The sequence below is a fragment of the Pimephales promelas genome, chromosome 19, assembly GCF_988280905.1.
Source record: "Pimephales promelas chromosome 19, fPimPro1.hap1.1, whole genome shotgun sequence".
NCBI classification, from domain to species: domain Eukaryota; kingdom Metazoa; phylum Chordata; class Actinopteri; order Cypriniformes; family Leuciscidae; genus Pimephales; species Pimephales promelas.
Genome location: NC_142787.1, coordinates 24,214,577 through 24,442,687, shown reverse-complemented (window position 1 = coordinate 24,442,687; position 228,111 = coordinate 24,214,577). Strand labels below are relative to the sequence as shown.

Below are 228,111 nucleotides of genomic sequence, written 5' to 3'. Positions count from 1 at the left end.
ATGAGAAATTAGAAGGTCTGTGATGGAAGACATGATTAGAAAATCATTTGTTGTGAGAGTACTGTTCAAGGCTAAACTTTGATTATGCTCAAGTCTATTCAGCTGGTTGGCCATTGTCCTCAAGGCCTTGTTAGCTCTGAGAGACGAGCAAAGATTGAGAGAAACAAAAGTAGGGCCATCATTCAGCCCTTCAGTTGTAGCTCTCTGCTGCTGGCTCACGTCCCCCGCAGGATGTGCCTTCAAACACCATGTGCCTTGTTTATTGAGAAAGGGACAAGTTTGAAATGACAAACAGAGGGGAACAAATCGGATCTCAGAGAAGCGCATTGGATTAATCTTTACATCTGTGTTAGAGCACAAAATAAATCGAGCAGTGACTTGACGGAGGGAGGCGCATGGATGTGCATCTGTCAGTCATCTGTCCTGAGGATAGTGAGATCAATCTCAGGATCAAGCGTGCTATTAAAAGATACTGTGAATACTCAGACAGTTTCATTTGTCTTTACACTGATATAAATAAACAGTAGGCCTATACATTGTAGCGACACTACAATTGAAAGTTTAGCTGACTGAGGCGGATTCTATCTATCTATCTATCTATCTATCTATCTATCTATCTATCTATCTATCTATCTATCTATCTATCTATCTATCTATCTATCTATCTATCTATCTATCTATCTATCTATCTATCTATCTATCTATCTATCTATCTATCTATCTATCTATCAACAAATACATATCTACTTTCCATCTATATCTACCTACATGTCTATTATATTCCTACCCATCAGTCTGTCTATCAATAAATACCCATCCATCATCCATCCATCTGATATTTCTCTAAAAATATCTTCAGATCTATCAACAAATACATATATACCTCTCCATCTATATCTATCTACCTCTCTATCTCTCTGTCTGTCCATCTGCTTACGCGTATGTTTACAGTAAATAACCCAATAACATGTTTAAAATTATCTTTTCCTTAAAGTATCCATTTATTTGACATATAATATAAAGTAAGAACCATAATATTCTGAATATGAGTTTGAATGATAAAAAAATAAATAAATAAAAGTTTATTCCTGCGATGTCAAAGCTGTATTTTTAGAAGCAATTACTCCAGTCTTTAGTGTCGCATGATCCTTTAGAAATCATCATGCTAAATTGCCTTTTCCTCACTGGGTAATGTTCTGATTCCCTGTCATTTACGTATTTAGAGGAACTGCAGGCCCTACATCATCACACTGAAGTATGAACAGTATGTTTATTTTCTTAAAATCTGCCCTTAATGAGACGTTCTGAAGTTTAAAACATAAACAAATATTTCCACTGAAGAGCTGTAAACTCAGGCTGCCGTTTTCCTCCCCATCACTCTCTGTGATGAAAGAGGTTATATGTCTGCATTTTTCTCTTTTCTCTAGCGTGCAGATGGGCAATTTAAGTTCCCTATCCTTAAAAGGCTCATTCCATATAGTGTATGTTGATCTACCATAGCAGTGTGTGGAAGAATTTGCAATGCTTTCACCTCGCTGGGTAGAATTCTGATTGAAAACGGAGATGGAGGAGCCCTATTCTCTCTAACCTCTGACAGTTCATGGAATGCAGTTTCACACTCGGCTACAAATTACTGAGATAAGTCCGAAACAATGCTCTCCCCATGCAACTCCTGTCTTATCTGTAGGGAGTTATTGTTATTGACCTTTTTCATGGGACAACATCAGGACATTGGCAAATCACAAAGCATCTTTACTTTCACCTCTGTCACCAAAAAGAGATCTGAATCCAACAATAAGAACACTGAATCTTTTTTTCCTTCAGGCTCTATTTACTCTATTTACTTAATAAAAAATAAATAAATCGAAGTCAAATGATGCTAAATATATATAAAAAAAGAAAAATAAATGTTATACTTGTGGTTGAGTTAATCAGTTAGCCAAGTTAGCTTCTTTTTAATTGGTCTCATTAAATGAAACAATATCCTGTCAATTGTTTAAATACAGGCCTGTTCATTTTCTTATACTGTCCAGACTTTTTTTCATTCAATTCAATCAATTCAGATTTTTTTTTTCATCAAAATATGTTATTTTATGTTTTTACAGAAATAAGAAAGAAAGTCATACCATGGGTTTGTAACAGCATGACATTAGGACAGAATTTCCTTTTTTTTTTGTGGGGTGAACTATACTTTCACAATCAGAATTTAATAAAGTTTAAGCACCAGCTTAAAATCAGTTTGTTAAACTTCCACACAATATTTTGAACGTAGACTATTTTTTTATTATTCTCATATAAAAAAAATGCAGTATGCAGGAAATCAAAGTTAAGAGCGAAATAAAGAGTAAACAGTTAAAAATATGTTTTTTTTGTTCTTGATGCAGTTGCTTGAGGACGCTTACTGTAAAAGGTGAACATATTGTGATTAAAAATAGAAGCCTACTACCAGCAGCACACATTCGCTCATTATGTCTCATTAAATGAGTCTGGTTGAAACAAAACCCGCATTTGAATAGGTAACCATTGTCAAGTTTATAAGAATTCATAATCCAAATAACCCCTGCAGTCCATGACGAGGTTTTCCGAGCGCACCATCTGCTGTTTGTGATTTGCAGCGGCACCACAGCTAATAAAGTGCGCGCACTAGTTTATGCCTGTGTATCCAGCGCGCTTCCATACGCTCGCGCCGGCGGATGAATTCGTGTTGCGTGTGCTGCGACTCTTGTCACTCATTCGCTGTGCCGCTCGGAGCACATTCTGTGTCAACGGCTGAGGACCAATTCATGATATCACAGCAACCTGAAACAGGGACAAAGCATCGTAGTCATTTAGATAATTACTGAACCAAACTCTCCTTACAAATTCTACACGGAGCCTACCTTTGGAAGAGATTGCAATGCTTCAGATAAGGGATCTCATTTGGACACTGCTTTTCTTTGGTTATGCAGGTAAGATGCACTTGTTTCAGTTGCACTGTTAGACTGTATCCTTTCGCATCCTTGTTTCCCCCGCTGTCCCGTTGCGTTGTCCCCACAGGACATAGGCTAACAGTTAGTGCTCGTAAGGATGAAGATGCAAGGTAGTTCGCGCTGGTTCATTCTGTGATACAGCTTTATTAACTGCCTCGGTTTTATATCTAGCCGCCCGTTTCATAAAACAAACTCCGTTATCATCATCCCTGCCAAAACTGGTACAAACTGGCTCCAGTTGTGGGATGTGAAGTCTCGGAACTCTGCGTAAAAAGAATTATACTTTTAATGGGTGATTATTGGCATCTTAAGTGCGCGAAATTGTGTTGTTGTGTGGTTGGGTGGACATTATTGCGCCCTGACTCCTTCGAAATTTGTGTAGGGGAGACAAAAACAACAACAACAATAACAACAACCTGGTGTGTTGTTTAAAAATATCTCCATCAAGCCGTCTCAATAGTCGGTCAAAGTTTATCGTATGGTATTTGAATGTGTGTTTGTGTGTTTATATTCGGGATGGTCGCGGTGGTGCTGAGGCAGCTGAGAGCGCTCGTGTTAACTTGAGCGAGTTGAACATCTCACCCTTGGATGAGGATTCTTGTTATTAATGAACATTTAGCACATTATGTTATTGATTCACCCTCAACTTGTTCCAAACAAGCTTACTTTCTTCAATGGAACCATAAAGAGATGTGAGGCAGTAGCCTAACAGTCTCAGTCACTATTCAATCGTATTGTATGGAGAAAATATGTGAACGGTGAGGCTGTCAGGTCACAAAAACAATTCCCAACCTCCCCTTTTGTGTTGTAGTAAGTAAGTAGCCTAAGTCAAACTGGTTTGAAATAACATGAGGATGAGTAAATGGGTGAACTGTCCCTTTAAAGACTGAAGTTCCACTTCTCATGCATGTGTAATGAAATATCCAGGCTGTTTATAAGCAGGCCAGACAACCAATTAGAAAACCAAGTGAAAGTTTAATGAGTGCATGCATAAAGAAGAATGAAAATCTGTGAATGTTTTGAAAGCATGGATGATCATTTCCAGCCAATCAGACACTAAGACTTGGGCGGGAATGAATTATATTGTCACCCCTCCCCCTTCCCTCCTCCCCCAACCTCCTAGCTCTCTTTCTCATGGCCAAACAGAAGCTTTTCGTTGCCAAATGATTGTCATTATGCATAAATATCTGCACATATGCACAAACATTTAAAAATAATAATGTGGCAGTCATTTATCATAAAATTTGCCCATATGTTTCATCAACAACAACATTCAGTACCTACATAGTGCAGTGGTTTTGTGACAGATATGGAATATAGAATAAAGTAGCCTATAATATAATGCACAATGCAAGTCCATTATATATTTAGTCAAGTGCATGGTGAAATGGAATGGGGTTGTACAGTGGTAGCCATTACTGTGTGTGTTTATCATTTGTATGCATGATGCACAGGGATGATGTTATTTTTCAGTTGGTGGTCCTGTCCCACTGGTTGCCCTTTTGTCATGGCAGGACTTCACAAACCTCGCAGCAGGTTTGAGGTTCCTCCTAGCAGCTGTGGGACTTTGTCCTGGTGTGTTTGGCGTGTTATAGAAGGTGTCCTTAATTTGTGTGTAATTAGGGCAGGATGTTAAATAGTGCAGTTCTGTACATGGTAGTACCCTCCTTCTTTAAAAACCTCTGTCCTATTTGAAGAATGATTGCATTTATGAATTTACCATTAAAGACTATTGTGTTTTACTTTTATTTACTGTATACAGTTATAGTGTTGGGCGCATGTGTGGGTTTGAACAATGCTGTTTTGAGGTGTAACGGTACTGAACACCTGCATCTGTCATTCTTTTTTTTTCTCTCCCTCTATGCCTCTCCTTATCTTTTCATATCACTAAGGGATTATTGTAGTGTTGACTAGGGGCACATGCTGTTGGATGGTGCTGACATGTTGATGTTGACAGAGAGCTGTTTGTTTGTGCAGAATACAGATAAATATCCATAAACCCACATATAACTGTTTCTTCAGGCTGTGATTCAGCATATTAAAAGTATAAAGAGCCAAATAGGGAGTCATAAACGTCAGCCTCTGAAGTACCTCAAAAAGAAATAAATGAAGGTTGGTGAGCTTTAAAAATTGCACATGCCCCTGACCTCAAGAGGAGGGCAAAGTAGAAGATTAGTTAACACTTGAAGAAAAATAAAGAAACAATTGCAAGATGGTGAACATCTGGAACTCCTTTTTCTGTGGCAAGTTCAAAGCTAAAATGAAAGGACTGGGAGAGATTAAAATTACACTGCTCTCCACTTTCCATCTTTTGGCTGAGTTACAGTAACCATGACAAACCCTGACACTCAAGGCCTCAATGTATGCCTGCTGAATAGGAAATAATTCATTTATCACTCTTAAAAGTCTTATTAAAATTGACCAGATACTTTATTTCTATGGGTAGGGGTCCACCTCTGAACCTCTCCTCTCTGAAAAAAAGGACTCCCTCTGTATGGAGATTACAGGGTGAATTTTATAGTGGTATTGCTTTACTAAGATTAAGGCCAATGAAAACATAAGCGTCAAATCTGAGCTGAAAGGAATTGTGATCTGGTCCAAAGATTTGCCCCCATGCTGTAGGATCTCTGGATATTTTTCCATTTAAAATAATAATAATAATAATTTAATGCTTTATATACTGTTCACACTGTGACTCCTTGTTGTAAAATGTATTAATTGTATTTTGCGCAAGCTGTCTGAAATCCAATCATCCCAAATGTTCTCCACTTGTTTCCCATTTTTTGTTGTTTGATAAAGATGGGCCATCTATGCATATTAATCACTCTCTGAAAGGGGCTCAGACTGATTTGCATTGTGTAAGCTCTGAAGGCATCCTGTAGAGTGTTGGAGGGAAAAAAAGAAAGAAAAAAAAGGAGGGAAATGGGTTTGGTTTTGTCATGCTGAAAAGCCACCCTCTGATCCCGGCAGCCCATCTCTGAAAGGATTTCTCCTGATTCAAGTAGAAGGGCCTCCTAAAGTAGCAGGCTGAGAGGCAACTTCGAGGAGTGTAAACATTGTCTTATACCCCTCACGTTTAAACCAGAAACACAACTTTTTACACAAGCCTTAAATAGAGAACTAAAGTGCCCAACTGAGTGCACATGAGTAAAAACGAGCGATTTAAATCCCATATTGCAGTTCAGAGGAGCATGTGAGCACTGAGAAACTGACATTGAGATGAATGGGAACGCTAATGCATAGTTTTCTCCAATTATTATAGACTTTGCAGAAATTGAATGACTCATCTGTTATGATGAAATGCGTAGCAATGGTCATGACATAATTGAAAAGTGACTGTGTTATAATATAGACTGCTGTATTTGAATGCACCACTGTTGGTTATTTTGCATGACGCTTAATTTTTGATTGCTAGTACTTTAGTCTTGTAAAGAAAATGATATTTGTAATATATCATATCATGCATTTTGCTGAACTTTAAACATGGTCTAGCTATAGGCTTTCGTAATGGTAATAACATTCAGATGTTGCAGCCCAGAGACGTATCTAGGATTCAACTTTATTGTACCCCGCTTCAAGGAATTTAGAGTAGATTTCCAGTTAAAACCACCAAAAACAAAGTCTGCGCATACTTTGAGTTCCTTACCACACTGTGTTCAAACAAGAGCACTTTCACAAGGTTACAGTTTCCGTCTATTTGCGGTACGCAGAAAAATGATAGGATTATTTTCACAGCTTTATCCATTTAGAGTCAACACATTTAGTGAATGTCAAGATAAGATGGGGTACAATTTTTGTTCTAATGTTGTTATGCCAAATTGATGCAAAAATCAAAGCGTCAAAAGGTTGGGATATCAGAATGATGTCTGAAGGATCATGTGCTGCTAAAGACTAGAGTAACGATGCTGAAAAATCTGTTTTTCCAACACAGGAATTACATTTCAACATATATTTAAATAGAATACAGTTATTTTAAATTGTAATAACCAACCTCAAACATGAATGGTATAGATTGTGAGAATATTGTGATGTAGTGCATCATAGGGATGGGATGGTATGAAAATTTGAACATTCTGCGCCAGAATATTGCTGGCCGACAGGGTTTACACTGAGTTATTAAAATCGTGATAATCAAACATGGTTTTCATGATAATTCAATTTTGAAACGATAATACTAACCATCTGTAGCCTGGGTTTCCCCATGCGGCCTTCCCTGAGATAGGGAACCAATCACAGAACAGGGAGGGAGCAGCAAGACAATGACGATGTACATGCGACACACCAAAGCAGTTACTTTGTTTATATCTATGGATCCATCTTGGCTGTAGACGCGAAGTTACCTATTGATACAGCATTTGTGTTTACATAAATCTCCTAAAATTCTGACCCATCGTCTTCTTCTTCGTCTAATTTTCTGTCGCTCTACATACGTCATCTGGTATCATTGAACCGATTGGCTATGAGCTACGTACATGCGCATTTGATAGACATTCGTAGCACCCAATAATACGGCTCTGGGCATTCGTAAACCACTCCTCAAATACGAGAAAATGAACGTGGTTTCCAGACTACGTCTCATTCTCAATGGCACGTGGTCTGGCGTTAGCCAGGCTAAACCGTCAGTACATTTTATCGTGGTTTATCGTGAAACCGGTAATCATCCCTAGTGGATCACAATGTTTAAGTCTATCTGGATTTTATTTTTCTGTAAAAAAAAAAATACAATAAAATTATAAAATCACTCAAACCACTCACATTAATTCAAGTGTTCTTGCGATTTTGAAAACCTATTTTTAACTGATGTTAATTATTAATTGCTTGCCTGTTGAAGACCTTTTAGACCTTTTTGGTTCTGTTAGTGTAGAGCCTTTGAGTCCATTTTCAAAAATAGAACATTCTGTAAACCCTACAAGCACTGGCCTAAATATAAAAAATAATAACCTGAGAAGAGACAAAAGAGTGAGGAGGGGTTGGAGGCCAAGAGCAAATACAAAGACAGTAGCTTTGAATTATAGACATGGCTTGGAGTCCAAATAAAACAGTGTGATATGAATATTTTTAGCACTTTCCGTCTTAATTTTGATTTGAAATCTAAAAATATCCTCCTTCCCACTGTTTCCTGTCCGATTGAGCGTTTTAAGTTTGGACAAATCTGCTTGTGTCTCCCACTGCTTATCAAACGCAGTATTCCAGCTGATTCTGCCAAAGGCATGCTGATGTAATCAGATCAGACAAACCTGATTCTAATTTAATCTGCAGAGATTTTACAGCCTTCAGACGTATGCTTTACTCACAGACCACCATTCATTGCAAATGTGTATGGCATTCTAGTGGGACTGTACCCGCTCTCATTACTAATCGTTCCCGAGCTCTAAACTAAACGCATCCACATCTTTTCTCTCATAGGCATCAAAACAGTGAAAATTATGGGATAGCTCATGATAAATTCACATGGAAAAGAGCATTCTGGTCTCCTGGGCATGTTGCAAGAAAGTACCATATTTCAAGCACGAATGTTTTCTGCCAAGATGCTTTTTTTTTTTGAGAGTTGTGGTCAGTTTATTGGCAAACTTGATCCATTGCATTGTTGTGACATGCCAGTTTTCTCGAAGGGGGGTGGATCTGCGTTCTCTCAGCTGTGTTTAAAACCTCTGTGTGTTTTGACTTTTAATTTGAATGTTGTATCCATAAATCTAGTCACAGATTGCAAATGTAGTAATACATGGCCTTGACATTTGATTTGCTACTTGTATGAAATCATAGAAAGAGACTCGGGGCATTCAGAGCGTTCCACCATGCAGTAATTCATTTCCTGCCAACAGTTCCCAGTACAAAGCCATGTGGCTGTTGACATAATCAATTGCCCCCATAGTAAGCAATTCAGTTGAATATGGAGAGTCTGATGTTGCCACTGTGATTGCCTCCTCACCTTTGATTGCTTTTCCTATGCTTTCGTTGTTCTCGTCATCCGTCTTTCCATTCACCTTAATCACAGCTAGACCAAAGTGTTATACTACACTCAAGACACCCTTTTAGAAAAGTAGATAACTATACTAGTTTATATAAAATAGTAGCGCAATATATAGAAGCTGTTTAGAAGGTAATATTTACATTTGTTTAGACATGAACTGGTCCAGTAATGAAGTCCTAATGAAGATGAAAAAAATCCTACAATGTGCTTTATTTATATTTATATGATACATTTAAATTCAATATATCAATTAAATGACTCTTCATTTATAGAACTAAATCATAAATATAGCAATTAAAAGTAGTATTCAGTATACATTAGCTACATTATGGGCTCAAAACAATATGTGATTCATGTATTAAACCAGTTCATTTCTGAACGAATCAATGAATCACAATGAATCAGCGACATGAGTAAAAGGGAACTGTTCAGAAGAGATTTATACAGAACAGGACAAATACAGAAGGAGACCATTTAAAGAGACTGTATTTGCTTGCAAGTGACAAGAGCAGTGACAAATAGTGTTTTGCCACATTAGTTGTTGATAAAGTATCTTGCTACTGGCAAAACTACTTCTTTTTTTACCGTATTGTTACACTACTGAAAAATATCTATGTTTTGCTGCATTTCAGTCAGTTACGCTCCATCTCCATCAATGTAAAATGTATGGAAATTCATTGTTAGTGAAAGAAGAATGTTCAATCTAACATTATAGTTGCTGTTTTTGAAAAGATTATCGATTTTTCTTTGATCACAAGGCCACTGAGGTAACAGTCTTGATGTGTACTGCCAAACATCCCTATTAATCTTGGCCCTGGGCCAAAAACAAGCAAGGTGATTTATTTACCCATCCTTTCATTGTGTCTTCTTGTTTTGACAGGATGGAGGACTGAGGCTTGTTGATAGGCTAACTCCTGTAAAAGTCACTGTCTTTTCCTTTTCCTAAAACTTCTCTTCCTTTGACTCGGCTGGACTGTAGTGCTCTGATCAACAAAATTTAAGGATTTAAGCAACGCCAAAAAAAGAAGTGTTTGCTCTCTCGTCTCAACACAGTCATTTTTCTTACTTCCCTTGATCATGGATGTATGAAATTACATTTGCTGTGAATGGAAACATTACTGCGGATAATGAATTCGGAAAAATATGTTTTTATAGCAAGGGTTTACATTCTTGCGTGTATCCTGTGGGTTACAGTAGCTGAAGGGGCATCTGTTAGATCACTAGCACAAACCCCTTGGTTTTAACATCTGTTTAGGTTTTAAGAACAAAGGAAAGAGAAGCCAGAGATAACCGATATATGTTCTCAGTTCTGGCAGCAATGCACACCAATTCGTGAGCCAGCATTCTTAAGAAGCCAGCATTAGCCAGCCTGGTCTAGGTTTTCTTTCACTGTATTTCGTATACAAACCTGAATGACTTCTTAGGAACAAAATCAAATGAAATTCTGACATTATTGTCTTCCATTGTATGGATAAAAAATATGTATATTTTATGTTCCACAGAAGAAAGTACTGATTATTTATGTAACTATTTCTCTGCTAGGTTGCTAAATAGCCACACCCACCTTTTTTTATTTATTTATTTATTTTTTTTTATTATTTATTTCAGGCAATGGCACAAAAGTACAAGGCAGACAAAATGTTTGTTAAGTCATAAAGTGCAAAAAGAAACAAGAAACACAAAAAAACCAACAACAAAAAACAAAACAAAAACAACAAAAAAAACAACAACAAACAAACCTTTTAATCACCAAAATCCTCTGCGTAAATGTATATTATTAAATACCTTATGATACAGTTACATTACTGTTAAATATACGGTATCTTTTGTGTTGCAGTAGTTTCAAGCTCACTATGCTTTGTTGTTATGAAACATTAATCATTGATTAATAAAGATTAATCATTTAAAAGGGAAAAAGAAACATTTTATATGTAACCCCTGTACCCCGAATGGTGTTTCCAGCATGGGAGGCAGGCACCGTAACAAGGATGCTAAAGTCTACAGTCTCTAGCATCAGTCTCTTGAGGCCGGGGGAGTGAGGTTTACCAGCACAGCTCTTACTAGCTGGCCTTTGTTACATTTATGATTAATCTCGAAAATATATATCCATCTTGATTTATTAATTTATTTTGGATGGGGAAGGGAAGAATCATGACATGTCCTCTAACCATTTCTGACTTTTAAAAAACATTTTTCTATTTAGTTTTTTTTTTACATGTCAGTCTGAAAGGTCAGATTCTGAGGTTCTTGCTCTTACTTTAGGACTAACGTGATATTTCCATTTGAAAAACTTAGCACAGAAGGCTGATGGTTTTAGGGTGTATTGAACTGATTATTTTTAAACTTGGTCCAGGTGGGGAGAATCTTTGCCGATTGAAAACCATTTAGTGCAGCATCAATGGATGTGCAGCAGATTGCTGTAAAGGCTGAAGGAGGTGATTGTTGATCTCTGTAGCTAGGAGGCCTCCTCATTTGTTTGTCTGTCTCTGGCTGGGACAGATGGTGTGGAGTGGCTGCGATGTAGAGCCGTGTCAGTAGAGTAACAACTGTGAGTTTAGTGTTATTCACCTCATTTCTGAAGCATGCTGTTGAGCAGAAAGCACTGAGCAACATTCGTTTTAACCTTCCCGTGGTGCATAAACAAACAGGTGCTCGGGTTTAAAATGTATCGCCCATTCAAATTTTTGCACTTCTGCACCTGGTGTATCAGCATGCAGAAAAATGAACAAAATTTAGATTAGGGTCCAATTCTTCTATTTACTACAACTTTTGCCTCATTAAACTCCTAAAACTACTAATTAATAGTTAGTTAGGCAGTTGAGTATTAAGCCAAGTTCACACTACATGATTTTAAGCCCGATTTATGCCCGATTTGCAAATCGTTGAGTCGCCGTCAGGTCAGGGTGTTATCACGTGCAAATCGCGGGAGATTAGCGGACGATGAACGCTTGCCAATCTGTTAGTATGAAAGAGCCAACAACGCAGCGAAAACGCTCGCAGACGCGTCGCCGAGCCCAGAAAAATATCTAGCCTGCTAGATATCCAGAGCAGTCGCGCGACTCAAACTCAGTGATGTCATGAGTACAGCCAATCATAGCAACGCATGGGTTGAGGACACCAGGTAAATCTTAGTTTTTCTCTCTTTTTTTGCATTTTTCCCCTCAGAGCAGATTGTCTAGCAAACAGTGTGCAGCACTAGTTTCTGTCTGACGTCCATATTCACGTGTTGTGTTCTCTTCTTCACTGGGTATTGGCGCAATATTTATTTATTTATTGCGTGTTTTTTTCGTGACAAAACGTGGTTTGTTGACAAGATAGAATCGTTGGGTGACAGAGTTGTTGTCAACTTGTTATTTATTTGATTATTTTCAGGATTTAGACCGTACTATAGTACTGAAACAGCTCTTATTGAGTCACAAATGCTTTGCTCTTATCATCCGATTGTGGTTGTATCTCTATGCAGTGTGTTGTCAACTCGTGTAGTGAGTTACCTCCTGTTGTGGATCAATCACGTTGTGTTGTGTGGTGTGAACAGTTAACAACTTGAACACTCCAGATTTCACTGAGAGCAAGTCATGTAGTGTGAACCGCACAGTTCAGCCCGACGTTTTAAAATCATGTAGTGTGAACAAGGCATTAAGTAATATAGAATATGGTCATGCAAAATAAGGCAACACAGTATTAATACTCAGCCAATATCCTAGTAATATACATGCTAATAAGCAACTAGTTAATAGTGAGAATTGGACCCTTAAATAAAGTGTTATGATGTTTTCTTTTTGGGATGAATAAAAATGAAACAATAAGTCAATAATGACAGTTTAAGTTGCCTTGCCTTGCCTGCTACAATGCTGGTTTGAGATGGGTATATCTCTGTTTTTCGCAATCTCCACATCTAGAAGCCATGTAACCTTCATTAATCATTCTATTACAACTGCAAGTTACAACCGGAACAGCAATTAAACATCATAGAAAAATGATGGCATCCTTAGGAAGAAAGTGAAGTGAGTTGAAAGAGCTTCCGCTAGGTTGATCACACCCGCCGTAACTGGTGAGAATTCAATGTTTGGCGGGTGTGGTGGCAGATGCGGCGGCATGGCCAGCTTCCCATGGGCAGGCAGTTTTGAAGGCCTCTCATTAGAAGAGCTGCTCCTATTGTTTATGGATCCTAATGAGCATCACAGCGAGCAGCCAGGGAAACAAAGAGGGGAGGCATGGAGAACACAGACCCCGCCGTCAGAACAGAGCATGTCTACTCTTCCAGAGGAGCGAATACACAGCTTCACCCTCGCTTTTGTAAAATATGAAGGCTCCTCATGCCTCCCTAGATCTCGTCGTCTCATTACTGTTATTGGAAAAGACAGTCTCCAGACAGTATTTTTGCCCAAGATGTGGAAAAGCCTTAATTAGTTTTCTTCCTAATGTGCTTATGCACCTCGGTGATGTCCAACAGCGACTTGAAAACCGTGCCTGATATAGACAAATATAGTCAAGAGAGGCGGACACAGTTTCTGCAGTAATTCGTTTGTTTTAAAGCCAAAAAGCAAGCGCTCACATTAAGCTCAAATAAATGTTTTGTCTTTTGTACTTTTCTGGAGACAGATTTGGGGACAAGCAATGACTTATTCAGTCAGACAGAATGCAAGTAATTTGGAGAAATGACTTCTTGACAGCAATGTTTAGAGGTTTGGGTGAGATTTGTGACTTCAACTTAATTGAGAAATCAAACACTGACCAAGGCTAGGCAGTCATGCATAGTGCGCGACTGATTTATGTTATTATCAAATATTCTCCAGCCTCTAAGGGACAGTTGGTATTACACGAATTGGAGGGATAGGGAATATATTCACTAATTTCTTTTTTTAAATAATAAACAGCATTATGCATATTGTGATGATTTTAATGTACTTATATTAGGCGAATGTGACGCGAATGGTTTTTAGAGTTGAAAAATTCTATTTCAAATTGATTCAAACTATGATTCTATGATTTCTATGAAATGTACACTGAAGATGTTTCTTTCAAAACGTTTTATATATATAAAAAAACATTAGATTATTACATAAAAAATGCTTTTTCAGAGCAAATGCACAAAAAGGAAAATAAAAATAATTTTAAATGTACATTATTATATATATTTAGCTGGTCACCCTGGACAGCCTGTTGTTGTATAAGGTTTCAGTATGATTCATGATATGACCATCATTATTCTATTATTCATGACAGCTTTTCATCCATAAGCCCTTTATGGTGCCAAATGAAATTTAGCCACTAACACAATTGTTGATTTGGCCGCCTGGCTTCAATGCGTCTGGGAAATGTATCTTGTGCACGGACCAGATGACCTCATGGTCAGAACTGCCCATCTACTGTGAGATTGAAAAGCGTCTGCGTAGGTATTAGGTTTCTGGGCAACAGTGACAGCTGTGCATTTCTTTGTAATGGAGGGTATGCAGATAAAAGGCAAGTGTCCAGAGAGACTAAGGGCTCAGGGTATGGATGCAGCTGTGTTTGAACACTCAAATGACTGTTTTATCACTGAAAAGACTCTACTAGAAGTTCACTTTCCTCGTTGCATTGTTTCTAGTCTCATTTTGAAATGCGTTGTAAAGTTTTCCAGGAATAGATATTGGATTTTGAAAAGACCAATCACAAAGGTGGAGGGAAAAAATAGGTTTTCCGTTTAATGGGCTGTTTAAAATCAATTTATTGAAAATGTACATTTCACAAAACAAAAAATCATTTCCTTAGTAAGAGAGGGCAACCCAAGCATAGAGGCTATACAGAAGACCAAAAATTTATAAAAGTCCTGTAATGCAGCCAAAAATCCCAATAATATGAATCATTTCTTAAATTTCTCTCCCAATGATCCATTTATTCAAAACCCCATTCATCTGTAATGTTTTGCAATATAACATTTTTTTTTGTCAAATAATAAGTATGAGAACATTAGTGATCATGCATTATAAAGTCTATGGTAATATTATATTAGAACAGACATTTCTGTATTTTTTATTATTATCTGTAATTAGTACTGTGGTAATACTGTACATATAAGCAATGACTTATTATCACCAAATATTTTTTTATTTGTTTTTATATGTATTTGTTAAATAAATATATTTTATACATTTTATACATAATGTATTTTATACATTATACATATTTATACATTCACTATTCCCTATATTAGTCCACTAATATAGTTCACTTGAGGGAGTGAATGAAAATGAGTGAGTGAATTCAAAAGGAATTTATATTGTATGATATTACGTTGTAGCCACATTTGACCAGCGATTTGGAAAATGGACGGATGATTCAGCAGGCTCCATCTTCTGGTCCAATGCAGAGATTCATTCGACTTGCGACTCTCACAGTACATAATGGGTATTCTCTAGCCATTGAGTGTACATCGGTTGTACACTCGTGCATTGTGGGATTGAATGAGTGCCCTTGATAATGTCCACTATGGTTTCGGACACCACTACAAATTGCTGTCCCCTTTGAATAGTGTCCTAATGAAGGATATAGGGGGTGATTTTGGAGCCCTTGATTACCTGGTTCAGATCTGAACTTAGTTGGCCTCCCAGATTGTACACTCGTGATCTAATGCAAATAACAAAAAATGCATTGAAGTGAGGATAAAAATGAATATATTGGCACGGCAGCCATTATTTAGACACAACAAACCCTCGCCAGGAAACACTGCAGAGCCTCCCATGGGAAAACAACTAACGGCGTAAATTTTTTCCTGTTATTTGTTACGATTAATTGGCTAAATATATTCCTTCATATTGTCTTGCTCCAGTGTAACAGCTGGTTTGGGCAGGTTGTTTTAGTGTATGAGAAGGTCGTAGCTCTTCCATGATTGATCACTGGGCTCTTTGTCGATGCCACAGCACATTGACAGCTCACATTACATATGAAAGGACAGCATTCCCATTTCAGAGTGATAATAGATGGCTTGGAGATTAAGAATGACTGTATTGTGCACCTAAGCTTAATACTTTTTCTTTGATAACAAACTGCGTCGTTTGTCAGTAATCTGTCATTAGAGCAGTCCGGGTCTAATGGACTTGGGGAGGGTTGGACTGCAAAGCACACAGGCCTCTCACCACAAATAACCTCATTAATCGTTGACCCTCGATTTATACAGAAGCTGCCAGGGGACTTTAAAGCCTCTCTAGGAGACTCCACGGTTGTCCTTCATTCAACTGTGTCATTAGGCAAACTCCTGGTTTCTAATCGGTATCCAGTGATGCACATTATCTGTTTGCCGCTTTACTGTTTGTGTGTAGGTGTGGCTGTGTGTGAGAGTGTGGATGCTGCTGAGTAGGTGTGACTCTAGGTAACTATAGTAACCATATGGGCATGCTGGCTCCATTGACTTGTGACATCATTCTTAAAGCAGAAGACGTTGATATAAATGCCACAAAATGACATTAGTTTTTTGTTCAGCAAGGTGAGTTTGAATGACAATAAAGATCTTATATATATATATATATATACATTCACCTAAATGATTATTAGGAACACCTGTTCAATTTCTCATTAACCAATCAGTTGCTTCAATGCATTTAGGGGTGTTTTCCTGGTCAAGACAATCTCTTGAAAACCAAAATGGATGTCAGAATTGGAAAGAAAGGTGATTTAAGCAATTTTGAGCGTGCCATGGTTGTTGGTGCCAGGCAGGCCGGTCTGAGTATTTCACAATCTGCTCAGTTACTGGGATTTTCATGCACAACCAATTCTAGGGTTTACAAAGAAGGGTGTGAAAAAGGAAAAACATCCAGTATGCGGCGGTCCTCCTGTGGGCAAAAATGCCTTGTTGACGCTAGAGGTCAGAGGAGAATGGGCTACAACAGCAGAAGACCCCACCGGGTACCACTCATCTCCACTACAAAATAGGAAAAAGGAGGCTACAATTTGCAAGAGCTCACCAAAATTGGAAGTTGAAGACTGGAAAAATGTTGCCCAGTCTGGTCTGATGAGTCTCGATTTCTGTTGAGACATTCAGTCAGAATTTGGCGTAAACAGAATGAGAACATGGATCCATCATGTCTTGTTACCACTGTGCAGGGTGGGGGTGGTGGTGTAATGGTGTGGGGGATGTTTTCTTGGCTCACTTTAGGTCTTTTCTTGCCAACATTTCTAAAGAATGATTTTCTAAAGAATACTTTTTTTTATTACAAATCAAAGCAGCTAATGCAAATAAAATGAAATCAAACTTAAATCAGCTTAAGCTAAAAAGCTCAATAGCCTTTAAGCAGCGATATTGGAGATGCTGTTAATCGCCCCTCGTTATGGTATCAGGTGTCTTTCACACCTCTGAGGGCCACTTCACTCCTCGGGCTTTTATATTATCCCTTCCGCTGTTGTCATCTTCCAGCACTTCTCCCCTTCTTCACTGTAGCCTTCATTACTTTCACCTCTGCTTGAGGTTTTAACTCTTTTTCTTCACTCCTGTGTGCCTCCTGTGCCGCGTCACCTCCTGGGTGGTTTCGACCGCGACCACACAACTATGTCTTAGTCATGAGCCACTTCCTCTATTTATATTACTCAACTTCTGTAAAAGGTCTACCTTTATAGATTCAGGAGGAGTCAGGTCGGGATATACTATTCTCTTTTATGAGTATATTATCTCAGGGTCTACTTTGATCACTTCCATGCCCCCTAGACCTACGGTTTAGCTAACAACCAAACCTACCTGGGTGGGGTGGGTTCACCTTCCGTCAGAGGACAGCTTATGCCTGCTCATGCACTCCCACGGCCCACACTATTTCAACTGGTTGGCAACCTTGACTGACTTTATGAAATCCGTCGGGATATCGCTATACAAATTTATCTTTTTTTTCAGACAGTCATTTCATGATACCTCAAAAGGATTCTTACTCTACAGCAATAAACAGACTGGAATAATACTATTCAGAGTTTTGAAGGCAGTCCTCACTTTTCAATTTATTATTTCTTGCAGAGGCAATAGCTAAATACAGTATATAAATATGCCAGCTAAGCTGGAAGCTCCACGGGCCAGATACATAATTACATTTTAAGGCTTACCCTGTCTGTCTCTCTAAGAAAATCAGGTGTCTTCTGAAAATCTGAAATCAGATTTTCCAAGATATGGAAAATCTTTTTTTTTTTTTATATCTTGTTTTATAATTAAGATGTTTTTATTATGGTTTTGAAGAGAACACTATATTTCTCCCGACACCCTTCATTGACCTTTGTTGTTGGTTAGAAACAGTAAGCACATGCACTTACGTTTCACAGCTTTTCCTTCACAAATTTCACTGTTTTTTTTTCTTTTTTCACTCCATAATAAACAAAGGAAGTCAAATTCACTTGTGCATACCCTACAATGCCACTAACTATTTTAGGTACTTTCCACTCATATGGCATTTATATTTAAGCATATATGGCATTGCTTAAAAAGCAAGCAAAATAAAATTTCTTTGAAACAGGCAAATAGCAATATGAATATCCAAAACATCATTAATGTTTTTTGTTCCCTCACATTACTAATTATTACATTATATATTATGTTTTTAATTAAAAAATGGCAAAATAAACAAAAGGTTAGTAGTTTGCCCGATTATTTTTGTCGATATTTTAACATTTCTTTCCTAAAACTGCTGTAAAATATGAAATAGTTTAGCTACTTAGTATGTACTACATCTTATCTCGCACTGACTGAAGCGTCATGCTGCTCTGGATTTGTGTTCAACAGCTTCTGTGAACATAATGCCCGCCTACTTTGAAATTTTTGGACTTTGTCAAACAGTGATAGACCGCTGAGGCAGCTCAGATGAGATGTTCAATATACTTGCAGCACTAAAGTAGAGTTAATACTATATTAGTGAATTATTTCACAACATTTATTATGTACACCGCATAAAAATACTGAGACCTCCAGACCTCGATGACTTCATAGCTGGCCATGGGTACAGTACTGTAAAGAGCAAATAAATCTTTCTAGATCGATAGACTCCTTCTGAATGCAACTTAAAAATGTTAATTTTATTCTTTGCAAAGGATGACATAGTTGCTACACACTTAAAAAGAAAGCAAATCATTGTATTCTTCCTTAAATCCATGTTGCTCTGGAGATAAAAAAAATACATCATGAATGTATTAAATGCTTGGAGAATTCAACTTCATAAGCACAGCAGAGCTTAATTCACCTGCTTACATTCATACAAAAACATGCATCACTGTTGACGTTTTGCTATAAAAGATTGCACAGTATGAAATATTGTAGACACAGAATGCATTAGCTTATTATTAAAAATAAGCAGAGAAATTCCGCTTCCCTCCCTCAAGGATCAGGTTGCTGGCGCCAACTAACCTGTGCAGAGGTGCTTGTCTGCCAGTGCCTGGAGAGTACCCAGACTTATGTGAGGATGAATAATTAACTGTTTTTTTCAGACCATCGACAGGGATGATGTCCTGCTGGGTCTGGGTGTGGCTTTGGGTAGAGGAAGGAACAGCCCTGTGGTTATGATAGTGGCAGGTGAGACTGTGGCATATGGCCTGGCGCCAGACTAGCGGGTGAGGTTCACTCTCAGAGAGATTTACTTCGACTGCTCCGCAGGGAGCTAGCGCAGACTGCTAGACCCGAGTCATGACCCCATAGAGCCCAAAGGCTTTCACCAAACCTCACCTGCGACACACTGTCTGTTTGGCACAGTTTGAGATGAGCAAAACACTGAACTTTGACACAGCGTGCAATAATGCATGAACATGCAAACTGTTTCATTTTTTATGACCATACAAAATCTAATAAGATTCAAGAAAGCAGGAAATCTAAATAGACACTTTTAACTTTATTCAAATAATACATTGTTAATGGTCTTTTTGTGAATGTTTTATCAGAGAGCTTCTGGATTATAATGACAGAATATAAAGTTAAATTAAAACATAATAATAATAGCAATCGTCATCATCATTATCATTATCGTTATCATATTCATTGTAAAATTACAAATAACCATAGCCATAATATTAATTAATAATAATTATTGTAATCAACATAATTCTATTTATTATTATGATGACGATGATATATATATATATATATATATATTTTTATTTTGTAGTTAATTTTGTAAGTGAATATTAATAGTAATACTGTATTATTGTGACTTAAGTATTATTATACAAATTCATATAAATAATAATCATCATCATAGTCAATATGTAGTTCAATTTCAAATAATGATTAACACTTCATAAGAATATTTATTACGATGATGATATCATTTTTGTTATGTGTTCTTAGTTTTGTCTTATTATTACTGTAATAAATAATAATAAAACACATGTATTAATGTGACTACTGAATATTAATATTCACAATAATAATAGTAATAATCATAGTCATATATTAAATTACAAATCATAATAATAATCATCTAATTGTGCTATATATTAGTGGGATGGTATTATAATTATATAGGCCTTTTTAGCATTTCAGAAGTTCAAAATTAATAGTAATCATAAATGTATTATTGTGACTATTTAAATATTATAAGTCTGTCTAAGTTGGGGTAAATACTATTTTGCTGCATAGCTTTCTTTTTGCAGTCCAATCAAACCCCAAGCTTAAAATCAAGTCATATCCTACATCATTTTCTTAAATTTTAATTTCATTGTGAAATATGACATATTGTCATCTGTTAAATCTATCACAGCTGTTAAATACCTTTAAATGCCCTTTCATTTTGTCTTTAACTTTATGTATGATTCCCGTCATCCTAGATGGCTGGCTTTTGGGAGCACCAATGGGGAGCGAGAAATCTCAGTGGCGGCAGAGAGGCTGCCTGGCGCGGACGGCACATTCTGAGTGTGCATGAGTTGTCTCATAGGGACAGCACACTCTCTCGGGCATTGCTTTGTGGACTTGTTTGCCCTTGCATCTCACGCTACCTGTTATTAGAAGATACAATCAGCCCTCAGACTCTGAGCTCCAGCTTTATCTCTCTTTCTTAAGTCCATCTCACGGTGGCAACCTTTCTCTACTAGGGCTTGAAAAAAAACAGAAGATTTGGTGCAGAAAGCAAGAGAGAAAGTCAAAGGGAGATAAATTGAGTTGTTGGTGGATCAGGATAATTGAAACGATTTTTAAGGCAATGTAGAAATATAATATCAGGGCATGGGTATTGATTATCTTCCAACAAAGACGAACATTGAGGTTTCTGCGATTTCAGAATAGGTAACAATGTCAGTATCGACTGCTTGGGTAGACGTGGTTGGTCTAATGTAGCTTCTATTGAAAGCAGATTATTCTGTACCATGTTATAAAAATACTAAACTGATCTTTTTTACACAAAAGAGTTTTAATGTCCAAATGTACTTGACGTTTGAAAAGAATAAATATTGGAACAAGATATTAATCATCTGATTTTGCTGGTTAGTCCTGTTCAAGAAAAGGTTGGCTGGTTAAGCTGGTCGACCAGCATGATCTTTCTCATGGGATCTTTCTCTTAGTAAACCAGCATCCTGTGATAGAGACCAAGTGATGTATGTATTACAGAAACTTGCTATCTCACTGTTTTAAATGAGATCTTACCTGAAGTCACCATGGTTACTAAACAGATAAGGTATGATTCTGAGTAACAGTTGGGTGTTTCTGTTTCTGTGTATGAAATTGTGTTTTCTATTATGATAGTTAAGCCCCAGTGCTGGATACATGGTAAGATGGTTATTGAATCAACTGTGCCTGGCATCTCTTGGTGTGGAGATCTGGGGGTCTGAATCACGTCTTATCTAATACGAGGTTGATGAGCAGTTTATCCACAAACACTCAATGTGATCTGTGTCTCTAGACCAGTGGTTCTCAAACTTTTTCAGGAGGAGGCCCCCTTGTGTAGGGTGAATCCTTTTGTGGCCCCCCAAAAGAAAACTCATAACGAAAACATCCTCAAACGTACAATTTTACTTACAAATTTTAGATTGTACCAAAAACAAATGAATTTGTACAATGCTGGAACAACAGTTCTGTTTTTAGCTTTATGTCTTTGAATATACAAAATTAGTTAAATTGTACATTTCATTAAATATAACATTTTTTTTAATAAAAAATGGTTTTGACAGTTAACAGTAATATTGTCTGAAAAGTGCAACAAAAGTATTGAATACTGTACATTTGTGATGTTCATAGTAAAAGATAAACACTGAAAAATTAATTTGCTGATTGTAAAAAAGTGCATTAAACTTCTTACATTTTAAGGTAGTAAATGACAGTGGCTCAAGTTTGGTTTGCAAATTTGAACAGCAATCTGTTTTTTTCAGCAAGAAACAAAAAAAAAATTCTACTCTACTTAAAGAAATAGTTTTTCAATATAGAAGACATACAATTTTATACAAGTTTTACAATATAAAAGAAATCATGCAATGCAGATTTCACATAGGACAATCCAAACTTACATACAGGTAAAATAATTTTTTTTAAATAATTTCATATTCTATAATTTCTTTGCGGCCCCCCTAGCGCCATCTAGTGGCCCCCCAGGGGGCCACGGCCCCCAGTTTGAGAACCGCTGCTCTAGACTAATTAAGTTGTCTGGCTTAATCAAATGTTTTGCCAAGTTTGTGTCCTGTATGGTGGATCAGGGTCTTACAGGAAATCTGAGCACATTAACACTGCTGATAAATCAGATGTACAGCTGAGATACAGTTGTATAGACCCCTTTTGCACCGACGTCACAGTTACGTCACGGCGCTAGCTGGAGGCAAAACAAAGTGAAAACTGGAGGCGGCCAATACAAAACAGCACAGATTCGGCTACATAATAAGGAGCTTAAATAATATTTACTATGTCATCTTGTTGTGTTATTTGGTGCAAGAATTGGTGAAAAATGAATATGCTGTATCTGGAACTTTTATTTCTAGAAAATATTTACATAATTAAAATCGCACTGTAATTTCACTCTTTACATTGTCGTGGTCTCGGCGCTGGCTCGGCAGAACTGCGGATCGTACACACAAGTCTTGTACAGGACCATATAGGCATCTAAAGATTTATATGCCCTCAGTTTCTCTTTACGATCGGTTTCTCTATAAGGTAGGTGTAGAAGTCAGGCCACTCAACCGAGGTAACGTAACGTTAATCCTGTCAGATCATCCATGCATTGAGTGAGCGTGTAGGCGGCTACGGGTTGGCCAAACTGGTTCTGTCTGTTAAAAATAACTTTTGGAAATAACAATCGTGGTCCTGGACACTGAGTGACCTTACACATTAAGATAATATTGGATTTTCTCCAGTCATTGTTAAAAAACAAGCTAACAATCCTTGCTAACTAGCGTTAGTGAAGCGGCCAGATGGATCTTTCTGCCTCTACCTAAGCTCCGCCCACAAAAAAACGTCACCATGTTTACCAACTGTAAAAGGGTCTATAGTACTCATTTTTACAGACAAACCTACTCAGCGGGTCACTGTTTACCTTTTTGAAATGACTCACAATATGCGTGCAGCTTCAGCAGTCTTTGCTGTTTGGAGAGAATGTTGAGAGATGGCTAAGAATATCTCCTTTGGCATATTTATGCTGCTTGCATTGTCATGAACGGTGTAAAAATAACACACCATTATGTAACATTATAAATGTCTGTTTTCACCTGTAATCAATTTAATACATCCCTTTTTGGACTGGCTTATTAATTTCTTTAAAAAAAAAAAAAAAAAAACCTTAAAGACCCCATACATTTGAACTGTGTTGTATATTGTGAAAATGAATTCTTAAATTTAAGAATGTCCAATCTTTTTCATGGAGGGCACTGGGTTTAGCTTCAACCCTTATTAAACACACCTCAACTAGCTAATCAAGGTCTTCAGGATTATCAAAATCTCCCGGTAGGTGTGTCGGAGCAGGTTGGATCTGAACTCTGCTGGAAAGTGGCCCTCGAGTGAGCTCGGACCATCTCCAATGATTAATTATGCATGCTCATTTTCACTACTTTTACATTCAGATTTCCTTTGCCGTCCCCTAACCCACTTAAAATTAATCTTTAAAGACTTCAATACTTAAATAACACTGTTAAATCTAATCTTTAGAAAATCTCACCATGAATATGGTGAGATTTTCCATGAATATGGATTTTTCATACTGTACATAATGTTGTAATGTCTAAAGTCACTTGCAGTTGTTTTTTTTATTTTTGGGCGTGAACCCCCCGGAGTCATGTGATCCATAACTAGTTAGCACAAACCTAGCGTAGCAGAACTAATCTAGTTGGTGCAACCCCCTAGGATGTGATATAGTAGGAGTGGTTCTGTTCTCTATCTTCTATCCCTCTTTTTTCACTCTCTCCCAGGAGTTTTGTACTGCATCAGGTTCTGTCCTAGCTTCTCGCTCCACTCCTAAAATAGCGACAAGGAGAAAACAGGAAAATGTGTCAAGGTTAGAGTGAAACAGCTCACCCCCTCCCCTGTGAGATTAGCATACATGACTCCACTCCACTTTTAGTGGAAGTGATGAAGCATTCACAGCAGAAACAGAGCAGTGAAATTAAATGTTGGAGCTACAGATGAGATCTAACCTGGTTTCTAAAGAATTGAAAAAGGAAAAGGAAGTGCGAGTCATCAGCACTCATCAGTGTATTGTTGTCAAGCAGGATTTCAGTATTAGCAAATGGTTTAGACGGTTAGATCCAGTTAGCCCCAACTGGTGTTGTAGATGTAGAGACTATGGCACAAATAACACATTGCAAATGTTCTCTGTGAGAAGAATAGATTGTATTTTGCTCAAGGTGTGCTGATAATGGAGTCCACACAAGTGTGATACTCGCTCCTTGTGTGGTCTTCAGTCCTGCCATAAGTGTTTTGCTCTGGAAAGTGAGCCAAGGGAGTGTATATTCCTGTGGCCAGCCTGTTTGGACTGTGTAGACAAGTTACAACTGTCAGCCAGATTTATTTTTCATTTGGGATTTTGTGTCGGCCTTGGGAATTACTAGCTGTTTTTGCTTCAATTGCAGCTACGTTTAGCTTGACGACGCTTTGTTTTTGAGAGGTGACATTTATTCTCTGTGCAAAAATATACAAAGAAACTAGTGAAGTCTGATTTCCCCATGGTTTCCCTCTGTCTGTTTTTCCCTGATCTCTCTCGCTCTTTCTCTGACTCTCACTTTTGTGTTTGTGTGCCGATGTTAAGCGGGATCTCCCTCTGGAAATGGCAGCCTGTTGGTCCACCTGGGTCACAGTGGGTTGCCCACAACTGTAATGACATTTTCATGGCTATTGTTCTTTTATGACCAGATGTATTTGGTTCTTTTTGGGATTTGAACTCATCCAGTAGATGATATTCTACAATAGTCTCTGTAATACTGCTCTGAAACTAACTGTACTATTTAACATTTCATGCCCAGAGAACGAGAGTAAACATTATTTATGTATTCGGTGAATGGGATAAAACTACAGTTTTAACCATTTACATAAGGAGACAGTGTGCTGTGTGCATAAGCAACTGAGGCTTACAGTAATGACTTTCTTCTGAACTGCTTTCATGTGTAGCGAATGGGGTTGGCAAGATATCAACATTTTGGCTTTGGTGCAATAGCAGCCCCTGGTATCTTGGTAACAATAATAAATGGACTCCATTGATTAATCATGATAGATTTGCATATCATACAGGGGGAAATTTTATTCTGTTTTATCTATTTACAATGATATGTTACATATATACACGTGCATGTTTTTGATTGGCCACAAAGCTCAACGCCACAAAAAACGGTTGTAAATGGAAACCTTTGACACTATTTATAGGACACTAACACAAAAGTTTATACGGGTAGATTAGTGACGAACAGCAGGTGTTGTCACAATAAATTATCAAATAAATCTTCAGCGGGACAACGATTTCTTCGGTGGCCGGCAAAATATTTTCAGTACAGAAAAAAAACCCTGCATTGTAGGCTAATAATTGGATACTAAGATTTGCTTAATTTTAACCTTATTACCCATCTGCTCAAATGCATTTCACATTAGAACCACACTTTTCAGTTTTTTTCCCTTCTAATTCATTCTGGTTTTCATTATCCTTGTACTCTACTAAAGCACTTTTATTGATTCTGGGCATCTTAAAGCAATCATATATTTTTAGACCACTTGACTGGAGTCAATCTACACGCAAATTACTTCCCTGAGGCGTCAATAAAGTTGCCGGGTCATAGTTACTTACCCTGTTGAATTGAATGGGTTATTTGTCTAGACTTGTGTAAGCAGAGTCCATATTCCAAAGACGTTACTTAGCAACATTAGTTCAGTGAGATTGTATGATTAGAATTAGAGGAAGGTGGCCTGTGGTTGAGGAACTGATTCCCGGCATGTGTTTATGGTCTCAGTGAATGTATGTATAGGGAGTGCCGTGCTCACAGTTGTGATGAATGGGATTAAGTTGCTTTTTGGAATGTTTTGGAAAGATTTACAATTATTTGTTCAGCACGTTCGGATTGGTACTTTAATCACTTGTGTTACTTTTTTTTCGCACAGATTTAATTTCCCCCTTGGCGGAGGAATTATCTGCATGTATACTTGTGCTTTATGGACACTAGTGTCCATGCACATATACCAAGGTGGGATTTTGCTTACCATACAAAAAATGCTGCCAAATGCAATATATAGGCCTAGAAAATGAGGAAAATATGTCAGTGTCCACTATCCACTATCATTATTTCAGAGCAGCTATGGCAGACAGCGACTTTAATAATAAAAATAATAATAATTCGTTACATTTATATAGCGCTTTTCTGGACACTCAAAGCGCTTCACATAGAAGGGGGGGGGGGGGGGGATCTCCTCAGCCACCACCAATGTGCAGCATCCACCTGGATGATGCGACGGCAGCCATATTGCGCCAGAACGCTCACCACACACCAGCTTACTGGTGGAGAGGAGACAGTGATGAAGCCAATTGGTGTATATGGGGATGATTAGGAGGCCATGATGGACAGAGGCTACTGGGCAAATTTGGCCAGGATGCCGGGGTTACACCCCTACTCTTTCGAAAGACATCCTGGGATTTTTTATGACCACAGAGAGTCAAGACCTCGGTTTAACGTCTCATCCGAAGTAGTGTTGTCACGGTACCAAAATTTCAGTATTCGGTACCAATACCAGTTAAAATTCACGGTTCTCGGTACCAATTTCGGTACCAAAGCTTAGTTTAAATTTACATATATTAAAGTGTTTATCACGGTTACAAGTATGGAAACTGTACATTTGTATTATAAACACTTTAGAAAAAGATTAGATAAAATGACCTAAAATAAACAATAGTATAACACATTTTTAAAGTTGTTTGTAAAGTTTTAATCCATTATTTATTTAATGCACAATGAATTAAGTGAACAAACATGAACAATCAGGTGTTTGTAATAAATAACATTTTCAAACATTAATTAATGTTGTAAAAATATATTGTTCACTCAATGTGTTGATAACTAAGTAATGTTGATGAATGGTATCTTTGTAGCATTACCATAAAACATGTTTTATTTGACTTGACTGTCCTTTTATTTAATCTAAAACTGCATTCATATTTAATTTTAAAAAGACTTTTTAAACCTGCTGAGTTATAAAGGCAAGAATACACCTAGAACTGGCACTGACATTAAATGACAATACTAATACCAGTACTCTGGTGTCGGGTGGATACTACTGTGCTCATGTAGGCCTACTCGTAAAACTACCCCGAAAGCACTTTAGAGGCCGTTCACATGTCGCGCGTGTTTTTTAATTATATTTTTGCGCGTGCTTATTCTTTCCAAAGCGCTTGCTCTCACGCGGCGTCTGTCGTTGCTATGCAACGCCAACGAGTTTTTATTATGAGCGCGCTTGAATCGCGCCTATATTTGAAATTGCGAATTTGCATGTAATCAGCCTATATGGCAACGTGACATTAGCCTAATCCAAAATATTTCCATATGTGGCTCTTTCCTCCTTTCGTTTCAACAAGTGGATTCAGAGAGAGAGAGCATATCAGCGTTATAAAGAGGACGCAACTGTGCACGTTTCAGACATCGCGTCTAGAACAGAACTGGATTAACCTGGTACTCGGTACCTAGAAAAGCTGGTACCGTAACATTTTTTTTTTTTTTAGTACCGACTTGGTACCGAAGTACCGAGTTTTTTGACAACACTAATCCGAAGGACGGTGCTCTTTTTGACAGCATAGTGTCCCCATCACTTTGCTGGGGCGTTAGGACCCACACAGACCACAGGGTGAGCACCCCCTGCTGGCCTCACTAACACCTCTACCAGCAGCAACCTGGCTTTCTCAGAAGGTCTCCCATCCAGGTACTAACCAGGCTCAGCCCTGCTTAGCTTTAATGGGCAACCAGTCTTGGGCTACAGGGTGATATGGCTGCTGACTTTACTGGTTTGCTAATGTCAAATTCTTTTGCGGTCAAAATAATCTGTCTTTTTCATGCTTACACAGTTTAAATGCATTGTGTAAAATGACTTGTGATATTTTAAACTTGTTCTCAAATGTCTGTCCACTCCCTCAGCAGTTGTTGTGTTGCTAGAACAGTACATAAGGATGCCTTTGAGGGCCTGGACAACAAGACAACCATTGAAAAGCAATTGGAAAGGACAGTCTTCATGCAGCTGTTGGCGAGACTGCTGGTGTTTGTCAGTGGCATGCCTTGAACATTTCTCCCGCTGTTTTCACATTTGAGCCATTTTAGCTTTTCATTTTTGTACCTTTACATGGCTGTCACAACATGTTCACACATTGTCCACTAAGGCCGTGTGTCCACCAAAGCGTTTTTCCATGCGCCTGGCGTATGTTTTCAATTGTTTTCAATGGGAACGCCACGTTTTTTAAACGCCATGAGCGTACCGAGGCGCTGAGCGTTTTTTTCACGCTGAAGCGCCGAGCGCCCTGTTCAACTTTGGATAAAACGCAGCGCTCATAACTGTCACTTTTTACCCAGCCGTCCAATCACAGTGGAGGAGGGGCGGGACTAATACCACACCGACCAACTGTCACAACATTCAACTGCTGCGGATATTCTGTATCATAGCAATTAAACGTTTCAACGGAAAAAAACGCTGCACTGCCAAAAATGCTCTTCAGCAGAGCGTCTAGCGTTTTCAGCTGGCTAAAAACGCTTTGGTGGACACACGGCCTAACAGTCTCACTGGAAGGCACACAGATGAACACAATGACTAAACTTTAAGGGGACGTTCTTTGATTTCTTTTTGTGTACTGGAGTGAAACTAGATAAGACTCTATTCTGAAATTGGCCAATGGTAAGTGCTCATTAAGCATAAAATACCATAAAATGTATGGAAAAGAGATATCACAAATAAGATCTTTTGTTAATATTTCAAATATGTTTTCTGAAAGCTGTGAGATTAAGTTGAGAGCAAAGGGAGTCTCCTTGATCTGCCTGAAGTTCCTTGATTTGCCTTAGTAATCCTGCATGTCTCTCCTATGGAAATTCTTAAATATGCATGCATGTGTGTATGTGCTTTTCAAATATGTTGATTTATAATGACATAGAACTTAATACACCATTAAGTCCTGCATTGACCTTTGAACAATAAACCTTTCCTTTAGGTCAATTTTCAGAATTGCTGTACTAGCAGGTTTTTTGTTTGCTGCATCTGTCATTTTTCTCCAGATAGTTTTTGCTTTGCGTTGCATTACTTTACATTTACGCTCAGTGAATTTTAGTGTTGTTAGAACAATAATTTATCATTTCCCCTGTCAGGAAGGGCAGGCTTTTCATTTGCCAGAATTGTTATCTTCTGTCTGATTTTCTCCCAGTGATCGATGGCAGGCCAATGCCTACATTTGTTTTTGCGTAATGTATATTTTTTTTCAAATGCTTGAGAAGTTTATATACATACACATTTATAAACTCATTGATGTTGTTGAGAGCTTTATTCATTTTTTTTACATGTGACGTCACAATTACTGGCTGGCGGGCAAGAGCGTCGTTCTCTAGCATCGAAACCCAGTATACTAATCAAGGATCGTGTTTTAATATACAAAAGTTGGTGTTTTGAGGTGTAAACGTCATGCCAGATAGTTGTTGTGCGATTGGATGCACTATAAATCGTGTAATCTTAACATAAATGTGCTAACACGTTCGCCAGTAGGTGGCGAGAACGCATTCATCTGTAACTGTTACGTGATTTGATATGATATAAGATGAATAAATGGCGAATGAATGATAAGTTACTGTTGTACTGTGTCTGCTTATTACTTATAGTTACTTTGCATGCATACTACACTTATTGTACACTTATTACTATACAGCCTAACAGATTGCTAACAGGATTATACGCATTCCGCTGCTCTTGTCTGTTGTCTGATGCTCTGTGGAGTGGATAAGCAGGTAGGCTATGATGTTTGACATCCTGCTAGCCATATATGGTACAGTTGGCATAAGTTTTTATTTTGTACGACTTATCAAGCTGTCATTCGCTGGCAGACTTCATCACACGATGGAACAGATTTCACTTTGTGTATAGCTGCAAACATTAGCAGACGGACCTTTCCTTTGATTTTGAAGATAGTCCTGTTTTCATCTCCCACACGACAGCGTTGTTAACCCATCCACTCTTGAAAAAAAGATAGCCATCTGTACTTTTGTAGGCTTTCGTTTTTTGTGCGGTGTAAGGTGATGGATTCTCTATACGATATAACTTATGTAAATATTTCCAAACTCCAAGTCTGGTAGAGACTTTGCCAGCTCCAAAGCAAAAACGTCAGCGGGTGCTGTATATGGATAACACGTTCCGAGTATGTTAATCTTTTCTTGATTTATAAATTTCACATTCGCTGACATATGGTCTAAATAGTTAGTTGATTGTAGTATTGGAAATTTTGCAAGGCTGCAATTCCCCTGGCTGGCCACTGTTTGTCACCATTTTGTCAGCATTTGTTGTCTGCCAGGTATCCATGGTTGTCACGTGACTGCAAAGTATGAATTCAGCTTGTAAGGAATTATCCGCTCTTTCTAAACAGAGTCAAAAGTTTAGATTGGCTCTGGGTTTCAAGGTTTCTTTCCAAGGCTATAAAAAATACTCCATTTCCTGCTGCGTAACCCAAAAAGATGGCAAGATTAGATCTACACTTTCCTAGGTGCAGGTGAGATTGATGGTTTTGTCTCAGTTTTCAGCCTTGTGTTTAAGTAAGTAGGCTATTCATTTATAAAGGCATCTGAACTTTCTTTGCACCACTGTTGATCAGCATGACTTCAGTCTGATAGGACATTCGGTATGTGCAGCACTCTCTGGATGTTAGTACTCTGCTCTCAACAGGAAACTCAGTGTGAAAGGTGTTATGTAACCTGGCCGCCACAAAGGGTCACATTAGCAGAACTCTTTGCATGATCTTGGTCTTTTTCTTTATTGCCACAGAATTAGGCACAGCTCTTCTTTCAGGATGAAACAGGCACTGGTACTTGTTTTCACTTTAACAAATATATAACAACATTTTATAGACTATATACATATACAGTATATATATATATATACTCTGCATATCTTGTAACTAATTTGTTTCGTTTTTTTAGGGCTGTCAAATGATTAATCGTGATTAATCGCATACAAAATAAAAGTTTGTGTTTACATACTATATGTGGGTGCACTGTGTATAATTATTTTATATAAATACACACACATGCTTGTATATAATTAAGAAATATTTTCATACTGTATATATTATGTAAACACAAACTTTTATTTTTGGATGCGATTAATCGCGATTAATCGTTAGACAGCCCTAGTTTTTTTTTATGATCTGAAACATATATGAACCAAAAATTGAGGCCAAAGTGCCACAATGCTCCACTTTCCATTCTGTGTGGTTTCTTTTATATGAAAATGGTGTTTCCGGAGAACGTCTCAGGTTACGACTGTAACCTATGTTCCCTGAGAACAGGGAACGAGACAATACGTCTCGTTGCCATGCCTCGGGGCCTGCCTGCAACAGTCCCTTCAGACGATAGGATGTTGTCACGGTTTCAAGGCGCCCTTCTTATACATCCAGATTGACGCGCTCATCATTCAAGCTGATGATGCACGGGCAGGACACCTGTCACGCCTGAGGCGTTCCCCATTGCGTCATTCGACGTATTGTTGAGTTCCCTTCGAAAGGGAACTGTGATAAATGCTGTAGAACTCCAGGGGCTGATCAGAGTCATCAGACCCCTGTCAGCTTCTTGCACTAGACCCTCTGTTAAAACACACTCTGCGTTCAAGTGTGGTGTTCTGAGTCAGAAATGACCCATAAAAGTCCTGAAAGATGCCACATATGAGGTTCTATGAACCGGACGGTTATGTGACACTGAGGTCCAGAGGATTCAAAGTCTGACTGCTTTCTCTTACCCATTGCTGAGTGGGCTACGGTCATGCAATGAGAAAAGGATAAGTGCAGGGCGATTTGTTTCTGGGTGACTGAGGAGGTAGTTACTTCTATGGCCTTTTCTTAAACACTGTTTCATTTTCGATGGACTCAGCGCTTCTGCCCATCCAGTGTTCTGGTAAGCCACAATCAGCACTTTTCAAGGACAAGATCTACTGGTCTGTTTAGATGACAGGGGTCAAAGACCTCATTTAACAGCAGGTCTCAAAGCCCTTTTTGTCTGATGATGTATGTCAACCTCTGTATCCTGAGCATCACTGTTTTCAATCAAGTTTTCCTAGACACACCCCCTGTCCGTCATTGGTCAGGATAACAGACTTCCATCCCAAACTCACCCAATAGTCATATAATTATGTATGTTTGTATGCATGTGTGTGTGTGTGTACAAATATAAGAATATTTTTTATACAATATATACAATATTGAGAAAAACTCACACCATTGGTTGAGTTAGCATTAGCATTAGCATAAACATTAGCATTATTTATTTATACTAGTTAAAAAAAACTTTATTTAGTTATTTTGCCTTTTTTTATCAATTTATGTCTTGAGCATGTGTGCTAACCACTCGTTTTGACCTAGCATGCATTTTTAAAGGATGAATTACAATATTTGACAAACTGTTTTTACATAGTCGCACAATTTGAGCTCTTCACAAAGTTTTCGCTGCATTAATCTATTATTTCTGGCAGTCCTCAAACTCTTAATAGCACTCGACATTTGGACCGGCCTGCTCAGACAGCAACAGAGATCGTCCAATTACGTAAAACAACGGAAGCTCTATTATAGCTCGTCAATTTGATTGAGTCCAGTTGCCATCTCACGCATAGTAATAGGTTTAAGAGGCATTACTCCTAGTAGCTGTAAGTCAATAGGTCCAGTGAACTACAGCTAATGCTGCCGCCCTCCTGGTGTTGAGAATGACAGTGAAGTGTTCTAGCTCATGCTAATCAGTAGTATATTGACGTGCTTTGCTGTGTGACATGACTGCCCTTGTGTTACCCTTCCACTCCTCCCTCTACACACCTCGTCAGTCTCTCCGAGACTCTAGTTGGCAATTGCTCGGTGATTAATGGCAAAAATCTTCAACCACTCAGGGACGCTTCATCATTTTCCGGCAAGGATGGGGAAAAAGCCACTAACATGAATAAGTAGTTTTCAGTTAGTTAGTCTAATTATTCCATAAAACCTCTGAGGTTGCAGGGATGCGTATGAAAGAGAGACGCTCGGAACTTATTAAAAATTTAAGCTTACTTATCTCAACAGGAGTGACTTGAGCGGAGTGCTTAATTTGCAGGCCTTAATGAGGAAATGATTCGACTCTTGTCACTTAAAGTGCCTGTCAGCCTTCTTAATGGGCTTGTTTTCCGGAGGGCTTGAAGAGGACTCAAATTAAATGATGGGACCATCATGATTCTTTACCTTTTAATGAAATGGTGGTGGCTGGTTGCTATGCACAGCCAGCGTGCATTCAGGGATTTCTGTTCATGCTAAAAACGTGCGCTTGTTGTATTTAAGTAGCATCACATGAGTGCTAATAGTCATGAATTCGGTCCTAAAGAATGTTTTCGAGTGTGTTATTAATATCAAGTAACTTTTTAGATGACGTTTGGCTAATTTTGTTTCATGAAAATCTCTTTGGAAATACACAAACGAATCATTGTGTCCTCGAGAGAGTCGTAAAGAAGACTCCACAAACAATAAAAAAATACAAAGTCAATCACCTGGGTCCAGTGTTGTTTTGGACCCCATTGACTTTCATTCTATGCACAAAAACAGATGAAATATTCTTCAGAATATATATTTTTTTAAAAGTCAGCTGTAGGTTTAGAACGACCTGACCCTTTTTATGTGAATGGTCCATTTAACTCTACCAAATTTGCCTATTATGGCCACTAAATCAACATTTCAGCCTGTTCTGCACTGCATGGCCAGGTTTGTCCCTCTGTAAATAACCTTTCAAAACATTCTTCCCGTTATTATTAGTCTGGAACTTGTAACATGCCAGCTCCTCTGTAATGAAATATACCAGGCAAACAAAAAAGGATATTAACTTGTATTGAAATTTTTATTTGCGGTCTGGAGTTCCCCCCCACCAATGCTGCTTTAGATTTGAATGACTGACCTCAACATCTGGAAGCTTTTACAAATCAATTTTTTTCTATTCATTTTTTGTTATTTAGAAATGTACCGAACTGTACAAGTGTAAACGATGTGAAATATCTGAATCTATGGCATTCTCCAGTGGTTTGTTGTAAAGCTGGTTGCATGTGCAGAATCAAATGCAATATTCTTCGCTGTAGTCTCTTTGCGTCTCAGAGGATATCATAGGATCAGTAGTCTGTGTTTCGGTTTTACTGGCTTCTGCTCTGCTGGCTCCCATATTTATTTTCGGAGTGGATCAGAGGAAAAAACATCTGTGAGTCATTGAGACAAAAACGAGAGAGCCCTTTAAGTCCTTCAGACATTACACACACCATAGCTTCTGCTTTACTGCAGGAGCATGCATTTAAATATAGGCTAGTTTGTCCCAAGCTGATGCTAATGACCCTTACATTTTTTGAAGACTACAACCATTGTGGCACTGAAATTATTACTTTATTTTGCACGAATGGTTTCTTATTTTCTGAAATAGTAAGCAGTCATTTTCACCCCATTAAATGAAAATTGTCATTATTCACTCATCCATGTGTTGTTTCGAACATGACTGACATTCTTTCCTTGGTGAAAACATGAATTGTGTTAAAATATCTAGGGCTGCAACAACTAATCGATAAAATCGATTATAATCGATTATGAAAATCGTTGTCAACGAATGTCATTATCGATTAGTTGGTCTGATTACGTCACGGGGATTGTTTACATGCTACATGCGCTTCTTACATGCGCTTCTTACATGCGCTTCATGAGGCACACACGCAGTCTCTCTCCCTCGCCGGTCTGCGCGCAACACGGACGGTTTGGAGCACATTATCTTCTGTCTCGCATGCGCACTCTTGATTCCGTGAGTTTGAACTAATTTGCGGGCATCAGGAAACCGCTATCAATATGCAGCATACACGAAAATCATTCACCTTTCGGCAAATTCGCCGTTTTGAAACCAAAATAGGTGACCTGCGTTAATCGTGTATACTTTATGAAGCCATACTGTAGTATAATGTGAGATAGAAATGTATATTTAAGTCATTAAATTCAAGTTAACGTAAGCTTTTCCCTCCACTGCGGCTGTCAGTCATTCTCTATTCGGTGTTCAAACAGCGCGTCGCGTTACAACAGTTAACATGATGAAACTCTTTCCAAGATGATTCAATGTTATTATTATAATTGAGCCGTAGATAAAGGTCTATGGTTTCGTAATATAATGACTATCTTGCTAGACTTTTATTGCTGTAACTTAATCACTTTCTACTGAGTGTCTGTTAGATCACAACACTAGAGTAGACTCGGCGCACTATAATTGTTCTTCACGTGCACAGTAGCCTAACTGAAATTTAAAACTGCTAAAAGAAAAGGCTTAATAAACTATTGCAAAGATACTGTATAATACACAGTCAATATTGCTTCCTCACTAAACAGCTGTGCATCTGATTTTTACGATGTTTTTCATGAATGTATAACAACAATACAAAGAGCAATGTGTAACGTTTTACCAGAGTTAGTGCTACACTTATTGTCTCTTATTTTTTCCCCACTAAGGAATGTTTTTTTCACTAAATGTTCAGATTTTATAAAATTATTGTGCACTTGTGATTTTTCTAGGCGAAGTTTTTCTGAGTTATCCACTAATCTAGTTTACAATAGCATTTTTGTCATAGGTTATGGTCATATATTTTTTTTTATTTGTTGTTTTTCTATATAATGAAGTTGTCTGTATTAAGAAGATTGTTTAACACACAAAAGAGTGTGGTTTTTAGGGTTTTATTTAGTTATAATAAACAAAAAAATGAAATAAATTTTTTATCCGATTAATCGATTAATCGAAAAAATAATCGTCCGATTAATCGATTATCAAAATAATCGTTAGTTGCAGCCCTAAAAATATCCTTGGGATTTTTTTTTTAATAATGGGGATCAATACTGTCAAGCTCCAATCATGTCAAAAAAGCAATATAAAAGTATCATAAAAGTCATCAATTTGAGTCATACTCTATATTTCAAGTCTTCTTAAGCCACTGAGTAGAGATTTTTTCTAACAAACTTTATATGTTGTCTGCATGTAGTTCACAAATCGAATCTGACACCAATGGCATTTTGTCAAAGATATTAGATGTTGTGTCGGAAGGCATCTGTGCATCATGTTTGTTGTCCATACAACTTTAGTTACCAATGACAGAGCTGAATGAATCACATAGAAACTGAATTAATTGCAGACTGTTTGGTCATGTTAGCCACATTTATTGTGCTTTTTTTTGTCATTTTGGAGCCTGATAGACCCAGTAGTACTCATTTAATTTCATTATATTGAAAAGAGCCAGGATGTTCCTCAGAAAATCAATTTTTTTTGTTCCACAAAACAGTGAGTCATTCAGGTTTGGAACGAGTGAGTGAGTGAATTGATGCCGCGAATGTGCAGTGTGGGCTTATTTGGTGTTGAATCGTGTCTCAGCAAAAATTGCTGTCCGACAAGTGACCTTACTGTAAAGATTTCTGATGCTACCAGAGGATAATAGACAACAGGGAATCTAAAGTTTGTGTGGAGTACAAAAACATGGTCTTTTGGGCATCAAGGCACTTTTTATCCTCTATTTTCGCTGAGGGTCATCTGTGCCACTTGGGAGCACAAGTCCCAAACCCAATGTCCCTCTATAGACTTTCAAATGAGTTTCCTAAAACCATGACAGCTGTCTTTTTCATTTTTTTTTTCTAAATTGAAAATTTGTTCCAAACAGGAACATTTTTTTTTTTTGAAAAAGGACCAAACAGGCTGACATTTGCCTCCTAAGAGTAACTGGTTACCAAAAACATAAGTTTCACTTCCATTATTTGGTCATCTTCATTTTCTTTTTATAATACACAATGTTTTTTTGCAGAAGTGCTATTCGGACACAGGGCATAAAGCTTTCTCTTTTAGGCAGTTTGTTATCAAATGAAAACCCAGAACACTGTTCTACAAGGCATCCCTGTCTCAACTAGCCTGGCATGCCAGACCTACATCAAGATGTTGGGTCTGGGAACTCATCATTGACAGGGCTCAATCCGAGGGGTGGGATAAACGGTTGTTTGTGTCAAATTCTCTCTGCACGCAATTGGATAGCGCTACAACCAATCAGAGCAACGAAGAAGGTGACGACTGAGTCCCATGCGTTTTCCCACCAGCGAAGCAAGTTGATATATTAAACTTTTACCGTATCCATTCGGCAAAACTCCGAACACATCTTTTAAAAAAATATAAAAATACTCAAGTGCCATTCTTTGTTCTGGTTTCAAAGAAAAAGCTTAAGTTCAAATCATCCAGAGTAGCGGTCAAAGCCGAATCGAAAGACAGCTGTTCGCCAGCAGCAGCCATTTTTTGTTTTCAAGTAGCAGTGAACCATTGCAACTCTGTCGTCATTATGTTAAGCCCGCCCGCCGACTCTATACACGATGTGATTGGCCTGATCAGAGTTTGGTTTTTCCAACTAAAACGTCTATGGAGTGTTGCTAGACCACACTGGCTGCGAAACAATTGATAAAAGACCTCAACACCTTTATTTTATTTTATTTATTTATTTATTTTGCCACCATGCTCACCAATGGCCAATTAATTTCCATAAGTCTTAGTCTCCAATGGATTTCTGACAGTGAAATTTGGACTGTCTGCCTTGGATTTTAACCAAGATCTCACTGGGATCATATCATGCAATCTGTTAAGCAACAGTCTTAAAAGGCAGAAAAAAAAATCACACAGTGTAAACACGGCTAAAGTCGGCATGAACTCCCTCCCGTAGGCTAGCAGCAGGGTGTTGTGCATGTTTGTTCCATCCCTTTGTAATACAGTCTTCTCTCATTCTGTTGACTTAAATTGCAACAGTGTACACCAAGTTCTTGAACTAAATAAACTTTAGAAGTGCGGCGAGCATGTTCGCTTTCATCCACCGAAGAAACAAATGTTTCATTTAGCTTTCTACTCGGCAAATTTAAAACTGCTGTTATTTGTGTCTCTCAAGTCATACAGTTCTTGCACATGATTTACAACACCGGGTTGACATGCTGACCACATGAGGTATTTTTAGATTTTGAAGAAAGTTCGTGGTGGATAACTTTTTAAAAACATACATTTCAAAGTGACCAGATTTGCCCATATCTGCATAATACAAAGATAACCATTTAGTATAACTGGGATATTGAAGTGCGCGAAGGATTTTAACTAAGATAAGTAAGACAGAGTGTGTCCATTAGGCCATTGGCAGTCTGTTGAATATATTGTTTTGGGTAAGTGACTTGAAGAATTAAATTCATTGGCACAGGCCTGTTAAAAGAAAATCTCCATTACCCTTATCAGTGAGGAAGGATTGCAATGTCTTTTCAAATGATTTAATTGAGTGATTCTTGTTGGACAGCGACAGAGAGATAATGATTAAAAGTTTACGATTATGAATTAAATAAATCTCTTTTAATTAACTTAATCAAAAAGAGGATAGTGTGCCTCTGTAAAGTTTGTCTTCAAACATCCATTCATTTTCACTGTCCAAGGAAATTTTTTGTTAATAAAAGTGCTCTTTTTTTTTTCACTTTGGCATTCGTGAACTTTTTATTTTGGCACCCAGAGTTACTTAATTATTAAGATGCTGGAGCACCAGCACAGTTTGATCAAAAGCACTCTGGACTGAAATCAGAAGAGCACCACCCATATCTTGCCGTCCCGTCCCTTCCCCCTGTTCATTTACAGAGATGATTATTAATCGTGATAACTAATTAACGTCTCGTTTCTCTGAAATCTGGCATCTTGTGTGGTGTCAGACCTCCAACATAGGTCGGCTAAAGCAGACAAGCTTTTTTTAGCTCTTTATTGACCGCTGATTTAAAAGAACAAGATTATCCACCACAGAGAATTGACTTCGCAGACAGCTGGACCTCACGAAATCCATGCAAAGTTTATCATGGCGAGAGGCTTGAGTCAAAAGAACGCAGCCTGTTTGTTCTTAATGTGTAGTCAAGAATAATTGGATGATTAGAAATCAGTGCAAAATGTAGCCTTTTGTACGTTTGGACATTGTAAGAGCTTGCACCACTTCAAAACAGTGTATGATTCAAACAGAGAGGAAGTTTACCCAGTTTGATGCTTTTGTTGACATCAAAAACATTGTGTTTTATTCCAGATAGACTGGCCACATGTTCACAGAGCTCTCATAAAACACTACCTCTGCGGTTTTCATTGTTTGCTGTTTCAATAAACCTCCTGGTACTGTGTGATATGAGTGTTGTGGTATTACTATAGCAAATCAGCTATTCTGTTTATTCCTTGTAGGTTGACTAGAATAGCATTAATGGTACATTTTATAGTGGTGTAAAATCCTTCCCTTCCTAGCTTTGGAGCCTAGCGGCTTTAAATCATACATTTTCATCCATTTTCAATGCTACACCTGTGAAGTATTTTTCTTCCTCCCTACTTAGGTTTTTTCTGCCAAAATCTCCCATTTTCCCAGGCTCTTTTTCTTAGAGACAAATAATCACCCAGACACCTGAGATGCACAATTTTTCAGACTCCAGTGTTGAAGAAGAAGCTACATTGAAACTGTGGTTTGCCAAGCTAGAAAGCCAATCATAATTCACAGGTGTTCTTTTAAAAAAGTAATTTACTACACTGCGAGGGTTCTGATTGAATGAATCTAGCTGACTTTCTTATTTAAATTGATCCAATACATTCATAAATTCATTTTTAATTATTTGTATTCGCATGTAAGCCCGTGTAGTGTGTACAAAAATGTCATTTTGACTCTATAATGTGACTTAATTCTCCATAATTGTATCTTTTTATATCTCACAATATGATTTCATATCTCATAATTGCAACTTGATTTCTTTTAATTGAGTTTTTATTTCTCACAGTACAATCTAGTGACTAGTTGACCTCACAATTATATAGTGCTGTATGTTATTATAAAAGATGATGTAGATGACACACAGGAAGTCAGTGATTTTTTTTTCAGAACATAAAATAAGATATTTTGATGAATATGTGTAACAAAACAGTTGATGTTACCCATTGACTTTTTCCATACTATGGAAGTCAATGGGGCCTATCAACTGTTTGGTTACCGACAGTCTTCAAAACATCATCTTTTTGCTCTGCAGAAGAGAAAAATTCATACAGGTTTGGAACAACTTGAGGGTGAATTAATGATTTTTGGTGAACTATCCCTTTAAGGACATTTAATACAAGTGGGACCACAATCTCTAATCCCAGTTATCACACTCCAGTTTGGGCTCAGCATATGGTGGCCTACTAAAAGATTCTAGCAGGCATCACGGATGGATACTTGTGGTCCAAGTCACTGCTGTGCAGCTGTCACAATGAACTTTCAAAGTTGAACATGTGTCTCAACCAACAGGGCATGTCACGGATCAAGCAGTAAAGGCCATGCACAAGGTCAAGGGTTTGCAAAAACATGGCTTTATTTAGACTACAAATCAAACAAAGTTTCAAATCATTGGGAAAAAAAAGTAATTAATCAAAATGGGTCTCAACAAAACTGAAGTCAACATAACAAATCCACAAAATAAGTCTGAACATAACAAATCTGACCTGCTGAACGACACAAAATGGGGGTATACACACAGGCTAGCCTACCCCAAACCCAAAGGGGGGAAAACTCAATTGACTACAATTAAAAAAATAAAAAAATAAATCCAACTACCAACCATAAGAATATACTGCACAAACAAACAAACACTACTGAAACCCAATATTAACCTAACAAACAAAATATCCACATTCTGCTGTTTTATCAGAAACTTTGTAGTTCAGCCCACCTCTGCCCACTGCCAGGAGTTGGTCCCTTCCAATTCCTGTGGTGGAGTATAAAAGGTCCTCTCAAACTCCAGCACCCCCTTTGGCAGATGACTCAGCAACTGCATGTGGAAAAACAAAAGACAGGTATAAATCCCTAAACAATTCTTCTCAAATGAATACTATTAACCAAAATGTGTGCTCTCAGATTGGGAACCTGCATCATGGTAAAAGAAATAAAAATATCTAGAAAAAAAATGTGTTTGTGATTGAGTTACATAGAAATAAATGCATTACCGCCACTTTAGGTGTTGGCGGCTGGTAGAACCGCCACAGGGCATCTGCATCCGCTCCAAGAGGTCACACAGAACCTGAGTATGCACACAGATCTAGGGTTAGAGATGCTTGAGGATGGCTTTCATCCTGATTCAGTGTCCTAATTTTGCTTTTCTTTTGTTTCTCTTAGCTCTGTTTGGGAAACACACATGAATTGCTATTGAAATCTCTAAAAGCACTGGGTTTTTTTTTAATAACCTTTTGATGCCTTTTATCTTTATCCAGCAGTTTTTATAATGAAGAAAGATATGAATAAGCAGAAAGTGCTATTTATTTCCAGCATCCTTTCTGAGTCAAGTTGGTTCTCCATAGTTTTATGACACACGGCAGGAAATTCTTCATATCAAATACAATGTTTAATTGAAGATCCACTTTTGCAGATTATGTTGTGTAATTTTTTCAAATCTCAAAACTTTAAATGTACCAGCACTTTCATTTCCCTGATAAAGTTATTGTTACATATGTACATTGCTTTCAGTTTGTTAACAACTAAACCCTAGTTCACATACTGAAAGCAATGTACATACAGTTGACTGGAACAAAAAATCAGGGAAACCAAAGATTTAAAATGCCTCAAATATTGCACATTTCTGTATCTGAAGGCAATCTGATTTCTGTTCAACACTTTTCACCAGTTAAAAAATGATAATCGAGGGCATCCATGCTTAACTTGAAAAAATAAAATTAATGCTTTGGTCAAGGAATTTATATATTTATTGAATTTATAAGATTTAGAATGACTGTACTTCATGAATTAAATTTATGAAACTAAACTTTAATTTATTTGGATGACTATTTTGATCTACTGTGTAATGAATGATTTAATCTAGCGTTTCTATTAATAGATTAAATGTTTGTTTAGTTGCAGAGGCCATCTCAGATTCTTGCATTTGATACTAAAAATGTGAGACTAAGAAAGCGCATTCTGAACTTAAATTATTCAAATTCACATGTCTATTGAGCAACATATTTTAGTTTCTATTTTCCAGTTCATTTATTATGTTTTTGTTTTGTCATTTTTGAGAATTTATTTAGAAATGGTTTTTGATAACTTGTATATGCCGTTAGATGTTGTTACAGATTTTTTCAGTTATTAGTTAGGTAAATGTTCCTCTTATAAGTTATGCGCACAATTATTATGCATATTTGATGGTCACACTATCATCTGCAGTATTAAAGTGTTAATTGAGTTCCATGTATATAAATGGCAACATGTTGTTAACTCATTCAGGTCATGTTTTTCCCATACAGGCCTCTTTATGTGACCTTTCTCCCCTGCCCTTTTGCACTGCACATATTCACAGATGCTGTGCACTGGGTCACATGTATGACATTCTCACCCCTAACATTTATTATGACCTGCTGCTCTGAAAATGTCCATTGATGGCCTAGCTATGCTTTCTTTCCCCCTTCTGTTTTCTGCCTGGTTACCCCCATCGCTCCTCTATTCATTCTGACTTCATTAGATGAATGAGGAAGTGTTTTGTGCTGTTGTCGTTTGGAATTCCGTGTGGTCCGTGACTGGTTTTGGGACTTTGGATTCTTGTGGCCTCCTCACCACGTACTTGGCCCTTGTGTTCGATTGTGTGTTTTTTTACTCATTCGATTGCTCAGCACACATATTAAAATGGTAACATATCAAATATTAAAAATATTGGAGAGACTTGGAGGGACAGTATGGTCACAGCAAAGAACACAAAGAATTTAATTTAATCTATTTCTGTGCTCATGGGTCTGATAATTGTGTGACCTTTGTGTAGAAAGGCTGATATGTAAGCTGAGATAGTGATAATCTTTTAAGCCAAAACAAATTTAATTACTGACGGGTCGGGCAAACAACTTGGTTCTTCTCCTGACAATGTTCTGAATGCCTGCTGACAATAAAAGCTTAACGATACCCTTGAAACTTTTTTTTTTTTAAAAATACCGGTACTTCAGTTTTATTTCACCTGTCATGGTTGATCAGGCCGTCCTTTTCATCAGGATGGCGATGAATGCGATTATATGATTACTTTGCTTGAGAGCCCTGTGTCTTGTTTTCTCGTTGAGAGTGATTTATTGCCACGGATTATACATGAAAGATATCTCCTTGGGGTACCTCTGAGTGCAAGATCAAGACAACTGTTTAATTTCCTGTGGGCTAAGGTTTTGTCTAGAGTCATTTCTGGTTACATGTGAGGATTAGGGAACATAGCATGTTATTTTAACTGTATAATGTTTCATGTGGCGGCATATCAATTAATGTTTTCATTCTTTCTTTGTCTCTTTTTTTTTTCCGGCCTGGCCTCCCCCCTGTGAAACACCTTTTCGGCGACTTCCCTCTTTTAAGGTAAGGTATTAAAGTTGTCAATAATTTTACAAAAGCTGAATTATCACCATTTTTTTGTTGCTAGTGGATAAAATATGTATGTATTTATCTTTAAATGCATCTAAAAGCTCTTTTGGCTCTACAAAAAAAAAAAAATAACTATTTATATTTTGAAGAGGAATATAAAGCCTGTTTTAGGATCAGGTTTTTTATATATATATTTATATATATATTGACACATTTAAAGGAGAACTTTGGTCAATTTTAACATTGAGCTCACTTTTTTGGACATTTGGAGTGCTGTCAGTACAGACAAAAATGACAAAAATCGAATATAAAATAATATTAAAAAAAATCTAAAATCTGATTCGGATGAACTACCCATTTGAGTTGAAAGTCTCAGAACACCACACTGATAGTCTGAGTCTCCACTGTTGCTTAGTTACCAATGATCACATTCGCAAACTCGACAATCGACTAGTGTGGACTTCGACCGAAAACATAATAAATACAGGTATGTGAGCTGGCTGAATTAACATCATTTTTATTAATATCTTTCACATCTACTGCAGTCAGATTGACCGTGGTCACTTTTAATAACATAACTCACATGGCTGTACACTCGTAATGACAAATCAAGGATGTTAAGAGGCTAAAAGCAGGTTTAGAACTTGCCCCATTGAAGTCAACAGGGTGCAAATTTTAAAAAGAGAATAACACTCTGTATGCAACACCAATTTTTGTCGTTTTTGTCTGTACTGACAGAACTCCAAATGTACAAAAAAAAAATTAGCTCAATGTTAAAATTGATCAGAGTTCTCCTTTAACATCACATTTTCCCCAGATTCTCATCACAGTTGCCTCCAGACATATATACAGTATACAGTATATATATATTGAAAGGTTTTTATTTTACTCAACATAAAAAGATTTTCACAAATATAACTATCATGTATATTCTTTTCATGTTAAAATACATTCAAAATAGTTTTTTTTGGCATTAAAATAAAGAGAATGGAGGTTTTTTGTTGCTATAATGAGAATAAGACTTTTATTACTATTATTTGTTTATTTTTGCATTGCACTAATGTGATTATTTTACATTTTATTTTCTTTAGTTTTAATATTTTTATGCATTACATATCGCAAATCAGGGGCAAATTTGCTTAATTGTCATGAAAACTGTCGCAGTGAAAAAATAAGTCTTTAAATATGCTGTCAAATTTCATTTGACATTTTGGGACGAAATGTGACCTGGCCGTGTGAGATTTACTCGTGTGCTGCACTTTCCCCCCCCCCAGTGCTCATGACATTGGTTATGGATTTTTAAGTAAATTTAATTACATTTTTTAATAGAACTAACATCACAATGGCCACATTGTGACAGATTATCTCACACACAGACAGATCCAAGTAGCATATAGTTTATGAACTCCTAGAGTTTTGTTTCTGTTTTAATGCTGCAAATCTGGTTGTGATTAACCAGCTCAGTGAGTATCTTGGATGCTGTCCATGCCTGTCTTTCTAAACACAAGCATCTGCAAGTAGCATGGCCAGAGCCCTGCTCCCCTAGAGAACAAGCAGAGGCCCACCATGCTGTCTGCTGACCGGGGTCAATGGCAGGCCTGGAAAACAGTGGCAGCTACCTGTCATTCCCCTGATATGTCTGCACATTAGGCATGAGCTGATGCATTAGAGTGAAGTAAAAGGCCTAATGAGAGAGAAACATGACCTTTAGTACACTCCCTTTACTCTGGAGGTTTCACATGGGAGTTGGCGTCTTTTTTCAGCGCTGTATGCCTTGAGGTTGCTGTTGAAACCATTTATTTCTTTGTATTAAATCTTTAGTTATATCTGAAACCTTGTTAAAAAAAGGAGACAAATAAGTGAATATATTCCTATAATCTCGTAAGCTAGTTCCTGTCAGCGATGATAAGGTCATGTTAAGTACAAAACTCCAGTAGACATGTATGGCAAGCCATTTTAACTTCATTCGCAGGATATGAATTCTTGATATCAACAACTACATTTTCACTAGTTAAAATTATACTAATTGATATCAGGAATTAGATTTCTCCTAGTAACAATGAACATTTTTGAAATCAGGAATAACATGAATGCTAATTCTTGATATCAACATTTATATTTTCACTAGTTGAAATGATAATATAAATGATAATGATAAAATGATAATTCTTGATTCAGTTCAGTTTACTAGTTCAATTTGAACTAGTAAAAATTATGATTGTTGATATCTGTAATTGTATTTTCACTTGTGAAATGTCACCATAGGCTGCCATTCAAAACCAAATGTTGATATCAACAATTGATTTCTTAGTTGAAATACCAATTTCACATATCAGAAATACAATTCTTACTAGTAAAAACCTTTATTTTTGTATACTAGTATACCTTTATTTTTTATATCAATTATTCAATTTTCACAAGTGACCATGTTAATATCTGATATTATGAATGTGATTGTTACTAGTAAGAAAGCCATGTTAGATATCTGAAATAATATTGATATCAGAAATACATTTTCAGATATCCAAAATGAACATTTTTACTAGTAACAATTGAATTGTTGATATCAAGAATAGACATTTCAACTAGTGACAATTTAATTATTGATATCATGAATTCACATTTTTACTAGTAACAATGTTGATATAAAAATTAATGAAATAAAAAATGATATTTCTACTAGTAAAAAATCCATTCTTGATATCAACAATTGATTTTGAATGGCTGCCTATGATGAGATTTCACTAGTGAAAATACGATTACAGATATCAGCAATTAAATTGACGATATCAACAATTCAATTGTTGATATCAACAATTACATTTTTGATATCAAGAATTCAATTGTTGTTATCAAGAATTTAATTGTTTATCAAGAATTCATATCCTGGAAATGAATAAAAGTTAAAATGGCTTGCCATAGACATGCACAATTACAAATTATGACAGTAATTAATGCTCTCTGACAGAGGATTGGTGATTATTTGTAATTTACAAGCACTCAGGGACTTGTGCCCATGCCTATCTATCTATCTATCTATCTATCTATCTATCTATCTATCTATCTATCTATCTATCTATCTATCTATCTATCTATCTATCTATCTATCTATCTATCTATCTATCTATCTATCTATCTATCTATCTATCTATCTATCTATCTATCTATCTATCTATCTATCTAATCTATCTATTTATCTCCCTCTCTGTCTTTGTTAACAATCCCTTTCAGACTGCTGCCCAGATTGCTGCTCTGAAGAATCCTACTCATTGTTAGACAGTAATGGATAGGTTGGACTAGAGCGTTATATGTTGAACTTGTTCCAGAGCTGTAGAGGTGCTTGTTTTCGATAGTGTTTTTTACCACAAGTTGAAGCACAGTGTCAGAGTCGTCCTCAGTGTAAGATGCCACCTGAAAACGGCCGCCAAGATCAGGAACAAACGACTGAGCCACTGAGCCAGGCACTGATTTGTCATCAACACACACCTGTCTATGAGCCGCGCTGCCTGATGCTGGCTTTGCTGTATGTCACATTTGATAAAAATGCATTTTAAGCCACTTGCCATCAGCTGACACTTGCAGCTACCATCGAACCCTTGTTTAGTTTTGTTTTTTCCCCCTACTGTATCAGTGTTCATTCAAATGCACCTAAAAAGTATACTAGAACTTTGAGTGGCCCTTCCAAAAGCTCTCTAAGCTGCATGAATTTGTTTAATGATACCTGATGGCAAATCCTGGCTTCTAGCTGTTATTATTGTAGGCCAAATTGAGGAAAACTTAATAAGGCTACATAGGAAATACAATAGTGTTTATTATTTTATCCCTCCTAAAATGAGTCATTTGCTAAAAGTAAAAAAAAAAACAAAAAAAAAAAACACAAAAACACAAAAACAGACCTAGCATTTGAATTGTGTGTTTTTGTAGACCAAACGCTTAGTGGCATGTGACATATTGATCTCACATTTTTAAAAGCTCACAGATGCATTTCCCTGTGGCAGATGCCTGTGGGTGTCTGGCAGCCATGTTATCAAGCACTTTCAGCAGTGGGAGTTGTCTAATTGGTATAGACATTTTTAATTTGGCTTGTGACAGAATGTGAAGGCTATGGCATGGTCATTGGAGTTGTCACTGTTTATACCGTGGTCTCTGTCAGTGATGCTGATGCACTTACAAAATGGACACTTGTGTACCATATAATATCACAAACAAGTAAAGTCAGTATGGGACTATAACAAATGAGGCTAATCAAGGTCATTTGATGGGAGAGTGACTGTTTGAAAGAAGGTGACTCTGCTGATGTTAATGCATCTATTTACATTACTTTGTATCAACTCAAGTGTCAGGATAGTGTTTATTACAACTCCAATTGTGTTTGGGTAAAAGAAGAAAGTCATATACACCTTGAATGGCTTAAAGGAGAACTCCGGCACAAAATGAACCTTTGGTCTAATAAAACATTGGTACCTAGTCGACCGTTCTCTGATATTTGGTTTCATGATAATCGAATATAAAGAGTTTTATCTCTAAAAACTGTTTAGCTTATAATGCTAGTGTATGGGGGCATATAATAAGTAAAAAGAAATCGCTAGTTAATACCACTAACAAGGCTCAAAATAGCCCCACACTAACACAGTAACATAATGAGGGTCCCTACATGCAAACCGAAGCATTGAGAACTTTGTAAGTGTACAGAAAGTTTAATAAGAAGATATTTAATAAAGACAGTACACTTCATGTATACAGGCAGAGCCATCTTTGGAAAACAGTCTCGACAAGTCGAACCATGAATGACGTGCCAAGTAAGCTGAACTATATGAAGGTCAGCGAACTTCTGAACTGTATCAACAGCGTTCGTGGTTCGACTTGTCGAGACTGTTTTCCAAAGATGGCTCCTGCCTGTATACACAAAGTGTACTGTCTTTATAAAGTATCTTCTTATTAAACGGTCTGTACACTTACAAAGTTCTCAATGCTTCGTTTTACATGTATGGACCCTCATTATGTTACTGCGTTAGTGTGGGGCTATTTTGAGCATTGTTAATGGTATTTACTAGCGATTTCTTTTTACTTATTATATGCCCCCATTTACTAGCGTTATACACTTTTTGATATAAAAATCTTTAGATTCGAGTATTATTAAAACAAATCTCAGAGAATGATTGACTAGGTAACAATGTTTTATTAGACCAAAGGTTGATTTTGTGCCGGAGTTCTCGGTTGAGAACTCCGGAATAAGGTTGAGTAGGCTACATTATGGGATAATTTTCATTTTGGGTGAACTAACCCTTTCATTAATGCATTAATATTAATACATTTAAGTAAATACAATAACTTACACAACCCCTAAGAATTGTATTCAGCTAGGTAACCCAAACCAGTTTAATTGGTTTTGGTGGATTGGTCGACTAGTTCTTCAGGCAAACCAGAAACTAGTTGATTTTTTTTTTTTTTTTTACAAATATGTCGTTTTGCACATCACTGGTCTATTTCTCGCACAAAAATGAGAGGCCCCTTAGGTGATTGTTGTCTGTCATAGCCTACGCTCTTCTCTACTGATGACTATTATTTCACACTGTGCTCTGTGGAAATTCCAAATTGTCTCACTGAATACAAATAGAGAAATTTTGGAGAGCCCCAAATAGTTGACTTAAGTGTCATTGCTACCGGTTCTCTAATTTGGTGTGTCAAAAGGATCGCAATTTGGTTGCGTAGAACGTCAGAGAGAGTGAAGGACGAGAATATTTAATGGCTCTGTCTGCTCGCTGAAGGATCCGCAGCACTGACATCCATCTATTTTTACAAGCTGTCCTCCAATTGGCCGCTTGGGGCTTGGTATCGGCTGGTTGGGACTTGTGCTAGTGTATGCCATATGTCGAGCAATTTTTGAAAGCAGGGTGACCTCTTTATAGCGAGCAGAGCTAATGACTCTTCTCCCTTACGGTGTGACACTTTCAGACATTTATTGCTGCCCTGTTCCCGCCCTTTTATACCCTGCCCTAGCTCAGCTGCCATTGAAAGCCCTGAGATGGAGGTCAGACATATAAAGAGTCTGTAGTGTCCGCAAAACACAGCCTCACTGACATATAGACGCAGAGCTTTGGTTCAGAGACGACCACACTCGTGTTCCCAAAAACAAGAACCATAGTCCTACCCTTGAAATTACACAACAGCCCACAATTACAACCCTGAGAAAGCTTGAGTTTTAAAAAGAATTATGGGCGGAGTACTGCGTGAGGGAAGTCAAATCTGCTTGTCACGGATTTCACTAGCCTCGATTTGGCTTTCATCTCCATGCCATTTTTAGATCGTGTTATTACTGGGGCAGTTCATAAGTTGTGCTCGCAGAAGACTGGCCTGAAAAAAATTAATTCACCACAAGGTTTTGTCGCATTTTACCACACAGGAATAAAAACAGCTTAGGCTTTTTCCGTACGGCTGCATTGGTGTCTCAGAAATCAAATTAATTATAATAAAGATGTGATTTATCGAACCATTTGATGTTGTGGCATCTATTTCATATTGTGGAACAGGATTCCTAAGTACAGAATGTGATTAAATGGTGGGGAGATAAAATATAATTGTTTTACACATGGAGTATTAATATCCCGGCTTTAGCTCCACCAGTGTTGTAATCTTCTTGCCATTATAATATACTTAATCTAAGCCTGTGCACTGTACATTATAGCATGGCTTATGATAGTCCAGCATCCCATGCCCCCTTTATATTTGACTTTAGCATATGTTTTTGGATTATAATCGGATAACATTTGATCATATTAGTAGCCAGATGTAAATGCACCCCAGATGCATTGTGATTGGCTCACTGAAAGCACATTCGAAATAAATACTAATGCATGTCAAGTATTTGCATACAACTATGTAATACAGAGAACGTCGTGTTCTACAAATAACTATTTTATGGACTTTCGATGCAGTGAATAGTAAGTTACTTGGACTCTAACTTTTCCATCCTTCTTTTTCTGTTTTTTTAGTCCCTTTTAAAAAGATTAGGTATATAGACTAATTTACTGTGGGGAAGTTGAGAGACACAATACACCAAACGCATTCCATCTTTTTCTCTATCCTTCTACTTAAAGAAGGCAATTGTTCTGTTAATATGCATCGGCTTTTGTAAATAAAAAAAAAAGTGTACAATATTGGTGATTGAGCACTTACATGTGAAGAGTTCAGATGCTAAAGCCTCTAAATGCCATTTGAAATTTTCTTCTTTAATGATGATTTTTATCAAACTTGTATATTTAAGTTCAGTAAATTCACTTAAATGGCAATGATACTTACCTATTAACTGTTATTTAAGTGAAATTACTTAACTTAAATATACAAGTTTGATAAAAATCATCATTAAAGAAGAAAATTTCAAATGGCATTTAGAGGCTTTTACATCTGAACTCTTCATGTATTCCTTCTTATTTCTGGTGTTGAGCACCTCTTTTTTTTGGGAAGCCAAGGAAGCAGTCTTTAATTTTTTCCCCTAACTTATTTTTTTTAACATATATATATATTGATATTTTGTATTTTTTAAACATCTATATCTTTTTTAAACATCTAGTTATTTTGTATTTTTTTTAAACTTCGCAAATGAGATATTTAGATTTAGCAGATGCATTTACTGTAAGCGATTTAATATGTTAACGTAGTCTAACTTAGTACAGTAAGTGTTGTTTTTAACTTAGTGCAGTAAGTGCAATCGAGTCTCTATCCTGTTTGAGCCATTCATACCCTGACCAGAAACATTGAATTGTGTCTCTGCCTTTAAATAGCTGCGGTTCAGCCTATTCCCGGCATGTCTGAAGTTTAAGCCTTTAGCAAGACCTGTTCAACCTGCCTTTATATTGCAGCAGCATGTCAGATTATTCTCTCCAAACTCTCCACACTCTTAGTTTTATGATACATGGTGTTTTTCTGATGTTGTTATTTATGGGGAATGTTTTCCCTGGTTGCACACATGGATATTTTTCAGTTCTAATAGTTTTTGCCTCTTTGAGCGCTGACAGCGGATTTGATGACAGCACAGCACTGATGACTGATTTCACTACCGCCGTTTTTTCAGCATAATCATATATGCACATGTTTAATGGGTTTTTAACTAGAGGCCAGCTCGATACGAGAGGTGGAGAGAGTGGTTTCGAACATACGTGCTGCTGCACACCAAAGCGAGTGCTGCTTGGTTTAATTGCATCAAGGCTTTTATCAGACTAATAGAAAGCAGCTGCCTACAGGCTTGACAGGCAGAAAACTGTTTGACATTAACTGCTTGGTTGCCTGACATGGAAAGCTTAGACTGCTATGGGCTAGGTTATTCAGTCCTGTGGTTTGTCATTGCTTAGGTAAAGAGCATTACTCCGGAAAGTTCTCCAGAACTGCATCCAAAGAAAGCTGGAAGTCTTTAGCTCTTTATGTGTCACCGTGTAAAATCTTTCGAAGTTCAATTTTGGGACTGAAACGGCTCGAAGGGATTCTGTCATCATTTATTCACCCTCATGTTGTTTTAAATCTGTGTGACTTTCTCTCTTGTGTGGAAAGGAAAATAAGATATTTTGTAAAAATGTTTCAGTTATTCTTGTCCATTCAATAGAAGTAAGGGTGGTACATTTTGTTTTTGATCCCACTGACTTTCATTGTATGGACAAAAACAGTTATTCAAAACATCCTGTTTTAGTAGTAAGCAGTTTGTACATTGATTCTCCGGAAAACTTTAGACAGAGCTCCTTAACTCACTTGAGGAACTTTGGCTTTCCAATGCATTTGCATGAGAATGGTCTGAGCTTCTTTTTTTTTCAGCACACTTCTTAGGCAACTGCTAGTCTAGTTGATGGTTCATGTAAACATATGGTTCTTGACTGAGGTGTCTGGGATCAGTCATCACAGATTAGCCCTTTCAGTATTGGTTTGAGAGGCTTCCACTCCTTTCAGATCAAAATGCGACCTGTCAATGAATGGCTGGATGCTTCAGTGAACACTCTAATAAAACTACACTCATGGGTTAGACTGAAAGAGAAGGAGAAATCGAAGGAGAATGAGGTGGGTCCTGAGGGGTCTGCAGCCGTATGGTTTTAGCTTGGTAATGGTAGAGATCAATGTGTTGAAGGAGAGTCTGTTCTGCCATTTTGCACAGTGCTGAGAGGAAGTGGGAGAGACCGCCTCATCCATCACAGCTCTCCCCTCTGCACCTAATCAGATCCCCCCATCCCAACCTTGCTGAAACTCAATTACACTTCTGACAGAGGCTTTTACTGGTTCTCTCACACTCTCCTGCTTTGCTTTTGTCTGCTCCTGAAACACTATCCTTTACCGTAATGTTTATTCATGCATTTATTGTCGATACGTTGATCCATTAAGCCTCGGATCTGCGCCCTTCACCGCCTCTTTTATGATATTGTCATAAACGGATTTGCCGTTAGCACCTTAGAGACAGTGAGAAAGATAACGTCACACTATGTCTTAACTACTAGATGTGAAGCTATAAACAAGTGATAAGATTTTATTTTATTTATATATGTTGTTTTTGTCCTATAACAATTTATGTTATGCCAGTTATCTGCCAATGCAACATTCAATGCATCAAGTTTAAGTTACATTTATTACACCTAATATGTTTTTTATTTTATTTCAACTTTATTTCAATGAACAAAAACAATTTGTGTCAGTTGTAGATTTAGTTTTAGGTAACAATAATAACAAGACAGTGCATATAACTGTTTAGCTGTTACTGCGTAATATCTTACGCTGGGGAAAACCTCTTTTCCAGAAGATATTGAAATTAAAAAATATCCTTAATTTTGAATTAATGTAAAATGCGTTGCGGAGCATACAGACATAGGCAAGACGGCTTGCCTGCCTATTGGCTGTCGTGTGGCAACTACAGCAGCCTATCGATAGAGGAAAGGGGTTTTCCTCTAGCGTAAGATATTACGCAATACTCGTTCCCTCTTCTAAAGAGAACAGAGTACGTTTTTTTTTCTTTATAAGCCTGGTAAAATGTCTCTATCAATAGATATTTAAAGGGATACTCCACTTTTTTTTGGAAATAGGCTCATTTTACCACTCCCCCAGAGTTAAACAGTTGGGTTTTACCGTTTTCGAATGTATTCAGCCGATTTTTTGATATTTAGAAGAATATCGGTAATCAGACAGTTTCTGGTCTCATTGACTTCCATAGTATATTTTTTTCCTACTATGGAAGTCAATGAGACCAGAAACTGTCTGGTTACTGATATTCTTCTAAATATCAGAAAATCGGCTGAATGGATTTGAAAACGGTAAAACCCATCTGTTTAACTCTGGGGGAGTGGTAAAATAAGCCTATTTCCAAAAAAAAGTGGAGTATCCCTCTAAGAACCGTTACCAGCATGTTCCTTACAAATAATGGCCACTTTTGTTCTGTCACAATTTAGCTTGCAATATTGAGCAACATTTATCTTCCTCTCTTTTTTATAGGTTTCGAACCTCAGCGAAGACATTGTTTTTAGGGGACAAAGAAACAGACATGTGGTTTCTGATTGTCATTGTGACTGTGGAAAGCTATAAATTTTCATTTGAAGGCAAAACAAGATCAGAATTTAGCTTTTTACAGCCTCCCACCAAAAAACCACAACATAAAACTGATCTTTGCAGAATCAGTAAAGTTAAACAATAGGGAGTCAACACAACCGAACACGCAGTGTTGTAAAAGCAGCGTTTTCAGGATTCTTACCAAACTATGACTTCTTGTACTTGTTAATGTGGAAGTATATTTTTGTGGCTAACAGTATTTCTCAGAGTGAATAACAATGTTTTTTTAATGTGGAAATGGAGTTGTTCGATAAACAAGAACAAGAAAAAAACTCTCACAAGTAGAAAATCATTCTCACTTTAATTTTCACCCTACATCAAGTTGCCTTATTCTAATAGTCTCAATTAATCTCTCGAAAGGTAATCCACCAACTATTGTCAGCACTTGCTAAACCTGCTTATTCAAGAGGAACATTTTGCATGACTTCCATTGACTTTGCACCATTAATAGTCACAAGGAGCAAATGCATTTTTTAAAACGGCAGTTTATTTATTTCCAGTACGATGAATAAAGCTGGAGCTAAGGATGGGAAGGCATTTGCATGGAGTAAGATTAGGTTAAGCCACAGAATTGTGTTCATGAAGAAAAAGCTGTTCCATTACTGAGTGAGATTTCATTAGCGTGATTCACGTTCGCCACATCAATCCAAGAAAATGGAGAACTTATAAGGTTCAAAATACAGGTTCTCAAGTGAGATGGCAGCAAACATGTAATTAGACTTTCAGCTTTTAAAAGGACAGAGAATACACCAGAAACATGTGTCACTTGGAGCACCTTCCTTCTTCAGACCTACAAGGAGAAAGCCTACAATAGACGAAGACCTCATTCAGCTCCTTATGGTTTCAGTGAGAATTCGCTAATGTGAAATGCAGATGTGCAATAATGAAAAAATGACTATTTGAGGATGTATATTAAATGTTTTTTATATGCTTAGTACATCTCAGGAACATAGTTTTGGCAGGTGCAGTAATTTTAGCTGAAAATGGTGCATTTCGAGCATGTAGATCATTTAAAACGCAGAACAGTAGAGCATTCCTTCATCCTGAATCATGCGGCTCCTTGGAGAACACATGGATCACTTTCCTGGATTTGGCTCAACAAACACACATCAGCCTATTTTAGCATCGACGTTCCACTTACAGTGGTCATCTGCGTTGTGTTTTTTTCCAGCTGTGGTCTTGACCGTGGCACAGTGTGTTAGTTTTCCTACTCTTGTGCACGGTTAAAACATTCTAGTGCTCTTTTTTATCATCTTTTTGTTGGCTTGGAGAACAAAGCACTGAAATCTCAGATTACGGACCTTAAGGTAACCCAAGCGGCTGTTCCCTCCCTTTTGAGTGTGTGTGTCTAAAGAAATTATACAAATATAAAGGCAACATTTTATATTGGTTAAATGTCAATTCTGTGGTCGACTGTGTGCTGCATGTACTTTTTAATATAAATAACAGTTTAATATAACAATAAATATGTAGACAGGCTTAAAAATGGACACCCTCTTGGCACCAAATGGAAATTAAATTTGACTTTTTTTTAGGAACTGCAGCATAATTTAAATAGTCTGACAACTTATTGTTTTTTTTACATGACTTAAGTGAACAAATCAAATGAAGACATGTTAACACTTTACATATTGAGGGAAGTGTTTGTTACTGTACATATAGAGCTTTTCTCCTCTATTTTTTTTTATTCTGGCATAAGCCCATCATGTAACTGTCATAAATTGTGTTTTTTAAAAGCATTTAACATACCCCTGAGGAAATTTAACCATCAGAAGTTTATCAAGTGTGTATAGTTGTAAACTAATCATATCTTGCAACTAAATATGTCAAAATGAATGTTTAATGTGAGTTAATGTTTCACATATTTACAAATGACTCAATGACAATGTGCAAGAAAGATATATATATATATATTTATTTATTTAAAAAAATAATATATCAAAAATATTAAAATAATTATATGAATTATTTTAAGAATTAGTCATTCTAATTATGCTAAATGTTATAGTTTATTATCATTATATTTATATTTAGCTAGTAAAAATGATCAAATCACCTGCTAAAGTTTTTGTGTGCTCATTTATGGCTGTAACCACCTTTTTAAAATTTCATTGGGCCAAGTACAGACACTTGAGCCACTCCATTAATGGAGAGACATTTCTTACCATCAGCTTGGGAGACGTTACCTCAGTTGGATCACTCATCAATGGCTTAAAACAGATTGGTGGGGTTTAGTGCAAGACTAATCTAATAAAAAGTCATGTAAGTGCATTATTGACCACTGACCATTTGACTGATTCCCATTGTCTCTGACCAGAACACCATGGTCAATCTAATTACAGAGGAAGCGTAATGGACTTACATGCAGGGATTACCCTCTTAACACGATCAGCAGTATGGATTACCTTTTCTACATCTGTGCATCCTTGAAATTCTATACTGATTGGAACGGGATCTACCTAAAATTTCAATTACCAATGCAGAGTGTCAAGGTGCCCAGTCACTCAAATGTGAGCCATATTTGTGGTAAAAAGGTCAATTCATACTTCTAAGTGGCTTGCCAGCTGTACAAGGGTCCAGTCACTTTTCTGAACAAAGCATGGATTGATCTGCTTTTGTGGGCTTTTTTGAGCAATTATTTTGCGTTAGTTTGGTTTCAGTAGAGTAATCATTAAGCATGAGGACAACTATTCTCTTGTCCTCATTTATTATACTCTCAGATGGAACTTTCATATTTATTAAAGTTGGAGGCTGAACTGTATCTCTTGAATGCACAGGCAACACCAATTAATCCCAGCCTCTGGCTGTTTTGCTGCACTATAAAATACAGCCAGATTTACTCTGACTCGCGGAGACTGTCACCAAACTCCTATTTGTACTGTACTCCTCTTTAGCTGAGAGCATCTATTGTGTTCACTTTTTCTCTATTTGCCTCTCTTATTTCCTTTTTTTCCCTTTTTTTTCTGGTGTCTGGACAGCTGTATGCAGCTGGTCTCTTTGTGTTTTTGCTAAGCTCAAAACATTAGTCTGCAGAGAGTCAGACGGACCGTCACACACAGCTGTCAGACACATTGCTCAAGCTATTGTGGGGGTATAAAGGCAGAATCTGAAGCCTTTAGTGAGTATAGCAGTCTCAGCAGCCTTTTAAAGTGGCCTTATGACACTTTGAGGTTTTCCAAAAACTGTGTGACTGTTCGAAATGTTAAAAAAAAACTTTCTTTCTTTTTTTGGCACAAAGATTTTTTTTTTTTTACAAAAATAGTGCAGTGTTTCATACTTCTTTGCAGATTAAATTCCTTAATTCCTGAGTACAAATGACTTTATATTTGTTCAACTTTCAATTTGGGTTTGATTTGATAAATTACTCAATGAAACTGTTATATTGGTAAATTCTGTAAATCTGTTAAATATATGTAAATGAATCTCACACGACAACACATTATGCCTCACATCACACTGCTTGAGCAGCAACCGAAATGTGCAAAATCATTCAATTTGGTTGTGGTACTTGGTTGATGGTCGTTTATATACCCTTGTGTTTTAATTGACAGAACTGGGTGCTCCCGAAGTTTTGTGTTAAACATTTAAGCTCTACAGCGGCTAACTTATATTTCATTTAGAAACTTTTAGGACTTAGTTTGCGTCTCTTGTGCTGTATGTCTATTCTTATTCCTTTCCGTCTTTTCAGAAGCACAAAGACATGTCTTTATTTATGGGTCTGGGTGGGATGTTTAACTGAAGCAGTGATTGGAAGTCTTACTAGAGAGGGGAGTTAACCTTGACTATCTCTCTCCCTGAGCACATGCTGTCTGCTTTCTACAATCTTGAATGCCTGGTCAGCTCAGCATATAGCAGAGGAAGCAGTCTCAGACGTTTTTCCCTCATTTATTTACACCTCAGAAGATGTCAGATTAGAAGCTATGCCTTTGCATATTTCATGACTTCACGGGTCGGTTTTTCTAGGTTAGATTCAGTTCGAATTGCCCTGCTTTTCCTTCAGTTTATTACCAAAAGAATGCAACATGGCAGGGAAGATATAAGACGCGAGACAATCTCAGTGTGCATCTTATTGTCATGCTAATGTCTAGCATTGTCCTCCTGTGGCTCTGGTCATTTTGAGGCTTACTTGGCAACAGGCTGTAATCCAAAAGTAAAAACCGTTAAGAGAGGATAATTGAAAATGCTGAATATGCATGTTTATGTCAAATGTGGAAACATTAAATATTCCAGACAAAGCGTGGATTAGCATAAACTGCTTAACACAAAACCAAATGATCGTTGATAATGACTAGTTTTCATGTATTTAGAGAAACATTTGAAACATTTGCTGATGTTCATACTTTGTACATTAGTAAACAAAGTGCTTATATTTTTTTTCTATATATAAAATATTTCTTATAAATAACCCATTTATCCCCCCAAAAACACCTTTCCCTCTGCTATAGCTTCTAAATTATATTTGCTTTTACACATATTGCCACTTAAAGATGACACACACTTTTCACGTCAGTGATAACTCCAATGAATTGATCCCAACTGATTGTGATGCACAACGTTTAAATATGTGGAACCGTGAGAGCTGATTGACTATTTATTGAATCATTTTTGAGTCTGTTCCCCACACAAAGTAGAATATAGTGGAATATAGTGCATAAAGATAACTATTATGATTGGTTTTGTTTAATAGCCCCATATAGTTGCTATATGATTTAATTGTATATTTTAGATATTTTAAAATAATTTATTTTATTTTCAGCATGAGGATGAGTAAATAATTTCATTTTTTTTCCACTTTTGAATTTTTATTTTTATTTATTTTTTATTTTTTTATGGAGGACGGCATTAAATAGCCCTAAAATATGGCAAAATGTGTTGCAGTGATTCCAACTATTCTGACTTTTTTCCGAATGTGAGAATTTGTTACCTTAGACTTTCCTAGGTTCGACAGCTTTGCAGCCCAGACTCTACTTGGGAATGGGTTTGATTCAAGCTGTCTGCCAGCAGCAGACAGAATACTGAGACTGAGTCTATTTGATCCTTGACTGCAAGTATACTGTTAGGTTTTTTTTTTATGAGTTTCCGCTGTCGTTTCAACTTTACAGCTGCAGATAGTTACCCGTTTCAGCGTCGGTTATATTACGGAAGAATCCAACTGGAATAAACGTGTCAGGACTAGAGTAGTATGAGGATTTTAGCAGATGACACATGGAAATAAAATATGTGTCTGCTGCTGTGGTCTGGGAACTTGAAATGAGACGTTCATAATCATTTCTCCAGCACATGAGCTGAGCGACCAGCGTGGGCCGCTCTTAGTGCTTACCCTACGGGAACCCAAGCAAATGACTGAAGTGGCATAGACTAGGCTGGTCTCAAGGACTCAGGGAGACAGGAAGACATCAGAAGAGACTTGCAAACCTTGAGTCTCTTAACATCCGTCTAGACAGCATTAAAATTCCTGGGTGCTAGTCTCATCTGAAATACACCCAGACATGCTCACTCTTCATCCACTCTTCTGGAATTTGGAGGTACTAGATCTAGATATAGGTTGTATTAACTGGATAAAATAGTTCAGTTGAAAATGATTTACTCACTCACAATATTCCAAACCTCTATGACATTATTTTTGCTCGGCACAATGCGAAAGGAGAAACGTTATTTTCCAAGCTGTATTCCATCCAATTACAGTGAATTGGGTCTCAAGCTTTCATGCTTCAAAAATGGGGCAAAAGCATCATAACAGCCCATATGACTTCTGAAGTGATATGATAGCTTTGTGTGGGGAACAGACTGAAATTGAAGTAATTGAATAAAAAAAAAATCTTGTGTCTGTTCTCCTTGGCAGTTTATGTAAGAAAGTGGCTATGTCGGATTTACAAACAAATCAATTTTGAGTCAGATCTTTTCAACGAATTTGTTTATCTGTCCCCCCAATTTCTTTGATAAATGACTCTTTTGCTGGTGAGCTGGGGCTTGAGCATTCAAGCTTCAAAAATTGGGCAAAAGCTTCATTAAAAATGGCCCATATGACTCTTCAGGAGACGGACTTTATATATTTGTGACTAAAATTTAAGTAATTAAGACCCGGTTTCACGGAGGGGGCTTAGACTAAGCCACGATTAGGCCTTAGTTCAATTAGGGCATTTAAGTAGCTTTTATAAACATGCCCTAGAAACAACAACAACAACAACAAAACACATTACTGGTGTGCATCTTGAGACAAAACAATGGCCTTCTTGAGACTCAAACATGCATTTTAGTCTGGGTCTAGGCTTAAGCCTTGTCTGTAAAAATGGGGGTACAAATCTTAGAAGTGTCAAAATAGCAATGTATAATTTATGAATGAATCATTCGTTTGAGTCAGATTTTTCTGTCTATCTGATAAATGATTAGTTCACAAAATGTTCTAGTTCATTACTTCAACTCACTTGCAAGGGTTAAATGCTCAGTGATTATTGTCAGTCTTTCAGTAAAAGTTCAGTCTGAAAGTTATTGTATAACTTTCGAAGGCTTAGTCCACAAGTCATGTTGACCCCTTTTATGGTGCTTTTATGGAGCATTTTTGAAGCTTTGAAAGGTTTAATCCACATTCATTGTAATTGCATTGAAAGTAATAACCAGAGGTGTGTTTCCAGAAAGCATTGTTTTATTTTTATTTTTTCCGAACATATACAAATGTCATTTACATCTTTTAGTTTGTCAAGAGATTTAAAGCAGCTTTTTTGAATGGTGCGCATACGTGCGTACATGCTCCAGTAAAAACGAGCCTACGATTGAATCTGGATATAAAGCAACATAAGAGAACAACATGAGAATTAGTCATCAGATGCCATATCCTAAATTATAGCAAAACATCTAGCATTAATTCATTCTCAAACTGATTCATTAAAATAGGTTATTACTCCGCTACCTGCGTGACATCATAGACCAACGTGGATGAACAAATGCGACAATAGAGTTTAGGGAAACAGTCGGTACTAACTAGTTGATTTCTACATTGATGCATCGTACTAGTTAAAGGAGTAGTTCACTTAGTAGTAACAACTTTTGCTGATAATTTACTCACCCCCATGTCATCCAAAATATCCATGACATTCTTGATTCTTGGTTTTTGATGAAAACATTCCAGGATTTTTCTTCATATAATGGACTTCAATGGGAACCAAACGGTTCAAGGTCCAAAAGAGAGTTTCAGTGCAAACTGCAAACTGTTCAAAGGGCTTTAAACGATTCCAGACAATAAATAAGGGTCTTATCAAGCGAAACGATTGCTTATTTAAAAGAAAATAACAAAGTTTAAGTTTTATAAGCTCAAGTGGTCGCCTTGCTCTGTTCTGTGAAGCGCGTTCTTGACTCTCCTGTTCGAACTCGTTCATCAAAATGAACGAATCTTTTCCCAAGTCAACTCGTTCATTTCGTTCGTTAAATGTACAAAATGACACGAAAAAAGATTTGTTCATTTTGATAAACGAGTTTTCAACAGGAGAGTCACACAGAACAGAGCAAGGCGACCATTTGAGCTTATAAAACTTAAACTTTGTTTTGTTTTTTAAATGAAAGATCGTTTTGCTTGATAAGTCCCTTAATCATCGTCTGAAATCATTTTAAAGCCCTTTGAACAGTTTGCAGTTTGCACTGAAACTATCTTTTGGACCTTGAAAAGACTATTGAAGTCTATTATATGGAGAAAATCCTGGAATGTTTTCCTCAAAAACCTTAATTTCTTTTCGACTGAAGAAAGAATGACATGGATATCTTGGATGACATGAGTAAATTATCAGCAAAAGTTTTTTTTTTAAAAGTGAACTACTCCTTTAAGCAGTGAGTGATGTAGTTGTACAGGAAACAAACACATTCCAGATTTCAGAATGTCCTTTTTGTATTTTGAAAAAAAAAAAACCCAAATGAGATTAAATAAATGATGAATGAACAAATGATCATTTTTGTGTTTTAAAATGGTTCCTTCGCCTTGCGTTCCAAACATTCTTTTTCTTGCTGCCTTCTAGTCAGCTTGAATTTGGATCACATCTTGTGGCCTTTGCAGTTTGTGTTTTGTTGCTCTGCAATTTGTCATCTATGTTTCTTTGATAGTATCACCTGATAATAATTTACAGCGTGAAAGCAACGTGTCCTTCCTTTCCACTGAAGGACCCAAAGAGCTTGATCCCTAAACTGCTGAGTAATTTACATTTTTGCAACACACCTACAGTGTAGCACATCGTTCATTTTCTCAAAAAGATAACAGCACAGAGCAGAGGACTTAGATCATTACATTCCTCACCCTGATTTTGATGTGTCTCCTTCAGGAGGACTTTATCGTACGACAACAGATAAAGAGGTCAGACAGATCCCAGAAGCACGCACCGTACAATTCTTGACCTTCAAGTGTAGCATTTTGCCAGAGCGCTGTGTTAAATGAAAGTGTATAGGTGAGCGTGTGTGTTTGTACGGCTGTGGGCGCTGCTTCTGCTCCTGGACATTTCTTTTGTCTGTGTGGTACAGAAAAGGAGAAGGCATCTTCAAAAGCTCTCAGAGAAACCATTAACTGGGTCATCTAAGGGTCATTAAACCCAGGACGCCCAGGAACCTCTTTGAATAAGGCAGTCATACTTGAACTAGGAAAAAGGGAGTAGTGATGGTAAAAACAACGCAGGCATGAATTATTTTTGACCTGGCTCGATTCCATTTTCATTTGCTGTTTTCGTTGGCCTCCGCTCTAGCGGTCAGAGTAAACTGTTTTTATACTCAAGCGGAGATATCATACAACGTTCTTCTTGAATGGGCAATTTGGCATCATGAGCATTTTTTGATTTTGAACTGCCATGCTTCCCACAAAGGGTTTTGATGGCGTGTTCAGATTATACAAACTGAATAAAAGCCTCATGAATTGCAAGTGTTGTTTGCAGGCAAAGCATCACTGATTTGACCAAAGAGTTGTTCGACTCTCGGCTTACATTTTCCAGTATTAAAAAGCCCAAAGCCGGGGTGACTCCAATAGAGACACCATAGATTGGAGTAACGCCCCAAAGCATGCTTGACCAATTTGCTACTTGCCTGGTTTCAGTAGCCATGATGTCATGGATTCTTCTTTTGCTAATCCACTGGAATGGCCATTGCCTTTATATGGTTGTTAAACCTGGAAAATCATTACAGCACATACAGACTGGCACATGTGAATACTGATTCTGTAGAGCAGGGCCAGCTGACGAGTGGACAGCATGTTCCGCCTCAGAGCAGAAACGAGACACAAAGTAGGCCAATTCCAATGTGGAACAGCTCCGTCTCTATCTGAAGCCTTGCTGACCATTTCATCTGAGTGAGTTTCCGCCGACAGGTCTTGAAGTGTCCGCTCTATTTCCATTAACTAGCCCATCTGATTTCCTCTTGTTATTTATGTTTTTAAACAGTTTAAAACTCTTCATTTGTATTCCATCAAAAGTAAATTGAACTGTATTCATACCACTTCAGTTAAAAAAATGGACTCAAAATTACCTACTGTTTATATATAATTTTGTTGAATTAATAAGAACTAAATTTATTGTGTTGTCTGATGCATCTTTTATACATCTTTTATTTTTTTTAAAATTTGATTATACTTATATATATATATATATATATATATATATATATATATTATATCCACATTATAATTAGTTAATGCAATAACTAACAGTGAACAATACCTTAATCGCTTTTATTAATCAAAGCTAATGTTGATCTTCTACAAAATTCTTCTAAAACATAAAATTCTATTGACTTTTTTTAATAAGTAGCAATATTACATATAACTGTTTTATTAGTTAATAATACCTAATGAATTCATCTTAACAAATTGAACTTAAAGTGCTATACATGTACCAAGAAAATAAATTAAAGGTACATATGATTAACTAAAGTGTCCATATTAATATTTAAATGGCACATATTACCTTTTGAAAGGGTACTACCTCGGTGAATAACAAACATTCTGCAATTATTTGCCCACCTCACTCTCTTGATGTTCTTGTATGACAAACTTGTAATCTCTGCGGAACACAAAACAACATATTTGGTGATGCATATACTTGTTACGTAAACTTTTTTATTTTTTTATATTTTTTGTATTTCACAAGAGATTTATACAGATTTGGAACAACATGAGGGAGATACAATTATGACACAATTTGTATTATTAGATAAATTTTTTTCAAGTTAGGACATTGTGTCCGAGTAAACAAATCATTTCTAGATATCATCAGCACCTGCCTCTGAGGTTTCCATGGACATTTTAATCAACATGGAAAAATAAATTGTCTCAATAGTTTTAGTATAATATATCAGAAACCACAATGGGGGTAAAAAGCTGCACAGAGAAACGATTTGCACAAAGTACAGCTCACAGCTATTGGCTATTTTCCAGGAAAGCTCAGACAACTGCTTGTGTCTTAGTCGGCGTGTGTCTTGTGGATCTGACTGTGCTCTATCCGACTCTTATGTTTCATTATTTCAGAGATTGAACATTGTGTTTGCCTACCATCACTAAAGTGCAAACAACACTTACGGAGACTTTTTAGACAGAGGTTGTGGTAGTTCTCAGACGTATGACTTGACTTGAATCAGACCTCTACTGTGTTCAGATGAACAATATTCTGATCACAGGGCTCCACTAAAAAATCCGTAGAATTCAAATAGGAAATGTCATTAGTAATTGGGTATGCCGTGCCCGTGACCTTTATTATCGGCAAGGTGTGCCATGGTTCTCTCCTTTTGTTGCCTCCCTAATTGCTTTCTGGGTAATTTTTTTTTTCCTGAACACCCACCCCAGAACAAGACAGTTAGAGATACCTGTTGAAGAAGCTGCTAAATGGATTTGGATTTTTCCAGGCTTCTTGTTATTCTTCGTATAGTCGCCATTTCCAGATTCTGGACTGGGGAATGGATGACATCCTGCTGCTTTATAAATTGTAATGTTAGCTGGTGGTATGAATAATGTTTGACACGTATGCTGTGTTTCAGCACACTGGTAGTGCATTATGGACTAGCAGTGATGTTGAAAGAGAACTTGAAGACAGATCCATCTTCACTGACAGCTCTGATCTGGATGGGTGAACCGTGATGGAGGCTTTGGGCTTAAGCTCACAGTCCTGTCTGGGTTGGATGTTGGCCAGTTAATACAGTACATTTACATTCAGAGAGTCTTTGAGTGAGATTGAAACTGAAAATCTTTGAAACTGAAAAATTGAAACTGAAATCTTGAATTTTTTTGCTGTTTATCATCAGTGTTTTCCTTTTTTTTTTTTTTTTTTGGAGTTGTTTTTATTATTTCCCTCCATTCTTTATACTGTTTGACAATTTGCACCCAATGTCACATATTGATTTTTTTGTAAGAGCATTCAGGAAAAAAATAGATGTGTATTAGTGTGCAAATCATGTGCGATATACAATACAAACTCAAAAACAATATCTAACATTAACCAGTAATAGAAGACAAGTAGAATGACAGCAACTGTATTGTCTATGTGTATCAGTAAAGCAGTACCATATCCACGTTTTACACACAAATGCTTACAAATCTGGATGTGGCAGCATTTGTAACTTTGACATTTTGTGGATTCACTACTTTTATTCATCTCAGGCTGCCCTAGGGGTCATGATGCCCTTTCTGACATTGCTGAACCATTGACCTCTGCTAACCAGTGACCTCCATAAAACCTCATATTCGGCCTTGCTTGTTGGCTTTCACAATATTTTTGTGTGTCCTCCCTGTAAATTTGAAAGAAATCAATGTTTAGATACTTTAAAATGATTGCTGTATTCACCATTTATCATGTACTTGGTAAACAAAGTCTGTTTCTGAGTTCAAGGAACCCCTCTTATTTATATTTGAAAGATAAAAAATCACTACTTTTGCACATTCCTATAAATCTAAAAAAGTCTGAGCATAAAAATCGCCAGATTTAATCAGTAACCCTTGGACAGCCTTTAAAATAACTGAGGTTGGAACCTTGAGCCAAAGAAAGCATTTTATTTTTTAATCTCAGGAATGCATAAAATAATAATAACTTCAACTTTCTTAAAATAATAGTGTAATCACAGTTGGTAATGAGGTGAGTCTGTAATTATGAGACCCCCGTTCACTGAATTACAAACAATAGTATTAAATTAGTTGGTTTTCATCCAAGCATTATTTGAGGCCTTAATTGCCAAAAGAGAAGGCAAATCTTGAGAAATGCTGTTTTTTTCAATTTAGTTCTGCAGATGCTCAAAGGTACCTGCATTTAAATGGTGTGTAGATGGAATCTCCATAAGTAGTTTCACGTTGTGAAATGTATTTTATTGTACACTAAGGGACCAACGACACCTCCGTGTCTCTTTAAGGTCTGATAATCTACTTTGAATTAGAGCAGATTGGCCAATCACAGTTTGTGTCTTTGTGTCTTGGATGTAATTATCTGTGACAGGTGAGAGGCAGATGTGGCAGCAGTGTCTCTGTCTCTCTGGCTGTGTCTGAAACCTGAAAAATATTGTTTTCTCAGGCTGGAGGATGGATGAGATCAGTGCACATCCAAATCCAATGCTTGTGAAACATCCTGTCTCCTGTCACCTGGTTGATTTTTGCTGCCGTTATGTTATGTTTCTAGATGATTAATAGAAAGCACTATAGTAAATATTGGCTTTTTTTTTTTTTTTTAATAAAAATTTTATGATTTTCCTTCTGATCATTAGATAGATGTGATTATATAGTGACTTATATAGTGTTTTTTTTTTTTACTAAGACCATCAGCACTTATTTCTAAACTAAATAAATGCATGAGAACAAGTCTAGATAGATTATTGACTAGCCAGTCAGTAAAAGACCCCTAAAGCTTTCCTTTCTACTCCCTTTTTATATTGGTAGGAACTGTTCTGTATTTCAAATGAGCACCTCACAGTAGTTATGGTCCTGTCCAATCTTTAAATCAGTAAACAGCCGTATATGCGTCTATAGATGAGTTTCATTTGTACATCTGAATTTGAAGTTCTTCATGGCCAGATGTACTTCAACATCTTCATTCAGTGCATATCACTTAGAGTGGTGTTTCTCATTCATTTAAGCCAGTCAGTCGAGTATTTGCTTTGTAATAAAACACATGCCAGTGTTAATAAAGGTGCGTGTTGGAGACGTGCTGCGGGAAGTTGTTTTGGTTGCTGACTGAACGCCATGAACAGAGCAGATGGAGCGTATCTGTAAAGCAGATGAATGCGCCATATCGCCAGTAGTAGATGTGTCTTCATTACAGTATTAAAACATTGAAATGTCATTAAAACATTTCCCCAGAACAAGTCAGGTTGAATGAGAGGAGGTGGTCATGCTGTTTCTGGTTGACCATTTCTCCAGTCAGTTGCAAATACTACTTTTGTGTCCTTATAAAAGCTAGAAAGTAGGGATGGACCATTATTAAAACTGTCTTCCACACGGATAAGATAATAATTGTTATGCATGTATGGCAAATAACAGATAAACAGAATAAATGGCATTAAATTGTGTACTATTATGTCTAAATAAAACAATAAAAATTAATTGTTTTAAATCCTATTAGCAAATTTACACATCCCAAATGTATAAACTTGCAGATTGTAATAAATGAGGAAAATATGTTTTTTTTGTTATTAAAGATTAACTTGAGTGAAAGAAAGAACGAAAGAACAAAAGAAAGAAAGAAAAAGTCTGTGTTTGTTACTTTAAGAGGCTGTATTTCAATCCGATCCATTAAACCAAACAAACAAGACACCAGATAATGAGAAACAGAAGATTGAGACAAACACTCAGGACACATTTTTCTGTCCTTGATAGTGATCATTTCGTTTAGAGTCTTAAAGTCTGTATCGCTGAGAAAATGGCTGTTGAATTAAAGTGTAACCTGGAGAGCACGCTGTGACCCTGGGGTCAAAGTGAAGGAAACACATTAGTAAGGGTCTGTTCTCTTTCACCGTTAACACAAAATATGTCCTGGGAATTAGTAACCTGATGGTTTGTGTTGACATTTTGACACTCAACTTTTGTGTTTAAACGTTGTTTGGGGTCAAGCAGTTGCTGCTGAGTAGTACAAGCTGTGCGGGAAGCTCTGCAATTGTACCTTATTAATATAATTGAATACCAGGTAAAAGGGTGGCTGGTTTTACCTTAGCAATTTTTTGAGTATCCTTTTGGTGGTCTGCAGATGCGCAAATGATTGTAAGGACAAAAAGCCTTTTACAAATTTTGTGGAGACATTGAATAAATGTGATATTATATTAAAATCACATATTACATTACATATCTCCTTTTTATATACAGTCTATGTGACGGCACTGCAGCTGACGACATGGAGTCTGTTAACACCAAAAAATGACCTGCCTCCAGCACAACACACACTCCAACACAAACTTCACATAAATATAAAAAACAAAACAAAAATGTATCTGCCGAAACTTGTCAGGCCAAACGTGAATCGGATCGACTTACGACGAAAACACTGATCAACATCGGCAGAGCGTTTGAATTATAGAGAGACCTCCGCTATTTTTATTGTGATAAATTGCAAGTTTTCGGATATGCTGAAATAATGGTAAACTGTTATGAAATAGCAAGGTAAACTAAAACATACATGAGACATGAAATGCACACAAAAGACTGTTCCAGGATAACAAAAAGTAGGTGCTAGGATGTAACTTTTATTTTATGTTCTAGATCTACTGTCTAACGTCACTCATTCCACTACTATCGTATTGTTTATAATACACATTTCCAGACACGTTCAGTAATGTTACTTCCTACGATCTTACTGTTACACTAACTTGTTCAGTCTAGTTCGCAAACCGTTTTCGTTATCATATTATACATTCATATATGTTGACATTGCTGCCTGATTGTGAAAGATACACCAATATTAGTGAAATGCCTTAGGCCGTGTGTCCACCAAAGCGTTTTTTGCCAGCTGAAAACGTAAGACGCTGTGCTTTGGGTGCTTGAGAGCGTTTTGGCAGCGCAGCGTTTTTTCCGTTGAGACGTTTCATTGCTATGATTCAGAATATCCGCAGAACAGTTTACTTGTCACTGATTACTAATTTTAGATAATTTGTTTCATACTAAAAAATAAATTTTCATCCATTTTGTTCGGTTTGCTCTGCAGGTTGATGTCGTTGTACAGAAAGAATGTTGTGACAGTTAGTCCCACCCCTCCTCCACTGTGATTGGACGGCTGGGTAAAAAGTGCCAGTGATGAGCGCTGCGTTTCATCCAAAATTGAATATTTTTCAACTCTTGGCGACCAATACAAAACACTGGGCACTTCAGCGTGAAAAAAAAAAAAAAAAAAACGCTCAGCGCCTCGTTACACTTATTGCGTTTAAAAAACGTGGTGCTCCCATTGAAAACAATTGAAAACAGACTCCAGGCGCGTGGAAAAACGCTTTGGTGGACACACGGCCTTATGCTAGATAACACCCATAGACTGTAAAAAAGCATAACACCACATGTCGGCTAAATGCAGTCAATGTAACGTTATCATGGTACGAGCATGGAGCATTAGTTCAACGTCAAGCTGAGAGTAGCCTATTATTGTGACGTTGCAGTGGGAGTTTACATGAGTTTCCAGCGTGCTGTGTGATGCTTTCTCCGGTGTGTTGAAAGTCTCAGTGTGGCCGGCGCGTACCATGAGTGCCCGCTGTTGTGTTCGAGCACGCGAAAGAGCACGAGCGCTCTTGTAAAAATTGGTTGCAATTTGAAACATCACCGATAGAGGCCGCTAAAAATGCATTTAACTTAGCACCTTTAACTCACTCCCTTTTGACTTAACTAATTTCACACTCAGTTGCCCAAAGTAAGAACATGGGATTTAATCTTTAGACTCAGCTGTTTGTATCAATGACTGCCACTGTTAGAAGCTTTTTTTTAAGTATAGTAAAATGTTGAGTGGTGAAGGGGTCATGCATGAGTGAATATCCTTACCAAAAAGATCTGATTACAAAAGAAAAAAATCAGTTGGATTTGTTTATGTATTTCAATGTGGTTTCTTTAAAAAATACTAACTGTCATTTTTTTATTTCTCTTTTCTTTGATCATGCACTTGCTGTCATCTGAACCTTTGTTTGCTTCACATGAAGGTAAGACTTCCTTTACTCTCATATTGCAGTTTGTGATGCAAAATACACTGGGGGCCTCCTGGGGGAGTATGTTATCCATCCATCCATCCATCCATCCATCCGTTGTTTTTTTAAACCCCCAATATGTTTGTGCATTCATAATTGTACACTATTCAGCTACAGGGTGGCAAAATGACAATATTAAAGATATTAAACTCTGTCAATGTGAAGATCTAGAGTTATTGTGATCATTAGAAGAAAAAATCCACATAAATCCCACAGGAGTCTTTGATGATCAGGTAGGTGTGAGGTATTGTTTGAGTTGGATTTTTCTTTTTATTCTTGTGGAAGTGCCAGGTAATGATCGAAGAATTGCTTTCTACAGCTCCCCTGGAGCTTGACAAGCTGGATATTGGGTGGGTGTTTGGTGTTTCAAAACATCCATCACACATTATATGGTTCTGGTAATAATCTTCCTCTGTACTTTCTCCTGTGTCAGACACTGTTGTTTCAGTTTATCATCACCGTAAAATAGACAGAAGAATGCTCTGTCTAGATTGCGTGCATTTGAGTGTGTGTACATGTATTCGTGTTTGAAATATTTTTGAGAGGCTGATAGAACTGTTTTGTCCAAGCATCAACTGCCTTGATCGGTTATAATTGGGCTTGACTTTCATGTCAGGAAAACATTTATAATAACAAATCCGCCTTTAAAAGCTTTCTTAACTCTCTTGTTGTAATAGGATTGCAACAGTTTTGTATTATGAATTATTTCCAGTATGTAACAATGCAATCAGGATACTGGGTGATGACAACGCATGGTTATTGATATAATTAACCTTATATTTAGTAAGGTGTGACTTTTGTTAATGTTTACCATATAATATTATAAAAAAAAAAATGTATTCCTCCATGTGGTGCCAATTCACACCAGGAGTATTTCAGAAGCAAAGCAACTGGATGCGCAAGACCATGTGATTTGCCTGTCTGTGTTTTTTCTTGATTTTTGGGTTTCTACCAAGGATAATTGGTGTACTTTGAAATGTTTTTTTTTTTTTTTGTTACTTTTATTTTGTATTCATGGTGTGACTTGGATGCGGCGTCGTCGAAAACAGACTACGCGTTCTCATCTTAGGGCGTCATATAGTGACACTTTTGAAATTTCATCTAAATCCAACGCACATGGCACCCTTTAGCGTCAATATAACACGCACAGAGCTTTGTTCGGTTATGGTAGGTTTAGTTCTGGGGTAGGTTTAGGGTTCGACCACTAGGAGGCGCCTTATATTGACGCTAAAGGGTGCCATGTGCATATTTCTTCTGTCTTATGCTCACCAAGGCTTCATTTATTTGATAAAAATATAGTAATATAGTAATTTTTCCATGTGATGGCAAAGGTAAATTTTCAGCATCATTACTCCAGCCTTAAAAGTCACATGATCTTTCAGAAATCATTCAGATATGCTGATTTGGTGCTCAAGAAACATAATTATTAGCATCAATTTTGAAAACAGCTTTGCCTTTTAAAATTTTTGTGGAAACTGATAACATATTTCAGGATTTCTTTTTTAACATATTTCACTTATTTCTTTGATAAGTAGAAAGAGCAGCAATTGTTTGAAACAGAAATCTTTTGTAAGATTAAATGTGTTTTAAAGACTTTTGCTGGATATATCAATGTTAATTTAATCTACAAATTAATCTTTCTGACTTTTTAACACTGTTACAAAGAAATACTATATAAAACGCTATACAAAAAACATTCAAATTAAATTATGTGTAATTAGGATACATAAAATGCAATCTGTCATACATTGAATATATCTTTTACAAGGCCAAAATGTTTAAATTGTCATTTCCACTACAGTATGTCTTTTGATATTTGGTGGGCATTTTCAAAATCTTTTCACAAAAGTTAAAAAAGTTTGAATTTTATGTGAGCATGTCCACTGTTGGACATTGTTAGTATACAATGTATATAAATTGGTAAGGGTATGAAAAGTTTATTTTGAGAGTTTACTTTCTAAAGATCTACAGGAAGTTGTCCATAGTTGAATAAATACCCATTTATAACTGAATGCAGAATGTATCTAAGCACACATGTCTATGAACTAAGTCAGTTTGTTTATAGATTGGTGTTCATTCTCAGTTATAATTGAATTGTGAGTGAAAAGTATTTATCACTCCAAACAGACCGTCTCAGAGTTTTCGAGATTCCCCAATATAAAACCTCCTATTACTCTAGCAGCGATTGGTCTCCTTTTGTGCAACGGGCCAATGGGCCCGCTCAGTGCGTGACACGGCCAGGCTTTGTCTTACTAGAAAAAGTGCTTCCCATGAGCGGTTTCAGTGCATGAAGGCCTCCCGGCGCAGATGTTAGGAGTCTATTGTTGATCGTGATGTAGTGCTTGCTGACGAGAGGGGTGAAGACCAGCGCCAGCCAGACGTGGAGGACGTGGCTGGGGGGCGGGCTGAGATGATAGAGACAGCATTACCTCATCCCAATGCTGACCTCAGGGCACGAAGACATGGCTGTTCAAGGCACATAAAGTAACCCACCCCCCGCGTCCCTCTGTGCATCATAACACCCCAGGGTGTCTGGGTATGGAAAAATCCATTAGATGATACAATGAGGAGGACTATAATAAAGACATCACTTCTTAATCTAATAAAAACAAGTGAAATGCCTTTCCCTGTCTCCTACCTGCACCCTAGCAGCAACACTTCTGTTTAATTTTCATAAACACAGAGGTTTCTAGCTATGCATACAGTATGTTCTTTTACATTGTGAAATAATGGTGGAGTCACATTAGCAAAATTTCATGCACAAAAAAGCTTAATTTGTTGCAATGTACACAAAACAGTACTGAATTCAATTCCAAACCAAGCAGGTTTCTGTTGGTCAACACAGCGAAATCGCACAACTAAACTCGATATTATGTTGGAATAAATGTAAAAACACATAAAAATGCTTATAATGAATAGAACATTAAGTAGCCTAGATAAAAAATAGAGTTGTATTTGGTTTCTCTAGTTTTGATAACATTGTTATTTAACCAGGGAAATGTGACAATTTGAATAAATAAAAAAATTAATTAAAAATTAAAAAAAAAAAACAGTTTATTAAACAAACCAAAGACTTTGCTTGCCTCAAGTTCTGATACTAAATAGGTGATTTGAACTGATGGTATATGGTAATCACCATATTCAGACAAGAATATATCGAAAACATTTTTTCACTAGGGCTCATGTGTCTAGTGATGCCGAAAAAAATTATGTGGACGTCGAAGATCTCAAAAATGAAGTTTATAGCGTAGCAGTGGCTAGGTACACAAAGCACCTTGGGTGGAATCTGGGAATCAAGGCAGGCTACAATTTTTTTACAGTATCATAGTATGCAGTAGTGCACAATTCTTCTTATTTTATTAAGACTCAATGCTAATGTAGCAGTTCTGTCTACCTCTGACGTAATGCCTTAATAAGACAGGGTTTAATTGCGCTCATTGGGTGGTATACAAAAGTGGTCGTAGTGACGCTATGTGTGTGCGTCTTCACTTTGTCCTTTGTCAGAGAGCGTCCTTTGTGTTGCTGGCCGTGATCGTATCGTGGTCTGTTCATTTGTAGGTTTGTCGTGCAGGGTTTCATGAGTCTGTTGTTGTCTCTACCCGTTAGCATGGATAAACAGATTACACTAAGAACCAAACCAACTTTTGTTTTAAAATCTCAGAATCTCTCATTTAACAGCTTTATAACGTATAAACTGAACGTAAAAACACTCAGCAACTCAATGATATTTTATAAAGGTGACGGCTGTTGATGTACAGAGAATTACAGAAAGGCTGATGGGGTACAAAAAAACAACTTTATTTTGAAGCTGAAACAGTGGGAATCTTTTAGTTTTGTCTTCAGTTATATTTTAATATTTTATTCATAAAAATGAAACCTCGCAGATCCAATTCAATATTTATTTTTAATACGGCTGTCAGTTAAACGCGTTATTAAAGGCGTTAACGCAAACCCGTTTTAACAACGTAATTTTTTTTTAATCACACGAATAACGGCCTTTTTGGCCTAGAAAACGTCGTAGTTTTGAGTGGATGACGAGCGCGAGACGCCGAAATGAATGCCAATAAGATTCTGAATGGAACGTTTACTTTTAAAAAGTGGCCAAATGGTTCCATTGACAAGACCAAAGTGATCTGTGTTTTGTCGTTGTGAACTGAGCTATCATCATCACAGAGCGTCCAGTCTGAAATACCACTTGATGGCCAAGTTCACACACAGCTGATGCGAATTCTCCGCCCCCACGTCAATATCAGGATCTCGTCAGTATTTATTTCACCCTTTTATTGATGGACAGAGTAACATTGCACGAGAGATTATTTGCGCCAAGTGAGAATGTTAGTGTGAAATTGAACACTGTATATGCCAATGTTGTTATCAATAAAAAACATTTGCACAAAGTAAGCCGATCCACTCTTACGTGTTGATTAGTGCAATAAAATGAGAAAAAATAATGGGACAAAAAGGAATCAAGAGACATTTAGAATCGATTAAAATGTGCGATTAATTGCGATTAAATATTTTAATTGTTTGACCGCACTAATTTTTAATTATTACATTTTCCAATATTTATTTAAAGGATCTTAGAACTGTCACCTGACTGCCACAAGAAGCACTTGTGTAATGCGGCGGCTTAGCATTCACATCTATATTTGTGTACTTGTATATGGTGTCTCTAGAGTAAACAACATGTTGAACAGGCATATGACTACATTTAAAGTCCAAATCGCATCATCGGTGTAATGACGGGGCTGTGCCTTGCCACACAAGTGTTCCCCCGATATTGCTGCCTGGGTAATAACAGCGCACCCATCTGAGCCTGTCTTTTAGGGTTTGGCAACAAAAGTGCATACTTGATATTCAAAGCACAAGTGGCTGGTTGCCTGTGATCGTCTTTGACCGAACACTTTTACAGCTTCAACTGTCGATTATCATTACGGGTGGGGTGTCATGGGATGCATCGTAAGCATTGTGTCAAAAATAATTATGTTCATGAAATAAGTTACAACTCCAGGTGGCCCGGGACTTTTTATTAAGTTTATCAATGCGTTAATGGGACTTCCACATAGAAATATTATTTTATTAATTTAAGGTTAATAGACATAATTAACCCCCAAACCAAACTGATGTGTGTTTTTAATGCATGAAGGCACCATTTTTTTTTAAGCGTCCCTGATTGAGGCCTTTAAGCGAGAGTGAAATATTTTGTGGAGAGTAAAACAGAAAAATCTTTTTTTTTTAGGATGGATGTACTACACAGCAGGGATATGATAACAGAGAGAGAATGGAATAGTATGTCAGATGCTCTATCTATCTGTCTGTTTGTCTGTCTTGTTACAATGGAAGTTATACTAATTTATTCAATTTTCAGTTGCAAACTGGAACATCAATTGCAATTTAAAAGGCATTCTTAATCCAATTCTAAATTCTGAATATTAGCAGGTTCTACAAGTAGATTCTTGCTCCTGTACCGCAGTCGTATATAAAGAGACTTGCGCCACAGACATTAGGAGGGACATGGCTGCCTGTCTCAACAGTCGTCACTCGTCAGTCCTCCATGATAGATCGTCTAGTAGACTCGAGCCTGGAATGTGCCCCAGATTAATGGCCACCTAAGTTCAACGTGAACAAATGGAGGAGCCTGCACAGTATGAACTAGAAGTCACTTAGTCTTCCTCACCTCCTAGACACAACACCGCCCTGTCGTGGCATCCAAATTCACTGCATGGTCCAAATACTGTCACTCTCTTGTTTGGTGTCGAGCTCTGTGCTGCAGATTAAATTGTAAGCTGAGTGGAATCTTGCCGCATTTGAGTGGCCGCCACAGCCTCTTAATAGCTTGACGGTCTAATCTTTCCTTTATAGCCGTCTCAGAGGAGACAGGAAGTTCGTTTGTCAGGTCATAAATGAAAACCCAAGCACACTGGATTAATTTCCAGCACCAAGGCCAAGTTCCTTCGCTTCCCAACCCCCCTTCCCTCCTGCTGCCTGTGGCCATGGAGAGAAAGAAAGTATTTGTAAAAGTCTCCAAGCAGCTTTGATGGCCACAGTGGCGGCACAGCGGAGAGAGAGAGAGAGTGAGAGAGATGAGCTGACATGTCTGTCTTTCTCTCGGGAGCTTTCTGGAGAGCTGTTGAGTGGCCACACTGGTCCCATCTCTCATTGCGTAGGAGAGGTTTCAGGAGAAGAAAAAATAGGGTGAAGTAGATTTGTCCTCACTAGTGCTGTCATGTCCTCCCTGGCCCTGACACCTTGAAGTTCTGAGTTGGACGGTGCATAAAAAAGCAGAACAAGGGCTGAAAAAAAAAAACAGCATTGTTGAAGAGTGGGCGATCCCATCAGCCACAAGATGTGATGCATTGCTGTCATTGTGATGACTCATGCAGCTTTGTTTATGCACATTGTAAGTTAGATCAAAAGTTTGTTAGATCAAATTGGGATGGTTCTTACAAAAATTCAAATTGTCATCATTTACTTGCCCCATGTTGTTCCAAACCTGTATGTCTTTCTACTGTAGAGCAGAAAAGAAGATATTTTGAATATTGCACTGGTCGCTCTTACTAGTAAAATTGAATTGAATTGAATGGACTTTATTGTCACTTAGTCACAAGTACCAGCGGAATTGGCCATCAACCTGTCCATACAAACATATTTACGATATGACATGGGGGTAGACAGGACAGGAAGACGGGGAATCATGAAAAGAGGAAAAGAAGATGAAAAGAGACTGGAGCTTTCAAGCTTCAAGAAGTACTTAAAGGGATACTCCACTTTTTTTTTGGAAAGAGTCTCATTTTACAACTCCCTCAGAGTTAAACAGTTGAGTTTTACCGTTTTTGAATCCATTCAGCAGATTATCTGATATTTAGAAGAATATCAGTAACCAGATAGTTTCTGGTCTCATTTACTACCATAGTATGTATTTTTTCCTACTATGGTAGTCAATGAGACTAGAAACTGTCTAGATACTGATTTCCTTCTAAATATCTGAAAATCGACTGAATGGATTCGAAAACGGTAAAACCCAACTGATTAGCTCTGGGGAAGTTGTAAAATTAGCCTATTTCCAAAAAAAAAGTGGAGTATCCCTTTAAAAAAATCTTCATTTCAGATTTAGTTTAAATATTAATCTTTAAGTGTACATATTATAATGTCAAAAACAGTGTTGTAGTCGAGACCACCTCACTCGAGTCCGAGTCGACACCGAGACCAGAGAGAGTCGAGTCCGAGTCAAGACCGAGTCCATAGAGAGTCGAGTCCGAGACCAGAGACAGTCGAGTCCGAGACCAGAGACGGTCGAGTCCGAGTCGAGACCGAAACCAGTGAGGGTTGATTACCTAATTTACTTTTATTTTACTTTTTTTTTCCTTCCTTTTTTTTTTTTTACTGAATTTACTTAGAGTTTAAAAAATATGATCAGTTTAGGGTAAAAAGGCCACATAGTAGGTGGTGTTAAAAGTAATTTTATTACAATTTGTCATGCGCAGTTGCGCACTAGAAAATCACCAATCACTGGGCGTGTCAATCAATTTAAAGAAATATTTTATTAACATACATTAATAATCATGAAAAATATTTTTAATTGAACTCGAGTGGACTCGGGAATAATTCCGAGTCCTAAAAAAAAAAAAATGTTCGAGTACGAGTCAATTCCGAGTCCAAATGCACACGAGTCCATGGCAAGACCAAGACCATTAAAATATGGTCTCGAGACCGAGTCCGAGACGAGTCCGAGTCTCGAGTACTACAACACTGGTCAAAAATGTTAAACTTTGATCAGTTAGAGGTGGGCGATATACTGTTAGACATGATTAACTTGTAGAAATTTGTCAAATGGTACCGAACCGAGACAAGCAAACCGAACGGTTCAGTTGTTTGTTCATGTACCGTGCCACCCCTACAAGAAACGGATTCATAAACAATTTTAAAACACCTTGAGGGTAACTAGTGATGACAGAACTATTCCTTTAAGCTACGACCACTTTCTGTAGGCATAGCTTCCTCTTCCCACCAAAGCTTTTATTTCACTTCTTTACATTATTTTAAAGCCCCCATTGAACTTAAAACACTCCCAGTTTTCAACACACCTCAATAGCAGGGTAGAAAAATGAAGGCTGTCCCTCCCCCCGGTGAGATGGGAAGGTGTTGAATGGGCCGACGGATGTATGGGAAAAGTCTTAACTGTGTTAGTGTAAGGATAAAAGAGGCTGGAGTGGGAACTGGTGCTACACTCTTTCACAGGCCTCTCTGTTGATTCTTGACCTGCTGCCTCCTCGCTCAGTTTGGCAGGCACACAAGTTCCCCGCCACTCTCTGTGTGAGCGTGAGGGGTAAATCATCTTGTCGACATCGACTCGTCTCCCTTTGGTAAGTTCACAGGTTCATAATAAGTGCTGTCATTTCCCTTGGCAAGGCCTGATAATTATGTCTGCTAGTGTTGTTGTTCCTCAAAACAACTGGGTCTCTTTCACCAATTATTGCATATGGTTGCGTACTCACACATTTTTCACATTGTTTTCAAGAACCTACTATGAATTAAGACTTATTTGTTGAATTATATATATTAGGGCTGTCAGTTTAACAGTGTTAACGCAAACCCATTTTAACGGCGTTAATTTTTTTATCGCGCGATTAACGGTCTTTTTGTCCTAGCAAACTTTGTAGTTTTTTCACATGCTTTTGCAACAGGACGCGGCATGCGTCCTGATCCATTTCGGCGTCTCGCGCTCGTCATCCACTCAAAGCCGGCTAACAAGCCGAAACGTGTGTTTGCGGCGTACCTGTTGTTTTGTTTACGGCCTAGATCCGCTTGCGCTTTGGTCGATGAGGCAATAAAACGTCCTCGCGCGGCGCAAGCCATTGAAATGAATGGGTTTCAGAGCGCAGCGCGAGGACGTTTTTTGCCGCACACACTCGTTTCGGCTTGCGAACCGGCCAAATAGTGACGTTACGTTTTGAGCGGATGACGTTTTGAGTGGCCGAAATGGATGCCCTAAGATTCTGAATGGAAAGTTAAAAAGTTGGCAAATTGTCCCAATAGACAAGACCAAGTGATCTGTGTTTTGTCGTTGTGAACTGAGCTATCATCATTGCAGCACGTCCAGTCTGAAATACCAGTTGATGATGGCCAAGCAAGTAAACACACACACACACACACACACAGATGATGCGAATTCTCCACCCCCTCGTCAATACCAGGACCTCATCAGTATTTCTTTCACCCTTTTATTGATAGACAGTGTTACATTGTGTGAGAGATTATTTATATACGTTAGTGTGAAATTGAAAACTATTCCAATGTTATTTTCAATAATAATAATAAAAAAAAAGTGCACTAAACAAGTCAATCCACTTTTCCATGTTGATATGAGTGTTAAAATGAGAAAAAAATAATGTAACAAAAAGAAATCAAAAGACATTTAGAATAGATAAAAATGTGCGATTAATCGCGAGTTAACTATGACATTAATGCGATTAATCGCGATTAAATATTTTAATCATTTGACAGCACTAATATATATATATATATATATATATATATATATATATATATATATATAACAGTGTTTTTTCATACACACATTTCTTACTTTTGAGTGACCAAACCCCCCTCCCCCTCTTTCCCCTCCCCCTCTTTTCCCCAGTAAAAAAACAACACATTTTACAGAAGTGGTAAAATTAGAATCATTAATTTTAAAGAGACCACGTTTGTTTTAAGGGTGGGGAAAGTGGCCTATGGTTTATTATGGTTCTTCTCATCTTGTTCAAACAAGACATATCTGTTGTACCATGGAAGCATCAGACCGGCTAAAAGAGTCTCTTTCTCAGCCTTGTGAAAAATCGTATTAACCTAAGTGCTACCTGTCGGCACATCTCCCTACATCTGCCGTGATGTTAAGAACCTCTCAAGCCCAACTCCTCCTAACGTCACAGTCCGACGCGCCTCCATTTGGGCCTGCTCGCAAGATTCATTACAGTGTCGCTCGCATTTACACACTCTGCTTCATTGCTATGTTCAGTAAAAGACAGGAACTGTCACATCATATTTCTCTGCTGCTGCTTAAAACGCTCAGCATACCGCTACAAGCCATTTGATCGCATAACATCAGTTGAAACAAGAGAGCGATTTCGTTGCGAGTCTGTTTTTATGTTCTAGAAAATATTTACGCTAGCAGCAGCGGATTTTCTCGTTTCGCTCTGACCTTTTCCAAAGCCCTGCGATTCTGTCAGCAACCCGAGAGGTTTGCGACGCCTTGTTTCATTTGATCTCTTTTTAATCACTTTAATATAAATTGTGTCAACACGACCACTAGTGCACTGATGTAACACACTAGGGGAGTGAAGGAGATCAGAGAAGGGAACATAAAAACGTCCAAGTTAAGAAACGAGCGTCCTAAACTTTCTCTCAGAAGTCGTATATATCTTTTCCTTTTAAGCACCCATTTAAACTTTGCTGATGATTTGTTAGTCTGTTGAAAAATGGCCGGCTATTTTTTTTTTCTTAAGTCAACTGCGGGGCCATTGTTATTCAATACGCGTGTTCCCGGCGCTCTCAGCTGCAGAATATGTTGTCATGACAACCGGTTGGCCTCCTGTTGCTGATGTTGATCAAGACCTATGTGTGTGAGTCAGGGAGGGAGAGTGTGTGTGTGTGTGTGTGAGGTGAGAGCAGAGAAGAGCTTTCATTTTGTTAAAGCAAGGCAAAGCATGTGGGAGGGCCATCCGTGCCGCTTTTATGGGTGATGATCTGAGACAATTGCCGGTCTCAAATAAAGCTGGATTTGGCTCCATAACAAAAGCGATGACAGAAAGAGAAACAGATTATTAGCACTTTAAAGAGACACAGATCTGAGACTCTGAACTTTTACACTTCAGCTAAAGCAACTCAGCTTAGAGTATTTTGTATCCGTAGTCCATACCAAGTGTTTTTGCATGTTGCAGCTGCAGGGTATGTGTAACACAGCATATTGTTCAGGGAAGAAGAAGGCGGCAAAAGCGGCAGCCCCTCATGGACGACTGTATTTTTAATTTTTATTATTTTATTGATTTATTGAAACTTAGCATTTTATATACCTACTAAACACTTCAAATATTTTGCAGGGTATAATTTATTGGTTTTGCTGGTATTTAAATTCATTCGTTTAGCATCCGCTTTCATCCATAGCGACTTGGAACTAGGACTAGCAATTCATCATACAGGCGTCAACAGTTTACAAAACTGAATTGAATTTGCTCCTTGTGTGTAATTCAGACCCTGATGTGGTGAATTTAAACAGGATTTACCCAGACAGAGACATTTGCGGAATTAATCTCTGATGTTTGTCCTCATTAACAGTGACAAACAGACTGTCTTCTACAACAAGAGCTAATGTGTGTGATTTATGTCACGTCAGTGGATTCAGACCAGACCACAGGGCTGAGGAAAGTGTGACTTTGTTTCAGGAGGAAACTGCTAAAAATTATTTCCCTCTCCCTCTCTCTCTCTTATTGCCAATTGAAATCTTCTAGAAATGATGATGAGTAGCTTCCTAGCCTGGAGTTATAATTCTGAGCTGCAACATGTTCAAATAATCCAAATCTAATCAACGGCACATTTGCTTTACTGTCAGTCCAGCAAATGAATCATCTCCACTCACTTTTCACACAATATATGCACAAGAATATCAAATGGAAATTAGAGAATTTGATTTGTCAAATTTGGTCTCTGCTGTCAGCGAGCTTCAGCACTGAGGAAGAGCTAAAAATAAAACATAAAAAAGATGTCAAAAGTTAAATATTGGAGCATATGGAGATTTTAAATAGACAATAAATGGGTCGGATGTGGATGTACAGGGGCTTTAGGGTATGATCAATATGCAATATGCTAATGGATCATGGGGTGACTTGCTTCTCTTCTTTCATCACTGGTGCTACAGTTGGATGCTTTATTTATTCGTTCTGTCAGAACGATCAATATGATCTCATTCCACCAAAGGCACAGAAGCAGATCATCTCTGCACTCTATTGTGAGCTCCTCATTTATTTCAGCAAAGAACCAAATCTGGTGAAAAACCCACTCAAACTAGCACCCATGAGCACAATGCTTCTGCCAAAGCTCAAGGTTGTCTGTCATCCCCTCTCAGGAAGTACTCCTGAATGAGAGGACATGCATTTTGCATTTTTTTTTTTTTTGTATTTTAAATTAAACATCATTTTACAGTATTTAAATAAACTTATTTATTTAAATCAGGTAATTTTTAAAAGTTTTTTTTTTTTATCAGGGGTCTCAAAGGGGCTCCTCAACGCTGTCCGTTAATCAATTTTCACGTTTGGTTTGACAATTAATATAGGGAATGCGTTATGTATTGGTTATTGGCTTATTTGCTATCACGATATTATATTTTTCTTTTTAATTTAGTGGTAATATTGGTAGTTCTGTCAATATTGGATATTATATTGACTGATATATTTGATATGTCATTGTACATCCCAAATTTCCCTATTTTTATTTACATTTTATAATCTATTTTTTCATGTAACACTCACTTAATGTTTATCTTTAAAAATATGACATAATAACACTGTTAAACATAACCTTTAGCAAATCTCAAAATGATTTAAAATGAGCTGTTAACTCACACACAGCTCAGGGTTAAGCAGTATTAATGGACGCTCATAGTGAATACACAGTGAGCTTGGCAGGAGAATAAAAAGGAGGTATGTTAACCAGAGACAAAGAGCAATTCACACATTATTTTACCAGCCTAAAACCAACACAGAAGAATTGGAACAGAAGTTTTAAACTGTGCCTAAAGGTCCAACAACTCTGTTCTTTCCATTACTGTGACAATCGCTCTCAGTGGTTTTTATAGCTCTCACTTGAGTGTTTCGTTCACGCTTGTGTGGAAGGTATATAATGTCTTTCCTGTTGAGCTTTTGGCCTTTTTATCGATCTGTCCACTGCTCACACGTTTAGAGATACTTGTCAGGGAGGCCATGGCAAATGTACCTCCAGAGCAAGGACCAGAGGGCGGTCAGAAAATACACAAGATCCTCTGAGATGTCAGAAGATGAGTTTTTGTGGAGTTCTAGCAAGTCTGCTCAAGGTTAAAGTTTGAAGATTAATGAAAGCAGCTGTTCATTCTTCGTTTAGTCTCTGCTGTCTTCTCACCACTCGCCCACAGAATGCAGTGGAGTAAAAGTAGAGGAGATCATGACAGCTCTTATGGAGCGTGACCGAATGTCCCCGGATCTCTGCAGAGAAACTCAGACAGCTTTGAGAAGAGCATTTTTTAAAGAGCGTCACATTTCTGGCTGAATTGTTGTGTGAATCTATCACTCTGTAGACTGGCTTTTGCATAGAGGCTGTTATTGAATTATATAAATATCAGAGACCTTAGGAGGGGATAGGAAGTGTAGTCATTTATTTTATTTGGGGGATGGATGACAATGCAATGACAGCGCTTTTTCAGCTAAACTGGATTGCAGGTGCACAGTGAATGACAGGTTTTCACGCTGAAATAATATATGCTAAATTGGTGCAACTGTTTAGTTAATTCGCCCCATGGTGTCTTTGAAAAGCTCCAAAGCTATGCTAAATCAAATCTTCTATAGCGTTTCTCGAGCTTCTTCCTCAGTCTTCTCTTGCTTTTCATCTGTGTTTCTTATCTCTTAATCATATCGCATTACAGAGGAAGAGCTGTGAAGTCTAACATTGTTCCGCATTTTGAGCAGCCATGACACTTACTCCGTGTTAACGTGAAACGACAGTGGTGGTATGTAGCGCTACCACACTGAGTGAGGCACTTGCCCTCTCTGCCTGTTTTTCTCACATCAGACATGGGCCCAGTGGATCGATACTTTCCATTAGCAGCAATGTGATGATTGTGTGGGTTCAGTCCACAAAGGCATCGGCTTTACACACTTTATTAATTACGAAACAGGTCGTTGCTGCCTCAACTGAGCGGTCCCTGCATTGGGTGCCACAGTGATGTTTTGTGAACTCCCACAAAGCATTGTAGTGGGCCAATTGGTTTTGTTAGTTAGGGTGGAAAGAAAATAAGAGTTTCTTTGCTCTATTTCCTCCACGGTAGAAACCCTTTGCTCTATTACATGCTCTCAGATTGACCTCTGGTTAGATAAGCAGGCCATTCCATGGCTGATGCACGCAATATGAGTTGTAGAGCTCCCTGCAGAGCAGACGATGCCTCTGTTCTTATGTGCTTTCTTGCATTCCTTTTAGAATTTACATCTCAGTTATGCCCGTTTTACCTTTCTCTAATGCAGAACCGCAGAAGTTGCTCTTTGAAAGTGCATAATGATCTTAATTAAGCAACCGTCGCCCAAGGTTATAAAACTGCTGAGCAGAAAATGAACAAGGGAAGCTTGCAATCAGCAAAACCGCCCGCAAAATCACAATGAATTTACGGTGTACCGAGAGGGCAGAGTTAGTCTGAAGTGCAATTGTTGCCAATAAATGAATAGTCACGGCATTGACTTTATGAATTGTTCAGGAAGAGGCACGTTTCACTCTCTTCCATTCATATGCAAGTTTTTGAGTTCCAGAAAGTTCAAGTTTGGTGAACTCTGACCTGCGAATTCATTTGCTCTAAAGGATGATCTAAATGTCACAGATTGACCACTCAACACACAATTCTGAACTTTGTAGTGTTGCAGTAAAAAGTATTTTTTTTAACCCCCCTATTATTTAGTATTTTTGATTTGTTTTAACCAAAGCTCTCAAAATCATGTTTGTTCCTGAAGAAATGGCATTTTTGTCCATTTTAATAAAGCCAAAATTACCAATCATAGATTTAAATGCCCGTATTTTTCCATTAGATTGTTTTCCATAACTGCCATAGAAACTAATTTGTATGCTGTTATTTTGTTCTAGACGATACTGAACAGTATAATGCCCACCCCTACATTTAAAGATTGATTGCCAGTTGGTCAGAGACTTTGTGAACTCAAATCTCACCCACTAGTCATCAATAAATGAGTGTGCACTCCAGCTGAAATGGAGAGCAAGCAAGCCTTTATCTGACATGAAATCTCATGAAACAGTTGATGAAACATTTTGTAAAAAGGAAGAACAGCGATTTTACAAGTTCACTTCAAAATTCACACCTGCCGAATAAGATGGACAGTAAAGCATACATTTTTAATTTTTATTTTCTCCAACATCTCGCGCTTACCCCGACTCCTTCTTTAATGACCACTTACAGATATGTCAGTCAGTACAGATCTTTGAGTTTTACTGCCTTTCTGTGTCGAGACGAGAAAGAGCTGGTTTGATTACCTAGCATTTCTTTTTGACTGTACATTGAAACGTATGTAGTATGTAGGGACTGCTGAAGTCTGCTTGTTTATCTTTGGGGATAATAGGAAGCAGTTGCTTGATGATTCCTGTAGAATTTCAGTGAGAGATGAAAGCTTAGATATGCAGCTTGAAACTTGTTTGTATGCACAGACCTGAAGTGGGGATATTTTCCAGCTCGCTGTGAAGTGTATTGCTTTGATCAGTTGCTCTCATCCATGTAGTTCCTCGTGGTTGGGAATAACCTCATCCGTGAGACCCAAAACTATTGAAAGATCCTCATAGCGATGGAATGAATGAGTCCAGGACCCTTTCAGAAGCACTCTGTTGATGCAAATGAATGATGACATCTGCTGACAATGGAAAAATCACCTCCTAATGTCGGCAAAATGGGGCGTCCTGGGAAAAGAGAGCAATTTGGAGACAGCCGTGTGAGCGGTGACAGCGACTCCTGCTGAGTAACGCATTGTATGTCCCCATTCGTTCGGCCACCATCCATTTATTGTCTCGTATTCGTCAACGTTAGATTGCATGTTAGATTTCTTATTCAAGAATACAATTCGTTTTAAAGTGCTCTTTTAGTTCTCACGTTTCAGGGCCAGTATGCCCAGGTTTGCCGCCACATGGTTAACACCTCCATCTGTTAAAATACAGTTCCTTAACTTATTGTGTTTTCATTGCACTCGTTTGTTGTCATAATTCCCGCTTACAGAAAGCAGATGGGCGTAATTAAAAACAACCCAGTGAAACTATTGAGGTATAGAGCACTAATCCAGCAGACATAGAAAACCATAATCCAGAGACAAAGAATGTCTTTTATCGCTTCAGGTAAGCAAGGGATAATAGCTTCTGTTTGTTTACGTTTACTGTCCGTCTTCATCTCCGGCTCCCCACATCCATTTATTTTTCATCCTGAGCAGGTTTAGCTTTCTTCGCCTCGCAGATCCACACTGAGCCCGTGGAGTAGACGCTGTTTATTCATAACATCTGGAGACGCAAAAATCTTCACAGGCTCCCTTTCTCATTCATCACCCAATGGTCACGTTCCCCTTGGAGCCCTGAGTTTTCCAGATATTGATTAAATGATGTTTAGAAGTCACTCGACAAGGTCTGCTTGCTTGCGGCCCACTGTGATTTGGATGGCTTTCTCGATCTTTAATCAAAAGAAATTGGACTGAAGCATGATTCTACAGAAGGTGACCACATTAATCTTGTCAATAAGGTTCCTTTTACATTTGAAAATTAAATTATGAATATGAAATGTAAATTATGCTCTGTGCAAAGGTTGTTTTTGAATGGGCAAATTGTAAAACCACAACTAATGGTTTTGTTTTCTTCCTATAGTGGTTTCAAAATGCAAAATTGTCCATTCTAAATTATGGCTTTTTTTTACGATTAAAAAAATGAGGTGCACATGGAGCATTGTATTCTGATTACAATCATTTTAATAGTCCAATCTGAATGAAAATTCTCCATGTAAACACCTCAGTCGAAATAATAACCTTGACCTCATCCTGCTCTCCACAATCGGATTAAAAACAAAAACTGGAAGGTTTTGCGCATGTGCATTGTGCAGTGACGTAGACATGACGTAATGATGTAGGCCTATGACGCATGGAACGAGCAGATATATAATGATGATATGTCCATTTAAAATTCTCTTTCAACTCATCGTCTGTGAAGTGGCCCTTATGAAAAGGAAATATGTGGCCCTTGTGAAAAGGAAATATTTCCCAAGAATGAATATATTAAACGGTTTAACAGTATATTTGAAAATATACAGAATAATATATTGCCGCTTTTCATATATTGAAAAATATGTGACAACGCATTTACTAATATACCATAATGTATGTCATTTCTATTCAATAATACACTTCATAATGTATAGATGTGTGATCAGATATATGTGTAATATATTGCAGATATATTTACTCATGCAACATAAACACATATATAGAGAAATAAATAATTAAATATATGTCTTATATTTTCTTAATTATTTACATTATAGCTGTTTTCTATTTTCAAGATAGTTAACAAAAGCACAAGTATACGTGCAAGTATCTAGCCAAGAGACTACTTCTCTGTTGAGGAGAGCACAGTCACTACCTTTAGAATATAGTAATTACAGTCTTAATTGTGTTTGGCCAATCGTCAACTTAACCACAGGCTCTACTCTTCAGCACAATGGTAACCCCAAAAACTCACACATACCCATCTAAATTCCAAAATAATATGACATTAAAAATTAACAGATCTCTCCTTATATTAATATTGAGCATAACATATTAAATAACACTTCATTCTAACATTTGCTCACCCTTTAACAGTCTGAAGCAAAGCATGATGGGAGCTGGAAATCTGTTGTAACTCATGTGTGTATATATATATATATATATATATATATATATATATATACACATAGGAACACCATACTAATACTGTATTTCTTTAGAAATTCTTCATTCTAAAAAAATGTGGGACCATTTTTGGCAGCAAAAAAAAAAAAAAAAAAAGAAATTCTTCATTCTTTAGAAATATTGGCCCATATTGATAGGATAGCATCTTGCAGTTGATGGAGAATTGTGGGATGCACATTCAGGGCACGAATGGGGGCCATTTTAGTACAGTGAACTCATTGTTATGAAATTATTCTGTCCAAACTATTATCATAGTCATTAACATTGAATGTGATTGGCTTTCCTATTGGTTCATTTTCGGGTCGGTAGCCTAGTTAAAATTTTAACTTACCCAAGCTAAATGTGAGATTTTCCCTGACCCTGTGGCAGAACAGCAATTCTGCAAGCACACATACAGATTTGACAACATAAATGCAGCATAGGCCTGACTTTCCAAGTGACAGCTACATCCTTAAGAAGTCCCTGTTTCCATCCGCTAGATTTGCCAGACCTGTCATGGACTTCCTCTATGTGGAGTCATTTGTAGCTGTGTTGAATGAGGCCTAACATTTTTCACTGGACCATGTCCTGCTCCTGTTTTATGTTCAGATTCAAAACAGAGTCAAATTACCCATTTCCCCAAGACAGACATTAGCCATACCACTAGAGAGTGGAAGGAGACTGTATGCCAAGCTGCCTCCTCCACTGTCTCACAGTAAGCAAATAATTCACTTTACTGTATTCACATTGACTCAGTGGCGTCAGGAAACTTACATTGCAATTTTTACACCCTTTTTTTCCTTTCTGTCCTGCACAATTGTTGCGTCAGATTGTATGTTTGTCCCTAGTCCGATCTTAGGTAAATCAACGTCAGATTGAACAAACTCAAAAAGGTCATTTGTATCGTATAAGCATAACCGGAAGGAAACAGAAAGACGTATGACACACATCATATATAATCTCACTATGTTTCGATGTTCCTATTGGTTCTTTATTAGACAGTTCACACTATCAGAACTTTATGTGATGCTAAGAATCATTATTGATTGGCCATGTGTGAGCATGTCACACTAGGATTTTGCCTTATGACGAAAGATGTCTTACGGTCCTCTAAATTTGTCTCTGAGGCAAAGTCATGCTGCACAGTGTGCATTCAGCTCTACTTGACCAATCAGCAATGATCTCTAGGAGTAAATCTGCTGAAAAACTGTTTGGATTGTACAGTGAGATAAATGACTGTGCCTCTGTTCAGTGATGATAGGCCGGTACAGTGCCTGCAATCTAATCAGATTGTTTGAGGATGTTTGCTCTTTTCTGACAGCACTTCGGGGCTGTCAAGATGCATACTGTGAGCTGTCTTCTAATTAGTTTTTGCCTTAATTTATTTATAAACATATCTGCAATGTAAATGAGCTTAAAGTATAACCAATAACCAGTGTGTGAGCATGACTTTGAAAAGTCCTTTCTGGTTTGCCAAATTTATCGTATTTCCCAGCCAAGGATGACTAGAAAATTCAGTATGTATTTTCCTGAAGCACTGCTTGTTTGGATATAACGAAAAAAGCTTTATTTTGTTTTTAAATGAAATGCATTGGCTGGGCATCACAGGAACCAAGATATATATAGACAGCGCCATTTAGTCTTATTGCATGTCAACCGAATTCTTACCAAAACCCTCTTAATCGTATTATTTTTTTTTATTCAAGTGGCTCGTTTTTCTTTGCAATTCTGGTTTTTAGTTTTCTTCTACATTAATTTGTATTCCAGTTTTGTGGATTTAACTTAAAAAAAAAATGTTGAGTTATGTCAGAGATGAAAGTGCCACATGCTTTAACAACTGTTAGTTTGTGATCTCTTTATAATAAAATAATAATTAAAAAAAACTATAGAGATCACTCGGAAAATGTCTGGGGAGAGATCAATTACCAACGAAAAGATTTGGCAAACACTGTAGTGCAATTAGTGGCATGTAATGGGCATTTAATAAGCACCATGCCAACTGAAAGGAAGCTAATGCTAATTGAAGTGTGCTTCATAACACAGTTCGAAATCATAGTCTTCACAAAGCTGACTAAACATATCTGTAAACATTTCTCGTATAACCACATGAGATAAAACGTGAGAAGTGAAGTCAACAGAAACACTGGTTTTAGCAGTTGAAATGGTAGTGAGTAACACCATCCACAGTAAAATAGCCACTTTCAGCATTCAGGCCTGAACGTATTGTGCAACAGAGCCAATTGTTTTCACAGCATGCATTTAAGTTTTCAGTTAATGTCGTTGTGGGATGCCGGTACTGCCGGAGTGTTGGGAACAAGGAGAGTGAAGCACACTTTTTTGTTAAGAAATTTGGGTTGCATCCTATGGGTTATGTTATAGCATGCTACTGTATATTAAGTGTGTCTACATTTTTGTATGTTATCTAGAATAACATAATATTCTTAAACATTGTGATCGATAATGATTATATCTTGATCCAACGCATTTTTGTTAAACTTGATTTGGTGAATTTTATTAATATAAAAGCCATAATATATGAATATGTGTAATACAATTCATAATTCATGAAATATGTGATTAATGGTGTAAATGAGTCAGAAGGTGATTCTGAAAGCATATTGTCTGAATCAGGGAGTTTTTTTTTTTTTTTTTTTTTTTTTTTCCTCAAACTGATTCAAACTAATAACTCCTGAGACGTTTCGATTGATTCATTAAAATAACTGGGTAAGAGTCATTTTTCCACGTGCAAAATCATAACCATAATCATTCTGTGGTTCTGAGTATTCAGCACCACAATAAGCACTTGCCGTAAACAATAATAAAACAAATTTAATCCTTTCGTGACTTTTGTTGAAAATGCAAAATATTGAGACATTTTTACAGAAAATGTTTATGAAAATGCTTTTTTTTCTAAATTGAATGCCATTTGCTTAAACAATACAAGTTATATGATAACATCATATACTGTTCAAAACATGTATTGCATAATGCTTTCTTTTTCACATAATCTTACCTAATAATAGGTTGAATAGAGTATATACTGCTCAGTATTTTGTGAGAACACAGCCACAATTAGATTCAAATATCTGACACACTGTGTGTCATACTAATATGAAAAACATTGTCGTGAATAGGAGTAAAATTGTTGCTTTATATATTGAGTACTGAACTCTTCAATGCTTCACTTAATCTTTCTGTTTTGCAATAATCCCCTTGTGAGACTGTGTAGCACTTTAATAATGTGTGCAAATTTCCAGACATATGCATATGGGAGGTCGTCTTTGCGAGTGCTCGGTTCTTCTAACCAGAGGCAATCCAAAGATGCTCCACTAAAGAGGCTGGAGCGTTTGTTTAAGCACCCTACCCTGATTTCACAAGAATAATTAGCTCCGTTGCCATGGTGCATTGTAGGGCCCTGACGTTTTGTGACCGAATAAGCACAATGACATCAGCCATCCGTGTCCCAGGGGAGCAGAGGTCCAATGAAAGGCCTTTGTTTTCCCAGTGTTCATTAGTGTGGTGGGCGACACTTGGGGTCCCTGAAGGACTCGCTAAATTGCTTCTGACTCATCAGAAACATGGAAAGGCCTTGTGTTTTCGAACCGCCACCTCGTGCCACAGCGAGGGGCGAGTTTTTCTTCGAATGTGGGGGACGAGCGACAGCTGCCTGCTTGTTATCTCTAAGATGTAGCAATTTTTTTGCTTATGCTTCAAACACAAGATGGTGTGTTGCCCCATATAAATAGCTCGCTGTGATTCGTCACTTTGTGCAGACATCTCGGACCATCTCCTGTTGATAAATTGCCTCTGCAATAAACAGATTATTTTTAGATGCGCCGCATCCTTCTTCACCCTTGCGTACTGGACTTCACATCTTTTTCATCTGCTCTGATGGTTTTGATTCATCTAATCATTACTGACTCAGACAAAAATATAGAAAATCTTTGTCAAATTGGCTTTCCCTGCTGTGAAGCTTGATAAACACTCACCATTCTGGGATTCATTCTGCACCTGTTTTGGGGTTTTACTGATAGAACGAGCACTTGAAGAGAATGTGGGGTAAGGGAATGTCACAGGCTTGCTGAGACAAAGGGGTGTAAATAATTGTCTGGTGCCCGGCTGAGGAAATAGAGAATACGGATTCAGTATTTGTGCCAAGTACATTGTCCTAAAGGATCACTTCCACATTTTAACGCAACACTAAGCAAGATTTTTGACTTTAAAATAATGTTTCCAAAATTGTTTCAGTGGTTCATGAAGTCGTAACAGGGTGAAAGGCACTTATGACTGCTTTACGGTCTTATACCACGCTTTGTAAGATTGAAAGATCAGGTCTTGTTTCTGTAGTTCTGACGAGACATAAGAAAACTACAAATTTAACTTGCTTTACGTCAAGCGTTACAAAAGTCATTATTTAGTAGGGTTGGGTATCGTTTGAATTTGAACGATTCTGATTCCGATTCCTTGTTTCGATTCCGATTCCTAACGATTCTCGATTCCGATTCTTCTAAGAGGCAGGGTCAAAAAAGTTTAGCTAACCTTGCTAACCAACGGCCTTTCTGAAGGAAATAATCCTTTCTGAAGGAAATACTCCTTCTGTAGAAATACTCCTTTTGTCACAAATTTTGCATTTTGCCGAGATTTCGTTATTTTTAGAAAAGTGAAGCCACACTTTGGATCGCCGACGTAAGGTACTCATGTTCGACTCGCGCGGTTATGCCAACACTTCCGGTAGACGCTTCTTCGTTGGTTTTGTTCAGCGGTTTCTTCTTCCGTTCGGCGGACTGTGAATATCGAAACTAGGAATCGAAATTTTAACTTTTGAACGATTCCGGGAAAAACGAAAAGTTAGTCCCGGTTCCAATCGATACTCGATTCTCGATACCCAACCCTATTATTAAACCCTATTTTTTCTTGGTTTCTGATGTCGCATTACATCATACTTTCAAATCATGCAACTTGCTTTACCTTTTCTGTGGACATCGTTCATTCCAAAGCCGGTGCTGGATAAACAACGAGTGTGCATGCGACAGTAGGCTGTGGTAGGCTAAATTACAGTATTTACGACAGTGGTAATGGACAATTCCGCTTCCAACCTGCAGGGTGACCGGTGTTGCTTTCAGACTGTACGATAAATACATTTGCATTTGTGAGATGTAAGGTTATGGTAAAGTAACACAACAATGTGATCTCTCTGTAGCAGTTTCTCTGTAAATAAACAGCTTGCAAGTTGTGGTTGTGAGATGTTGTAAGATGTTTATTTAGATGTTCATTTGTGGTTATTTAGATGTTCTATTGAGATGTTTATTTACCTATGTCATTTAAGGTATAAACATCCACACCATACTCACTGAAATCAATGGATTGGCAGCATTCTGTGATGCAGCATAAACTGTGAAAAAATGGCATGAGAGGGAGGTTGGAGTCTGGCCAGAAAAGCTGATTTGTGTCCTGTTAACATATGAGGTGAATTTATGGGGGAAGGGAGGAAACTGTGTGTGCTGGTCTACAATTCTTGTTTATGGTGTGTGGAAATCCCACCTCTGAAAAATAGTGCCCTGGGTACAGAAAGGCTAATGAGATGCAGATTAGGGCGCCTTTTAAACTCAGTGTCTGGGAATAGAGTAATCGTATTGGAAGCTGTGGAAGTTGCCAGACCACAGACTGACTCTACACATACTTCCCTCAGCAGTCATCAAGTGTGCTCTGGTGTACCATATTTTACAATATCAACTTGATGCCAAATGCCAATGCAGCCCTCGTGAATGAAAAGTACTGCAGACAAAACCAATCATGTGATCTTAGTCCTGCATTTTTGTCAGTGTAAATTATTCATAAGTTCTTAGTGCAGTGTAGGTTTTTAATTAAAAATCTGATAAACGATCACTGTTTACATAGGTTTTCTCATTTTTTCTTTTGTTGAGTCAGACTAGGTTGGACTTTGATTAAACTATCTTAAGAACAAAATGACGAAGCTTGTTATTTTTCCATTGATTTGGGCTTTTAATCTTATCTCGAATAAAGCTGACTGGGAAGAGGGTTTAGCTTTATTGTGAGGATAATCAGGCCGCTTACTCCAAATCTGCTCTCTTTAACACTGTGGGGTGGGAAAAAAAGGCCCTCACGTCTGGGTTTTAGGGCTGTTGAGAGCGTTTCTTCAAGTACAGGCACTTCTTGGTACCAGTAGTTTGTTATTACCTTTTTCAGGCTTTTAAAAAATGCTTTTTGTTTGTTTTTTTGCACTTAAAGCTGCTGTTTTTCCTCTTTGTCGCCATCTCTGTTCAAAATCTGCAATTACAGTTTTTCGCAGAAATATCAACTTTACGCGAGTTGTACTTCAACACCCTCGACACGGCACAGCGTGGATGGACACAATGTTTGAGGAGACTATGACGCTGTCAGTCACTGCGCCGGTGTCGATACTGGCATCCAGAAATCACATATTATTCTTTTTGGAAGTATGACCAACATAAGAATTTTCACCGGAAAATGTAATCTGAACCAGTAAGGAACGTTCGCTTTTGTTCTGATTCTGACATTGCAGTAAATCGCGCTGATTAAATCTAACAATCGCTTATATGTTATCACATCACGCAAAACCATGCAAATCATACTTTGTTCTCAAATTGTAAATGTTAACAACGTCAGCATTGCGTGACTACAGTCTCTCTTTTTTTTCTGGAGCCACCCTGAAGTCCGAACGAAGTCTTTTGCATTTTAAAGTGGGAGAATCGCTAGTTGTCACCGGTGATTGTCTTTTGAACCTTTCTGGATCCGCCATCAAATTAATAAGTTTAATTATATCAAGTGCTGTGACAAAAGGCTATAAATCTCAACCTCCAACATCCAGGCACTTTTTTTACAGTGCCTTCTCAATTAATTTTACTACTTTTGTGTATAGTTCTGGTTATGTATAATCATTACTGTTTTCTATTTTCTTTTATATTTTAAAATGTCATTTTTTCCTGTGATGGCAAAGCTGATTTTTCAGCATCATTACTCCAGTCTTCTGTGTCACAAGATTCTTCAGAAATCATTCTAATATGATGATTTTCTGCTTAGATGCTGAAAACTATTTCTGTTGAAACCTTGATCCTTTTTGTTTATCAGGCTTCTTTAATGAAAAGAAATATCCAAAGTGCAGCATCTATTTGAAATAAACATCTTTTAAAAAATGATGAATGTCTTCATATTATAAATGTGCTGCTTATTCTACTGCAGAATTGCTTATATAAATGTGAGGTTAAGAAACTACATAAGCTGGTTGTTGTTTACCTCCAGTACTCAACATCTATAAACTCACAACAGTATATGCCACCATATGTAGAAATGAACTTTTGCTAGCAGTCAGACACAATTGTTGTACCCCTATTTTGGTGCTGTTTTGATTCTCTCAGACTTGCTATTGTTGCTCACAGTGGGGTTTGTTCCCTCTTTGTGACAACTGACGGAGCACAAATGGAGAAGGAGAATAGGAATTAGGCATAATGGAAGAGTGGCGCCCAATTCTGCCGCCCATTATGACGGTTCACGAAGGGCTGAACTCTAGTGCTGTTGTGTGTGAAGCAGCTGCTGTTGTGTGTCTGTTCTTTTTTCTACTCTACCAAGCATCCTTCATCCTTCTTGAGACTTAAGCTTTGCTCACACCACAAGCACCCAATCCTCCACCCCCCATCATCCCATTCGCTACACCTGCCTCCTCCCTGCTCCATCCTAACATCCCTATTCACCGCCTGTACTTGGAAAATGGCACCATCTGCATTCGCCGGATAGATCAAGCAACAATTGTCACATGCAACAATACCTTTGATGTAGTGATGCAGAAGCTATACCTTGAAGCTGGTCTGAGATTATCACCTTCTTCTGCTTTCATTGAGAGAACAGCATGATGTAATTAATCTGTTATTCCATGCCTTTTTGAAAACCACTTTGTTTTCAAACCAATTTTCAGCATGAAGTTTTTGCTAATTAATATCAATGACTTGAAATTAAAATTACTTTGATATTTCATACCTTATTTAGGAGTGTAATCAGACACATCTAATTGAATCAAATAAACCATTTGATCTAATTCACTTGCACTGAGGTTTACAATAGAAAACTTTAGCTACTGTAAATCCTAACAAACTTTCATATCTCTGAAATATGAAATCCTCAAGCAGCACTATAAGATGCTGTGATATATTAAATGTTTAGTAATGTACAGGCAGTTTGAATGTAAACCAACAGGCAGAAATGCTCCAGGAATCCAGAAATGTGCAAGGAATCTATTTTTATATATAGGATTACAACATACAGCAAAAATCTTTCTGAAATGCGTCCGAAAAATGAACTGTAACTCGTGAAAAATACTTAGAAACGAAAGATTTATCTTTATGAAGCTGAAATTCTTCTTTTCTGAAATTCAGAAATTCTCTTCTTTTAAATGAAGTAATTTATATAAAAACTATATAGCTTTAGTTAGACAGTTTATGCGCATATGTTAAATGCACATGCAATGCACATCAAAATAATGATTCCTTAACTTTGAAATATGTATGATAAACCATATTGGCTTTGTAATTCTACCGTAACTCTAACTTTAAACCTATTCTACACAATGGCCCATATAACCTCACCTGAATGAAAGGCTCATTATTATGTGCGTCTTTGTCTCTCTCAGGTGAGAATCACCTAATTATACATGATGAGGGCTGGCCTGTTCACACCCATTCGCTTATTGCTTTGGCATACAAAAAATGTTTTTCACAATATAACCCAATTCACAGTTTTATGTGAACGATTAGGCAGGATGATTTTCAGATCATTTTGAAGAAAAACCTCTAGGCCACAACATCCATTAGTCAAAAGTAATGTGTATGCATATTTCGTATGTTTTTTGTGGCCTTATTTCAGAAACTTTCATTTTTAGTTTTTTCAGTAACCACACAAACAATATTCTCTCAAAAATACACACATGTACATACATGTTGCTCACATATTATGGTAGCCCTGTTTCTGCTAAATATAGCGTAATTTATTCTGTGCCATTAATATGATTATGAGCAACTGAAAAAAAGCACAAATGTCAGGGCACGTCAGAACATCTCAAGAACCCCAAATACACATTGGACCCCAGAGGGTTAACAGGAGTAATTTAGTTCCTCCAAAACATGCTAAACCTGATTGTTCTACAACTAGGCCTGTCACGCTGGACGATAAATTGTCCAAGAAATTATTGCGATAAACGTTAATTTTGTCGTTTTGAGACCATTTACATCTAAAATAATGAAAATGGCATAATAATGCAGGGACACCTTTTCAAAGATCAATACACTTTTATTTCTAAAGACTATTTAAATGCTTCTGATTGGCCAGTGCGTTCATGAAATCAACACAAACACAAATCTGTGATTGGCTACATAGCTCAAAGCTGCAAACATGTTATGAATAGAAACTCTGGCCTGTAAATCGTTTCTAATTTGTTTCAGTTGTTCTTGTTGCTCTTCTGCTAAAATTCTATTAGTTTTTAAATGTGTTATTCATAAATATTTCTAGTTTGCGGGAGTCCCTCGAATTGTTTTATTCTCCCACAACACGCAAACACAGAGTGAGTACATTACCGTCCTTGCCTGTGGCCGCGCTTACACTCGGGCATCAAGTGTAGTGCGGCGCGCACTCTATTGCGTTGGGAGTGCACCTCTTTAGTAGATCAAGGGTGCGGCCCGAGGATAGTGTCGGGCCAAGTTCTAAGAGAATCTAAGCTTTAGTTCACACTAAGGAACCGAGAGTTGTCATCCAGTCTCTTTGGTAGAGAGAGAGAGAGAGAGAGACAGAGACAGAGAGACGAGCAAAACATCCGGAAAATTGATCAAGCTCATTTTTTTATCGTGCGATTAATTGATTTATCAAATATCGCGACAGGCCTGCCTACAACTATTTATTTTCACGTTCAAGTGTGCGCTCAGTTTTGGACCCCCTGTTTATGTTAATCATATCCTGCCTTATGAAATTTGCACAATTACTAGCTTGAATAAAGAAGACTGGGCTTCTCAATTTAAAGCAAATGCCACCAAAAGGGGACACCTGAGACCAAATCTTTTAAATGAGACTTTAACCTTGGGATGAAAGCTGCACTCCTCACAGCTGGTGAGCAGCAGAGATGAGATACTGTATAGATGTAGCAGAAACACAGTGGGAGATGTTATTCGGCATGAGGGCTTTACTGAAGTGGAGGTTTGATATACCCGCGGCAAAGCAGCTGCGTCCCATACCGCACTGAAATGTCCTCCACCGTTTGCTGTGGTAGTGATGCTCAGAGTGACAGACTAATGCATATTTCCTTCTGTTGCTGCAAGGATGGAACTGTTGAGGTTGAGGATATCAGGTAGCACGATTCTTTCTTAAGCCATCTGCACCAGATTGGCATGAAGAACTTGGACGAATGCAGTATGTTACCTGTAGATGATTAAATGGTTCAGGAGACTGAACATTAATTGCGAGAATGCAAAGTGAACCTGCTGTTTCTAATCTTGCTGATTAATTATTATTTAATGATTGCCCCAAAAGAGGTGTTTAGCGATGGAGGACCAGGAAGCACAGTTTAATAAAAAAAAAAAAAGCTTGGAATAAGCAGTGTCTAATTAAATCCAAGCAAATCTACCATCTTCCCCCGGTCAAAAGTACTGGAGCTTTAAAGTTCAGACAGGTTATTTTATATCATCTCCAAATTTATATCAGAAATACAAAATCTCAATTTAAATTAATGCGATTGCTTTGAATTTTTCAACAAAAAAAAAAAAATATTGTATCCAAAATTTAACATTGATAAAAATGTGAAAGAAAAATTGAGCACCATATTTTATATATACCAGTGTATTATATACTATATTAAAAGTTAGAAGGTTCTTTGATTTAGAAGCGTCCGTGACTCTCTGTTCGAACTCGTTCATCAAAATGAGTCAATTCATTCAGTTCGTTCATTGAATGAAAGAAGATTCGTTCATTTTGATAAATGAGTTCGAGAAAATGTAAATGTAAATGAACAGGAGAGTCATCACAGAACAGAGCAAGGCGAACTTTTTTTTAAAATGAGCGATAATTTCGTTTGATAAGACCCTTATTCATCGTCTGGAATCGTTTAAAGCCCTTTGAACAGTTTGCAGTTTGCACTGAAACTGTCTTTTGGACCTTGAACCGTTTGGTTACCAGTAAAGTGCATTATATGGAGAAAAATCAATGTTTTCATCAAAAACCTTAATTTCTTTTTAACTAAAGAAAGAATGACATGGATATCTTGGATGGCATGAGGGTGAGTAAATTATCAGCAAAAGTTTATTTTTTAATTTTTTAAAGTGAACTACTTTAATAACCAGATATATTATTTGTATTTGAAATCCACACTCGGTATGAATGAACATGACTCTTCTGGTTCCACATTTAGATTGAGCTGTGTTTTTGCCGGCGCACCGCTGTGCTATGTTGTATATTTGCTCTTTGCACTCACCTCACTTTGCCATCAACAAAATGACAGATTTGCGTCAGGACTTACAGGCTTCATGCAGGCATCAGTGGCGCACTAACACGGTGGGGTGAAAGCGAGAATAGAGATTAGTAAAAGAATTCATCCACTCCTCTGAGTCAGTGGGGTGAGGATTTTCACAGCAGACGCTTTTTTCGGCCTATACAGTTTGAAGCGAATGATGGATTTTGTATGGCTTGACGATGCCATTTTCCTCAGTTAATTCAATGCGGAAATTAAATATTTTCTGCTCTTCACATGTGTTGGAAACTCATGCCGTGATCAGGGGCGTAGGACTGATTTGAAAAGTGGAGTGAGACATTATAAAGCGTATCAGCCTGACTTAAGGATATTAATTAGCTGATATTGTTCGACTGTTAAGTGGGTGCATGTAGAAATATAGAACTGTGTGTGATTTGTTTATCTTAGTTTGCAGGTGGAGTCATGAGAAGGGATTTTCTCTGAACCATTGAAGTGGAGTGATGTCATCGGTTTTGTGCTATTTAAACTGCGACGGCATTGTCTGCTGGGTGTCTCGCGCCTCGTGGCAAGATCGTTCACCCCCTCTCCTCTACGTGCTGGAGCGATCCAGTGTTTGATTGTATTTTGATTTTAGTTTTGTTTTGTCTTTCCAGTAACAGTTTGTGGATTTACTTTTCTTAGGTCACGTTTTGTTATTTAGTTAGATCAGCGAGGTAGTTCAGGAGTTTCGGAAGCTATATGTAAGATCTCTCTCCTGTTAATTAGGTGTAGTCGGGGTTTTCAGTTTTCTTTAGCTGCCCTACCGGTGTACTGTTACTGTTTTCGTTAGTCGTTTGTGTACTTGTTTGCTTGACTCTCCAATTAAAAACTTTATGGTGTGATTGGACATCTGAAAGTAATTAATCGTCTGTATTTCTTGATATGTTCGGTCCTTATCTTTGTGTCTGTTTTAAAACGAGCTAAATCTGGAGAAGTAGTTCACTTTTAAAAAAACTTTTGCTGATAATTTACGCGCCCCCCATGTCATTTTTTTTCAGTCGAAAAGAAATGAAGGTTTTTGATGAAAACATTTCAGGATTTTTCTCTGTGAACGAATCTTTTTCCGAGTCAATTTGTTCATTTCGTTCGTTGAATATACCAAATGACTCGAAGAAAGATTTATTCATTTTGATAAATGAGTTTGAACAGGAGAGTCACGAACGTGGATCACAGAACAAAGCAAGGCGAGCATTTGAGCCTATAAAACTTAAACTTTGTCATTTATTTTTTAAACGAGCAATCGTTTCGCTTGATAAGAACCTTATTCATCGTCTGGAATCATTTAAAGCCCTTTGCACAGTTTGCAGTTTGCACTGAAACTGTCTTTTGGACCTTGAACCGTTTGGTTCCCAGTAAAGTGCATTATATGGAGAAAAATCCTGGAATGTTTTCATCAAAAACCATTAATTTCTTTTCTGCTGAAGAAAGACTGGACATCTTGGATGACATGGGGGTGAGTAAATTATCAGCAAAAGTTGTTTTTTAAAAGTGATCTACTCCTTTAAGGGCCGTAACATCAACCAAAAGTGGAATCTACTTTACCACAACTATATACGGGTTAACATACAACACGTTTTATACAACCGCAAATTTGCGTCGTCACTTGGTCCTGAAGCAAAACTAGTTGAGAGCCAAGCCTAGTGATTGATCATTGAAGTACAATTGAAGCAAATCTCTGGTGTTTAAACAGTTGGGTAATATCCCCCTTTTCCTTCCTGGAATGACTAAATGAAAATGCTTTTAAATTCCAAGGTGACTTGAAACCCCTTCCACCAAAAGAAACAGGAAACATCAAAGAAGGCCTGGGTAGAGTTAAAAGACCAATCAGCCAGTCAATCTGTGAATTGCAAATTCAATAATTCAGAGGGAAATTACTCCAGCAGAGGTAATGTGAATAATTTAGAATAGTATGACTTAAAAGTTCCTCCATCCGAGTGGTTAGGATGATTAATTTAACATCTGGACTAATAGAGATTCAGTCAGAGCTTGATTTACGCGGCACAGTGCTTCTGCTCTCACATGGCGTCTTTGTGTCATACATCCTTAGTCAGAGCGCCTCACAGGCTATGAGCCATTGAATATGCTTCAGTGGCAGTTTAAAGAAAACAGTAGGTAATCTCCATTCCTCAGTCATTCATGCACCATTCAGGGCTTTAACATCCAATACAAGTCACTCTGCTTAGCTTAATGCTCTATGACGGAATGATCTGATCCTATGATAATTATAGGCAGCATATGCTGTCATGTGGTTGCTGAATGATGGGATGCTATGCTAATTATGTTCCCTAGAATGGCTTTAGATCCTTAAGCTCTTTAAGTCATGGTCTATAGCGCTGGTTTTGTATCAGAAACCAGATTTTTCATAATTACATTATTACCACATAGTACCAAAAATGTTTATTGTTCAGAAGTAAACAAAATGGTTTAAAAATCCCAATGGATAAAATTAACAAAGCATTAAATAACATATTTTATATAATATGCATTGTTATTATTACTATTGTTTTTAAATATATTTGTTTAATATTGTTAATTATATCCATATTAATTGTTATATTTTAATTATTAAATTGAATATGTTTTAAAGAATTGTTACATTTAAAGGTACAATATGTAGGATTTTTGCAGTAAAATATCTAATAATCACTAGGCCAATATTATGTTTTTTTTTTTTTAATTAGTTGATTACTTACAATATCCCAAATATTTGAAACTATTTGTAAATCGTGAGAAAATTGACCGGCGTCATATCCGCGTTACCCTCGGTTTCCGCTTGTACTGCTATAGTAACCATGGCGACAAGACTTGACGACAAGATCCATAATTTCGCTTCGATATACGCCTTTGTTATTGTAAGAGGTTAGCGACCCCTGGTGGCGAAAAATCCTGTCTAGTCCACATCATGTTTTAATTTACTTTGAATAATTTTGTTTCTGCATGTATGCATGAAACCTATCCATGTTGATGTCTGATTATATTTAGTTTCGTATTATTGTTAGAATGATTTACATGTAGCATATTCCATAAAAAAAAGTATTTTTGCGTTTTACTTTTTACTGAGTTTGACTTTCAACGTTTTGTCCACTACAGCTTTGAAATGGGTTTCTTTTCTCAATAACAATAATGTCTTACCTCAGGCCTACAGTATCATAATAGTGGTAAGTTTTATCCAGTCATGGCTGATTCCATCAATATCCTGCTGAAAATATTTATTGTGTAGAATGTAGGCAAAAGCATTCAGAGAAATCAAGATATTTTCAGGCAAAACATATATTGATTCTGCTTCATTTAGAGGATATTACAGAGCAACAATGAAATGAATGAAGGTTACAGTTGGCCAGACACACATTATGGCTCCGATTGATGGGATTTTTTTTTTCCACGACTAGAGAAATCGATGGCTCACTCGTCTCAAGAGTGAATGTGCGATCTGTCATGTAGAGAGAATGCAGCAGTGGTGTAACGCTTTTCCGCATTTTATATGGACCAGTCATCTGGCTTGTAGAAGCATAGGTCATTGTATGAGTTTTCTGCCTGAACTAACTATACTTTAAAAAGTCCAAATGTGCAGCTTTTACCTGATTTGGCCCTCAAGTCATACCAAATCATTACAACAATTACTACATTTTAGGTTACCTTTTTGTAATGTATACTGTACATCAAGATGGCTCACTCTCTACATAACATAGCATACACATATAACAAGACAGCACAATAGAGTGTTGCAGTAATGACATTTTTTGGCCAACCCAACAATTTGCATCACCCTGGTTTCCTTTGATAAAAACCCAACAGGATTTTTCCACTGGCTTTTAGATTGTGGAAAATAATCTCGGTGGCCAACAAAAGTTCCAGATTCTTAGTCATTTTGTTCCATCTTGATAATCGTCACACATGAGTTGACTTTGAATCCTAAATAGAATTGTCTGAAATAAAAAGCTAAATGTAGGCTATAACTACACATGATTGCATGACTGGATTGCACAATTGCTTTAGAATAGTTTGCAAGAGTGTGATTATAGACACAATGAGGCTGTGAAAGTAGACGAGTTAGTTGATACATTTACCCGTTTAGTGTGATGACGTTTAACGGCCTGACAACCTCTGTAGTCCCATTTAGCCATTTGTTTAGCAACTATCTTTTTTAACACAAGCAAAAGCTTCAAAATTAACTAATTTAACCGATTTAAAACACCTACTGACTTCAGGCCAATATAACTGGAAATTATAAAATGCTAACTGGAGGACGTGTTGCAATGTAGGAACGCTGTAAATTTAAGAAAGCAACTTTTTAAGCAACCAAGGCAATCAACGTTTAAGGATGTTTAATTCATCTCAACTTAAAGGGATACTCCACTTTTTTGGGGGAAATAGGCTCATTTTACCACTCCCCCAGAGTTAAATAGTTGAGTTTTACCATTTTCGAATCCATTCAGATATTTAGAAGAATATCAGTAACCAGACAGTTTCTGGTCTCATTGACTTCCATAGTATATTTTTTTCCTACTATAGAAGTCAATGAGACCAGAAACTGTCTGGTTACTGATATTCTTCTAAATATCAGAAAATCGGCTGAATGGATTCGAAAATGGTAAAATCCAACTGTTTAACTCTGGGGGAGTGGTAAAATGAGCATATTTCCAAAAAAAAGTGGAGTATCCCTTTAAATTACACTAAGCTGAATAAAAAAAACAATGAGTTGAATCTTGTATAACTTCACTTCCTGTCTCATGAGATACAGTACCTTCATCTGATAGATTTTTGCAGTGTTCCAGTGACTGTTTCTAGCAAGAAATGACCATTGTAGCAATCAAATATTTGCTTAGTTATAACCAAAGCTCTCTGTTTTGCTGTAGATCGCTGCCTGAGAAGTCTGTCCGAAATCAGTTTTGTGAGGTACCTTCGTGCGTAAACGCTTCCTTCAAAGTCATTGCCTGGCAGTGAGACAACAAGTATGCTGCCTAGGTTTTCGGATGCAGCCGTAGTGTCCACTTTGATGCCAATTTCACATTACACACCATTCTTTGCTTTTTTAACCCCATTTACATAACAATTTACCTCAAAAGTCTATAGGCTAGATACAGTACCCTAACAGAGACTTTGTAGTTTGATCTCAAAATAAGAAGACGCAACAGTTGTTCAGAACATTTCAGAAGTATGCTACTGTCAGGAAATCGCTCTAATGTGTGTGCCGCAACAGCCGCCAGCCCCTTTTAGAGGTGAGTGGGTGTATAGTGCATTGACTGGACCCTGTTAGGGCGCCGACACAAAGAAGCAAGCATGCGTCGAGCCCGAGGCGTCCGTTCTAAAGTTAACCGAGGTTCTTTCTGTTTCTGGTGTTCAGCGCAGCGCCGGGAGATTTCCCAGATAAGGAAATGAATGAGTTTGTCTTGCCCTGTGTTTCATCAGTATGTTGCCTATTGTTCCTGGTAGATCTGTCATCTCGCTATCGTTTCCCCTGGAGACTTTCTCTTTATTCCTGAGTCTCAGACCAGATTTTCTCTTAGCCAAGGCCACGTCTTTCAATACGATTGCGGGCTTGAAGTCAGCGGAGACTGGATGGGACTCTGATAAATTTATTGTTGCATTTTGTGATGGATGTTGCTGACTTTTTATTCTCAGCCTTGCTGTGCTTGTTGATTACATAAAAATAGTTCGGATTGTAGGTATTGCTTTTCCATGTCGTTGCTGAATTATTTACAGTTGACCTCATTGGTTAGATACAATGCACCAGGTGTGGGAACTACACTGTGTGGTTTTATGTGCACTCTTACACCTGATGTGAAAAAGTTTAGGTGCAAATGCGATTCAAAACTATCACGTTTTGAAGTTGAAAATGCATGTGACCACATTGCATTTTGTATTCCAAGCACTAATCTATGCTAATGCGTCTCTGGATAGCAGTGAAAGACTGCGTACTCATCTGTCAATCAACCATTAGTCAACCACAGCTGCTTGTCGTAAATAACAAATGAGCATTCTGCTTGAAACATCACATTTTGAAGCAACAGCCTTTTTTATTTACTTTATTTTATCATTATTAATTTATAATCTATCATTATTATTTTATATTATATTTCATTATTACTATATATATATATATATATATATATATATATATATATATATATATATATATATATATATATATATATATTATGTTTGGGTTTTTATGTTAAACATGTTTACACTTGCAGTAACACACTGATGTAGTGACGGACATGTTGTTGTATAATCAGAGACTTTCCCCTCGAAATCCGATCTCAGGACACAGGAGGCACATTTGATATGCATGGATCAGGATGATGCATCTCGTCTGGCCACTTATGATCAAATCCCTGAGATGAATCTAAATACAGGTGCTGCAGTGCCTTAGGTCAGTTATTTGAAGACAACATGAGCTCAGCTGCTCTATACTGCAGATTCTTGATTCTGCTTACATAGTCGAACAGACAACCAAAAACCTGAACAACGTCTGCCGATCACAAGAGAATTCATTGTTTAGTTATAATTCTTTGGACAACAGTAAACAATTATTCTTCTATTTCTAAAAAAAATGCTTTTTTTCTCATAGTATCAATTACCATATGCAGCCCAAGGGTGTGAAGATGGTGAAATGAATGTGATGGAATTGTAAAACTAAGGTTCCTCAGAGAGTCAAAACAACATTTTTTAAAGCTTCAGTTAATTTTGTAGTCTTATCTGGATGTTTATCACTATTCTCAACGTAAAGTCACAAAATTTGTCTGAACTCGCACTGTGTAAGAACACTATGATGAATGCCTCCGTGTGAACCGGTGTCTGAAACGCTTATCTAATCTCGGCAATGCTATTGGCCGGCGACAGCCTCTGACATCATCACTAGTGCGACCCGGAAGTGTATAGGGGCAGACTGGAGAACGTCAACAGCTTTTTCGTCTTCAAGGACTGTTTTGTTTGTACACTTCAGCCTGGTAATCATTGTGAAAAACTCTTTAGAAAGTTTGTGTATCCATGTCTAAGATATTGATACTTGATGACACACAACTTGTGTGTTTATTGTTTGGGCTCAAACCATGCATGATCATTTCCCTGAGGGATCTGCTTGTGTCACTCTGAGTTTTTTCCCTTGAGAAAAGTCCACTCTCATCTTCTCTCTTCTTGAGGGAACAGACATCCATACCAGGCGATTTAGGCAGGGAATAGGGAACAAAACACTACGACTTTTCTCCATTCCTCCTTCAGACGATAAGCTGTTGACATGTTCTCTAGGCTTCCCTTATATACTTCCGGGTCACATTAGTGATGATGTCATTGGCTGTTGCCGCCCAATAGGATTGCCGTGATTAGATAAGCTTTTCAGACACCGGTTCTATTCTCAGGGAACATGGGTTACAGTCGTAACCTGAGATGTTTGGAAAACACTGTGTTTGTCTGTGTAATTCTTTTCTTTTCAGAAAGTTTTCCCTTTTAACAAAACCGACCACCCAATAACAGATCCATATAGATGCTTCACTGTCAACTGTATATGCTTGTGATATAATACTGCTTAAAGTGTGCAAGACCTCACTCTTTGATATATTTGATAGTGATTGTTACATTATTATGCCGTGATGAAGCATATAATTGATTGTTGTCCAGACATTTCCTACATTACAGTAGCTGTGCTAGTTTCATGTCTCTCAAATTACTCTGTGGTCGCTTTCTTCCCACATAATGAAATAATTTCACTCAAATCAATATTTCATATCTCTTTATGTATTATTTGATAAGTAGATGGATAATAAGTAATGGACAGTCGGCAAACCATTTTCATACAATAAAACATTTAGGGGTGATAGAAGAGCGATCAGACTTTTTTTGGGTGACAATCACTTCAGTCCCTTAATTTTTGTCATGCTTCAGTTGTATTCTTGTGGTTATAAATATAAGAAAAGAAAAGAAACCCACAGTCAAATTTGCAGTCACCCTTAAAAACCTGCAGCAGTGTTTACTATTCCCCCCCCCCCCCCCCCATTTCTGTCATTTAAAGCCAGGGTAATATAACATTAATAAATGTGCATTATTTTGTAATTATACTGTATGTTTTAAAAAAATGGCCAGATTAACAGATAAAAGGTTCCATTAATTATTAGGATTCTTTCTGCAGGGTACACAGTTCTGCTATTACGTAGCGATAAGTCACAGATTCAACCAATTCTTTTAAAACTCGCTGCTCCATTCAGTGGGATGTTGCTCAGAGATGCACAATGTTGTTTTGGAAGTTGTATATCAATATCAGCAGCACCACAATATATCATTGTATCAATATCGAAAATCAGCACCACGGCTGCATGATCACAAGTGGCACTCGCGCCACAGCATCGTACCTATGTGATTAGTCCAACTTGCACTGCTTCAGCGTCACTGGCATGGAAGCAGGCACACTATAACAAGGGCGCTAAAGACTAGATCATCTAGCATCAGTTTCTAGTGTGCCTCTTGAGGCCAGGGGAGTGAGGTTTACTTGCACAGATACTTTACTACACTCACCCCCCTAAGTCTTACTCCCATCTGGGACACGGCACCAATGTGACATACTCGCACCGCTGATGAGCGGTCACAGACAAACAATTGAAAAATGAAATATATAATATAACACCAGAATGTTATTTCTTTTAAAGACACTTTTCAAGCAAAACATTTCACAAAATGACACTTTTACAATTTCACATTTTATAACCATAACTGCATGTGCGTGGTTACTCTGCTACGACAACTGTGTGATTCTATACAGCGTATATTTTTAAGTTGGAAACAAACCTTAAAAGATTTGTGTGGTATTAAATGTAGAGACTGTACAGTAGCTTTGTGAGGTTCAGTTGCTGTGGCTCACTGACCTTGAGTTCATCTCCTGCAATCCACATGGATCACTTAAACCTTTTTACTCGCCTCTTGCTCTGACGTAGTGAAGAGGGCTGTAATGTTTTATATGGGGTGGAATCTTATTCTTCACCTTTTCAAAGACCTTTGTTAGAGTGATGTTATGCTCTCATACACTAATTATTCTCTCTCTCTCTGTCTCTCTCTCTCTCTCTCTCTCTCTCTCTCTCTTACTCCTGCAATGGATCCTACACCTGATTTATATCTTCCCCCTTTGGCTGGTTAAAGGTAAGTCTCAATTTGAGCAATCTTTTACTAAAGAGAATGTGTCATTAGCATTTTTTCTTGTTTCCAATCCAAATATCCAAATATTCTTAAATCAATATGCATTTACTATATACATAAGTAAAATGGCGTAAGATATTATGTCTTGTTTTCTAAAAGAAAAAGAACATGCTCGTTTTGTTTTTCCCTTAAAACGGAATCTGAAAAAAATAAAATGATCTGCCAATGGGGTATGAAAAATAATCTTGTTTCCTTCTGAATTGTTATTGGATATTCAGTGGCATTCATAAATGTGCAACGTACAAAGTCATGAATTCATAAATAACCATCAGTCTTCTGCGTTTGCCAAACCAGTCCACTGTTGGCTGTTGACAAGTGCCGCGAAAACATCACAGCAACTTCATTTTCAGCGCTGGCTCTGTTTGTTCACACGTTTGTCAGGTCTTTTCGCTCTCATCATACACAAAATAAACAATATTATACTGACACAAAGGCAGAACTCAATTAGTTCTGATGCAAGAGAACAGAAAAGATGAGAGGAGAATATGAGAAGGGAAATATGGCTCACTCTTTGTTCTTTATCTCCCAAATGCTTGCCATAACGGCCCTGTCTCTAATCTCCTCTTTGTTTTTCCCTTTTTGTCCCTCTATTCATTCTCTCTATCTACAGTTTAGGAAAATCTGTATAAAAAGAGAGCACATTGCAACTGTGAAATTCCAAACTAAAAAAAGCAAACACAAGGTTTTGCCCACAGGGATATTCCAGTCTCTGTTTTTTTTAAGCATATTTTAGGCAACAGCTCACAATGGAGTATAGGTGTCTGTTTTTGAAGTCAGGTAAAGAAAAAGCCAGCAAGAAAAGCTCCCCTCCTCAAGACTTTTGTTTATCCATCATGACTTGCATTGATGAGCACTTTGTTCGCCCACAGTCGGTGATGCAGAATGCTTTTGTAGTAACTAAACCACGTCAGCCTTTACTGTACTGGCTGAGAAACCCAAGACATTCTCCAAGCTTTTCACAGTGCAATGCTATCATTCGTGGCATCAGTCAATGAGTTTCCAGCAGTGAGTTTTGTTTTAGACCTGTGTGAATTGCTTTCTTATGTGGAACACAAAAGAAGATTTTTTTTTTTTTGTCCATATAATCAAATTTTGTAATTTCAAGGGTAGTAATTTTGGGCATCAGATCAATTTTTCTGTTTGGCTTATAAGTGTCATGAAAAATGCACATATTCCATGCAAGACAGTCCATCAATGCAAATTATTCAAGCAATGTGATTTGAATGCTGACAGGAGATACTTCAGGATACTTCAAAGTAGGGCTGGGCGATATGGACCAAAAGTCATATCCCGATATATATATACGATATAGGGCTGAGCGAATATACAATAACGATAATTATCTCGATACAATTTTTCGTTAAAACGATATCAATTATCAGTTATGTGGCAACGCGCGCACCTCACAAACTGTTTATCCGCTCGGCTCAAAGTCCAAACGGCAACACAACGCAAGCTCACTATAGAGCAGATGTGTTTACTCGATTGGCCTCGGTCACAAGATCCAATGAGAAGTGCTTGAAAAAGTTTAAAGGCAGATCAAACAGTACTGACAGTCAGAATATGAATTGATACTGAATCCATTTACCATTCTGTAAGGTTAGACTAGTCATTTTAAAGGGATAGTTCACTTTGAAATTAATTTTTGGTATGCTTTAACATACCTCAAGGGCATCCAAGATGTAGGCGTCTTTGTTTCCGCAGTATTTTCAATTTTGATATTTTTAGGTCAAACCATTCTTGTCTGTCAGTCATATAATGGAGGCTTATGGGGTCCACCTCAAAGAGCATGCACAGAGAACTCCAAATTAAACATGATTTAATGACTCGTAAATGTACAGTAAGTACACATCGATGGCCTGAGACACGAAACAAGCGGTTTGTGTGAGAAAACGAACAGTATTTAAATCGTTTACCTATTGTAACCACAGCCACGTCCAATTGATCTGAGGGCGTGGGCGCTTCGGTCTGCGCAAACTCCGGAAAGCGCCGGTCGGTGGCCGGTCCTACTGTAGATCATGAACCCCGCCTCCCCATGTTATTTAATGGCACGCGAGACCAACTGAACAATTAAATTACACTTCAAATATCATTTTTCCAAAGATGATTTCTATCATTTACTGTAGTTTTTATCCCGCTGATGTAATGTAAAGTTTGTTTTTAGTTAGTGATTTGAAGTGGTGGTGGTGATGTCATGATTGACAGCTGTGATGGAAAGGTTCTCTGAGCGAAGTAGTCACGTGAGGGCGGGGCCTTGATTTCGTTTTTTTCTTCCTGCTCACGACAGCAGATGTCTGGTCCCGAGATCGCTACTGCGCAGACTCAAGTTCCAAGATGTCAGCGCTATATTGGCATACTGGTGGCTTCACTTTTGACCAATGAAAGAGAGCGAAGAGAGTAGTGCAGAAACCTCCGGGTCAGCAGCTTGCTTGGAGCAAGGATCACAGCGCATCTTTGAACTATATCGATATATGCGATATGGTCTAATTCCATATCTCATTTAAAAATATATCGATATATATTGCCCAGCTCTACTTCAAAGTATGCAGGTCTATTTCCAATTTTCTGCTTTTGTCAGTATGTTCTTATGTATTGTCTCTCACGTTGACTGTCTACTGTATGTATTACTTTTGGCTGGTCTTTATTTTAGAGCATATGATTCCCAGTGTGCAAAGATTTACCAGATTATTAAGTGTACGGTTGTCTTTAAATCAAATAGTGTGATTATGTGGGCCATCGACCTCCCTGCTCTGTAAGTTATCAGCATTGACTACTAGTCCAGTTAGTTGTTGTAAACCAGTTTAAACATTCTTCAAATTATCTTTTGTGTTCCACAAGAAGAAAATAAGTATGGGTTTCATTTTTGGATGCCCTTTTCCTTTCAGTGTCTATTGGACTACATGAGATTAGGTCCAGCTAATGACATTCAATTTGTGAGAAAGTTTGCAGATTCACATTAAGAGAGCGTTTCTAACCTGTAATGACTTGACGAAAGGCGCATTTGTACTAGTCATTCTAAAAACAAGAGACACTGACAGTGCTCAACTGAATAAGCAGATAGATAAGCATTTGAAGTTTATTGAATCCCTGGATCGCCTTTGATGTGTAGGCTTTGAACACAATTCCAATCTGTATTACATAAATGGTTATTTGGTGAAAGATATTTCAGGGAGCAGCTGGAACGATAGCAAGTCTTGACCCAGACGTGACCCCTGTGGGTGTTCGTATTGCCTTTGTATGGCAGAAATCATCTGATATCATTGAGCAATTCCTTAGTTGTGTTTCCCGGTGCCAATTGTTAGCTTGATGCCCATAATTTCATAGGATACTTGTTAGGTGATGAAACTGGAAAATACTCAAATAAAATAAAAATGTGATAAATAAATATATATTTTTGTAAAAAATGGCCCATAGTCTCCTCCTCCACATTCCAAGCATTTACATTGCAGTAGGAGAATAAATACAAAGTTGTAATGTATTGTATTAATGAGATCCCGAATAGAATATGACATCCCTCAGCTGGTTGCCTTCAACCTCCGCTACGTTAAGCTGTTTTTCCCAAAGCCGTGCTCTCGCATCCTATTCATAGTAGGATTACAGGCGTGCAGGAGGGACGGTGCAGGGGGGGGGGGGGGCGGGGGCTTGATGGTGTGTTGCCATAGAAACGCTCGGCAGGGATGGATGGGATGAGGATGGGTGGGGGTCGGTGGGCGTGACTGTCAATAGTAGCCACTCTGTCATCGAGCTGACAGCGTGTGGTCCTTTTTTTAAGCTAACCACTGCATGTGGAGCAAAGCTTCTCTTATTCTACATTTTCTGCTTTTTCTTGATTCATCCCGACCCCACCTCCCATTCTGGCCCTTACATTTCAGACAAGGGCAAACCGACCTCCGACCCATGAAGAAAATTGAAAATAGGTAGAGATATTAAAAACAGATGGCAAAACGAGGCTGGCTGAGCAACTGCTGCCTGAAATGCTGTGATTGACAGCTCTTCATGCTAGGTTGGGCCATATGTCTAATGTGTGTGTAATATGTGTTTGTGATTTGTCAGGATAATCTGTTTAGTATTGCACCGGCCTCATGTGCCATGTAAGGTGTCTTCTACAACAGCCTACGCAGAGTAGAGGCAATTTCCAAAACTGCCTCTGTGGAACCAGTGGAATTAGTACTCCTGGAAAATTGGTCTGAGAAAATCAATTTGGATTTTTAGACTCCTGGCAACACTATAAGACGGTTTTGGAGACCAAACCGCTCCAGTAACAGTTAATGCATCGCCTGCCGTGGCTATGAATTTTTTTTTCTCGAATTGCCAGTCGCTCAATATGCAACAAAAGTTTTAAGTATGCTCGAGAGTGATTTTGGCAGCCATAGCAGCTTCTGTTTCTACTCATCAGACCATAATCATAAAAAATAAAAGCCTGTGGGTCTGTAGCTCATCACCGAGTAGACAAACTGTTCTCTGCGAGACAGATGAGATGCCTGTTTTGCAATATCAGATACTATCTCTACAACTGGTAGGCACACTTTATTTTACGTTCTCTGAGATTGCAAGAAGAGTAAACAGAGCCAAAATGGTTTCCAATTGGAGAGTGCATAGAAACAGAATTAGTTTATATTTGAATGTTTTGGGAGTGTACCTTCTAATCATTTAAACGAAAAAGTTTTGAATGGATAGTGGTAGGTATCCCTTGAGTCTTCCCAACCTAAATATGTATTGACAGTTGGAGTCATTGGCTGTCTCATTCATGGACAGGATGAAAACCGAGACAACCCAACCCCAGATTTGAAGTTCGAGTCAGGGCACTGTAATATTTTAGCTCCCTTCGGCAAATATTAGATATTTTGTTTAGTGTTGACATATATTATGATGCCCCATTCACAACCCTATAACTAAAAAAGGTATTGGGTGCTTTGTAATGCATTGACTTTTTGTAATCTTATTTGCATTTGACTCTTAACCCTCGGAGGCCGACAGGGTTCACATAAATGTAGCTTTATGGGGCTGATTTTTTGTTATCCATATAACAAGACTTATACCTTAGATAAATTATTCACAAATGATAAAAACAAAAAATTGACAGCCTAATGAAATGTTATAGAGTATCAGAGGAATGCTTTGAGGTGAATATACTAAAGTTTCAACCTTCTACTCAAAATAAAAGCTCATGATTTTTATAACCAGTGACTTCCTATAAACATGTTCAAGGGGGCCAAAATAACACATCAGCAATAGGAATGTGTGTGTCTCTGAGGGTAAAGATGTTTTATGTGTCTCAATTTTTCAGCTTTCTTTTTCATATAGCTCTTTGAGTAAACAGACCCTACTTCTTTGTGGATCAAAGAGAAGAGCCGCTTGGCGCGAGTGCAAAGTTCTTGGTTTATAACTTGAAAACAAAAACAAACAAGCGAATCTCTCCTCCACCCCCATACTTATTTTACAGTGATGGGAAATATTCCACTCTGGAGGACTACTTCTTCATACACGTCTATTTTTAGTACATATGCAGATTTGCCTAATTGGGGTAGAAGGTTGTCTTGGCAGTTCTGACCCAAAGTAATTCCTGACTGGCACAGAGTTGCCAAAATATTAAAACCAAAATAAATAGTGTTCCAACCAATCACCGACAGGGGGTGGGTGTTGTGAGGTTTTCCTCTTCTGCACGGCTGCATGTGAAATTGGAGCTGAAGAAGAAGCCAGTGTCTATTAGGGCTGAAGCGATTAGTCGACATTGCCGACAATAAGAAATTGTTGACAAATATCTTTGTTGTTGGGTAGTCGTTTAATCTCACGTGACCTAATGTAAGGGCGTGCAATATCACGATTTGACCACTACGAGTGTAATGCAGCCCTTTACAATTTGCGATAAAACAAAAAACAATGCAAATTATGACGGAGTGCAAATGAATCCAAACTAGCAAGGTTTGGGAAAGTTTCACAAAACCAAGAATCCTTTCATGTGCAATACATGCAAGGTGGAACTTTTCACTGGAGCACAACATGCATGTTGGAGTACTTGATTTATTTTCGCATAGAATAAAGCTTGATCGAGCTTAGGAGGCAGGGCTGTTTTTATTATTGTAACACTATTAGGTATTATAGTCTAATCACTTGCCTGTATTTTGTTCAATAATCTTCAAGACTTACAAAAGGAGATGTTTTTTCATTCTGTAAATTAAAAGGTGAATGAGAACGTCTCTGTCAGCTCAATTTTCCTCTAAAAAAAAGATTGTAATTTTATATTTATAATAATGGTTTGCAGAGTAATATTTTACCATATTTTCTGTTTCAGTTCTAAGAAAAGCAGTGGGCCTATTAAACAATGCTTAGAGAGCACTTGTGTGTGATTTGAGTTGGACCGAAATCTGAAAATTTAAAGATAATGACCTGTTTAGTTGGCTCAAAGTTCATTAAAACAACTATTTCAAAAAGCTGAACTGATTTTCTTTTTTTATACTATGTAGAACTCAATGTTTTAACTAATTGAAAAATCTGAATAATCGTTCCAAACCTACCGATTAGCCAGTGAAATAATCGACGATTAGTCGATTAATCACTCTAATAATCGTTAGATTAATCGATTCTCAAAATAAATGTTTGTTGCAGCCCTAGTGTCTATCAACGAAACCCTGTCGGTGATTGGTTGGAACACTAGTTATTTTGTTTTTGGGTGGTTGGTGAACCCAATTGTTTTTTTTTTTGTTTGTTTGTTTTTTTGCCTGCCTACAGAGATACGTTTTGTTGACGGCCTGCTTAAGGGGCGGGCAGCTAGCGGATCATTAAGAAAGATTAGATGAATGTGATCATTTATGTTTGTGCATGGTTTGGCCCTGAAATTGCTGATACAACCTTTAATGTGTTTTTGAATTGTTCTGTTGACGAAACACTGAAAAATGTTCTTTCCAAGAAATTTCAGTAAACAAAAAACTCTAGACAACATGAGCTGTGGCAAATTATAAGCAATCAATGAGATGTATACAGGTTTTTGCAGCAGCTGCCATTGAAAACATGGTAATTCTATCTCTCAGCCTTGCTTTTATACCAATCATGGCGCTGTTCCGAATAAGATCTATATGGTTTAAGATGACTTAACTACAAAATAATAATAATTAAAAAAAAAAAACTTTTTCTTTCATGAGTGTAGTCTGAAGAAAGAACCCATCTATAAGAGTCATTCGGAGTCAAAGTCACAGCACTGCCAAACATCCTTGCAAGAGTCCACCCCCGCATATCGTATTTAAATATGATGTATATTTATACCCTGTTTGGTTTTTCTTTGTATTCAATTCATAATTATGTATTCTGAAAACGCTGGTTAAAATGTGAGCCTTGTGCACTCCTGTCAGCATTGCACTTTTCCTGTATGTCATATCAGCACAATGCTTTAGTCAGGAAGCGGCATAACATCCAGCCACATAGCAGTCTGCATTTCCATCATCTTTTGTTTATATTGAATAGAAATGGGGAACACATTTTGGACTGCGAAAGCTGTCTGGGGCAGATGAAAGGAAGATGAGCGAGTCTGATCTAGGTGTGTGCAGTGACACGGTTTGGGACAGATGAGAAGTTCCAGTCTCTGAGAGACAGAAGTTTTTGATGAAAGTTTGTAGGATATGTGTGCTTCGTTTTCATATTTATGTCTATAGAATAGCTGCCCCCCCCCCCCCCCCCACTGTTCCCCCAGCTTGGAGACGACAGTAGGCAGTAGCTTAAAAACTGCCCCATGGGCTCTTTGTTACCATGACAATGCCGAGGGCAAGGAGAAGTCACAGCAGAAGCCTTTGCCTGTGTCTGCCAGCGAAAAAAAAAAAAAAAAAACTCTTTTCAACACATTTCACCGAAAGCCCTAGATAACCACAAATATTCTGCACAATAAAGGATGTGGAGAAACAGTATGTTTTGAGAACTTTCTTCTGATTAGCAACAGATGCTAGATGACAAACTCAATAACATATACAAGAGGGGGGAAAGCAAACCTTGTATACAAACTTTTTCCGAAATGGTTACATTCTTCTGAGTTTCTGCAGCAATTGGGCGTGATTTCTTGTGAAGTTTTCTTGTCCTTTAGTTCTTTTTTTTTTTTTTTTTTTTTTCTTGCCATCTTGCATGTATAGATTCGCTAGCTTCACTGATGATAAATGGGCAGATTTACTAACACCATGCTCCAGCGCAAACCCTCTTTTGGCTTTAAAAACCTACTGTCAGCATTTACTAAAGACATGCAGTGAACAATTAGCACTGAAAAGAGTTGTTTTTGCAGCTGACATTATTGCATATGCAATAACAGGAGTTTCCCTTTCTGACACTCATTTAAATGAATCATGCAAGGTGATTTACTGAGTTTTGCGCTAGTCAATTTACCGGTATTTGTGCCATTATTTAATGGCCAAAAAAGCAGATTCTAATTTGCACTGCTCTTGGTAGATGCGTTGGTCATTTTGGAAATGATCCGGCTGCGTCTGTGTTCTTTAATTTGAGTGTCGTCAGAACTTTCAACCCGATCTCTCGGGAATTCGTACGAATTTTACGAGGTGGCTAATTTGTAACAATTTGTACGACCTCACTCACGATTTTGCGAAATCGTACATATTTTTTGTATGAATTCGTACGAATCACCTACCCCTGACCCCGCCCCTAAATATAACCATCACGTGGGTTTAGACAAATCGTACAAATTCGTACGAGTGAGGTCGTATGAATTAGTACGAATTAGCCACTTTTGAATCACTCGTACAAATTGGTCATGACATAGCGTAGGAACTTTCCACTCGAATCAGTGCGTTTTTTTTTTTTGGAATTGCACTCTCATGCTATTTGGCCTGTTTAGTAAATCTGGCCCTAAGTATGTATCCTGATTTCCTTGCATATTTTTTGTGATATTTTTAGAGTTAGTGTTTTTTTTTTTTTTTCCAGCATTCTGTGCGTATTTAAAATCATAATTTGTATACGTGCCACTGTTAAAGCCATCCAGACATCTGTGCCCATTGCATTCAGGATTCAGGCTTGTTCTGTTTTTTTTGAGCAGTGTTTTGTTTTGATGTTGTGTGAAATATGCTTATAGAAATGTATTTCAAGACCCCTCTATTCTTTTTCATTTCGTTGGGCTGTTTTATCACAGTGTGAACATTTTAGGGAATGTTACAATTGTGATTATTTAAAGATGTGATATAAATAATGAATGACCGAAAAATTCAGGGCTTTTTAAAGACTGATAAATCGAGTCGTTCAGCCCACCGTCTAGTCCTTATTGGTGACTGATGCTGTCTCTTGAATTCAGTTAGGAAAATGAATGAAGAAAATAGTCCTCCTGCCACTTGGAGAACTGTTCAGGCTTTTTCATTTCTTTCTTTTTTTATTGCACTCAACCTCTTTGAATGCTAAATCCGCCACGTCTTCATGGAGACCAACTTGTCTCATTTGTCTCTTTTTGAGTGCAGCATTAAAACACTCATTTCAAAGACCGGGCGGCACACGGAACTGAGCTGAATCCTACCGTCCTGCCTTTTTTATTTTCTTCTTTCTCTCCCAATTCCTCTGCCTCTCTTTCTTTTGCATCCATTCCTTCTCGTCTCATCCTTCTCCAGCTCTCCCTATCTGAATTTCCATTTTAGGGAGGTTAACAGCACGAGGAATTCAACATAGTCAACCCGTATCTCTGAACACATAAATCAGAAGTCTTCACTCTTAAATGGATTACTGAATCCAGGGACCGTTTTAGCTTCTGGGCTCTCTTCCTGCTAGCCTCAACCTCTGAGAGGTTCCCTTTGAGGCTGAGACATTTGACTGACAGACTCAATCTGGACCGGCACATTTCTTCACCTCTGCTCCCGGCCCGTGTTCTTCTGAATAAGCTTTCCACTGGCCCAATTTCCAAAGCTCTCCATTAAAATGCTCCAAGTGCAGTCTCGCTATTACTTACCCGGGATGAAATGATAATCATGGCGTCTTGTTTACATGGGTCTCTGCCCTTGGATGACATCCATGACTGCACAAAGACAGCTCAGGGCTTGCCAGGCAATTGGTGAGTTTGTGAGATCTGATGGCCTTTTCTTTCTAAATGATGCCATCTGTTCTTATCATCAGGCTGCTATTGTTTGATAAATGATCCTCCCTTAGGGGCTCCTGTGGTAATGAAGTAATCTTCCTGGATGACCAAGTGGAGTGGCCAATGTTGAGTAACAATTTTGTTGGGAGGAAGGTTTTGTGATGTCTGATTTGTGTATATCAGAGGTGACAACTCTGATATCTACAACAGTGAGACGTGCTTCAACACAGGTCACGGTAACTGAAATCACGGAATATCTAACTTCACAGCTCAGCTTTTTGTGTTTAGATATTTCTTCCAGGGTTTGAGGATGGAAATTGCTGCTCACATGCAGCCAAATAATAGTCTGTCCCTGGAAAATGGAGGTGGGGTTTAGACCAAGTCATGTGACCCTACTCAAAATGAAAGCATCGTTTCTAAGGCTTTTAACTCATTGGAGGATTGTACTGCGGTTTGTGTCTGATATGTCAAATTGTATTATCCCATTGGTGAATTTGATTTGCAGGAGTAATTTAAAACAGGTCACCATAGATGAATGCATAAACATATGTAAATGATGACATTTAATCAACTTAATTACAACCACAGATTTACTACACATTTAAGTAATTGAAAAAGAGATAAAGAAACAAACGTGGGAGAAACAAGATCAATACCACTTTCTGTCTGTCCTCCAGATCCAGTATTCTAATTGCTGTGGGAATCAAAGAGTTGCCTGATCTTTCAATTCACGGTTCAGTGCTCTAAAACGTCATCCAGAGGGCATCAATTCAAAAGGGTAGCCAGGGAAGTAGATGATGCTTTTGGCCTTCCTGAGGACAAGCATCCCAGATTCACACTCTTAATCAGTTATTAAAAGCAGTTTTTTTTTATTATTATGAGTCAATTGCAAAGACTCACTTGTCAACTGCCATCAGCTAATTAGTTGATTTCAAAATTGAAAACCATCACCATAAATGAACATTACATTTCAACTGCAATTTCATTATTGCTTTATTTTCTTTTTATAATTATCATTGTGGCAAATCAATATATATATATATACCCAGATTAGAGAAACTTTCATTAGATTACATTTACCAATGTCAGATTCGTTTTTGGAAGCTCTTAAAAGCATTGACATTTGAATCTCAGGATCGCTTCTGCGTTCTTGTGATGCCTTTAGCCAACATTATTACATTTTCATGTGGAGAAAAAAAAAGGATCTCTCCAGGTATAATAGACCTCCTTAGTCAAACACTTATGAGTCTGTAAGGCTTATCAACCTGTCAGGTACTAGGAAAAGCTTTGTATATTAGTATGCCCCCTACAGATGTGCAGGGGAACTGTTCCACAGTATTACAGTAATGTGTTCTCTAAACTAGGCTCTCAATATGAAACACAGTATGACTGGGATATAAATGCACAGGGTGGCAAATAAATTTAAATGCATTTTAAAGTGTATTATGCTTTTATTGCCCTTTATTTTATTGACAGAAAGGGAAACTCAATGTCATTACTTGTGACAAGTCATGGCGGTGTTCTGTGAGATGGGAAATATAGTTGGCAGTTCAACAGAGATCATGTTCAGTCCGTGGAGCCAGTCTTGGCTACGTCTTCTCCTGATGCCCTACGATTTCAAGGGCATGACACCACGTAAACAGTTTTTTTTTGTGCAGCTGTTGTCAGGAAGCCCCTGTGTCTCCTCCTGCCTACTGTCCTCTTTCCTCACCGCAAGAAGCCTTCTTATGCCATCCAATATTTAACAATCAAATATCCCATTACGTGTCCCTGCCTGTCATTAAACACGGCATCATTAGACACATTTATTCTAACGCAGGGATGGAACATGGACACCCCTAACAAACATACATGTGTGTAAGGAGTTTAGAATGCAAAATGTCTTCTGGGAGGAGATTAGGAAATGTCGGTGAGGATTTTTCGACATCTGCTCGCTGAGCGCTCTGGCACCCTCTCTTCTCCGGTTGTCACATGGCAGTCGTCACTGATGGCATCCTGTTGGTCCCTCCGGTGAGACGCAGGAGTCGGAGTGAATAATACAAACAGAATCCCTACGCCTATTCAAACTGATGGATGTCTACCCTTTAAATCTAGCTCTCGCCAAAATGTATATTTCATCGTTAAATGGTAAAAAGTGACTATTTATGTTAATTCTCAATTCTTTTCATACGTGATGATACGAGATAACTATGTATTTATCATTGAACAATCTGTCATGTATTGTGCAGTTTTATATATTGATAACAGTACAGTAATTTGAAAGTGATTGCAGTACCAGTTTTGGCCACAATCTTACATACAGCTCCTTTAAACATTATTTGTTTATTGTTATATCTCGATAGATAGATAGATAGATAGATAGATAGATAGATAGATAGATAGATAGATAGATAGATAGATAGATAGATAGATAGATAGATAGATAGATAGATAGATAGATAGATAGATAGATAGATAGATGTGCATTTTTGATAATGCTAAAAGGTAGCCTCTTTATGGAGGCAAATACTGAATTCATGTGCCTGGATTTTATGGTGCCAGCTTCCCTCCTTGACATAAATCAGATCATGATTACACTTCTTCACAAGACAAGATAAGCTTTTAGATAGATTTTTTTGCCACAAATAGCTGCAATAAATGCAGATGCAACAATCTACCACGGTGACGAGAAAATCACAAGGTCATTTCAAATGGCAGGTTCCCCCAGTACCCAGTTATTCTGCGGTAATCTGTGAATGCAGATGGTCGGGCACGAACCGGTTGTGATGCTCTGGTTCATACAGGTAACATTTGATGGATTTATATGGAGATTTCTGAACCAGCCAGAAGGAAAATAATAAGAAATTATGAATCATACCAGCACGCAGAACAAACCAAAGGCTTTTTTGGGGCTCTCTAAATGCCTTCTGTCAAACCTGTTTATGGTACAGTGTAAAAGACAGTCTGTAGTAGTGTTTTCTATTGATAGTAATGAGGCCGGGTGCATTTTACGGCTTGCACATTTTCAATAGTTTTACAGCCTCATTAAGTTTAAGAATGTGACAAATTGTACATCTCAGCTGTCTCAGACCAAATCGGCGTTCTTGTTGGGACTGATGGTACATTGTTGTGACATACTGTAGGTGATTAGGTGGTTTGTTATCAATTCCATGCGTCCATGATTCAGTGCCGAAACGCTCATGCTTACGGTGAGAAATTCCCAGCGCGCAGATTCGCACATCAATATGTTTGTCACACAGGGTGGGTAAACCAACTGGAGTGATGACTCTATTGTCTTTGGGTTGTTGTCATTTTAATGACCAGGATGGGAAATCAAGCTAAATGAACTTCATAACTGTGAGTGCAATCAACACAATTATCCATTTTGATTGTCACCAGACACCCTCAAATTAGATTAGAAAATATGCAAGTTGCTCACAGTGGTCGCCTGAGTTAATTTGCCAGTAATTTAACAATCTTGCCATTTTAGCGCTCTGATCATTACCGTAACGTAACCGATGCGACCTCTAGCTATGCAGACACACTGGAAAGCAATAGGAATGATCAGGCAGTGTGCAGCCATCGTTCGTGGACTATTAGTCGAATATAATTTGCTTTCCGCATTTATTTCACTTACGCTGGTGTGCGTTTTTCCACAGGGGCAATTAAATGCTCTCCAAAAGTCCTCGATTTTATCAGTTCTCCAAACCGTTACACAAAGGGCAACTTATTTTGAATGGGAGATGAAAAATGTCTTTCTAAGAGATCAGTGACAAGATAAAATATGGAGGGATATTGTCTTGACTTGTTGGCTGACTAGCATATCCATGATAATGCCTCACAGACGGACCATCTATTTCAATTCGACCCAGCTCGAACGCTTTCACTCACCGAGCTGTCTGATTTTGACAAGGGTTTAGTGAAAAGCTTTGCACCCATCTAAATAACTAAGTTAGTGTAGAAGCAAATGAAAACGTACTAGTGTGAAGAAATGCACAGCCTTACAAAGCGTTTGGACCAGAATTTGATACAAAACAATTGATCAAGCAAAGTGACAACGGCAAACCACTGATACTAAGGCCGTGTGCCTGGCGTATGTTTTCAATTGTTTTCAATGGGAGCGCTGCGTTTTTTTTAAACGCCATGAGCTTAACGAGCTGCTGAGCGTTTTTTTTCACACTGAAACGCCAAGCGCCCAGCGTTTTTTTTACTGGTCGCCGAGAGTTTAAAAAAATGTTCAACTTTGCGCTCATCACTGTCACTTTTTACCCAGCCATCCATTCACAGTGGAGGAGGGGCGGGACTAAACCACACTGACCAACTGTCACAACATTCTTTCGGTACAACGACATCAACCAACAGAGCTAACCGAACAAAATGGATGAAAAATACATGTTTAGTATGAACCAAATTATCTGCGAAATCAGTTACAAGTAAACTGTGCTGCGGATATTCTGGATCTTAGCAACGAAACGCTTTCTTCAGCAGAGCGTCTGGCGTTTTCAGCGGACTAAAAACGCTTTGGTGGACACACGGCCTAAAGCTTTTCTCAAAACTGACGTCACTTTCAGAATAAATAGCAATTGAATAGTTTGTTGTTAATATTCTAGTAATGCTCCTGTATAATTTCCGGTTATAGCGCAAGCATTTGGTAGCATAAGAAAAAATCAAATCGTACAGCACAAAAACGGGCGATATAACCACCAAACTATCTGTTTTAGCATTGAGAGATCTCGTTCTGGAGAATTGGTATTGGTGCAGAAAGGTTGTAATGGTGCACCCCTTTAATATTGCTGGACATTTTACGTTACATTTGTATGTTTTAGTATGGAGACTGAGGATATCATAGTTTGTTTGTACAACCTCTATATTGTGCCTATATTTTTTGTGTCTGTACTGTACCTGTTTTATGGTGGCAGTCTCAAGACTGTCTGGTACCCGAATCAGTGGAGGTCTACGGGTTTGTGTCCTTATCAGCAAGAGAAAAGCTTTGGGAATGCAACTGGCATGTCTGCCGCAAATAAACAGCTCTCAAATCCATTTAACACAGAACAACAAAAGCCTGTGGCACCTATTTCCTAGTCCAGGAATAAACTGTGCAATGTGTTTGCAGTGAGATAGTAATTAAGCAGCTTCATTCGAAAAAGTTGAACACAGGGGAAAAAATGCAAAGGTGACAAGACACATGTGGCTATGTTATTTTTGTTTCTGCCTTCACGTTCCCATCAGTATACCCGTCTAACCTTCAGATAACCGTCGATTCAGTTCATCATGAAAAATCTCCTTACAAGACTGAAGACAGCATGATTGAAGAACAGTGAAAGATTCTGAGATCAATACTGTTAATATTTTCTCATCTCCATGACCAATTTAAGAATCTTTTCATTCCGCCATGGCCTTTGGTAATGGTTTAATCTGACGGAATTTGTTTACAGCAATTCGTTCAGAAATTGCACCGCAATAGTCTTGCGCTTAATGAAAAGCAAAGAACCTGCAGGGGCTCATCAGCCGCTTAGTAAGAAAAGATTTGTTTTCTGCATTGTCCCATTTTGAAGAACAGTATGCATTTATTTGAGAACTGTAAACAGTCTCATATTTCTTTGATTTAGAATGGTTGTGCCTATAAATGATTAAATTTAAATGCATAGTTCTCCCAAAACGTCACCTAAAGTCAGTGGGGTCCAGTATTTTGGACTCATGACTTTTATTTAGGGCTGTGCTAAGATTAATTGCAATTAATCGCATCCAAAATAAAAGTTTGTGTTTACATTATACATGTGTGTGTGCTGTGTATAATTATTTTGTATATATAAATACATATACATGCATGTACGTAAATAAGAATTATTTGCACGTAAATACTGTATATATAAAAATTTAGGGCTGGGCTATGATTAATCGCGATTAATCGTATTCAAAATAAAAGTTTTTGTGTGTAGTGTGTATAATTATTTTGTATAAATAAACACATGCGTGTATATATTTAAGAAATATTTGCATGTATACTGTATATATTTATACATAATTTATATCAAATATAAATTCATATTTTATATATTAAGAACACATTTGTCTTAAATATATACATGCATGTGTGTGTATTTTATATACAAAATAATTATACACAGTGCACACACATATATTATGTAAACACAAACTTTTATTTTGGATGTGATTAATCGCGATTAATCGTTGCCCAGCCCTAATATAAATACATAATCTATATTATATATATAAATATATTATGAATAACACATTTTCTTAAATATTTACATGCATTTTGTGTATTTATATATATGAAAAATTATATACAGCAGCACACACAAATATTTTATGTAAACACAAACATTTATTTTGGATGCGATTAATCGCAATTAATCTTTGCACAGTCCTACATTCATTTTATGGATTTAAAAACATTCTTTAAAATATGTTGTGTTCCACAGAAGAAAATCAGTCATATAGGTTTGGAACGACATGAGGGTGAGCAAATGATGACAGCATTTTTATTTGTTGGTGAATTATCGCTTCAAGCCTACCAAAACACCTACAAAACTAGTGGATGATAGACCCCATTGGACAACAAAGTTAGAACAAGTGTCCCATTCTTTCTCTATTAAGATTTGAAACCCATCGGAGAAGTGCCTTAGCGGAGACGCTTCAGGCCTGAAGAAATGTGGTGGATAAAAAAAAACCCACACATTTCCGGGGGCCCAAATGTAAACATGGAGCACACCTACAATCACCTTTCACTTGCAGCAGGAGCGCTGCTCTCTTCACCGTTTAATGACATGGACATCTGCCAAAGTACTCACTCTCCACGCCGTTCACTGCTGTTGATTGATGACATCTGGGCTAGACCTGCGAAAGCAATCATTCTGAGGAGCGACCCCACAAATCACGGAGTGGAGTGCAATAGGAAGTTCAAGATGCTCCTTATCCCACCACTAACCAAGAGACTCCACAAATCTCAGGCACAAAGGAAAATAGAAAGTGGGGAGGCTGACTTTTTAATGCTTCCCTTAAATGTCAGAGGCAATCCTGTGGTGCATGAGGGAGGCAGAAGAAATATAATGCTGCTTGAAGATTATATTGCTCTCTGTGGTGTTCTAGACACTCAATGAGTCAGTCACAACATGTCGGATGCCTGGCCAGGTAAACGTAAGGTTGTGGGTTTGAACTTTGAACCAACAAGGGGTGATCTCGGAGTTATCACCTGTTCTGGACAAAAAAGTATGTCGGCAAAATCGGCAACGACAGATCTCATTCTGGATAATCGGTATTGGTGCGTAAATGTTGTAATGGTGCTTAACATTGCAGGGCATTTTTATGGAGAATGATGATATCATAGTTTGTTTGTAAAACTTCTACATTTCGTCTATATGTTAATGGTGGCAGTCTGAAGGCTGTCTGGTACCCGAATCAGTGGAGGTCTACAGGTTTGTGTCCTTATCAGCAAGAGAAAACCTTTGAGTATGTGCGACAGCAGAAATTATAACTAAATAAAATGTTGTTGTTTTTTAAAATGTTCCTTTTGAAATCTGTAATAGAAAAAAAATTCGAAAAATAATAAAAGAGAGACTTCTGGGACCCTGATTTGCTAGTCCTTGAAAATCTGAAAGAGCTCAGAGACATACTGTAAGCAATGGGTCTGAATAGTTGGTATTGTTGTTGAGTTCGACAACGTGCACTCTTTAAGGGAAAGTGCTCTTCAAAAGTTTTAGTATAACTATCCCTTCAATTTGAACCAAATTTAAACTTTAAAATAAGCAAAAAAAATAATTGGCTGTTGTTGATGCTATAGACTTCATTCATTACAATAGTATTTTATTATTTATCAAGTCCCATGTTAAAATATTAAAATAAGCAAAAATATGTCTTTTGGATTGTTATATTAAGTATTAAATATAAGTGCTTTACTTAAATAAGTTCTACACTCTAAAAAATGTTGGGTTGTTGGGTTGACAAACCCAGCCATTGGGTTACATTTTTAAAATGCATTTTTAACCCAATGGCTGGGTTTGTCCATATTTTACCCAAAATTGGGTTAAAACAACTCAGCATTTTTTAGAGTGAATACATGCTTTTGATGTATACTATATAATATCGAAAAATTAGATGAATATTTTTAGCCATTCCATCCAGCCCTATTTCAAAAGCAAAGTATTTGATTGAAATAATCACATGAATCTTTTCCATTAATGTCAGCGGTAGGTCACCTGTTTAATTTAGCTGGAAGTGACACATGCCTGAATCATAATAGACTGTAGAAGGGGAATCAATGATTGTATTTGTATTTGTGACATTCAGATGAAGTTTGTTTAGACTGGTATTCTGAAGCCCAGCAGCTGTCGAAAGTCACTCATGCGGTAGCTTCCATTCTCAGCCATTCCAGTTGGATACGGCCCAAAATCTTTCAGTCTCAGAATAGAGCAGAATCTCACTGCCTGCGGTATCCTGGAATGCCAGGAAAACCCTTGACTGAGAACGTCTACGCCCATATGTTGAGCGACGCCATTAGTCATCCCCCTCTCTCTCATTAGCTGAACAGAAGTTTTTGAAGCCATTAGAAAAACTAGAGGCTTACTCTGGTCACGGGGGAGTTTTTCGTCTTTGTTGAAAAGATTTCTTGAGTTTTAATTATGATATATTAGTGGTATTTTACTTCCATACAATTTTAAACTATTGACAACCTTTATTGAGGGTCTTTCTTCAACTGGGGACTTGGATGTCAGGTGCATTCAAGTCACTTTTAACATAGCAAGATGGTGGTGTACATTCTCTAAATTACACTTTTAAGCAAGGTCTGTACTTCTACTTTTTTAATTTTGTGTTTTTAATTCATTCATGATGCCAGTGTAAACTTATCATTACATATTATATTGTTGTAATCCAATGCTATATTTTGTGCAGGCAATTAGGTCGTTTTTTTGTAAATAATAAATCCTGAAAATGTCATTGCTAAAAGCATAGAGTACTGTGGTATTCCACCATGTTTCTCTCTGAAACACCCCCAACTAGTAAACTAGTTCTTGTGGAGACCGGTCTTGCCAGGATACCTTGAAAGAACAAACTCGAAAAGATGCAAGAACACAAAACACATCCTTGTGGGAACTGGCATGTGCTGCAAACTTGTTGTTCAACTGACCATCCCAGCATAGTACTGTATAATAAATACAACATGGCATCACAAAAAAATATCATAACCAATTAAAATGTTTCTTCCTTTTTAATCTAGCCATTATTTTAATATAATTTTACATCCTTTTTATTCATACTTTAGGGTCCAAATTCTCACTATTAACTAACTATTGATTGACTTTTGCCACAATACACATCTAATTATTGCTTATTAGTAGTTAATAAGTGCTTTATAAGTACTAATAGACTACAATATCCTAGTAATATGCATGCTAATAAGCAACTAGTTAATGGAGCGAATTGAACCCTAAACTAAAATTTTACCTATTTTATTTTATTGTACGTATTTGTGAAAACAAGTAAGCATGTTTAATGCTACCTATGCTTTGTCGGTGTTAAGATTATTTTTAAAATGCCAATAAAATACTTCAGGCTTTCGTCAGGTCTCCATTATCTTAAGTTTGCATTCGATGCATCCTCGAAATCAAGAAAAAACCTGGGTACTTTCATGCGTCCTCTTTACTTGCTTTCTTGAGTATTGGAATTGAACTTCGATAGTTGACGATGACGTAGTGCGAGAACACAAGGGCGCAAGATCGCTTAAAACACGTATTGAAAATTTGAGTATTAAGAGTTGACCAACCATTTCCTGATTTAATGCTAAATTCCCAGTTCATTAGGGCCCAAATGCATTGCATTTTCGGTAAAGCTGCTTTGAATGTTTGTATTGTGAAAAGCACTATGCAAACTTGCATAACCTCAGATTGTCAAATTACTAACAAGCCTACAAAAAAAAAACAATTATTTTCCCCCACAGTGATGTCGGAGACGTAGTGTACTTAACCTATTAGCTGTACATTTGTAATTAGTAGAGGTTCCTGCTCTCCTCTCTTAGGTGGCCTTTTTTGTAATTCTTGGTCTTAATTGCTTGCATGTATTTCTGTGAACACATATCAAAGGGAAATCTTGTTTGTTGGTCTCATCCCCTTCCTCTCTGGGAATAGAGGTCCTCTTTTCATCTCGGCACGGAAGCTTGTGTGCACGGATATGCACATCTGACTGCAGCTCTTTCGGATAATACAGGTGATTACACATTTGATTGGTATCTGAAGCTTTTTGTATTGTTGAGTGGCACAAGTATTATTGTTCTGTCTAATTTACTGATATACTATTACTTTAATGGATTCTTCTCAACGGGTGATCGATTGGTAAATTTGGGAAGATTTGGAGAGCTTCCTCTCTTTGTAGCATCCATGAGTTTTTGCTCATGGTTTATAGCTGGAGTTAAGAGCAGCAAAAACAAGGTTTCCCGAGGCTTTGCACTATCTCGGTTATTCAGAACGGACTGGGTAAATAATGATATGGCATTATGCATGCATCGGGTCTCAGTGGCAGACTTTCATTTCTTGTTTGCTCTTTGAAGGAATGTATCCTTAGAGAGCCGGCACGACACGTGATGTAACTGTTCCTGAAACTCTCTCGCTCTTCGATCTACCCTCACCAACAAAGTCCCTGAAGCATATGGATTTGTTTTACTAAGTGTCACCGTGAAACCTTGAGAAACATATTTGAACTGGAGAAGGAGGCAGCAAAATGTGACTCTGTGAATATGAGTTTATTGTCTGTCGATTGATTCGCTACATTCAAGGAATATTCTGTGTTCAGTTCAAGTTTAGGAAGCTAATGGGCCAATCCGTAAACATTACACTGCTAACAAAAAAAAATTGAAGGTGAAATGTTGTATCTCTTAATATTAGTTAATGCACTGTGAACAGAAGCCCTTAACCGCAACGTAAGAAAAAAACAATCTGTAAAAAAAAAATAAAAAAAAAATAAAATCCTAAATTACGAGACTATTATTATTTATTTATTACTATTATTCGCAATATTTTGAGAATAAAGTAAAAATTACGAGACTATTAAGATTTTTACTTTTATCTGGGCTTTCAACTAAAGAAAATTCTACAGGTGCTAATATACCAACATGGCATTACCATTTGTCTCGGACGTTATAAAATATATACCTCGCCAGTATATTTACGGTGAAGAGGGAGGCAGTATTCTCGTAATTTTGACTTTATTCTCAAAGTATTCCGACATAATTCTCAAAATGCTACGACTTTATTCATGCAATTTTTTATTTATTTTTATACTTTGCAGTTCAGGGCTTCCGTAGTGAACTTACATGAAACTAAACAACTTTTGCGATAATTTAAAAAATATTTTTTAAAATAAAATAAAAAACTATTGCGAAATGATGGCCTTTCCATTAACCGATGTTATGCGACTAAAACGTTTTTTTTTTTACTCTTGCATTAAGTCATAACAAAAAATCATAGCATTGGATGTTGGTAGGTTTACGTACAGTATATCTCAGCCACCGCACTAGCCATTATTTTTTATCGAAGGAGACATAGGCGTATCCAAGCAATAATGGCAAGGAAAGCCCCTCATAGTTGTGAGCGGCCGTTTATGGGGTGTTTCTCCCTCCTATCTGCTTCAAGGTGTTGATAAATTGGGGCATTTCTTTGTTGTATTCCCATTCAGTATGTCTTTTATGAGTTTAATGAAAAACTCTGTTTCGCCTTCTGTCCAAACCAAGCAATCTACATCAGGTGACCTGTAAATCCCCAATATCTGTTTCCATTGCAGTTTTGCAAAATAATCCTTTTTCGAATTGCCTGAAAAACCACATCATGCTAGCATTTCGATATATGGGAGTTGTGTGAAATTTACATGTTTCCATTGGGCGAATAATCACATACATGTTTGGAACAACTTGAGGGTGAGCAAAGGATGACATCACCTTTAAATCGCTTTAAATTGCTGTAAGCTTGTCGTATTCTGACTAGCTCAAAATGTGCGCTCCATTAGCAGGCAAAAAAAGGTCCATTGTCTTATCAGTAGTGTAGCGATGAATGAAGCATATAGCTCACACAGAAGTCACTTTCAAACCAAGCTGCTTTCTGTTGGTAAGTGTGGGTGAATCTTTTGACCTTTGTGAAATCTGCATGGGGAAATGTTTAACCTTCACGCAAAATTATCAGTCACGTGAATTCCTACTGGATTTTGCTGAACAAAGTAAAATGTGAAGGACCTTAACACCGTAGCTCATTTGAGTTTGTTTGAGCATCCAGACTACCCTGACACATCATCATTCATTGGTTCAGTCGATGCTGTGAGATTGGGTTGCTGTTGTTAGCTCCTGACGCTAACCTGAGCGAGCAGCTCTCCTCAACTTACATTTTTTTCAAGCCGGCAGGTAGAATAGCTTTCATAACACTGCATTTGCAGATCAGGAGCATTTATCAAAATGTCAATATGCAAAGTGAGGGACTTTTGCTGTGGCTAATGAATTCAGCAGAGGTGGCTCTGAGTCTCCGCTTCCCTAGATAGAGACTAGATCTACAATTAAAGACCCATCCGCCTTGTCTCTTCCTCCATCAATACAGGCTTTGACTGGACCTGCACACTCACGAACCACGGTACTTTATGGCCTGTTGCCAGGCAACGGAAGAGAGAAAATGGGCTCCTAGACCTGATAGGTCACTCTTGAAGTGGAGGCCATCCAATGCAAGGATCTATCTGCTCGATAATGGACCCATCTCTCCATCCCTGATATTTGATCCAAGAAAGATAAATTGTGCAAAGCTCATATTATTTCTGTATAATTATGGTTTTAGATATTATAATCATGGCTGTATATTAAACACAGTAATTTAGTGCAATTATTTAAAAACAAATCACTAATGCAGCTAAATGTATTTTTGGCGGCACGGAATGCTATGTACTTAAAAAAAAATGATGGTAACAATATTATACATAATATTTTGAGTAATTAAGGCTTGAGTACATTCATTCAATCTACCTGAATGAATCATGTAAAATGTGTAATTTATTTAGTCTATGAATTTAATATATTTAATAAGCATTTTTTTTTACTCAAAATTGTGTGAATTCAAGTGAATGGAAAGGACCAGTTTATATTTGACTGAGTTCATTAGTATTATTAAAAGTATGCTGCTAGCACAGAAACGATCCTGTTAAAGCATTATCATTTGCATTTATTACTCAATGAATAAAGCAACATGCCTTAATGTATTAATTCTTGCAGTTATTCACAACCTAATCATGAGCCACAGTCTTCTGCACAATGGTAACGATCAAAAGTTTAACATAATAAAAGCTATTTTAAATGTCAAACACTGAACATTAAACATTAACAAACATTAAACATTAACAGATGTTTCCCTTTATTCAAAAACACATGAAATAACACTTAATTACAAGATTTACTTGTAATTTCCAGTCATGTGCTAAGCATGCTGGGACCTAACAATTGTGTCTCTAAATAAAACCACATAATTGAGTTAATTCTCTTAAAATGTTATGGAATAGGTATAAATGGAATAGGTAGCCCTTTTTCCTTCATTTTATCAGTTCCTCAATTCAAGCCTCAGAATTGTGTTTCCTTAAAATAATTGGAAAATGTATCTCTTGGTTGTATTAATGTTCTCAATATTTTCAATAAAGCACTGAACCACAATTGCCTTAATAAAACATAGGCTACATAATTTAATTTAATTTTTAATTATCACCTTATTTTTTTTACTGAAAATTACAAGACTCATGAATATTTTTTTTGTGACAAAATGTGTTTTTAATATATTTTAATTTGTATTTTATTTTTTTTCAATGTTAATATATTTATGTGATTAATTGTAATTTGATTAAGTTAATTTGCATATCATAATAATTCAATGCAATATTTTTTTTTATTTAATTAAAAAAATATTTTTTTTTTAATTACTAACATCCATATTATAATTTTAATTGGTAGGGGCTCTTCCATTCATTTTAAACCCTATTATATTATTATTTTAAAATTCTTTTCATTTTTTAGCAATCACAATTTTGAGTTAAAGGCACAAAATGAAAGATTTTTAGATTTAAAATATCCAAAAACCATCAGAACAATGTTTTATATATATCATTTTTTTAATGTATATTTTATATATTTTGTTGACTTGTGCACTTACATTATCCTAAATGTTTCCTACAATGTTTAAATCCAGATAGATCTGATATTTTAACCAGGAAACGGACCGTGTCATTTCATAGCCTTTCAATGATGTCATTTCCATGTTACCCATGATTGCTTTACTTTCGTAGAAACCATGGGATCACCAAAGATACTTTAATATATTATGTTTAAGACAGTTGAGCAACTGTTTAGATACAATTATCGACAGAAAACCTATTGTTGCTATATAGCTCAACGTATATAGTATTATTGTTTGAATCTCTTGTTTTCTTGATTTACCTCGAGTATAATGTTTTTACCAAGCCTCAGAGACTTCACTTTTTGGTCAAGTGGCTAGCATAGCGTAATCAAGAGAGAGCTTTCTCAGAAAGAGCACTATATCTTGATTTTCCCATCAGCTGTGGCCCATCAAATCAATATCACCATGATATGAAAGAATATTTACCCAATATTTCAGGGCCTTTCCCAGGGCCTTGATCTATCTTAACTTACCCGTTTGGCTCCTGTGATCAGGCACGCCGAGAAAAAGGAGTCAGTTCACATTAAATTCAACAGATGAGGGGGAAAAAAATGCTTCTGTTAGTTGTACTTTTGTTGCAAAGAGATTGGTCTAAGTTCAAGTACTCGCAACTGCAGTTGAAACACACTAGATATTGCTCAGAGAGGTGAGAATTACTGTCAGCAGTGCCCTACTCAAACACATGGAGCTTAATAATAACACACGCTTGCTCTGTCACACATATTTTGCCAACAATTAGCATAACTATTTGAAGCCATAAAAAAACAGTTTCTCACTCAGTGTCTCTTTATCCATTTATCTCTCTGGTCTGTGAGTTTTTTCTTTTTCTTTCTGCATTTGGTGTTAAGAGGTCACACTTGAACCACTTATCTGAGTCAGATTAAGCCAATTAAAAAATATGGTCTGTGCTTACCTGTGTAAAATAATGAAAAACTGCCTTGTGCATACTTTTTTTTTTTTTGCATGAGCCCTTATCAGTTTAAAATTAATAATGATTAGATGTGTTTTGTTGCTTAGAAACATATGGATCTCCACCAGTAAGCAAGAACACAATGCAGGGTTGGAGTATGCTGTGAATAAGATGCAGTGCAGAATAGGTTCAGTGCATGCTTTTAGATTGCTGCAAGGAAAAGTTAACAGGTTCGGTCACTGGGGACGTTACAGCCAAACACATAAATCTTATCAGACAAGTCCATGACCCAAAAAATGCCACCATTGCTGGAGTTGATCAATGCCAGGCTTTATATCTTGCTCTAAAATGGTTTGACTATTCAGGAAATCTGTGTGTAGTTTCCACTGAAAGGGGCTATCTCATGCTAAAAGGGGCAGTTCTTTTTGTGCACTTCATTAGTTAATTAGAATACAGGCACACTGGCTCTATTGTGAGCACCCTCCAGAGGGACAGGCAGAAAGAGAGGGAAAGAGACAGACCATGCACTTCTATTCTCATAAATGCACCTCCAAGCTTTGAGAATTCAGTGACCGGAAAGACTAAATCATAAAATTAATTATGCTTACTCATTCTTGGGTTTATTGACCATAAAATGAAACATACCTTACGCAAAAACATGAATGCAGATGCTTTTAGCTGCTAACTCAATTGTGTGTGGTGTTGTGATTTTGAAATCTGATTCATGACTCAGCTCAAAATGCATTCTTATCTACACCACAAGGGGCGCTTACATGTAAATATCTGTGTTTACTGTCAATTTTTAAGTTTTTATGTTACAATAGATATAATATATATATTTAATGTAATCTGTATATATATATATATATATATATATATATATATATATAATGTAATCTGTAGCAAATCTTAACTTATAGCAAAAGTTAACTTCTAGCATTAAAATGATCGTTTTTAGTTTGTGTTTTTTTTTTTTTTAGACAAAAAGTTTTGAATTTTAATTTTGTCCATGTATCTATTAAAATCGGCAATATATATAACAACATGAAAGTACATTTCTGTATATATAATTTTACATAAATCCCTGTGTATAAAATTGCCTTTTCAAATTGGCCTGTATTACTCATGTGTTTCTTTTCTGTAAAAAAAAAAAAAAAAAGAAAAAGAAATCTTTGGAGAACTCCCTTAATTGTGTTTTTAGAATTCTACTATAATCAATTTTTCAACAATGATGTTTTCAATCTTTAATGGTGCACATTGTTTAGCTCAGCTGATGCCTCAGGCAGTTTGTCAGATAGAGAATGATGTTATTGAAAGCTGGAGTAACTCTGGCAAACGTAATGAAAGCCTTTGAAAATGACCCAAGTGCTCTTCACAGATGAAGCCTCTGACAGACTGCTCTGCATGCATGAACCCGGCTGCCGCTCCGCAGCTTGTGTCAGATGTGTGTGTGTGTGTGTGTGTGTTTTTTTTTTTTTTTTACCCAGAGGCAGCCAGAGGTTCTTTACCTGCGTTTTATCTGTTCTGAACCCTTTCAGGCTCTCTAAACACACCGCCTTGCTCAGAGGCTCTGTACACTCTGTCCTGTAAACCCAGTCCTGTGCTCTGCCTCATTAGTTACCCATTAGAAGGACACTCTCAGGCCAAGGGATTTACGGGCCGTTCTCCGTAAGTGAAATCTCAGCCGAGTGCGTTAGCGGTGAGCGCAGCAGACATGGTGGTGGAATGTCTGAGTTCGATCCGCACAGCCTGACAAAGGAGAAGGGCATCAGTATTCCAGGTGTCTGCCCACATCAAAGGGAATTCAGCAGAGCAGGGAGCTGTTTGATTAGCCGGCATCGATACAGCTTAAGATTTTAGGCTGCTTAAAACAGCTGACACCGAAACAGGATTTCTTGTCTCCTTCTTGGTGTTTTAGTCTTCCCATGTCTGAGTTTTCAACGGTTTGTGCCTGCTGAAATTTTTACAGATGGGAAGAGTACTCCCAAAAGGTGAAAATCACCCGTATAGACCTTATTCAGAGCAGCGCCATGACAGGTATGAAAGTGAGGCTGTGAGGGATAGACTTGCCGTGTTTCCAATGGCATCCGCTGTAAAAAGCTGAATAAAGCGGCTAGATTACTTACAATTTTCCACAGCTTACATTGTCAGGAGTTTTTTGTCAACTGACATTTCTTTGAAAGATATTTTTCCAGTGTTTCATGAGCAGAACAATCCGAAAACACATTAAATAACAGTTCAGCCCATTGAAGAGATGCAAGTTCATCCCTCACAGCCTCGCTTTCATTCTCATTAAAAATCAAAGATGGCGCTGCCGTGAATAAGGCGTATTTTATCCACACTGCACTGGCTAGTTTTAAAAAGCAATTGTGTTCCTTTAAATTCTTAAAAATATAAAAGTTTGTCGTCTGCTCTAATGTGTTTAGTTCACCCAAAAATGAAAAACTCTGTCATCCTTTACTCACCATCATGTCGTTCCAAACCCATAATTTCCAGTTCAGACTACATGATCTTGGCACAATTCGTTTGACCTTGGGTGTCGTGGGGATTCGCAAAAATTGATTGTTTTATCTTGTATAGTATGTCGTAGTGGATGCTTCACGACATCACAATAGAAAGATTTTGTTTTAAATCCGGTTTTTCACAACAGGTGACACCAGCACAGAAGCTCCATACACTTTCAAACATGCCGAAACGAAAGAGACGCGATAGTATTATTGTTGCAATGGAGGAATGATTTGTGCTATGGCAGCTACTCCTGCTTTTATTTTCTCGAGGGACTACCACGACAGAGTTAAAGATAAATGCTGGTGAATGTTATCGAAGGCATTTTAGCAACCCAGTGAGTACATTTATTTTTACTACTGGTTAAAAATGAAAATAGGATTCGCAGCATTTATTAGAGTAGTCAAAGAGGCAGGGATCAACAACAGCAAACAGGGAAACGGAGACGAGGCAGAGACAAACCAGATTATAAGCAAAGGGTCCAGGCAGGCAGAGAGAACCAGAGTCTAGTAAATAGTCCATGGTCAGGGCAGGCAGAGAACGGTCAGCAACAATAAACAATCCACAGGTCAAACACAGGAATCAAACTCAGGAAAATAATGCTTAGAAATCATGGCCGGGGCCGATCAAGACTTCGCACTGGTGTGTTGTGTGGAACTGGTTATTATGTGTGTGTGTGTGTGTTTGTGTGTAAATGAGGTACAGTTGTGTGTAATCAGCACAGTGCAGGTGTATGGTGTTTGGTATAATCAGTCCAGGGAGGTGCATGATGGGAAATGTAGTCCGTGATAATCCAGGGAGTGTGTGGCTAATCGTGACAGACTTAGGCCCTGTTTACACGAGAACGCTCGCGGGTGAAAACGTAAAAATATTATATCGGACGTGCCTTTCGTTTACACGGCGACGGTGTTTTTGTGGCTTAAAAATTAAAAAAAGTGAAACCACCCTCCAGAGTGGAAATCAGAGTGGAAAAACGCTCCACCGTCATGTTCCGGTCTAAAGGGTAAAAAAGCAAAAGTCCGCTAGACAGTGAAGGTTGTAGGCAGGCACGCGGATGTTGTTGTGTGGCAGTGCTTCACATCGCCACCTAGCCGAGGAAAGCGCACAGCACATTTTAACATAATTATCTCTCAGCAATGTGAGTGGCGTCAGATGTTACATAACACTATTTTGCTGCTCATGTATTTCAAACTTTGTTTTATCCCTAAACGAAGAATGAAAAAAACTTTGTAGTGAGTATATAGCATAGCCCTCAGAAAGAGGTCAAACCAGGGCAGGTGTACTGGTACCAGACATGGATGCCCCCAGACAGCCATGAGAATGAAACTCAACTAGCATTCTCTTCCACTCGCAGCACCAATCATAAAGAATAAAGCTCAAATGTGTTTTCCCTGGCTCATCATTAAGAGACCTGAGTGGGGTTGAGGAAAGAATGGGAGCTAAAAATTCTTAGGTCTAGCGGTAATCCAAGTCCAAGCAGAGCCCCTCAGGAGGGTTTGGTATTTTAAAAACAGACATTTCTGTCCAGCCTTTTGTGAGATTCTTAATCTGCATTGTTGCTCCATAAGCAAAACAAAGACCGGCAGCCACATAATTGCTTCCACATTTTAATGAGAGTCATTTATTTGTGTATCATCCTTTGCAAAATAAACTGCTGCCTCACCGGAGTAGTTCTTGGTTTTTAGATCCAAATCTAAAGCTGGACAGAGCTAAAGCCTTATAGGACAGCAAAATGACTTCATAGCATACAATGTCATGTCAAAGAATCTTTCAAGAAGACTGAGGGCCCGATTTTAACGATCTGAAACGCAAGTATCAAGCGCAAAGTAAGCGCGCAAGTAACTTTGTGGGCGGGTCTTGGGCGCTGTTGCTATTTTACCAGCGGGATAAATGACTCTTGCGCCCGACGCAAGTTTAAAAGAGGTTTGTCTGAAGTATCTTTATTATTCATAGGTGTGTTTTGGGCGTAACGGGAAACAAACCAATAAGTGTGTCATATCACATTCCCTTTGAGAGCATGATTAAAGAGGTGCGCTTGTTCTATAGGTGCGATTCTATTATAACGGCGCATTTACCAGGTGCGCTTCACAATCGGTTCAAAGCTGAGGAGATCGATGTTCTCGGCAGAAGCCCAAATTAGCTTTGGTTAAACATCCATATAATAATTTGGGTACATGTGTAAGCTTTATGCCTATTTTTTCCATCGTCATGGATACAACAATGATTTCCCTCATGTTTAAATATGTTTCCTTATAATAATGTATAATTTGCAAAAAAGTAAAATGCAAATTTTATATTTTACGCCTCCTTTTTGCATCGACCCGCCCAGGGAGCGCAAGTTCATTCCCTAGTTTACTGACGTGTGTCTGTGGAGGGAAAAGTCGATGAGACGGAATGATACATGCGTCAGTGTACAGAGTCATTTGCGCTGGGTGCAAGATAGGGCCCTAAGAGTTTGATTCACATTTCCCAATTCCAATTCACAAACTCTTAGTTGTTTGAGACATTTTTTGAGTGATTCTTTAAAAGGCCTTACTCTAAAGAGTCATGTGTTCATGAATCAGACACTGCACTCCATGTTGTTGATTAATTAAAAATAACTGACTCTAGTTAAGTGAATTAAAAGAATGAGACTACACTGGTTGCACAGTATGACTCTGATTTATGGAAAAGTACAGGCTCAAAAGAGCTAATTGTTTGTGAACATCCCTGAAATGCAAGTCACAATTAGTTGGAAAATCAATATTTTTACACAGTCTTTCGATATAAACACATAGCATGCATGCGTATGGGGGTCAGAGTGGGATAGCAGTGTGCTTGCAGTTGTTGGCCGGTTTCCATAAACCATGTCTGGTCTGAAAACAGGATGGTAATTAGCCCGAGACAGGCACAGCTGATAGACTGCAGCGTCAGACACCCCAGCACCCTTCAATCCCCCACCACACGGCTTAGTCAGGATTACCGGACATACCATCACTCTGCCCGGTACTCCTCTGTCTTCATCTGCGCTGAGGGACATAGAGAGACCACGGTCCACAGCGCAAACAAATTACACGCTCAGCTAAATGGCATGCTGGGTATTTATTTGCAGGAGAGATACTCTCAACGGGGTTTACTAGGAGTTTAGTTTGGAGGAACCGTTGAATTCTCAATCCAGACAGACGATCGTTTTGTTGGTTAAAGTTGTAGTTAGCTTCTCAAACTGACGTTATGAGACCAGACATGTGCTGCTGGCTACCGAAGTGGTACTGGAGGTTGGCAATTGCATGGGCTGATATCTAAAGTGGGGAGTTTTCTGCCTCACCTGGCTCGATGTGATGAGCTCGCTCTGAACATTGCAATTGTCTTTGTGCAGATCAAAGCCTTTTCAATTTGACAGGACCATTTTCTAGTTCCTTGGCATCATTCCTTTTCGAATTAAATTTGATATTAAGTAGCAAAGCCTTGCTAATGTGGACGTACTGTACAAGACGAGCAGGTTTGGGAGGGGGATTCATAAGGATGGCTAATCTTTCTCGAGTGCTGCAACAGAGCACCTGTTCTCAGTGACTTTCAACAGTAAGTCAATTAACTCTAATTACAACTTGTGGCTCAAGGCCCCACAGTGAGAGGAAAGACATCAGGACAATCTAGAACCCCACACTGAACCTTGAGACATTGTCGTCTTCCCAGCAACCTGCATTCAACCTCCCACCTCATAAACATCATCATCCTCTTCTGCTCATTCACAGACAGAAGTGTGATACATTGAAAAAAAAAAGTATTTTATTCTTTCTTGAGAATTTAATTAAATGCTGCTTGATAGCAACTTAGCAGTTTATTGCATAAATAAACAAAGATAAAATATAATCTAAATAAATGAAAAATAAAACGCATACAAAAATGGAATCTTTAGCAGATTTTAAAATTAATATTTATATTTCTATATAGTACATTATAATATAGTGATGCCAAAATGTATTAAACTTACCTTTTAAAAGTATTTCTTTCTTTTTTTTTTTGTTACTTTGTGTTGTTTTAAATATTTTTTTAAACAAAAATCTGTAGAATTGTAATATTGGTAATTTATTGGTTTTCGGTCATAACATGAAACGTTCAAATCAAGTTAAAATATTGTGTTCAACTGATTTTTTTTTTCACAACATCAGCATTATATATTATATAATATTATATTATAACATTTAAAAAAATATAATTATTATAGTTGTTATTTACTCATGTAAATCATTTAAATACTCACATAAATAAATAATCAATAAACAAAGAAATTATTTTTTAGTTATATAATCTTTTTTCGGTAGCAGCAGTTTACCTAAATAAATAATAATTGATTAAATTAAATTAATAATTAAATTAAATTAAAAAAAATATTTCTATTGATTATTTATTTCTTTGAGTATTTATATGATTAACATGCTTATAGACATGCTTAACTCTTTCCCTGCCAGAATAAAAAATGATAATTGCCTGCCAGCGCCAGCATTTTTGATCATTTTCACAAAATTTGCATTGCCCCCAGAATATTTTGTTGCATGAATACCTGAACACACAATAGAACAGAGCCTCTGCCTTTTTATTCTAGCTTAATGCATTCTTTTTGATGTGGATAAGTTTCATAAAAAGCAACATATCGAAGTCTACATCAAGATCAGATTAAGAACTGTGATCAAAGCATAGATTGTGTCCATCAACACCCCCAAAGCTTCACAGTTCTATACCTCATCCTGGGTTGACATTTTATTTGGTAACGTTAAGCAGTGTGGATTTCTATACTGTTGAATGTTTGATGATTGCGTTATTTTACACATGATTATTCTATCACTTGTTTCTGCTTCTCATTCGCTTGTGTTTTAGACCAAAGGTCCTGCAGTCTTTTAGATTCAGAAGATCTGTAATAGCGACCCCTACCATATATCAGTGAAAATATGGATTGTTGGAAATTTCCATTAGTGGCTGGGAAAGAGTTAAAAGAAAAATGGAGAGAGAGAGAGATTTCCTCAGCAAATTATATGTGTGATCGCCAGTCAGAGAGTGGCTTCTGTCTCCCTGATATGTAGTCACCCATATCTGCATTAAATACGATTAGTATCCTGCAGGCAGTGCTCAGTCTCTGTGTGGTGGGAGGTGCCCCTCAAGTTTCAAGCTGACACTGCAGACCGTGGGGCTTCTGCACCATTAAAGGTAATAACATATGTAAATGAAATGAACTTGTTTTTGACAAGAGATATTCAAGTCATTTGAATTTTTGTTAGTCACAGTTTGTGGCAGCCTCTGAGCGAGTGGTCTAATTTATCATCCTGGAGATGTGCCATGCTTTTAAAGAACACATCTGACTTCAGAGTTATTATGAAGGTGGCATAGGCTAATTGTTGTAGTAGAATATGTTTGCCGATGCTATCTTATAATTGCTACTGCAACAAATAAGACCCTGATGAGGGAGATACATTCCCATTTACATCTTGTGTTTTAATCCATCTCTTTTGTCCACTTGGTATGTTTTCGTCTTCAATCCAAAGTAGGGAGTGTTTACACTAATGGAAAACGGAAAACTTTTCATGCGTTTTGGGCGTCCCTTCACACGACAAGAGCGTTTTGGGAGCCTGAAAACGCAATCTTTTATAAAAAGGGTTTCAAGTGCAAGTTTGACAATGTTGTTGTGTGAACGCGGAAAATACAAAGCTATATTTAGCTATAGTTTTTAGCACATCGTTGTCGTACCCATCCCATAAACCCTTAGTTCCTCAGCCGACAAAGTTTAAATCCTGTCTGGCTCCACCAATCCATTCAAATGCGTTTTCGACTAACTCTGGAAGTGTAAACTGGACAAGCTCAAAACTTTTTAGACTCTGTTTACACCTGTATTTAGCATCGTCCACTTGCGATTAGATTAACGAAAACTCTTCTTAATAGTAGGTGAAAGCTGTCGACATGGTAATCCACAACATGACCATTGCTGATGGCAGCTGATGTTTTTAGCAGGACGCCATGATTAGGCATGAATACTATTTAGAACTGACAGTTAAAATTAGCTTAAGTTAGTTAAGCTGGTTTTAGCTGTGTCGGCCAGCTGGTCTCCCAGTCTGACCAGCTGTTAAGTGCCTAAAACTCCTTTACAACCATTAAAACAAACCAGTCTAAATAACTTTGAGAAACCAGCTTAGCACTTTAAGTAGTTTTAAGAGGTTTAAGGGTTAGCTTTCCGACAGGAAGATACGCACAACCGGCACATCCGGGAACTTAACTGTCAATTTTGTTCCCGCCCCCTTTTGGGGGAAACAAACTAGACTCCCCATAGACTTCAATACAAAATAACAGCAAAAACCAACGTCCGTACACAGCCGACAGGCGTAAATCACTTGTATACACCATGTCAAGTAATTATATGTCCACCCTGCCTGCCATAGAGCGTGAAAGATACATTTTTTTTATGCCCGTTATCAACTAGCCCAGGCTACCTGCCATCATCATCATAAATTCATAATATATCCACAAGTTTCCTACGCCCCATGAGGCCTTGCGTCAAAAGTGGGCGCGACTTCCGGTTGGAAGTAAACAAAGCGCGACTTGACATGCTTGATACTCGTTGATTCAACAGTTGACAGTCATTCAAGTTATAGCGATCCAAACTAGCTAACGATGTGGGAACACAACCTCAACGAAATTAAAAAGGGTGAAATAACAGTACCTTTACCCTCTGCAGTAGCTGATTGGGAGTATTATAATAACATTATTAATAATCAATACTCATCAAGGCATGGTGACAGACAGTTGTGTGAGCTGACAAACAATTAAAATAAAAAATACACACTTAGTCGTTGTGCTTTGGAGTTTATTCAAAATTATAAATGAATGTGCTACTGGAATACATTAACTGGCACATTTGGTATTCTGTCAACACAGGCTTTGATCCTGAGTTTAGGTGTAACATCAGTAGCGAACAGCCAATCACATGCTGATAGAGTTTATAGAATATTAAGAATTTAAACAAATGTACACAGGAAGATTCGTCGTCTTTTGGGAGGTGATGGAAACTACAGTCTTTGGCAGGATCAGAGACGGGCGGCAGGATCACTGTGATTTCGTTTTCAGCTTATGTTCAAAACAATCACGTTTAAGCCACTGAATTAGTTTAATCCGGTTATGCATACAACCGCGAACAGCACATGTTGTCCCTGAGCTCCGTAACAACATCTCTCATAAAGATTTGCGTCTTTAAATAGTAAAATAATTCTCCGAAAAACAGCTAGCCTCTTCGCTAACTAACACACAAAATACCATTGGAATGCTACTTCCGCCGCGTCACCGGAAGTTTTACCCACTTTATTTTTTACAGGAGCGCCCCTCGGAAACTTGTGGATACATTAAGTTTTTTTTACTTTAAAAAACGAAATAAAATCATTCAGGGGCTTACCTGGTGACTCGATTAGGTACAAGTAAATGTCCGGGTAAGACACCTCTGGCCACTGGATGGGATTTTTTTGTATTGAAGTCTATGGGGAGTCTACTTTGTTTTCCCCCAAAAGTGGGCGTGAACCTATTCAGAGACATTCTATGACACAGCGCCGGTTGTGCGTATACAACTAATATTTGTTTAAAGCAATAGTTCTCAATCAGGGGACCTCCAAAAACGTCCAAGGGGGCCTCAAGAGGACTTAAAAAAACAATGGGACTCCATGAATTCCAAAAGATTGAGAACCACTGCTTTAAAGCCAAATGTCATCATTCCCACAATCACAAGCATGTCATTTTTTGTAAGTCTTGCCTGTTTATCTGGGTAAAGCTGAAAGGTAACAAAGTCAGTCTTCAAGTGAGAGCAGCGGGTCAATAGCAGGGGGCCTTATTTTGCTTCAGGGTTCTTGAAACGGACACTTTGCTCTTGTTCTGCAGTCATGCACTTTGGTTGCTGCTTTGCCGCATGCCATCACCCCTGGAAGAGCATTTACACATAATTCTGAGGCGAAGGCTGAAAATACTTTTTTTTTTTTTCTAGATCACAGCTGTTTTATTTATGCTGCCCTCTAGTAGTGTTTTGATCCTAGGATAAACACAGAATATGTCCTTGAGAGAAGACATTTAATATGTAGCCCTGTAAATGAAGTGTTTTTGGTGTGGATTATACATGTCACTTCATTTGTCAAGATGTAAAGGCTCATACTTATGTTGGCTTTACGATGCCTGCTTGTATTTGTGTGTGCATGCCTATAATCCTGTTAGCTTTATGGATTTTGGCATTACATTTAAGCTTTCTCACCAACACTTGTTGAACTTCTCAAAGTAAAGCATAACATCACAAATAATTAGTTTCTTGTGAGAGGCTTTGTTTATGCATATTGTCTGTCTCATGCGTCTCTTTAATCAGTGTTAATGGACATCTGTTGGTTCTCCATAGTGTGGACCTGGAGTGTAATTTCTGTCGACGCCGGTCTCCTTTACGTTCGGGGCTTCTGCTTTGATTCAGGGCTTAATTATTCAGAGATAGTTCGGATGGTGCAAATGTAAGTTGTGGGCATTTGTAGTTGAATTTGAATGTTGTTGTTGTTCATTGTTTTTGCTCTATAAGTTAGCGCAAGGAAGCCAATGTTTTACGAAACTTTGAGGAACGGAACTGCTCTAAATATGAGAAAAGTGGGAGGTTATTGCTAGTCACTTAAATCATACATTTTTTCGGATCACAGAGTGTTAAAATTGAACCTCGGTGCTATTCTCCCATCTGTTCTTACAATATGGTGCCGTGCAACCTTGAGAAAATCGCAAAACAGTTGGCTATGCCTCTTTTCCCTAAGCTATTACTTTTTGTAATTGCCTTCAAGTCAGACTGCTTTAAAATATAAATAAAGTACAAGCTTTTAAGTTAATAGGAGGTTTCAGAGTCTTTTTTTTTTCAGTGTGAAACAGTATAACAACTGCAGAGTCATTACCACAGCTTGTTAGTCTTTTTCTGTCTAAAGACAAAGTTAATGCTGCAATCTCTGCACATCATGCATGCATAGACTGAGACAAATACTGGAACTGAAATAGTCGGCGCAATCGGACCGGATGATCAGGGTGGTAATGAGGCCATCCAATAAATTTCTCTCACCCTGCATGCCCTCTGTGTTGGCATCTACTGGAAAAGTTCCACCTAGAGGGTATCCCAGGCCCTCCAGTTTCCATAGTTACTTGTGAAAGGGCCCCACAGTTTGGTGCATGAAGTTTTCCGAGTTCAAAGTTGACATGCCACCCTAGAGATACTGGTTTCCTTCAATGGCTGGTTGGGTAAGAAGTGAAAGCAGCTGTTCTCCATGGAGTTTCTCTGTTTCATGTACTGCCAACCTCAAATTAACCACACAATCTTCACTGTATTAGAAGGAATTCATGCTCATAAATGTTCATCACACAAATCCTCAGGAGTGGATGAACATACAGTATAGGAAGGAACAGATTGTGGTAGATATGCATATAATTATATCATTTATTACCGTTCACAATGTTTGGAGTTAAATAAATTAATTATTTTATCCAGCAAAGACACATTAATTTGATCAAAAGTGGCAGTAGAGACATTTATGTTACTACAAGTATTAAAATAGTGTCAGAAATAATAAATGCTGTTCTTTTTTTTTTCAAAGAATACTTTCTATTCATCAAAGAATCCTGAAAACATTCATCATACTTTCCACGCTTTATTAATCAGCACAACTGTTTTTTTTTTTTTTTACATTGATAATATGAAATGTTTCTTAAGCACCAAGTCAGCATATAGAAATATTTCTGAAAGATCATGTGACATTGAAGACTGGAGTAATGATTCTGAAAAGTTATCTTTTCATTACAGGAATAAATTACATTTTAAAATAGGAAACAGTTACATTATATTATATTATATTATATTATATTATATTATATTATATTAAATTATTTAGGGCTTTCAAACGACTAATCACGATTAATCGCATCCAAAATATAAGTTTGTGTTTATGTAATATATGTGGGTGCACTGTGTATAATTATTTTGTATATATATATATAAATACACACACACACATGCATGTATATTTAAGAAAAAAAATTATATATAAAATATTTATATATAATATAAATTATATATAAATCTATATACAGTATATACATGAAAATATTTCTTAAATATATACAAGCATGTGTGTGTGTGTGTATATATATATATATATATATATATATATATATATATATATATAATTATACATAGTGCACCGACATATATTATGTAAACACAAACTTTTATTTTGGATGTGATTAACCGTTTGACAGCCCTAATTATATTACAAAAAAATGCAGTTTTTAAAATACTTTATTGCAACAAGTCAAAACTCTTTCAATATCTGTCATTGAACAATTTGTAATTCATTAAGTGCTCTGGCACTTTTTTATATATTTGACAGACCAGACTGGAGTCAAACCAGTCATGCTTGAGTTGTTCATCATTTTGAATGATTCATTAAAAGAGTCATTAGTTTATGACTGGACTGGACTAGAGTCACATTCTGTTCCAGGTGGCATCTTATGTGATGAAATGGTCCATTTTGATTATGTAGCTGTCATTGAGCTAACTAAACGTAAACTATGCGATGTAGAGGCTAAAACAGACACTTAACAGGTTTATGAAGATAACCAACTCATTAATCACTGACAACGAACCTGAATGGAGAAGTAGATTCATATTCAGAATCTCAGATGCACCTCACCTAGAAGTCTGATGTCTTGAAATGTGTTGAGGTTGAACTCAGCAACTCCATGCTTTATACCGTGTGTGTGTGTGTGTGTGTGTGTGTGTGTGTGTGTGTGTGTGTGTGTGTGTGTGTGTGTGTGTGTTTGAGTTAGCCTAGCCTTAAATATGCTGAGACGGAATGGCATCGTACATATCAGAGTTTGCCCATGCTCTTTCATCTTCCCTTCATAGCTCGCTTGACGTGGCATTTCAAAGCACCTGGTAAAAATAAACTTACTGTCAGGCAAGTTTGTCAGTGGGAGAATCTCTTTAATCTGGCCCACAGAAATTTAAGCTCTCCCCGAGTTGACACCCAACGTCAGGCACACGTCAGCGCGCGGGCAGCTCATCTCCTCGAAGTCTTTCGCGAAGCCTCTGTGATTAATAGTCGCGTGTTTTGCCAACATCAGTGTCTCTGCCTCCGTTACACAAGAATTAATACACCATATTTGCTGGCATGTTTCGCCAGAGTACAGAGATGAATTGCTGCAGCTGTGTATTTGCATGAATATAGTGATGTGAGGATGTAGCTTTGTGTCAGACACAAACACATGGAGCGGTAACACATCAACGAACTTGGGAAAATGCAGAGCTGTTTTCATGAGCCGTCAAAGACTAATACATACATTTCATAGAAAACTTGACACTTAATAAATGCAGGATTTTACTTGCAGAAATATGTGATCGTAAATCAAGGGAACGTAGGAGTGGATGTAGAAATACAATGTAATATATATTCCTCATTTGAAAGATCGCATTGTGAGAGAGCTACAGTATAACCCATATTCAAGATGTTACGTTTGATATGTTCCGGCTTTTTGTGGGTTCAGTTTGAAAAATAAAGCTCTTTCTTGCTTCTTTTTGCTTTATAATGTTGCTCTTTATTTGACTCAGATGTAGCATTCCCATTCATCTCATCGGCAGTAGCTTGACAGGGCCACGCTAACCAGCCAAACCGCTTGGTTGGCCTGATGTAAATACTGACAGCTTACCATATTAACTCACTCTCCTCATTTGGTGGGTAGTTCGTTTTCATTTGTTTTGTTATTGTGCTGTATCCTGTGAGATGAGATGATATGCTGATTTGCTAAGTGAGTTATCTGTGAAGATTAAGAGGGAAAGTGCACGGAGCATGGTAGAGGATCGTGCTGGCAACACAGCGAGCTACCACCTATAAGGCTGAGCTGTTTCAGATTTATTTTGTAATTAGGCTTATCGATTTGCCATCCTATTGTGTTTTATGTGTTCATTTGCCTTCCTTTTGCTCCCTACAAGGACACAGCACTGCACTTTTGCTGTATTGACACTCGCTACACAAGGAGTCCAAACATTTGGCTTCATTCAATATACAGCCTCAAGACTGCATTACCAAGTCAAAGAAGTTCAAATAACAGTATCATCACTGTACCGGATTTCTCATGGTCTGCGTTTATTTATTTAGTTGAGTTGTTCAAGGCGCTCTTGTGTTTTTTTAATGGAAATTGGACTATTTCTTAAGCGGAAATGCTTTCAGTGAATAAACAACTTAAGTCGTTGGCAAATTTAATATGTTGGCCTTTTCCCCCCTTTTTTTTATCTGCTTTTGTAATTTTTACTCGATACATGGATAAGTTATTGGATTACAGTGTTTTACTCTGATTAAGTAATCTCAGGGACCAATATAGCTGGGGTACTGCATGCACAAACTTTAAGACATTTTTTCCTTTTACAATATGCGCTGAAAGTGGAAGCGCGCTGTCTGGAAATTCATTTTGAGCAAACAAGACAGAACCAGTGTTTCCTCCCACAGTACTTTAACGTCAGCGAATATCTCTAGGTGTATTTCATATACAGACACAAACAAATAGGAATGGTCTTTACTTGACTGCAGATACTAGAGCAAATATTCACACAACCAGACATGACACTTTCTATCTTGGAGCATGATGATGAAATACTGTAGGTCTGTAGGTCTGTGTTCACGGTTGTCGAGGTTGGCAGATGTTTGCATTGTCCTTGTTCTACTACTGAAATACCCTGTTTCATTTAAAGCCTGACATATGAAATATAAATGTAGGCCTACTACACGTATACACTTCAAATGTTTAGAGCTTGAAGATTTTTTAAATGTTTTTGAAAGATGTTCACCAAGGCTGCATTTATTTGATAAACACAGTAAAATGGTAATATTGCTAAATATAGTTACTTTAATTAATTTAAAGTAATGTTTTCTAATTCTATACTTGTACGTTATTCCTGTTGATGGCAAAGCTGAATTTTCAGTCAGGTGTCACATGACAGAAATCAGAATGATTCAGAAATCATTCTGATACGCTGACTTTGTGCTCAAGAAACGTGTTGAAAACAGTTACAGATGTTTTTTTTTTATAAACATACATTCTCTTTCTTCATTGCATTTAGGATTTTTGAAGCATTTCTATTGATAAAATACAATGTTCTAAAGTGCTATATATAATGTTCTTGCTATTAATTAAATAAATTATATTTCTTTTACTTATTATTCAGATGAATGTAGTATTTAGTTTCAATGTAATTATAGAACATCGTTATAGTGAAACTCAGAGATTTAAGATTGATAATGTAGGCTGGAGATTAAAAAAAATGTCCTACTCTAAGTTAATTAAAGGAGAACTCCGGTCAATTTTAACATTGAGCTAATTTTTTTTGTCCATCTGGAGTGCTGTCAGTACAGACAAAAACTACAAAAATCTGTGTTTCCTGCACTGTGTTATCCTCTTTGCACCCTGTTGACTTCAATGGGGCATGTTCTAAACCTGCTTTTAGCCTCTTAACATCCTTGATTTGTCATTACGAGTGTACAGCCATGTGAGTGGTATTATCAAGAGTGACCACGGTCAATCTGACTGCAGTAGATGTGAAAGATATTAATAAAAATGATGTTAATTCAGCCAGCTGAGCTCACATACCCGTATTTACTTCCTGTTTTCGGTCGAAGTCCACACTAGTCGATTGTCCAGTTCGAGTTCATTGGTAACTAAGCAACAGTGGAGACTCAGACTGTCAGCTATCAGCCGATGACGGTGCTTTGTGGTGTTCTGAGATTATCAGTTCAAATGGATAGTTCACCCAAATCAGATGTTGAGCATCATTTAGTTACCAATGATCTCGCGCGCAAACTCGACAATCGACTAGTGTGGGCTTCGACTGAAACAGGAAGTAAATACAGGTATGTGAGCTCAGCTGGCTGAATTAACATCATTTTTATTAATATCTTTCACGTCTACTGCAGTCAGATTGACCGTGGTCACTTTTAATAACATAACTCACATGGCTGTGCACTTGTAATGACAAATCAAGGGTGTTAAGAGGCTAAAAGCAGGTTTAGAACATGCCCCATTGAAGTCAACAGGGTACAAATTTTAAAAAGAGGATAACACTGTGTAAGCAACACCGATTTTTGTCATTTTTGCCTGTACTGACAGCACACCAAATGTACAAAAAAAATGATCTCCTTTAAGTCGTTTTGCTCAATGTCAATTCAAAAGTCTTCCTGGATTTTTAGCAGGGTAGAAAAATCAGATGTAGAGCACTTTGGGTAAAATCTGATTTTATTAAATGCAACATTTTTCGAATTACCCATGATTGCAGTGTGTATAAGCGAGCTCTGTTGCAGAATGCAGCTGTTCAGATCGAATCTCGTGTGGTTTGGTTCTTTGTCAATTCCTGTCTTTTTACAAGCGTCAGGAAACAAAACATTCTTCTAATTTCTTGATAGGTTGTAGTGTTTATGATTGACGAGCTCAAAGGCACTGCATGCTTGCAGTGATTCTTCTGACGAGAAACAATCAGATGTTGTATGTCGGCAGGTTCAGTTTCACTTGAGATGAGAGAGTGGTTCGCCTGCATCTTTTTTTCTTGTGACGTGAGGGCATCTATCGCTCGTGGAGCTTACGGCTGCATGCTGCCTGGGCTCATCTCACTCACCGCTGTTGATGCAGGAAAATGAAATGTATCAGCCTCATATCGGGAAACTAATATGCCTAATTTACCGCATTACGGACCCCAACTGCACACGGAAAAGAAATGTCCAGGGAGCTCCATCAAGTGCCTTCCATTAAACTGGAAAATTGAAGCTTAAGGTACCATTATGTAATATCAGTGTAGTTCAGAACCCCCAGGTAACTGTGAGTGGAAAATGAGTTTGCGAGAGACCTATTTTACCGTATTTCTGATAGTGCATAGCCTTAATTGTCATATTTAGTCCAAGCATCAGCCTGTCTAACACTGAGGTTTTTCAAGAAGCACTTGTGACAGTTCTCGGGGTTACCATGGCTACGGTTTATTGCACATTGCGCTCGTATGCCAACACCCCATACACCCATTTCTGTACAGCGGTAAATACTCCTCCCCGCCTGCCACATTAACAGAGCTGGAAAAGAGCCAGCGCTATTGACGTGTTGTTATCTTCAGGTCCAAAAACGCACGGCCCTGTGCTCCTCATACACCCACTGACAACATCCTTCCCAGGAGTGCGTTTTAATTGGTTGGCAGGCCGAGTCACTGGGGATGCTGCTTTTAGCTTCAAGACAGAAACTGTGATTTTATGTAAACTACCTTAGTAATTTGATAACAAAGAAAAGCTTGCTGCTGAAATTCTTCGGTTAGGATGTGTAGGAGGAACATGTACAAGAGTGTATGGGTATGATTTAAGAATGGGTCATAATGAATGATTGCATTGATGAATTGGTTTCATTGACCAAATATCAGGGGATTTTAATTGATAGGGAATATACAGTACACTACCATTCAATAGTTTGGGGCTAGTAAGATTTTATGGTCACACTTTAGTTTAGGGTCCAACCTCTCAGTATTTACTAACTAATCTACAACCTTTGCCTCAATATACTTCTCCTTACTGCTTATTAAAGGAGTTGTTCACTTTAAAAAAAAAAAAAAACTTTTGCTGATAATTTACTCACCCCCATGTCATCCATGTCCATGTCTTTCTTTCTTCAGTTGAAAAGAAATTTAAGTTTTTGATAAACATTCCAGGATTTTTCTCCATATAATGGACTTCAATTGGAACCAAATAGTTCAAAGTCCAAAAGACAGTTTCAGTGCAAACTGCAAACTGTTGTAAGGGTTTTAAACGATTCCAGATGATGAATAAGGGTCTTATCAAGAGAAACGATCGCTCATTTTTAAGTTTTATAAGTTCAAATGGTCGCCTTGCTCTGTGATGTGTGTTCGTGACTCTCCTGTTCACATTTGTTTATCAAAATGAACTAATATTTTTTCGTGTCATTTGGTTCATTCAACGAACAAAATGAACGAGTTGACTTGGGAAAAGATTCATTCATTTTGATGAACGAGTTAGAACAGGAGAGTCACGAACGCGCATCACAGAACAGACCAAGGCGACCATTTGAGCTTATAAAACTTAAACTTTGTTATTTATTTTTTAAATGAGCGATCTTTTCGCTTGATAAGACCCTTATTCATCGTCTGAAATCGTTTAAAGCCCTTTGAACAGTTTTCAGTTTGCAGTGAAACTGTCTTTTGGACCTTGAACCGTTTGGTTCCCATTGAAGTCCATTATATGGAGAAAATCCTGTAATGTTTTCATCAAAAACCTCAATTTTTTTTCGACTGAATAAAGACTGGACATCTTGGATGACATGGGGGTGAGTAAATTATCAGCAAAAGTTTTTTTTTATTTATTTATTTATTTTTAAGTGAGCTACTTCTTTAATAGTTAGTAAGGCAGTTTAGATATTGGGTATTAGGTATGTAGAATATGGTCATGCAGAATAAGTCATTTATATATGTGCTTTAAATACTAATAAAAAGCTAATATGCATGCTAATAATAAGCAACTAGTAAATAGTGAGAAGTGTTACCAATTTTATCATTACAGTTATTTGAAAAAAAAATGAATGTCTATTCAGCAAGGACACATTAGAAAAGATTTCTATTTCAAATAAATGCTGTTGAACTTTCTATTCATCATCCTAAAATAACATGTCATGGTTTCCACAAAAATATTGAGAAGCACAATTGTTGTCGAAATTGGTAATAATATGAAGAATTGTTATTATGTTTCTTGAGCACCAAATCAACATATTAGAATTAATTCTGATGGATCATGTGACACTGAAGACTGAAGTAAAAGCTGTTAAAATATGTTTGAAAAGTTTTTATTTTACATTACTGTGTTGCAGCTTTGGTGTGCATAAGAGACTTCTTTTAAAAACATAAAAATCACACATTACAGACCGCAAACTTTTGAATTGTTTTGTACATTTTTCGAGATCTGCTTTCAAACTTTTGCCCAAAAATGTATTTATTGATGTACTACATCTGATGAAATGATAGCAAAGGATTTTTGATTAATAATTCAGGCAACCGACTAACTAGTTGATTTTAAAAATCCATACTTTTGCACATCCCTTGAATGATTGGAGTACAAGTATGTGGGTTATTTCTGAAATATATATTCTCTCTGTCTCGCTTCCTCCCCAGCTGCTTTGCAAGTGGATATCACTCCAGCCCAGGGAGAGATCAGCGTGGGAGAGTCCAAATTCTTTTTGTGTGAAGGTAGGAGGATGACCCTCCTGTGATGAAACATATCAGGGGGTCACGTCACATTTAACCTTCATGAAGGGCTTTTGATTTCAAACCTGCCGACACTGCTTGTTCAATGCATTTAAACAAGCCCTTTCGTTCTGATGGTTGGGCAAGGTTGACTAAAGCTTTGATGTGCTTATTTACAGCAGAGACATTCATTGTCCTGCCTGACTTTTGCTGTGAATCAATTTGTGAATTTTTGTCCTTGATTTGCGGTACAGAGCGAAATTTAATGTTAAGGAATGGTGGTAGATGAAAAGCTAAAACAACATCTTTTATAAATGAGGAACACCTGAAATATTCAGAGGGCAAAATAAAGAAAGAAATGTGGTTTATTTACAGCTATATTATTTTTGGTTGTATTATTTATATATTTTCATAATATTTCACTGCACATTAACCATCTAGAGTGTGTCCTTCAATAGCACTGGATTATCTATCAAACATTTTATTATATATTATATAATATATTATAAATATTTTTTGTTGCTGAAATAAAATTAAGCAACAGTATTAATGTTGACATTGTTATTGTGCTTTATATTTATAAAGAGCATGATTCATGCTTGGGGAGTTGAATAGATTCAAATTTAGTGATTCAGCTCTAATTATGTGATTCATTCGTATATTGAAGTGTTAAAATCATTTTAATGTGATTTTAGGGAAATTGTCCGACTCTGTTCTTGCGTCAAATGATCTGTTTTGTGGAGGATGGATTTTTGCATACACTAATGCCACACTGATTAGGATTAATTGAGATCTGCCGTTTACATGCATTTAAGTCAAAAGTGCAGTTTGCCTCGCCAGCTGTTGAGTTGACGGTCGGTCACGGTGTCTTTTCTCTAGCTGTCTTGTCTCTGGTTTCAGTTGTTGGAGATGCTAAGGAAATAGATTGGTTTGCACCCAATGGGGAGAAGCTTGTGCCAGGGAGACCTGACATCAGCGTCAGCAAGAGTGACGAGTCCTCGTCGACACTCACAATCTACAATGCTAACATCGACCATGCAGGCATGTACAAGTGTGTGGCCAAAAGCGGGGACAAGGAGTCTCAGGGCACTGTCATCGTAAAAATTTTCCGTAAGTAATATGTTTGTGTTTTTATTTCAAGAGGTCACATGGAATCGTGAGAAATAAGGAATCAAATAGAACTCATCAGCAAACCCCAAAGACAATAAATCATCTGACACAATATTCAATAGTACAATAATGAAAGCATTATGTTGCTACACATCAATTTCACTTCAACCACATAAAGATGATCAAAACTGAGGATTGTTATTTGCTTTTGCTTGGGAGAGTCTTGAGTGATGCTGAAATATGTTTGATATGTCTTTATCATTATTTCAAGCCCAAAATGTTTTGAAGCTTCATTAAAATGTGTCAATCCTTATGTAACCACTGTTGACAAATTATCTATTTTAATTACTATTAAAAAATGTATATACAAAAAAATATAATCTATGTGTAAATGTATTTCAAGTAAAAATGTATTTAACAAAATATATAAACATGTATTTATGAATATATCGGGTTAAACGACATATTCTATAAATGTTATTTACTGTAAATATTGTTTTTTATTTAATTATTGGAGTAAAAAAAAACTTCTTTCATGGACAGTTTCTATGCAATGCTAAATATGTTTGTCATAGTATTTTGTCTAGTTTTCCATTACAATATTATTACAATTTATTTCAGAGAATTTATCTATTAATTAGGTTTCTTTTTTTAAAAAAACAGTCCAGGACTAAACCTTTAAACTAGGTATGCACATTTTCTTGCTGAAAACAATATTTATATCGTATTCATCTTTTCTTTTCAAGCTTTTATTAGAAAACAAGAAAAAAAGGAAAGGATTTTTGTAATAGTGGCTTCGAAGATGATCTCTGAAGTGCATTTCAAATGTCTTTTTCAGAGAAACTCACTTTCCAAAACGCACCATCGCCTCAAGAGTTCAAAGAGGGGGATGATGCTGACATCATCTGTGACGTCATCAGCTCTCCACCCCCATCTATCATCTGGAAATATAAAAAGACAAGAATCCAGCCTGAGACTGATGGTAAGAAGTACACCACCAGATCTCTTTCAATCCATACTTTGGTATTTCCTGTCAAAAATCATGTGTGAGTTCTCTTGTGAGCGCACTGTGACTATACTGAACTTTTCCCGAGAGAACTCAAAGTTTGATGTTGTTTTCATCTGCACTGTTTTGTTTGTCGAGTCAAGCCTCATTTGGATGAAACTATTTTAACCTCTGAGGGCTCCTCCCTCAGAGACCGCTGGAAGAAACGGTGACCGCAGTTCTCTAACTCACAGGCCACTTTTCACTGCAAAACCACTAATTGTAGCGGAGCCTGAAAACCAAACTGCTCTATGCTAATAACACATTTTCCACATTTCTCTTGCTAACCCATTCTGTGCTCTTCTTTTGTTTGACTGATGTTCCTTGTAGTTCGGATGAATGCTGTTAAACCAACAAAGTGGGCATTGTCCACAGTATACTGTGCACTAAATAGCAAGCAAGTATTCAATTTACAACGTCTATGCCAGAAAGCTGTGCTTTATCTTGCTGAAATTTTTAAAATATCAGTACTTTTTAATGTCTCCACGGAGCTGAAATATTATATGCACCTTTACTTTGCGTTTCGAATACAGATAGCACTGCAGAAAAGCCCATAAAAGTGATTTTATGTGGGAGAAGATGTGCAGCGAGTCATTTTGCTGCCCAGCATGTAATGAGAGGCTCGTTAACATGGTCTCCTTATCTTACTCAAGAGTAATTACAGTCTCATTTTGCTTCCTCTCTCACTTTTCCCTCTCTCTGTTTCTATCTCACACCTACAGTCCGTTTCAAGGTCTTAAACAACAACCACCTCCAGATTCGCAGCATCAAAAAGACAGATGAGGGTGACTACACCTGCGAGGGCCGCATCATGGCCCGGGGAGAAATCGACCTTAGGGTCATTAAGGTCATTGTCAATGGTGAGGACTCAATCTCAGAGCCACATGCTCTTTTACCTCACATGAACACGGGAGCAGAGAGTCTATACACATTTACACCAATTGGACGGTTCTGCTTTGGCAGTTGCATTTGAAAGCGGTACATATTAAATAAAATCAAGTAAGTGAAAAATGTATGCCCAAAAAAAGAAGAAAACAATACAACATTTGGAAAAATTAACTTAATTCAATAGTTTTTCCATTGATTATAATCTTATTTTGGTTAAATACATTTATTTTTATAAGATTTTTAGATTTTTTTTCTAGAATGCTGATTAAAAAAAAATGTAGTATGTTCTCCCAAAAAGAAAGCTATGTAATGCTGTTGAATATGCTGTTGTTTGGTCTCTGGAACACACATTAAGAATGTTTCAGAAATCTTTAAAGGATTTTTTTATTCTTCATAAGAGCAGTATTTTACAAAAATATACTATTAAAGTAGTCTAAATGCACTGTATTTCCAGAGTTCTGAAGCTAACCTATTACTTTACATGACATACTGAAATTTGACTTTGTTATTTATTGATGACTTGCTTCAGAAAATGTTATAATTTGTTATACTGTATATTTATGGTTTATGTACAGTTTTTAAAAGCAGAGTACTCTTTAATCCAAACCAACCAAAGAAACAGAGCAATTCGTCAAGGAACCAACCAATGCCAGGTTTATTAGGATTATTGGATTTATTTTGGATGGAGCTCCACATTAAAGGGAAATGAGCTCCACTTGAAAATTTTATCTATATCTTTAAAGTCAGTATTTACCAGAACGTTCTTTTCACCTTTCTCGTTTTCTCCCAGTTCTGCCAAGTATCAGGACCCGCTACACTGAACTTAATGCCACTGCAGACATCAACCAGGCCGTGACGCTGGCCTGTTACGCAGATGGCTACCCAGAACCCACCGTCACGTGGGCGCGGTACGTGTTATTTCTCACCCACTCCTTTTCAGCAGCCCCTTTATCGGTCTGTGCCAAAACGGCAACGAAAAAGTTCAGCCAAATCTCTGTATTGAAAGCTAAGCTTTTCCCTGAATCCCGGGTGGGAGAGGGATCAGAGTTATTGGAGCTTGTAAACTAAAAGTGCTGTGAATGGCAGAGGCACCATTTCATCCTTTCAGCCGCCGTTAGCCGTGGCAGCTAAGGCAGCTGGCAGCTTTCATTATGTCTTTAACTCAAAACTCCAGCGACTTCTTTAACCAAGTCGTGACTGGTGCGGGAATGAGAGGACAAGATTGCATCAGGTCTGAGCTTTGCTTCGGGAGAAGGAGGGATAAGAGTGCTCACCACAACCTCATTTATTTCAACTCCTTCACTGACAGTGCTGTCGTTCGGGGGCCGTTTGTCGAAAATGCCGCTCAGTTGACGTTATAAGCAAAAAGAACAGGTATTTGGATCCAAACTTTGCATGACTGATATAGTGTCACAGGGAAACAACGCACGCAGCATTCTTCGAAATAAAAAAAGCCCATCAGCTTGATGTTTATGGCCTTCAGACATTATTTACAGCTTTCATATTGGCTCCGAGACAGGGACGTGTCAAGAAGCCGAAGATGACAAAGCAGATCTGCTTATGTTTTTCCAGCTTCTTCCTGGACTATCAGCCTCATGAGAAGCTGTGCACTGCAGGATGAAGAATCCATTTCATGGGCAGGCACACTTTCTCTCCGTATTTTCTGGTGTATGTGGTGATGCGGCATCATGTATTCATGACTTTGCTGAGCAAGTAACAGCTTGAAGGCCAAATATATCCTCTCTGTCACTCACTCTCTCTCTCTCTCTGTCCTGCAGAGGTAATATCGTACTGGAATCCAATGAGAAGTACAGCCTGAATGAAGATGGGTCGGAGTTGACCATCAAAGACGTCAATAAGCTTGATGAAGGAGATTACCAGTGCATCGCTAGAAACAAGGCTGGAGAGAAGAGTGACGAAGTCGCACTCAGTGTGTTTGGTAAGTGAAAGAATTCTGCCATTACCGTTGGAGCTGAACTGAAAACAAGTGTTTACATACTGTAGGAGTTACCAGGAAAAATGTTCTCTTCATTAGGGCTGTACAATAAATCAATTTAAAATCCAAATCATGTTGTGGCCTTGTTGAGCCGTGAAATGTCGCAATGTTATTAAATGAATATCTAAACAGCGTATGCGCTGCGTGTTTCAAATTTGTGTCATCTATAATGTCGTCTATTACACTAAGCGTGCATTGGGCTTTTGGAGTTTTGCTGAGCAACTCTACAAGTTACGATGCTAATGAAATGTAATGAAATGCATTTTGTAGCATTCCATCAGAGAATAAGCTGCATATTAAACTTTAACTTCACACTGAAAGATCTTCCTTCAGTTTTCTTCCAAAAATAAATGCTATACTTTGTGAAAATTAAATATATTGTCTCCATGTGTTCTAGAAAAATTTTAGTTGTTGCTGTTATTATCAGTAGTAGTAGTAGTAGTATCCTTTAGGTGCAGGTTTCCAATCCTTTAGGTGCAGGTACAATGTGAATATAAAGAGAACTGAATTATTTTTTTACTTTCTGATCAACTAAACTGATTTGAGTTTGGTTCTCTTTGGGAGAACAAGTGTGAATGCTTTTAAAGAGTAACTATCGCAGTTGGAAAGAGGGCTTATTTTGAGACGAAAAACCTTGCTACCTAGTTTATTGTTTAAGCACACTGTTGAACCTGAGAGCTGACTTCGAGCCTTAGTATTGTATCATTGATATCATATTTGCATGAATACAAGTTCTTAAATGTTTATGTCGCAGTTCAAAATGCAATCACAATATTTTTATTCCCCATCGTGTAGATGTTTTCTCCAGCCACCATCGGCACTGCTTCAGAGCGCTTAGATTAGAGACAAGGCAAATAAAGTAAATCAAAGTGCTACTCCACTGCATTCATTAAACAAAAGATCCTCTTTTGAATTATAAAATAAAGCAACGTGTTGATTAAATATTGAAAATGCCCAGCCAGTGCGGCACTCTCATCTCATCAACTTAAGAGCACTGTTGTGGAATTACCACCATTGTAAAGTCTCAGTATATGCACAAGAGAAAAATCATTGTTTGTTTTCCTTTAGGAGAGTCTCTGTCGTCTGATTTGAGTTCTTGTTGTTTTGTGTGTTCAACAGTGCAACCCAAGATCACGTTCCTAGAAAACCAGACGGCCTCTGAATTGGAGGAGCAGATCACACTAACTTGCGAGGCCACAGGTGACCCCACTCCCAACATCATCTGGAGCTTCGGTCGTCGGGTCTTCACCGAGAATGAGCAGGTGCTGAGGTTGAGGGATCAGGGGTCAGTGGGCAAAAGGCTTGGTAAAGGTCTACGGCTCGAATATATTAGTTGGAACGATATAACGGTAGAAATTTGAACACATTTGACTATTATTTCTATCATGGTTTAGAGTGGTGCAGGAGTAACATCAGAACCCGGAAATCTAATTCGCCGTTGGCTCATTTGAGATTTTCCTATGGGGTTTTACAATACTATTTTTCCAGTCAGGAATTTTGTCTTTGAGGATTTCTGAAAAATTGTGCAAAAATCTCGTCTCGTTCTTGTAAACCCAATCTCGTGTCTCTTGTCGTCTCGTGAGATAAGCGTCTCATCACACCCCTGCTCAAAACCCAAGCTGTCTTATCCAGGGCCTAAAAATAACTTTTTGCCACACCTGCCAATGGTCAAATTCACCAGCCAAAAATATTTGTTTACCATCTGTGACACAAAAACAGGCAGTTAAAAAATTGTAGTTACAAGTGAAAATTCACAATCCTTTATTCCAAATTCGATAGCACAGCTAAAACTACAGTACCTTACAAATGAAATATCCTACATTTTTAAAGACAAGTAAACAATAAAAATAATAACAAACAACTAATCAAATAAATAACACAACACTGCATAGTCTTCAAATGCCTAATGAAAGGCTTGTTTCAGAATAAAAACTAACATTTATCATGTTCAGTTAAACAGAGATAACACTTTTTTTTTTTCAATTAAAATTAGTAACGCTGAGCAGCTAAATTATCTGATGAATATCATTTTCAATAATTAGCTGTATTATAGATATGGTTTCATTAGTTATACACTACCGTTCAAAAGTTTGAGGTCAGAACAGATTATTTAAGATACTAATAGTTTTATTCAGCAAGGACACTAAGATAATCAAAAGTGACAGTGAAGACATATTTAATGTTACAAAAGAGGAGCATAAGAGACAAAAATATATATCTAAAAAAAATTCTTACCCCACACTTTTGTATGTGTATTGATTATATTACTCAAGAATGTTCACAATTTTTCTATAAAAACCTGTATATTGTGTGTATGTTAATACAAAAAGGCTAAATAGTTAGTATATGTAAAAAAAAAAAAAAAAAAAAAAATTTGTCAGGTTATAATTTCTGATTCAAAACGTGCAGCATTTTCTTCAAAAGGTTTCAAAACATTACCATACACATTTTTTTTTTTTTTGGATTTCTCCTGATTTCTGTAGGCCTGTGTTAGTGAGTTAAAGACTTTTGTGTCTCAGAAGCAGCAGGCTCACCAGTGCTGGGTCTCTCTGCCACTCCGCTCTGCTGGAGTCTGAACATCTCTGATTTAGTCAAGCGGACTATCTAATTAACTGCCTCAAAATACTCATCATAGTACTGCGAACAGGATTCATCGACAGCTGCTAAAAGCTCTTACTGCTTATCAGCCTGATGGGGAGCCCCCAACCACTTCAAACTTTACTTCCTCTTCCCCTCTCTCAGAAAAACCTGTCCTACATAGCCAGTCTCAGCTAGTGCAAATGTGAGGTCGTTTTTAGTGGGTTTCGGGCCTGTAACAGAAGTCCGTGCATGTTTACAAGTCTCTGAAGCCTCAATTCTTTTTTTTATTTATTATTATTATTTTTTTTTGGTAATACTTTACATTAAAGGGATACTCCACTTTTTTTGGAAATAGGCTAATTTTACAACTCCCCCGGAGTTAAACTGTTTCGTTTTACCGTTTTTGAATCCATTCAGCCGATTTATATATATATATATATATATATATTTAGAAGAATATCAGTAACCAGACAGTTTCTGGTCTCATTGACTTCCATAGTAGGAAAAAAAATATACTAAGGATGTCAATGAGACCAGAAACTGTCTTGTTACTGATATTCTTCTAAATATATCTAAAAAAAATTGTCTTAATGGATTCGAAAATGGTAAAACTCAAGAGTTTAACTCTGGTAGAGTAGTAAAATGAGCCTATTTCCAAACAAAGTGGAGTATCCTTTTAATTGCAAATAGCCCGCCTTTTTGCCAGAGGCTATTTACACTAATTCCACACTCTGCATTGACGCTGCATTGACGACAGTCGCGTAGGGGAAAGGTGCATGGCTGAAAGTTTTGATGCAAATCGATCCAAGTTTGAATTCAGATCGGAAAGACAGTTATTTTCAATAAAAATGAAGAAAATATTCGCAAAGTTGAAATATAGTGTCTAACGTGTGTTTAATAATAAAGTATTTAGGGGTACTGTAGGTGTAGGGAGGGCTTTATTGGCCATTTAATTATTGAATACAATCTATTGCAGTTTAAACTTAAAAAGAAAATATGCTATTTGCACTTTGTGTTAATAGGCGCTGCCATACTTTAAGTATATGCATCAAATCCACAAAGCATCATGGGAATTAATCCTTACATAAAATCCTTCGTGTATTATTAGGAAATACCACTGGTCACCCTTTTTTTAATGCCAGCATTACTTGGGAAGCGACCAGTTTTCTCTCCCCCTGCTGGTGGGCTACGTTGTGTAGGTGGACTATGAAAAAGAACCTTATGTTTACGTGTACATCTGGCTCACTATGAATATAATATTTGCGTGACAATAGCCCACCAGATTGCATCATTTCTTGTGTTTGCTTTGCATTGTATTATCTCGGGCTAGTCATAGCTGTCAAAGACGAAAAATTCAGCTGTACAATGAAGGCTTTCTTCGTTTATGATCGTTTTTATTGTTGGTCCTCCACTCAGATTGCCAGATGAATATAAATATGGAATGACCATAGTAATTTTGTCATGCTGCTCTCAATTGATATGTGACTTCCATACTTCTCCAAAGTGTTTTGCACTTGTAGCAACTTGGTTACAAAAGTGGTCATCTATTTGTGAATATCCACCTAAAGGCCTAATCTGGTAAACAATGTTTGATTATGCGATTTAGTTCATTTTAAACAACCAAACACACTTAACTTTTTATCTTAGAACATAGTATCTAATGTCTAAGCAGGCTAGTGGCTGATCCAAGCTTGTCGTCAGTAGGTGGATCAGGAACTTAATCAAGTTAGTAGCTAGTATTTCAAAATTGCAAACTATATTAAACCTGCATTTTCCTGCAGGGTTGTAGCGCATTCATTAGCACTGATATTGTTGATATGCACTCGTCTCTCACCTCATCTCGCACCTCTACAGGATGCAGTGAATGATGCTTTTATTTTCCATTTCCTAAGTATTATTCTTCCAGAATAATTTAGTGTTAACACTCACACAATTATTGTTTATCAGGTACGATTACAACAATTTGCATCAAAAGAGATTGAATGAGAGTTCACACATATATGGTGTAAACAGGTTCCAAAATTAAACATGAAACAGAAGTTGAAGTAGTATTTTCTTCCTATTGTGACAGAGTCGCAATAGGAAGAAAATACAAAGTGTAGGGCGTAGGGTTGGGTATCGAGAATCGAGTATCGATTGGAACCGAGACTAACTTTTCGTTTTTCCCGGAATCGTTCAAAAGTTAAAATTTCGATTCCTAGTTTCGATATTCACAGTCCGGCGAGCGGAAGAAGAAACCGCTGAACAACACCAACGAAGAAGCGTCTACCGGAAGTGTTGGCATAACCACGCGAGTCGAACATGAGTAGCTTACGTCGGCGATCCAAAGTGTGGCTTTACTTTTCTAAAAATAACGAAATCTCGGCAAAATGCAAAATTTGTGACAAAAGGAGTATTTTTACAGAAGGAGGAGGAGATTATTTCCTTCAGAAAGGCCGTTGGTTAGCAAGGTTAGCTAAACTTTTTTGACCCTGCCTCTTAAAAGAATCTGAATCGAGAATCGTTAGGAACCGGAATCGAAACAAGGAATCGGAATCGGAATCAGAATCGTTCAAATTCAAACGATACCCAACCCCAGTAGGGCGGGACTTGATTTTGTCCATCAGGAATTGACTGGATCGCTGTGGTTTGCTATTTGTGATGTCATTATGCGAGTCATCAGAGAAGAGATCCTGAATTTTGAATAAATATTATGTGATATTTTATTATTTTAAAAATGATGTGCACAGATACATTGTTTATAATAAATAAGGAACAATCTAGCTAGGTGTGCATTACATGACTTTATATTTTAGCTATTAGTGAAGCTATTGTATTGACAAAAGTTGCTAGGCAACATTGTCCACGAGTTTCATTGCTTCTTTATTTTTCTGTGTGTTTGCTGACTGGATCTACTTGTGCATTCAACAATTCAAACCAATGAGAATCGAGTATTCAGACAGACCATGCTATATGTATGTGTTTATATCTTTTGATGGCTGTCCAAGGATTGCCTTCAAGTGAAATGTGCAGGCAGTGTGTAATGAGGCGTACCTTAAGTCAATAGGGCCCAAGGGCAATAAATGCAATGCGTGATATGTAATAGTGTGATCTGTGGTTATGATCACGTAATGCATAGTCCGACTCCGAACAGCTTATATAACAGGAACACTACCATTTTTTTTCTATATCTAAATAGTTCCTCGGATAGGCAAGAGAGCATGAGGGTTCATCTCAATGTGAACAGCCAGTAATCTGTGAATGCGTCCTCGCTAGTGCTTCAAGCTAGCATCATGTAATTGCGCAAATGATCGATCGCTGTCACTCCATAGTACTCGTCCGCATTCATAGACATGGTACTAGTAATGTGTATTATATGTAGCTAAATTTTATATTTCAATATATACAGTATCGCAAACAACCCCAATAATATCATTAATCATCTAACTTTTGTGTATTTAAGACAGGTTGGAGGTTTTTAAGAACGTTCCTTTCAGGAATATGAAAATTGTGTCTTAAGAAAGAACATTCTTAGGATAAGATTCTGGGAATACAACATATTCTTATATTTGTTCTATTTGTTTGTATTTTTGAAGAAAATAGCTGTTAAGCTCAATTTTATTCTCAAGAATGTTTTAAGAAGAAAATAATTTGTGTTGTACAGAAATAAGCAACAGCATATGGGTTTGGAATGACATGAGAGTGAGTAAAAAAAAAAACTGAATTTGATTGAACTATCCCTTAAAAACAATAGTTACTCGCCAAGGGACTTTAACATTAAATGAAGATGAGGACTTCTGTGGAGTCCCTTCATTTATAATTTAGGCCGCTCTCTCTGGGACCAAGTGAGCTGTCCTTGACACAGCTTCTGTATGAATCATACAATCAAAAGTGTCATTCCAGGGCTGCTAGCTTATTGTGGAGTCCAGTGCCAAGCTGTCCTTTCTCTAAGGATAGCCTCTTAATGGCACCCCTGCTGATCTGAGGTCAGTACGGACTTCTACTAATGCTTTAAGCAGACTAATGTCTATGTACTCAGAACCATTAACACGCTCCCTGCCAGGATAACCATGTTGCGGAAGCACCTGCAAAAAAAACCTTTTAAGATTTTTCATTTCTCTCATGCGACTCTGAAAGTTTATTTCATGGACAGATAATCTTGCTGCTCTTTACAGATCAGTGTCATCCCGAGGCTGTTTATATGCATGCGGAGTGTAATAAGACAGGAGAGTTTGTGACCTGAATAGTGTTTTAAGAGTAGAGGGTCGACCTGCCAAGATAGGAGAAGGAGGTGCCAAACACAAGGTTTTAACCTCCTGTGACCCTTTGACAAGCTGTCAGTGCGAAAGTGATTAAATCAATAGAGGAATAAAAGATGACCAGCCTTTGTAAAACAGGAGTGCTCTGTAAATTCAGATGGTCTTGTAGGAACTAAGGTTTAGTTGTCTAACAAATGTCATGTCAGTCATATGTTCAAGTGTCATTTCCTGTAGTTTCAGCCCAGAGTCTGATGATATGCTACTATCTGATGCATATTTGACAAAAAAAAAATGGCTTGCACTTACTCTATCTCGCAAGTTCTGTTCTTTTTTTTTACTTTCAAGTTTTCTATGCAAGCCTGTTACCACCTTATAAAATAAATAAATATGGTGATAATGAGATAGATTTTAAAATATTAAAGCTGCAGTCCGTAGCTTTTAATTGGGTTAAAAATGATCCAAAATACATTACCAGCCAGTGTTCAACACTATCTGCTTGCCTTAGCTTGATTCAAAGCGGTAAGCAGGTAAAAATATTTTTCTGCACTCTCCATCTTTAGTAAATTTGGCCCAAAAAAGACATATTGTGAAAAATAAAGTCACAATTCTAAGTATGGGACACCATGTTTGGCTACACTCCACTTTCCCTTTAACTTTTAATTAGGAGAAATATTTAATAAGTAAAATTTTACTCTGAGGTGGAAACAGTTTTCATGCATTTCTGCAAATTTCTCCTGTCATCTGTGATCTCTTCAGATATCAATCAAACTACAGTATTTCATCCTTTCAAAGTGGGCAGTACTTTGTCAGAATAAGCTGCAAAGTTGACCAGACAGATGCAGTTATTCAAAGTCTGGCTAAATGTGACTACTTTTAACTGTCATCCGACAAACGACTCAATTGATTCACTCAGAGACAAAGTGGTTTAAAAAATGCCGTGCTTTGTTTAAGTGAACCTAACGGTTTTAAATATTGAGCTGGAACTGAGCAGATTACAGTAGTTTCTTTAATCACAAATTACTCTGTTTGATCAGTGTCCGATTTCATAATGGATCCTGAAATCCCACTTATCTGAGACTGCGACAGATTCCCAAACTGTGTGATTAGCGGTCGAAATAATAGAATGCTGCCTTCATGATGAGCAAGCTTTCATGGAATCGTTGTCATCCTGTCATAAGTCAAATGGGTAGGTTGTCTGCTATTCATGTCTGTTTGATTTATCACTGGTTGGAATCACGTCCTCAACAGCCTCTATTGTGAGTCATGCAAATTCTCGGCGATGCAATTCCAGATGGCAACGCCATTGATTGATTTCTGGTTAACAAATGATTGGAAGGTATAAAAACCTTCACTGAAAACTACTCATCACTGTCCCGTTCAAAGAATACAGGGATCTATGTTGTCAAATGGAAGAATGGCTCTCGTTAAGGCTCAAAGCTGCTGCCTGTGACTTATGGGACATAGACAAAATGAATGAGGTGATCACAGTTAGCATCACAGGCAGTAGATCTTGGACATAGTGCTTTGGTGTCAATGTGCATCATTTCAAATATATTCCTGTTGTGTTATTAATTATTGATGAACTGACATTATGGCTGTGGTGTTTTGATTGTTTTTTTTTTTTTGTTTGTTTTTTTGGAGGGAAGGAGAAATCTGACCTTTCTCATCATTATCAAGATAATATGCATGTCATCTGGATGTTTTAGCATCCACTCATGTTTGAGTCGTATGATTTACTAGCCGGCAAATAGCCTATATGAAGAGTTCAGATGCAAAAGCCTCTAAATGCCATTTGAAATTTTCTTCTTTAATGATGATTTTTATCAAACTTGTATATTTAAGTTCAGTAATTTCACTTAAATAACAATTAATAGGTAATTATCATTGCCATTTAAGTGAAATCACTGAACTTAAATATTCAAACTTGATAAAAATGATCATTCTAGAAGAAAGTTTCAAATGGCACTTCAGTAATTTCGCTTAAATAACAATTAATAGGTAATTATCATTGCCATTTAAGTGAAATCACTGAACTTAAATATACAAGCTTGATAAAAATGATCATTCTAGAAGAAAATTTCATATGAACTCTTCATATGTGTCCCTTTCCATCCAGGATTTTTGTTCAGGTTAAAAAATAAATTGTCACACTTACGCTACTTTCACACCGGATGCAAATAGCGCATCAAATTCCCGTCTACCGCATCTAGTTTGACGCTTGACCACTTTGTGTTAATTCGTGCATCAAGAGCGAAATTGACGCGCGTAAACATCACAAGTTTGAAGTGAAATTTACGCGCATCTCGCGCGTCAAAATCGAAACCTGTTGGTGGCCATCTTTTTTAATGTTGATCGAGCATTCATCGAGAGATTCACCGCACTGTATTTGCTCTGGAGAGCTTGAACAACGGCGGGGGATCATCGTCGCCGTATTTGTGTCCTTTGGACCATTCGGAGGCGAACCGTTTGGAATCCAACCATGCATTTAGTCATATTACAAAAGAATTTATTGAAGCATCCAGATACTTCACCATGTGAGCAAGCAGCTAGGCTCCTGATTGGTTAACGTGGTGCGAATTGACGCCAAAGTTCAGATATTTCAACTCGAGCGGCAAGCGTGAATTCGCGTCAAACGTGTGAGTGCATAAATAGCAGTAACTAAATCATTCGCCTTAATGCGTCAGATGCTCAAATCGCGCGAACTTGACGCCAAACGAGGCGTATTCGCGTCTACGCCTCATTCGCGCCGCAGTCTTTGCATTGACTTAACATTAAAATCATTCTCGCCTGACGCGGTATTCGCGTCCGGTGTGAACGTAGCATTAGGGGTGTGCCGGTTTCAGAATTGGTAATGACGGTTATGAAGTAAGTAAAATGTGACAGTTCGTAACATAACCGTCGTCAGGGTCGGGGCGTTGCGACTTTCATTTGTTATAGAACAACTTAGTTTGAATAAACGAGCAGACACTGATTAGCTACTTGCTCTGTTTTTTTTTTAAATTAACTGCAAGACAACTAGCAGTGAATTTGTTTTACATTAAATGAATCACACACAGTAAACAAATCCTTAACACACATACAAAAAAAACAGGCCTATTCTGGTGGGTGATGCGGTAGGGACGTGTTCATGTAACATGTAAGGGTGGCACTGCCAATAAAGCACCTAAAAGCTGTCACAAAGAACCGGCAAAAGTAATTATGAATATTTTAAATACAGCAAGGACAACTCACATCGGGAAACTCCATGAGAATAACTAAGTCACCCATTTATCTGTAAACAAATACAAAATAAAAGTCAGTTTATTATTTAGTATTTTATAAGTCTATTGCCTATTGGTATGGTACAATTACTAAATGTATATATGAGATACAGTATATGAAATTACTGCATCAACATATATAATTAAAGTCAAGTTGTGAGCTTGGAGCTTCACAAGCCGTCAGCTTTAAATAACGTGCATGTGTGATGTCTAACTGAGCGCCTGCTTGATTTTTCTTTTTAAGGCTTTTTCTCATTTCTGTCATGTGTTGCTTTACATGTATCTATCCTCCCAGGCTTCATGGACTCGACCTGAGAAACACAAGGTAGGGCTGCTTCAAACGTAGCCAGGATGCTCACTAATCCTAGAGAAGCCCTTTATCACTCTAGAACATCAAGTGTTGGCTCTCTTTTACCCTCCAAAATCCTGTAGACACACACACCCACACATCACATCTGATGAAATGGCATCTCTTGTCTACAATGATTGTCATTTCTTTTCTTTATAGGCAGCATATTGCTCTTTTTTTGGATAGCTTCTGTAAATAGAAATGTTGACAATCCTATTAGGTCTTTCTAAGCTGTGAAGTTTTTATGTCTTCTCATTGCTTAGTAGAATACTTTTTTCCTTTATGAATTCCCCTTGGACAAACTTTCTCAAGGGACTGGGGAAGAAAATAAAGAGAGGGTGTTAGAGCAAGGGCTTCAAGCCTTGGAACATGCCAGGTATTTCTTTAGAGTATGAGCCAACACTCAGTGTTCTCCCATAGACTCCGACAAGGGAATGTATCAGCACTAAAGGAGACACTAGCTAGAACACGGCTATAACCAACTCCAGCTTCAGACAGCACTAGCTACTGTTAACATAAATATACTAACCCTCACTTATGCCATACTAAAACTTGTACGCCACATGTCAAAGATTAATACAATAACATTAAAAAAATCAACGTGAAACACAATTTAGTCTGTAATGGGGCGTATTTATGTTAAACTATGTATTTTGTAGACTAGATCCATTCGTAGTTGGGAAAAGATGCATACCAGACCAAATGTGTTTGCTAAAATATTGCCTGGTTATTGTTAGTGAACATCATCCAAAGGATTGCATGGCCTAAGTGACATCAGTGGAAAGGGAAAATGCATTATGATTATTAAGAACAATCATCCACAATAGACCATGAACTTGCATTAAGAATAAAGTAAATAGGTTCTTTCTGATGTCATAATGACTTAAGCCGTAGATGCACAGTATGAGCAAGTGATTTAAAGCTTGAATCTAAAAATGTTACTCTTTTACTTGCTTTATTCATCTGTCAGAGAAAGAATTCATCTGTGTTCTGCACTGCTGAATGATTCAGATGCATATGGATTGTGTGGGAAGGACTGTTTATCTGATGTGCTGAGATGAAAAGCCGCAGTTATGGGATTGCCCACACATCACTTCATGTTTTTAATCCTCAGGAGTACAGATAAAAAACACCATGGTTCTTTAAACATGCGCTTTTCTTCTAGAATCAAAGACAAGGAAATTACTGCAAGAGTTTTAGAAGTTAAATGCTTAAAATTCAAGAGTACAATCTTTTTACATTATGAGCAGCACTGACTCTAGTTTCAAGTTACTGACTTGGAATGTTCATTGCTCACAGTTACTGTGCGCGTGCGCTGTGAAGTGCATTCATGCCTCCACGTAGCGCTTCATGCACAAACGCTCAAATGCACTTCTTGTTCAAAATGCCCATCATGCCGAGATGTTAATGGAAACACAGTTGTTGGATATGTCTTCAGCAAATGCAAACAGGTGGAACAAATAAAATGTATGTGTGATGTGCCAGAATATCAAATACTTCTGTCTTTTAATGTAAATAGACCTGCCATTCTCTTATTATTTATCTACTATTAATCAGTCACGAACATTAACCAGAAAAAGAGAAAAGCACTGCCTGCTCACAGCTGGACAACTTTAGTAGCTTTAAATGAGTCATGAACTGGCTTTTTAAGCATTCCAAGCGTTCGCTTGGTTTTTGCATTCAGAAATATCAAAATGAATAAGTAATAGTCTATTTTCTACCCTAGTTTTGAGCCTAGCTCAAAAACGCTCGATTTTTATGGGCGTCTCGCACTGAAGACTTGGAATTAAACGCCCACTGCTGCACTGTAAAAAAATATTTTCAAGATTTGTTATCACAACGTATTTTCTTTTGTCAAATCAACTTTATAATAATTTATTTAGTTGAGATAACTTATTATTTTAAATTAAATTAATCTCCTTCATTGTTAACTCACTTTTTCCAGTTCAATTAACCTAAAATTTTAAGGCAACCCAGGTTACTTACTTTTTTAAGTTAAACCAACATTAGTTTTTTACAGTGTAGTAATCACAACATTTTTTTCTTTTGTCAAATCAACTTAAATAATTTATTTAGTTCAGATAACATATAATTTTGAGTTTCTGATGATTAAATCATTCTCCTTCATTGTATTAACTCACTTTTTCCAGTTCAATCAACTTAAAATTTTAAGGCAATCAGGTTACTTACTTTTTTAAGTTAAACCAACAATATTTTTAAACAGTGTGTGAGTGGATAACAGTTTGCATATTATAATGAGTTTTAACTCACCTCGTCGGTGCACAAGGGGGAAATTGTTTTGAAAACGTCCAATGTTGTAAAATGGCAACCGAAATGATTCGCCCATACATGTTCGACCCAGAGTCCGTGTGTTACACCATTCCTGTCAGGTCCAATATAGACGGCACGGCACCGTTCTTTACTCTTAATAGGTCTGCAAATCCAGTCTTGTTCACACAGACGGACGATGTTTTACCCACATCAGCTGGAACATTATTAAAAATAAAGTTTAACCATGAAGTCCTATTGGAATCCAGAGGAAGCTTATGCAGCGAATGTCTTCCTCCACAATCAGGCTGCACAATATTCTGTATTGCTCGGTAGCTCGAGCTCATTACGAGGTATATGTTATTTAGCTATGTGTGTAATGTGCGAAGCGGTGGGCGGGGCTAAACAGGCCATGTTGAAGTAGGCGTTGATCTTCTTCTGCGGGGGTGGTGTTTTATCCTCCTTGACGTCATAGTTCCCCAATTTAAAAAAACGAGTCGTTTGCTGAGTCTGGGGTCAATAAAAGCTTTTATTGGACTAACAAGGACATTTTCAGTTCTGAAACTTACAGGATATTCTTATAATATGATGAAGCTCAAGGAAAATTTGATTTCTCAGTTCATCACCCTTTTAATAATCATCTACAATCAAACATGAGCACAAAGTTAAGCCTAAAAAATAAACTTTATAGTTCACTCTTATTACAGATCTGATTTTCAGACATACTCAAATGGCAGTGAATCAATTTTAATGTGTTATAGTATCTAATAATCATGCTAGATTATGCTAATCATATATATAATGCGTGTGAATCATGAATAATTTCACTTCCATTGATTTCTGCAATTCTGATAGTTTGACAGCCCTTCTAGAAGTTCAAATGTAATTTCCTCTCTATAATAGTAACAATGTCAGTAACCGGTATGTACGACCTTTTTCAAATTTAATTTTCATTCAATCTTGGAATGTCCGCCCTGCTCACTGTCTAGACTTTTCCTTCTGCAGACCACCTCAGGGCAACTATTTCTCAACATGTATCAATTCAAGCTAGGCCATCTTTATCAAAAGTTCCGATTTATTTCCATCCGCATTTGGACACACTGTGATCCATCTTGTCTGTGCTAGAGTGCTAGCGTGATATGTGAAGCGCAGGACACCGTTTGACTTGCTTTCCTCACAGACCGTCAGCAACACCTTTTTTAACGTTGTCTCTGTCAGTGCAGTCATACAAATATGATTGCCATCACCTACTATTTTCTCCTAAGGGAAAATAAATAAAAAATCCCTTTTTTCACACAAAACAAAAGACCTTGTATGTGAGCTCTGGTTTTCATCCACCGTTGGTTGTCTGCTCTTTCAGGAGAAACGGATGGGCAGAATGGGGCTTCCTGTGTTCTCTATTAGCCAAGATAAGATACGCACCAGCCCTCGATTGCATGTCTGTGCTGAAACGTAAAGCCGAAACATTCTCTCTCTCCTCGCTTCTTTGACAACCGACGAGGAGGTAGAGGCACAACGTGATTTCCCGGAAGCGTTCAAGGTTAACGTTCAAAGAAATCGTGAAGGTTTATGTGCGACCAGCCCTACGTACACACATAAAACAGGAGAGACGCTGCGTCTGCTGGCTTACTGTCAATTACTATGCAAAGGGAGGGGACTCGCTCAACAGACCTGCATGCTAACAGCCCTCTGAACGTGAGGCACAAGCAGGATGGAATTTATGGTCGAGACCCTGGTTCTTACTTAAAGCACTCAATCCCTCGGATCGTGACTAAGCCACCACACCTTAAATCAAGTTTGTGAATTGATTGGATTCCAGCGCCGCGCACACTCCATTCCGCTCGCAGTCAAATTTCTCACTGACCATTGAACAGGCACTTTATAAATGAAGTGCCACTGCAGGTTTCAGAAACGTCTTATTTCCCGGCTGTCTTTTTCATGCTGTCAGGGAATGATGAAAGGTACACGCTAATGTTCACATTTTGCAGTAGCTTCACTTAAAGAAAAATGTGACTCATACACTGAGCTGTTTGCAGTCAAAGCTCAAAACAGCATTCCATTTACAATTCAGTACGCATGTATATCCAATAACAACGTCGTGGCGTAGGTAAAACAAAGTACGCTCCGCTAAGCACGAAAAATGTAGAGCGCATCTGGCGCTCACAGGCTTATTTTATTCATTCTGCTGCATTGAATACTGCTCATGAATGTCAACAGTGCTTATTGTGAATATCAAGGTGTGACAGCTGCACATTTTTCTCCCTAAATGTCCTGTAGCTAATCAACGGGATTGAGTATCCATGTGATTATCGTGGCTTCAGCATAGGAGCAACTCGTGTTCGTTAACTGAGTAATATGGTGTCTGCTGGCATGACTAATAAATCTATTTAAACATGTCATGGAAGAGGCTCCACTCTCTGATTAACATGGGTCACGTTATGCAAGTCGGATGCACTCAGCCAATTAATTTCTTGTAAATTACATCAGTGTCATTAATCTGTGGATTTCCATTTGATTTCTTCTTTTGAAGTTTACAACGTGGAACCAACATGTCACTAACATAGAGTATGGGTAACATATGGTTAATTGACACATAACATATCCATTTTTATCAGTGCCATTCACAAGGTGCTTAACTGTAAATGTGTAGCCAATTAAATCGGGAGCCAAAAGAAATATTATATAATTTATAATTATTATAAATGTGGAATAATAAATAAACCATATATTAAAATATTGAGATATATATATTTAGATCTCACCATTCCATTCACTTTAAGACACAGTGAACATGATTTCACCAACACAATGTTCCTGGATCAATGTTCCTATCAACCAATCAGATTTGAGATTTTGGTTCGGTGCTGTGTTATTCATCTATCATTCCCCTCAGATTTTTGGGACAATTTATGGTTAGGTTATGTCAGGGTAGAGCTAAATTTTCAGACACCCATTTTTTTTCCCAGAATCAACCAAATATGCTGATCCAGGAACATGTCTGTCTTGGCAAAATCATGGTGACCGAAAGACACATTTATAGACCGACTCCAAAATAAAAGACCAAATGTTTCCTTATTTATTTTTCACCTGTTAAGAAAGTCATGCTCTTGAGAAACAACAAATGTAATGTTCTTGCATTTCCTTTAATAATAATAATAATAATAATGCGTGGCATCTTAGAGCTTTAGTTGGAAACTCTACAGGCCCTATCTTGGCGTGCTGGTCTGAAAACGAGGTGTGTTCTGGCACATTGTTGGCGCGTTGCTATTTTTAAGACATCAGAAATAGACTGCGCCATTGGCCAACTGAAACCTGGTCTAAAGTCAATGGCGCAGTTTATTTTATTTAAATTAAATCCCAAAACACACCCATTACTCATTAAGAGAATAGGGACAACCCTTTTAGACCATTCGCCTGGTGCACCGACCATTTTTCCCGTCGTTAAACTAGCAAAAGTGGATTGGGACACGCCCTTAGTGAACTTGAAACCATGCATATAGATTGTTAAATTACGGCCCTACATCTGTCCTTTAACTTGTCACCATTTACTTTTTAAACACTTTTTTTTGCCTTTACTTGGCCATGTGAAAAATAAATGATTATTTGGTGTGACAAAGGAAAAGTACAAAGATTCCATGTGGTTCTCAATAAGCATGAGGTCATAAAAGCTACATGTTTAATAATTATTAGTAAAGATGTGAATTTTCTCCTTTTAGCAGCTGATCTGAAGGGCCTTTTTAGTTGCTTTTAAAATCTCGTGAAACTACCAAGAAAGCTATAAAGAAAGGCTTTGAAATGCAAACAACACAGAGCCACGATGAAGCGCATGCCGGGTTTTCATTGTAACAGCTGGAACTACTATTGATTGCCGAATTCAAAGCCCTTTCAACCATAGGATCTCAGATCACCATAGTAACCAGAGATGGGCAGCAGAGTAAATGCAGAATGAGCTTAAGAGCATGCGCTCGTGTGCGGGATAGAGCCGACGAGGAAAACTGTTAGCAGATTGTCCCAGCTGTGCTGTTTAAATAGGCTTTGAGGAGAAAATGCTTTAAAGTGGCCCCTGCCGTGTGGTCCACTTCATTATTGATCCCTGCCTCACTGTCTCCCAAAATACCCCCCTGAGCCCAAAGACAAAGGCTAAAAAAATAAAGAAATACCGTCCCGCTCCATTCAATGCATCTGTAGTTGTGTAAAGGAATGATATAGAGAATCTGGATCATTTTTCACTGAAGAAATGAAAAAAATGTCATGATTTTCTCTCCCTCGTATCTTTCCAAACCTGTACAACAGACCTAAAGTTGTTATTCACTGGAAAACCTTTCCTTGGTTTTCCAGTGGAAAATGACAACATAAGGGGGAGAAAATGATGACATTTTTGATTTTCATTTTATTTTTGGGTGAACTATCACTTTAAAGCCCCCCATTGTGCCTCTAGCACCGCCAGTTAGGTTTAACTTTGACTAACTTTCTTCTGTTTTACATATCTTTTTTCTTACTCTCACTTTCTCTTCTCTTTTTTTCCCCCTAGAGTCTGGATGGTAACGTGATTGTACGCAGTGATGCCCGTGTGTCCTCTCTGACTCTAAAGTACGTGAAGTTCACCGATGCCGGCCAGTACCTTTGCACTGCCCGCAACTCCATTGGTCAGGACATCCAGAGCATGTACCTGGAAGTGCGCTGTAAGCTAAACGCTTAACTTCTCTCTTTGTCCTTTGTAGGTTATTCGTCTTGTGGCCGAGGCAAATGTGTCAACTCAAAAAGTGGACATATTGTGTTTTTTTAATGTTCCTTTGGTCTTTCTTGGCTACTATCCTGCTGAAAACACCAGCAAAACTGTGTTTTGGATGCTGGATCTATAGCCTCGTTTAGGCCAAATCCGAATTTTGTGCATATCCGATTGGAATCCGATCATATTTGGTGTGAAAAGCGAAAAAATCACATGAAATGCACTTTTTACAAATCCGTTTTAAGTCTGTGACTTTCTCATGCCATGTAAAACGTAAACATGTCAGACATTGTTAGAGGAAACATCCTGAAAGTCACTGGAGAAATTTTACATTAGAAAACAAACGTCAAGGCATTGCTATGGAAGCCCTGAACCGCAAGGTGAGAAAAAAAAGAGAGAAAACGTATCTCCATATTTCGACTTAATAAGTTGTTATTTCGACATAATATCTTGTTATTATGACATAATATCTCGTTATTAAGACTTAATAAGTCATTATTTCGACAGAAAATCTCGTTATTATGACATAATATCTCATTATTTCGTCTTAAGTCGTTATTACGACATAATATCTCGTATCTCGTTATTTCGACTTAATAAGTTGTTATCTCGACATAATATCTCGTTATTACGACATAATATCTTGTTATTACGACATAATATCTTGTTATTACGACATAATATCTCGTTATTAAGACTTAATAAGTCATTATTTCGACAGAAAATCTCGTTATTATGACATAATATCTCATTATTTCGTCTTAAGTCGTTATTACGACATAATATCTCGTATCTCGTTATTTCGACTTAATAAGTTATCTCGACATAATATCTCGTTATTACGACATATCTTGTTATTATGACATAATATCTCGTTATTAAGACTTAATAAGTCATTATTTCGACAGAAAATCTCGTTATTATGACATAATATCTCATTATTTTGTCTTAAGTCGTTATTACGACATATCTCGTATCTTGTTATTTCTACTTAATAAGTCGTTATTTCGACATAATATCTCGTTATTACGACATAAGTCGTTATAGACCATTTCACAAGATGTAAACAACACTGGTCCAGAAGCACTTCCTGTTTCAGTTTGTAACTGTTTTCTTTATTTCACATGTAAAGAAAACATCTTAAAGATGTTTGTTTAACTTTTTAATTCAGTTTTAATGTTCTGTTGCTTGTATTTTATCCCAGCTTTTATGTAGTGTTAAAAACCTGAAACAGGAAGTGCTTCTGGACCAGTGTTGTTTACATCTTGTGAAATGGTCTATTCCGAATTCAACTAATGCAGTGCAGTGTTTTCTTGTTTTCTTGATTGTTTGGCTTCCGTACGTTGCAGTGCAGGTCGAGCAGTAAATTACATTATAATGGAGACATGTTAAATTTTAAGACTGACAGCACGATATAAAGCGGACAGTAGTCCAGTGGGGTGGCTACACATTTTCATGTTGTAAAAAAGACAACATCTGTATTGAAAACCTGTCTACATTGTTGTTGTTTTTGACGTATATCTACTGACTCTATAATCCAATCAGTGTGAACAAAACCTGTGAGGGTCTTAACTAACTAACTTTTTAACCAACAGTAGATCCACCAGGTAAACCCGCCCCAGGCCGCGATATTTTTTTTTCCCAGGATGGTAGGGGAAGACTCATCAATATTCATTAGGGAACTCATCCCTGATTGGTCGTAACCCCAGTGACGGGTAGGTTTAGGGGCGGGGTTAGGGGTAGGTCGTCAGTCCTCAGTGACGGGTAGGTTTAGGGGCGGGGTTAGAGGTACGTCATCAGACCAATCAGGGATGAGTTCCCTAATGAATATTGATGAGTCTTCCCCTACCATCCTGGGGAAAAAAATATCGCCCCCAGGCCAGCATAAACCAGTTTCAACAGCATGGAACTGCTCTTTTGACCAGAATATTCAAAGATGCTGTTTTACTTGTTTTTTGAGTTTGTAACAAAAGAAACTGATAGAAATAGATGGTTTGAGGGCTTTTTTATATGTCTGTTTCAAACAAATTAAAGTCGATTCCCAGGCTTTTTTTTCTTACATTTAGAGCTCTTCATATGAAATGAAATACTGCCATCACATTCTTAAAACTCAATTTTCAGAGCAAACGCTTATTTTTATCAGATTATGTTTACTGCAGTTGGCTGAGTGCACTTTTGTGCCATTTTGCCAGGTGGAGAATTACAGTAAAGCTAGCTTTAAAGTTATTTTCATCTGCTTGTGCATTTTAAAGCATTCCCAGAATCTAATTCAGCAAAGTGGGAGGGAGTGAAGCTTGAAGTGCAATGAAAGCCTAATTGGATTAATTTTTCTTGCCCCAAAAATCTTCTCCCGTTCCTGAGATAGCATCGCAATGTGCAATTGATAGAAATTGTGTGGAAATGCAGTTTGCCACAGTGCGGTTTGTGAGTAATCAGCTTCTTGGTTGAGTGCATGGAGCGTTTCGCAGTAATTAGCGATAAGAAAAGGTGCTTTGTCTGCTTCAAATGATCCTAGATGAGATTGTTCAGACACTTAGACACTTTCGGCCTGAGCTGGAGTCTCTTGTTCTGTGTTTTATTTACCACTTTTTACTTCAAGGTTTCATTTAAAAGAGTTTTGCTTGATTTTTTTATGTGTTGTTTTATTGAAATAGAGCTCAGCTTCACAGTAAAAATGGAGTCTTGTGTGGCAGCCAATAGGAAAGACATGCCGATTTCCAGCCATGTCGAATCGGTTAGCATCTTTATGCAAAGTTTTGCCGTTTACTTACATACACAATAAAAACTTGTTCCACTAAAATTGCACATGAAATCGGTCCGAGCCTTACGTTTCCCAATATTCATTTCAGCCACTGTTGTGATAAGATTTCATTGCCTGTTTCACCCAAAGAGAGACATTGGGGTGTCCAGATTATCTAAGCAGCGATGTTGCAGCCTGTGGTCCAGAGATAGCGATAAGATTTGAGTGGTTATGTTTCCTATCACGACTTCTTTATGGGAAATGTGATTACTCAACTGCATGTATCAATCCTGGAGTGGAAAGTCTAGTTAGCTAAGGTGAGCAACACTCACAACCGACAATAGACTTCATGCTAGAGCTACCGCCTGGTCTGTACTCTGTAATAGCAGATATCAGCAATCGCAATTCTGAAAGCTATTTGAGGGAATGATGGTTAATATATGCCAGCTGGAAGCCATCATATTTTTGCCCCAAGGTCCATCACTATAACAGTCCTTGTGTTGGTTGCACTTTGCTGACACTGCGTATAATTACAGATGCTCCAAAGATCCAGGGCCCTGTGGCGGTGTACACCTGGGAGGGTAATCCGGCTAACCTCACCTGCCAGGCCCTCGCTCACCCGGACGCCTCCATTTCATGGTTCCGTGACGGCCAGATGCTGCCTAACGCTAATACCACTAATGTCAAGATCTACAACACTCCCACAGTCAGCTTCCTAGAGGTACTGCATCGCCACTCGAACCCATCAGCCTTTAAATGCCCCCTCATTAAAGTTTCAACACTAAAGGCCAATTTATACTTCTGCGTCGAGGGTACGCCGTAGTATACGGCGTTGGCTTCGCACGTAGGCGACGCCGTTGTGAGCATTTATACTTCTGCGTTCAAGTATTGGTTGCTCTGCAGTACTGCTCCGAAACGCTAGGAGGCGGCGGAGGGTTTTAATGTTCCACTGTGTTTATATTCCTCGCGGCTAGGTTACTACAAGCAATAGCGACTGAAAGAGAGTGGATAATGTTGGAGTTGGAGCTTATTGGGGTGGAAAAACAGTTCATTTTAGTGAAATTACTAAAACTGAAAGGCAGAAATGAGAGAAGACGTCGGAGAAGATAGTACGTGTGTAAATGCGTGAGAAGGTACGTGCGGAAATGCGTATGAGGAAATACGATGCTACCAAGCCGACCAATCACCGATCTTGCGGTCCGCGTCGTCGCGACGTGTAGTTACATTTTTGAAGAGGTGCGCGTCAGGCAACGCGGAAGGGTACGCGGTATGGGACGCGTCTGTGCGTATGGTACGCCGTACCTACTGCGCGCACCCTACGCAGAAGTATAAATTGGCCTTAAAGACATGTTTGACACTAATAATTGCATTTTCAGTGTACACCAGCACTTTGTAGCATTTGATATTAAATCATAGCAATAGTGCCTGCCGATACTGCATTGAGCAAACATAATAATTATTGTTTTTTTTTCTGTTCTTCGTTTATGTACAAAATAGTGCACGCCCATATCTGTCCACAAGTGCTGAGAATATGTGATAATGACTTGTTTTTATTGTGTGGCAGAATAATTCATGTCATTTCAGTTAGCTTCACTTTTCACATGTCACAGCTTCCCTGTTTGATTTTGGTTTCGCATTACTGGCCGATAACATTAATTACAATAATTAAGTTAATGACACATTGTGAATTGCATGACCAGCCTAATGTTTCTAGAGTCTTGCAAAGCACGGATTGTAATATCTAATCTGGTGCATCTAAATCCAAAAAATATTACATTTTATGATTTTCTTTAGAGGCCTTTTGAGATCAGATCACAGCATTATGAGCCGTCGTTATATTTAAAGTGTTTGCTTGACTTTTTAATGCTGCATATAACGTTTTGCATAGGAATAGTTGTCACTGGAAACTCAGTATCTTGAAGTTTGATTATTGATTGACAAGCACAGTTTTGGAACAGTTTTAGCTCAAAACCCCATTCTGGAAATGTAAAACCTACCAACATCCTTTTATCATATGTTTCAGTCGCATAACATCAGTTAACGGAAATGCCGTCTTTTCACATTAGTTTCTTATCGACATTTAGGAAATATCGCAAAAGTTTTGCGCAAATCTGTAATGGAAACGTGGCTACTGTCTCTGTTTCCATGGCACATTTTGTTGTTGAAGCTAATGGCAACAGTACGCTCCAATTCTTTCTGTCTCTCTCTCTCTCTCTCTCTCTCTCTCGCTCTCTCTCTCTCTCAATGAGCTTCCCTTAACCAGCTAATGTCTACTGTATGTCATGCTAGCTAAGTCAGAAGAAAGGCGGTGCCTTGACGTGTCTTTTTTTCTCTGACAGGTCACTCCGGTGTCCCAGAACGACTTTGGCGATTACAACTGCACGGCTACTAACGTCATCGGCACAGAGTCAATGGATTTCATTTTGATTCAAGCAGGTTTGTGAATGTTAAGAGTGATTCATAAGTGTAAAACAGTTACTAATTTTGTTCATCATCCTGTCAAACACATTTGTTGTCATTCTTGAGGTTCTAATTAGCTGTTCACGAATAATTTCTCACAAAGGGTGTCTTAACACCCGGGAAAACCACTTCTAAAGTCCCCCTTGGTACCCATTCATAATACACAAGGTAGGCGAAACGTAAATCTTCCCCTGACTGAGATGTTTTAGCTTTAGATCAGAGCCTTGTGCTCGTATTTTTTAGGCTGAGACTCTTGGGTAATAAAAACAGCAGGGTATAATTTTCAGGCTGCAGATTTGACGGTTAAATGCGATGCTACCTCTGGTATTTTTGGTGCGCTGTAAAGTGGGGCAGATGTGAAATGGTGTGGAAGGCAGTGAGGGGATTATTTAGTCTCAATGCGATGAGGCAGTGCAGGAGTGACGCCTCTTTTCTACCTCACATGTTTTAGAGCCACCACACTCCCACAGCCATAGTTTTTATTGTGCGATAAAGTCACATTTCTCTAAAAGTGTGTTTTACTGAGTAAATGTGTTCTGTGAGGGAAGGTGATTCATTTTAAAAGAGTCATGTATAGGTTGAGTTATATTGTTATTAAATCATTTTGTTGAGGGAAAAAAAATCTGTTTTATGCAGGGCAGTTGTTTAGTTCACTCTAAGCAGAATCGGTATTTTACCTTTCTGTTTCTGTTCCCTCTGTAATATTATCGCTTTGAAAATGGTTTGAGAAATTAGTTTGCTGTGGATTTACATCCAATATTTTATAAATGATTTGTCTATTCAAAAACAGCTTCTTTTTAAAGGGACACTCCACCCATTTGCATTGTTGTTAGAAATCCAGTCATACTATTGAATGGTCGTGCAACACTCTCTCATTTTCCCCTGAGACGAGAGAAATACGCTATTTACCTTTTTCACTTCCTCCGACAATGACGCAAAAATCGTCATTTTACGTCATTGTAGGAGGAAGTGTAAGAGGGGGGGATTTCCCATAGGGAAATCTATGGGAATCAGCACATAGGGGGTTGGACCTAATGTGCTAACAGACCATTTTAGAGCATTTTTAACAGTGCGTTTGATTTCACCGGCAGAAACTTTTTGAAAATATGGACGAAGGTTCTGAATACGCAGACGGATACATTTTGGAAAGGGTTGGTTACCGAAACGCGGTGCCAATTGGGAACCGGTTTCGGCGTAAACGGGAATAACCAGACTGAATAAAAAAGAAAATTTCGGTGCCTGAGTCTCTGTGTCATGAGGCGCACACGCGCAAAGTCTCTCGCTTTCTCCCTCGTGCGCGCACTATATGGTCTGATCTGTCTCGCATGCGTGCTCTTGCTCACTCGCTCTAGATTTCGGGAGATTTTAACGAATTTGCGGGCGTCAGGGAGTCATTATCGACTGTCTGAAGCCCATATCCACAAGTTTCCGAGGGGCGCTCCTGTAAAAAATAAAGTGGGTGAAACTTCCGGTAAGGCGGCGGAAGAAGCATTTCAATGGTATTTTGTGTGTTAGTTAGCGAAGAGGCTAGCTGTTTTTCTGAGAATTATTTTACTATTTAAAGACGCAAATCTTTTTGAGAGATGTCGTTACGGAGCTCAGGGACAACATGTGCTGTTCGCGGTTGTACGTATAACCGGACTAAACTAATTCAGTGGCTTAAACATGATTGTTTTGAACATAAGCCTAAAACGAAATCAGAGTGATCCTGCCAACGACTGTAACGTTAGTTTCCATCACCTCCCAAAATACGACGAATCTTCCTGTGTACATTTGTTTAAATTCTTAATATTCTATAAAATCTATCAGCATGTGTTTGGCTTTTCGCCACTGATGTTACACCTAAACTCAGAATCAAAGCCTGAGTTGATAGAATACCAAATGTGCCAGTTAATGTATTCAAGTAGCACATTCATTTATAATTTTGAATAAACTCCAAAGCACAATGACTAAGTGTGTATTTTTTATTTTTATTATTTGTCAGCTCACACAACTGTCTGTCACCATGCCTTGATGAGTATTGATTATTAATAATGTTATAATACTCCCAACCAAGTAACTGCGGAGGGTAAAGATACTGTTATTACTGTTACTTTTGAATTTCGTTGAGGTTGTGTTCCCACATCGTTAGCTAGTTTGGATCGCTATAAATTGAATCAACTGTTTAATGAACGAGTGTGAAGTATGTCAAGTCGCGCTTTGTTTACTTTGAACCGGAAGACACGCCCACTTTTGAAGCAAGGCCTCATGGGGCGTAGGAAACTTGTGGATAGAATCACGCCAATCCATTGACTGATGGCGCGGGCGCCGGCTTAATGCTCTTACGTCGTCATATTATATTAGCGCGCATTATCTGATTTCACTGTGGGAAATGAATTCCAGGCGGTAGCGTAGAGTGGAGCTCAACTCTAGTTGACATTGATGGGCGGAGTAGTGGGAGTGGCCTGCAGAACTGAGCATTCCAATGCACTATGGGGATTGTTGTCTACTCCACAGGTGGAATTACCCTTTAAATCCTGCATTATATTCTGACCGCATTATAAAACAATCTACGCTCAAATTGTTAAGATCTTAATGACTTAAATGATCAGGGAGCTGATCACAAAAAAAAATATATATGATCAGCTTCATGTTTCTAACTTTGGGATTCTTGGGGAGGATATGAAGAGCATCAGACACAGCCAGGGCCAGCTCAAGGTTTGGCAAGCTTCCCCACATTTAAAGAGGAGCGTGTCTAATTTCAGCGACTAAGCGGAATTGCAATCTGTTTGAAACTTGTCTGAAAACAGTAGTTTGCCCATTTACGTACCCGTCCAATGTTCAAAGGTTCCAGAAGTTCAAAACAAGCCTTTTTCTGAAAGTTACAGTACAGTTTCCATAGAACATCTAACTCAGAAGTTCAAAGAAAATGGGATTCCTCATGATATGACCACTTTAAGCAATAATTTGGTTTGTCTGAAAGATATTTTACTCGTGCTTCGGGGGAAAACTGTACAGGCCACTGCAATAACAGTTCCCTCGGTGAACCATTCCCCAAGCCCATAACAATCTTTCATTGTTTCAGTTTGTCTATTGCCTCACTCACATTTTTGTGGTGCCCTGCTTGTGTGTGCACTAGTTCTATTGCAGTGTGTGCTTATAAGTGTGTGTGCGCTTGTTCTCTAGATGTTCCTTCGGCCCCCTCTATTGAGCGCGTGGAGCCTTATTCCAGCACAGCAATGGTGGAGTTTGATGAGCCTAAATCTGATGGAGGAGTGCCTATCCTTAAATACAAGGCTGAATGGAGGATAGCAGGCCAAGACTGGACGGACAGAGAGTATGATGTTGAGGATGGTAAGTATCCAACACACACACACATGCCCTATAATAACATTTATCCAGAACTGGAGGCAATGAAGAGAGAAAAACAAGATAGATGAGGCTTTTTGGGAAGCTTATAAAAGCTTTTCCTCATTTGTATGAAGGTCAAACTCTTGATTCTATAGCATTGTTGTGTACCGAAATGACCACAGATTTAGATGATTGTATTAAGACAGGGATTTTAACTGGGTTACATTGTTTTTAAAAACATTGTTCTAAAGCAGACATAATTTGAAATTTAGATTAACAAGGAAGAGCTTTTGTTTTGCTGCTTGTCAATTTGTCGCTTTGTGCCCAGTTAAGATGCTGTGTTACACTTAGAAAAGAAAACAGCTGTTTCTATGACGCATCCTTCAATATAATAAGTAACAAAAAACACTTTCCACAGCTGCTAGCCATTTCAAATTGTGGCAAAATAACCTCACCCGCTGCCATAAAAAAAAGAAAAAAACCCTTTCATTGGCGATATTGCTTGGCAAGCATGAAACGCAACGCAGAGTTGAGCAAAAATAGAATGCGCAAATGTGAGAAAGGGACAGGGTTCACTTGAATGCTAAATAAGAGTGCTCAGAGCAGTTGTCACAGCCTGACATGTGCTCTGTTTGTCTGTGGTACTGTCTGTCTCTCGGGGTGGCGGGGGGGGAGAGATGTCAGTTTGCTCACTGCTGACAGCCTGCTCGCTCTGCCAGACCTCCTTGGGACATGCGTCAGAAACAAGCCTCACACACACACACAAACACGGCCTTTTAAGAGTCAGACTACAAGCCACCTACACGCACACAAACCCCTGCTCAGCCATTGTCTTTTTGATCACTCAACCTTTTGTCAGTCAGTCTCTAATGCATTAGACTGGCGTATAACAGGCATGAAACGGTCTCAAACACGGGCTAACAGATTGAATGAGTAAAAAGAACATTTCTGGTCATTATTGACGAGTGATTGATGTATGATACCAAATTACGAATTCTTTTGAGATTTAGTCTGATTTAGTCTTTTGAAGTTAAATTGTGGGTGATGTTATGATAAACTGTAATCCACATTTCATATTTTATAATATAACTAAAAACATAGTGATGAAAAGTGAATATGACAAGCCCATTTCTTCATTTTCCATGTTAAACAGTTACCGTTATAGAGTTAGGGGAGGAATAATTATTCAAACTTTGGTTCCACAAGGACATTAAATTGATCAAAAGTGACAGTAAAGACTTTTAAAATGTTATAAAATGCTTAAATAAATGCAGAGCTTTCATCAAAGAATGCTGAAAAATATTTATCGTGGTTTCCACAAAAACATAAGCAGCACAACCGTTTTTAACTGTGATAAAAATTATTATTCTCATAATAAATTATTATTATTATAAGAAACTTAAAATGAGCAGTGAATCAGCATTTTAGAGTAATTTATGAAGGATCATGTGACATTGAAGAGTGGAGAAATGGATGTTAAAAATGCAGCTTTGCCATCACAGGAATAAATTACATGTAATTATATTACACATTATTACTATTTTACTGACTTTTTTTTATCATATTATATTTTTGATCATATTTATTTATTTTAGACAAAATGTGGCCAGTTATTTTGTTTACTTTTGTTCCAATAAGGATTGCCCAATCCAATTAGAGGATGAGAACTAATGGTTGTATTTTACAAAAATGAAATGTAAGATGCTGTCCAGATAACTCTGGAGTAATGACTCTAATTGAAGAATTAGGGTTTTTTTGTTTTGTTTTTTTTTATATCAGACTGAAATGTATTTTAGAACAAAGGTGAAACTCAAAATGCTTTGCTGGGTCTTCTGGGAAAATGATGAGAAAGTGATGACTTGGCCCACACACTATCTTTGCCTACAGATGTACCATCAAAAAGTCCCGCAGATTTAGAAAACTCATTATTCATTAAGTTTCACTCACCACTTGCCCCAAGTGTATTTATTTAGTCCATATTTTCGCTTATCGGTTAAACTTTTTCTCACTGCATTTAAATCAAGATATTTTAAATACATTCGAGCCTGTTCATTGCGGCAAACTATTCAAATGAATCATGCCTCATGTGCTGGGTTAATATGTGCCATTAGATAAGGCAAATTGGTATGTCATATGGGTTTGGGATATTCTTTGTTAAAACTAGACATATTTAATCATCTTATTCTATGTTTTTATGTCCTATGTTTCATTGGAGCTCTAAATCTGTCCAAATCAGGTCTCAACGTGATCACTATTGTTGGGCTGAAGCCAGAGACCACATACGAGGTCAAGATATCAGCCATCAACGGCAAGGGTGAAGGAGAGAGCAGCGCCCCGGAAAACTTCAAAACCCAACCTGTCCGTAAGTGCCTCTGTCTTTCTCTCTCTGAAGACCCTAGCACCCTCTTTACCCATCAACCCCCCTTCTCAGTGCAGCAGCAGACCTCACTACCCACAATGCATCCCTTCCCTGGACCCTGCTGGATCTCACTCCCAGGAGATGCATTGCTTGTCCTGCGTGTACTTCTGTATTTATATGTGGATGTGCGTGTGTGTCCGTATGTTTTAACTATTTCCTGAGGACCATTGTGTCACTGCAGCTTCTCACCTCAGCAGTGCTTCCCTGTGATGTGGCACACCTCCCTGTCTGTACAGCTCTTCTGCCGACTGCCAGCATGTGCCGGGCAACAGCTGTGTCTCGTGTCTGTTGATAGCTGTGTGCTCTGTTAAGTGTCGTCCATGTTGATTGGGCACTCTTCTGTAGAGCAGATAATGAAACCCTCTTTAACCTCGAATTCACGATCAGACTCTCGGGATATATTATTAATGATAAGATCTAATCTCAAAGAATCGACTATATTTTGCATCGATATTTAGCATTTGTACAGCAGTATGCTGTAATAAGTAACAGTAGAAAATAATTTCAGATGGTATTTCTCACTAGTTTAATGGTTCAGCTCTAAATATTCACTAGATGTGCTATGAATCTAAGCCTGTTTAAAACAGTAATTTATTTAAATCGCTCCATTTCTAACATTTGTGATTCTATCATAACTTTAGATCTCATAATTGCAACATTTTATCTCAATCGATTTTTTATAATTGTAACATCAAACCTCTATTTCTCATATTTGCAACTCATAATTGTGACTATTTTTCAAAATTGTGCCCTTGTAACTCACAATTCAGACTATAATTTTAAAATGCATGTTTGAACTGTCTCACCACAAATGAACTTGCAATGATATATTTTAAAAAATGTCAAAAATGAGCTATTATTTATCTCAAGATGCACACCTGTGTATTTTCTAAGTCACAATAAATGCCCTAATTGAACTAAAGCCTAACCCTGGCTTAATTTAAGTCCTGTATGTGAAACCAGGCCTATAGTATGACACAATGTCACTATTTGATTATTTTAAACGTTATCTCAAATAGCTGTTTAAGGTTAGAAACAGGCTTCTATAGCTAAATAAAAATGAAGTGAGGTGAAATTTGACGTTGGTTTGCAGAGCTTGATTGTAAAGCTCTCCATTTTAATGAAACATCATCCTTATTTAGATTCTGCAATAAAGTTTTCAAAATTCCTACAAATCTACTGGTTTAATTACTGCATGTCGCACGAAGCCGTTGGATCTGAATGTTCCACTTGGAAGCAGATTAGAAAAAGTCAGTTTGCAAGAAATGTAGGATGAGCAGAAACACAGTTCTACTTTGATTATTCAATTTCCTCTTGCACTCGCGGGGATTCACTAAAGTTTAAATTGCAGAAATGTTTGTTTTTTTTTTCTTGTCACTTTATTAATCCAATTTATTGATCCAATTCAGTTGATCCATCTAAAAAGCACTTTACAAAAAAAAAAAAAAGGATTCGTGCGGCAATAAGCTTGATTTCCATTTCAATACCCAGAAGCTTTGGAGGGAATCTTACAAAAATGTGTAAAGTTAAAATAAAACAAAACCAGACTTGTTTATTCTTCTATTGCGAGTACAATAGCTCATGGCAGGAGTGAATTGCTCCATTGATGTAAGACATGAATTCTTATCTTATTTTTCTTATCATATTTCATCTTTACTTCAACACCCACTGTTTTCAAAGTCCCCACATTCACTCTAATTCCCACTCTCATTTCACAATAACTAATTGGGTCACCCAATTTTGCCATTTTGGGACTTAGCAAGCATAGTTCACATAGTTTAGCCTGACGAAATGGTGATTTTTCTCACTGCTTCATAAGATGAACCTAAAATGGCAAATTGGATTTGGCCTCCTCTCCATCTTATACATTCCTGTTCTCATGTTCATGATTTTTTTTTTTATGGTTCTCATCATGTTTTCCATCTTGTTTTGTTCCCCTGGACATCAGGCTTCCCTTTCAAAAGTAAGTGTACCATCTCTCTGCTCTCTTTCTTTCACATTTCTGTTAGTTTTTTTCCATTTGCTTCTATTCCAGCCATTGCAACACTCCTGCCAGATCTACTAGTAAGCCTTTAAAGAAGTTAGTAAAAGCTTGATAGAAAGTTTAAGACTCCATGAAATGTTATAGATTGCAGTCTTCTTTTCTGCTTTTGAAGGAAGGTTTGTATATTGAAGAGCTTATCCCCTTTTAAATAGGCTGTTACTTAGTCATGAACCTTGATTTGACCTTTAGTCAAATGGCAATTTTAATTTACTGAGAGGAGACTTTCTCCTTCTAGAAAGCATTTGATTGGACAACAAATGTATAAGTCGTTGGATGACTCAGTCATATTTTTGGTGTGTATCTGCTAAAAGTCCATTTTATTAACAATTTTCATGGGGTTTTTAAGAATCTATTGAGAATTAAATTAGCACATTTGCTTAAAGTGGACTCATATCTCAGTGCAAATTAAGTTAAACTTTCTGAGGGGTTTTCACTGAATTAAAAAAAAACTTTTTAATAGGTTTTTCATTATAGTCTTTGCTTAAAAGAGCTATGACAGCTCACTTTATATCTGTTGTTGTACTTTCCAGACGGAAGTCCATTCTATTACTCAAAGAAGGATAAAGGTTTGCTATGTGATCATTTAGACCAGTCCTGAAGGCTTAATTGAGAAAATTGCCTTTCCCCCCCAAAACCTGCAGTAAATATGCACCTGGTTCAACTCCATTATGCTACATTGAGGAATTAACATTTGATTAATTGAATCAGGTGTGTTGGGTCATGCCTTGAAACTAAATTTGAATGGGCTCCCTTGGGTCTGTTGTTAAAATCCTTACATGCACATTAGTATAAAATATTGCTGTTGGTATGTAGATTTCCCTCTAGTCAAAGCGTGCGTCCCATTATCTCTCCATTTCCCCTTGTAGTACTTCACATGAATCCCTCAGACATCTCAAAACAAGCTATTTATTTCACACTCCTAGGATAGGCGTGACCTTCTTGTCTAATGTTGGTGTTTATTTGGTCTTTAATAAGCGGCTTTGGATGTTGTTGTTGTTTTTTTTGGATAATAAAATAACAGTTTGTGATTGAGGGTGAGGGTGATTGTTTTGCAAGAGGCAATTGTAAAACATTCACACTGTAGAATGACTAAAGCAACAAAAAAAAAACAGTGATTAAGCTGATTGTGAATTTAATTGACAGTATTTTCTTGTTGTTCTCTCTATTGTTCTCATTATTTGACTGTAGAATCATTCTTATGATTAAAAAGAGTCGATGGGCGAGGCAGAGACCGTATCTCGTAATGGTATTGGGATGTGGTCGAGTTCAGATGAGATTGATGGCGTTGTCCGCTCTTTCTCCGGAACTAAACCTGCGTGAATTTAAGAGGTGATTGGCGGCACAATGATCCAGGCACTCCAAACACTTACTAATCATTTATCAATTTCTACATGACAAAACGAGACCGCCGGCAGAATCGACACTTGTCAAATTATGAATACACGCATCTGGTGACAGTCCAGATTGGGTTTATTTGTCACAAGTTTCCAAACCAAAGCAAAAAATCACTACTAAAGTAAATCTTCTGAAGAAATCCAAACAATAGCGGAACGTTTTTGCAGGCTTTCTTTTTTTCTCTGTGAATATGAACAATTATAATCAAGTTTTTTTTTTTTATCTCGGGAAACAATGAGTCTTGCCATATTTAGGGGACCCAATGACTTCTTGAAGCAATAATCTCACCCTAAAATTCTATCATTTACTCATCCGCATGACTTTCCAAATATCTATGCTGTTATTTTCTCAATGTCCCTGGTTAAAAAAGAAAGTTCACCAGTCTAAGTTGGTTTGCGACCATCTAAGACCAGCAAACCAACTTAGGCTACGTTCACACTGCAGGGCTTAATGCTCAATTCCGATTTTTTGAAAAAATTCGATTTTTTTGCAAGGCCCTTCACATTTCCAATTAAATGCGACCTTTTGTGATCTCCTGTGTGAACGTGAAATGACCCAGAAGTGACCCGCATGCGCAGAAGATTAATCAACGGTCAACGACGTCACTTGTTTTTTGCGGAATAGTCCTTTTTTTCCATATGTTGCGAGCTTTTGTTTTATTATTATTATTGCCACAGCCCATATACAAACACAGACAACAATTATTTTATCGACGGGCAAAGTTTGCACATAAATGTACGATTTTTCCGATCCTCACCGAGGCTCGTCATAAACCCCGTTTAATTGATAGTGCGCGTCCTCGGCGCTCCTTGCTTTGTCACCGGCGGCCGCGGTGCGACACTGGTGGCTGGTGTTGCCAGATTGGGTGTTTTTTCGCTACATTTTAAGGCATGTTTACATGTGTTTTAGCCAGGTTTTCGCCTGGAAGGCTCTATAGAAATCAATCTGGCACCCTATGTACAAAGTTATACTGAGAAAGAGCGCACGTTCACAGACACCAGAATGAACGTGTTCACAGTAGTGTTCATCAGGCATTAATACAGTATATGAACGTGTTCAGGCACAACACTGGGGAAGAGACATGTCTGCAGCGGCCTATAACGCGTTGGAGTTAGCGTGTATTGGCTAGCTACAGGTGCGTGCAATGACGTGCGGGTCGGATATATGTGACCTGGCCGTTCAGATTGAAGTCGCATTTCAAAAGATCGGATACATATCGGATTTGGACCACATACCCAAGTGGCCTGGGTCGCATTTGAAAAGATCGGATCTGTGTCGTTCAGACTGTCATGAAAAAATCAGATACAGGTCGCATAGGGGCAAAAAAATCGGAATTAGGTCGTTTCAGCCTGCAGTGTGAACGTAGCCTTAGTTTTCTTGGCTAGTTTTTGGGCACTTCTCAACAACTAAACCAGCTAATCACAGATTGGCCTGGCAATGAGAACAACTTAGACTAGTTTAACCTAGGAGGTTTTAGGATTTGCAAGTATTTTTTCTCTATACTATGAGAGTTAGTAACCTACTTGCCTAAAAAATGACAAACATAATTCTGAATGACTTCTGAAGCTGTAGCTTTGTTTTACAAACTAGTCAACATCTGATTAAGTTGGACATTTAACTGACATTGCAAACAGCAAGTTGGAAAGGATTTCGAATAGCTCCACAGACAACAACAAAAAAACATGCAGGTTAGGAACAACACAGGGGTGAGTAAATAATGACCAAATTTTAATGATTTGGGTGAACTATTGCTTTAACAGTTGGGGAAGTATATGATAGATTGACTCCATCCATAAAGCAGCAGCATGTCTGCAGTGAGTGGCATAACTTGACGTAGATGGAGCTTCAAGTAAGATGTACGGTAGCGCTCGCAGGTGCTTGTCAGAGATTTATCACCAGTGGCCATCCTGCAGTCTCAGCCAATAGAGTGCCCAGAGCGCTGAAGGAAGAGGGGGACGACACAAAAGACTATGTTGCCAGTAGCGTGAGTGAGTCTTTCTCTCCTCCAGAGCAAAGATCCATGCCTCTTGCCTCCACAACCTGTAGAAATTGTAAAAGAGCACTATAAAATTCACATTACTGCGGTATGTGCTGCAGGGACTTGCGATTCAAAGCAACAGAGCTCCCTCTCCACTTTATGTGCTATGAGCGTGAATGAAGAGGCTGGAATTGTGTATGGAGATGGAGTGATGACAAAGCTAGCTCGGCTTGTCACGTAAGCGATAGAGGCAGGAGTGGTGGACACCCCTGGGAGTTTTTTGATGGATAATGCCACCTCTGCAGCTCACTGCACTAGGGTCATGTTGGGTGACAGCTAAAATATTCACTGAGACAAAGAGGGACTCTTTCCATGACTGTGTGCCAGGCTTTCTGATTGCGAGCCTGTGTGCAGGTCACCCCGCTTCCCAGAGGGCAGGTAGACTCCACTGAGCCTTATTTGATATGAATGTGATCACCGCAGCACAGACCGCAAAGGATCAGAGAGCACCGTGGCAGGGACTGCACCTTTTGAGACCTACAGTGGAAATTGCCTCTGATAAGAAAATAGTAGATTATACAAAGTTAAAGGAGGTCAGCTCAGAAACCAATGCTAAATTCAAAGGCAAATGCTGTGTAAAAAAAAAAAAGAAAGAAAAGTGTCCCGCTGTGTTAATTGGTATTGACAATGTCTTTTTTTCTGCATTCAGTGCAGAAACTTTCTTCTAATATATAAAACATATCACAGTCAGAAAGCAAGGTAACACAAATTATTATTATCATTTGTCAGATGGTGATGTTTAGAGCTAATCTTTTTGTCTTCATTATTGTTTTTTTATGTTGAAAATGTTATTTTTAATTGGTTAGCCATTCTTTAACATTGGGCCTTTCATAAATGGCAATGGTAAACCTCTCAACTTTGTAAATAACTGCCATTTATTCTCAAGTTAAAATGATTTAACTCAACATCCCAAAACAAAGATGGAATATTATTGCACTTTTGTTAATTATATTCTTTATTAATGTTTATTCAAAATAAAAAATATATATTATTATTTCGGCAAAGTTGTTTTACAATCTAAAACATTTACAATAGCAAAATAATAATACTGCTTTTACAAACGCAGCTGCTGCCATTTTGCGACTATTTTTTTGTACACTGTTGGATTATAAGATACAACCATACAAACAGGTACGAAGCGAAAATGCTGTTTAAAACTGTCACCGTCCCACAGGTGGGACGTTTGCCACTATATTTTTAAAACAATAATATCTTAGTAAATACCTTAAATAATGTTGACAAACTATATATCATTTGAAAGCTTACAATCTCTAGTTTCCATATTTGGTGATTGATTTTCCAAATAAATTACAGAGGAGCCATAATTTATCAATATAAAACAAGAATATTTTCATACTCATAAGGCGTGTTCAGACCTTTATTTTATAATGGCAGTAAACATAAAAAATCATGAAGAAATGGTAGATACCTCAGTTTGTTTTCATGCCAAAAGTTCAAAAGATAGAATCCATTCAATTATTTTGAAAAAAAAAAAGGTCTGAAAAGTTTGAAATATCAAGAAAAAAATAATAAATTCACCATTTGTGACGTGGCAGCTAGCTATGACTTACATGCGTGTTCTTTTTATGTGTTTCTTAGAGGTTCAATTCATATCAAAATCTGCCAAACTTCCCATGCTACTTCTGAATAGGATCTCTACTTCAGAAATTGTATGAAAATTGTGAAAATAATGGTTCATGTCACTCAAAACACGAATGGAAATGCAGGCGCCCTTATATGGGCAGTAATGGAGTCTGATTGTGCCCTAGTGAAAAAGTTTGGTACTGCGCTCAAACAAAATCTTTCTGAAAGCTCATTTTTTGAGATATCAACCTAAAATTTGAAACACAACTTGTTCAGATTTTTGGCTTTGATCTTTCTGCCATTTTAGAGTAGCCCAGGTTTTGAAAATATATATTTTATGTAAAATATGAATAATTAATATTTTTGCATTGTACATTTCCATAAACTCAAACTTCTATAACTTTTTTTCTGTTTCAATTTCTTAATTTATTTCACTTCTACAAAAATCTGCCAAATGTCTTCTTTAAAACAAGACCAATCATATGTCTATATTCCAAAGCATTCTTGAATTACAACCATTTAAGTTCGAAATGTGCATTTTCATGTCTATTCAAAAAAGGGGGGGTGACAGTTAACAGGTTAAAAAGTGGGATGACTGTACAGTATCTCTTAAATGTAGTTTGAATTGCCACGAACTGCTCTCTCCACTGAAGCTTTGCGCTTAAGTAGCCGTGTAATAAGCAGGGGAATAAACCGCTTAAAGTTGACCACACAAGCAAGACCTGATCACCCTGTCGGTGTTTATTCTGAGATAACAACCGGCTAGATGTACATTATCCCCTTACTTGTACTGTATCAGTTCTGTCTCAAATACGATCCAACTTGTAGAACCAAACCTCTTTGATAACACTTAATGCAATCAGAATGGGAGATAGAAAATAGACGATGAAACAGTTTACGTGGCACTTCATCAGATTGTGCTCAGTAATTTTGTACCCCTGAGATATTCATTACATTAAGTCTATTGCCTAGCACATCTGGTGGTTCTCAGTAGTTTCTCTGCATCAGTGCCGGTGAATACAGCTCTCACAGATAGAGACACAGGCCAGCGACCTAGCAGATGGTCCACGTCCTCAGGTGAAGTTCTGGAGTGCTTTAATTGCGATCACCACTGTAACAGCATTAACACCACCTTCCTTCCCTTTGACATGAAACACTTACGATGTGATAATCCTTATTATTCTGCAGAGCAATTTTCTTCTCTGTATGCTTTGAACCTCACCCTCTGCTCTGTGATATCTACAAAGCAGTACACAATGTTACTGCCCCTAGGTGTTTCATCAGATCGGAGCTGATAATACAGTCCCATTTTAGCATGCATTTTCTCGTCTGCAGAGCTGGAGACCAAACTGAAGGAAAGAGTAGTTTTTTTGTGAGATCAATAAGGCTGCAGTAATTAGTTTTATGCAATTCAAAACACTGGAAATCAGGGAGAAGAAAGAGTTGAGCTCCAAAGTATTGTCTTGAAGCTAAAATAAAATAGTTTTGGAAGCGTTTCAGATATTTCGGTATCGATATGTATCAAACAATCGATATTTTTGACAACACTACACTCTTAGAAAAAGGGTTCATTGGGGTTCTATATATGAAGCATAGGGTTCTTTACTCAACTCCAAAGAACCTTTTATACTAAAAAAAAGGTTCTATAATGACAAAAAAGAACCCTTTTGGCACAAAGATTCTTTATAGGCTATTATTCATTCATATATTACATCATTCTGCAACATTTTGTAGTTGTAATTAAATTATTGTTTATTAACCCTCTGGGGACTAAGCCCTTTTTGTTCCGTTTTCTCTATTTTTACATTTAGGCTTATAAATATGCACTCTCAGAAAAAAAGGTACAAAAGCTGTCACTGGGGCGGTACCTTTTCAAAAGGTACACCTAAAGGGTGCATATTGGTACCTTAATGGTACCAAATGGTACCAAATTTCAGCAAGTGATTGCTTGCTGAAATACACCTGAATTTGGTGGATTGGAGGGTGTTAATGTCAAGCCATGCACAAGTCATATTGACTTTTTCTGAGGCTTTTATGGTGTTTTAAGTCATTTTGGCAACTTTGAAGCATCTGAAAAGAGCAGTCAGTACTTTATTAAAATTTCTCGTTTTGTGTTCCAATTTGGTGTTTTGTGAATCAACAGTAGGGCGAGTAAAGTACATGACAAAAATGTTCATATTCGAGTGAATTTATCCTTTAATCCTACAAAGACTAACTCATGATGCTGTTAGCACTTCAGACTCTTTTTGTCACCAAGTATCTACAAGTTCCTTGAAATAAATTCACAATTTGCACAGAAAGAAAGAGATTAAAAGACAGACGCTCTGCACTCTTTAGTCAAACAGTCTTTGAAACTGTAACATAGTCTGTCATCTGTCAGCTTACAAGCAGGCTGTGCCACTACCTAATTGCTTAAAAGAGGAAACAGGGGATATTTCGCCCCCATCATATCATTACCTTCCACTCAAAGTACTTACCGTTTAACTCCAAGGCTCTGAGGTTCAGCTCAATGAAAGCCAACCTTATCTCTCAGATTAGATGGATGAGAGTATATTGAAGGTGATGATGTCTGAGTCACTGGCGCTAATGGACTTTCAGGAAAATATCGCATGTTGAATCGAGCTGTGTCTGCGGCTTGAGACGGCTGTACTGTCATGGCTCAGATCGGCCATGACATTTAAAGGTTGTTATGTGCGTCTCGATCCCGGTAGTGTGTAACTCACCATCGGCTTAGTGTGTCACGGCCCTTCGGTGTCACGACGTGATCATTCAAATCCTTCTAATTAATATAAATGTTAAAAATGGATCTGTTGCTCAATGCTTTTTTTTTAAACAGTGATAATATTTTTTTCAAGATAGTTTGATGACTAGAAGGTTTGAAAGGAATATTTTTTTGAAAGGAATGTCTTTACTCTCATTTGTTATTAATTCAAAGGGGTGTTTCAGAATTTTGGTCATCGGGACTCATTTCAACTGTTTTTAATGGCAGGCTAGCAGTTACCGTTGACTCGCGCTAGCATAGCACCGGCGAACTATGCAACTGGAACGACTGGATGAAAATTTTTTGAAAACTGTCTCCACTGATAAATAACACTAAGGCTAACTTGGAAATGAGGCCTGATGTCAAAAATTCTGAACCACCCCTTTATTGCTCCCTTGCTGAATAAAAGTGTACATTTCTTAGCAAAAAACTATATATCTGACAATAATCAGTCAGTCATGATGTTACATAGTATTGTACGTGGGATTCGCTAAAAAAAGGACTTCTAAACCAACAGAGAATTATTTTGTAGTTATTTATATTTTATAATTATATTTGTTGTATTTAATTCCTTTTAAAACTAAGCAATCAAGTCAGGTCACATATATTTCACAGCGCTTTTTACAATACAGATTGTACATACAACACATATCAATAATATTGTTGAATATTAAATGTCCCAAACTAAGCAAGCCAAAAGCCGAGGCAACAGTGGCAAGGAACCAAAACTCCATCAATCTACCAAATGGAGAAAAAAACCTTGAGAGAACCCAAAGGAACAGTGATTTCAAACAAATTGGATCGAAACATTAAGAGTATTTGTCCATTTCCATCTGTTTGGAAGTCAAAGTAATCACGCCGGTTTGGAGACGAGATATTGAGGATCAGTGCCGATGGCTGTCGTGTCGATGAGCCCGGCACTTAAGGATGGGTCGGGATTAGTCCAGGCGCAGGTCCACCATAGAGGGTCCCTCGGGATAAACAGAGAAACTAATATTAGCGTAGACAGCATCCTTCTTTTGATGTACCAAGTACATCAGGATTTACGGGACATGTTCCCAGTTCCGGCTGATCTAAACTATGCAGCCTAATTTTGAATTTAGGAAGTCTATAGTGTGTTATGTGTATGCTAGGCCAATGAGATGTGTTTTTAGTCTAGATTTGAACTGACAGATTGTGTCTGCTAAAGTAATGATATATTCCGGTAAATGTTTAACCATTGTGACGCCGGTGTTTTGTTCAATTAAAATGACAATCTATTTATCGTTTTTATCATTTCTTCTCATTAGTTGCCTACCTCACATATCCAACTAGAAGTTTAATCAGATGAAATCATTTTAAATATAATTGTGCCATGCTGATGCATTTTGCTGGGGTCCAGATGCCATTCCAGTAAAGCCACTGGTGTTTTACATTTACACATAATTTTGACCATATAGCATGTCTCTACGCTGATGCACATGCACTTCTGCCTGGACTGTTGAATGTTGCTACAGTACGCTGTGATGTACACTGGTTAGTTGCTATGAAGCTGTTGCAGTGGCTCTACTAGTGTGGCAAATGAAAGCACATCTCACCATGTTCTCACCATCTTCCAGTGTCTACAGAGACTCCGACTTCAATTCGTCCGACCACTGCCGACCTTAGTGAGTATGCCGACTGTGTGCAGTGTCGTTTGCCGCTCTTATCCTGCTACACGTTTGTTCGCCTCACCTACTGTAGACCATTGTTCCTGACGTCAACACCGCTGATGTTCGCAGTAGAACGACAAGGCACGTCTGTGATAGAGAAGAGAGACTGTATAGATGTTAGTTGAGGGCGGGGGAAGTGAGACACTGAGATTGTGCTCATGATCCTCAAGCCTTTGTAGAGACCCATCACTAACTTCCGCTTGTAGACCAGCTCACCTGTCTAACATGTCACTGCATGGTAGACATACAGAAGTATGACATGATCCAACATGCTTTTTTTTGTGCTAATGGTAATTGGTTTATAAACTCAATGATGTGTGCTGATTTTTGAATGATATGCGGAAAGTTGCATAAACAGCATGAAACATGCAGTTCTCTTATTTAGTCTCTGATGTATTAATTAGATGTGTTGCATACTCTTTGAATGTGGAAACTAATGGAGCTGTCTTCCCAACATTAATCAAAATTTTCAACATTAGCATTCTTGGGAGTACACATCTTCCCTCAGAGATGCAAGAACGCAGTCATTTAGCAAATGTGTTTATCTGAAGAGACTTTAGATCAGGAACTATCATCCTGGAACAACCTGTGCCCAATAGTGGTGGCGCATTGGACTGGGTTCAAATTTTCCAGACTTGTACAAAAAGCAAATTAACACAGACATCTGTGCATTTGATGCTTTGTGTTGGCTAGTCTGTTTCTACAAGCAAATTTTGATCCTAAACACTCAAACATGCTCTCTCACTTCCCACAATCCTGCGAGATAAGTGTTTTTCTGAAAATAGAGTTACCATGACAGTACGGATTACACCTGACCTCTCAACAAACAGACCGCAAATTTGAAGGGCCTGAAAAGGTTTTTCCGGGAGACAGCTATTCTGTCTCATTCAGCCAGAGAAATGACAAGGTCTTTATCTTAGGAGTAGGCAGTTGTTTGACTATTGTCTGCTTAGTTGGCATTGAGTGGCAGGTTTAAGATTGCACCAACCTAAAACTTTCTTTGGATGTCATAGAAATTACAAATATAATAGTGTCTTTGGGTTTTTAGGGTTGTATGAGTAGATAAGCAAACAAAAGAGATGTTCTTTTGTGTGATAATGAGTCATAATCAGCATGAAGATTTTAGACTTTCTAAATTGCTTGACAGCGACAGTGTGTAAGGAACCCTGGTGGTTTACAGATATTCGTTTCAGATGGCTTCAAAGTCAATGTGTGGTGCTTTTTCTGAGTCTTGCGTATGTTTATGTGTAATGTGCCAATTTGTTCTTTTTAATTGGTCTAGTTGTCTGTCTCAGATTGCAAACTAGCTGAATTAGCCAAAGTCTTACATTTAATTTCCAAAATATTTGATGTAAACAATTCCCAAATATGATCACTACCTTCTTAAAGTATAAGATATACTGTTTATTATATGCATGATATATATATATATATATATGAAGAGTTCAGATGCAAAAGCCTATAAATGCCATTTGAAATTTTCTTCTTTAATGATGATTTTTGTCAAACTTGTATATTTAAGTTCAGTACTTTCACTTAAATGGCAATGATAATTACCTATTAATGGTTATTTAAGTGAAATTACTGAACTTAAATATACAAGTTTGATAAAAATCATCATTAAAGAAGAAAATTTCAAATGGCATTTAGAGGCTTTTGCATCTGAACTCTTCATATATATATATATATATATATATATATATATATATATAAAACATACATATTAGTGAGTTAGCAAAAGGCAATAAAGTATAACTATTCTTGAAAATATGTGCATTGCGAGAAAGTTGAAAATGTATTTATTTTTCTTTTTTTTCTATTAACATATGCTTTAAGTTTTCTAGAGTATTTGTAGTATTTCTCTCTCTTTCTCTCAAATTTTCTGTTATGAACACCTATTTTAGCAGATGCTGTTCCATGAGACTTCATTCATGCATTTTTACATGCAACTTGCGTGTCTTGAAGGTGTCCATTCAGCATCATATCTAGTTTAGTTTAGTTTTTCCTCTGCTCTCTGCAGTCCTGAGCTCATATATGCAAACTTCTCTGGCTGAAAGTGCTGATCTAGGATCCATCTTTGTGTTTGTATATCTTTATGACTAATCCTAGATCAACATTTTATAGTATTGTCTGGGACAATACACATGGGCAGTCTCTTCCTCATCTAATGCCCATTGGATGATGCAGATTTCTCTCTGTACCGTCTACATCACAGAGATGGCCTGCTCTGTTTCATCTGTTTTTTTTTACAGTACCATTGATGCCATTCAATATGCAAAAGCATTTATAGTTCAATGTACACTGCAAGAGTATCCTCTTATCGAAAGTACCTCTCGCATCCAGGAGTAAAACTGCTCCTGCTGAAGTGGATACATAAAGCAATTTGGTACCTGTTCTTACCCCGAATAATTTCAACGGGATTCAAGAGAGATGATATTTTTTAAGTACTTTGATTTGAATTTGGATTTCAAAACATCACTGTCCGGGAATTGTTTTATGGATCTGCAGACACTGTATCTAATGTTATAGAGAAGTATTTATGTTTATAATTTGTTTTCTTTTTGTTGTTTGTGTTCCTGTTTGTACTTTTTGGTCTTAACATGTTCCATGTTTGTATAATTTTTTTCAATGTTTTGTATTTTCCATGTGACCCCTCCCCCTTCCACTTTCCTTTCCACCAATCATGTGCGTGCGTATCATGTGACTTTGTCATATGACTCTTGCATGGTGCTGATGATGTCGTCTTCGCTGGTGAACAGAAGGTAATTTTTTGTTGATTTATGTTTTTGTTGGTTTTCTTTTTTTTGTTTTTTGTTTTTTTTGATACGATTCCCATTAACAATGGGAATATAGACAAGTTAATAATGGGAATGTAAAGGAAACACCCACCCAGTACCATCAGGATTTATGAGCCATTTCATTTTTGAGTCATTCATCCTTCAGAAACCTCACACCACCTACTTTATTTGGCTTTTTGAAAAACCATCAGCCTCTCAGCTTGTACCAGAGCTTAGTCACCTACACATGCTGCTAAGTGCACTGCATGTTAAACGTTTTATTGATTTTCAATTTATATTTTACTCTATTGGCTTTCCTTTTTTACCCTCCCTTTTCTTAAAGAAAAACCTTTTTGAGAAAATGTCGGTAACACTTTACTTGAAGGGGTGTGTATAAGACTAATGACACCTTCATAACCATGACATGACATGTCTTGAATATGAAGTAAGGTTTATGCATGTTTGTGACAACTGTCATTAAGTGTCTTTCGTTCAATAATGACATTTTGAATGCAAATATGACATTAAGATGTCTTTGTTATAACACTTTGACATAAACCAATACATCATAACCTGTCAGTGTCTTTGTCATGATAATTTGACACTACTAAGACAACACAACCTGTCATAAACATGACATAGCAGATTAGCTTTATTGGTTAACATTACATTAAACTGTCATGTGGTTTGTTTTGACATTGGCTGTCATGAAGCCATTATAACTTTTTAATGACACATTCAATTAGTACTACTGTAGTTGAGGTCACGAAAAATATTCATGACACAGTTATAACGGCCTCATGACGGCCAATGTCAAAGCCAACCACATGACAGTTTAACTTAATTTTATGTCAAGTTGTCATGACAAAGACACTGACAGGTTATGATGTTATGGTTTATGTCAAGATGTCATAACAAAGACATCTTAATGTCATATTTGCATTCAAAATGTCATTATTGAGCGAAAGACACTTAATGACAGCTGTCAGAAACATGAATAAACCCTACTTCATATTCAAGACATGTCATGTCATGGTTATGAAGGTGTCATGTGAGTCTTATGCACACCCCTTCAAGTAAAGTGTTACCCAAATCTCTTTTTTATTCAACCGAATACCTTAACAGAGTGGCTTAAAGACTGTAAATATATATATATATATATATATAGGCTATGTTTTGTTTTTGACATCTCACAAACTCATTTATTAAAAACATCATAAAGAACATCAGTCATCGTCCTATCTTTCATTTGCACATCATGTGCTTTATATGATAAATTTGTGCTGCAGTTGCAGTGTGCGCCTGAAATGTGCTTACCACAGACTAACAGAAGAACTGACGTTCTGCTTTTGCATGAATACATTTAAACGCACTTCTGTTCTCTGTCTCTCGTCTGTATACCTAAAACCTGTCATGCATGTCCTAATTGTACGTCTTTGTCTCGTGAATGTACTTGCTCACTGTCCCTGTCTGCTGTTCTTGGCAATGCAAAAGAGGAACAGCTTCACTTCCTTGAATTTGAAGACAATAATTCTACTCTTTATTTTCTCACCCAAACATTTTTAACAACACACTTGATTTGAAATGAGATGCTGTCTCTGTCATTCCTCTGTAGTATATTTCTTTTTTATTCCTGAAATGTGTCAAGCTAGGATAGCAGTTGTTATTATTAGTCATGATCGAGTGGCACAATAATCCATGACCCTTGAAACTAAACTAATCCGCCTTCAGCATGGTAGAGCATGTTTGCCTTCTTTCTCTCTGTAACCCTAATCTATCCCTCTTTGTCCTCTTAGCATCTGGAAGTCCTTCAGCTAACTGGAAATGATGACTGGATCTCAGATAACTTGTTTAAATGCCATCACTCCTGCACTGCTTGTCTTAAATTAACCTGTCTTCATTTAAATTGCAGCATCCAATTACAAACTTTAATCAAGCTTCAATTCATCATGAGGGAAACACCTTAGGCTTCTACTTTCATGCATGCTTAACTAACTGCCTGATGGTCTGAAATTTTCAAAAATGCCTCTGTCTTAAATTAAACTTAATTACAGAAGACTACAAAGAGATTTATCATGATATGAGGCCATAACAAACGACTACAGAGGTTTACGGTTTCAAGTTTACATACTTAACGTAACTCTTTGCAGAATCTGTTTTTGTACTTAGTACTATACTGCAAACATGTTTACATTATACAACATGAAATGGTAACTTCATCTACACAAATTATCCGGTTTACAGGTTCTTTATGTCATGTATTGCCTTCTTGAGACATTTGACTGTTTGAAGTTTTTTTGTGATAGTTTGGTATTATTCTTAGTGGTAAAACTGAATCATCAAGAAGCCACTGTGAAGAAGAACTCAAATATGCAGAGCATTCTGGGAAACCAAAGAACTTAGAGGACCTGGAGAACAGTGGGAAGCTTCACTTCACAAACCTGAGACTTAAACCCTGCTATCACAAAAAAAGACTACAAATATCATTTTCGAAAAATCAATTACAAAAATCACCATTGATGCTCGAGACATACAATAGTAGAAACCAAGAATATGAACCGAGCAGGTCTTGTGAATTATATTATATTATATTATATTATATTATATTATATTATATTATATTATATTATATTATATTATATTATATTATATTATATTATATTATATTATATTATATTATATTATATTATATTATATTATATTATAGACTTAAACCCTGAGACTTAAACCCTGCTATCACAAAAGACTACAAAAATCATTTTCGAAAAATTAATTACAAAAATCACCATTGATGCTCGAGACATACAATAGTAGAAACCAAGAATATGAACCGAGCAGGTCTTGTGAATTATATTATATTATATTATTTTATATATATATATATATATATATATATATATATATATATATATTTTTTTTTTTTTTTTTTTTGGCAGTCATCATTACACTAGCCTATTCAATGAGATATCTCAACAGTTTAGCCATATTCAATGCATTATAAATGCATTATGTTTTACTGTCACTTTTGATAATAATAATTTTTTTTATAAAAATAAAATAAAAAACACACTGAACCCATTATAATATATTATTTGAAAAAAGTAAAACAAAACATTAGTTTTGTGATCAATGTTATTTTGCACAATAAATGATAAACATCTAGTAGATTCTGCCAGGAGAATGTAAACTTATGAACAGAACTGAATCAAATTGAACTTATGCATCATATTTTTTATAGGTCAAACATTCAGAAATCTTATTACCTTGACCTAAAAACTCATCTCATTTGTCATGTTTTATATATTTGGTGGTGTATATATACACAGTGTCACGCCAGTTCCTAATAGGGACTCTTGTCTAGCTGCTATTTATGATGATTAATGGGAGCAGAGCGCTCTGGCCTCCTCCGAGGCTCCTCTAGTGACACAGGTAGACGGCTAACATTCCAAACAAGCGCCCACACATGCGCATTTCCCGCTGATATTATTAAATGTAATGGCTGAGAATCTCCAATCAAAGCATGGAAGATAATTAAGGGAGTTCTGTCATTAACTAGTGGGCAAGTGGAGATAACAAGCTCCTCCAGAGACTGCATTACAGCAGCGCTCTCTCCCTCCATCACTGCCACCAACACAGGTCCAGCTCTCATTACAGCCCTCCGCATGCCCAAGTGACTCAGCTCCACGTTTAAAAAGAGCCAAGAACTTTCATTAATGGTCCACATTTGGAAGGATATGAGGCAGAAGTCATCATTATACTGCCAAAAAAAGCCTTTATGATGAGATGTCTCAACAGTTTAGCCAAAAATGAGAACAGAGAAATTGAGACTTTTATTAAGGACTCAAGTATAAAGTGTTGCATATCACCCTTTGATCTTTAATTTTACCGTTTTTTCGTGCATAGTTTAGACTATGCACCGCCATATAACATCTTTTTTAAATTCTCCCAGCTGGGTCAACACTGTGAATTAATTGTAAGCTAAAATTAGCCATGAGTTTAATTAGCTAACCTATATCTGCAATTCATATTCAGAGATAAAGAATACCTTGTGGATTACAAAGTCAGCTGTTAATGGATAAGAGGACGTTCACCTGTGGAAATGCACCTGGGTTAAGGGTGAATTTGTGTGGGGGTTTTCTAACAGCATTTTTTTTTTTCTGGCCATTTTCTCCTCAGGGGAACCTAATCCTCCTAAACTGGAGGCTAAGCCACTGTCCACAGGCAACGAGATGAAGGTCTACTGGATCAAGCAGGATGATGGGGGCTCTCCTATCAAACACTATTTAGTGCGCTACAGAGCTGTGAGTATGATTGGACACGAGGGAACATACTTGACTTGTCCAGTCATCTGAATTATTTATACTGTCAATCCAACTGTGACTTCTTAGAAATGGCCTCTCTGTATTCATGTTGGTTTTGAAAAATGTCTATACCATTTTCATGTCATGTGGCATAACCAAGTTTTTTTTTTTTTTTAAGCCAAATATTAATGAAACCAGAATTCACACAACAACATAATATCTTATAACCTGAGCTAATCTTGCCTTGGCCAAATTTTTAGATTCCAAAAGAAGAAAGCATTTACAAAAATGACATAAAAGATTTACTTTTCTGAAATTAGACATCCTCGATGACGTATGTCACATAATTTCTGAAAAGTAACCATATGACAAATGCGACCTCAAGCTACAGCCTCTAAAATGAAACACAGTGACAGTGATGAGGGTCTCTTGGATGTCATCTCCTGTTTATTATTGTGTTTTGTTTTTTGCATGTTGGTGGCACCATACCATATGACTTTAATTTGGCAGACATTTTCAAATATTTTCAATGATTTTTGTTAATATTTTTAGTATTCAATTATTATATTTAGTTAAATGTTATACATATCATATTTACAAATAATTTTTAATGAGGCTTTTTTTCTTCATTATGAAATCAGGAGAACCATATTACCCTGTCAGTTCCCTCCAAAAATATTAAATGAATTCTTACTTGAGAAAATAACATGCTAATCAGGTGCATTTCAAATCAATGTAAGTGTGAATTGTATTTTTTGAAGAAATTAGATCCAGACATGAAAAAGAAAAGCCATGATGCCATTGTGCTTAAAATATGTCCACATTTGTGTTCATAGAAACATCGGCAGGAGTGGAAGCCAGAGATCCGCCTGCCCAGCAGCAGCGAGTACATGGTGCTGCGAGGTCTGGAGTGGAACACGGAATACGAGGTCTACGTCGTGGCCGAAAACCAGCGAGGACGATCTGATCCCGGGATCCTCTCCTTCAGGACCTTGCCAGAACCCACCGCCATACCAGGTACGGCCCACCCCCCTTAACCCTGAAGCACAGCCACTGCCAGCCAGAGCAGCCAACAGCCCGACCGACCGCCTCACCCCCAACCCCAGTTAACCCCCATCCTACCAGCAGGTCTTGTTGTGGATTACACAGGCCACCCTAGTGTCAATTCAGGTTGTGGCCTGGCCTCCTCTAGAGACTGATTTGACACAATCTAAAAGTAATAAGAGTGTAGAGGGATAAATGTCGGCCAGAGGTGAAGCCTGGAGACCTTTAGCTCCTCTCCAGAGCCCTGACTCCATCTGGAAACCTCCCCCTAACTCTTGCAGCCAGCGTTATTGCTCGCCTCAGAACGATTGTAGATGATATCAGCGGAGATGAGATTTTCAATTTGGCACTCGGGAGGTGAAAAAGCCACAGCAGGTCCGTTAAAACCATCCACCCCCTCCAACCGGGCTCGTTTGGTGTGCGCTCCAATGGCAGCGCTGTGTTTTTGTTTTCTTGTGAGCTGCTTCCCCACTGATAAAAATTGGGCCTTAGATCATCCCTCTCTCTCTCTCTTTCTCTCTCTGGGATGAACCGAGGCTCAGTTCAGGCTCATTGCGGCAGACCGATTGAATTGGGCTGACTGTCTGCCCGCTCTCAGTGGGGATGCATCCTCTGGTTTTGCATGATGACGCCTCTACAGGATTAATGGTTTAATGCTTTACCGAGGACCTAACAGGCATCTGCCGGTGCATGGCCAAGAGACCTGCTTTTTCTCATCCGCTTAGTGGGAAGCAGCCATATAGCAGTGGGAGCTTTGGATCTCGAAGCACTTGTGCAAGACAGGTTCAGATGGATAGAAAAGCTTTCCTTTGTCCCGTTTCCCATCTTGCCACACTTACACATTGCAGAGTTGTTAACCTCAATGTGTAACATGTGGGAGTTTCAAAAGCGGCTTTATTTTTAGCCTAACATCTGCATAGCCTCAGATGGAGCAGCTGCCCTTTGAAAAGCTGGTCCAAAAACAGCTATTCGGACCAGCGTGCGTGAGGCAGGTTAGAAGCACGTGGAACAATCTGGGAAGCTGATGTTATCACATGAGTTTGTCAGGAATTCAAATTGGGAGGCATTTCGGTGCATGGTACAGGGAGTGGGGTTGAGCTCAACCCTGGCCGCTAGACAAATGCTGAGTCTCTACTTCCTCTAATCCAAATCTCCCCAGCTACAGTTGAAATGGAGTAAAAGCTTATCTAATACAATGCCCGTTCTAAGTAACATCAAGAAAACGTATTCAGTCATCCAGAACAGTATTACACTGTATTGCATCATAACCTGTTTGTTTCACCTTGTTTTCTGACTGGGCAACATTTCCCTGGTGTTTGCAACTGAAAAAGACGAAAGCCTGTTTCCTAATTTGGTGTCGAATTCATTTGAATGCAATTTTCCTTGAAGCGCTTGTTTAAAGTTGAAGTGTGTATTTTTTAATTTAAAATAATATCACAACACTTCTCTATCACTGCTCAAGAATAAGCCATTCGTAGACACAATCTCTGTGAGAAATGAGACACTTCACCTTTAAAGAACGATGTACCGAAATTCGCGGTAACGTTTATGTAGACGGGTACAGTAACGTCAAATACCAGGAAAGTTGTCTGATCCGTGTTTCTTGATTGTATGCGTCTTCGTGTCCCTTGTCATTCCATATTTCCCATCATCTGGCTATCGTTGTCCTTTCATTCTCGACTGTGCTTTTAACATGCTACGGCCTTCTTACTTTTGTTTTTTTACTAACTTGCTTGAACTTTCCTTTGATATTCTTTTCTAATCTTGATTAACCTTTCAAACTTATTTTTCTGTATTTGACCTATTCTCTGTCTCTCTCTTTTTTCTCTCTCCCGATTTCTTTCCCTGTTTTTTCCTTCCCTCCCTCTTTCCCTTTTTCTGTCTCCATGTGTAAAATCGGACATCACCGGACCATCGCATTTTCAAACACGCACTCCAAATGTTTTTGTTTGGTTTCCATTTTGGCCTCTTCTTTTCCTGTGCACTGTCCCTGGTGTGTTTTTTTTTGGTGGTGGTGGTGTGGGATGTGTGGTCTCAGCAACCCTTGGCTGCTCCTCTGTGACGTACGCTCTCGTCACTCTCATGTTCTCCATGCTGACTGTGCTAGTGCTCTCATAAAGTGTGGCTCGCCAGAGGAGAGGATCCCCATCCACTCTTCAGCCGCACCCTTCAGTTTTCTACGCCTTCTGATCCTCTCGCAGGCTAAACAAACAAACAAAAAAGAATATCAGTTACATGTTATCGGAATTAAGCAGAGTGTTCGGTGCTTGTATCATTCTGTTTTCTTTTTTGTTTCTTGTCATTTTCAGTTTCTTATTAGTTGTATGTTTATGCAAGGCAGCGTTGGTGAGTTTGAAAATGTGTTTTTCAGACCATGGACTTTTGGGAATGTTGTAGAAAATCTTTCCCCATCAAGAAGATTGATGTTAATCTCGATATAATTATTCTAGGGCCCATTTAGGAGAAGATCACCTTCATTGATTTGAAGTTTCTTATGTTCTTTTTTTTTCTATTATTATTAAGATATTAACTCATTTTGGAAGGGTGTTTTAAGGAATAGGCACCGCGTGTGTGTGTGTGTTGACATGAAAAACGTGTATTTTGTGACAAAAATGTACATAATTTTAGATGATTCAGAAAATATATACTTTCTGTAATGGACTTTTATTTACATTCTCTTCTCTGCTTCTTACTTGAAAAGACCGTTCAAAACTAATGCTACTGCTGTTAAACTCATTCACGTCAATAAGTGTCATTTTCAACAGTGTAATTTAATTATGTTCTGTAATACATGTTTTGTATACACATACCAGTATGGTGTCATGCAGTAATCATTGTACGTTCTAAGAAAATACGGTAAGCTGGATAGATTGTTTCTAACAAACGCAACATGGTTTTGAAATCTCGCGGCAGCGGGTTGCATGGGACTGTAATGCGTGACCGTTTCATGTGTTTGTCCCATGATGACATGGTGCTCAATGTCAGTTCAGAGGGACCCGCAGAGCCTTTTACTTTTAAAGGGCAGGAGTGTTCTTCAGTACTTCGGATTGACCATCTCTTCTCTGAAATGCTAAATTCCTTAAGGCTGTTTTTTTTCTTGCTTAGACGGGATTTAACATAAACGACCCCCAGACTGAATTTTAATGCGAAACCCACAAGTGTTCTTGTGTGCATGGCACCACCTCCGTTGTAACCGTATAAATCAGTTTTGAACATTAGCGATGGACGAATACAGGCAGGGATGCCGATTGACCTCCAGCCGACTGTCCGCATTAAAGAAGGTGGTGGTCAGTTTACACGTCAAAGGCTGCCGTATGCCATCGAGAGCTGAGATATGAGTGCCATTATTATGCAAGACCTATGCAGGCATTTTCTGGGAGGGTGTCGAGTAAAGTGCAACTAATGTAATTAAGTGTCTTACATTAAATAAAGCTCATATATTAGGCAGGGCTATGAAAATAAATGGGGGTTGTTTGTTCAATAAAATGGAGTAGCATTTATTTCCCATTTTGGAATGGATTCTCATGGTAATAAAGTGATGCGCCCTGGAGTTTTGACTCCTGGAAACGCATGTGCCAATCAGTTTGTCGGGCTCATCATTCATATCCAGGTGCGTTTCTGTCCTTAATCACTGTGTGTTGGTGCTAGGTGACATTTCATCAGAAAAACAGCACCCCGTTTGGCCCGTCTGGAATGTTTAATGCCACCCGGGATGGATCATCAGCTTCATTCAGACTAACAGAACCAGAGGCAAAATGAGTTGAGAATCCAAACTTGGCACAGGCTGAAGTGCTGCTTGTTCGCACTTATCACTGAGAGTGACTGGAGATGAAGGCAAGTGTCAAGTCTGGAGGTGAATAACCTGAGAGTCCTCGGAACACACTGAACATTTGTAATGACCGTACTCACCGCGAAGGTTAAAACGGGCTGCTAGCGATAAGTCACATTTAGCAGATGCCTCTGGAGCATTGAAGCAATATTTAGTGATCTGTTGTGGATTTTTACAATGTCGATGTCTCTCTTGTTTATTTATTTTTTTTTACTCATTTGTATGTAATATTCACTCTAGGGGGGTCAAATTAGCATGAGCTTAGATCTAGCCCCTGCTGGTAGGTGCCATTACTACACAATTCAGAGGACAAAATCCTATATTTTTTTTTCATCGATGGCCATTCAAAAGTTGCCACAAACTTTCATATATTATATTGTATCATATTATATATAATTAAATGAATTAAGAAATTAATTTTTGATATGTTTTAGCTTACCTCAAGGGCGTCCAAGATGTAGATTATGATTATATACAATTATATTATTATTTTTACTGTTTTCCAATCAACCAATCAGCATTGCAATGTATAATTTTCCTGTGGTTCTAATGTGATTTGTCACATGACATTTACAGTACACCTCAGGCGATTGGCTTAAAAAATATGTCCAGAATTGATTGCCAGTGATGAAGGTTGAATGCTAAAATAATTTTACCCAGGTATTCCAGAGCACCTTGATTCAACCCAACGCACTGTAACATGCACTTTTTTGTTCAGGAACACACCAGTTTTCAGTATTCAGAATGAGATAAGGTTTGGAATATGTGGAAACGGCTGGAGCATCCAGAAGACCTTTTATGCACAGTGCTGAGTCAGCAGAGCAGGGTGTTTTTGGCCAGTGTGGGAGCTCAGTGTGCCTTTGTGCTCAGATGTGTGCCGTGATTTATCGCACTTGTTAAAATGCAGGCTGAAGCCCAGGAAAACAACTACGACCCACTCCACGCTCCAAGCTAGGAGAAGTGTTTTGGCCCTCTCCTGGCTGGCCGGTAGATTAAATCTGTCAGCTCTACCTCTCGTTGCCCAGCCTTCGATACACTTCCACAGAGTGTGGCGACTTCTGCCATGGCTATTTCATCACAACGTCCACAGCACCAGATTACCTATGATACATGTTTCAAAGTCCACATTTCATTAAAAATATATGGCACGTCTTGATAGTTCTCTTAGAGCAGTATTTTTTTTTTTTTTTTTTTTTTGTAGCCGTGGGTTGTGATGAGGTGTTTTTTTTTTTGCTGTTGTTTGTTTTTTTTTTTTTTGTTTTTTTTTTTCTTCTTAGAACAATTTTTTTCTAATGTATTTTTCCTCCAGGTCTCTGATAAGTGCATCCATAATTCATGATCTCCTTGATACATGTAGATGTGTTTTAGGTCTTTCGGGTGTTTTATATGGTTCCATCAATGATTTAGAAGGACATCTCATTAGAGACAATTCATACAAAGTTGCCTAGAACTCGGTATCAGCCTAATTGCAAATGCACTTGGTTTGTTCTTAATTGAATGAATCTTAATTCATGGTATAATCTATGACCGTATAATATACTCATGAGAATACTTGAATAAAGTGCCAATTGGAGTGTTAGGCTAACAATACAGTAAGTTAGCTCAATTTTTGCAGTCCAAATATTAATCATCAAGTCATCAAGCTGTGTGTGTGTATGTATATATATATTAGGGCTGTCAAACTATTAATCGCGATTAATCACATCCAAAATAAAAGTTTGTTTTTAAATAATATATGTGGGTGAACTGTGTATAATTTATATATAAATATATATAATATATACATGCTTGTATATATTTAAGAAATATTTTCATGTATGTACTGTATATATATATTTATATATAATTTATATTATAAATAAATACAAATAAAATAATATTTTTTTTCTTAAATATACATGCATGTGTGTGTATTTATATATATATACAAAATAATTATACACAGTGCACCCATATATATTATGTAAACAAACTTTTATTTTGGAATGCGATTAATCATTTGATCATTTGACAGCCCTAATCTAATATTTATATATATATATATATATATATATATATATAACTGCTTTTTTAATTTTAATTTTTTAATTACTCATATATATTTTATTCATTTGATTTAATTTTAATGTTATAATCTGTCAAAAAAATGTGTTTATGTTTTGTATACTGGCCTCTCTAAAATCATCATCTTCATAACATCAACGTTCTCTTCCCACATCTAAATCAAATATTTCTGCTGAATGATCTAATAGAGCATAGTGAAAGCATAGGAGAAGACTGAATCAATATGAATTGCCACAGGTTTACCGATGTACAGTAGCATAAAGATCCATATAGTCGATATTTATTAAACCGTTTTCATTGTGCGTTTTGTTTACTGATACAGACCATATGTGTCCATTCTAGTAGATCCTGCATTTATTTAGCATTTTCATGGTGTAGGTTGTCATTCCTGGTAAGTAGTCTTTGTTTTCATGGTCTGAAAACACAGTTGTGCTTGTGTTGTTCCTTATTCCTTTAACATGGTGTTTTCTTTATTTTCATCAGTATGACTGTGTTTGTAGATGTGTATGCAGGAGTTATCCCATAAGTCAAGGCTCTGAATATTAAGATTATCTTCACCATTCCATGCCAGTGTAATTTCTCTGTTGAAATATGTGCATGAATATGAACAAGCATTGTAGTTAATGTTCAGAACAAGACTGCTGAAGTTCTGAACAAAGAGACTAAATGATGTCTCTGAATAAGCATGCTGGGTTCATTTCCATGTGAGTAATGAACGCCCTGCTTCAGAATGACACTGTATGTGATGTTATGTTGTATGCCGTGTTTGGATAACACATGGAATTGACAATCTGTCACAACCTAAACATCATGGGGGGGAATTCACAAAGAATGAACTGACGGCGCTGTTTATTTGCACACGCTTGTTGTTTTAGTGATTCTGATTCTATGAAGGAGTTATGCAAATCAGGTAACGGTGCAAACATGCCCACATAATCTGTGCTATTTGCATTGCGCAGTTCCTGATCTTACTAGGTTGTGAAGGACGTATCAGATAACCCTGATCTGGCATTCTTTTCTGGAGCTCTACAGCATGGTTTTGTGATCCAACCACCTCTTTAAAATGCGACATGGACTAATTTACATGCATTTGGACATACGCCCGGTTATATTGCTCTTCTGCATCGCTTGATTATTTGATGAATTACTGCTGCTTTGATTAATAGAAGATGTACACAACCACAAAATTCTGTTGATGGCTCGTGGAAGGCGTGACATTACCTTTTGTGAGGTCTAAAATAATTCGTCATTTGCATAGAAAGGAGGGCATGTTTTCACTAAAAACAATGACTTGAAGGGGAAGTTTACCCAAAAATAAAAATTCTATCAACATTTACTCACCCAAATGTCATTTTAAACCAATATGTACTTCTTTTTTTCTAGAATAAATAAAAAAGTATCCTTTTTGTCCACATAATGAATGTCAATGGGGTCCAGTGACTTTCATTGTATGCAGATGAAGTCACATTTATTCATTTAGCTGACGCTTTTATCCAAAGCGACTTACAATTGCTATATATGTCAGAGGTCGCACGCCTCTGGAGCAACTAGGGGTTAAGTGTCTTGCAGTGGATTCCAACCCGGGTATCTCACACCAAAGGCATGTGTCGTATCCACTGCGCCATCAACGCCCCAGTTGAAACATTCCTCAAAATATGTTCATTAATCTTCCTCAGAATAAAGAAAGTCATCTTTCAAACATGTTTAGAAAGACATGAGGGTGAGTAAATGATGATGACAGAATATTCATTTTTGGGTGAATTACCTCTTTCATTTAAATACAAAGCAGCACATTCAGTATCTTGTTAACTGGATTGCTGGTGTTTAGTGAAAAAAAAAATGCAGGTTTTATGATTGTCAAATTAGTGAATGCGTCCTTATGTAGTTTAATTGGTGTGTGCTGGCTTTATTCTTAACTGCCTTCAACAAACCAATTTAAAGTAGTACAACCGACGTACAAAATAGATTGCATATAAATGTAGTGTTTGACACTGTGGAAACTCACAATTTAAAGCCTGGCATACAAATGACATTATTTCGATTTGAATTTCTCCTCTTTCCCAAAGAAACCAGCGCAGGTTTGGGCACCGGAGCTATCGTGGGCATCCTCATCGTGGTCTTCATCCTGCTCCTCTTCGGCGTGGATGTCACATGCTACTTCCTCAACAAGTGCGGCCTCCTCATGTGCATCGCTGTCAACTTCTGCGGCAAGTCTGGGCCCTCTGCCAAGGGCAAGGATATCGAGGAGGGGAAAGCCGCTTTCACGTGAGCCTGTCTTTTCCTTCACCTCTCATCTGTGTGTGTTCCCTTGTCCGATAACGCCATCCATAACCACTCTCCCGTCATTATCGCCCCCATCAGCTCTACAGGAGGGATTGAGGCAGGGGCTGATTGTGACATATCTGACTCCATGAATGAGAATGATGTGAATATTGGCTCATGGCAGCAGTGTTAAGATAAGAGGAGAGGAGGAGAGGTGCATGCTGGTTAGGAATGAGAAGATGCCTCTGGTTGCCTCTGTTTTATAGCCATTGAAAATTCCTTTTCAGAGAAGCTAGTCCACACTTTTATGTAATTTTAATGCACTAAAGGGCTCACCCATATAATATTTATGACACTATGTTGTATGTGTCAGAAATATAACAGTGTAATCTAAGTATATTTCAATTTTTAATGAAATGTTTTTACTAAAAAGCCGTTATTTAGCAATTTAGCATGTATTTTCTTTCTGTTAGAATAAAGTATATTTCAATTTTGTTAACTGTTTTTCTTCACTTTAACTGCCAAGAAAGTTCAGCGGATGTTTGTGAGCAATAAACCCTCTGCTAACCGTGGTGTGTCATCTGTTACAGTAAGGACGAGTCTAAGGAGCCCATTGTGGAGGTAAGGACCGAGGAAGAGAACACACCAAACCATGGAGGAGGTCCCACTGAACCCAATGAGACCACCCCTCTGACCGACCCCGAGTGAGTCGCTAAAAACACACACTCAATCCATGTCCGATCTTTTCTTTAGGTTATTAACATCCCTTTCAATGGTCTCTCCGTGGTAGTTTAATACTATAGATACTACACAAAAGGGCTGCACATTTAATCCCAACGAAACTGCATGCGATTTGGCAAAGGCTGTGATTATTTTATGCACAGTGGCTGATCAGTAATAAATGCTGCTCCATCTGAACCCCAGAGGGCGCTCTCGCGCAGACATGCCAAATATGCCCCGCCGCAGAAAATCCCTAATGGGCATCATACTATCACTATAGCTAAATAAACAGAAGATTGAAACGTTTAAATGTGACTTATAAACACACTACTGCCTCAGTCTGTGTAAGAAGCCACATCATCTCACTGAAGGATGCTCAGCTGTCGTTACGAAGTGAGTTTGGAGTAAAGCATGTTACTAAAGGCACACTATGCAGCTCTGATGTTTTTGTGAAACAGCGACCCCTAGACCCGCTGTGATGTAATTGCAGTGTCGCAAATAATCGTAACTTGCGTTACTGCATAGTCTACTGAACTACTGATGATGGTAATAGGTTAATAATAACTATTTGTCAAGTGTTAAACTACTTTATAATAATAAAGTTGCCTATCACGTTTGCTTGCTGGATTTTATTTGGATTGTTTGATTGTAATGTAAACATTACAAAATGTCAGATGACATCAATAAAGTTAAATGTATGTCGCATTATTTCATAACATTGGCCGTTATGATTTCATTAGACAGGATTTTTACAATTTAACATAATAGTTAGCACATTGTGCTCAATTACACTATTTAATCAACAGTTAATTAAAATCAATTAAAGACAATAAAAGATAATTAATTCAACTTCGAACCAGACACAGGACTAACGTTACGTTATCACAACACCTGAGTTCAGCTGGCAAACTAGCTCTTGTGGCAAGCTAGGCAATAAAACATAACGAAAAAAGACAAAATTAAGAGAAACGACTGTTTGTTACAGTAGCTCTGGTAATCGAAAGCTAGCTAGACATATGTGGGAATTATTGAACTGGTCTAGTTATCAACAATGGATGAATAAACAGCACCATAAAAAATGACATACTACAAGCCAGCGCAGCAACATACAACATAGAACGCAAACAAGTTTACAAATAAGAGATTTACTTATAAATCCGTCAACAAGATCGCCAGGTCAGCATCGCTGTTGCATCCAGTGCTGCTTTTAAGCTCGCGCCAACGAGTGAAAGCCTGAGTGGGACTCTTGTCCGGTTTCTAGCACGGTCCGATTCTCTTTTCCTTTTTATTGACATTTCTGATTCTGACCGAGTTTTCTTGGATGCGCGCAAGTGGCCTCATATGTTGTTGTTGATGTGTGTGACGTCGTTGCCGTAAAGCATTTCGTGATTCTCGCAAGATTTGTCAAGGCATGTCCAGCGGCGTTTTACTACCAGGATGATTCGCCCTACTACGACTTTGTTTACCACCGAAACGACTTTGAAGCTGTTATATATGACGTTTAACGGAGGCGTAGTGGTGTCCCATTTCTTAGGGGAATATTTTCACCCCTACGCATTGCCACTCTGTTTCAAGGGTCAAGGGGAAGGCGAAGGGGTAGGGCTAGGGGAACGTGAAGGGGTAGAATTGGGATTGGCCCTTAAGGTACAAATCTTGCATAGTGTGCCTTTAAATGTTCTCTAACAAGAGATTCATAAATGCTTCTCATGTTTGGAAAGATGTTTGATGTTATAAGTGACTCAAACTCAGTGCTTTCAAATGGACAAGCGTTTACAGAGCCGCACATCTACAGTATGAGAAGCTGCGTATTCAAAATAATCGCAGCCAAATCGTTTTAAGTGCGATTACATGGAAATTGCGATTAATCGTGCAGCCCTAACAGACCCCTCACTTTTTTTGCAATTATCTAACATGGTATGTTTTATTTTAATGCATGTTGGACTTATGTATGTGTATTTTGCCTTGGCTTTCCTTCCCTCCCTCCTCTCCCCCACCTTTTTCTTTGTGTGGATCTCTTTTTCCCCCGTCTCTCCTCTCTCTCTTCCCGTTGTCCTCACAGGCACGCTGCTGACACCACAGCAACGGTAGTGGACTTGCTTCCCTCTGTAACCACTAACTCTGACCCCGGCACTGACAGTCCTGCTAGTGATAGCACCACCCTTACCTCGAGCACCGCACCTGCGGCCGACCCTAAGCCTACTCCCCAATCCAGCACCCCCAAACCTAGCGTCACCTCTCCCACCTCCCCGCAAGCTGCTCCTGCAGCCGTGGCCCCTCTGGTGGACCTGAGCGAAACGCCCTCCAGTCAAACCTCAAAGTCCTTAGAAGCCCCCCAGCCGTCTGATTCAACCCCTGCAGATCTGGCCAAAGCTGTTGGCCAGAGCCCGGCCGAGCTGGCCAGTCCCCCCCAAAGTAAGGACTCTCAGGTACAGGGAGGAGCCCACCCGACCACAGATAGTGACCTTGCCAAGGATGCGCTGGTCAAGCCCTCCAGCGACTCATCCAGCACACCGTCCGCACCCAACCAGGACGAGTATGGCCACCTCTAGATGTTTAGTTGTGTTTGTGTCCCTGTCCTTAACCATCTCCAACTTCCTCATCTGTTTTCTTCGTCACCCCAACCCCCCCTTCCTATAACTCACTCAGTTTCTTCTCACTTCTCAATGTCTAATTTCATCAGGTTCCTCTTGCATCTTCAATCTTGGCGTATTCTCTATACTGAGAGAGTTTGCACAGATTTATTTCCACCCCAGTAAAAAACAGTTCAGGGATGGCGCCTCAAAACACACCAATGTGTAAAATGGTTCTTTTGGTTGTGTTTTTCAGAGCGAGCTAATTGATTCCTCCATTATCGCTGGCAGAGCCTCACAATGAGCCACACAATTTCAAATGGCACAATTCCACAGCTGATGATTTGAAATGATGGCTTTCAAAGCTCAAAAGGACAGTGAGGAATAAATTAGTAGCATTAATGGTGCTATTGAAAAAAGAGCGTCTTAGAGAAGGCTAATGTATGATCATTGTAATTACGTTAACACAGCAGACGAGGTGCAGTGTCATTTGTAGCTCTGTGGGTGAAATGGCCAACTTCAAATGGCCAGCTGATGCAAAAATCTAGTCATCAAAGTGAGTATTGGTGACAAACAATGAGGGGGAAAACAACTGTGAAACATGTATTTATTAAAATAGCACCATGGAGCTAAAATAACACTGTAACAAAACTACTGTACCTATTTTAAGAAAAACTACAATATGATGTTTTATTATGGAGGAAATGATTATTGCTTCATTTTTAGATTTTATGTTCCCAGATGATCTCCAAATTTGTTTATTCTGTCCAAAATCATCACTGAGTTGGACAGAAAAAATGTGTCTGGTTGTCGTATCAGTCACGGTTCAGTTCACTTTTTGCATTTGATATTTAAAAGTTTGGGGTGAGTAAGATCCTTCTATTCATCACAAAAGCTTGAAACAAAAATTGTTTCACAGTTTCACAGAAATATTAAGAATATTAAAAATGTTTCTTAAGCAGCAAATCAGCATATTAGAATGATTTCTGAAGGATCATGTGACACCGAAGACTGCAGTAGTGATGCAAAAAAATCTAAATATATGAATATATACAGTAACATTACATATTAAAGGATTAGTTCACTTTAAAAAAAACTTTTGCTGATAATTTACTCACCCCCATGTCATCCAAGATGTCTATGTCATTCTTTCTTCAGTCAAAAAGAAATTAAGGTTTTTGATGAAAACATTCCAGGATTTTTCTCCATATAATGCACTTTACTGGGAACCAAACGGTTCAAGGTCCAAACGACAGTTTCAGTGCAAACTTCAAACTGTTCAAAGGGCTTTAAACGATTTCAGATGGTGAATAAGGGTCTTATCAAGCGAAACGATCGCTCATTTAAAAGAAAAAAAAAGTTTAAGTTTTATAAGCTCAAATGTACGCCTTGCTTTGTTCTGTGATGCGCGTTTGTAACTCTCCTGTTTGAACTCGTTCATCAAAATGAACAAATCTTTTCCTGAGTCAATTCGTTCATTTCATTCGTTGAATGAACCAAATGACAGAAAAGATTCATTCATTTTTGATAAACGAGTTCGAACAGGAGAGTCACGAACGCGCATCACAGAACAAGGCGAATATTTGAGCTTATAAAACATAAACTTTGTTATCTTAAACAATCGTTTCAATTGATAAGACCCTTATTCATCGTCTGGAATTGTTAAAAGCCCTTTGAACAGTTTGCAGTTTGCACTGAAACTGTCTTTTGGGCCTTGAACCGTTTGGTTCCCATTGAAGTCCATTATATGGAGAAAAATCCTGGAATGTTTTCATCAAAAACCTTAATTTCTTTTCGACTGAAGAAAGAAAGACATGGACATCTTGGATGACATGGGGGTGAGTAAATTATCAGCAATTAATATTAATATTTCACGTTACTTTTTTAAAAACTTTTTTTAACAAATAAATGCAGCCTTTGTGGGCACAAGAGTATTCTTTCAAAAAAGTCCTTACACACCCTAAACCTTTGATTTAGTAGTATAAATATGCAAGCGCCTGCACCACAATAATTAACCAGCGTTCTTTTCTCACTGAAAACCATGTCTTTGTGAAACATTCTGAAGACAACCCAAACTAGTTTTGTTGATCCAAACAGCCTCAAACAAACCTTTTGAATATATTCCAAAGATTCTCTGCCATGAACTTTGGCACATCCAACCTGGACTTGTTCTCCATCTGACACAACATCTGTGGGGATTTGGTGCATGAATCTGAATGCGCCAGAGTGGAAGTACTTACAATTCACCACAAAATGTACCACCATTTGCATCATATCAGTCCCTCTAAATAGCAGTGCTTTCATTCTTTCATTGGTGCATATTACAAAACTAAACAAACATTTCACATCTTACAGATTCAGTCCTGCTAGTTTTGAGGAAAGCTTAATGGAGCCAGAAGTAGCGGCGTCTCCAGACTCGCACGAATCAGCCTCCTCAGAAGCAAAACTCTCTCGCTCGGTTGCGAAGTGCAGAGAAAATCGGCTGTTAAACAGTCAGCCAAGACTTCCAGCAGGGAATTAACGGGAGCATGGCGTTTCTTAAATATTTACCAGAGACTATGTTTTCCCCACTTCCATTCGTGCTCAGTAGTTTGCACCGTCTATGAATGGCCCAGCCGTCCCAGTCAGCACGTCAGGCTTGTTCTCTCTCTCGGCTCGGCTCACTTGTCTAATTTGAGCTGGAACACTCCAGGGAAGCTTCCTTTCATTGGCTGCCACCTGGGCTTATTGGCTCCGTCTGTAGATATTCAACTACCTGAGCTCTTCCCTGGTTCCCACAAAACCTGCAGAATATCAATGGAACTCTCAATACTCCCTCCTTAAAAGAATGAGAGTTTGCACGTTTCGCAACGGATGCAAACTGACAGATCGCGCTTGTCCCGTTCGTCTAAGGTTAGCTTGAAACGCCAGCTCACTCATGATGCTTTTGTGTCCGCCACAGTCCTTTGCCGGGACTCTTCACACTCGGCCGCTCTTCATAAGAGCCCAGAATATGATCAGATAGCTTTATTGTGATGAGTGTAATGACATACGGCCGAGGGGACAAACAGCGCAGACCTCGGACACGGTCAAAGCAGCCTGCTCTCGTGTCGTACCAACCGAGATCGTGTAGATTGCAACTCGAGAACCCTCACTATTCTCTTTTTCACAAAGCCTCTCTCTGTGGCGTATCCGGGAGAGCTCGACACCGCCAATGTTGGTCCCACGCCACTGCATGAAAGGAGCTGTCTGGGCATGTTTGACGAATATAATGAACTGTCATTCACAGCTGATATCAGCCCTACAGCGGGACAGGTGTCTAAAAATAGGGCTGTAGGGAACGTGTTAAAAAGGCGACATGGACTGTTCCTCACGATTCCCTGCCACCTAAGCTCATCTTTAATTTCCGTGGTTCATTATGCATTTATGAATGCTTTGGCACACTAGTACAGTCAATCCCATTACAAGAATTATCAGCCCTTGGAAAGAATCAGCCTACTGCGAAATAATTTAAGTAAACTTCCTTTTTTTTTTTTTTTCAAGACCCAGTATGTGCTCTGTCAGCTCCCTTGAGAACAAATGTCTATGGGCCTGTAAAATATTCAGTAATGGGCTGTTTGCGGCTGATGATTTTCATTTATTTATGATTTATTATTTATTATCATGCGTTTTGCTCCAGCCCGACCCCAAGAGACAAGCGCTCTGTGTATCAACAAACTATTACACAGGCAATAAGCGCAGAGGGAGAGGTTAACATGCCTGTCGTTTAGGAGGATTGTCTCTGAGTCTATACAGCAGAAGGGCAACTCTCTGCTCCAATGTCCTGCTGTTACTGTCCCAGGATATTATGAGTCATACCCGCATGCACTGTTCCTCTGTCTTCATACATGCTCATGAATAATATTTAATGTTAGCGTAAGATAACCAAGCAGATCCTGTGGGCTGTGAAATCGATTGGCTACACTGAAGTCGTTTTCCTCAATTCTTAAAGGGACAGTTCACCCGAAAATGAACATTTGTTATGATTTATTCACCCTTTGTTTTCATCAAAAAAGGTGTTTAATCATATACTCATTGCTCTTTTCTATACAGTTACGTTGACTAGGCTAGGGAATGTAGCTTTCCAGCTTAAAGGGATAGTTCACTTTGAAATTAGTTTTTGATATGTTTTAGCTTACCTCGAGGGCATCCAAGATGTAGGTGTCAATTTTGATATTTTTAGGTCAAACCATTCGTGTCTATCAGTCACATAATGGAGGTCTATGGTCACCACCTCAAAGAGCATGCACAGAGAAGTCCAAATTCAACATGATTTAATGACTCATAAATGTAAGTACACATTGATGGCCTAAGACACGAAACGAGCGGTTAAAACGAACAGTACTTGTATCATAGCATCATAAAAGTGATCCATATGACTCATGCATTATACTGTTCAAAAGCTTGGTGTGAGAAGGGATATTTTTATTTTTTTGAATGAAATTCATACTTTCATTCAACAAGGATGCATTAAATTGATCAAAGACTTACATTGTTACAAAAGTGACATTGTTACAGCACGTCTGTTTTCAACCATGATTATAATAATAAGAAATGTTTTATGAGTATCTAATCAGCATGATGCTAAAAATTCCGCTCTGCCATCTTAGAATTAAGTATGTTCAAATAAAAAAGATGTATTAACTGTATTTGTTCAAATCAATGCAACTTTGGAGAGCATAAGAGACTTCCTTCAAAAACGTTCGAACAGTTTAATTAATTCATTGAACTGATTCATCAGTAGGGTTGGGTATCGAGAATCGAGTATCGATTGGAACCGAGACTAACTTTTCGTTTTTCCCGAAATCGTTCAAAAGTTAAAATTTCGATTCCTAGTTTCGATATTCACAGTCCGCCGAGCGGAAGAAGAAACCGCTGAACAACACCAACGAAGAAGCGTCTACCGGAAGTGTTGGCATAACCACGCGAGTCGAACATGAGTACCTTACGTCGGCGATCCAAAGTGTGGCTTCACTTTTCTAAAAATAACGAAATCTCGGCAAAATGCTAAATTTGTGACAAAAGGAGTATTTTTACAGAAGGAGGAGGAGATTATTTCCTTCAGAAAGGCCGTTGGTTAGCAAGGTTAGCTAAACTTTCTTGACCCTGCCTCTTAAAAGAATCGGAATCGAGAATCGTTAGGAACCGGAATCGAAACAAGGAATCGGAATCAGAATCTTTCAAATTCAAACGATACCCAACCCTATTCATCAGCAAGATTTGACTCATACCTTCACAAATCAATACATTGCTTCTCGAACCAAGGAAACCTAGGTCTACCATGTAACATTGACAATAAACACGAGTCATGTGGATCACTTTTATGGTGTGGAACGTGAAAGCTCCAGTCTTTCATGATATTGTATAGAAGGCCTGGGATATTTTTCAAGAATCCATCTTTTGTGTTCCCCTGAAGAAAGAAAGAAATTCATTCAGGTTATGAGGGTGAATAATCCTGACAGAACATTCATTTTTGGCTGAGCGTATCCTTGGAAATACTGTAGTATAAAGAGAGGAAGCAGCCGAACAGAAGACTGAAAGACACTGCTGATGAACCTCTCTTTTCTGTTTTCTCCCCCCAGTGGAAAACTCATTGTAGATGACAAAAGCAAAGTGCCAGAGACGGAGGTAAAGAAAACCCCGGCGGAGGTGAAGACAGTCCCGAATGAAGCCCCTCAGACGAACGGCAACGAGAGCAAAGCGTGATCCGGAATGGGCGAGCGCACGACAGCGCAGACAGACAGAACCACACCACCACGTCTCAAATATAAGGGTTTCTTTCTTCAGTGTCTTCTTTGAGTTCACAGATCAAAACACGTCTGTAGATGTATAGAGCGCCTAAAGAGTTTGCGCACATGCCTTTTATTTTTTACTTTCCCTTTGTTATTAGTATTGAAAAGTGTCTTTCATAAACGCAAGAAGGAATGATTCTTCAGCTCTAGTCTCCTTGACCTCAGTGTCTTTCAAAGATGTTCAGTATGAGAAGTCAGTCACCGTGAGGAACCGTAGATTTTGCCTTCACACATTCAAACCACAGTGCTGTTTCAGTTATGTTTGGTCTTATTACATGCAGTATTGCCATCGTTATTGTCTGCCACATAATAATATTTTTTTTTTGGGAACAGTTTTGATGTTTTACTTTTGGTTAAGTAATGTACAAAAGCAACCGACATTTTATTTTATTTTTCACATTGTTTTTTTTGTTTTTTTAACGATAGATTTTTAGCTTGCTTGCTTTGCCGAATTATTTTTCTACGTGTCCTTTTTTGGTTTGTTTTATTCCAGCCCTGAGTGTTTACAGCATATCCCGCATTAACACGCCGTTTGCTTCTCTAGCAAAAGCCTGAACTAGCGGTTAGCATTTTACAAATCGTCATACTCGTTCCTTGTGCATTCTTTCACATTACAAACGCATCCCATTTCCCCCGAACTTGGTGTTTCTTCCATTTAATTCACGTCTTTAAAGCAAGATTTGAGAGTCAAAGAGGACTCCCGCAGTGATTCTCGCTTAAAAATGTCCCGCAAAGTCCTTTAAAAAAACATTAGCAACAACCCGGAGCTCTTAGATATGGATAAGCATTGCTTCTACGTGAAATGCAGATACAGCTGTTACACTCATGGCCTAGTACTGCTGTGCGTAACACTCACGGGACGTCCCGTAAGTTGCTCCTCTGGCATTTGCCCACATAATTGATAAACGTTGCATTAAAATGAAGCCCCGCCCCTTTCGATTCCGATGCAAAAATAAAATGTTTGTTTTGATTTTTATGTCATAAATAGCCAAATTCTTGTTTTTTTTTTTGTTTTTTTTTTTTTTTATTTAAGCCATAGTACTCCGGTGTGGATCGTAGCATTAAGAATATTCAGCCTGATTTTTTTTTTCTTTTTGTACAGTGTTTCTCATTCTTTAGGCTGCAAGCTTGTGCACTGTGAATGCGTGAAAATCCTAGTGTCAATACAGTGTGTTCTTTGTAATAGAATTAAAAAAAACGTTTCCATAGGTCGTGAAAGCCGTAGCTGTTAGTTGAAATGATGTTCTTCATGATAAGAATAAAAAAAAAAGATGTAAAAAAAAAAAACAACAACAACAAAAACCACAATGGCAGCAGAAGTGAAAAACGGACACAAAAGGAGTTGGTGCCTTCAATATAAACATCCTCTCGTATGCAGGCCTGCGGTCTCTGTGACAACATACCCCAACGCTGTCAGATGCTCCAGATCTGTAAACTGTGAAAATAATAGTTTTGGTTTTTTGCTCAAACGTGTCGTTCCTTGGTCTTCTGGGTCTAAAGGGCCGTACACACCGGGATGAATATCGGTGCATGTTATTCGCCAGCGTTTTTTGTGTTCACACCCAAGCGATTTTCGCTGACGATGAGCCGAGTGAACATGCAAATTCATTCCTTGACATTAGATGGCGCCCATTTCCTCTGCAATACCACTTACAGTCATACACCAACGAGACCAGCAGCTCTACATTCATCTTGCCTTGCATCTTCCTCGTCTTATCTCTTCCTGGCAGTGTAGACGGCTACGCTATAGATATCCACAATAAAGGCTGGATATCTCGTCCACACTACTGGCCAATGGAGGTCGACGTCTGCACCTGGCGGCCATCTTGTCACGGGCAGCTCGCTCACTCGTATTATTGTTTTTATGGTGCTTGTGCTTTTTAAATAACCATAACTTGCTCAATTTTCTACCGATTTTCAAACGGTTTGGTTTGTTATAAACGTCAGAGATGTAGTTATGACACTCCATACTTATGAGTAAGTGTATAAATAAATAATCATCCAGAATTATAGCCACGTTAATAACGTTTGTGAGAAACCAAACCATTTGTAAATCCGTAAACATTTCAAGTATTTGTGTTCTTGCTGATAACTCATTTTACATCAGCTTGCCTGTGACAAGATGGCCGCCGGTGATGACGATAGAAACTCCGCCGTAAGACATCTAGCCTCTTTTGTGGATATCTATGGGCTACGATAATTGGCGTAGATGTTCTTCTCCGTTACGTATGTGTGCTTGGCAAGACCGTTTTGTGTTTTAGCGCCCCCAAGTTGTGTTTTACTGTAACTTCAGAAGCTCCAGACACATGAGCAAAAGTACCATTCTCGTTGGTCGGATAGTTTTTGACGCACCGCGTCAAACTAAAAAAATGAACCCTAGGCGTTTTTTTTTTTTAAATTTTCCGCATCGGTGTGCGCACTCACACTGGTGCACTTTGTTTAGTCACGATGCGTTAAACGTCGGTGAATATTGTGCATGAAATTCATCCCGGTGTGAACAGGCCTTGAGGGTGTAAATCGTGGTTTTCTTAAAACTCAAGTTCTCAAATTATCAACAACTTGCCTCTTTCTAACTGATGCAAAACAAGACGTATATATATAAATATACACACATTTATAAATATAAATATATTCACATAGAAAACGCTTTGTCTAGGCACCCGAGGGTTTGCCTGCTCATCCGCCATTTAATTACAAAATCACTTGTTCATCCCATTCGGTCAAATGCCTATTTTTAAACCTGAAACAAGCATGCAATGTATTCTGAACTGGATGTCATTTTGGTGTTAAGGTTACCGATTGAATTGCTAACTAAGTGAAAATGTCAAAGCATTATTTGTTGTACATTTTTCTGAATGTCAGTGAACACGTCATTCAAACACTCACTGCTGTCACTTTTGCTTTCATGCCGTTGGACGGTAACACTTTTCAACAACTTTCATTATTAAGTCGTTCAACATTATGTAGCAAATCCGTATGTTCATGAACAGATATATAAATAATCGTTTCATGACATTTCGAACTCTTTGAATGTACGTTTGTGTTCTGTTAAGCGTTTGTAATGTAATTATTAATAATGAAAGTTCTTTGAACGTGTTTCCAGCAGGATTCCAGTTTAATAAGCATCTGAGAGGCTTGTAGAAACTGTACCGGGAGGCATACAAGCTCTTCCTTGTGATCTCTCTAAAAAAAAAAAAAACAAGCTTTTGATTCATACTGCCATTTAACATGGGACCAAATTTTTTGTACATTTACTCAGTTTACCGCCTCAATCATGCCACTTTAAAGACAAAAGTCTGTTCAAACGAAAGCATTAAAAGCTCCTCGCCTGAGCAAATCACACATGTTTCTGTCATCATCTCGCTCTCATCTCAGACCTGTATAAGACATCCATCCCTTCATACCCTACCAAGAGGCCCTTCTCACAGCTGCATACAGATTTTTACAAATCAAATGTCACCTCCACCCACCCCACCCCCCACTGCCACTGCTGTAAATACTAACCGACAACAATATCTGACTTCATTCTGTCAAAAAAATTCTTGTGTTCAATAAAATGAGAAAAATATTTGTCTGTTTCCACTGTTTTCTTTCACATGCACATCATGGCCATTGAAACTTTAGGACATAGTGAGACTATCACTGTTTTCATAAATGCTTGTTAAGAGTTTCCTAACTTGGCAAAAATGTTATTTTAGCATTGATACTAATATAGTATTTGTTCATATTTTGCAGTAGCTTTCATTTTTTTTATATTTGAGCTTTTTCGAGTTTTTCCATCTAAAATGTCCCTTTTATTTTATTTTGGCAAAGCACGTTTATTTATATAGCGCATTTGATACACAATGG

The 228,111-nt window shown here is 37.7% G+C and overlaps 1 protein-coding gene across 7 annotated transcripts; it reads left to right on the top strand.

Moving 5' to 3' along the window:
- Positions 1-2,492: 2,492 nt before the first annotated feature.
- Positions 2,493-227,830, top strand: ncam1a (neural cell adhesion molecule 1a). 7 transcript variants are annotated; one of them, XM_089123802.1, is made up of 21 exons: positions 2,493-2,948; positions 153,889-153,963; positions 154,861-155,070; positions 155,909-156,052; positions 156,838-156,975; positions 157,794-157,911; positions 158,782-158,942; positions 160,119-160,261; positions 169,373-169,402; positions 176,226-176,376; positions 179,700-179,884; positions 181,503-181,599; positions 184,789-184,956; positions 187,190-187,315; positions 198,793-198,840; positions 205,839-205,963; positions 206,800-206,980; positions 214,967-215,165; positions 215,753-215,866; positions 217,942-218,415; positions 224,053-227,830. In XM_089123802.1, exons 1-21 carry the CDS (start codon positions 2,897-2,899, stop codon positions 224,174-224,176), a joined length of 3,063 nt encoding a protein of 1,020 aa, XP_088979928.1. In that variant the 5' UTR covers positions 2,493-2,896; the 3' UTR covers positions 224,177-227,830. The 7 variants fall into 7 exon arrangements, with proteins under 7 accessions (XP_088979928.1, XP_088979929.1, XP_088979930.1 ...); XM_089123803.1 differs by lacking the exon at positions 169,373-169,402 and having other exon boundaries at positions 2,495-2,948; XM_089123804.1 differs by lacking the exon at positions 198,793-198,840 and having other exon boundaries at positions 2,495-2,948.
- The last annotated feature ends 281 nt before the right edge of the window (positions 227,831-228,111 follow it).

Excerpts from the sequence above, each read along its gene's own strand:
- ncam1a (XM_089123802.1), top strand. The coding sequence starts at position 2,897 with ATGCTTCAGATAAGGGATCTCATTTGGACACTGCTTTTCTTTGGTTAT. Across the intron at positions 155,071-155,908 it reads TGTCATCGTAAAAATTTTCC|AGAAACTCACTTTCCAAAAC; the intron begins GTAAGTAATATG and ends TGTCTTTTTCAG. Across the intron at positions 156,053-156,837 it reads AATCCAGCCTGAGACTGATG|TCCGTTTCAAGGTCTTAAAC; the intron begins GTAAGAAGTACA and ends TCACACCTACAG.